Source organism: Aythya marila, assembly GCF_965140915.1.
Source record: "Aythya marila genome assembly, chromosome: 4".
NCBI classification, from domain to species: domain Eukaryota; kingdom Metazoa; phylum Chordata; class Aves; order Anseriformes; family Anatidae; genus Aythya; species Aythya marila.
This window is the reverse complement of record NC_139045.1, coordinates 19,851,272-20,063,429: the sequence shown is the minus strand read 5'-3', so window position 1 is coordinate 20,063,429 and position 212,158 is coordinate 19,851,272. Positions and strand designations below refer to the sequence as shown.

General features: G+C 37.2%; 3 protein-coding genes across 14 annotated transcripts; all 3 read right to left on the bottom strand.

Annotated features, from left to right (window-relative positions):
• Positions 1-18,926: 18,926 nt before the first annotated feature.
• Positions 18,927-41,108, bottom strand: PDLIM3 (PDZ and LIM domain 3). Of its 3 annotated transcripts, XM_082758811.1 has the most exons (8): positions 40,696-41,086; positions 36,329-36,480; positions 34,542-34,626; positions 28,403-28,470; positions 24,938-25,201; positions 21,848-21,975; positions 20,604-20,715; positions 18,927-19,782 (listed from the first exon to the last, which is right to left on the bottom strand). In XM_082758811.1, exons 1-8 carry the CDS (start codon positions 40,786-40,788, stop codon positions 19,593-19,595), a joined length of 1,092 nt encoding a protein of 363 aa, XP_082614937.1. In that variant the 5' UTR covers positions 40,789-41,086; the 3' UTR covers positions 18,927-19,592. The 3 variants fall into 3 exon arrangements, with proteins under 3 accessions (XP_082614937.1, XP_082614938.1, XP_082614939.1); XM_082758812.1 differs by lacking the exons at positions 24,938-25,201; positions 28,403-28,470 and adding an exon at positions 28,909-29,096 and having other exon boundaries at positions 40,696-41,108; XM_082758813.1 differs by lacking the exon at positions 24,938-25,201 and having other exon boundaries at positions 40,696-41,094.
• Positions 41,109-56,317: 15,209 nt separating this feature from the next.
• On the bottom strand, positions 56,318-210,055 carry SORBS2 (sorbin and SH3 domain containing 2). Of its 10 annotated transcripts, none has more exons than XM_082759334.1 (26): positions 209,654-210,055; positions 187,810-187,933; positions 136,305-136,354; positions 130,676-130,768; positions 128,621-128,647; positions 127,494-127,618; positions 125,950-126,567; positions 117,429-117,908; positions 113,165-113,309; positions 110,623-110,798; positions 105,433-105,499; positions 104,520-104,564; positions 103,152-103,338; positions 100,430-100,544; positions 92,627-92,710; positions 91,560-91,616; positions 85,490-85,542; positions 83,999-84,186; positions 78,363-78,454; positions 76,778-76,824; positions 75,304-75,418; positions 75,073-75,201; positions 73,485-73,688; positions 62,450-62,499; positions 59,167-59,273; positions 56,318-58,362 (listed from the first exon to the last, which is right to left on the bottom strand). In XM_082759334.1, the coding sequence occupies exons 3-26, from the start codon at positions 136,312-136,314 to the stop codon at positions 58,301-58,303; spliced, it is 3,276 nt and encodes a 1,091-aa protein (XP_082615460.1). In that variant the 5' UTR covers positions 136,315-136,354; positions 187,810-187,933; positions 209,654-210,055; the 3' UTR covers positions 56,318-58,300. The 10 variants fall into 10 exon arrangements, with proteins under 10 accessions (XP_082615460.1, XP_082615466.1, XP_082615459.1 ...); XM_082759340.1 differs by lacking the exons at positions 187,810-187,933; positions 209,654-210,055 and adding exons at positions 80,343-81,917; positions 174,180-174,416; XM_082759333.1 differs by lacking the exons at positions 130,676-130,768; positions 187,810-187,933; positions 209,654-210,055 and adding an exon at positions 174,180-174,407.
• On the bottom strand, positions 67,671-70,589 carry LOC309877692 (uncharacterized protein). The gene has a single exon (XM_082759341.1). The coding sequence runs from the start codon at positions 69,641-69,643 to the stop codon at positions 68,822-68,824; it is 822 nt and encodes a 273-aa protein (XP_082615467.1). The 5' UTR covers positions 69,644-70,589; the 3' UTR covers positions 67,671-68,821.
• Positions 210,056-212,158: the final 2,103 nt, after the last annotated feature.

The following is a 212,158-nucleotide window of genomic DNA, read 5'->3' as shown; positions in this document are numbered from 1 at the left end:
TTTTTGATATGTAATTTACAAAACATACTTTCTAATGAGTGATTTAGGTTGCAAATTCATTATATATTATGGTGGAAGAAAGGATGCATATTTCACAGTGAGTATTAGTGTATGTATCAACCAAATAATTCATTTGTTGCCCACAGTGAAGCTAAGGTCATTGTTTACCTTTATTAGAATTACAACTTGTAGTTTATTTCAACTGTACGTTGTGAAAAACTGTTGTATAAAATCTTCAGTTAGGATGACCTTCTCAAAATGACCCATATCAGGTATTGTTCGAAACCTGTCCTCAATCAGCCTATTATAAAAGGAGTCCTCTCGATTGACCAGCATCTGTGAAACACTCTTCCTGTGTTCCCTGACAGACCTAAGTCAACCCTAAGCCCTAAGTGTTGATATATTCTCCAAGAGCAGCTCAATTTCACTTTTTGTGTATGGAAGGATCCTAACAAATGTGATCCAACTTTCAAACTAGCTTCTTCTTGTATGGAACTGTGATCCTAAATGAACACCTTAGCTCTACCTTACTATTTTTTGACAGATTTTTATACGAGGTCCAAGAAATCTGTTCATGTAAAACAAAGCTATTTTATTGTAAAAAAAAAAAAAAAAAAAATCAAAATATCCAAATTATTTCATGAAGACAACATTTATTCTTTTTTTGTAAACATCCTTTTTGCTGTTCACAGGATGAGTATTTTTTTTTAAGAATTTCTAGACTGGATCTCTCATTTCCATCAAAGAAAATAAAAATAAAACCAATGGTTGTTGGCCAGGTCTACCAGCACTTACTAAGGTGTAAAACCCCTTCCTCTGAGAAAAGAGGACCCAGCCATATTTTAAAATACTAACCTTTACAAGAATGTTGATGTTTTCTTTATCCAAAGAACTATAATAGAATTCCTTCTTTCTTTTTTATACCTCATATTAGATAATTGTACTGGTGCCGGCCTCAGGTACTTCAGTGTCTCTTTGTACAAATTATCAGGACGATACGTCATGTTCTTCATTTATAAACTTTGTAGGTACAGCATTCCTAGGTAGAATGATCAGCACTGTACTTCTAACTTGTTCTGATGTAGTACAGCTGATGAAGACTGATCTGAAGTGTTTACTTTATGTCCTTCTGCCTTTTCAGTTTTTCTTCTGTTTTCAGTAATCTTGTCATTCCCTAGCGAAATGAGGAAACGAGGTTAAAATATATGGAGCTTTGTTTAAAAACAAAACAGCAACAGCAAAAAAAAAAACAACATCACAACCCAGTCTGAGAAAATTTTTAGTGCATGTGAGCTAACCTTATCTGGTAATCACAGGACCAATTACTTCTCCTGATAATTCCCTGTCAGAAAATGCGTGGTCCCAGTGATCTAATGACTGTTTCTAGTTAGGGCCACAATATGCTGTTTTAATACAAATAACAATTGTTTTGATACAATAAGCTTCTTGGCAGTGCACTTCATCATGATGGTGGAATTTAGAACTTTCTTAAATTTCATTGCCTAATTATCTGGGATAGGGAGGACGTCAGATATTAAGTCATTTTCATGATTACAGCTTCCCTTACGGTATAGATATAGCCAGTCACCCTTATAAATAATTCTTACAAAGATTTAACAGTTACAGTCTGAAGCAACTTCATGTTTCTGTAAGTATCAAATGCAATTAAATGCCTGACTGTCTACTCAGCCGCCCAAGTATTTATGTTTTAATGTCCTTATTGAATCTGTGTGTGTAGTGCAGAATAACTTAATAATTTTGCCTATCTCCATTAAAAAAAAAAAAAAAATTGTTTATATGTGTTTTGTATTTTAAAATCTGTTTACAGGAATAAGAATTAAAGAGGTAGACTTAAATCTTTGATGTAGTTTATAGCTGTCCTGATACATATATCAATGCTGATGCAAAAACATACTCTACATTTAGTGTGCTGTATTACAAACCAGACAAAAATTGTTGTTTGTTGTTGTTGCAATTGCTATTTATGAATTATTGAAGAAATGGATTACTTCTATGTAGTAACAGTTTCTGAAGATACTGAGCTTGTACAGTGTTGTATTAGTAGGAAAGTGAAGATGAATAATTACCTCTAAGTCTGTTCTGGAAACACCAGCAACTGTTTTACTGTTATGGATTTATTAAGGAGGTAAAAACAAACAAACAAACAAACAAACAAAAAAAAACACCTTAAAAATGTAACAGAATAAAGAGAAATAGTGTTGTAGTGACATGACACACAGGTTACTTTAGCTTCATAGAATATTACATGCAATACTTTTGTGAAATTTCTTCCTCCCCCTGTTCCCATGGCTGAGAAAATCGGATTATTGGGCTATATCTAAGAGGCTAATTTTTGTGTCTTTAATAGCTATGACCATTCTCACTGCGTTTACAATTAAAATGTTAAAGTTCACGTTTTAACTAATAACCTTTCAGTATCTAGCATAAAAAGATAAAGGTATCTTGTGTTAATTGAACATAGACCAGAACTGGATATCATCTAAAACATGTGGAAACACAGGTGAAACTTAGGACTTCTTGCAGAATAAGCTCTGAAATGTGGCATGTACTAAGCTGTTCAGCTAAAAAGGTTCCCTCCTGATACTGAAATCTTAGGGACAGAATTCCATCTCCTGTAAACTGTCACAGTATTATTACATTTCTGTAGACTACTTATAATTGTTTAAGGACTTGCTCTTGTGAATCTGTGAAATTCAGCCAGTTATCAAAAGGAGGAGACGGTTTTGAGAACTTAACAAAAAATGGAAATGACTGAGCATTTAAAAAAAAAAAAACCACAACACATTTTTATTACAATTTATTTGAAGCAATAGACTTGTATATTATGAGGAATTGCCTGGAAAAGAAAATCAATTTATTTCTTTAAAAGGTGGAAGAAAGTACTCCAGAGTGTCTCCAGAAAATAGTAGCAAAGACCCCTGAAGCTCCAAGATCTATCATTTAAACACCTGTCTAGAGTTCACTGCAGTCAAATGGAAAAATTCCCAAGCTTTGTGTGCGCTGGAGCAATTAATTCATTCAGGTTTTGTTGTATAAGAATATATACATTCTGCACAATCTCTTTTTCAGAAGCCCTTTTATCCTTAGCAATTTGCTAAGACTTAAAAACAGCAAAGCTAGAATTTTTCTAGTTAAAACCTAATGTAGCATACAGTTTCATTAATACGCTTACCAGAAAAATCAGATGAGAAGGACACATTGTGTACAATGATGTTAGAAAACAAAAATACTGAATTTAGAAAACAAAAAAAATGTTAAGTTACTGCAAAATAAAGCTCTTACCTTCTGAAAGGTATTCCAAAGCTGCATACTGAGAATCAGGAATTTCTTTACAGATTCCAGAGGAATATTCAGAACAGTCACCTTGCATAGTGCCAAAACTGGAATTGGGTGTCTTTTGTGCCCAGACTAGGGCTGTAGCTTGGCCTCGGAGATAAACGTAATCCTTGTGCAAATGGTGGAATTCAAACTGTAATACATCTCTCTCGTTTTCAATAGTCCACAGGTGATTTTCTAATATTAAGTGTTCTTCAATCAGTTTTCTAATGTCATTTTCATATTTGAAAGCATCTTGTCTATGTTCCTGTAGTTCTTTCTTAAGTACCTGATTTTCCTCTGTGATGTTTGTTATTACCGTTGATAACCTCTTGCATTCTCTATTTGCAGAGGTCAAGTTAGACTTCAAAAGATCAATATCTGCTTTTGCATTTCTGAGTTCAGTCATAAGTTTCTTTTCTATATAATCTTTATCTGACTGGACTTTCTTAAAGTCCTTCAGCAGCATCTGTTTAGCATTAGAACATTCCTGCAGGCTCATTTCAAGGTTAAGTTTCTTGTCTGCCAGCATTTGCATTAATTGAAGATGAGTCTCCCGTTCAGATTTTGTTGCAGTTTCTTTTTCCTTCATTTGTTGTATTTCATTCTGATTTCCTTCAAGCTCTTGCTCTAGGGAACTCTTTTCTTCTGTAAGCTGGGATATTTTTACCTCAAGTTTTTTATTTGTTTCTTGTACTGTGGAGCATTCCTTTTGCAAGCACTCTAGCATTGCAATGAGCTTCCCTTTATCACAGATAGCAGTAGTCATCTTTTCTTCTAATTGCTTGTTCCTAATTTGAAAATCATGTAGTGCCTGTATTGTTTGTTGGTTTCCATGATGGAGTTGACTCTTCTCTTCCTCAAGGATTATTTTCTGTTTCTGGAGTTCTTTACATTTTCTTAATAAGTTCTGTACTTCCTTAGTACATTCTTTGTTGTCTTCTTGTGATTTAACCAACTGCTTTAGCATACTTTTCTTTTCTTTAGCTAAATGCTTAATTTGCATATCACAGTTTGATGTTTTTTCTTTCAAAGACTGTATGGTAACAGCAAGACACTTGACTTTGTTCTTGAGAGCTAAATTTTCATTCTGAAGATTGTGTACTCTTTTTTGCAAATGCTCAGAGTTTTTCAGAGACTTTTGCAATGCTTCACTTTTCCCATCGTATTCAGAGGTTACTGTGATTCCACTCAATTTCTGATTTCCTAGCCTCGGAGGTGTCTGATTTACAACAGTCAGTTGTGCTTTTTCTTTTTCTAGTTGCTCTTTGTGATCAAGCATTAGTAGCTTATCTTTCACCATTTTGGAGAAAGAATTAACCTGGAATCTGTCACCTTCACTTTTAAATTCTTTATGTATATCTTGTTTTTCAGATTCTGCTTTTTCATTGCATACTGTTGTAGGAGAAGAACCCCAAACACTGGCACTTTCAGAGTTTCTATAAAATTCTTTAATAAAATGTAGTTGATTTTCTTTAAGTGGAGTTAAAGTAACATGTGATTCATTTAAAGAGGCAACAGTTTCTGCAACTTCTTTTAAGTTATTTAATTCTTCTCTGTATAAAAAGACAGATTTTTCTGTATTCTGTGCTAGCAAATCTGAGTCAGTACTGACTGACTTCCAAAATTCTTGTTTCAGCAACTTGGTAGTATAGTTAGTATCATCTGTATTATTAAATTCTTTCCCATATTTGGGAGAAGGTACAGGAACTTTAGATTTACGCCAGATTACCTTCTCCTGCGCAGCATTCAACCTTTCTGTCTCCAGATCAGTGCCAGATACCAAATGTCCCAATTTATATTCATTCTTCATTGCAAGTAACCTTTTGTTTCCAAGTAGATCTTCTGAATATTCAACCTTTTCAGTTGCTGTATTTTGCAGTGAAATCCTATGTGAATTTTTTATGTCACTGACCACATTTACGGGATTGGAATGTGCTTCCACATGCTCCTCAGAACAGTGTTGTTGGTCATGGTGAACTTTTCTCTTAGAAGATGGCGATTTGGGATTTTCCATAGGCTACCCCACAAAATTAAAAACAAATGTACAAAAAACTGTCACACTGTAAGAACTGTGAAACATTGCAGTACTGGAAGCATAAGACAAGTTGTTATCAAGGCACTTCTCAACTAAGACTTGTACAATTTTATCTCTGTGAATGCTATTTACCCTTTAAAAGAACGTAAACAATTTTCATGGGCCTTATTTAATTTAGTACTGGGCTTTGGAGCAGGTATAACATACTGAGTAAGTGTCTTAAATCGATTAAATATATTTCAAGCAAAGGAGGGATGACCTAAAGAGACTATAGCTTATTCCTGATTATTTTGTCATCTCAGTTAGTTTGAAAGAAGGGCAAATTGGATTTACCCCAAATAGAGGCAGAAACAGGTTTTGTGTCTAGGAGAGGAGCAGTATTTATTCGCTTTCTTAATTTCTCTCTTTTCATTCCTTGGCTCTGTCTGTTACACTATAGGCTTTGTATTTCATTCCGTATCCAGTGTAAATAGTCCAAATGAATATGGGGAAGATCAAGCTACCATTTTATCTCTGCAGAGAAGAAACTGAACTGTAATCATAATGGGTTGGACAGAACAGTATATGTATCTGTGGCTTCTCAGGAAAAATATACCATTGTTATTTTTTGTACCCAGATTACCCTTTGGGTTATTTTCCAAAAACACATAACTCTCAAATCCAAAATCCGTCTAAAGAATAAGTTGTTTGTTGGTAAAAATTGTTAAACATACCAGAGATGCATCACTTGGTGTGCAAGTCATCAAAATCTTGTCTGATGTACATACTGTAGTTTTCATTTCAAATATATTTTTATTTAGTATCTCACTGATTTTATACTGTACCTGAAAGAGATTGGGATTGTTTATAGAAAAATGTAGAAGTATTTGACTTTCCAAAAATATGCTATTAGGAAGTTCTCTCCTGGGATGGACAGACTGGATGGAAGTGGGGTGTAGGAATATGGAATTGTGTATAACAAGCAAAGTGTAGAGCTAAATGTCCTTCTTGCGTCAAATCTTTAGCTTTTATATAATAAATCAGATGAAATGATGGCAGAAAAATTCTCCTGTGAGGGTGGCTTAGTGTTCGGTGAAACACGGCAGTTTACAACAATGGAGTAGGTTCTGCTGCCTACTGACAATGACAAGGTGAAATTAACTTCCTTGAAAACAACAGAGCTTCCTTGAGTTTATAGTAGTACAAATTAGAGAAAGATCCTTCCTTTTTTTCCCCCTTGAACTCAGTTTTGTTCTTCCTCTTTGTTTTTCTAAGATTTTCTAAGCCCCCAAATACTATTATAACAGAAAAAAAGAAAGAGTGAGAACCTTGAAGTGAAATTATTTTATCAGTGAACAGATGATTTAAACGTATACTTAGTGTACATAGGAATATAAAAGACCTAAGGCCATATCTAAAAATTCAGGAATTGGTGTTTATATTTTAAGAATGTTTCTGTTCTTTTACCATGTTAGCATGCTTCAGAGTCTGTTGCCAAAGTGTCTGAACTGATTCCAGCTGTTGTTGAAGAACCTAAAATGTAGAAAATAAACTGGTAGAAAAAAAAACAAACTACTACCTACCTACCAGTCAGAAATACTGACTACCTACCAGTCAGAAGACTGGTAGGTAGTTGCTTATTTTTTAAAATATTGAAATGGATTAGGTTATTTTCTCAGTTTAACTCATGTTCATTTTCTAGTTCTAAGATTGTTTTCATCCTGCCTGAGTCAACAAGAGTTCATCAAATGGTTCTTTTACCATTAAACAGCCATTTAGAAAATTATTTGCAATACTGGAAGGATTTCAGCATCATTCTTCCTGGACACTTGCTCACATCACAGAAAGCACTGTCACATCTGGCATTACTTTGCACCTTAGTCTTTGCTGTGAGACCAAATGTGTTCATACTATAGTTCCAAAGATCATCTTTTGGTTTAGACTGACATGTACTGGTTGGACAACATAAGCGAGCTAGACTGTCTCTTGGCCTAGTGAAGGGAGAAGCCCTAGTGTTCTGTATTAACAGAACTAATCTAAGCAAAGCTCTAATGACTTAAAAGTGCTTTAAAATAAATAGTACAAATGCTTCACAAAGATAAAAGAATGTTTTTCTGAATGAATCATTATGAGGTCGCAGGAATTCAGAGACTCGGTCAAAACCTTAGCTAAAGGAATGAACTTGTGCATAGAGCAAAATGTGTAGTTTTCTATGTATTCTGCTTTAGAAGAAAATTCTGCACAACATTAAAGAGGAGAAGAAGGGGTAGGTAGAGAATACTGTACATCCCATACCTGAGTTATGTGACTGTACTGCTATTAAAAACAAAACCAACCTACTTTGCTAGTCAGTATCCAAATGGAAATTGTAGTTTGAAAGTATGCTGTCAATTTCAAAATACGTCAGCAAATTACATCAGTTAAAAAAAATATCCTCAGAGAATGACAGCTCCAATGGTCTTCAGTCTGCATACAGTTTATAAGTACACTGAAGCAATCAATCAGTCTGTATTTATATTCATACTAACTAGTTCACACATAAAGAACAATACAAAAGAGACTAGCTTTGAATTAGATAACTGTGAACACAGATTTAACACTTCATCCTAGCAGCTCCTGTGAACTTGAAGTAAGGCATCTTTGATCAGTAGCTAGCCTGAGCTACTCCTGTTGCTCTGGTGAAGTCTGGTACAGCCCAGTTTGCCAGCAGAGGTTTGGCTATGCTGACAGGGAAATCTGTATACTCTGTATACTTAAATAAATGCACCATATGGGAATCCTGCTAGCTAAGACTGTCTTTACGTCCAGTCATCCTGTTCCTGTCTGCAGACAGAATCAAATCTGCTTACTTCGAGGGCTGTTTGCGGGTGAATTGGATCTTCTACTCCTGTTGTATGATTACCTGCTAATAAAAAAGACATTTCTACAGTTAGCACTGCTTGATGTTCACAGGAAGAGCTGTTTCAAATCTAGACATCAAGGGAAAAGGGAGAAAACTCAGCCCTGCAGAGGCCGAGGAAGGGTGTAAGAGCTTTTTTCTTCTGCTGTTGGTGTTCTCAGCCCTGCTGCAGTCCCTGGCACAGGACGGGAACACATGCAGGTGAATTAGTGTCTGGAGAACCTGAGGAAGAGGCCCAAGGCTTCAGCAGGGAGAATACCTCTTAGAAAGGGATGAAGCAACCATCACAAAACACGTACCTCGGGCGACTTGTGTCACCACCATGCTAGTCAGGTGTGAGGGGTGGCCCCAGGACGAGGTGGGATAGCCCTTCATTCCGGTGCAGAGACCCAGCTGTACAGTTTTTCCTCCCTCTGGAGGCTGCCTTGGCCTGCACCATCCCCCACCTCCTATGTGAGGAGGAGGAGGAGGAAGGCTGGTGCAGCCTGCTGGTCCCCCTCCAGTGTGGTGTGTCATGGTGGTGACATCACAGTTCTCAGGGACAGCGTGGTGACACAGCATGGTGCCACCCCTGGGTGCTCCATCCCACCGAGGTGCCGCTATGGCTTCCGCCCAGGCCTCCCCTCTGTGGGGACAGAGCAAGGCCGCCATTTCCTCCACCAACAACCACAGCCTCTGACAAGGGGCAGAGGCAGGCCTGTTTTCAGGCACTGTCCCTGCCCCGTTGCCCCTGTGATGGCGGCTGCCTGCTTGGCATGGCAGCCCTCATGTGTCTGAAGGCAGCAGGGCACCTGGGGGGCTCGGCTCTGGGGGACCCCAGGGGAATGCCACCGTGCGTCCAGTGCTTCCTTCCTTGTGTTTCGTTTCGGGGTTTCTTTTTAATTCTTGCTGCAGGCACCTCCCTGGGTTGTCACTGTAGGTGGGTGGCCTTGCTCTTCTATGGTCACACTTGTGATACGTGTTCTTGTCTTTCACCTTTTTGAAGTAATAGTCTCTTTTGCATTGTTTAAATCATGTGAGTGTAGCTTTATCCTTCCAGGAAAACATAAAAAGCTTCCTTATCAAAATAAGTGGAGCTCCTAACACATATATGAACAATATTCATTGTGTTTTCCATGCTTAAGGTAGTAGAGCAGACATTCATTATGAATAACCCATAATCATGTGAGTAGACTCATTCAAAGACTGTTTTGTAATTAAATGACTCAGGATGGTTAGACATAGATTGTTAAGCTGTGTTACTTCTCACAAAGCACCTGTAAGGCTAAGACGTGGGAAACCTTTGCTAACACAACTAAAACCATATATAATTGACGTTCTTTTGGGAAGCAGCAGTATGAGAGGTAAATTTTTTTCTAAATTGTAACTCTCATCTGTATCAGGGTTTTGAGTTAATGCTTGTATAACAGTTAATTGGCAAAGCATATTTGTTAAACTCTACATTGCATAAAAGCTGGTAGAATTTGTCTGTGAAAGATTAAGTTCAACCCAGATTGTTTTAATTTGTGCGCAAATTGTGTGTGGTTACTTCTTTCAAGATTTTTTTTTTTAATTGAGAAAGAATAAGTGGATGAAATATGTAGCATATATATTTCTTAACCAGCTTTATCAGTGGGAGATGTTGAAGAAAATTCTGAGTTTTTTAATATTCGCCCCGGGGCTTGTCAATTAGTCTTTATGCTAGAAGTCTGCATATATATGCTTATAGCTTTGGAAGAATATAGTTCAACAGTCTGACACAAATGTATTGGTAATGGTACATTTGAACATTGTTTTGGAAGGATAGTTTACGATTATAGATAGATGACAAAAGAGTCACATGGGGATTGTGGCTTTTAGTCCTTGAGAGTGGCATAGCTGTAATATTCAAAGTTTTCAGGCTCTCCAAATAGTTCTAACATGTTTTTGCAGAAGTACAAAGTTAGTGAATCCTTTTTACACCTGTTAAGGGACAGCTGAAGAGTTTAGTGGCTGGAATTAGCCCAGCAGTATTACACAATATCAAGAAACGTAAATCTTATATTTAGCTACTTACTCTCCAACCCAGAAATATTTTTTTTCTCATTTTTATGGCATCATAAGAGTAAAAATAAATCTAGGCTTATGTTAATAATCTGGAATATAAAATCTGTCCCTGTAATCTTTCCCCCAATTATTATTATTTTGATACTATTCTAACATTACTGACAATGTTGTCATTAAGTACTATTCTCTGAACTGGAATCAGTACCTTTTACTAGGAGCCACTGCTGGAGGACTTGGTCCTTAAAGTGTTGGGAATAGCTTTTTAACAGTTAATAATTTTAATTTTTGAATCAGGCATTTCAACTTGTCCTTCAGCTATGCTAGCAAATCAAGTAAGATGTTCACATTGGGCTCACATTGGACGTTCACATGTTTCACATTGGGCTGCTCTGTCAAAAATAACTTACAAAATGCTTGTATGTTTTTTAAAAAAACAACTATTTGCCATAAAAAATCCAGATGATATCAGGAAGCTTTGCTGCCAAGTAGTGCAAGAGGGAGAAGAATGAAGGTGGTGCAAGAAAAAAGTATAATTTTCAAGCTGAGCTCTTTCATGATTCTGGTGTAAGCCATCCAAATAGTGGTGTTTTGTCAGAATATTGAACCTTTGTTAATGAAGATAGAATCATTAAGACCAGTGAGTTCTCCCACTGGTCCACGTAGGGATATATTCAACAAGTCAAGTTAGTATTACCAGGAGCCTGTGTGTGAGTCTCAGTCAGCAAGAGGGTAAGTTCAGTGGCATAGACCATTTAAAGACCAAGGAAAGATACTAAATAATGAAACCAAAACTACACCAGAAAAAGAACATTTCCTTGGAAGTTTCTTCATGGTATGCTGTTGCCTATTTGCACCATCACAGGGGGTGTTGTGCTCTAGAGACTATGCTTGGTATATCTGCATTGTGATCTTCCTGTAATTCTGAAAAGCCAATGAGAACAGTGAGGACAACCAGAAAAGCCTTCTGGAGCTGTCAGTTCCTGTTTGCAGTTTCATAAACAAGGTCAGCTGTTTGAGAGCTGAAAGGAAAAGCTTCTGAAATAGAAATGGTTGGTCCCAACTTTGAAACATGTGGAGAAGGTATGGAAGTCTTCACTTGGAAACAATATTATCATTATAAAATTCTGATGTACATGTTTATCTTAAACAAGACCAATACCTTGTTTTGTTTAGAAATAAACAACACTGTATACTTCATTTTATATAAACAAATGCCCAGACATTGACCCATGAGAATTGTTCTGTATTTATCCAGCAAGAAAAACAAAAATAACGGAATAAACACACTGTTCTTTTTGGATTTCTTAAACAATGTATAAGAAAACCTTCCAGTGCAGAAAGAAGTCCCAGGAAGTTAAACTGTACAGAATCAGAGAAAACAGCAGGGAGCCATTAGGTTTGGCTGCAAATGAGGTCTTGGGTTAGCTATTTAGAGTTTGTCAGTTCTGTGGTAGCAGTCAACGGAGATATTCCATCCTTCTGTTCATCCTGTCCTGAGCTCTTTTCTATGATATTTTAGTTACCTGTTTCTGAGATAAAGACCGACCTAGATTGTGAGCTCCAACACAACAGTCTCATTAAAAACAACAAAAAAATCTTGTATAAGAGATGTAGAGGGGAAAGAAACTGATGTGATGCAAACAGCGGTATTGTAGGGAAGAGCTAGGCATGCACTTAATGTAAGTAAATGAACAAATGCAGTGCCCCATCAGTACATGCTAGAGCAAAAACCATAAAAGAGCCAGCAAAAAGATACAGTGCAAACCTATAAGGAAATGAAGTGGTGTTCTTTGTGCTGTATCTCAAGGGTAACTTGAGTACCACTCAGCTGCCTGTGTTCTCCCATGACTTGGCTCAGAGACTCTTCAGAGACCTTGCTAGACCAGGACTTCTGTGGCCACCAAGGCAGGAAAAGGGCAGAAATCTCTCAGCTGCGCCCTCATTGTGTAGTCCCAATTTTTGTGTATGTTGGTGGAGCTCCCCTTTGTGCCCTAGGGTTTTGGCATTAGTTTCTGAATGGGACTTAATGGATGCTGCTATGCTTGTGCAGCCCACTTCCTTTATCCCCCACTGCTTGTGCCATGAGCTGAAGGCCGATGACCAGGACCTTTGAGTCTGGGAAGTGTTACAACAGGTGAATGCGATACATGATGGAGTTTGGATACATTAAGGAGTTTGGTTAAAAAATGGGTTGTGTGATGAAAGTGCGTAATCAGTCACGTCATGTGAAAATAATTTCTGCTTTGTGATTAGGTGAATTGTATATTGAGTTAAAACCTAATATTGAAAAGAAGAAGTAAATTATAACTACTTTTTGACAAAGAGTACCAATTCCAGGCCTCAGGAAAGGAATCTGAGCTATAGAACAAATTCCAATAAATGAGGAGGATCAATTTTGAAAGGTCTTTATTGTATAAATGTGCATATAGAGTAATTGTTTCTGGTGAGGTTACTTCTTTGTTTATAAAGTCATTTACTAGACAAGAGGAGATGAAGAGAAAGGATGGAAGAATTCCTTAGGTCTCCGCTCAAACAAGCGGAAAGGAAGCATCTTTTGTGTACCAACTACTTGATTCTTCATTTACCTGTGAACATCTAAAACAGCAATAATTAGAAAAATCTGGGTTTGTATTGGGTTAAAACGTTCTTCTTCAGGGGAAGGGAAAGCATTGTATGTTGTGAGAGTGTTTCGCCTGGTCCTTATCGAAGATGTTGAGCTAAGCAGGGAAAAGAAACCTTTGGACAGACTGCTGTCCTCCTAATTTGCAATATCCACTGCCAACCTGTCTTAAGACTGTATGGCTCAGGTTTTTATAGATCCAGGAGTCTTCTTAGGGAAATCTGGGTTAAACATGAACAGCTGATTAAATGTGTCTGTCCTCCTAAATATGACAGAAATGCTAAAATCAGCTACAAGGACAGCTGTTACCTCTTGATTATTGTGAGACGATGAGTGGACACGTTCCACGAACCTTTGAACAGGTGCAACCTAGACAGGTTTATTAAAACACTACAGTAGTAACTATCCAAGTATGCAAGGCATTAGGATCTGGTGGGGTGATCATAGAGATAGACTTGATTAAATACTTGGAGATGTCACTTTGGTTCTCCAACTTGAGAGGCGATGTGTAAATCAGTTTCTATCATTTGTTTTAACTGGCATCTTTCAGGGAGGTCTGAGGTATCAGGGCAGATTCATTTAAGACATAAACTCAAAAGAAGATTATTTAATCACTGCTGTGCCAAACTTGGTGAATCTTATGGATGTAACTACTGTATTGCCCTAATTCATTGCTTACTGTGTATCCAGTACCCTCTGTTCTTGCTATGTAAATTTAGATGTAAGGTTAGACATTTTTTTTCCTGACCTTGGAATTAAGGTTAAAAAAAAGCTTGTCCTACTTTTGGATTAATATATTATGTTTTGTAATGTGGTGAGACGATGAGTTTGAGCCCTTCCAGCATTTAGGAGGAAAGGCTGCTTTTGGAAGATTTAATTGCCATGAAAATCCTTTTGGCAGACAGCAATGAGATCCAGTGCAACAGTGCTTTTTTCCTTTACCTGCCACAGGAGAATCAGCTCATCTGCCCAGGTGCTACCACTGTAATGCATATTTTACTCAATCCTTACTTTACCTAAAGCAGGGCAATGGCTGATACTATTTTATGGTTATCAGTCTTCAAAAGCCCCATCTCTGTTCAGTTGTGACCTTCCAAGGACTGCCTTTTTGTCACAGGGGTGTTAGGACTCTTCATATATACACTTCTTAACAGCACTTATCTCATTCGAGTGAGAATGGAAAAGGCTGGACGAATTATGAGAAGAAATAACATTTTTAGAATTTATCCGTCCTGTTGTGTTTTTTTCCCTTCTATACTGTAGCCCCCTTTTCCGCTTAGTCATGGGGTAGCAATTACTTGTTCTCTGTACAGTTGGGCCATATCTGAGTGTTCTTGCAATACATGCTTTTCTTATAAATAATAAGATAGGTAGTGGAAGAATCTCACTTTGAAAGAATTATACTTCTCACCTCATACATCCTATTTAGGTATAGTTTTGAATTGGCACACCCAAAGAGGTACAAGACCTAGAGCAGTAACAGGATCACTTTCTGTATAAGTGACTGTAGTTTTGAAAGTGGTGGCATTCCTGCACTGAAAATAAAAGGAAATTAAAGGAATTTGCACGAGTAAAACAGCAGAAAGAGACGTAATTCTTGAAATGAATTAAAAAAAAAAGTGTCTTGGTTAAGCTCCTCATTATTTTCATTTTTACACAATCACAGCTTTCTTAAATGCGCAAGCTGTAGATGTGTTACAAGTCCAGTCTTAGCAAAGTATAGAAATGGAAATAATCATGAAACTGCCAATTAGAGAAACTTCACTGAGAAATATGATTACTGAAAAGATAGCATTCATTTATAATGAGTATGTTGAATGAGTGCTACACACAAACTGAATAGTCGAGATACGGAAAGTATATTTTACCTTAAGTAGACTGAAAGATAAACTAATTGTCCTGTGTGAAATCATAGCTTCTCTTTGAGATTATTCTTCCTCAGTGAAAACTACCTATGCCTGTGGTTTGTTGTCTGCACAACCTACAGGCACCTCGTAACTCTACTGCTGCTCAGCTGCTGCTCTGAAACTTGGATTCATTTCTACGTGCAAAGGGGCTGAATGTGACTGTGCCTTGTGGCAACATGTAGGGAGTTGCTAGTGACACCCTACAGGTTTCACATAATGTCATAAACAACTCTGCTCTTTGTCATAATAGAGAAACTTTTTTTTTTTTTTTTTTTTTTGTCTTGAATGGGCTGAAACAGTTTGGCTGCAAGTATTACTTATGGTTTTTGTTTGTTTTAGCCACTGAACATATTGTTCCAGCCGTTTCTCTGTAGTGTGCCTGGTCAAATTAATATTTAACTTTTTGTAGGCTGCTGGATGAGCAGAATAATTAAAAACCTCTTAAATCAGGAATATACTAAAAAGATATATTTTTTTTTTTCCAAAAAAAAATCGTTTTACACAGAATGTGGTGGATAAAAGTCTATTCCTGAGTGACATCTGGAAAAGGAAAAGCCAAGGCTGTCAAAAGCTTGCAAGGGATTTTTCCTCTTGCTCAGAATCCTCCTTATGTTTACTAAATATTTCATCTTCTGAGTAATAAGCAATAATCATTAATGTCTCCACAGTTTCTGAGTTCCTGAAGCTGGCACTCCAACACAGCTGTAACTTGGCCAGCAGAGCTTTCTTTAAAGCTTTTTTTTGGACAACTGTCCCTAGCCTGTACCATTGAGAATTTTTTTTCAGGGTAATGTAATATACAATCCTTCAAGACCGTCCTAAAACCTTTAGCAGTTTTTGGATCCTGCCCTGGTATGGGGAGAGCAAGGATTTGGCAGGCTGAGTGTAACTGAAAGCACTCCGGCAGTATGTTAAGACAAATGTGTTCTTTACCAGATCTGGAAACAAACCCCTTTGTGTGTTGTGTAGATGGTGTTACTTATCAAGCATGCACTGTGAAGATAAGATTTTACTTGGTGGTGCCACAGAGCAACTGAATGCATGCTGAAGAGTTGTAGTATGCATTTTACTTTAAAAATTCATATTTTAAGGAAAATGAATAATCTGCTTATGGAAAATTCTTGTTAACTTCTAAAAGAAACGATCTAGATAGCTTGCTTTAAGAGAAAATTAAATCAACAAACATGTTTTGTTTACCACTGTTTTATTCATGAAAGTATGAAACCACAAGGTATATGATAACTTTATCCTTGTGAAAAAGCCCCTCTAAAGTCAAATTTGATTCAGATGCCTGTCTATTACACGCAGGTCAGATCTGTACCCAACAGTGCAGTCATTTCCTTTCACATGATTTATAGAAATTTGAACCAAAATTCTTGAGCATATCATCTTGAGGAAAATTCGTGAGCAAACCAGCCCAAATTCTGCAGGCTGGATCTATCCCTAGTTTTAAACACTGTCAGTTTTATTTCTGTTAAGAAGCTTTTTATCTATGAAAGTTGCAAGGAATGCTTCAGGATGTGTCTGCATTAGCAGGCAGCATGGTGCAGTAGGGGCCGATGTTGGTACTGAGGACATGGCAGCTCCACAATACGTGGTTCAGGGAGGGCTTATTTAGGTCTAATATCATTGTGTGGCCTGCATTCCCATTAGTGGTTGGTGTGCATTCCCATTAGTGGCATTAGCAGAGATTCTCTTCTAGTTGAATTTCGTCAGAAAGGAAATCATCGTGCATGCACTTTGGTGGGCAATGTGAACCAAAATGCAGTGAGTGGGAATCCTGAGGGATTTACTTTCAATAGTACACTTCTGATCTGACCAGAAGCGTTAGTGCAATTTTTAGGTGGTGGAATGTGGTTGAAAACCTGAAAAAGCTATTGAGTTATGGAAAAAGCATAGATTCTTTAATTACTTTAATGAGCTTTTGAAGTTTCAGATTGTTGGTAACACTTCAGTGTTACGTAAGAGACTAAAAGCATTCATCTTGGAACAATTGATACAAAAGCACCCTATAAACTAATCTGTGTGTGTTCAGATGCAATTCTTATCTTGCTCATTTGGAGAATTACAATTTCATAGAAGTTTTTACTGTCTCACAGAATAGCCCCCCTGTTTATGCAGTAGTAGCATAACTGAGGAAAGCTTTTCACACCTGTTGATCAACATTTGAAGAGTTCAGATAACAAGCATATGAAGTCACACTTATTATCTTTCTCTCCATCTAAAAATAAATGCCATAGCTTGCTCTGCTTGTAATATGTATCTAAAAAAGCCTGGACACAGCTGAGCAGCATAGTAGCATTACGCTATCATGATTTACTGGGTGTGCCATTCTTAAGCCAGCAGATAAAGTGGATCATTCTTTAGCTGGACACATTACATAGGAAGGATTTGTGCCAGTAACCCCTGACACCCTACTGAGGTAAAGAATGTGGCCTTGAGCACGCTGCAGAGAGAATTGCTGTATCTTTCTCTCACTTTTAAATCTCTGTATTCTCCCAGTCTGAAAAGAAGATAGGACGTGATTTCCTAATTTTCTTCTCTATTAGGATCAAAGATTCTTGTCCCTGTATGAATTGCAAATCTATGCTTCCTTTATATTACACTGGTGTAAACATTTTCACATAGGGTGGTACTTGCAATTAGATAGGCTTACCTTCTCGCTCTATGAAAGTCATCTCTGACCTCAAACCTCTCAGAATAGCACCATGCCATGATGCAATGCCACTGAACTTCCCCCAAAGATTTGGCATCAAGTCATGTTATGTGACTTTCTTTTAACCTAACGTTTCTTGTAGCTACATTCCTGGGAGTTTCCCCATGTTTTCGATTGGTACGTTTGCTCTGTTAAAGAGAGGGCAGTTTGGGGTCTTCAGTTTTGAAAGCACATAATTTCATTCAGTGTCAGAAAACTAATTTTGCCCAGATTATATGTTCAAATGCCTCGTTTAAAGATTGTTTCATTCTTGCCAGCTGTTTGATAAATCCAACGCATACTGCTCTGTGTGTCTGAAAATGCCAAACTTCTATTATTGTCAAGCCACTTGACACTCACGCCTTCTCATTTTTCATACCTGTTGAAAAGAAACACAGAATTTTCATCGTATGTAGTGATTTATTTTTACTTTCAGTTGCTCCACAAATAAATGAACATTAAGCAATTATTGTAAAACACTAGTGGCATTTCAGGTTTGTAAAAATACACATTATATGCACTCTCAAAATGATTTTCACGTTTACTTTATGAATTCTGCTCCTCCATGATACGTGAGAAGCAGAATTGTGTTTTGTGCCTGAAAAAAATTCAGGAACTAACCTTTAGAAGGGTGCATCTCTGTATGCTTTTGGTACGCAGGCTTAAATTTTAAATGCAGGGACACATACATTTTAAAAACATTTAAATTCAGAAATGATAGTTAAAGACACCTTGAAAAGTCTTCGAGTATACAAACATTTCATTTCAGGCTTTGTGACTCATCTCAATTTTAAATATAAATTTAAAGTACATACAGCTTCTAATTTTGATTCTCTATTCCGCTTACATTTTAAGCTTCTTATGTATTTTAGAATGGGAAAAGTATGTAAGATTTTTTGCCTGTGAGTTGTTCACTTCTGCTATGAATTGATGAATGGTGTTGATGTTTTTGGAAAGTGCTAAGGCTGAATTTGTCAGACAGGTGTATGTGTATGCAGCTGGCACCTAACTTAAAGCAATGCAAACCTTAAAAGCGTTTCAGAAGTTGATTTAAAAACTGTTTTCATCCAGCTCCGCCCCCACCTCCCCCTTGGAAGTTCATCAGGCTTTTCATAAAAGATCTTTCTCCTGCCTATTACCAGTCATTTTTAAAGATGTCCGAATTTTAATTACCAGAAATAAAGGTATTATAATGATAATTTCCATTGTAACTATTAAGGAAATTAAGTGATGGAGAGGCAAATAACAGTACCGTTTTCTGCAAAAAGGTTTTAAAGTTTACTTTCATTCTTGCTTTGCAGTGAGTTCCTATTAGATTTTTTTTTTTTCCAAAAAGCAATGTATGTGTGTGCATGCCTCAGAACAATTTTCTGCGAAGTGATGTGAAAGCCAATTTCATTGTAAATCACTGAAACAACATGGAACTGTTTTACTTCTTACTAAATGGTCTTTATTACACTAGGCATTTTCTTGTATGAATCGGTATTTATTCCTCATCACATTTGCTGCATCAGAAAATTAAGTAAATATAACCCCAAATTCAAAGCAAAGTAAGCGAAATTTATTTTTTGGCACACATTAATGATGCTTGAATAATAGATGGTTGAAGCAGACATGAACATCTGGTTGCTTTGTACTATCCACGTAAAATAGCTGCTTATCTAATGATCTGTCAATTTTCTTTATTTGGTAGCGCACAGCCTGTAACACAATGAGGCTTTCAGTGTTTTTTGCTGCTTGCACAGATTCTTAATTTATGTTAAAAATAATGTCTTGATTACAGGATATGTGGATATACTGTAGTGATCCTGTAATACCTCTGCTGTTTCACTTTTGTTATTCCAGTACAGCTGTTTTAGTTCATACTCCACCGAGTTATACTGGCAACTTCAAAGACAATCCTTTGACAGAATTTTACTGGTATAGTACGTTACTGCTGGTTAATAGGGACTCCCACCTTGCTCAGATTCCCATTAGAGACAGTTTAAAAGCTGCTACTTTGGATTCAGGTGGGAGTCCTGACACTTGTACTGCAGTTCTAAGCTGGTAATGGCCTCTCGTGTGCATGCATGTATGTGTGTGCTAAGGTAAGACTAGCATTTTGGGTAAACAGTAACTGCTTCATATCCCTCTGGTGGCCTCATGCGAGCTCGCGCATGAGCTTCACAGTAGAGCTGGCCCTCCACGAAGAAGTAGCCCTTTTGTTTCAGGTTAAGATTGCAGTCGGAGCACACGAAACATTCTGGGTGCCGGTATTTATCCCGTGCCTTCACCACTGTCCCTCTATATGGAAACAATTACAAGAAAAAAACAAAACAATTAATTCATAGGAATTTAAAGTGCAAAGAAACAGCAGTATGACACAAAGCAAGTTTTAGGTATCTCTCTTAAGGCCTTAAGACCTAATTCTGGTTTTGCCAGGCACTGCAGAATCTAAGACTGGAAATTGAGTTTGAGTAAGCGAGATATAAAAGGCATTAGAGGAGATGATGTAGACTGTTTGACAGTTTATTGGAGAAACAGGGTTTGAAGAATCACGTTATTTTGGCTACAACACAGGAAGTACAGTCCCACCTATCAAAATGGTGGTAAATGAACTTAGAACACACATTTCCTTGGTGACTGCGGTCTGAGCTCATCATTATCTGTGTCCTTTGCTGAAGTTAGTGATGTCAATCAAACATAAATCTGAAGTTTCAAAATAGGCCTCAGTGTTCCAGATACTCAAACTCACCTGGGAGAGGGGTGCTCTACACCCCTGAACAACCTGGCGAGTTCACAGCCTAACACAACACAGCACGGGTGACTGCTGTTTTCATTAGCATGTGTTAATGATTGGCTTGCAAAAGGCCCTGAGACACCTTAATTAAAACTTCCGCAGTACATTGTCAAAACTGAAATTGTCTGTATTTAAAGTGGCTAACATGTAAAAATATATTGACCGAAATCTCAAATCAGTAGCTCTTATCTCTGTTTTCTAGAAGCATTTTTTTTTGTCTCTCAGGCAGGGACCATCACTTGATAAAGATTCCTGTCATTTGTGATGGTGTTTGAAGGCATGTGCTTATGCTAGAGATTTCTAAAACTAGAAAGAAACAACTTACAGAATTCCGCTCCCACATTTGTCACACTGTGGCACTTTCTGGGCACCAGGCAAGCCAGTGGGTATCTTTGTCACAGGTGCTTTCACACTTCTTGTACCCACAGGGCGTCCATCTGAGAACCAAAACATTTCTGTTAAGCACAGGCTGATATTAAGCAGCTGAAGCAGTTAAGCACTTTTCATGTAAATACACACTTCTGGATGTATTTACAGGAGTTCACTTATGCCAACTAATAATGAAGTTTCTCTGTACAAGTTTAGTGGGCCAGATCCCATGTCTTTGGACTTGGGAAGGATATTGTATGCTATAGCCAAAAAGCAGGTATTACAACTGATTAAAAAGCAGGTAATTATAACTGATTAAAAATATAGTGCTTTCTGTCTCATAGGCATCTGCTAATTGACTGGTTGCAGATCCTGGGTATAATAGGAGAAGGAGGAGGATTTGGCTTTAACATAGCACCTTAACATAGTCAAGACCTATTCTTTGAAAGCTTAGTTCTTATTTGTATAACTAACCATACAAGAAATCCAGAAAGATTTATAACATAATACAAATATGAAAATACAGCAAAGTACAAGAAGAAGATTACCCCCAGAATCCCACAATAACGTATGTACAGAAAATATAGATATATTTATTCCTTCTCTGGAAAATATTTAGGTATAAAAATTGAAATGATAAATATTTAAATATTTTTAGGTTATTTTTGGTTATATTTTACTACTTATGCTTACTGTAAATGTAAGAAACCTACAGCTTTTAGTTTAATGTTATTTTTTATTTTCAAAACCTCTTCATTTGAAGGAAATATGATTGTAAATGGTATTGTTGTCTTCAGTTTTTACTTAAAATGCAGAAGGGATGAGTAAAACTTACTTTGGGAGTTGGTTTATAGTTCTCTTTTCCTGGATGTGGAAGAGAGAGTTTTGTTTCTTGTTATCCCAAAAGTTCTCTTGCATAAAACCTCATTCAGCTGTAATCAACTTTGTACACTAACAGTCTTAAAATTCTGAGAAGAGATTCTGAAAAATTTAATTAACATTCCCATCTCACTCACATGGGACATTGCTAGCTATAAAAGGCAGGGGAAAAATGTTAGTAGGCACGTGTCAGATTCAAAAGGACTTGGTCTGTCAGAACTTCGTGTAGTTCTGATCTTTCTTATTTTATTCTCAGATTCCCCCCTTCCCACAAACGTTTAGAAATACTTTGAACAGGTAGAATATGTCATTATTAACCACCTTCCTCGGAGACTAAATTCTGGAGCACCTTAAAGGAGCCAGACTGACGAGGTTGGCTGGGCTCCTCCTGGTTGGCGTGCAGCATCCTGTACACGTCGGACTGAGGCACTGCAGTGGGAGCTGGGTCACTGCATCGCAGGGAGGAAGAGCAGATAAAACAGTTAATTAACATAACTTAGAAGCAATAGCTCTGACAGGCATAGAATATGTTTCAGGAAACAAACGTAAAGACGAGTGAATTTCTACAATGACTGAAGGGCTCTTTCCTCCAGGTAGCATTGCTTTATATAGTCTTCTCTTGATCTAATGCACTGGAAAAATATTCAGTGGAATTCATACAAAAATAAATCTATGAACTCATGACAGTATTTCCATAATTACTGCCCTGGCTCTTAACAGCATTTGGAAATAAGCCAGTACTTGCATTTAACTTCAAAGCAGTTGCATTCTTGTGATCAACTGCTGTATTAGCAAATGCTCTCTGGTACAGTATCCAGAAATTCCATTGTCACAGCAGCTGGCCTCAAGAATGCTGATAAAATCACAGCTCATGTCTTTACATGGGGCCAGCCAAAACCTAAACAAACACTTTGGAAGAGTGTCATGAAGACAAGATATTCTTAATTTTTGAAGTTGGCTCAGTCAGCCAAATTCATATTAATAATCAGGTGATTATTTATCTAAGCTAATTGTTACTTATTTAATATATGGAGGTGTCAAAAGAGAATGAAGTAGGAATTGTGTGGTAGAGAACATCGTAAGATAAACACTGTTGACTGGAAAATTTATTTTGTAAATTATATTAGAATGGCACATGACTTATTTTTTTGTAATGACAATTTTATGATAAAAATATAAGGTAAATTTTTCTCCAAATAACACTTAAATTCACTGACTTGTTTGGGTTGGAAGGGACCTCAAGGACCAGCCAGTCCCAACCCCCTGCCATGGGCACGGATGACTCCCACCAGACCAGGTTGCCCAAAGCCCCATCCAGCCTGGCCTTACACCTCCAGGGATGGGGCATCCACAGCTTCTCTGGGCAGCCTGTGCCAGTGCCTCGCCACCCTCTGAAAAATTTCCTCATAACATCTTATCTAAATCTCCCCTCTTTTAGTTTAAAGCCATTACTCCTTGTCCTATCTCTACACTCCCTGACAACAGTTGATGGTTGAATTTCCAATGACCTGTGAACTAAGGAATGTACCAAGAATATTTCATGGTATTTTAAACTGTACCGAGTATTTTAAATTGATCATGATAACTAACATCTTGAGTAGCTGAAAAGAAGAGCAGATGACTGCATGCACTGTCAGGAATAGGCCAAATGTGTGGCACCTGTAAATTTCAAACTGCTACTGGGACCAATTAGAAAGGTCAAAATTCACTTCAGTGCAGTCTGTTATCCCACTGATATTTGTGTAAATGTCCAGTTTAAATTTCCTGTTACAACTGGCTTCTAACTCTCTGTTGAACCTTAGGTTAAGTTGCTACTGGAAAAACAAACAACACAAAAACAAACAAAAAAACCCACTAATTTCACAAGGAATCAAACAGTTATTGACAATTTTGTTTCCCAGGATAACATCTAGACTGTCAAATGGCACAGTAAGAGCAGCAGCATTTGGGCAGCTAGCTAGAGGCTACTGTTGATTATATTAATTGCTTACATCTTCAAGAATCAACCAGCTTTCTCTGAGCCATTTTTAAACCAGTGAATAAAATACCATTTTCTTCTCTCCTCGTAAACTTTTAATCTAAAGAGTGAGCTCTCTTTTAAAAATATCTAATTAAACCCTTGATTCTCTCTTCTTTACTAAACTATTCCTAAAAGTCAAACAAGTGATAATACAATTACACACAAAAGCCAAAAATCAGGCACAAGGGTATGAGAAAACATTTCTAAATTCATACCCAGTGAAAATGAATCTCACTACAAAAGAGAGATTTCAAACCTGTGTAGACAGACAGTTCTCAAACTGGGAATGCTACAGGCATTCATGAAACCTGATTACTCTGGGCTTAATCCATATTTCAGAATAAGGAAAAAGTAAGTTGGCTTTTTTTTTTTTTTTTTTTTTTTTTGTGATTGAGGATAAGATTCATGCAGTAGAGTAACATCACTCAGTAGACTTCGTGAAGTACGGTTTTGTTTTCATCAGATTAGCATAAACTTCAATACTAGACAAATATGATTTTTACGGTTAGTAACAGCCCAGTTCTGCAAGGTGCTGAAAAAGACTCATCGGTGCCAGAGATTATTGTTTATTTAAAGTATTAGTAATTAGCTTTAGTTTACATCATACATATTATAAATTATTAACTTAAGTACTGTTGTGAAACAGAAAAATAAGTTACTATTATGCAAAAGTAGAGATAAAACAGCATGAATGATAAATTGTACCTTGAAAAACATGAGTAGAGCTTTAAAACATTTTATTATTCATCAGTACTGTCCAGATTCACAAGGTTACTACCTGCCTTTCAGTTCCTGTAGTAGGTAAAATTCATGAATCAGCTTTTGACCTTTACAGAGATCTCTCAGTAGGCCTAGAAAGTCAATTCCAGCTCTTTTTGGAGAAAAGCTAGGGGTACTGAATGAGTTGCCCTGGGTGGGCGCTAAAGAGCATGAATACCTACAAGATCTCCTAAGCTTCATAACTTGAATTTCAAAGGTTGAAAGAAATGTCAGTTAATAATAATAATGCATTAACGGTTAATAAGAATAAATTCTTAAATAGCAACAATTAAAACAGTAATAAATAGTTGTGAATTTTGGAGGGAATCAATCTTGAATTGGAGTGGTTGGTCAGCAAAGACAGTTGAATCAGCTTTTCCTTGGTAGCTACAACTACGAGATGATTTCCTATGAAAGAGTTATTTGTAAAATCTGAAAGACTTTTAACACTTTTTCATTCAAAGTCATAAATTACTAATAGATTAATGAAAATACGTAATGTTTTTAAGTAACTTAGTTTCTCTCTAACCCTTTCACTTGTTGTAGAAACCATGTAAATTGTTAAAGCCTGGGATTGTCGGTATATTCTAAATTTGTATATCCAACAATATTAAACGTACTGCTCTAATTACCTCATGATGGGTGTTTCCCCCAGAGCTGTAGAAACTTGGCCTTGCAGTGTTTCCATGATATTGTCATCTGAGTACAACTGCATGGGTGTGTTAAACTGAGCATGTACAATCTTGACACCGGGCAGCTCCATTTCCAGGGGAACGTTAGGGGCCATCTTAGACACCGCTTTCAGCTCGGTGGGGCAGATAGAGCTGACGGTGCTAATGGAAGAGGGGGTGCTGCGTCCACTGCCACAGTCAATCCCCGAAGGAGTACTGCATCCACTGTGTTAATTGCACGTTACAGCCAGATTGCAGAAAGGTGTGCAGTGCGTGTCGGATTATAGAGAAGAAAGACAAAAGTACAGGAATACGGTGATGTTAACAAGGCTGAAAAGCATGAATATAACAAAAAATACAGAAAAGCCAAAGTAGAGAAAGCAGAGAAAAGCAAAAGTATGTGCGTTCACTGAAAAGTAAAAGCGTCAATGCCAGTTATAAAGCATTCCTCAAAATTCTGGCATGCATTATCTTTAAAGACAAAAATATAAGAGATTGAATAATTCAGAACACAGTATTACTTTGCATTTTGAATGCTAGATATTCTTTGAGGATTAATTAAGCCTCACTAAAACTCATTGTTCTAAGCGAGTAATTTCTAAGATCTCCAAAAGGGTAGCTTACAAAAGTTATGTGAGTTGTACGTGTCAGTGACAGAATAAACACCTGCAATACTGGAATCCTAAATGCACCATTCCAGTCCTGTACCTCGTAATCCATCTGAGGCTGAAGAGACTACTATAAAGTCACATAATAAATCCAACGTTTCTTACATTTCCTTGGTATTTATTAATCTTTAAAAACGTATTTAACAACATATAAATATATATATATATATTTGTTAAATATTTGTTGCATATTCCAAAGAAAAAAAGATGTGAAAATAGCCAGGCATACTTTTGCTTTTCTAAACTACAGTGTTTCCAGTAGAATGTAAAGTGGTCCTTCACAAAAACAGTGGCTATGTATTCAAATAATTGTTTCAAGTAGATTTTACATGTGATTTATATAAAATAAAAAGGATGTGAAATTTTATATCAATGTTGGTCTACATTACTGCAGTAAAGTTGCTGCACAGCAACATGTAGTCTGTTAAGAAGAACTAGTAAAACAATGCAAGCATTAGTCTTTTTCAATGTCACTGATCTCAATACTTCCGTCGTTTCTCCATAGCACCTCAGAGGCTTTCTTGGTTCAGGGATACTTCTTTCCTGTTGCTGTGTACCAGCACTTAACCCAGGCTTTCCACAGGCTACCATTTATATGATATTCAGAGTCAAGAGATGATAAATGCTTGATCTTTTTCCTCCAACCTGCACATCAGGGTTATGTTAGCTCTTTCCAAGATGAACGATTCTGTGTAAACCAGGGAGTGTATCACATTTCACAGTTTGTGCAGTGCAGTACTCTGCCCAGTAACTACTCGTGTATGGAGAAAACCCAAATTTTCCCTTTGATTCAATGGAGAATTTGTGTAGGACCACTTTCTCAAAATTGTGAAGGGAAATACATTGCCTACAATTCAAGGCAAATCAAAAGAAAGGTAATTCCACGAATGGTAGGCAAGCCTGAAAGCAAAAGTATAAGCTCTGTATTATCACCTAGCGAGTCAGACAAAAATATTAATACATGGGGCAATTTAAAAATTTACAGCCCTTTTTTTGTGTATGTGTGTAAAATAGTAAGACCACCCTTAGATTATGCAGTAAAATAAGTTTTGTCGGTGCTAATAGTGTTAGTAAATGGAAAATAAGAGAAGGACAGAAAAAGCATAAATCTTGCTCTGAACAGCTGAAGTAATGTTAAAGCAGAATAAAGTGAAGTATAAATAAAATATAATCATATATAAAGAAGATAATTTCCAGTTAGTTTTGTCAAAGTCCAGTCCAAAATTATGGCTAATGTCAAATCTGTTAGTTCAATCCCATAGTCCAGAATCAGCTCTTCTTTTAGTCAGTGCTGTTTAGTCTCAGCTGTCTGTTCTAAAGGGATAATTACAGTCAGGATGGAGGTTTGGGTTTTTCTGCTGTATTTAACAAAGAGTATTTTTACAGCCAAACTGCTGAAAAAGTAGGAGACAAACAGTGTGACAGCCAGGGTTTTGTGGAAGTAAGATTCTCCATCAGAGATTCTGCAGTTTGTAAATATGGACTTCTTTGACACTAAAATACCACACAGACTTGCCCAGCTAAAGTTCTGAGACTTGGTGCATTTCTTACAGGTTGGTATTATCTGGCAAGCTGGAAAATAGCCAATTATTTAATCATTTTTACTGAAAATATTGTATAATTGAGATTTCTGAATTACGAGAATAGGCTCCCAACACACCCCGTTGAGCTTCTGTAAATCTGATTAGGTACATGCAGATGGTGCCAAGTGGTCCTAAAGACAGTCTAGGCTTTTGTCTATCTTTTTTTTTTTTTTTTTACATATATATGCACATATATTTATATTTTAATCTTCTTTATTTTCTATCTTCTTTTGTTATCTATTTTGTCTAGTCTACATGTAAATCCTCCTGTCAGAGGCCACGTATGTTTCCAAAGCAACACATCCTACAAAACTGGTAATCCATATGAGATTGACATTTTTTTTTTTTTTATAAAGTCTTGTTTATCTGACTCAAAATAGTATAACTAAAACACAGGCAGTTTGACCTTCAGTATGAAATACAGTACACTAAATCCACCAGTAAAACCTGTTACTGATAGAAAGGATAAAGGATAGCATCTTATTGCATCACTCAAGCTTTTTTGAACTGCCTTGCATTTTAACCACAGAATTTGTATTGTTTTTTTCCTCTGTGTATTTAATATTGTAAATCATAGTAAGCCAGGCATTTTGCCCCCAGTTATGATAGAGAAATATTACACCAAAACAAGGGATGTAAATATATGATGTTTTCTGCATTCTAGAGCTTTACAGGTCTTAGCATCAGATGGTTCTGTTTTAGCACTGCATTAGGTCATTAGGTTGTCTTCTGAATAGCTGTCTGCTGAAAAGTAAACTTAAAATCTCTGTATAGGATAGATGGTAATTAAAAAAAACTAGCTAGCTTTTATTTAGCAAGTTAAGAAGTTACATATATTTGCACTTGGGCAGAAGAATTCCACAGCTCTGTAAATTTGTGTGTACAGTACCTGGTGCTACACTGTAATCTGAATCATTCATGAATATAGTTCCTTCAGACTTGTATCTGTAAAACTGAGAGTAGAGTCTGGTCCTACTTTCTTTTGGAAATTTTGAATTTCAAGCCTGATATCTGCAAGTCCACCAACTCAGGTTTTTAAATTTCAGCATTAAGTTATATACCACTGTAAGTTAACTTCAAATGCCTCAGGATGCTCCATTAATATGGTTTGTGAGTATCCATTAAAAAAATAACACCATGCATGCAAATCCATCACAGCACTCCGAGTTTATAACCTGCTTCGGCCTGGGAGTATGAAAGGTTTGGGCCGAATATTATGCCTGTGTTCAAAGTAGTTGATATCCTGTAAAGACAAGAGGGTTAAAATAACTTCCTTTGGCCTATACATGCTTATTTCTAGTTAAAACGTAGGTAATAAATGTTTGAAGTTGTAACCATGAAGTAACCATGTTTATTTGTACATTCCTGGTACATAGAAGACCATCACTTTAGTGCTGAGAAACTTTGAGAATAACAGGCAGTTAGAGAAGGATGAGAGGTAGAGTTGCTGCCCAACACGGGGCAAATTGTAGCTACCTGCAGTGCTGCTACTACAGAGTTGAGTGTAGAGTTTTCTGTGCTGGAAAAAAACTGCTTCAATTATCACCATTTTTTTGGATAATCAACAAACCCCTGATTATCAGCCAAAACAGCAAGAGCTGGACTTTTTAATTGAAAACAGAACAGATAGTGATATAACACAAATGAGCGTGTATTATTATAAGGAGATACCAGTACTCACTTTTGCGATGAATTAGGAATGAGACTCCTCAGTTGTCCATGAAGCGCGTCTTGTATATTGCCAGATGAATACAGCCCAATTGGAGAATTATAGGAGGAGCTCACTACCTGTCTTTTGTCATCAATATTTGCTGCTGCAACAAAAGGCTGGGCCCTTCTGTTGTGAGCCGTACCAATAGGCTTGAATTCCTGTACGTGATAGGCAGACAAAATACACAAAGCTACAATGCACACCAAAGCTAGTAATGTGTAAAACTGACAACATCAGTATTGTTAATCTCTGCATTTTTTACTTTTGCAACTTTGTTATTTCTTAACTGGTGCAAGCACACTATATTTTTCCATGAATTTTCTATTCACTACTTAAGCCATATACATTCAGAGACTATTTTGTGCTTCAGGGCAAGAAGAAGGTATTCCACACTGGTAAGTAGCATACGACAAAATGGGAGGGATGAATATTATAGCAACCTGTTGTATCGTTCTCTATATTTTACAATGTTTAGGTTCATTGTTTAGAAACGTTTCACATATACTTAGTTAGCTTAATTACTTTGTTTTAGTGTTAATCTCTGACTTCTGCCTTTTTCCCCCCCCATATTGACTGGAAGTTGCAATGGTAAGATAGCACAGATCATTAGTATTTTAATGAGAAATATATATTAAATAAAATATATTTCAATGAGAATATATCTCTGCCAATTCTCTGGTTTGGCCTTGTTTTTGAGATGTGTATTTTGCATAGTGTTTAGACTTCCAAAGATTTAGGCCACCTAATAGCAAATCTTCAGAGGATGAAAGGTGAAGTGAGAACAGGACTTTCACACCTGCTGAGTCCTTTCTTATTCCTAACTTTTGAGTTCAAATCTCTGCTAGAAAATGTGATTGGGCTAATAGGAATACATCTACAATACTATATAGGTATGTATACTGCAATAGACCATTTCTGTATTTATGTTGATATCACGCTGTGTCTTATGACTATAGAGAGTTTAAGTTCTGATACTCCTGAATGAGATTTATTCCAAATTGTACCTTAGGTACTGGAGCTTTTGGCTTAATCACTGTGTACAGTTTATGCTGTGCGTTTACTATCACATACTTTGAAATGATGACACATCAAACATCTTCAGTTTTAACATTACTCAGGTGCAATTGTGGTCTTTTGGTCATATCTTGCAAGTGATACAAACCAGTCTCCTTGTTCTGATAAATAAAATTTTAAACCAAGTTTGTATTTTTTTTTAAATGTAGAAATGCCCTTTTTAGATTACCTAACCTTTAGGAATGCTAGAAAAATTTCCAGTTGAAATAAAATACAACTTATTAGCAACAAGTGCAATATAATTTTAATACTGAAATCCGTGGAATAAATCAAGATAAAAAGAGCAGATTAGGTAAGCATGGACACATTTTTGACATCTGTAGGTTTTTATTTATTCCCCAAACATTATTGCCCTTTTATTTTATTTTTTTCAGAAAACACCAAGTCCCTGTTCAAAGATTTGGTGAATAATTTGTAAAAGTTCTGAATGCCTGAATGTGAATTGGCCCTGTAATTTTCATTTGAAAAATCTGAACACTTTTAGAAATATATTTAGGAACAAACCTTAAGAAAAGTCATGGTTATATAGAGTGTGCAGCCAGAAGATGCAAACAGTAAAAAGCAGCTTTATTAAATGGAAATGTTTAGCAGCATTACACTGGAAGAGATTACTGAAAGCAGCAATCAGATAAATGAGCACAGAAATTTTACTTGCAGTTCTTCATTTCTGTCTAGTAGAATTGGGTTGCTGTTGACAAAATGTATTAGTAAATGGAAGTAAGCTTCTACTGTTTAGGATCATGTTTACTTTATGAAAGATATTAATATAAAATGTTTTAAATTGGTTTAAATCCATGTATGATACAAAACAAACAAAAACAACCATGAACATTGTCATTTCACTGCCTGTTTAATTCTTGTTGACGAACAGCACAGAAGACATGGCACCATAATAGCATGTTTACAATATAACAGCTCTGAAACAGGTATTTGCAGTTAGTTAAACTTAAATTCTTTTTTTTTTTTTTTTAAAAAAAAAAAAAAACAACAGCCTCATCTATTCATATAAAATGTCAGTGAAAGAACATACAGCAAATAGTCCAGCTCTTGTGTTTATTGGATCTTATTGAATCTGTGAGAAGTCCTCCTTTAGTTCCAAAGCTAAATGAGAACTGCAGGTTGTTGAAATTCCTAAGCAGGAATATTTGATAATTACAGTATTTCATTTCTTAAAAATCTTTCTACTTGACCAATGTCCTTTTTGTTAGACTAATGCATTTTGCATTGAGATAGTTATCAGCAACAGAATGAACATAGCCTCAAAAGTCTGCAGAAATGCGTCTAGCAATGCAACCAAGTGTTGGCGTTCCTTGAGGGTAATTGCCATGACAGTACACACGTGTTTACCTGTTGGAGGTAGTGGGGACTAAAATCATCATCTCCGAATGCTGTTACGTAAGATGGGCTAGATTCTCAAAACTACATTAGCATGACTATATGGTTTCAAAACTTGACTATAAGTGTTAATAGGCTGTAAGCTTACTTTGTAAAATAGGGTTTTGGTTTGTTTGCATTTTTTATACTTTTCTATGTGTATAATATATATTTATATCTCCAAGGATATGTCTTTCATGGACAAAGGTCTAGTCACCCTTAACGAAGTGTTCAATAGCAAAGATTAAAGCAATGAAAAAAAAGTTAAAAAGTCCAAATAAAAGCAATTAAAGAAATATGGTGATGGAAACAAAATAATTTTATATGAGGTGAAAAAGGTAAATGAGAAAAAAAAAATACAGGTCATAGCATTGTTTTACATTGACAATACATCAGGAAGGTACACATGAGCTTTTTTTTTTTTTTAATATAAATAATTTTAATAAGGTACACTGTCATTTACAATGATTTTTTAGTCCTAATTATATTATCTGAGAACCTTATATTACTTTTATACAGAATATGAAGGGATTGTATTAGTAATACTTCAAGTAGTCTATTATTTCCTGTTATTCATCATGCTATAGGTTGCTCCAGGTTAACAAAATTAGGTGGTTGGTTTTTATGTGGGAACATGTAGTTTGCAAGATTGGCTCCTAATAAGCAGCTGTTGCTGGAAGTTATTTGCTGGGATTATTGTCTCTGTTTGCTCTATCCAGAGTAAAAATTAGGGAGACTTTTCATGGTGTTTTGACAATTCCCTCTGCCAGTCTCCAAATGACTGTTTGGGGCTGCTCAGCCTAACGCAAAAGCTTTCCACTGTGTAAAGGTTCCTTGTTCCAGAGCTGCCCTGTGCACAGCATTAATTGTTTATCAGATTTCCTATAAACATCTGTAGAATACTTTCCATCTGTTGAAAGGAGACATTCTTTTGCCTTGTGTTGATATGGTGAACAACTTAAAGCATGTTTTACTGTCATTTATAACTGTTACTAGCTTGCAACTAATTATTATTATTTAACTTATTATAATTTATTATAGTAATTGAAACTAATCTATTATTATTTAGTTAGCTCCCAATGTATTTTAAATTAATGACTTTCCCCTCATGAAACTTTCTTAGCGAACTTGGCAAGAGTGAAAAATTCCATCTGCATTTATAACATTTGTGACCTTTTGGGTAATTCTAATTATTATATAAATGGAAGAAATGCTTTTTATAGAACTCGGTGATCTTCCATTTCTGCAGACCAACCAATATGTGCAATACTTTTGGATAAAAAAGATTTACATTTGAAGTAACACCTAATTGCTTTTGGATATTTATTTATTTATTTTGACTTGCCTGGGCTTCAAGGTTATTATTCATCATTGGACTGCAGCACACTCTAATGCGACTTACATGGCATATAATTATGCTGTAAATAGTCACCTGAGGTTAAAGAAACTTTCATGCTGAATTGTTTGCACTACTGGCACACACACTGATGGGTCTAGCTCTGAGACTAAATATGCAGTAAAATTAAGTGTAGAATTTCTGCAGTTATGGAAAAAAGGCATTTTTTTCCCCCACATATAGATCAGAGAGATAAATGTTCTTGGATGGAAGAATTTAATCGAAAATGTAAATCATCCCTACAGTGGTTTAGGATATTTGTTTATTAGCATTGCTACTTTTCTGAGGCTTATTATGTATTGAATATATTCAGTACTCCTGATTTCCCGATAAAGGAAAGAGGTAGACATACACAAAATGGAGAGGTTCACTATTTAAATCTAGGAAATATATATTTTTTAATTGCTCAATGGAGATTACTTTTCAGAAGGCTGCCAAATAGCACTTACTGAAGTCTTGTGATCTATTTGTAAGTAACTGCTCTTTTTAGGAATGCAGCTTTCATGCACAGGGATCACTGGATTACTGTCCTGTCATACATACCTACATGGCCTTTTGTACAGCTTTTGTAGTGACTTTGTTCCTCTGCTATTTCTTCTAAGTATATCCTAGCTATTCCACCAAAAAACAAACAAAAAAACACCTCTTAAAATAGCTGTTTTGCTTGTTTTGTTTCTTCGTTACACTCTTACTGCTGAAGAGGGTGGATTGTTTCAGATGAACTTTGCTGTATCACTTAACACAAAGGTTCTAGTTTGCAAAGAGAGAGAACTGTAACACTGGAATGCCATATTCATATTTGGGAGTGCAACTGTGAAAACAGAACTGGTGGAAGCATTTATTATGTAGAATTTGTTCAAATGGAATCTGCTTTTTTTTTTTTTTCCTTTAATTTTTTAAATTTTATTTTTGTGGGACAGCACTAAATAAACAGTTGGCATACTTGCTTTGATCCTGGCCTGCAACCAGAATGCTCTTTTCTCTTTCCCTCTTGAGACAATAGCAAATGTTCATGTAAGTAAAAGGAGGAATGACAAAGGAATAAAACACTAGCTGTAGACAACAGGTAGCTAATTAACTATTGAAAACATCTGCTCACAGCTCCTCACAAGGGACTGGCCGTGAGTTTGAAGAGAGAGGAGGATTTAAATGGATTGGAATTGCTTTTGCTGTTCAGAAGTGATGAATGTTTTGCTTGTTGATCACTGAGTGGGTTTTGTACAATTTAGTAACTTTCAGTTCTGTGGTGTGGTACAAAAGTATATGGAGGTAAAGAGACCCAACATTAATAAATCTTCCTGTTTATGTACCTGTTACATCAAAAAGATTTTCTCTGATGTGATGGTCAGATTGCTTTGGTGTTTGACATTTAGTCCTGAACTCATATGGTGAAGTCTCTAAAAGAGTTAAAGCATCTTAAACAGCATCAGAATAAAAGGAGCATTTTCTTATTTTTTCCCCCTGTAGTAGAACTATGGTGATGTGTGCAGTTTTAAAGAAAATGGGAATGTACTGTAAATTGGTAACATTTTGTTTCGGTTGCAGCTGAAAACCTAAAACATCCAGTCAGATAAAATTGTACATATACTATATATAGATGATACAGAAAGATATATGATGCCTGTCATGTTTCATATTATCTTAAATTGGCAGATAACAGATGAAGTGGTGTTCAAAGAATTTTAATAACCATGAGTGAGATCATTTAGAGTGTAAAAAGATAAATGAAAATGGTTAGGTAAATTTTAAGAATTCATACCTGTGGTTCAGCTTCCAAATTTATCTTGAAGGGATGTGCTTTGCCATCTTCTGAAACTTGCGGGGACCATAATTTAGTCTCTTTCCTAGAGAGAAAGAAAGGCAGAAATTAACTTGAATTCCTGTATATTTGTATATTTCTATGTAAAAGATAATGCAGTGTGGAAATTTGTAGTTTGTTCTATGCTTTGTTAATATTTTGACATAAAAATACTTAAACAGTTTATAGTGTACTGTACATAAACTGTATAAAAATGATCTATTTTAAAATTTGAAAAGTGCTATGAACAATGGAAAATAATTTAATGGTTAATGAAATGCAAAGACAAATTAGTCCCTTTATGACCAGGACAGACCAAGCTTTGTACAGTTTTGTTTTTCTTAGTGGTTGATAGGTTAATATTTCTCACAAATAAATTTATATATTAGTAATTTTCCTAAACCTCAGCAATATCAGTTTGTTTCTTTTTTTTTCTTTTTTTTTTTTTTATGACTACAATATCCACATAAGGGCTAATTTTTCAATGCAGGAGGATTGCAGTCTTGGTTTGCGAAGTATACATACAATTGTAAATAAAAGCTTCATAGGTGGTTCTTTCAGTTGCTTAAGCAGGGACAGCAAACATGCAAATATCTGCTACAATTCTGCCTTCACTGACAACAGGAAATTTGGTAGCTGATTTTGAAATGTTGTAATATTATTCTTAAACATTGATCTTGTGAGTACTGTTTGTTATATAAATCTAAATATTCAGCATATTCTTAAATATGCACATATTTCATACAGGCAATTACACTTACCATATTTTTAAATACTTGCTAAGTGGTATATTGCAATCTGTAACAGATTGATATACTGGCATTAAGCATAGGAACTTTTTATTCAGGACCAGAGCTCTAGTAGCTAGACAATTCTCCTTCCAAGAAAAATACTCCTTTATTTGGAGAGGCATATTGTGGTCAGCTGTAACAAAATGCTGTGCCTACTGGACGGCATCAGGTTGGTCTGAGCAGGCTGATTCCTGGAGACAGCTGGGAAAGTACACCAGGTGATTCTGATTAAAGGCTGAGCAAAATCAGGAGATGTGAAGATGCAGGTTGTTGCTCTTGGTAGCTTTAGTGGAGAGAAATGGCTGTACAAAGTTTCTGGACTCCTGCGTTTTAGGTAAGAGAGTTTTTTTTTTCTTCTTTTTCTTACATTGCTTGGAAAATCCTTGTGTGTTTTTTTTTTTTTTTTTTTTTTTAATTTATATATTGTATATTGTGACCATAAAGGAAGGCCTTAGGTCTCCCTTATTTGTTCCTCCTTGTGAAAGTGTGCTGTGATGTTGCTTTCCATAACTGGGAAGATATGTTAGCAGCTTTGCCTGTGCTTGAGGACAGGAGGCAATGATCAGCATCTGGAGCTGGGGCAGTGTCAGAGCAGAGCGGTAACTAAACAAGTGACAACTACCCAAGGACTCTGTTGTGGCACTTTCCAGCTCCTAATTTTCAAAGAATGTAAAGTGCTGTCTGTTTCTGACATCAAATGTAGGCTTTGTGACATCAGGGGAGGCAGTAAGTGGTCTGTTTGTAGCTCAGTGAAGGTGAAGCTGAGGGAAGCTGCTCCTGTGCTGGAGGGTGTGCTCTGGGGAATCTGGCTTGGTCTGTAGCTGGTGAGGTAGGTTGTAATTTTAAAGGTTTTGTGGAATTCTTAAAGCTCTTTTACCTAGTTAGGCTATATGATAGTTAGACTGTGTTAATCAGCTGGTTGGGCAGCATCAGGAGCAAGCAGATGTGCACACATACCTCTCTATTCTCAAGCATAGCTGATGTGCCGCTGCTTTAATTCTCTCCTGCGCGTCATTGTGTGTCATGTTCTCTGTGCTCAGGCCATCAATAGCCACAATAACATCACCAGGGCTCAGGTTGGCAGCCGAAGCCTTGCTTCCAGGTGTAATCTGAAAAACAAATTGTGACTGCTTACTTAAGTTGCATACATACCTTAAAAACTGAGAGAGAAAAACAAATGCCACCATGCTTCCCTGTTGTGTTGGGGGTGGGTGTGTAAACAACTGTATGATTGCTCATTAAAAAAAAAAACAACAAAAAAAACCACAACAACACACAACAACTGTATTCTTAATTCTTCTGTTCCCTCTGTAGTTCCACTGTCAGCTCACCACTTAAATGCTGTACTCATCATAACTTCAAAGTAGATGAAAATTGTCTTCACGCTTCTGCGTTAAATAATTTCCACTCCAATTTATGTAATTGCTTTAACTTGTCCTTGAATCTTCTGTCTCAGCTGCCAGTTCAATTCTCTCTCCTGACTTCACGCAATAGCAGAATAGCACGCTGCTTAACAGTTGTGCCACTTAATGCTCAGGTGCATGACCTGCCATTGATGGGCAACACGCAAAACCATTTGTGGTCTTACTGTGTTTAAGGACAATTTACAGTAGCTACTGTATTTCCTGCTAGCTTGGCCTCTCCTCATAAATATGCTCATAATACTGAAAACATATATTTATTAATGTCTAATCCAGATCCCAAACTCCTTAAAGTGCTGAACTTTAAGTTCTGCTGCACCTGAGTAGCAGTGGCCCCGATCTTTCAAGGTGATCTGTGTGGTGCAATTCATACCTCAGGGAAATGTGCCAACATCAGTGACATTCAGAGACATAGCCCTAAGGTTTTTTTTGTTTGATTTCATGAAATGAAATCAAAGTATATATGGAATAAAGTGTTAAGGTGCCTTGAGCAGGAATCAAGAAGGTTACTCAGGTTCTAAGTCTGGGGTCTCCAAAACTGTCAGTTTTTAAAACTTCAACAGCTTTTAGCTTAAATAAGCCACATTGAGATGACATACGTAATGGTAGTAACAAATACATGGGTGAAGTGTGATCATGCTTCTCCCTGTAACCTGGAATGGCTTCTGACTTTGCCTAGCATGTTGTGGATATGCACGGGATGACAAACTGCAGGATGGTTCCATAACGTGTCAGAGCATTAGCAGCCAGACTGATATTCTAAATACATGTAGAAGAAGTGCTGCAGAGTTGCATTTGATAGGAAGGGACCAGGCTGTGCCTTGCAAGATCACGGTGTGATATTGATAATTTGGGTACCTCAGCAATGCAGGTGATGCCGTTTCTTAAGGAACTTATTCATGATGTATGAAATGCAGACTGTGACTTCTTAGAACCATATTACGACCACAGTGTGTGTTGTTTGCCACTCCCTGCTTCGTGAAGTAGATCCTCCTGGTGCTTTCTGAAAACTTTAGCCTTGCTCTTCAGGACATGTCTGTATGGCACATCTGTATCCTAGTTAACTCCAATTTGGATAAATACAAGGATACGTGTTGATAATCCTGACGTTGTTGGAGATAAAATAACTGTTTAACCCCATGCAGGGCAATGTCTGTTGTGATGCTTTGAAGAAAAACTCTCATCATCTGTTTAATAGACTTATGAAACTTGTCATGACACACCTTCATAAATATTTCAAGCTCTGTGTTTTCTGAAGAGGTATGAATGTCTGCAGACAGAGGCTAAATATAAAACTGAGTTAATATAAACACTTCCATTGTGATCTGTAAATGTTTATAGTAAGACAGAATTTAAATATAGAGTTGATATTTTACCATTCCTTCCAACCTCTACAAGCTTTAATTTTCTGTAACTCTATTCAATATTAAAGTCTAGGATGGCATTCCTCTAAATGCCTAGCCCCAAATCTTCTGTTCAGTACAGACTGAAATTAGTCAGTTTTATTAAGACTGGGGTTTTGATCAGTTCCCCTTACCTAATTTCTTTGCATCTATGTGAAGTCCCAAGGATTTTAATGAAAGTTTTCCTGATTTCTCGTTAGATTCTACTAGGGTCAAAAATCAAGCAGCTAACTGAATGCATCTATTTTTAGTCCCTTCCTGGTCTCCTTCCCTCCCAGTGATTGGGACCTGCTGTGGTTTTTGCATTTGCTTGGAACAGTCAAGACAATTGCCTTGCTTTGGAAATTGCAGATGAATTTTTGAGATGACATCTGTTCTTTAGACAGGTGTAAGATGATCTCTTGTGTTGTCTGTCTCTCAGACAAGTCCTGGTAAAAGCTCCTTATTGTTGAGCAGCGGCTATAGCCAACCAAACTTACAGCTGTCCTATTATTTTTTTTTTCAAAATATTTTAAAATGGTTTCTGTTTATTGTTTTAATGGCTAATAATACTTCTTGTCAGAACAGTTAAGGCAAATGTGAATGGAGGGCTGGTGATACCTTATATGAAAGGAAAATCTAGGCTGTAAAGAGCAAGGTGTTTGAATCCTGCAAAATATTCACCAGCTCTTAAGAGCTACAGCATTAATACTTATTTAAGGATTCTTCTAAATGTATACTGTGATAGCAAATATATTAATATGAAACAAATCTACCATTAAATTTTTTGGTAGATAGACTAAATGTCTAACAGACTAAACAGACTTAAATGTCCTCTCTCATATATATATATATGTATGTATATAATTTCATAGATCTACTTATAATGTGATTTTTGAGCATTGAGATAATTTGCTAGAAGCCAGTGGCTTATGTCTTGTGAGGCATTTGGTGGGTATGAGTCAATTGTAAAATCATTTATTCTTTAGAAAGCTACATTTATAGTAACGTCCTTTGTTACTACAGTTTTAAACTTCATTGTACTTAATCTAAACACAGGGAAAATACAAACCAGACACTGCTAAAATATTTTTCATTAGAGATAATGGAAACTATTTTTCTTTTAGAGGCCCATAAAAGGCAATGAAGGCCCCAAAATATCCAGAGATTTTCTTTCTTTTTTTTTTTTTTTTCTTATTCAGTTTCTTTTTTTTTGGTTTGTCTAAAGGTTGTGCTACGTCTGATGAATATTTGTTCTGAAGTTATATAAAGTCAAGTAATACCATTCTTTTTTGCTTACTTTTAAAATAAGTAATGTTTTATGCTTGTATGCATCTGGACTAAGTGTTTAAATGAAACTAACTTTTACTGGTATAATATGTGAGGGGTTTGTGCTTAAACTTTCTGAAGACTCCTGTTTGGAAGCATATTTACTGCAAGGCATCACCAGCGGTATCCATCCTTCAAGGCTCTTGACGTTTATTTAATACCAGACATAGTGTATATATTGAGTCATAGTGCAGGGCTTGGGGGGGGGGGAGGAGGCATGGGTGATTTGGAGGCTCATGCAACATGCACTTGGTGTGTTAGGTACTGAAAAGGAGCAAGAATACAGGGAAGATAATAATTCTCATCTTTGTGCTGAATACCGACTTTCAAAATATGAAAAATATCAATTTTTAAAAATATCAAATTATTTTTAAGGCCATTAGGTGGACCTATATCTGTAGATGTATACGGGTATCTGTAGATACCCGTAGACTTTTACATGCTACATGCATCAAGTAATTAGTTTCTTAAATAAATTCCAATTAATAGTTCAAAATCCATGGGAAAAATGAAGGCTCAGGCTCTTGCGGCCCTTTAGTGGTGTGTGTGTAATAGAAATTGTCTGTTACTAAATATGGCAGAAAGCACTGAAGAATTCTCTCCTGCATATTCAGGATTAGATAACTTTAGATAATTCCCTGATTCAACATTCATGGAAGTGAAAACTTTTGCAGATAAAAACAGGTGCTGTTGCCTTCCTTGTCAACATGCAGATTTTACTGTAATTAAATAAGGGTCAGATCAATCTTGTGAAGTTGGCACAAAGCACACGATGTACAAGACACGAGGAGCTCCTGCCCAGCACCTTCTCCCCCGGTAAGTGCACAGGACAGCTGTGGAAATGGTAGAGCTAGGCTCTGGCCTCCAGGAGGCTCAGGACTTATTTTCTCATCTTACTGCCCGGGGAAACGATGCCAGAGTTTGCCTGCTGCCAAGGCACTCGATTTTAATTTTTGAGGCGTGAGTAGAAAATGCACTTAATCTCCTTTAGACCAATAAAGCAATCCTAGAAAGACAGATAAAGCTTGTAAAAACACTTCATTTTCAGCTAGCTCTCCTCAGAACTAGCAACTCCTTGCTCATCTGCTCGCAGTTTTTTCGCTGCATCTTTGAGATGGAGGAAAACTAAAGGGCTAACATTTGCAACAGCTAGAAAATGCAATAAACAGCAGGGAAATGGAAAGGTACGTACCCTGGTTATGATCAAGGGTTGGTTAAAGTCTATTCCTCCCGAGAGCCTGAATCCCCAGGGTGCTGGTCCTTGGAGAACAACGTTCTGGGGCATCGTGGGTGTGTGTCCCGGGGCTCTCCCGCTCCTTTTTCCTGTAGGTTGTGGGGAGGTGGGTGCTGCTGGCAGGGCACCTGCTGGACGGGTCACCCCACAGCTGCGGGCGCCGGGCTTTATCCCTGCTCCTCGGGTGACGTCAGCCAGCCCCTCGGCTTCTCCACCCACAGAGGGGAGTATCAGGCTCGGACAAATAAAGCCCGAGCGCTGGAAAGTTTACAAGTTCATCAGCTTCATCTGCTGCTTCAGCGTCCCCCTCGGCCCAAAAGTCAGCCAGCTTCAGGATGTGAGCTTCTGGCTTCTTAAGGCAGCCCCCTTCCCACTTGTATAGGGCTGGTGCTCTCCTGAGCTGTGCAGCACGCTGCTCTGACTGTGTGTGTGATTCTGCTTTGTGTAAACAAACACGAGGAGATTTCCCTCTCGAGCTGTTGTTTCACAACTTGTCTTACTTGTAACACAATAGTTCACTGCAGCAAAACGTCCCCCCAGCCCTTCAGCTGAGTGTTTCAGCTGCAGTTACTTGAGAGCACAGCACGCACTAACTCGAATGGCTTGAAAAACTCTGGACCGATGTCATGCATGTTTCTCATTCTGAGGGAGAGAAATGCCGTATTAGTTGATGATGCCTCTGCTTTTCATAGAAATCTCGGTGTTTTGTAAGACAGCTCCAGACACCTTCTGCTGGTTGTGTTAGTGAATAAACGCTCTGTGCTCTTTTTAGTTTTCTTGCATCAGCTCATTCAGCTTTATTCTGACTTCTGTACCCCTTTCATATTGCTCCAAAAGAGAAGGGGAGTTCTGACGTGATGGTGTCTGTGTTCACTCACTTTCTTATCATGCTGTTAGAGTTTTCCACTTCTATGTGCTGTTACCAAAGTTAATTGTGCGTGTATAATGTTCTCAAGCATCTCTTGAAGTTTGGCCTTTAAGGTCACTATCTACAGCTCTAATCAGGCAGAGCTCAGAGCTGCTTTTTTTTTTTTTTTCCCCCTTTCCCATGAATGAGTCAATAGTAAGTCAGTGAGAGAGCTTGGAAAGAACAAAAACTGAGGAGAATATGTGTTTTGGTGTAACATGTCATGCTTTCTACACTTCAGGAAAGTTTTTTTTTTTTTTTTTTTTTTTTTTTTTTTATGGCTGTTGTTTCATATGGCAGATGTCAAACAAAGGAGGTAAAACTCTGTGCATTTGCCTTTCCTACTGCCTGTAGCCTGCATAGAGGGGAGTCTGGACAAGAGAGTAGTGAGATAGGCATGAATCTGTATTTTATTCTTTCATATAATTTATGTTATGGGCCACGTGTTTATCTGTATATGTCAATATAAAATTGGCTTCCACCCCTTACTCCTCTGACTTGCTGAATGTCCTTATCTGTGTCTACTGATAACGTCTATACAGTGAAAGTCCTTCTCACTAAGATGTCTTCATATCTTGAGTGTGTGGTGTTTTTTCGTTTGTTTTGTTTTGTTCCCTGAGGACTATGAAAGTTAGCCTTGGAATTTTCTTCTGTGGTATTTGCCCTTTATTCATGGCTTGCTAGTAGATAGGAGCATATGTTGTGAGGGTTTGCACTGTGTTCTTGTCCAGAATATGCTCTAACAATATGAAAGGCCTTTGAAATATTTTGAACCGTGAGTGGAACAAGAGAAATGGCAGTACCTGTCTCAAAAACAAACAAACAAAAAAACAACCTGAGAGAACAGACCCATATCAGAAAGCTTGTGGCTTAACAGCTGCCATGAGCTTGGGGGAGAGGTTAGCTTATGCTAAGGAACATAGGCACATTCAAAGAAAAAGAGTAAGGCAGGTATTTAGTTCAGGGACATATCAATCTCTGTGGCTAAAATATTTTGTATGTTTTAAAGTTTTGAAAAAACCTCTCATTGCTTGTGACCAGTGTATATACCCTGATATGTTCTGACACGGTTCAGTATGTGCCTTCAATATACTGATGCTCTGCTTCCACGGTTCATCCTGCCACGTTTCATTATGTGTTTAATGTCAGAATTTATCGCTGTTTAGTACTTCAGTTTCTTTTTCCTTCCTCTCCGATACTGGTGTTGAGTGAAAACACTCCAATGTTTGGTACCTCCCCCTTCACCCCTTCTTTTCCTAGTGAATCCTGTAATGTCTCTTTGTTGCTGGGAATGTATAGCATGTTAGATGGACTCATTTTAAGAGTTCCTTCTTGTGCAATTTGCCTTTTAATTTTTCTTGAGTACTGGCAACCTCAAATAAAGAGTCATGCAGTCCTCTTTGATAGAAAAGGAACAAGAAATGTAAGAATTTCTGTATCAGATTAAACCCATGTTCAGACTCTCAGTTTCCAGTGCCAAAAACTAGATACTTGTATAATAACTGGTTCATTTGAGATGTGTCTTCCAAATTCCTGATAGTAAGTTATTGGGTTAGATCTTAATATTTAAGCTTACTTTATTTTTGTTATTTCATAAATCCCATTTAAATCCTGCTATGTGTTCTGACTGCTGGTGAAGTAACTACGGGGTGGTTATCTGATCATCTGGGGACAGCTGTTAGTTGGTGAAAACAGCTTCAGATGGCTTAAGTGCCCATCAGGTTTGTTCTTGCCTCTTCACTATACTGCGATCTGCTTTTGCACCCCTTCCCAACTTAATATATATGTGTAGGTGGAGGGCAGGTATAACCTTTTACTAGGCAGGTAATTGCTCTTAACTGCAGTGGAAGTTATATGCCCAGGTGAGACTGAGCTATGGCTTAAAGATTTTCATTTTTTTTTTCCTACCTTGTTTAATGGAAGAGTGACTTGCTCTCCAAGGTGCTGCTGTTCAGATAGCAACTGTTAGATCCTGTTTTATTGATGCATCACCGGTTCAGCTTTAAGCCTGGGCACTCTCTTTTTCCTATAATTCTCTCTCTCTCTCAAAAGGCAATATTATATTGATTGATACATGTGACATAAGGCTGTTTCCTAGTTTCCTTTCAGTGGCTGCTTTTAAGAAAGCCTTTCACCTATTTACAGAACGTGTATACATTTTTATCTCTCTGAAGGTCTTCTGTTGTTTTTCACACTGGACCAAGATGATCAGCTGAGCTGGGTTGAAGCAAAAGCCTTTTTTTCCACGTATTAAAGGTATATCCTAGAAGTGAAATAAAGGCTGTTTTCTTCCCCTCTGTTGGGTTTAAAGGAAGAATATTGTCATGGCACAGGCTTTGCTAAAAATACTGAGCAGCTTTTAAATAAGCAGATCTTGAAATTAAAAGTTCATTGTAATGAAATCATGTGAAACAGAGGAAGATGAATCTCCCAAGTTAATGACAGTACACATTTCAAACAACATACCCAGGTGTAAATCTGCTCGTTATTTTGGCTTTCATAATAGTTCTAGCTATGGAAATGGATTTTTGTAAATACATAGTAGTGACATTTTTAGTTCTATTTTATTGCACTGTTGAAGCGTCCGTTTAAGAAAACAATTTATTTTAATACTTCTTGTTTCATTATAGTATAAGATCATAGCTGTTGAAGCTTTTCTAACCTGCAAATACACGTCTTCTGAATTTCATGCCTGTGCCGTGAATTTATGCACAGAGTAGCCTTCACTGATTGCTTCGTAGTGTGACTAACCATAACGTTTGAAGCAGACTTTTGCTGTCTGTAGATTAGCATTTCATTTGATATTTGTGCCAAATGTTATATTTCTACTCAATGCAATCTAAAAATGCACAACTCCACATCTAATTATTTTTACTGAACCAGAAACAAGAATCCCAGCTGTGTTGATGTTACTCCTATCACTCAATTCTTCGAGATCCTTGGAGTGGGGTCAAAAATTAGGCATCAGAATAGCAGCAAGATGTGCAAACTCATTGTTGCATGCTATGCCACCTCACTAGTTTTGGACAATCAAATCCATGTCAGAATATTGGGTGTCAGCTTCCCTTTTCTTTACCAGTGCATCCCTGCCTAGATTGGAAGGAAGTCTTTTTCTGGCTAATTACCACAGTTTGTGTTGACAAACAAGTTATTAATAGCATTTCATTTCTCTTTAGTAATAAAAAATACCAATATTTGACGGTGATTCATCCTCCTGTAAAATCACAGAATGCTCTGTTGCAGAGCCAGAATAAACCCTGGCAGAAGCAGAAATGAACAAACTCCTCTGGCTCTGCATTTTAAGCCAGAAGTCTGCTAAACCTCCTGTCCTATCTTGGAGCTTAGTCTCTGTAACGTGTACTGAACTGAACCTCTTTTTGTGAAGGTTAGACAGGAACAGCCTAGGAAACTAAGCGGAGCTTAAAAACTCCCTTGCCCAGGTGGAACAGTCTGCAATCAGACTGGCTCTCCAGGGGTGGAAGGCCAGAAAATTCCCTACTGCACGGCCTGACTTCTATTTTGAAACACATGTGTACATAGGAAATCTACTTATAATAAATGCTAGTTATTTTTAAATGATTTCCCAAGCTGTTCATGTACAGTTTAGAGTTATTTCTAAGTGCCTCATAAGGAGCAGGGATAGTTAATAGCTTGAATCCCAATGAAATTTCTGTTATCAGCTTTTGGTTGGTGGATGTCTAGTACACTAGCAGTACCCTTCATTTTCCATGGCGAAGGAGAAATACTCTGTCATTTTCCTAGCTGGTATGAAAAGGATCTCTGTTATTTTCCTCACACCCCTGGCAAAGAGAGGAGGAGTGGGACTCTGGTACTGTACCCCTGTTCCAGGCGTTAGCTGGGAAAGCCATGTGAGGTGGAGAAGGGCATTTCTACCTGTCCTCCCTTACCCCCAGCTTTGTGGTTACTGTGAAATGTAGATTTAGCTCAACTGTCCTCTCATTTCAAGATTTTGTTCATCATTCTCTCATGGCTCTGATACATCTCTCTGCTGATCAGGTGCTGAGTAGCAAGCTGCCACTGATGAGCACCTTCTCAAGTTTTCTGTCTGTAGGCTCATTAAGCCAGGAACACATGGTCTGGTATTTCCGTTCTCATTAATTTATTTAAAAAGGTAATAAATTTGTTCTGAAAGTAATGGAAAAAAATGAAAACAAAGGCTTAAGCCTACTTTCTCCAAGAAGCTTCCTAGTTAGTGAGTGGGGAGTAAAGATCTCATCTAAATTAACAAGCAAATAAGTGGAAAGTAAATTTTTATTAAATATTAATAATCTTAAATATTAATCTTAAATATTTTGGAACTCTACTTCATAAACTCCTAAGCAAGTTGAAAGAAGAAATTGAAAACTTCTATTCTTAAAGCCTTTTTTCTTTCTTTCTTTTTTTTTTTTTTCATCTTATCTGAAACTTATGCACTGATTTTCTTGTTTGCATTTCATTTTTTTCATTTTTAAAAAAAGGTGCAACGGAGGATTTGGAGGCATAACTTGACTGGTGTTTAAAAAAAACACACAAACAAACTAAAAACTAAAGACACTTTGAATAGAATGAGATGCTTGTATCACATTAAGGCATTGAAGTACCCCTCAGCTTCATTTTGGAAACTGTTTTGCAAAATAACATATACACATTGAATTTCCATCTGTGTTCTTATGATTCCAGCTACCACATTACCTGAGATGTTTCTATCACCATATTTCTACCGTGTCTCTGTCTGTCTCACAAGGGTTAGACATTGTTATGACTTGAGAAGAAATTTCTTGTCCTTTATTGCTTTCTTTGTGAGCCTGATGTAATGTCAGCTCGTATCGTAACTATGATTCCTGGCCAAAAAGTAAGTTGCAAAACACTTCTCAATTTTCATGCCTAATTACTGCACTTCTCCGATTTCATGCTTCATTACTTTTATGAGAGCTGAATGTTTTCTGTGAGGATGTTGTGTATGGAACAGGGTTTGTCCTTCTGTGCTGACAGCCAGCAGAAGTTTTGGGGGAGAATCCTAAGGACTGGGACTGCAGGGCGACTGTGAGAAGGGAGTTGTTTTTTTCCTTTCAGCTCATTCAGTCATCAGTGGTTCTGCTCCCTTTAATAGCTAGCATCAAACGTCACCTTCAAATTTGGCAAGCTGATCCCTTACTTGGGTTAAAGTTAAAGCCTATTTTGGCACTGGGAACTGAAAGAGCTCATTCCAGAAGAGTAAAGTTGGAAAGAAGTTAGCAGGGCTGCCTGCCAGTGCAGCAGATCAGTCCAGTATGCTTCATGCTGACTCTTAGATATATAACTTTTCTTAAACACCATAAAGTAGCTGTTAAACAACTATCTGATGTGCTTGCCATTAAGCATAATCTGAACAAATAGCACATAAAAATTGTTAGATTTATGAAATCCCGTTCGTGGTACTTATTATAGGACTGCGTTCGGGCAAAGAGTTGAAATACTTCATTAGGTGTGTAATGACATGTATCAATGAGAACCATAACATAATTTTTAAGAAACCCAGTACTACCTTTAAGATTCACTTTTTATTTCTAAAATAGTCCCATTTCTTGATTTCTATGTATGTTTGAGTTTAGATGTCATTTTTGTTCTTTCCTCCCCCCCTACATGGTAACTCTGACCTCCTTAATTTTTCCAGAGGGAAGCTTATCATCCTCATTAAAGGGATGGCAAAGAGGTATCCCTCCTGTTCTTTCTAAACAATATGGGTAAAACGCGAGTTACTACTAGACTGTTCCTAATGGCTGGTGGCGATCCCTTCAGTTGGGCTCCTCTCTGGCAGTGGCCACAGGGAGGCATGCACATGGCAGCGTGCACATTGACTCCTGTACCCTGCCAACAGCCTGGTGTTGGGGCCTTGCCTGTGGCCCTGGTAGAAGTGGATGGGAATGCTTTTTGGGGGCCTTATTACTGTTTGTCTGGGACCTTTTGCAGTAGTCGGGGTAATTTCTTCACCCCAAACATCTTGAGAGGGCAAAGACTGCAGTGTTGGCTATGGTTATGTCTTTTTTTTTTTTTTTTTTTTGGGGGGGGTGCATGGGCTGACAGCTGGAGGGGTGCCTGCATGTAGGCCAAAATCAACTTAACAGGATGCCAGTGGTAGCTAACTGTATGTCTCGTGCTGCCTTACGTGACACAAGCCAAGTGTTGGCAACGCAAACAAGGCTGGGTGGCTGTCTTTCTGAGGGAAGTACGGTGATGAAAGGCAGGGGAACAGTCAACAGAAGTGAAAGAAGGAATGTTAGCTTTTTGGGAGCAGGGTACGTTAATCTGTAGTTTGTTAGTTTGTGAAATGGCATTAGTTGTAGATCCTCAGTGGCTGTTGTCTGCCAGTGTTTCAGATGTACCCAGTCGGCTCCTGCTGGGTACATCTTACTAAGGTGTTGCATCTTCTCAACTTCCTTTTCTTTGGGGACATGCATTTTGTCATTGTTATCCTAGTGTCAGTCATGGTATGCGACCTACTGTGTGCAGAGTCTAAATCGGGCACAGGATGCTGTGCTGTGCTAGGCTAACTCATAGGAATATATATTGTAATTTTAAAAGTGTGGTCTTTAAAGAAGAGCAACTACAGGTCCAACAGAATTAGCCCTCATCTACTTCTTAACTAAACAAGATTAAAAGGCAAATTATAGGAAGAGGAATATTTGTGTGGACGTTGCCTGTGCTGCTACTTGAGAAGGAGCTGACTGATCTGCAGCCCTTCATGGGACAAAAATTCTAGACAACTTTGCAAGGTTCAAGACTAGGAACAGATCTACAGTATAATTTGTGTTGACTAGAGAAATCCCTCAGGCATGAGATGGTAACAGTGTTTCTCTAAGAAAAAACACTTTTTGAGGGGATTAATAAAATATTTCTTTTAGTTCTTACTGGACGATAAGAGAAACCTTGGAGTGGTGAGGTTTCTGCCAACTTCCATGAAAATCAAGTGCATGTGTCTAAGTGTGTTTGTGCATTTTCTCTCTGTGGAAACAAGCCTGTGTATGCTTTCCCCCTTCTGCTTTATTTTTGTTGGTAAAAGTTTATATCTGGAAAAAGAATGAGAACTGAAGTGTCAAGGAAAGAACAGTGATTTCTTGGTAAACAAGAAAATGCCTATGTCTGTATGACTGCGATTTATACTTCATTCATTAGTTACAGCCTTCATCTAGATGATCTTTAAATCGGATTTCCTTTTTTTCAGTTGTTCCCTATATTTTTTTTAAAAGTATTATTCTACCTCAGACATTAAGAATGGCCTCCATGGTAAATAACGGGTTGAAAAATTCTGCTGCTAGCTACAGAGTGCCTTTATGGAAGAGAAAAGCAAGGCAGGGAGCAAAACTGCCCATCCTGTATGGGGCTCCTGATTTTCTTCTTAAATTTCTCCCAGTTTTGATATGTCTGTGGTCTCCCAAGAGATGAGATTTTGTACACAAACAACTGATGAGCTCACAAGTAAGGACAACAATACAGCTCTTTGGGGTCCAAGTGCCAAAGCCTCCAAATATTTTCTCTAAGAGACCAGCATTAAAAAAAAAAAAAAATCAATTGTCATCTTATGTTCCATAAACTACCGTATTTTATATCTGTTTTTCTTTTGTCCTGTGGCTTGGGTTTAGCATTATAGCGGCAGTTGCTATGGCAGAGTTGGCCGTGTTTACCGGGTCATGACAAACAGCAACAGCTGAAAGACAAATACGGCACTCAGTTTTAAGTATGAGGTGGGACGGGAGCCAGAGATCAGCAGCCTCAGATTGTAGCTAGCCACAAAGCTGGATCCTACAGTCCTGACGTGTGCTGCTCTTACTCGGGCTTAATTCTAAAATTAAGCTTATACGTGAACTCTTTTCCTAGTTTTAATCTTGGTTTATTTCTGCACATTGAAAGGACACCATTAACTTGTGCACAGACATAAGTTTCTTAACAGCAAGAGAAAATGCCAAATGAGTGTAATTAATTATGCTTCTCACACCTTCCCTGATTGTACCTTTTTCCTTGCCTTTATTCAGTAAATTTAGGAGCAAGTATACAGCTTTCAGAAAATGGTTGGAAAAAATGGCTTTATTGTGAGAGAGGATTTAACTGTATCGGGGGCAAACCTAACAGAAACATAGCTATGACAAACGTCTCAGTTTTACTGAAGAGTATTTACTGCATCTGAAATAGCTACTGTGGAAACTGTCGGGTGTATATATGCAAACACAGAGTCTTAAAACTAGCATTTATACATCTCCTATTGCTGTACTCTGGCATGTGTGGAGTTAAGATTCATACTGTAGTTGAGAACTTTAGCTCTTGAAGTTTTCTAGTAGTGTAGAAATCCAGGACAAAAATTAAGGGTCATCTTTCCGTAGGGATTACCCTCGAAGGGAAATTCTCTCTGCAATGTGAAGACAGGTAAATCAGCATGTAGAACAAGTGCCTTTAAACGCAAGTAAATCCCTTCTTCCTCACAATCCTTCCCCCTCCCGATAAAAAATATCAAAGTTCAGGAAACTCAAAAACACAAAGTGTCCCTGGAGGTTGGATTTTCTTCTTGCCTGCCGGTCACATCTCAGCAATTTCTGTTTTGCATTTTCCAGACCTTAAAAATGACTTGCCAAAGTCTTCCCATGTGAGAGAATGTCAGGATGTTTTACCTCAGCACCTCCTAACCAACATTAATCATGTGCTGCATAAGGTGTTAGTTAGCACATATTTTATGGCCTGCTGCAGGAGGCATCTTCCATCTGTGGAAGTTTTGGGTTTTAGGTAATGATGACCAAGCTGCTTGGTCAGGTTAATGGTTTGACGATGATCCTGAAGGTCTCTTCCAATGTAGATGACTCTGTGATAGCATGCTGCAGGTAGTGCCCTTAGATGTCTGGATTAGGTGATGCAAGAGGTAGAGTGTAACCTTGAATGGGTTAAAACAGATTTCTCGTGTCTTCCAGTTGTAAAATGTCTCTTCCTTCCATGCCTTGCTGTCTTGCCTTCAGCAATCCTCTCGGGGTCAATAGGAAGAGGAGGAGTGGGAGAACAGAAGGGAGTAGTGGCTGATGCCCTTCTGAGCGGGCAGTAGGAGGCCTGCTGAGCCTGGAGGATCTCAGTCGGGTTGCCTTCTGTTGAAGTTGCTACAGCAGTTTGTCTTCCCCTGTTGGTCTCACTGTCTTAGCTGTCTAGCCTGATCTGGCTTCAACAGTTGCCTTTCTAAGACTTTCCTGGGCAAGATCATTAGTGGAGGCGCTGGGTACATGTGATGAAGGAAGTGGCTGAGACGCACTACGTTAACTAGGCCATGTATCTTATCTGCAGGGCTTCCAGCAGCTCTCCCTGCTCTTGTCTGCCTCTGCTTCCCAAATGGACTGCTCTTTCTCCATGGGTAATCACCCTGCCATCCCCCTTTTGGGTGTTTTTTCTTCCCCCCCACCCCCAGGCATACTTAGAGGCACAGATGTTTGAGCAATGCAGGTTACCTGAGGTACAGCATGTGCCTGTGAAAATATCTGTGAGTGGCAGAGCTTAATCTAGTGACTTTCATCTGTATTAAAGTGATGGTTCAGACCTTAAAGGACCAAGGTTCAGACCTTAAAGGACAGGTCAGCTGCAGGGGGCTGAATCCTGGCTCAAACTGCTCGGTTTGTGGCCATGCAATGAGATAGGGGAGCAAAGAAAGAGCATGTTGCAAAAAATGAAGAGAGCTTGGATAGGAAGCAGTGCTTTAAGGTGCTGCCATGTATCAGTGATTTTTGCTACTAGAAAGTCAGGCTTTTTTAACAGCTTAAAACCCATTGGTTTTAAAATTAAAACTGTAATGATCAGAAATTATTATTGGATGCTGACATAGATTCAGGCTAATACTTTTTTTCTGATGATTGCTTTTTAGAGCTCCCTTTTGACTTAAATTATAGGTGCAAAAATCTTGTACCCCTCTTCAGGAGTCTGCTTGCTTCAGAACATAGGTGTGGATTGGTTGGTGGCTAGCAAGATGTGTGGCTTTTTTTTTGAGTCCTAGATGTTTTCCTATGGTCTTGGTGGGATATGACTTCAGTACTTCAGACTGTGTGTAGTGTTGCTTTGAGCCTTATACCTCAGAGCTGGCTCTGCCGGTAGCAGGTGAAGAGCATCTATAAATAGTGCACAGAGCTCTTCAATGGCATGTACGTGTTGCCCTCTACTACCTTAGGCATTTTGAACGCATTAATTTGTTCTCTTCTGTGGTTTAAGGGGGGGAAGGGCTGATGCTCACCTGTTCAAGTATTTCGCGTTACATGTAGAAAAACACCTATCTATAACAGATGAATCAGTGGTGCTGTAAGAAAAGCCTTTAGCAGGTCCTGAGCCAAGGCAGTATTTGTACATGTTTCACGTTACAGTTGCGAGCGATAACCCCAGACCGGGAGCTGGGAAGCATGAGCTGGGGCACTGCATGCTCTGGGTGTATCTGGCAAATTGCTGCTGCTGTGTGTCCCACCCCCCCTAGAACGACGTGTTCAGGCCCCCAGTGCTTCATGCCCGCAGAGCTGGTTTCAGCTGCACGCTCAGCTCAGTCCTGGTGGGGGTAAAGTATCAAGAGTCACTGCGTGCAACTGTGGTAATTCTTCACTGGTGGAAACAGAAATAATGACATTATTCCTGGGTTATTTTTTAAAGTGGATCACTTTTTTTTTTTTTTTTTTTTTTTCTTCTGATGGATGGAAAATGTAGGAGGATTGCTGTGCTATGCATGCATGTGGGTGATGAAATCATGGCTTCAAAGTTTATTCGTGTTGGCAACAAGAAACAAGTTGCTGAGCATCTCTTCTGAGGATAAACCTAGCAACGCATTTCTGGTTGTCAGTCAACACTTTTTTTTTTCTTTTTTTTTCCTTCTTCTTCCCCCTGTGGTGTCACTTGTGATGTAATGGCACTGCTGCAGTGGAACCCTCCATGCACTAGCTCTGCAATTAGATATGATGTCCCTGTGCAAGGGCTGCTTGGCATTAGAGCTATTTTAGCACGCATGCTTTCTACTTTCTGGTAATATTAAATAGTGCGTTACAGAGCTTTGCTCCTTCCCAATGACTCTTAAAGAAGCAGAATTTAAATATAATACTAGAAGGCACAATTCTGTAGTGCTTTATTTTATATATGGCATTCATATTGATGCAAATGAAACAAGAGTTGGGAATTATGGGTGCAGAGCTGCTAAAGAATTAAAGTGCCCAATATTAACCAACAAGATTAAACCAAAAATCACACCTGCAGTATTTTTCAGGCTCTTCCATGGTTTCATCACTGCACATTAACCTGGAAACTTCTGTTTTTCTTTTTCTGTTTTGGAGTGACAAAAATACATGAGTAAGAGACCATATGTCACCAGCATTGCTTTCTTTGGCCTAAGTAGCTTCTGAATCAAAGACGTGCAAGCAGGATTTCATTCAGTTTTCTGTTTCCCTTTCAGTGAATGTTATCGTATTCTGGGTAGATAAATAGAAAAAATACCAGTAATTTTCAAAGGAATGTGATTTCACTGTAATGACGAGAATGATAAATACTACTGGTCAGTTTTGGCTAGGACTTAAAGACTTAGTGATCACACTAATTGGGACTGATAAAACTAAAAAGCGTTTCTTTTTGCATCCAGTCAAATAAATAGCATGGTGTTTGATACCTGTAGATCTGAAAACCTTCTTAGATATCTCCCCTGTTTACTGTATGTGGATGAGGCACCAATTGCTACCTATCAGTCTGGCAACTACTGGTTCTGTAAAATGTGTGGATTCAAGTTTGGATCTGATTGATACTTACTGGATGTAGCAAGGGATTATGCTGTATAAACATATTGAAAGGGCCAATAATTCAATTATTAAACGTGCTGTTGCAGCTTTGGAGTCACATAAAATTTGACTCCAGGTTAACTTGCCAATTAGATACTAGAGAAGGGTTCCTACTGTCTGCTGTGCCCTGTAGTGGGGGCAGTTACAGAAGGGGTTTCTGATCTCTGCCAGTACTCACAGTTTGTGATATAACAAAACCAACACAAAGCAGACATTCAGTTGCTTCAGTGCTCCTTTCTTGTGCAATTTTCTTTCCAAACTAACATAGAAATTGTATTACCAATACAGTCTTGAGGAAAATTCAGGATCTATTGACTTCAGTGGAGTTTGCTGTTAACTGGAGCAAAGCCAGGGTCTCCCTTACAGCATTTATAGTTACATGGTGAATATACTTAGCAATGACCTGAGGTCTTTCTAGAGCTGCTTACTTCATAATTCTAGCTTCATGTTAGCTCGTGCATTGCTTTCTCGAACCTACAGGAAGCACCTTGTGTTCCTGCCACGGTTCTGTTCATCAGCAGTTAAAAGTCAGCTAGTAAATGCCAGGCGTTGCAGAACGACGACGTGCTCCGCTTGGCACAGGCAACAGAATGTTAAAACTGTGGGGGTGACCCTTCGCTCGGGCTGGGGTATATCATTACCTTGAAATGCTCGTGCATTGCTCTCCCTGGTTTGTTGGTGTCTTGTGGCGGCGGTTGGTTTTGTTTTGAAGTGGCCTTTGCCTCCCATTGAGGTGATGAACAGCAGACGGACTGCTTGCTAAAGGGTAGGCAAAGCAATCTGTTGCTTCTTGGGAAGCTCTGGTTACGTGACCTATGTATTCCTAAGGCAGCACAGCTGTGTAGAAATCCATGTGTTGTCCTTTAATTTTTTTGTCAGTTTACACTTTCTGACTAAAACATCAACACTACTGTTTTTCCCTGGTGTCGATGACTTGGTATTCTTATTACGATGATTTATCTATTCCCTTTTTCTTCCTTTCTTATTAAGTTTCATCAGCAAAGAGGATGCTACTTCAATCGTTAACCACTCAGACCCTTAACCATTCAGAAATTCTCTGTGTATTTACACTGTTTAATACATCCTTAGCATTGTTTTTTTTGGGGGAGTGGGGGTGATAGGGCATCTGTAAGAATTACTGTGACTATACCAACCAGTTCTTGTGCTTCCTGCCTTTATTAATATTAGGCTACCTTTTCCAGGAAAACAAACAAAACCCAACAAAACCACTTTGTTAAAGCACAGTATTTGCTACTCCTTAGTTTGTACAGGTCTATGGTGCAAGGCGGTGCTTCAGTGACAGCCTACAGTGATTCACACAGTGAGAAAAGGACAAACTACATGACATTTGCTTGTATAATCAATCCACTATTAGTTTATAGAGCTGTAAGAAGACACACATGCAGTGGGTTTAAGCTAACCTAGCACTGCAAGGATATGTTTACCTCAGAGGTAATAGTTCTAGCTAAATAAGGCCTTGGCCAGGTTGAAATCACTCCCAGCAGAGGCAGTGTTTGTGCTGATGGAGGAGTTCCTGTGCTGGTGCTTTAACAGCCTAGCTAGTGGAAAGACAAAACCATGTATGTCAGGCCTGAAGAAATAGGTCATTTGTGTCAGGATGCAGCTTGCTGTTCTGCTGTGTTCTTCAGAGGTAGAAGCCCAACACAGCTGGGAGGAAACCAGCTAGCAGTGGAGGCCAGTGTGAGCTGGAGAAGCAGGAACAAGGCGCTACCTGAGGCACTGCTAATAGCTGCGTGACTGCTCAGGGAAAGAAAGGCTGCTGCCTGCGTGCTCTACTTCTTTGTGTGTTTTGTCTTTGGCAAAGAAAACCTTGCTGTTTGAACAGAGGTATTAATTTGGGAAAGTTCAGTGTTGCAGGCAGAGCCCCGAGCGTAAGATGTTCCCCCAAACCTGTATGTTCTTAAATCTTAATGCTGTGCTGTCACTACAGAGGAGTTCATGGGATCATTGAATATCTGAGTTGGAAGGGATCTACAAGGGTCATTGAGTCCAACCCCTGGCTCCACATAAAACCACTCAAAAATCAGACCATGTGTTTGAGATCCTTGCCCAAACACTTCTTGAACTCTGTCAGGCTTGGTGCTGTGACCACTGCCCAGTGCCCAACCACCCTCTGGGTGCAGAACCTTTCCCTAACCCCCCAGCCTGACCCTCCCCTGTCCCCACTTCATGCTGTTCCTTCGGGTCCTGTCGCTGTCCCCAGAGAGCAGAGCTCAGCACCTGCCCCTCTGCTCTCCTCGTGAGGGAGCTGCAGGCCGCCATCAGGCCTCCCCTCAGCCTGCTCTGCTCGGGCTGGACAAACCAAGGGACCTCAGCCCCTCCTCATAATGTCTTGCCCTCTAGACCCTTCACCATCTTCATAGCCCTCCTTTGGACACTAACAGTTTGTTCTTCTAATTGTGGGGCCCAAAACTGCACAGTACTTGAGGTGAGGCTGCACCAGCACAGAGTTCTTGTTTTGCTCTTAAGGAAAGGCTTAGGGTGTGGGAACTTCTGCTGGATACACAGGGCGTCTGTTGTGTATTTCACTGTTGTGCTTCAGGAGTGAAAGCTAACTCTGGCAACAGAAGAATTACCTCTGACTAGCATTGTCAAAAAACAAAAAGCCCAGAGTGTTGCTTTTGGGTTCGAGAGTTTTAGGGATGATGCTAAAGTGGACTGACAGGGAACAGTGTGGACAACACTAGTTGCCCATATATATAACCTGCATGCACTTGGTGGTGGGGAAAAAAATCTCAGTACAAGGACAAATTGACTATTTGTATACAAGCTTGAATAGTTTTGTAACACTTCAGTAGTATGTCATACACACTATATACACTGTGAGAAATGATGGGGGGAAACAGTCTTTTACTCCAAGCAAAATTTATTAGAAGTCTATTCAAGAAAAAAAAACAAACAAACACAGAGACCTTTTGCTTGTAGGAATTCAAAGTCAGTTACCTGAAAGCCAGGTATGAAAAACCTGTATTTTTCTAAAATCAGATACAGAGTAGAAACAGTACTTTTTAAATATCACAGGCAACAGATGTTTAAGTCTTCAATCATAAATGGCATCAAAGATAGGTATTAATCTCACAGCAAAGCTGCATGCAGGTCTAGTTTAAAATTGAAAGCCTCTGAAATATAAAGCTTTTGCCATGAAATCTGCAATAATAAAGGTATGCTGCACAAAGATGTTTCTTTACCTTTGTCTTAATGACATTTCTCAGTAATAAAGACATATGTACATTTAGATTTGGCTGGTAAACCATATTTTAATTAGTAAAGTTTTGCATAAAATGCTATCTTACAGAATTGCACTATCCAGATGTGCTTATGGTAAATAGAGCAAGAAAAGAAAAATGCATTGAAATCTTCTGTATGTGAAGAGGGCAAAGATCAAATAAGGAACTTATTTTTTTTTCTTTTAAATCAACAACCAAATGGCTCTGTACAAAAAGGCAAACATATGTACAAAATGCTACAGAGACTACATACATGTTGATAATTTCAATCCTATACCCATGAGAAACGCAGTAGAAGCTTTTGCCATCTATTAAGGTGCTGAAGAAACGAAATCTGATTTTATTATTATTATTTTTTATAAAGCCATAGTTGTCATCATCCTGTGACTTAATTTCATATGCTATTTATGCTTACCTTTGCTTATGGAAAATTGTGTGTTTTCAAATACTTATTTCATTCAGGAAAAAAAACAAAAAACGAGAACAAAACTCTAAAATGTATCAGTTTTAATAGTTGTGATTTTTTTCTGTACTAAATCCCTAAAAAAGAATGTGTAACTCAGGTTTTGTTAACATAGATATTTATATATTTATATATATATATATATATATATATAGTGAAATAAATCAGTACATGATACTTGTGAATATTTTTAGGTGGCTATGTTAGAGGAAAAAAATCCTTTGCACTAACACTGTTTACTTTCTGCTTCTTAAAATTCCTGTGATACATAAAAACACTAACTTCTCAAATTTCATGTTGCTGACTATTACGACACTTTGATTACAACCATTTAATGTCAGACATCATTAGCAGGTTATTATTGTCTATGCTTAGATCATTGTCTCTTCATGAAATCCTGTTTCCCGAGGTTTTACATATCTTGCACTTCTTACCTTATAACAGAAAACACTATAGCTTTAATAGGGTAAAAAAAGGGTTTATCCAATACCATTGCACCTTCAGAACACTTGCAGTTCTTCCGTTTTTTACTACACTTGCTTGAGATTTTACAGTCACTGTGCATATATTACAACATACAAGTGCAGGCAAAAAATCTATATTATAATTTGTCATTGTAAACCAGTACAATAGGCAAACCTGTGATACGGCAAAGTGAAAGCAACAAATGCTGCCAAGCTAACAAGAACGTGGAAACTCAAAACTTTTTTTTTTTTTTTAAGTTGTAAACAGCAACTTCCCCTCTGTCGTACATGCATGCTGAAATTTTGTATTTTCCATGGTATTTCATACCACAAATGTCTCAAATGAATTTCTCCCTCTCCCTGCACACCTCCCATGGCCATTCGTCTGTGTACCCATCACCAGGCTTTTCCTATTGCGTTTCAAATGAAAAGACTTTTTAAAGCAGGGAGTACTTAAATGTTGAACCGATTCCTCTTGCTTCAGAAAAGCTTAATTATTCAGACTGCAGTCGTTGCTGTAATACTGCTGGAACGGTTTGGTGGATGGGATGGGATGAGGATGAACTGGGTGGCCTCTATTTGAGACTGCAAGCAAGAAAACAGAAGGCCAGTGTAGCATGTTTTCTAGCAGCTTTATGCAGATGTGTTGCAGAGATGCAGCATAAATAAGCAGGAAAAAAAATTCACAGCCTCTTGACATAGTTTCCAGGGAAAGTACCAAAGAATTTGGTTCTTCTTGAGGTTCCTGAAATTAGAAGCAATAGATAAAAGATGGGAATAAGAACAGGAAATCACTGTGTAAGCATGGCCTTTAAATTTTTGGTTAACATTTCACAAACATGTCTACTGTTCTTTACAGTCCAATTACATTGTTTTGAATTTCACTTGTGAGTTGTGAATTTTAACAAATTATAACTGCAGGGAGGAAAAAGCAAAGAAAGGGGCATATTTGATTGAATAGCCTGATTGGATTTAGCACAGATTTTAATGTGCTGAAATTTTGGCTTGATACATAGAAATCATTTAATTTAAACAACATCAATTGTTTGCAATTAAATAATTTGGATTTTTGAAATGCTGAGGACTAATAAGATGATAAAAAAGTTAGCCACTGTGTGCATGAGGGTTTATGCAATGATTAAGCCACCTTGTCTAGACCTAGGTATGAAATCTGTTTGTTCAGTAATAGTTGGTTCTCACAAACAGCCAATTCTGTAGTGGTATTCATGCAAGTTGTAAATTATCATTTTTATTTTTTTTATGAAGAGAGAAGTAATACACGCCCCACTTTGTGTCATGTGGGAGTGACAACAGCGCTGTACAACAAACTGGAGGCACATGTCCATTTATGTCACCAAATCCAAAGTACACAAGTGAAAAATCACCCATTAATATCAGAGGATTTTGGTGGGGATTTCTCCCGATAAAGCCAGGTTCAGGTTTGTTACATTGCATACCAAAATTAATCAGTTTATGAGACACCAAACAAACAGGGCAGCAGAGTTCAGGAATAAAAAGTAAATGAAAAAGGAAACAAATTAAAACATACCCACAAACCATCCATCATCACATTTTTCCATCACATCAATGACATCTCCCTCTCTGAGCTCCAATTCATCTTCGTTCCTAGGAGTATAGTTATATAGAGCCTGAAACCTTAAATAGGACAAACGATGCATTTTAAAAAGAAGAAAGAGCTCTTCGCACCTTTGTTAAAGAAGCTGGTTTAAACATTAACTCATAAGTAACACGCCCTTCAGGTACAGGGGTTTCTTTTGCCTGGTGGAGGACATCAGGGCTAGGTACTTATTACAGCAAACACCCTACTTTATCTGAGGCAATTGCGTGCATCTCGAGTACTGAGAGCAGCTTCTGCATTTGGGCCTCCCTTCAGGCAGGCTTTCCTAAAGCTGCCCTCTCGCTGGTGGGACAGCCTTTGCTAGCCTGTGTTTTTTCCTCTGTCATGCTAAAGTAGGAACAGGTCAAAATGTTACCTGTTTACCCGCAGGGCTGAAGGGGATGGTCTTCCAAAAGGCTTCTGTACTAAAGGAAGAGGAGGTATGGTAGTGAAAGTGAGAAAAAAAATTCTGGGAAGGGCACCTGAATGATACGCAGAGGTAGTGAATAGAAAAGGAGGGAAGCTGGGCAGGTGAAATGAGAAGAAACAGGTTCTACACTGACAGGTACATCCGAGGTACCTGGTCAGTTGCAAGTTTAGTGTATGCCCATATACCTCATGGGTATAGAGGTCTCTGGGCCTGCCTTGAAAATGCCCAACTGTCACAGCAGCCTCAAAGCTGGACAAGTAATGAAAAAAAAAAAAAAAAAGATTACAATGGGAGAAGTGGTAGAGGAAAAAATACATGTGAGCAGTGCCTCCCTTCAGAAGGGAGCTAAAAAGAAGAAGAATGGGTAGGGGCAGTCATGTGTGAAAGAAGGTGAAGCATCCAAGACTCCGACCAAAAACAGGTTGAGGGCAAGGCTATATAGAGGAACTTCTTGAGTTCTTAAAAACAAACAAAAATTTCAGAGAGTGAGGGAGTGTCTTGAGTCCAACTGGGAGACGCAAGGATGGAAATTAAAGCACTGTTCAGACCCTCCCCTCTGCCAGGGGCTGCAGTTCAAAGGATGTGAGGTGGATAATTGGAAAGAGCTACGAGACTGGGACGTTTCTTATTTTTCATTTCTCGTCAGCTTTTAATTGAGTTTCTTGGAACTGAAAGAACAGCAATAAACTCCTAGCGGGGGGAGCTGTGGGTGCTTAGCCAGACAGCCCGTGGGAAGATTGCAGCAGAAGCCCATGAGCCCCGCAGAGCTGGAATCTGCCTGCTTCCTAACCATCTGCGCACAGCGACGGCTCTGCATGTAAAGGAGCAGGGTACGACTGCAGGAATTATAGAAGGGAAAGAGTTCTGATTTCCCACTGCTGAAACAAAGCATCATCCTCGTGATGCCCATTTTTTTTTCTTAGCAACAGTTCACTGGCTGAAACTGAACATCGCTGCTTTTCCTCTCCCCACTAAAAACACAGTAACTCCCCCTTTGATGTGTTCCTACAGAAAATGCCTGAATGATAACAGAGCTAATGGAAAAGTGCTTTTTTCTTTTTTTTTTTTTTTTTCCCCTCCATGGCTTAAATGAGACTTAATTCAGTAAAAAAATTCCCGTTCCTGAAAATCCCATTTGAAAATCATATATACAGTAAGGTGCTAGGCTTGGTGTAATGATGGTCTTCTTGAATAAAGCATACTTATTTTTCACAGTGCTGATTTGGAGAAACAAAAGGCAATGTTCCAAGAAAGTTATTTTTAACTTAGTTTCCCATGACTGGCAGTTCCCTCTCCATATCTGAAAAGTCTGAACTTGTACTTTAATCATACTAACCAAATGAAACAGGACGGTCATTTAACCAATTACCTTTGATAATTTGCCTAGAGCAAATAAGAACAATCTGTGCAAAAATTAAATGGTAATACTGTTTTCTGTCATGGTTATCACTATTCCAGGAAAGCAGAGCTATGATGATATTCCAAAAATGATTAAATACAGCTCCCAAAGATACAGGAATTGCAGATGTACCGTGTCATGAATAGGATTCAAGCCAATTACTTAATCAAATACAGTAACAAAAACCTCCTAATTAGCACTCTTCATACTTCAGAAATCTAGTTTTAATAATTTTTAGCTAATCCATTTCAATAACTCCTTTTGTAGTCATTTCATTCACTTTTTGCTAATCTAGGATTTTTTTTAAATACAAAAACTACTATTTAAATACTGACAGAATACATATTCAAGACAACAGTTACTTCACAATTTAAATTTATTTCTGTTTGTTATTTTAGGATTGAGTGCCTTTAGTCATGAACTACTAAAATTATACTGAACAAAATTAATTAGATAATTATTGTTTGCAAAACAGAGAGAGGTGCTTCAGTACACTCAAGAATTCTAACAAAAGCTTGAGAAAAATGGGTTCAGTGAGACTGAAAGCAGAATACCCAGTTTTCATTATACATTACATGTGGTCTTGGTATTTGGTAACTGTTTCCTCCTCTTTTCTTGTCGTTTCTTCAGTTTAACCATTAAATATTCTTAGATGCTAAGCCTTAATTACACTTAGGAGAACTCATCTAATAGGGCTTCTTCCAAAGCTCTCTGATGCTAGAGGAAGAAGGGCTACTACTTTCAATGATCAGTGGAGCAGGATTAAAAAAAAAAGTAATTCAAAAGGATCTTGCATTGAACTTGGATTCTATAGTCAGCACTGAAACAGTCTTACATGCTTTATCTTGAGTTCTTACATTGTTTGTGAAAATACAACCTGAGCTCTAGGTTCTCCAATTTCTAACTTTTAAGTTGCATATGTAAATACTACCAAAAAGCCTGATCCTGCATTCCCGTGAATAACATTATCAAGTTATTTTTTCTCTCCGTTAACATTCAGAACTGTTTCTGAAGAATCTGTGTTGTCAGTAGAGCAGATGAGTTGGATTAATGCTAAGTCTTTAACTGGGATTCTGCTGAGATGTAACAAGGGAGAGAACAACAACAGAATAAGTCAAACTTCGGTTCTACAAAATTCTTACCCCTTTTAAGTATAATCGATGGAGAGCAGCAAGATGACATGTCTGCCTTACTTTGATGTAAATTATACAACTTGGGCTTTGCCCTCTGGGACCATCTTGGCTACCTTCCTACATCATGTGGTTATCTGGACATTTCTGAAATCCCCTCATAATTGTACTTGGCAGGTTAACAAATTATTTGAAGATGTGCTGGCTATTGCTTAAAAGTTAGGTTTTGGTTTAGTAGACAAGAAGTATACTTACGGTTCCCCCCCAGTGTGTATGTTTTCATGAGCAAGCACAGGGCGCTGTGGCTGAAATGAAATGATTTGAAATGTAATAAAGATTTATAAGCTAAGGTCCAAATAGTTGGATAGGTGCATGATGCTTAGTTGCTTGAGAGCTCATATTCTACCTTATGTAAAACAACCCCCCCACATACCCAACCTCGCCTTAAATTCTTAAGAGATGTTGCAAGCAACAGAATCATGGCAGGTTTAAAGATTGATTTTTTGGAGGACAAGATAAAAACTAAAACAAAACTGAACTTTTTCAACAATCTATTTATAGTATAGTGAAAAGCTGGAATAGAACCTTGCTGCCTCGTCACTGTGAAACAGAAAGAGAATTAGATAAATCAAATGCAACTGATGAACGTTATACATTCCTTGGGTGAAGTATATTTTTAGATAAGCAAAAATAAAATCTTGTATACTTAACGGCAGAATTTAGACTATCCATAGACAAACAACATTCCAATTTACATTACACACACAGGGTACTAACTTGGCATAACATGCTACGCTTTAATTCTGTTCTAGCTCAAGGGGCAGCACAAAGCCATGCAGGCTGTTGGGAGGCAAAGAACAGAGAGAATTTTTGAATGAACGCAAATGTAATTGTGTGAAAATAACAACTAACACTTTTACTTAAGTAGTAGTAGTAATACGTATTTCCAGTGCAAAGCTTTATGAAAGGATTATCTTTCCCCCTTTAGAGGTGGGTGATGCACCATTTATATCTAGTAAATTTAAAATGGAAATGAAAAATATTAGCCCCCTATGGAAACCACATCCTGCTTAGGGAGACATTGAATTACACACATTACAGCCTGGCTCAGGCTAGAAATACCAGGAGCAGCTGCTTGGAAGAGCACTTGATGTGAGCAGTGTTGACTGAGGATGCCCTATAGTCATGCTGTGGAGACTGACAGTTTGTACAGGTCTAGGAACTGTGTCTGTTCTGGAAGCGTGGATATCAAACACAGCTTGTGACACTTTCTTTCATGAACTGAGTAAACTGCAACCTGATCTTGAAGCCATGGGGTTTGTGTTAGTGTTCCATGCTTTCTCTTGCCCACGTTTGACTGTTCCAGTCCATCTTGCTTCAGTTCACTCAAAAAAGGTGATGCAGTCTTCCATGGGAGAAGGGCGTGGTATCTAACCCACAGCCTGATGATACAAATTGAATGTTAAAATGCATTAATTTTTTTTTTCTTCTTCCCAATACCTCCAGATGAAATTGAAGTAGTTAATTTCTTTTCATCATGTTTGTATGTTTACATGTAGAAAATATTGTGAATGTTTTCCACTTTATCTTCATAGTGTATGTAGTGTAATTATAACAAAGTGCCTAGGGATGCAGGAAGGCAGGTAACAGAACTTTTATTCATATCCATGAGAGGGAAACAGGTTCTAAAGGGGCAAGAAAGTCTATTCTAAGCTCTGACTCTCTCTTTTCCCTCATTTACCTCTCGTCACATATAAGAAAGATGGATGATTTTTGCTTAGAAATACAACAAAGATTTCAAATTAGATATTTCAGTTCCTGTTAAAACCCCTTCAACAGCTGAATTATCAAACAAGAAGAGAATATCCCACTGGGCAGATAGCCTGGTGTTTGGATCGGAATCTGAGTTTATTCTCTGCTCATCTTTCGTCAGGTTTCAAACTAAGCTGAATGAGAAAGATAGTCAGAGATGCAAGAAAATTGAGGTTACAATATCTCTTGCAAACAATGAAAGTCAATGTCATGCTACCACAAATGACTTAATGCTTTGAACATATACTGTGCCAAGAAGAAATTTGATAGGTCAATATTATCTTCTTTTTCTGCATATGCTTCAGCACTGTAAAATGATTTTCTGATATTTAACTACTCTTGAAACAGATGATAGAAGATCTATGTGAGTAAGGATTTTCAAGTCTATGTTTTTGCTACAGAGGAAAGTTTGGCTGAGTTAGGGTCTGGGAAAATGAAGGTGGAATCATCTGTGCTATGTCTGAACAGGGGACCCTGGATCTCTCTATCTGAATGTATTCTTTTATAGTAACCCAGCTTATTTTAGGGAGCTTTTCCCCCATTTTCATTCCCCCATATACAGTGGTATTGGCTAGAATGGGACTGTTGCAAATTCTGGCTAATTGTGTTCAAGAGATACAATGAAATGTACCCCGCTATGGTAGCTCTTCATGTTTAGAATTTCTGTCTTTCAGCTATGCCTAGGTTCACTACACTATCCTGTTTCCTTGGTAAAAATAGTAGGGCCTAATCTCAAAAATGTTAAGAAGTGTGTAGTCAAGTCAATGGCCCCAGTGGTGCACTTGACCTTCGTGCATGATTGATGTATCCTTGCCTATAATAGTTCTGTATAGTCCTGAACATGTAACTTAGGTGTGCAATTTATGCTTTTGTAGTTTTGGAATTAAATTCATAAATGCGCTAAGTATTGACGGATACAGTTCTCTTAACGTACCATCTGCACGCGATTCATGCAAAATTAAAATAGGGCTTAATCCCTTTTTCATGGTGCTTATTCCTTTCATGGTTATTACTCCCGGTTGGACTTTCTCTGAGATGGTGCCGGTCCAGTTATAAGAATGCTGATCTTCTTATGATTGAATTGTTTCTGTTCAGTGATGAAGAAAGCACTGTCTTCTCGTACCTTGTTGCAAATAAGGCCTTCCCTAGACTTTTTGAAGAATTAAACAAAGCTGCTTATCTTAGGTTGAAACTTTGTAAAGGGAACCACCAGAAAAAAGATAATCTAAGATCATGAGTGATCTACTTGGAAAACAGTTCAAGAGCCGAACATTAAGAAGCTGATGCAGAGAATAATTTAGTCCTAAAGAGAAAGTAAAACATAACCCACAAATTCAATTTTGGTTCTTTTCATAATTCAAATCAAATTTTTGTGCCAAACACAGGCAAACTCTAAACAATTGGACCCCCTCCTCAAAAAAAAAAAAAAAAAAAAAAAAAAAAAAAAAGTAGAGTCGTTACATGTTATTGTTATATTACAGTTAGGAAGAGAAAGGTGAAGGGAAGGTTTCAAGTGAACTCAACACAGTAGTGACAAAATATCTTGAAAAGCACACGGACTAAAAGAACGAGAACTTAGCATCACAAAAGCCTGTATCACATGCAGTGATGTATAATTTTAACTCCTGCAAACTATAATTTTAATAAACTAGCAATACTTGGAAATCAGAAAAGAACAAGCTGTATATAAAGAATCTCAATCTTTTGTATGTTGTAGCACTGGAAATACTATGTAGTACTGCTGAGATACAATACACTAACAGACTTATAAGTTTTGGCACACAAAAACCTGTTGGCTTTACTCAGACATAGCACAGAAGCACAATCGGAGGAAAACACAACATACTGATAGCGTTCAGACACTTGGGTGAACGTGAAGTACTGGAAGACCAGACACTGAGATCCTGGTATATGGAAATGCTGTTACTGCATACTGGGCAGCCAGTACCGTACCCTGTGTGAATAGCTGGGACCTCTGACAGGTGAGCTGCAGGATCTCTTAGTCATCACAGGGCTACGAGGAGGTTTACCCATAACAAATAGCTCTCTCTTTAAATTAGCCTAGAAAAACCACAAAAACTGTGTCAATTGAGAGTTTAAGAATGAAGCACCATGGGATGTTTGCTGCTTCATTCACACATGCAAACTGGACATGCTTTCCTCAGTAACAAAGACACGTATGCTGCAGGTGCAAAGGAAGGTACTATTAGTAGATGGCATTTTCATTGTTGCATCTTTTTTCCAAGGGCTTGCTGCTCTGACATGTGCACTCAGGCATTACAGATAAAAGATTATTCAGGCACTAGGTATGCATTTGAAGTAAGACAAGCTACTGGAAGTGTACCTACTGAAGTGACTCAGTCAAGGCAGGAAAAATGCAGCAGCAATGTTATCTTGGAAATGCCAATGACAAATGTTATTGGTTGCCGTTAGACAACAGACCTTACATTTGCGTTTAGAAACCAGCTATGCACTTGATGGAAAGTACTGCAAGGACAAGTCTGGAGTTTGTTACCATCACAGGAAATCAGCTAAATATTTGACAGAAATGTGTACATCCTACCATAGTTAATAAACAGCAGCACGCTGTCTTGGAGATTCTCGGGAGTAGGTTTTATATACTCCCAAGAGAGATTCCCTCCATTTATTTTCAGCTGGGTTAATGTGCCTTGCTCAAACAAGGACAAGGAATATCAGGGCCACCTAAAAAAGAATCTCAGTGCCTTTCTGCTTCCTTTATTCAAAGTGGGAGAAACAAAATGTGGTACTGTGTTTTACCCCTTCCTAGAGGTGACATGACAAATGTTGCCATTTGTCATGTCCAAGGCCCATGACAAATTCATCTGCTGGCAAGAATTCCTGTGTCTCTTCCCTGCTTCAGAAAATACAGCATAGCTTGTGAACCTTAAGACTTCTTGAAGTCTGATATATCTGAGTCTTCCGTTGTCATTGCAGTCTATGATGTAGTAGGTTTTTCGACAAGGATGTATTTTTTGCCATGGATTTCACGGTCACTTTTCCTAGGACAGTTTCTGAAACATTTTACATGTATGTGCCCTTTTTCTCCTTGTCATAGGGACAGTCTCTGGAAGTCAACACTGGAAACTGACTGTGGGGCTAAGCTGCACTGGGAATTGACCTTATTATCTGTCTAGCCATAGACTCTTTCCAGAACTCATTTTTCTGCCCCAGAGCGTAGCCTTGAAGAGGGAATAATCTTTGTTCAGGTCTTGGCTAATAGAGCTGGTGTTTGGAATGTTACCCTACGCAGTAGTGCTTTACTGTGAAACTTGGGACTGTTCTCCTAGGTTTTAAATTGAAATTGAAAACACTTTAAAGTATTACTTAGTTTCTGTGTACTTTGATATGATCCTGGTTCTTTCAATTAATTAAGAGTTACTGAAGTTCTGGTATGGAATTGAAATTGAGTTGACTGGTATCTCTTTGCACTATTTCATTGTATTATAATGGTTATAGTTTTATCTTGCTTTTCATCTGAAAAATGCCTATCTTACTCTGCCATGTGCTATGTTATTAATGTTAGTAAGGGAGAAAATGCATTGGAAAAGATCATACCCAGTGTTAGCCTTGCGGTTATATGTGAAGATTTGCAACAATCCATACTCGAGAGGTGCAATTACCTTTAACGTTGTAGCGTCTTTCTCCTGCCGATGTAAGAGTTTAGAGAGGAGAGGAGGTGAGAGGGAAGCAGTAGATGGGGATGTTGAGTGAGAAGCTGGTGCCTTGGCAGAGTGAAATGGTGGATTAGAAGGGAGGTGGGAAGGAGGATCAGACTCTCCTGATGTTCCCATAGAAAGCAGAGCTGGCTTAAACATTCAAGAAAAATAAGATGTAATTGTGCTGTACAACCAGCTGGTAAGGACGTAAAATGCCCACTGAGCCATGTAACTACCGTGAACAGTCAGAAATGGGATGCTAACTTTATTATTAGTCAGTCTACTACTCTGGGAGAAAACTCTTCCCTCAGAAATTAAAACAGGTTGCTATTTGGGGCAGTGGATTTCACCTCTATTCTTGCGTTTTGCTTCTGTGTTGTTCAGGTCAAGTAAGGGCAAAGAATGTCTGCATATCCTTCTAATTAACTAGCTTTACATTTGTCTGAAAACTTGTTTTACCATTTTGTATGAGCTAGCCAAAACAACTACCTGAATGGACTCACTGTTGAAGTAAGTGCTGGACTGAGAAAAATCTTTTCTAAATTTTTGCCTGGAAACCACACAAACTGCAGCAAAATCATGGCATTAAATGGCTAGCACACATTCAGGATAGTTCAGTGTTGTACTGTCCCAGAGAGGAACCAGGGCAGGCATTAGGGAGAAGGATTTGCTTAACTGCCAAACATAATCTGATCTGTTATTAGTCACATTCTCGTAACAGGGTCTACTATAAATATATCAGCTTGTGAAGTGACACATGCGAGGTCCAAACCTCTGAGTCTCTGCAGGAGACGTGTCCTTCCCTCAATACTGCTGCCAGCATTCCTGGGGTCCTGTACTCAGAAGGGGCAGCACATAATGGGATGGTGAGGAGGATGGCTCACTGGGTTTTTGTGTCGGAAACTTGATGGGAGCTAACAAGGACAGAAGGGGAAGGATCAGCAGAACTGAGACGCCACAGAACTGACGATGGTGTCTACACCTGCTTCTGGGAAGGAACTGTGCCCTGACAGTTTGTATTCAGCACAATAGAATAAAACTGTGCCTGTACACAGTACATTAAAAGCATAAATACAAGAGAAGGCAAAGAATACTTGTACTAAGATATCTGAACACAGAAGCCGTGTTTTTTCTGAAATTAAGATACCTTGTTGATATTCGGTGAGGTGCATCCTTCACAACTTACTATGGAATCTCTTGTACTTGCTACTGGGAATGCTAAGGTGTCCTGCCTCAGATCCTCCTTTATATAGAGCTTTGTCAGTTCTGTTGTGTCTTGTGCTTCTCTGGAGAAATCCGGTTCTTGAGGCTTTGACTGAAACCCTAGGTCAACTGACAAATCTGCTGCACAGATCTCATCTTCGTTTTCACCAGTTGCAACTAGCGCTGTGGAGACAGAGCCACCTTTACGTGGCAAAGGGACGTTACAGAGACCACCACCACCATGTTCACCTTCTCTGGTAGTATCTGACCAGTCTCTAGCTGCTTTGGTGACCGAAGAGCCAAGTATACCTTGCAAGTCTTTATCTTTTCTTGGTTTGGTAGTGTTGCTTGTATGCTTGTGTGTTATGTCATGAGAGGAACCGGCTGAAGATGAGGTAGAGGTAGATTGGAGAAAGGGCTGAGGAAGGGCTGTAGGAGAGCTGAGAGAGACCTCTGTGTATGGAATAAAATGATCATCCTTAACTCGGTGAATTCTGTTACATGGGGAGATTGCTATGGATTGAGCTGTTGTTAATGCCAAAGAACTGAGTTCTTCTAAGTCACAAAGAAAACTGTCTGGAAATGGTGGAGGAGGTGAGATGCACAAGCTTGTAGGTGAAAAACCAACAGGTCTTGCAAATGAGTAGCTAGTGGCAGCCTGGAGAGTCTTTTGATCGTTGTGTGACCAAGAGGAGGAATAGTATCTAGGAGGTGGGGACAGTGCTTGGGAAGGCAACTTCAAAAATAAGAAAAACATGGGAATTTAAATAAATAAATAAGCACGACAGAGAGTTAGGATATGAGTAGACTGGAAAAGAAAAATGTCTGTGCTATCATCTGGATTATAGGGTATGGTTTCAGTGAGCACGGGTGTCTGAAATCATTAGTACATGAATCAGAACAGCAAAAAAGACATTTGAAAAATGAAACTGTATCAGGTTCTGGCCTGGGACTTAAATGTCAAACATCAAGACAGATCTGGATCATTACATTCAGGAAGGCAACCTGCATTTGATCTGCTAAAGTTATGTTATGTATGGCTTTCTGTTAGTGAGCCTGTCACAGCTTATTAAATCATACAATTAAAATTAATGCGATTTTCCCCAATGAGCACAGTATTGTCAGAAGTACACTTCAGGTGTCTCAAAGTATTTCTTTAAAGCTCTAACAACAGTGGTCATTTCTAATTATCCTAATATTAATATTTGTACTTCTCAGTGCATGCTTAAGAAACATCTTAAATACATTGCATACTTTTATTAAGGCATAAGCAGCTACAGAATGCAGTTTTCCTTAAAAGTAACCCTACTGGTTTAAAATAACATCAACATTTGTGAAAGGTACATTCTATCCTAACTGAATGTAGGCAGTCAACAAAGCTTTTAAAATAGTGACAGCACAGTATACAGCAGTATATTTTGAGTAGCATTACATAATATTGATTGAAGTATCCTTCTGGTAAAAGAAACGTCCTTTTGTAAGAATGAGAGACTGGTGAGTCATACGTACACAGCATCAGTAGATATCCATTGCTTCAGTAAATACTGAAAATGCATTTTTGTAACTATTAATCCTCAAAGTTAAAATTGAATTGAAAATATTTTGATCTCATTGTTTTAATTATGCAGAAAGATTAGATTATTTGGACTAATTTAGATTTTAAATATTACACTAGAAAATAATTTCAACTGGCCAAATTAACATCACAGAGAAGAAAGGTTAATTTACTTACCTTCTGCTGGAATTTTCTTGAGGCAAATGGCTTTATTTTAAAGTTAGGCAAACCTTTGCAATAGAATCTTCTGTACCAAAGTATACAGTCTACAGACGGGTACAATGCAGTCTGCTAAAACATAGCTGGGCTGTTATGAACAGCATTCCAGCTCTGTCCTTCATCTTTACTCTTGAAAAAGAGCTTCCAGCCCATAGTTTAGGGATCATACTATGGTCCAGGAGACATTGCCATTTTTTGCATCCTGTGGCTACAGGCTGTTCTAGAGCTAAAGTTATAGACTCTCTAGGCCAAGTTAAGGAGAGCAGAGCTTGCTCTTGATATATATTATTTATTTTTATTGCCATTAGGCCAGAGACATTTAGAGCAATTGCTCTAGCAACAGGAGTGATAAAGTGAGTTACATGCTAAAAAAAACAAAAAACAAAACAACAAACAACAAAGGAATAGGAAGAGGGGTCTCAGCACTTGTGGTAAACTCCAGAACTCCTTCAGGCCTGCTAAAGCCCTTCTAGGTAGTCAGGAACAAGACGGCTTTCTCATATGGCATTGCCACATCTGAGTCCAGTTGTAAAAAAATGTTTGTTTAAGAATGTCAATAGAGGCTTTTTTTTTTTCCTGGACTGATGCTAGAATCAGATGATTGCAAAAATGTCCTGTGCTATTAAGGTGGCTATTTCCCCTCTCCTGTCCTACAGAACTCATCTGTTACTTAACAGCAGTGGCAGGACAGTTTTGTAATCTGATGTGACTATCACCACTGTAAAAATACACAATGGGGAAAAAGTAGCTGAGTAACTCCTGCTGCAATGCTGGTAACAGTAGTATGAAAGATTTGAGTGTATCTCTACCTGTCTGTAAAGACTAGGTCAAATCTGGTCATTGTAAACTCCCTGTATCAAATACTTGTGGAAGACAGGACAAGCATGTAGCACACTTGATGCTCTGCACCTGCACACTCGAGATGCTTGATCACGGCAGCCTTAAAAAAAGGAGCAGCCATCAATAGCTCTGGAGTTGTCACAGGCTGTACAAACTAAGGTGTTGCACTTCAGGTATGTCTACTAAGTTACTTTAATTATTTGTTTTCTATTCTCAATGGAGATAAATAATGTTATCCAATTAAAAATTCTAGACAATATTCAATATAAATCATCGGGAGCCTTCACGTTCCTCTTGATTTTACTCTTTCCCGTTCAAGGTTTGGGCATTTTATCAACTTACAGGAAAATATAAATAACTTATGAAGTTAAGAAATTACAGGGTAGTTTTAACATGCATGTACTTTTTACCTGAATGCAAATACTCTGAAGCATCACCTGTGCTCAAGGGCATCACTGACAAGGTTATAGGGGTTACACAAAAAACAGCTTTAGCTGCAGGAAGCCTTAGAGACAAGCCTATTCCATAGAAGATGAGAGGAGAGAGGCATCTCCAAATACAGAGAGACAGCTCTGTAGTATGTAGCACTTAAGTTGCCTCATACTCTTGAATCACCTTCAGATTCCTGTAATGAGAAGGGGCCGTAGCTTATGAAGATCAGTCTGAGGATACAGTTGCTACTTCAATTCAACAATATTGTTGGAATGGAAGAGAGAGGAGCTAGTTCTCCTTTGCGATACATTCTCAGGAAAAAAACCTTAAGAGAACTGTTCTAGCAACTACTATAAAGCAACTAATATTGCTTAGCCATAAGCAGTATTTTCAGAGGACACAGTTGTCTATAAATGACATCTTTTGGTATCTGTCCCCAAAGCTGTAAATAAATGTGTAACTTATCTCAAAGCTGAGGCATCTAAATAAGCAGCAGTATGCAAGTAAATGAAAGCAGAAAATGGGGCAAAACCAACTGAAACAAATAGAGGTTAATAGCAGGATACGAGAAAGGTTTATAAATTTCACACACAACCGATCTCCCACACTAAAGAGATGAACAAAACAGTAAAGAGGAAGATTTGGAAAGGAGTCCATCCTTAGTACTCAGAATCATCATAGATAATACATTAATGCTAATCACCATTTGTATACAGAAACTTGCTCAGTTTCTATCACTGCAAAGAGGTTTTGTTCCTGGCACAGGAGTCTGTGAAATATCAAAAGTGAATGATAAACTGGAATACAGGGATCTTCTTTGTAATGTGATTTATGGTGGTTATAAACTAGGAAGGAAAAGAACTCGGAAACTATGACAGGCATTCGGTGTGAAAAATTACAACTATAAAGGTCTGAATCCAAGCTCATTGACAATGTGATGACATGTGCATCACTCCTGGATGACGCAAGGCTGTCACTGTTGTTACACCCATCCAGAGAACTGCCATTGTACCAACAGCCTCCTTGTAGAGCCTCCATGGCAAGAGGAGGAAGGTTATGGTTCACAATCATTAGCTGTTCTCCTTTGCTTTGAAGGGCATAGAACTGAAGGCTCTTGGCAAGATGTGTCCCCCATGCAAACTACCCTCATTTGCCCTTTGCGTGCTTATAGGATTACAGACTTTTAGGATGATGGGTGTATCTTCACTTTGCATTGTGAAGAGTCTGCTAGACATTTCCGTGATGCTCAAATTTTGTCTGAATAGTTTGTTTTTTTTTTGACAGCTTGTTTTTTCTGCCCAGATTTTGACTAGCCCTACTCTCAATAATTTAATAGCTAAAGAAGAAGGCAAAATTCCTGGCAGAAATAAGACTGACATTCTGCCATAAAAATACTTCAATGACAAGCTAGTTATGCAATTCTACATATGTGGGAAAGAAAACAGATTGTACTGAATGCATAAATTATATATTATCTTACCATGTTAACAAAAAATTTACAAGTCCTTCTAAACCCACTCTAGGGGTGATATCTAAGAAAAAAAATCCTTACCTTAGATGAACTTAAGTGGTGTATTCTGTCACTAGAATAGCTGTGGGGTATAGGAGGGTCGGGGTAGTCATCAACACTTTTTGAGGCATTCTTTTTGATGACTTCTACATAGGAAACAGGGAAGATGCCTTGTCTGTTGGTTCCTGGTATTTTACCTTCATACCAATTTTGATCAACTCGCTTAAGAAGAATTACTTTGTCTCCCTGGAACACATTAGAAAAATGAGTTATCAGCAGATGAGTAGTAAATTGAATTTTTAATAGATGATATTATTTTAACAGGTAGTATTATTTTCCCTGCAGTGATGTTTCCCATCAGTCTTTAAAACCTTCTCCATTCTCACATTTCTTTTGCCATTTGTAATAGTCATATATGCCACTACCACTCCAGCAAAAGGAGGCTGGTCATGGACTGCAAATACTCCAAAGGGAATCTCACGTAGTCTCCTACTCTTGGTTGAGAGATTAACGTTTAAATTTTTCTTCTTCAGAGCATAACCTGTTTAAATGGTTGGCCAAAACTGCTAGCTAATATCCTAACAGTAACTAATGCAGTAATGACTAAATTAATTTAAACACCCATTTTTCTCTAAAAGTAAAAATGTTAAATAATGAAATCCATGCAAGTGCTTTGTTATCAAGTAAAATTGTAATACATGAAAGTAAAAAGTTCAAAATGATTTTGTGGGAAAGATGAGAGAAGTGCTTTTCCCAGAAAATGTGCTTGACTAGCAGGTATCTGTGCAAAAAGACAGATGGGCAGTGGCTCACCTACTGGTTTTGGAGAGCCTGGGAATTTGAATAGAAAGCTGGTATTTCTCATTTCAACTCTTCTCTGCAGAGAAACTTCATGAACTCCCTCTTTCATTTTATGTGATATACTTTTTACCACATGCATTTTTGTAACAAATCCTTCCACGTTAGTTTTTTGTTTTAGGGTTTCTGTAATTTTGCTTCTGTAGTTATTTGCGGAGTTATTTGTGGATTTTATACCGCCAATAATAAAGTTCACTTCTGCAGTAATCATCTCAGTGTCTGACAAACCCCAGAAATTAAACACTTGTTTTGCTAATGTACAATAAAAGAGAGCCACCAGGATGTGCATAGGTGAAGTATGCAGAGGCAAAATATGTATAGGCAAAAAACAGACTATTATTAATATGAAATATTTTCAAGAACTGGTACACGCACAAAAATTTGAGCCTTTTTTCCCTAAATTTTGGTGTTTTCTGTATTTTAGATTTCTTCTGCATGAAAAACCTTACCATTGTAGTTATGACAGTGACAAATAAATATTTAAAACAGTGAATGGATAATTGAAATAAAAACTAGAAAATGGGGTGACCAGTTAGATGTTGGCATATACTAATCTACCACATTATATTTTACAGACACAAAATATTTAAACTATTTGCAGGTAGCTGTGAAAGAATGCAAGCCAATGAGCATATGTCAGTAGCTTTGTACTATTATATCACTTTGTGCATAGAAAAATTTATCATGAAAACACTGTAATTACATATACATTAATTCTGTGTAGCAGTAGATACCATAATGATATTTCGATAAAGATAGATCTCAACTGTACCTTTCTAAGTGATAACTCCACATTTGTGTCTGCACTGAAATTATATTTGGCAATAGCTTCTCCAATCTCTCCAATTTGTGCTGGGGGAGGTGGCCTGGCAGGCTGTGCTTTTTCTGGGGGAGAAAGTTTCTAGGAAAAAAAAAAAAAAAGAACCAAACATTTTAATCATTTGCATGTAGTTTGTGGACCTATTATCCAAAATAATTCAAGGAATTAAAACAAAGAACAAACCTCAACATAAGAAATTGGGAATATTCCAACTCTTCCATGGTGTTCACCCTCATACCAGTTTTGATCAATTTTCCTGAGGATATAGACAGTATCTCCTTTCTTAAAAGACAGCTCTCTGTAACAGATTCATTTAAAGATGTTTACAGCTTTACATTTGAACTCTGCTACCTGCATAGCTTCTGCAGTCTTTACAGTTCAGTACTGAAACAGAATGTAGCAGATAAACATTTGGAGAAAAAAAAAGTCATAGTTGTGGTACACTTACCCGTTGATTATACCCTATAAAATGAAATGATTCACATTTATGAATCATCACCAGGTACTATCTGTAAGTTATATGGGCCTAACTTATACTGTGAATACAAGGAAGTATTATTAGTTATTAGCAGAGTAGTTAGGATACAGTCTGCAGGCAAATGTGATGTCGCTTGTATCCCCCGTTTAGATGCTGCTTCTATGACAGGTATCTGAGACATTCTTGTTCTTTATGAATCAGTAGGGTAAGCTACTGAATATATCCTGTCTCCATTGTCTATTACTGCCTTTTTGCAGCAGCATAGCTTGGAGTGCTGCTGTTCCACAGAGATTTCTTTTATGAGCAAACTCTTCAGTAGCATGAACATAGGATTATGTTCTTGCCATTTCAGGTACTCGGGGTGTGTGATTTGCTTAATGTTGGATACTGAAAAAGGAAAGCATTCAAATCATTATGAACATTTTCAGATCCTGAACTGGGTATTATTTGTTGTACTTTTTTTTTTTCTTCTTTTCTCCAAAGAGTTTACCTGCTGTTCTGATAATTCAAATTGTAGTTTTACAGCTATTGCAATTCTAGTGATAATGTTGTACCATATCAAAAGGTTTTTTATACAGCCTGAATCATCAAAGCAACAGCACTAATGGCATACATTCACTCTCCTCTGACTCTCTCATACCCTAGAACAGCATTCCCTGATTTTGTTTTTCTTACAGATCACTGTAGTTTGTTTTGGTAGGGGACATTTCACATCCTGCAGCAAGACTGGGTATGTTAAGACAGACATATTGGAAGATGCTGAGCACTATACAGAATTTTGATAAGAGTACTCTATCTACAACAGCACTTTTAGTCTGGTATCCTGGTGTTGCCTAAGTATGATTCACAGCAAAGAGCATTCAGTGGGCGACCCTCAGGACTCAGGCTATAGAAAGTATTTGTACAAAGTACAAGTACATTGTAGATTGTACAAATACATTGTATTTGTATTCAAGCAAATACAATGGAAAAAATATAATAATTAAAAGACATTTTAATTTCAAAATAACTTCTCACCCAGCTTGCTAATGCAGAGGCTACTGTGACAGAAAGCAGGGTCTTCTGCTTCCGTGGTGTTTTGCTGTTGAAACTGGCTATGAGAGCAGTTAGCTGCATCAAGTGCTAGAGGGACTTTTCTTGACTTATGAATACTTAAACGAACAAAAGTCTAGTACTTACTTAGAAGTCTGAGCTTTAAAGTCATATACAGCTCTAGCTGGCAGTTTCTGAAAAGCAGGCAAAATGATTAATACATTCAGGTAGTACTCCTGTAAGGTAAACTTTTTAACCTTTAAAAAGGTGGCCAAGATCCACCAACCAACCAACCAAAAAGCATAGGCAATTAAATATACAGCTTCCTTTTCTGAGACAATTAGGTGTTTGGGACAGTGTTTTAAAAAGAGAACTAGCACCTACACAGAGCACTGTCTTTACTTTAATAATAATAATAAAAAAAAAAGTTATTAAAGGGATCCTGTCAAATCCCATTTTTTGATACTAATACAGTTCTCCATTACAAATCTGCTTCAAATATGATAGCCTAAGTTTAAAGCACTTTATTGTTCTCTGCTGTTAAAAACAGTCTTTCAGATGAGAGGTGATATCCTTTTCATCAAGTGTAGCTAAGTCCTATCCTGTTTTACTCTTTCATAATTGCGCTTTTTTTTCTCACTTTTGCTGCTGGTGCTATAACTACTAAGCAAAGAATGAAGAGAACAATATTAAAAGAACAGTGGAGCTGATTAAATACAAAATGTACAAATTCAACTGAAAAATAGAGGTCAGTCTTTCATCTTTTTAAATCACAGCAATCTTAAGGAAAGCTTGTAGTGCAAGTACTTTACATATTTGCATATTAAAACCTAGAATTCTTTAAAAGGAACACATAAAACACTCCCCAAACTTTTAACCATTATTATGTAACAAGAAGTCATCTTTGAAATCAGACTCTGAATTGCAGCAATATTGCAGTTAAGATTCAGCACTCTCAAGTTGCCGTTATTTTGCGCAATATTTATTTGTATAAAAATCAATGGAAAATGTTAACAATCTGTACTTCCTTTGTGATTGAATAAAATCCCTGAAGCCTGCTTGGAGAATGTTTCAAGTTCTAGAATTTGAAATACTCTTAAGAAACTGAATAATATACTTCATTTAAGCGTATGCTTTTAAGTAATACCTTGTCTTACTTTCTTTAGATTGTCTTACTTTCTTTAGATGTATACCAGCTTCAATTTCATTTTCCAAAGCATTAATATAAGCAATCAGTATACAATCACCAAAACTGTTATAGAAATTAGGGATCACTCTTATAATAAGTGGTTTTGCATAATATACCAACAGCAGTGTTTTTTTTTTTTTTTGTTTGTTTGTTTTTAAACAAAAATAAGGGTGAAATACAGATGTTCTATGTGCCAGTCTTGAAATTATTGAGATACTTTCTTGTGTAACCAATTTTCTAAAGAACCTTTCCCGATCATACCAATGACTTTGACAGAGCTTACCAATGACTAGTAAACTGATGTCCACATTCATTTAAACATAAGTAGAAGATGCAGTTTATCTTAAAGTTTGGTATTCTTTTACTCTAAGTACCCATCTCCTTAATGAAAAGTTGGATGCTGTCCTATCTGTAATATGATGTTGAGAAACTGTTCCTTTGGTCTGTATCATTACAATATCATAACCAACGCAAATTTTGTCTCAGAAATGTTACTGATTTTCTGTATTGACATTTCTACATTATTTATTAATGTTTTGCTACCTCTTTGTCTGTAGTTCCTCTTCTTTCCCTTGGAGTACATCGTCCCACATCAGTGAAAGCAGAAGAATAGTTTCCAGGAGATTCCTGGTCTACTGAAAACAGAACATCATTATGTGACACTACGGTAAAATAAACAAAACCACAGTGCTGCTTGGTTTAATTTAAGGCGATGAAGACATACCCAATCTATTATTTCACCCTTAATAGAAGGAATGTGATGGTTTAAGTGGACCTTTAAAGAAACAAAAATACTGACTCCGAAGCAAAGGCTTTCCTCTGATCCACAGCAGAAGAATGTATTACAGATGATTGGAAGAACAAAATTAAGCCTTACTGTATGAAAGGATACACTCCTACTGGACCAAATGGAAGACATGACAGCAGTTGTGAAAAGCTTTCTCTGAATGCCAACAATATAAACACGTAATTACATGCACAAAATGTGACTAAAGCATGCTTCAATGAGATAAGAGATGAAAACAAATTTTCCTCACTAAGTGATCTAAGATGCATTTCTACTTTACCAGGGGCACTGTTTAGGCCTTGTCAAGCCAACTTGTTAGTTATTTTGTAAAAACAACTCTATTTTAAGTGATCATTACTTACCAATCTATGTGGCAGATTTTCTGCAAAGCACAGTTTGCCAATGCTTATTACAGGATGGCATGTTATAAAATGGTAAATACATCTTTTCAAATTTTAATAAAAAGTAAAATAAAAATCTTGTACTCTTTATAGCTCTGCAAGTTGCTAATGTGAATGAAAATAAAATGGAATTATTTCAGACCAGAGGATGAACTGAACTGCTTCTTGGCCTCTTAGATTTACTAGCTATTATAGTCTCCTAATGCCTGCTGGAGGAGGTGTCTGACTGATACTTGCCTGCCTTTGACTTAATTCACATGATCTATTTTTACCAAGGCTACACATTTCTAAGTCAGTACAAGTGTAAAACAAGAATTGAGAGTATCTAATAAATTATGCTGCAGTCCTCTGGAATAGAGATCTAAATGGTCTCCCATGATCTGTTGGCTAAGCCACAAAGGCTTTAGGCTATGGCTAAATACAGTGGGGGCAAAAATTAGGTAACCGTATTACTAATATTTTGGTTGCAAGCATGTCATCACCAGCAATTGTATCTATAAATGTTTAAAAACATTTTAAGCTCAAGGAATTTTTTAAGAAGAGAAGCAGAGCAATGAACAACTTAAAGTAGCTTAAAAGCAGGTCAGTGAAAGACAGACTTTTAAAAAAAGTTATAGTCTGAAGTTTCATTTGAGATTTGATTATTGAGAATTTCCCTTCTAAGATGATAAGGTACTTCTCAAAACTTCCCAGATACATTAACGTTCTATGAGAAGAACTAGTTTTGCTGCCACAGAAATTGGAAATAGTATTGTTTGAACAGTGGAAATGGAAACTTCCTAAAATAACCTTTGGGTCTATTCACAAAAAGTAGTACGAAGCATAGGAATCAGTGCATTTTCAAGAAAAAGCAGAATCAACATTCTATGGTACTTGTGGAATTAACAGCATTTTTACCACTTACACATAAAAGAATTATACTGTACAACATGTTTTTGATGCAGATTTTTTTTTTTTTTAAATAATAAAGGCATATTGTTTTTCTGTTTCACAAACATCTTATGATGCATCTACTCACTTTCTTTTTTTTCACTTTTTCTGTGGAAAAACAAACAAACAAAAAACCCAATCTTGCTTAAGTTAGTAACACCAAGTGGTGTTTTATAGCAGTAATAATCTAGTACTTGAAATACAATGCTAATCCAGTTGTCCAAATTACTGCATTTTGTGAATAGACAAATTTCTATCTTCATCACATAGGTACGGATGACAACCTTCCTTAATTAAGAATTTTGTAGGATGAACGCTTATAGAATACACGAATAAAAACAGAATGAGAAAAGGTAGGAAATACAGGGAGTAAATCATAAGGATAGAGGAAGAAAGTTAATCCACCTTGGAAACACAGTGCACTATCATTGTCTTGGAGGTTGTTGTTAGCTGTGTCCATGTCTTGAAAAGAGGCACTAAGAGGTAATCTTCCACAATCGTTCTGGTACAGTGGGCAATGAGCAGCACCATCTTGAGGCAGTGGATGAAAAGGCTGGTGCATGGGACGCTTTTTCAGAGCTGTCAGAGATGAATTCCTTTCTGGAATGTCTGGAAGCAGCTCAGTAATAAGTCTGTGTAATATACTATTGTCAGGCAAGCTTCCCCTCCTTTTTTCAGCTTTAATTTGGTCACAGATGTCTTTAAGTGCAGAATCTAGTGCTTCAAATACAGATGATTTGCATTTTTTCTTTTCAGTTTGTTTTTTAGGGGCTGCACTTTTTTTCCTCCGGAAAGGCACTGGACTGACTAGGAATGCTATCTTGGAGAGACCAGATTCTGCTTCCTGTCTCCTTGGATCCTCTGTGGTTTCTTGTTTAGCCCTTTCATGTTTCAGCATAGTGGTAAAGCGGGTGTAGGATGCTGGGCATCTGCCTTTGCAGGAGCTGATGAGATGCCGGTGGTGGTGGTGGTGGTGGTGGTGGTGATGGCCTGATCCATAAAAGCTTTCAGACGATGTGAATGAGAAGTGATCAAAGTCACTTTCACTACAAAAGGAGGAACCTTCTATCTGGATAAAGTCACTGAGGTCAGAAACCACTCCATCTTGATCGCTGTCTGAAAAGTCCATATGTGACCGTTGTGGCTCATCGCTGGTCACTTCAATATGAATTGGCACCAGGGTTTTAGACTTGTAGCTCCGTTGTACCTGAGAGGGATGTCTGCCTTGATTTTCTTCCTCCAGAAGAGACTCAATAGAAAATCGCCGCTTTGTACATAAACCATTTTTAGGAGGCTGTAGCGTAATGCTTGACAACATTTCATCACCTAGATTTGGCATAGATTTTGACTTCTGAATTAGTTTTTCAAACTCTGATATTCTGGTTGGCACCATGTCTCTGGGCACCTCTTCAGTAGAAGACTCTCTCCAGCCTTGAAGAATACCTTTATGCTGTTCTTTTTCGTACTGCAATATTCTGGACTTCACAGAACAAATCACCTCAGAATTCATTAAGTCCTTGCGATTGATGCGGTGCATCTTTTTGTACATTTTTAGGAAACCTGGAGCATCGTGTGCAGATCTGTGACGAACTCTTGCCCTACCACCACCACGGCCCTCGGGAACATATGGGGAGACCCAGTTCATTGAGCAAACATCTTTGGAGTCCTCCTCACATAAAAGAGAGCCCATGCTTTCGGACTTGGCCTGCGCATCAGGAAAGCTATCGCGATCATCTGTTAAAAGATCATCGCAGCTACGAGATTTTCTCTTTGGAGAAGTATTTTCTTCTGTGCTGCTCCACACTTCTGCATTTTGACGAGTCATTTGCCAGCCATTCTTATAGCTGATTGCCCTTCTCGAATCATTTGGAACAGCTAAATGTTGTCTGTAAGTGCTACAGTAATCTAATTCATTTGAGGTGTTGTGGTTGTGCACTGAATAACTGAGGAGGGATGGATAAACTTTGCTAATATCCCCACCTTTGTAATCCATAGAGCAGCATGGTAAAAGAGAGACATTGCCAGAAATTAAAAGATTCAGAAAGTTGAAATTAGTATCAGTTTTAGACAGACTAGAAAAGAGACAGCAATTAACGCATCTATGCTATTAGCTTAGGTCAGTACATAGGTTACTACAAATTAGGTCAGCAGAGCTAATAATTAAGCCCACCCCCAAACAATAACAAAACAAAACAAGGTAAGAAACCAAGCATCAACACTGATTTTGAAGCAGGTCAAAAAACAATCAACTAATAAAAGCTGAAAAGGATTTAAAGATGAAGCCAATCAACAAATCTAGACCTTATCACCTTAACTGAGATAAACTGAATTTGGAGGGAGACTGAAGTTTTGCATCTCTGGAGCAAAGACCATTATTTATTGTATTTGAACAGAATTCTATTCCATGGAATTTAACTAAGACATACGGGTATATACTAACTGCAGGAAATGTCAGAAATGGACAAAATTAAATTAATACAACTTTCCTTGATAAGAAGTTTACATCAAATAGAATGATGAGCATTAGGGAGTTATTCCCTTATATGTTCTCAAATATATTTCAAATACTTTGACATCTGTGTGTTCTGAAAGCTGCTCAGAATTAGGAGTCACTATGAGTAAAACTTGGAACCCTGGTCCAAGGTATATTTGAGCTGAATTTTCTCAGTGGTGTCAAGTGGCAGTATTCACCTTCAGGACATGCTTCAAGCAATTCAGTCTGCTTTCTGTAAGAACAGTATGAATCTGTAAGTTCAAAATCCATGCTGATCAAACCCCTTATAATGTGCTGCTTCTTTAACAAAATGGTTAATTCCAAGAAAAATCAACATTCTGCTCAGTTTCATAATGTTGTGAGAGAATGGAGTGACATGTTTTGGTCACCTTCCAAAAACTAAGTAGCTGTGGTAGATGTTCTTAGGGGAAGTATTTCTCATACACTGGAAGTGTTTAAGTCATGGTGAGTGCTCCTTATTAGTGGTGTAGTAAAAGGTAAATGCAGGTAAGTGGGGTTTGCCACCTTTACACTGCCTGGCCTGGTACACCAAATGGATGAGTTTACCCACTTTTAAAATTTCTACCATAACACTGGGTTTAAAATACAGTTGCTTTTCTATCACTTCACTCATTATTCCTCACTGTTCGTATAAATTTGTCTGTTGCAGCCTAAATGCTATGTTCTTTTCAGTAGTAATTATCTTTTACGAAGGTTTATGCATTCCCTAATACAGCTACGGCTGACTGGAAAATATAGCTAAGAAAGTACAGCAAATAAATGACTAATAATAACTGGAAGAGAAGGACAGGTCTTGTAATAGATATTATTCTATATATTAGTTTCAGCATATATTTTACTGGAAAGCTTTTGTCTTGCTGCAGGAAACACCTAAAACCTCAAACCAAACAAACAAAACCCCAATCAAATCAAACCCTATAATTCAAGTATCTTTTCTGGAGAGACATGGAGAACAGCAATGGAATTACAAGTTATTTAAAAAAAAAAAAGAAACTAATTAGATTGTATATTCTGTACTAAATACTTCAAGAATTTATGAAATTAAAAATCAGATTATGGATACTTGCTTGATTAAATTAGGTCCTGATAACTGACAACGTCCAATACATCTGCTATAGATTTGGAAGTTCTAGTATTATGGCAGCACATCTTTATTCTTAAATACTATTTGTCTTGATTTACTTTCTCTCTATACTGAAATAGTTTTAAAATTTCATTAATCTAATAAGAGAATAGTGTAGTTCATAAAATTTTATGGATTTACATATTATGGCACAAATCATATTCTGTTTTTAATCAATTTTCCTAGAATGGGCACAGTTGAAACTAGAAAACCCTTGTTACAAATCCATCTTTTGATCAGCTTAGAATGACACGTATAAGAATAAACAAGTTAGACTTTGATGAAAGGCGCAAAGCCATTGCTTCCTACAGTAAATCTTCCAGCAAAGTGCACCCAGCAACAGTGGACAGGTACATTTAATACTAAGGTATTGCACAACACATCATCAGTAGTTTTCTCTTAATGAATACGTTCTCCTCTTACCTTTTGCTCTCGACGGAGAAGAAGGAGAGGAGCTAGTTAAAGGCTTTCTAAGGGTGGTATATGGGCCTTGCATATCTGTACGGCCCACATTAGGCCTGTTTGCGTTCTGGTCACTGTGCGCCCTCTGATGACTTACAGCAGGTTCTGACTTCCTTCTTTTCCTGTAGTCACTTGCAGTACTTGCAGAACTACAGAAATAAGCAGTATTAGTAGCAGTCTAATCTCTGAGATCACAATTCAGAAGTTAAAAGGCAAGCTTGTAATTACATTATTTGTTTTTATATTAAACAATATCAGCAGAAATACATCAGAAACATATATAGGGGAGAAGCACTGGTCTCAGATCTCTTGCAGCATGCTTCACAGAGAAAAGCTGAATTTCTTCTTCACCTGATTGTTTTAAAGTTTTGTAGAAAATTGTTGTATTGTTTTCATAGTGAAGGCTTTGAAATAAACATACCAAGATTTTTAGAGGTGTTTTTTTTTTTGAAAGACTGTAAAAATATCAGCAATAAATGAAATGTTTTTCAAAGTGTTTCCATATTTGTCTTAATAAGGTGGCAATAACATTTTATTTAAAAATTAAATGAAATTATGTTTTTACATTAAAGGCCATTTATTGATTGAAAAGCTTTTTTTTTTTTATTATTTTATTTTTTTTATTATTTTTTTTATTTGCCTTTTCCTAGTTTACCATGGGCTGGCACTCTCCCATCCTCCTGATACTTTAACCTGCTAGGAGAAGCCCATCACTCAGCACTGGCTTTACCTAGGCAGTGTGGAGAATCTTGTCTTTTGCTGGCAACATAGCTGGTGTGAGGTATGATGTAGGCAGGAAAGGGTAGTCACAATGTAAATTAAGATCACAGTCACTAAAGGAAACCCTTGTGACAGGTTAGAAGAAGATCTGGCTATTGAGATACCTGTACCAAACTGGGATTTAAACCAAACTGGGATTTAAACAGTCTAGTTGTCCGGGATGCTCAATAAGTTACTATAGGAGTTGCTTTTATGAGTAGGTAATAGCAGTGTAAGAGGGCATGGTAAAAAGTAAAATGCAGCTATAGATCAGAATTTGAACGGTGAGCTGCCTGCTGTACTAGAGTAGCAATTCAGCGTAAAGATGATACGAAGAGACCGAGAACAGCTGAGGTAGTGTGCTTAGGGGAACAGCACTGGAAGTGCTGCAGGCAGTAAGGTTAAATGATAGGTTGTTGAAGTTCAGTAGAAGCTTGACTGAAGAGAGCTCAGGGATGTCACTGGAAAGACCCCAAATATACGATGGTTTATACTGAATGCAAAGAGTAAGTTCTTGAAAACCAAAAGTAATATTTGCATTTCAGTATCAAAATACGAACATCCTCTCCATGTTAGGAGCCCACAAGCTGAATGCTAAAATCTGACTCTTCAATATCTGGCTTCAGGTCACAAAGAAAACCCCAGGCTGTATAGTCTGTGACAACTGAAATCACATAAAAAGAAATATCTTACCTAGAGGGCCTGTCCAGGCCTCTGTCTGTTGAAGAGTGATGATACAAGGAAGTCTGTGAAAACAAATATAGGAATCTGTTATATGTCTGTATTTGAAAAAAGGGTGACAATTCCTGCTTATGATGTTTATTATGTTTGTTGCTCTGTGACATCTTATAAAAACATAGCATGATGATTAACATCCTGTGGGCTCCAGCAAACAATTTTCAATATTTCAACTTTCAATATTTTCAACTTCAATATTTCATGAAGAGAGTTAGGCAGCTTGTAAAAGCATCACTATGTTTTGTTTCATAATCTGTTACAGTAATATTTTTCTTTTAAAGCACAACTAGTGATCTAAATTCATTTTTCTCTGTACCATTTTTGAAATACATATACAACAGCTTAAATGAAATTTTGCTGTGAAAACATGAAAATCTGAAAATTATTTCTGCATGTGGAAATGAGGTCTGCAGAGTTTGCCCTCTCCCCACAATTACTCACCAAAATCCCACAATTGATTATAGCCACAACATTTTTTCTAAAACCAGCTGAAAGCCCCATGTTTTTTATGGCTGATTGTTGACCACCTTGTACTCCTGGTCAGAACGCTTCTTATCACAGACCACTCATTAATCATTACCTATGGAGCTAGAGAAGTAGCAACTGCACAAATCCTGTACAAAGGAATGGAGTACTGTTCCATAATTTTATTTTTAATATAAAGACAGCTATTAATGCCCACTAATTTTAAATCCATCATTCATACATTTTAAGACTGTGGTCAGAACTCAGTAATACCACAATTAAGTAGGTAACTAGGTAGGAATCTAGACTAAACTGTATAGTCCCTGTGGCATTTATTCCTGGGAACAAAGCAGTGTCCAAAAGTTAAACTTGATTTCAATTCTTTGGATGTCATTTCAGAGGTAACCCGATGGGATGGGATCTTTTTAACCTGTGGGGACTATTTTTCTCCCTATAGAAGCCTTCTAGACTTTTTCTCTGTGTAGGAAAATCTTTACAGACTTTTCTTTGTAAAGAAGCACTGTGTAAACAACAGCACTTATGGCCTGTAGTTTATATATACATATGTGTACATATATATACATATATATATATAAATTGCAAGTTCATGAATAGGACTTCTCCCAGATTTGTTAACTGACACTTATGTATAGTTTTAGAAATCACCTGAGAGTATTTGGGAACAGATTTCATGTGACACTGAATACTTTAAATGATGTATGAGAGGAACTGTTGAAACTGCTTATACAGGGAGAGGGCTAAAACGACAATGTCCATAAATATGGGTGTTCAGTTAGAGGTATTTGTCAGTAGACCGTTATTTAAGACCTGTGTCATGTACCAAATGATCCCATCAGGACAGTAACTGAAGTTTTGATTTCCAGATTACACTGAAATTTATTAAACTTTGAGGCAGGGAGAACCACACAAACAGACGCAATATGGATCAAGTATTACCTTAAAACTTGAGCTATGATCATTTCCCACTTCCCCACTAATTTAAACTGTACTTTCATTTAAATCACTTTAAAACAAATGAACAAACAAACAAACAAAAAAAAACAACAAACAGGTAAAAAACTTTCAGACTCAGTAAGAATGGCAACTGAGATACAAACAGTTAAAAATGTCAACAAATCAAAGATTTTAATGCTATTTTCCAGAGAAACTAAGTTCTCTAGAACTTACTCATGTTGATCTCTGCATAAGGTTTCAAAGTGTTAATTTTTTCTAAAACAGAAATTTCTTTGCTTTGTGGATTAGTGTTTCTTCTGTCTTACTATTTGTTAGTACCATTATTCTCTCTGTTAAATACTTATATTACTCTTCAGTTCACAGACTCCAGCTAGGACCTGAATTCACTTTCTGTATAAACACAAAGGTAAAATCCCTCCTCAAATGATATTACAAACCTCCGATAAGTCATCTAAAAAGAATACGCTCACTGCAAAAAAAAAAAAAAATTGTAGCAAAACCTGATCACTGGAAATGGAAACACTAGGCTCCTATACTTCCAGCTGTCTCCTGAGCAGTTATACTTGAACGAACTTATAGGGCACTGTAGCAGAACTAGTTGTAACACAGATTTCCAGCAGAGCTGGAAATAAAAGCTTCCAGAATTATTTTAGTGCTAGCCTAAAAGAAAAGGGCTACTTGTCACGCAGTCACGTTCGGCACATCCAATACAATCTTAAGGCACAGTATATTATGGGAGATGTGATTTCCTCTACTCATCCATGTCTCATTTACAGTAGAGGATGACACACATGCAAACCAGAGTGTGTACACTACAGCAGGAAGGAGAAAATTGCGATAGTAAGTGCTGGTAGCAATATATAGCAATCTATCTGCTACAAATTCCTATTGTGTTTATTCTTTAACATTTCAACAATTTAACGTGACATCAAGCAATGTCCAGCTGCAATTTGCAGCCCATGTAAGAGGGATCTTCCCCACCACCTGGGAATTAAGCTGCTGCTAAGAAAAGCAAGCTGAGGCAGTGGGATGTAACCCGTGTTCTCAAGGATACTTCGCAAGGGAAAGTATGCATCAGCCATCTCAGGAGAGTGGCTGTCTCAGCAGGGCAGGTCTTTTGTAGCAATGGCCTGTTGGGAGAAGACTGACAACCTTACTGATAAGGACAGAGCTTTTCCCAGTGTTAAGTGCTTCCAGCAGTGAAGGTCTGCCTCACTCATACAACGATGTACCCGTTTCTCAGGTGGCTTTCTCTCTAGTGCTCTGTTCCATGATGGGAGAGTACACAACACTGTGGAATACAACCAACTTTTATCACAGCATACTATTTTTCTTAATTTGCTAAAACCAACCTCTTTTTCTGCAAATAAATGAAGTTATTTCGTATAAGTTTCATTTTTGTAGTAAAATATGAATTTCAAGATTTGCATACTTTTTAAATCATCTGCCATTGTATTCCTCTTGGGTAATAAACAGCCTAGGTATGACACCTTAAAATAAAAACTAATTAGTGGATTGGATTAAAAACATGAAGAACAGAAATGGGTTCCAAAGTACTTTATGTACTATAACTGAGCTCATAAAGTCTATGGACCTATATATTAGAGAGAAGGGGTACTGCGAGACAAACCCACACCAACTGCTCTAGGAAATGAGTGAAGAATTAAAACACCTTTCCACAGGCAGCATAACTAGAAGCCTATACTTTGGAGCTTCTTCTGTTATGGAGGTGTGCTGAGAGAATATATCATCAGATATTCTCAAATAGACAATAAATCTGCTCCTAGCACTTAGGAAATTTCCATGTTTTATATTTGGAATATGTATGGGGCTAATGATGAGTGCATTACTGTTAACTTATTCTGTCTGAACAAAATATCATGATATTTGTTTTTAAAATAAATTCTGAAAGTGGTCATTACTCCTAAGACTTCACCATTCAGTTCATATTTTCAACATTTTCTTGAAATCTTGAAATTTTCAAGATTTCTCTTAAGGTCCTCTGAAACCTGAAAACTGCTTTATGACAATTCTCCAACTATCCAACCTCAACGATTTTAAGAAAAATAGCTAATGTTATGAGGCCTGTCTGCAATAAAACCATAAAAGTCAGCAGTAACAGAGCTGCTCACACCGATATGTCGTGTAACCCCAGTTCTCCTCATGCTGCTACACAACAGGGTGATGCAATGGCATCAGTTCTGTGTGCTTCCCATGCAGAAAGCTTACCCACAAAATCCCTTTTAAGCATGCCCTGGAAAATGACAGAGTCTTATTTTAAACCTGGCCACCACTATCAACCTCATCTTTGCTGACCAGTCACTGCTGCACTCCGGTATCAACAGAGGGACCTCAGGCTCACTCACTGCTGGTCTCTGCTGGAACCTTTGCCTGAGGCAGTACGAACACTGCAGTTAGTTGTCATTGCAGGCCTTCTTATGCTGCTGCCACGCCTGCCATTAGAGACCAGACTGATATCCTCTGTCACAGACACTGGCCAAACAGCTGTGCAGTGACAGCTTGCACCATGTGCAGTGGCTCCAGGGCTACACAGACTGTGACGTAAATCCCAGGGGCAGTAGAGCTCCCACTGCTTCCTTTGGAAGGCATTATGTAACCCACAACTGAAACCAAACCATTGAGAACTTCTTTATCCACAGCATTCCCCAGGCCATAAATAGTGTGTCAGTGATCAGCCTAAGACAGCAAGAAGTGTGTGCCATGCCAAAATAGACTGCTGGGCTACTGCACAGATTTTCCTTTCTGTCCTTTATGATACTCTTATCACCATGAACATAATATGCCTTTTCACCCCTTCTTTGATGCCATCTTTGAAGTTTTTTCTCTATGGAAGACACATATGGAGGCACTTTTGTTGTACAATACTGATTTTTACCATAGACGCACACTGTTATCCATTGGCTGTGTGGAGTTTATAACGTCTACCCACAGGTAGAGAGAGCCACACTGATACAGTTTAGAGGGGAAAGTTGAAAGCAAACAGTGGATATGGTTGCTTTTTATTTCCAAGAGCAGGTATCACTGCTAACAGCTGCCCTGTCAGCTCTTGGACATGTATTGACCCATGAACCCTCCCAAATCTCTAAAGCTAGATAGGCACCTTCCAGGACATCCAAGACTGCCCTGTGTGGATAAAGGCTTCCTGACAAAAACAATCAAATTTTAGAAACATCCCAAACTACTACTACTACTTTGATTCACTTCTACTAAAAAAAAAAAAAAAAAAAATCATATATATTTATAGTTAAGCCAATGTTTTAGCTGTTTTCATGCATCAAGGCCTTAATGGTAACAAAAAATGAAGTTAGAAATGGTAGGCAAAGTTTTAAACAATAAAGTTTTGTTTGCATGATGGTTCTAACATTTTAATGAGTTGTTTTTCAATATTTCAATTATTTTGCAGTATTTTCAATATTCTTCAATACATTGAAGAATATTTATTTTGCTATTAATTTGCTATATACAGCATATAAATACCGTAATTTGCAAAGAAGAGTTATTGTATTTAAAGACTTTAAAAGCTTCAAAACAAAATATAAGTGTCCTTGTAAATTCAACAAAGAGAAAACCAATATTACTTAACAGCTATTTTACACAGACTTACTGAACATGACTATATTTCAAATAATCATATACTAGGACATTTACTGGTTCTTATCTGATATATAGAGTATTCCCAAGTATCAGTGAAGGCCTATAAGCTTATTATCTCAGAGAACTGCGCCCAAATTTCACAACCATAAGTTTCTCCAAAATTATAGAGCTTAAAACCAAACCAGAGCAAGCTGCAAGACAATTAACAATTTAAGGTTACAATTTTCATTTCATTTTTGGAGATTCCAAAGGAAGATGAGAGTGAATCACGAATATGAATGAAGCAAAGCCACCATATGAAGTAAAGTCATCATTACAGGATTCACTGACTTTTACCCTACCACTCTAAAAACAGCGGGGAGGGTAGGAGGAATGAAAGCCTGCATCTCTCCCACTCAGAGTAGGGCAATGACAGCCCACTACCTGATCTTGATGTATTTTATTCATAGCAATAACATTGACTGCCAATTCTTCAGTTACAAATTTACAACAGGATTATCAATTGTGTGTTTCCAGATTTGCAACATTAACCAAAAAATAGTTAAATGGAGAAGTGATAGCTCAGCCACAAAGGCTTTGACTTGACATATACAATTTGCAGTCAGATATATTAATACAAAATACTATTGTGCTGATATATTATTTATGTCTAAAAGTATTGCACTTGCCCAACTCTGAAGAAGTGGGAATTTGTCAAGAGTTAGAGACATATGGGCTGTTGTGTAATTCTGAGTGTTAATCTCTGAGAAGTTTTGGGGACAAGGACTCACAGTTCCTAGGATAATAAGATCAACATCCAAATGTACTAGTGATCTGGAAAGATATGAAGACAAAGATACAATGATTGTGAATTAGAAACATCTCATAACTATAACGAGGAAACCACTAAATTTTAACAAACAGACACAAACGGCAAGGACGCCAACCCTTCTTCCCAAGAGAATCATCTGAACAAGAATCATTCATTTACCTCATTGGAAACACCAGAAGAACTGTCTTGAACATACTCCAAAAGCTTTTTAGGTGGCTGCAGAAGTGCAGAGATGAAATGGAGGAGAATCAATGGCAGCAAGGAATGAAACGTGGAGAAGGTGACACAGTTAGAAACTAAGTGTTGACAACATCAGATACAAGAGTGACACATATGGGTAGAATGGAAGGAAGACCGTGTTACAATATTTTGTAAGTTATTAAGCATCTTAATAAATGTTAGTAACTTTAGGCGGTAAAATTTACAGCTTGAATGATTGAATCAATACTAGCAGTTTTTAATACTTGTGAGACAAAAGAATGTAAGGCATCACAGTGACATTCTGCTAGGAACTCTCAATGTTCTATTCTTGCAGGAGACACTATATTCTCAGTTACCAGCACTAGCAAAACATTGTTCACATTTTGTTCTTCAGAAGAACATATCTGGACAGTTTCTGCCTACCTATATGGAAGAATGACAAACCAGCTTCAATGGCTAGATAAAAGGAGATGAGAGGTAATCAGGGATAAATGTGATACACTGCAGAGCACTGGACAACAAATTTTAAAAGGAAGTGTGAAGTTCACTTTCTCTTCTGCTTTCACTTTTCACAGCTGTGCATTCTGATTTTGACTTATGAACAGATGCTGGTTCCCAGAATGCCCTCCAGGACCCTGCGCCAAGTGCCCAAGCTCCTCATGTAGCATGGCATGTCAGTATTGTTTTATGCTTTTAAAGATTGTTCAAACCTAATCCAGGCAAATGCAAAAGATTTAGGAAGATTAGTAAACAATTCTGTTTAACATGGAATTTATATTGTTCTTAAATATTTACACACTACTATTTGTCTAATATGTTGTCTGTTTTTAAGCTATTAAAGTCACAACCCTGACAGGTTTAGGCTTCACTTAAAAAAAAAAAAAAGTTATATGCATTTGATGATTTTCTTGACCTTCCTTAAAAAAGTCATATTAATTTTACTGGGATATGAATTTGGTAATTTGTAAATCCTTATTAAAATATTACCCCTAACATTTAAATATTAATATTCTGCCCTCACTTACCGGCCGTCCAAACTCCAGTTCTGAAAAGAATTTATACCAGGGTTCGTTTTCTAAATCTATGTCATCTGGGTTTACGTGATCGGGCTGGAGCAGTTGTGAAGGAAAAGGGAAGGAAAAGGCACACACTGAGCAAAGTGCTAGAAATGCCATGTCACTTCAAGGACACACACACAAACGCAAAACAAATACAGGGAAAACAATGGAATAAAACCAAAGAATGAAGATGGTATTTAAGACAGAAAATATTCTTGTTCAAGAATTGTCATTGACCAGCAACTTTAATACTTTTCTTTTTGTTGTGATTCTTCCAATGACTGGAAGATGTTAAGCATTTTAAAATTACTCTTAAAAGAGGCCTCTTTGACCACTTCTATAAACACAACTGCATTAAGTGCATTTAAGGCTACTAAAGATGCCTTGTTAAGAAAATGTTTTAAATGACTGTCATCTTCAGCTAGACAACATGATAACATGACATAATTCTGGCACTATTGCTTTCACTCATTCCTTTTTCTTCTCACAAAGCATGTTCATTCCGGGTCTTGCAGTCCTGAAGCAAGCACTGAGCAGAGATAGTCAGGCATGACTACATTAAAAACCTACTTCAGAGGATCAAATGGAACTAGGATATTTTAAACCCTATGGTCAAAAATAGGGAACAAAAAATACGCATTCCATAATTTTAGCCTTAGCAGCATTTTGTAATGCTTTATCTCTCCTGGACTTGTTGACATAAAGCATTTTTTTTTTCCACACTGAAATATTTTTTTTTCATCTGAAAATTCTCACAGCAAAGGGATTAAGTAGGAACTGAAGACAACATAAAGAAAGCTTTTCAATGAGCAGAAGAATAATTGACAGATTTATTCAAGTAGCATGAAAACATGACAGTGCAAAACAGTAGAGCTCCCAATGGGATGTTTAATCCACTGCAAACTTGGCTGCCTTAATTATTTTCTAAACAGCTTCAGTTCCTTTGTAAGATCTGATGTAAGCTGCCATGCAGCGCAGAATTACAGTGAACTCTTGTCTTCAGGATCTCTGAATAAAAAAAGCCTCTTGCTGAAGATAATTCTGAATTTAAAATTTAGGCCCCCACAAGTGTAATTATCAGAATTTAGACACTAATTATGGTGTGACCTAGAAAGCAATCCTCAAAGTAGGAGGCAAGGTCCTATATAAAGCATGACACTGGTGATTAAGTATATAACACTTTTTCCTCCCGAGTCAAGCTGCCACCAATATACTAGAACAATCACACACTTATTTCTGTTTTCTGCAAGAGATAACACTGCGTGCTTGACCATTTCAGGTAATTAAAAATCTTATAGCACTTTTCTTGATGCCTTTGACGTTACTAGAATGGGCTGCCAATTTTGCTCTATTGAAAGCTCAACAGCAATTTTGAACTACCTTGGTGCTCAAATATCTATGAGCTGCTCACACAATATCTGGAGATACTAGAGACTATCTAGAGACGTATTAGAGGTTATATATGATTTCAGGAATACACCCAATCTCTCCTATAGAGAGATGAAGATATGAATGCAGATACAACAGATTCAAAAATACAGAAGATACTTCATCTGAGGGATAAAGGAACTGGGGCTGTTTAGTCTAAAGGAAAGGAGGCTGAGGGGAGACCTCATAGGAAAGGAGGCTGCAGCAAGGAGGATGTTGGTCTTTTTTTTCAGGTGACAAGTGAGAGAATGTGAGGAAACAGCCTCAAGTTGCAGCAGGGGAGGTTTAGATCAGATATTGGGAAGAATTTATTCACAGAAAGGGTGGTTAAGCATTGGAACAGGATGCCCATGGAGGTGATGGAATGGATGTGGCAAGTAGAGTGGTGGGTTTGTAGTGTTAGGTGATTGCTGGACTTGGTGATCTTAAGGGTCTTTTCCAACCTAAATGATTCTATGATTCGTATTATATTTACTCAGTATCCCATTACAGGTAATGCTTGGCATAATCAGATTTTTTTTTTTGCTTACCTTAAATATATATATATATAAATCCACAATTTAGATCTGGATAATCTGTGAAGACAGTATTAAGCAGCTACTTTTCATGATTTCTCCTAAGTTACAGTATGTTGAAATATTTATAGCATGTTTTAATCTTTATATTATAACAATGAATTAATTTCCTGGGACAGAAATGTTAAAATCAACAATTGGGTGCATCTACTTTGGGATTTTACTTCATATATCAGTAATGCCCTTTTGATGGGAATCTCTCTTACTTGTCTGTCTTATTGCACCATGCTTCTCATTGCAGAGGAGCCCTGGAATACACAAATTCAATTTATTTCACATAAACTGAGCCAGAAGATGCACTATGGGAGCCCAATTAATGGGCTGCAGCCACTAATGGGTGTTCACTTAATGGACTAGTTTCAAATTACTCAGATATAAATCCCTTGAAATGCAAAGGATATCATGGAGCTGTTGGCACTACAAATCCAGGCCTACTGACTGGCTGCCCATTTCCTTGGGCAGCCAGCCTCAGTTTTATTAGCCTCAAGCTTGGCCGGACAGCAGCAGCCCCATGCCTACACACTGGTGGCCTGGTGTCCCTCCCTCCTTGTAGGGAGTGAGAACACACCACCAGATGCACTGGGCTTCCACCCCAGTAGCCAAGCAGATTAAAATGGAAATGGTAACTGGCTCCCTTTTTATCTTTAAATACTCTTGCTAGTAGTTGAATGCTAAATTAAAAAAAAATAAAAATAAAAATCTGCCTGTAAGGAAAAAAATGCAAACAGTGTATGTTAATGCACTGTATGCACTTGAATCTCAGTATTCAAGTTCTCCTCCTGTGGTAGTGTGCCAATGCAATGAGAGCATAAGGGAGTGTGTGAAGTTAGCTCTATTCACACAAGCCCTACTTTTATTTACAGTTTGAACCGCAGAGGGCAGCAAACAAAAAGAAAGAGTGCTGAAGTTCATAACTTCACTGCTGCCTAGCAGTCCCTGGGAGGACGCTGCATTCCTTGGGCTACCACAGGCAATTGATTTCACTTGGCTTCCAGATTCAGTTTTGCTGGAGGACTGTTTTTGATTCTCTCTCCTACTAAGAGACTCATTTTAACTCTCTTATTTTGGCTTTAAAATTATGACAAGTTTTTTTGACTTTAAAAAACGATTTTGGCTTGGTCTTACAAAGTATCTCCCAAACTGCTTGAACAGAGGATAAAAGCATTAGGAAGGTAAATTCCCTTTTATGACAAACAGAGTAACTTTCCCATACTTTGTCCTTACGCTAGCTTTTAGTAGTATTTTCATTGTTTGCTTTAAATTTACCATTTAAAGACCAATAAGTATCTTCATTTCACCACATGCATCAAATGATCAACACAGCACTGTATCAGCATACTCGAGTACAGAATACTGAGGTTAATTAAAAATTATATCTACAGGCTGGCATACAGCTTTGCCTGTGCTTCATTTTATATACATAGGTAGGCATTCATAGGTAATAATCAAATGTGTGAGTTTAAAATGGTGGGTTAAGTAGCTCTTATGATAGAGTCTGCATAGTGAAATTTATATTTAGCATTAGCAAATTCAAACACCACACCAAAGTCTCTTTGGAACAATGGACTGAGACATTTGTCACTAATTTGGCTTTGACTATTTATTGATTCCATAGAGCTTCTTCTTTTTCTTCTATTTTCAAAAAGCTGTTGTGGCTCCAAGTCCACTATCAGATTGAATTAATCTCTCCACATCTTTATCAGAAGACATATTTTGTAATATTATAACATACCTAAATGGGGAATTTGTAATTCATTTTAAAAACACAATTAAAAAAAACTACTTTAGTTCACAGAAAGTGTTACTGGAGATCAGATACTGAGTAGCATATTCTGATAACCAAACCAGGCTGTAATGTCAAATGTGACCAAACTTGTCACCTAAAGAAAAATTCAAATTAACCACTAAAGTTGAAAAATTAGAGGTGCATCAATGTGCAAGCACAGCCTATTTTTGCAATTTGACAAGAGGAATATTTTAAAATTTACTTTGGTTATGAAATCCTCTTGTATATAAGTTCAGTACAAAATTTGTATACTGAACATACATATAAAAAATCTGGAATAGAAATGAACCCCAAAGTTTTATCTGACTAGCACAAACATATTTGCATGCTTTGATTAGAACACAATGAAAATAAATTCATCTATTGATTGTCCCAATTTTTCGGTCTTTCTTTACAGCAACACCAAAATTTTTCCTTACTTGCTTCATTGAAGGAAGAGAGAAATGTACAAATTGTAGAATATGAAGTTGTTACTTCATATATATGAGGTTGAAACTGGTAAAGAATAAATATTTAACTTTATATTCATATGAGTAAGATTGAATTATTACACTACAATTTACTTATTTACTGGAAGTAAACATGCATTTTAGGAAACAAATCAATGGCCCTGATGATATTAGAGAAAAAACAGAACATTTTATTGAATCACAGACAATGGAGATTAAATGACACATCAGAACAACTTTTGTACCACCTTACCAGTACTATGTTATTAGAATAAATTGTAATGGTTTATGAGCTCATTGAAATGGGAGGAAAAGGAACTGCCTTTGCTTGGAAGACTATTCAACAGGCTAAGGTCACTTTTTTTATTTTTGCAGACCACTTTGTTATGTAATTGAGTATAAATTTTAATTTTCTAAATTTCACTCCATTACTTCTAGTTACAATCTCAAAATGCCAACCATAACCCCCTCCTTTTTGTAGATGGTTAATACTCTTACAAGGTCAACTTACAGAAGAAAAAACTGCTTCATGACAGAAGGCTGCAACATGATGTTACAACCTGAAATTTCACTCATCTTTTTATGTCTGTAACAAAGATAACCAACTCTTCCTAACTGATCTATTCATTTAAAATGTATTACTACCTCATTTATTTTAGGTTTATTATTTCATATGTTCTTTTGTTCTAATGAATGAGTATCTGGTGAATTAAATTTCCCACTAAATGTTAATCTTACACTGAATCTCATTTTATTATATACTTCCTATTTTCTAACCTCCACATTAGTCACAACTCTTTCCAATGTAGTATCTACGTTAATAATGGGAAATCTGATCTTTCAACATCATCTGCCCTGCTTAGTGTCATATAAGATAGTTGTAAATATTGTTCCCCACTCCCCCTGTTTTTTTTTTTTTTTTCCAGATTGTTTACATCAAAAATGCAAAGTAGACATGGAAATGATTTAATTTCAGAAAAAAAAAAAAAAAAAAAAAAAGAGTAAGTTTTGGGGCATTGGAGAACCTCTCTCACTTTTTCTTCCCTCTCCACTCCCCTCCCTCCCCCTTTTTTTTTTTTTTTGTAAAACTGATACAGTAATAGTTTTAAATTTGGATGTTATAAATGTCCAACATTTACAACACTAATGAACTATGTTCATTTTTATCATCCATATTTTGTACAACATCTTAATATAATCAGAACAAATTTCTTAGATATCAAAAATCAAAATGTTTTGAAATGATCAAAATGAAAGAAACTCATGCATTCACAACAAAGCTGTGAATTCGGAATTTGCCTCTGAATTTGGAACTGATACAATGTTTTTGGGTATCAGCTTTTCCTAGACACACAGGAAAATCTTTTGGCACCTATTCTGCAGATCATCCTTTGTTAAGTTGAGAGTCGTACGTTCCATATCTGATTCAATGGACACAAGGAAAACAAATATATCAGTGAAACCACATCTTTTTCTTTTTGTAACATGGTCAAAAGGAAGTACATGAATACATCATCTTTATCAACAGCAGAAATTCCAGAACTGTGATAACTTACTCTATTTCAAATATTTTTGTATTAATTAATAGTTACAGTAACGTCTGCATAACTTCTACCATGACTCTTGTTTTTCAGTCTTTTACTCAGAACCACACATAAACAAAGAATCTCTCAATTCTGTCTGAATATTATTTCCTCAGCTTTTTAGATTTATTCTATAGAGAGACGTTTCCTTATGTTCCTCAATTTTCTTATATCAGCTACTAATCTAAGCTTCTTGATTAGTATTAGAATTCTTGCTTGACAGAATTCTGAGTTTGACTGAAGCAACTCAGCAAGTATAATGTGACTGAGGCTTTTCTGCATTAAAATATTATAAGGAACAAGCAAAGCTCAAAATCCAACCTCTTGATTGAGAGCATCAAAATTAAAATGCATTAACACATTTAAAAAAAAAGGCTCCAGGAAAAATCAGCAAAGCTCACTTTTCTGTCATCTCATTAGTTCACTAAAATTGAAAATCTGTATCTATGACCACATTAATCAATAACACAATTCGTATATGATTTTTCATGCTAAGTTAGTAGAAAACATAATTTATTAGAAAAGTGAGGCTATCCTTGAAACATTACTGTACTTTTTTCTTTCTTTCTTTCTTTTTTTTTTTTTTTTTTAATTAAAAAGACCTTGAATCTGCTGTTATTCTTTGGCACTGGAAAAGCCTGGTAAATGACCTCAGTGTATAATGCAACTGTTGCAATCAAAAAAAGTGCTCAGAACAAATGCCACTGCTTTTTAAATATAATTATTTCTTAAGAGCAGCTTGACAACAAATACTAAATCCCATGTAATTAGTTTGATTAATTAGCAGTCCACAGAGAAATGCCAACTCCCTCTTTGAAAAATGAATCAGTTCTGCAAGAACTTAATTTCACAGAAACACACTACAGAAGTCATATTTCTGCAAAGACCACTAAAACATGTGGAAAAGCTTCTTAGTATAGGTGTTTCATTCTGTTGACATATTACATATTCTGGAATTGAATTATTTGAATAATTTATTTTAAATTAGAAAAAAAAACAAAACTCTGAACAAGCATGTAATGGAGCAATACATATGCAACTAATAAACCAATATCAATTACATAAAAACCTTATTTAAAACTAGACTCCCTCAACTGTAACAGCCTCAAAGTAAAATCCCAAGAAAAGAAAATACTGCCACTGATATGTGACAATTTTCCTAAAATACTAAAGTATCGAGAGAGCACAAAGGTAAATTAGGTTGGGTGAATGTGTTTTTCAGCAAATGAAAACTTCTGTTAATGGTCATTTTGCATGCATTAAGCTTAGCTTTGTAAAACAGGCATGTAAAACAATTCCACAACTGCAATCACTGTTCAGAAAGCAGTAATAAAAACTTTGAATTACATGTTCATGTACGCTCGGTACTCATGGAGTAACTAGCACCGGAAAGAATCTCCAGAGGTCACCTAGTCCAACCTCCTACTGAAAGCAGGTCACTCAGGGCTGGGTCTAGGTGAGTCTCAAACACTTTCCGAAATTGAGATTTCACAGACTCTCTGGGATACCTTTACTGATATTAGATCAAAATCTGCTTAAGGGTACAATTAGTCACATCCTGAAAATGCAAATTGTTTATTCTTGCGCATTAATTAACCAGAAATCATATGTGCTGTTGCTACTACTGCAAATGAATGCTAGAGATGCATGCCAATTAGAAAAAGCAGCTTCCATTAATTCACAGTTCTACTCATCATCCATTACATTTGCACAGTGGTTCCTTGACTTAGAAAAAACAGATCTAAGTTCAGCAAATAAGCCAAACTCATATTTTCAATACAACCATCATGAAAGAGTAATGAAAAATTGCTGCAAAATCATATTTGAGAAAGGACTTTCAATATTCATCTGAGTAGTTATAATCAGTAATAAAAAGATGAAACCTCTCACCAAGGTTTCATCAAACCAAACCTCTCACTGTATATTACTATTTCATGTACGTCTCTTACCGGTCTTTCATGTTCAAGGATTGATGACTTTCCTGGCTCATACTCAAAAATGCTTCTTGGTTCAGAACGGAATTTGCGGGTATCTACCTTTCTGTCAGGGGGATCCCAGTCATTTCTAAATAATAAATATGAACAACTGAGTTAATTGGCTGTCAAGCCATCACCTTTACAGCTTTGTAAATGAGACATACACACAAAACCAAATGAATTTAGGCATAGTTTCTCTTTCCATATTTCAGTTGTGAAGTGTCTGGCCTAGCATCCCGTCTTTACTATAGCATTGAAGTTATTATAGCAGTTATTACAGGAGGTATATTCAGTACTGCAAGAAAAATACTAGGTATGTCCAGCCTATGTGATTATTTATTCTTTTAATTGGTGAACCAGTTAAAAACTTTCCTGACATATTGTGTTAAAATACCATGGTATGCCTTCTCAAATTGCCAATTTACTACACCTTAACACAAAATTTATTTTTACTATACTAACATAGATAAAAGAATGGTAGATGTTTTTGTCATCACACAATATGACAGTAAGTCCACATTGAAGAAGTTACACAATTTTCTGAAACAAAAAATGAGGAACTATTTTACAAGAGAGCGTGAAACTTTAATAGGCGTTCTTTGTCCTAATCTGTAGTAGAATTGCTCTTGAATATCCTGTAAATAAGATATTCTGTTACCTTGGAACTTTGAATAGATAAGCAAGAACAAGAATTCAGAGTCAACTTTGGGACAGAACTTTATCCAGTATCTCTACAATTATAATTTTGTTTTCAAGTTAATAGTTTGATGCAAAGAATACTTTTTTTTTTCCAGTCACATACTATGTTGTTTTAATAGCTACCTGCACATTTTGGGTGGGTAGTTTGGTAGTTACTATCACAGTGAGAGCCATCTTCTCATGGCATTTTTGTAGTCACTACCCGTATTGTATTTGGAATAACTGTAGCTCTGGGGCAAATGATCCACTAGTAATTCACAGAATGGGTGAAGGAAAAAGGAAGTCTCATCAGTTATATCCTGCACTTACAATAAGAAATAACATGCTCTGGTTAAATTCTATCAAGCTTTCTGATATGACTCAATTTGATGTGACCTGACCTAATAAGGCATGTCACGTGCCTTAAAAATCTATGGGTTAGCTTTTATTTACTGTGCAATTTCTGGAAAACAGATGCATCTATTTATAAAATGCCCTACCTTTCAAGAGAAGAACTTACACATGGCTTTTTATTGTGCATTTTCACTGAGGCAAAACTACACTTTCAGAGGAGAAAACAATTTATTTTTTTTTTTTAAGAACAAACTGGAAAATGGTTCTGATCAAGTTCCATTATACTGCATATCACTTTGAAGAAAAAAGGATGCTACCGAAATTCTGGTTCACACTGAATTCACTTTCATTTACAATGTTTAGCCTATAATCCCTTATGGACTATATTTTTGAGCCCAACTGTTAATGCAAACCGTATCTTGGCCCCCAGCTAGAAAACCGCTATACATGAGGACCTAAGCCTCTTATATGAGATTTTAAATACTCATACTTCATAGGCAATTAAAAAAAGAATCTCCCAACGGCAGGAAAAGATTGATGAGCTATAGCTGTCAGCAGCAGGCAAAGCATAACTAACATGTTTGGCATCCCTTGGCCTGGAGAACCTAGATTTTCACTGCCTGTCCTATCAAGTATGAGATTAAAAAGGAGAGGCTGAACATCCAAATTATGTGCTGCAGCAGTTATTTTCAAGCTTGACAAAAGGAATTGTAACAGTTCTCAGTTTCTGTGACCTAGGCATTTGGCCTAGCACTGGATGATGACTCACGTAACTTCAGAGATCAAAGCTAAGCAGATCTATATTTTAGCCTTTTGCTAAGAAGATCTATGCTTCTGTCTGACTTGCTAACAAATTCAAACCTCTTGGCCTTTGGGAAGTAGTCCAACTCTAACCCTCAACATTTCCACTTGAAAAATGTTTCAGCAACAGGAAGAGCCAAAATCAATAATCATTGAGCAATCTCATTTTCATCTGCAGTATATATACCTGCTGGATTATTTTTTGAATTGCCACTACCTACAGATTTTAGAAAAAGCCATAATCATAAGTCTTAATTTAGTACTTAGTATCCTTTTTTTTCTTACTGTATTTTACGTAAACTGCAAATTAATTTTGAATGAAAATTGAAACTATTTAACATCATTCAAATTCTACATATAAAAATATTTACAATGTCCAAACTGACAAAATGGGCTACCTCTGTTTTGTTGCTCGAGTTGTTGAGAAATAGAGGTTGACTGCTATACCTGTAAGTTTTACTCCTTCTTGAATTTCAATTAAAAACAACATTTAGACTCTTTTGCTTTGCTACTGGATATCCTAAGCAGTCTCTCCTACTCAGGACTAACTATTAAAGGCAGCTGCTAGAGCATGGATTCTTCTGAAACACAACAAGCAGGACAATCCCACCAATGAGAATGACAAATACTTTTAAACAGTATCACTTGTAAAACTACGCACTTCTTCAGCAGGTTGAAGAAATGGCAGCACTATACATGATGCCTGCACTGCTGATGAAGATTACCCCTCATCACCTGACTGTCCTTTAAGTGAAGCCCTTACATTTATATCATTCTATAGCTGCTATTTTTTCCTTCATGGTATCTTGTAATTGGAGTACTATACATACCGAGAACACTTTTTGAAAATCTATTAACTTACTTCTCTGGTGCAATCCTTTCCCGCAGACGATGTGGTGGTACTGGAGGTGGCACATGTGGAGGTGGTAAAGGAGATGAGACCTTAAAGGCATCGGAGCTACTGTCAGAAGCGCTTTTAGACAATGGTCTATATGTCTGTGTCTTTGCAGCTGGGTGTGCCTGAGCAGAGAAGGATGGACTGTAGCTACCTAACATAAAACAAAAGCAGAAGTAGTCACAGCATGAGAATGAATTTTAATAAAACACAGAATGCTACAAGAATCTACAGTTAATTAAGTTGCAAGGTTATAAAAATGTGTAAATGCATTTTTAAAAGCATATTATATATATTATACATACATGCTATGTAATTCATTATAATACTTTTCATACATTTATGTATACAGCTACAGGACACACAGGAAAATGCAGTGAAGTTCAAAGAAATTAATGATTAATTGGGGGAGGGGGCAGGAGGGAGAGAAGAGTTATTAGCTGTATGTAGCTATCAGAGCTGTTAATGACAACCAGTTATTAACCCTAAGGCTCATCCTGTCTCTTGGTTTTTCTATGTCCAGCCGGAGGAAGAGAGGCAGGAAATGCACAGTTCTTACATTGTTTTAATAATTACTGCTAGTTTGGGATGGGTAGGCAATTGAATAGGATCTTGAATAACTCTCACACACAAATGCTCTCAATATTACACTAAAAGGTAGTATGAGAGCATGCTGAATGCAACATGAACACTGAAATGGAAGAATTATGAATGGCATTTTTACACAAGGCATGATTTTTTTTTTGCACATATGGTATATTCACATGTCCATTTTTGGTTCTAGTAAATAATTTTGCCACATGGTTATAATATTCTGCAAGATACAATTATTTATCTATATGATTAATATGTTTTTCTTGTGGCTAAATGACATCATCACCAGTGCCTATAACAAATATGAACAAGTTCGTAAAACAGAAGTATCTTTATAAGGCACTATTACTGCATTTTTAAGACTTTTTGTATTCCCATATATGTAATTAGTATTTGTACTTTCGCACAGTAGATCTCTTTTCCTTTTTATTATGAAAGGCTGTGTTGCTTATACTCATTAGTGAAAATATCTGTAATGTAATCAGAAACTAGAGTATTACAATGTACCCCATCTGCAGTAAGAGGCCCACAGTTGTAATACTTTTCTGTGGCAAGAATGAAACCAAAATTAAACTTAGTTTCATTTGGGAAAAAAGGCATGAAAAACACCAACTGAGATCAAACAAGATGATAAAAAGTGTTTATGCAAGCATTAAAAAAGCAAGCATGAATAGTTAACTACCCATGTTACTTGCTGACATTAACAAAAGACTCATTTTGAAGTGAGGGAATAATTCCTACCAGGACTGTATGCATAGGCAGTATTATACATGTCTGTGTCGTCATCTACAAAAAGAAATATACATGTTACAGTAATGTAATATGTGCCACTTTATCATAGCAACACAGCTTTGTTCTTGCAAATTCAAACAAGATTAGTACCACATCAAGTGCTGTATTTCTTTTTTTCATCTCATGTAGGCGTTTTCTGAATTCACTCTTTTCCCATTACACTTGGCATAAGCTATTTTGCCATCTTGCTAGTGAAATGGTACCTTCTTGCAATGTCACCCAATATTACTACTGTTTAGCCCCATATAAATTATAGCTGCTTATCTGCTCTACTCCCTTCCCCAAGCCTAATCTCTTACCTTTTGTCTGCTCTTCTCTCACTAGAGGAAGTTAACTCTAAATTTACTAATGTCACCAAGCTCCATTTCAGCAAAAAGCAAAGCAAAGCAAACCGAAAAAAAAAAATGTGGAAAAAAATGCAATTCAAACAGAAAACATATCCTCAAATCAGCCTGCACTGTTCTAACACATGAGCTCTCCAAAAGAAAGATGGTGTGGTGGGAGACTTACAGTGGCCAATCGCTCATCCCTATAGATGAGGATTGCTTCACTGAATTCCGTGGTGACATGGAATCACACTGGTTGCATGCCTGGTTTAATCACTTTAATTTTTAGTTTTAGTAATATATTAAATATATTAAATCAATTGTAAATATACAGTCTCTAGAAGAAGAAAATTGCTCTGTCTGCAGAAAAATCTGTAATCAAATTCAACCATTTGATTTGATTCAGTCTCACACTTGGTGAACATTTACATTTTCATATGGCAGCTAATCAAAAAAAAAAAAAAAAGAAGAAAAGTGCATTTTTTTTTTTTTTAATACCACTGAGAACTACACAGCCAAGAAAACAGCATACTTACCAGGCTTATGAACCATATGGATTTGCTTGAACATTGTCTTGTACCAATCCTTTGGCCTGTCAACTGTCTAAATAAAATATAGTTTTTAACAATTAACAATTAAATTCAAATAATGAAGAAATAAGAATATCTATGTGGACAGATCTGATCAGATATTTAATGTTATTCTGGACACAGGTTTAGTTTTATCATGCTTTGTCCCCTATTCATTATAATCACTTTAATTCCATCTATTTCAGATGGTGTATTTGTTCCTCTCATCCCATCCCTGCAACAAGTTCTGGAAGGCACTTAAGACTAAGTAAGTTCTGTACTTTGATTTTGGAGAATACAGTGCTTAAGAACTCAGGAATTTGTGCCAGATCAAGAGTTTATCTCCTTAGTGCCCTATATTTTGACAATGATGAATGCTAGAATGCTATACAGGAAAATACAAACACCTCAGCAATGATAAGCCTACAAGAAGAGTTTCTTTTTAACTCCTGGCAATTTCCAGCTTATATTATCTTCAAAATGCAATTGTTAAATGATGCACATATACTGTGGAATACTACTGAGAAAAGAATTAAGGCAATACTATATTTAAGAATTAATGTTTGGATTGTAAACAAGCAGTATTTAATCAGTAGTATTTAATCAAACAGTATTTAATTTCCCTTTCCGGGCAACTTAATTTTCATTTATTCTATTTTGAGAAAAGAGAAACAATATACCTTTTAACATCACTCACTAAATTTTAGTTGTCTTTACTATTTTGAACTAAGCAGTCTAAAAGTTTCCAGACTCTCCTGACACCAACTTTTGACCATGTTTCTAATTGTTTTATCTCTTACTCCTTTGCATTTTCTATTTTTGTTTGAGATTGGATGACAGTGCTTCTGAAAAGGAGGTAACATGAAGGCAAACATATATGCAGTATTATTCTGCTCAGATTCTGTATTTTTAGTTTCTCCACTGTTGTCAGAAAAGCAAAAATTTTAATGCAGATGTATAAAATTATTTTAGAATGTAATGGTGCAAAGGAATAGTTAAAAGGATCCCTCTTATGGAGGGATCTTGCATTAGTTGATGCCAAATCTGCAGTCACACTGCCTACTTCTCTTTACTATGAAAAGTGAAAATCCACGTATTATTATTCTCTACAAAATAGCCTACAGATCTGAGTATGTTCACCTGGCTCAATGCCATCTTTACTGAATCACACTTTTGCCTTAAATATTTGTTAAAGTTACTGCGTATAAATAATCTGTTTTGTTAACTTTTGTGAACTAGGAAGAAAATTGCCATTTTGAGGAATTAACATCAGTTCTCATGAAACTGATACTAAATGACTTAAAAAAAAAACACAAACGTTTAAAGGAAGAGCTACCAGTTGGCAGAGGAACTCAGAGGTCTGTTGGGGAAGAAAGAAATTTAAGTGGCACTTTATGATTTTTACCCAGACCTGACTGCAAGACAGGGATGAAGGAGATACGGTTTTGTACCAAGGCCTTCTGTACCTACCAACATTCCTGACTTCTGTCAATGAGAAGATTCTCAGAAGCAGATTAGGACCATTTTAACATTGTTTCCCTTAAACATGTACAGTAGCAGAACTCTGTTCCTACAAGATCATAAATGCTCAAAAGTTCACAAGCAAATCCAGCAGCTTTGAAGGAATTTATGCTGATATGGTTAACCTCCATGATGGTCCTCATTTCACACATCAGTATAAACCTATAACCATCCCATTCCTCTCTGACTGAATTGGGCCAAGAAGGGTCTTCAAAAGAGCTTGAACCAGTGGTAGGTGAATAGATAGGAAACAGTGCAAAAATACAACAGGTCTGACACTGCTGTTTGTGAAGGCACAAAGATACATCGATATATCTTTGCCATGCCCTCCTAATCTGTCAGGTCCTCTACTAATCCACAGGAGGCTTCCACACAGAGAGCAGCTATAGAGAAGCTGCCATGTAACTAGAGCAGAAAATCTCCCAACACCTTTCTGATCATTTGAACTGTTATCTCATCACCTCCGCCCCATCCCTCATCACTGGGTTTAAAGCCTCAGCCAATTATTTGACTTTACATTATAAACCAGACAGGATTAGTTCAGGAATAGAATAAATTAATTTTAAAATATGTGTCCTCAATCTATATTCACTAATCCCACATGCCAACGTTTGTTTGAGGAACTAGCTGTATTCACAATGCACCAAGCCATTCAGATGACATCCTGCTTTGCATACATTATGGTGGTTGCAATTAAAGGCTGGAACACGTTATCACCATATGTGAATGAACAATCAGCCAAATATCATGAGGAGGACATAAGGAGTATCTGCAGTTGGTACCTAGGAGACTCCATAATCATTGCAGTATTCTAATAATCCATTAGAAAGTATGCAATTAAAGCAGAAATTCGTGGGTATTTATGATTTTCAGTGGACTTCTTGTGCATGTGTATGTTTTGTTTTTCCTAGATGAAATGTTACATCACTAACTACAGAAAAGAAATCTGATGGGACTTGATTTTTATATTTTTTTTTTTTATTAAATAGAGGCCTTTTTAGTGCACAGATTAATTTTGATAGTTAGACATGAATCAATCATTTTGGATAGTCTCAAGCAGTGCAGTCATACTGCTTTTTGTGATTCTGTTTTTTCCTTTCATAGGACACTGTCAGTGGTGAAGTCTAGTGTTGCCATTTGACTGCTTTTCTGAGTGAACAGCTTTTTACTCTCTTTTTCAAAGACTTCATTTTTAAAGCCTTGGAATTTCATCATCTTTGGGGCAGGGCTTGGCACGGTGGCAGAACTTAATGATCTGAATTTTCAGGCTTTGGGTTTGCACTTCCCAGAGCTGGCAGGAGCTAAAGCAGTACAGAGGTAACATGCTGACATGGGATGGAGGTTCTGAGAGAAGGGACAGCTTTATAGCAGCCCTTCCCCTCTCAGCACCTTTGGGCAAAGGGTTTGCAGGAATGGAAAGCGAAGGTAACATCACTGCTTTCCTTGGATGAACAGCTGTCACTAACCAGGCTCTGAGGGGAAAGACAGAATTGCAGGAGATCACCACAACTTGAAAAATCTCTACTTCTGAAAAGCTCTCCAAGTCTGGAATACAGATACTCTCAAATTCTTATTTAAAAGCTTCCCTTTGAGTAGTATACCATTTGAGAACACATTGTATATGTTACCTATCACCTCTGAATCTGCATTTAATGCTTTTTAATAGAATATTGCCATTTTCATTGAGATGGAAAAATAAGAAATTTATGAACTTTGCATGCAACCATAAGCTCAACTAATTTGAAACCTTTCTCCCTTTAGATGGTGTAAATCTGAACTTTCTGGGAGAAGATTCCTATTTGGATTTTCCCCTGACCTTGGACAGAGAGTGAGTGATATATCCTACCTTCTCGTGTTCATGGGAAGTGCAGTTATAGCACTTTTGCATGCTTCTGCATAGTACTGCACTTCTGAGAGATGTCAAGGTGCAGCATATTTGAGTCTTTTGCTGACAACTATATCACCTTTGTTCTCACATAACTGGGGTACTACGGGCTCAAATACACTTGCATATATTTAAAATGTAATCTCAAATCAATATCTTGAAAATGACCTCAAGTCCAGCTAAATCTTAAAAAAAAAAACAGCAGTGTAAGGACACAAAATAGCATATGAGACAGACAGACACAGACATGCTAGCATAATCCTATGCCTCATCATCAGAATCAGTTCTGTAACACTAAGTTTACAAGCTGCAAGACATTTTGAAATTGAAATATAACCAAAGATGAAAAGCTAATCCAGATGAAAAATGTCCTAATTCAAATTACATTACATTTTCAGAAGAAAATCTTAGAGTATCAGACCATACAATCTGAAAGTTAAATATAGGTTGGCAAGTTGCCAACTCTGTTAAGTGCACTTGAGGGGGATTTCTGTTATATTCTTATGTAACTAATATGCACCCTATTAGAGCAATCTGCTATTTAAAAAAAAAAAAAAAAGAAAAAAGAACAGAAACAATGACTTTATCCTGTATAAAGCAAAGGGACATATTTACTTAAAGAAGGGGTAGGAAGCTAGAGCATTATTGCAAAGAATTGTATTCATTTTTAAATGATTATGATTGTCTTATTTTTACACAAAAAAATATAGCAAGAAATGCCAGTTTCCCCCCGTTCTTACCAAAATTGTCCCCAGCTTACCACTTATTCTGAATTTTTCCTATTGCTTTTCTCCACCAGTTCCTGCTTTTCCCCCTAATTTTTCAATCCATTGAACTGGTTCTTGGCAATTATACCACAGCCCCGTAAGTCAGTACTGGCAGAGAAGATATATCCAACAGTTGCTACATCCTTGGCACCTCACAAAGACTTCACCTGCAAGGGCTCTGCTGCTTTCATCCTGGCTCCCACTCTTCTTACTCTTTCTCCGTCTAGCACAGCACTTCTCCAGCTGGGAAGGCCAGTAAGCACTTCCTTACAGACCTAGTGCAGCTGCCACTGTGCTCTCTGGACCAGCCAGAAGAGGCTGCCCTGACAGCAGAATGGAAAGAATGCTTCAGCACAATGAAAACAAAACTCTTCAGTCCGACATCTCGGGACCACTCAAGCAGTGACTAGTGGCAGATGATCAAAACTGGGCTAGTCACGATGAAAAGTTTTCCACACTGTTCATTTATATGTCAGCCACGGGCACTATGATCATATATTGTACTTCTGCAAAAATACCAATCACTTAGATTATTATCTGCACGAAACTATTTGTTTCTATACTACACTGATCAAATGACAACCACTGCTCCCCAAAATGCAGAAGTGTGAGATTTATATATATATGTATACACATATACATGTGTACTTGCACTCACACAGAAATATAGTCCGTATGAACTTGTCTTTAGAAATGACAACAACACAAATACAGTTATTGCACATCTCCAAAAGGGAAGGAATACAACTGAAGAAAGAAACACAAAATTTTGATTACTTCTAATTAAACTAGAAACATGAAGTTTCCCAATTATGCTCCCATCAGCATTCTCCTTTTCCGTCAGCACACAATATTATATTCACGAGCTGCCTGATTACGCATGCTGTATTCCTCATTATATAAGACTGGAAGAATGTGAAAAACCCATTACCAACAATCAATTCATTGTATGAGTTCATACACAGATTCCCCAGAATTTCCTACCGTTCTAATTGCTGTAGGGATTCCAGATTCATCTACCGGGCCAATCCCTGCATAATGTGGAGCTTTAATGACTGTAATTTTTTTTTCTTCTTCTGAAGATCTACAGATTGGTATTGTACTGGTGGTGCTGCTGCTGCCAACACTCTGAACATGCTGTGAGTATGTCTCTGCGGACTCTGGAAAGATAACACGACAGAATATTGTATAACGATATAATAATCATACTTGGCAGTTGTAACACACTTCCTAATTTCTGTATACTTTACAAAGAAGGACAACAATATTAAAAAACACATACATATAGAACACTTCATAAAACCATCATCTTAGCTGGGGATGAATTATAAAATTATTTATGCATTAGGCTGTTAGACAAGATGTACTTTGCTGCATCTTGCTCAGGAAAAAAGCAAAAAAAACCACAAACCCAATGCCATCTATTGAGAAATAGTGGGAGCTGAACTTTTTTCCTATAAACTCTTGCACCTTTCCTAGTCATCCTTTATACTAATGACAGAATTTCTGAACTTCTCCTCCTCCAAATATAGCAAATATAGAAAATTATTGTTCTGTAAGTACAGCAATACATTGCAACAAGATCTCCACAAAGACTTAGATGAAATGTATTTAGAGACATAAAGTTTGATGCATTTGAATTACAAAAAACAAAACAAAACACACACACACAAAAACATCCTATGTACAATTTTTGCCTGCTAAAGTTATATTGTTTTTTTAAGTAGCTCCTTAGATAATCCAAATAAATGGACCTCAGAAACTTGGCACCTATAGAGCAGCATTAGGATCCACCTACAGAACTTGTGAACTGTGCAGACTGCTGCTGGTTCACAGTGGTTTGCAATATTTCTACTCCTCTCCCTAAATCCTCCTTAAAAAAAATAAAAATAAAAATAAAAATAAAGGCCAATACTATCATCTCCCTCTAAAACTTAGAGGGAGCCATTTATTTAACAAAAAAGCCCACCACACTGCTGGGATGCATCATGTGACAATTTAGATGATGGACTTTCCTTCTGCAGGAAGAAAAGCCCTACTCCATCAAGCAGTATGTTTCAGTAAATTAGTGGGTTGCTATGACAAACGATGTTGTTTTGTTTTTTTTTTCAAGAGCAGGTACAGTGCCCACAAGATATTTTAACCACAGGATACATTAATGCAAGGAGTAAAAAAATAAATACATTTATTCTAACATTACTGGTGAACATTAAGATGGCCTTTCATGTGACATTATTTTCAAGAAAATATTTGAATTTTAATATAAATCAGTGAAAGGAGCTCTGGTGACTGAATGCTCTGATTTTAATTTTAATATTTCTGCTCACTGCAGAGAGCTGGATTTGGCATGACTATTTCAGCTGTTTACTCAAGTTTGAAGTCCTGCAAATAATCCAGTGCTACACATATATGGTGAGGGGCAACTCTGTGTGGCACATCTGAATACTTGGGCCTTCTTCCCAAAATGCATGAAGTTAAATTTAGAAAACATTTGCAACCTGATCCTTCATTCTCTGTAGTCCTCAAACTGAGGCCATCAGTCAGATTTTTACATAAGCAAGGAGAATAAATCAGACTGTTATTGTGGACCACAGAACTTCAACATCATACAAGAGTATGAATCATAGGAAAACACTTTCCTTGTTGCAGGTGTTTCTAAACCTTGATATACCTTTAGCTCAGCAACCTGGAAGCAGTCAAAGAATCTAGTATTTGAGGATGTGGAAAAACCCGTATGTACAGTTACGGCATTTAGTAATAAGATACAGACAGCAACATCTTCCTAAGCCCTAAGTCTCAGAGTCAGAACTGTTATTTAATTTCCCTTCATGTAGAACAAAAAAAGTAAACTTCTGGACCACATCCAGGATCCTGGACCATGTATGTTCTTATCTGAATATGCAAACACTGGTAGAAAAAGCAGCAAGCAAATGATTGTACTTGCAGAACGAGATTGTACTGGCAAAGCTCTGTTACAAGGCTAATGTAAGTATTTAAACAAACAAACAAAAACAGATACAACCCCCTCCGCCCCCCCCCAAACACAACAATGACCTACAAAATACATAAACAAATTTTAAATTGACATGGCTTTAGGTGTCTAAAAGCCCAGAGCCCCCCCCTTTGTTGGCAGTATTTCGACTGAAGATAATGGGATTTGTGGCGAGAAGTAATGTACAAAGTCGGTCCTTGATTTCTTAAAGAGGGCAAACCCTGAAATGGGCTGTACAGGTTGAGTTGTTTTAATATATGCTCTCTTTCCTCAGGAAAGCTAGTGGAAAAGTGGCAAGAGGTCACTCTCACAAACATAAGGATAAGCAATAAAACTTAATAGTAACTCCAGTTCAGGAGCAAAATTATATCTACCAATAAATGCTATTATTTTTTGCATTTAATTCCCAAAGTAAATGAATAGACAATACCTTCATTATGGATGTGAAGCACTTTGCAATTGTTTGCAATCTTGGCCACATGAATTGGAATACGTTGCGTAATGTATAAAGCAAACATTCTGTGCAAGGCTTACCCATCATCCTGCCATGCTGCATGATAACAATGTTGGAATTGAGAGAAGCTGGTGGAGGGTAAGCTGAAGAAGGGGAAAAAGGCCTTTGAAAGTGACTCACTGGGCTGGCAGCAGTGCCAGAGTTCCCATTCACTGTGATCTGAGCCTGAGAGAAACAAAACAATATCCCATTAAACCACACACAAAGCCCTCTGAATACCATCCCAAACAAAGAGTGATGTAAGACTGTCATCCACACAACAATTTCCACTTGTCAGGTATCTAGCCGCTATTGCATCTGCATTCACTGTAATACAAAACTCATCATGTGGGGAACAGAAAGTGTTCCTTGTATATATATATATGCATGTATAGATATGTATATATATGCAGATGTGTGTATATATATATAAAATATATATAATATATATATATATATATATACACACAAGCCATATATATGTATATATATATATTATATATATATATATATATATATATATTTATATATGGCTTGTACCTGCCCCCTTCCCTCCTTGTATGTGCTGCCTCTGAAAGCATGCTGAAGATGGGAAGGTGACAGAAGGAGCAAGCAGGGTTGAGGCAGTAAAGATGAGCTGCACAAACAATGTCTGCACAGATCTGACATCAATATAAAATGCAGACGGGAATAAAAGTTCCTCTCCTCATGTGACAAAGGCTGCCTGCCACAGATCACTCACTCCAGCAGACGCTTTCCCTTGATCCGCATGCTCCACCCCCATTGATATTAATGGGGACTTCTGAGCAGACTGAAGGGAGAAGTCTCATTAGGAGCAGCAAAAGTGAGAGAGCCAAAGCTTTAGAAAATGGAAGCCAGCTGGAGTGACTACAGGATGGTGATGTGTAATCTATCACAGCAAAAATAAATGTCACTGATACACACACACACACAAATCTACAAACAAAACCATGCCATGACAGCAAATAACAAATAAATAAAATGGGAGAGCTAAGCAAACTGTCAGTAAAACAACATCAAAAGCCAGTTGGCTGTTAGTCACAAAAGGTATTTTTGACAACGATCTTCCCTCGCCCCAGGTTTTGAACCCCCACACCTGGGCTGTAGCGCATTTATGGGGAGCGGTGCAAGGATCAAAACAGAGACAGTGAGAAAGCACATTGAACGAAATGAGAGAAAAGTGAAAGGGAGGGAAGCTTTCTAAAACATCTCTTCATGCAGAACTCTTTTAAAGTCTGAACATCTGGAGTGTTCCAAACTGCCCAGTTTAATATAGCAAAAGTCTAATTAAAATCCATAGCATATTGTTATTACATTTGAAAATGAAATAGTTCATGACCTCTTATATATATTTGTGTTTGGTAGGCTGCTCATTTGATTTGTAATTTTTTAACATCTTGGCCTCCAGTAGGTAGGAGAGAGAAATGAATTGTCTCCTATACAAGCATCATGTGAACTCCTAGATGCATCCAGGGATTTGACATGTTAAGGATGCCTGTTAGAAGTGAGTTCAAAAGTTGTGTTGTGATGTTTCCATCAAAACTTTTGTGTTTAAATAAAACATTAATAAATGTTTATAAATTTATAAATTTATAATTAATAAAATCAAAAACCAAAATGGAAAGTTGGCTTTTCTCACACCATTCTCCAAAAGAACTTGGTGCTCTATCAGCTCAAGGCCAGCATTTCAAGAGCTACGAAGTAATGTTTTCAGCTGAGGTTCTTCAGTGAGGCCAACCATCTCTACACTAGTTCAGAGGTTCACCTGTTGTCCTCTTCTGAACCTTGTCTTTTTGGGAAAGCTTGTTTCAAGGGAAGACAGGGTGCAGCTATGTCTGCAACCTTATAACTTCTTATTCATTTACTATGGCATTTGGTTCTCTGAAGAAGAGAGAACTAGTGTGAGTTCTTTGTAGAACAGGAAGCTACTCCTATAAACTTCTATAATAAAAAAATGAAGACATTTGTGTGATGTGCTTTACCAAATGGCCAACTCAGACAGTAAGGCTCTTACACTAAGTGGTACACAGTATTATGAAAACAAGATGTACACAATTTGCTGATGGACATCAAGTTAAGTATAGTATAGGCATGGAATGACCACATATAACATTTCTGGGTTTGGTCCTAAAGGTTTTAGAGAGGATAGCAACTCAAATAGTATAATATTTTAGTTTTTAATTACCTTCCCCCCAAAATATATTTTGTTGTCACTGTTAAATTTATGTATCCAATACTTATTGGACTGGTGGGAGGGTTAACTATAAAAAGATAGTTTTGAGAAGTTTCAAGATGCTTTTGGGACTGATGCTGTTTCTTCTCAGAGAATCAGCTGTAAAATCTTTTTTCTCCTAAGCTTTCTTGACTAAGGATGTCAATAATAAACAAAAATCCTTAAATTGGTCTTTGAAACTGTGGCTCCATCTTATGTAGGCACAGTGTTGGATTGCACAATACTATATTGCTTTTATTGCTCTCTCAGTGGTTTTCATCTACACAATGAACCAGAGTCTCCTTTAAGAATGAAGATCATTACAGAGATAATACAGGGATAGAGCCACTAACAACAGACATACACGTATATGTGTGCCACCAGCTTCCCCCTCGTTTTCTTATTTCATAGATGCATTTACAATCATTTGGCCCTTGTGTACAGAGGTATGGAGACAAAGACTCTTGCACAAAGCAGAGGTGGGTCTGGCCATCATTTTAATCTCTCTGTAGGGCTCTGATGACTGTTTAGGACTTTTTGTTCTTTGGTGGGAGACTCATCCATTCTCTTGTCCATAAGTGGTGAACCATGTTACATTCAACACTGCCTGGCCATGTCTAAGAGAGAAAATGGCGGCCAAACCTGACCATAATAGATCCCTTTACAGGGAGACTACCCAAAAAAGGAAAGAAAGGAAGGACTGTTCTCTTTAGCTTACAAAGAAAACAAATACAGTTAGCTGATTATTTTAGAAGGAGGTTAGAAGAAAATATAGATGTTCCATGCTTCGCATAGCTAGTAGATGTCTCTGCAGTGATTGTGCCTTATTTACACATAACACTCTATATTGATCATAGCATCTTTGATTACAACTACTGGACAGTATGCAGATTAACAGTATTGACACTTTACAAAATTTTAGGCTTCACAGCTGTGTTACAAGAGTTAGGAACACCAGCTTTTACGTGCCTGTTAATAAAAACATCAATCACAGAACTGACTACAAATCATTGACTCTCCTATGTGCAAGTTTGGGCTAAAACTACATTTTAGAAAATGTATCTGAAATGAAAAAAAATACATACACTGTTCGTTCTTTTTAGCCTACCAAGTGCTCTGTTTAGGCTGGAAAATGATAGCATGCTGAAGTACTTGTACAATATTGAAATGTTGTTGTTACCCAGTAAAAGGTCTCAGAACATTTCACAGTTTTGTAATTCAGCAATAAATTGCTCAATACTAATGAAGACTCTGTTCTGACTCATTTTGGTCATGCAGATAATTTCAAAAGAAAAGTGATCTGGATTTGACCCAAATTCTATGCCTTCTCTCTACCCATATGTGAGTGTACTAAGGTACAGAACAATGAACATACATATAGAACAGGTAATTGCATGCTGCTGTTTTCCTTGAGTTAACTGAGAGGAAAGTAACAGGACACTTGGATACTAGAAGATTATTTATGAAGTTCACTCCTGTAAGAAACAGTGCTTAAGGGAAAGGTCAGTTAGAGGACAGAAAATCAGTTTCATGCAGTCAGTGGCTATGGCTGGGGGAAAAAACCTGTGTTAAATATTGCCAACATTTACTACGAATTTACAAGTTATATTATTGAAATCTCTACCTCAGTATAAACCAAAAAATGGTGGTAGCCAAGAGGCCCCAACTCCACAAACCTGTAAATCATTAACAGTATTTTAAACATACCTCTACAAAAGCTACAGACCATTTGCTTTTAATGCATTGGGAATGAATATTTTTTGAATTTACTCTCATTTATTCTATGCAAAATGTTCAGTACACCTTGGCTGACCACATACATGTGCAACAACTTGGTCCCATTTCCCTGTCTATTACCAAATCAGCTATGCAGACTATTTGTTTAAACATCTGTTACAAAACATATTTTCAGACTATGAACCCAGAAAACTAACAGAATTACATAGACGAATGTCTAGTTGAATGTCATAGATGAATGTCTATGTAATGGGATAACAGACAAGTCTGAATTGTTTTCCCCTCTGACAACCTGTTTGAACAAAAAGGAGGAGGAAAAAAGGAAGGATAATTACATGTGAAGTGGCAGCAGTGTTGGTTAAGGTGGTGCCATCTGACACAGCAGACATCTGGCTCAAGGTTGGGGAAGGTGTTTCAGAGCAGTCAGTAGTATCATAGCTACAAGTCTGCAGCTCATCTAGAATGGCTGTGGAGGACTCACTCACTGTGCGGGAGGAGCACTCACTCATGGCAGAATCTGTGCTTACAGAGGCTGTTTCGTTCCTGTGGATAATACTTTCAGAAGCTAGGAATGGGTATTTATATGAAAATTGTGAAAGGGCTGGGGTTTTATAAAAGCGTGAAGGCAAAAAGTCATCAAGCGCTGGCAAAGAATATGGTACTAGATGGGTGCCACTGTCTGGTGAGAAAGAGGCTCTGTTAACTGGTACCACAGGAGGAGGAAGAGGCAGTGGAGAAGCTTCTGTTGCTGTTTGTCTGTGTGTCTGTGAAGCATTTACCTCCATCACAGGGGCAGTTACTTTCTGGTTTCCAAGCTGAGATTTGAGGGAAAAAAAAAATAAGAAAGAAACAGATTACCAAATGAATAAAAACGTTTCCCTTTGCCTCTTGCTGTGTGTAGGAGAATTACAAAAGTGTAAGTTTTTCAGCAAGCCTAGGAAGTTCACATTCACATGGATTAGGAAATAAATCAACCATACTCTATATTAAAGCAGAAAAACATGAAAGAAATTAATGCATCAAATACTAGTGGAAGCAATGCCAGAAACCACAGTGTTTTGGGGATGAATATTCCATATATTGGAATATATGGAACGAATATTCCACAACATATTCCATATATTAATAGGGCCACACTATTTTATACTTATACATAAATATGAGGCTAGAGAATATTTTATTTTTATTTTTATTTTTTTGTAGAAGGAAAAAGGCATCTGTGAGCCTGATCTCCATAAATGTTGCTCCTTTTTTAAATCAAAAGATGGGTATCATTTTGAAACTGTAACATACAGATGGGCAGGACTGCAAGCTAAATGGAAATGCTTGTCTTGAATGTGCACATGACCCACAAGCAATAGACTGTGGATTTTTTTGCTCTTGTGACTGAATACTTCTTCTCCACTGCCTCACTGATAGTAACGTTTGGATGATCTTGGAATTTCCAAGCACTCTGGAAGCACCCTGTCAGCCTACTGGATAAGGTGTAAGTATATCAACCATTTCAACATCAGAGGACACAAGGATTGCTAAACTATCTGGTATAAATCTGAGGAAGAACAATGATTGGGAATACAAGAACAGGACAGGGATGATTTAGCACTGAAACAAAACACACTACTTGGCTGGCTTCATCACCATTCCTTAAAAGCATAAAGGAATATCCTCAAAAAAAAAGTGCTTCTGAAATTTCACACATTATGAGCTTTATGTTTTGATAGTTCAAATCGGTCACAAGACACTGGTTTTAAACTAGTCCTGAAACTGACTTTTAGTATCCACAAATTGTTTTAGAATTAAAGATACATGAAAAACATCTTGGTGTCCAGCCTTTGTTAATCAGACGCACAAATTTTTCTATATTGCCCATCAGCTGCAAGCTTTCCATCAATTTCTGAAATACGTCAAAGTACTTCAGCACTGGTGGTTTCACTTTCGACAGAGCTAACAAGCTCTGGAATAGCTGCAGGGCAAGAACATTTGGGATTAAAATTTATTTAAAGGAGAGGACAGTAGGATACCACATGCAGCAATTACTACTTAAAAACAAAAAAAAACAAAAAAAACATTTACTCACAAATATCACACTGTTACTGAAGATAATGTTTTTTTTTTTTCCTGTGTTTGAAATATGCAGACATCTTTAACTCTAATCATTCAAAAATGTTTTAAACCATCAGATTAAAATGCCATTTTGGCATTTTAATCCACAATCTGAAAATATCTTGTAAAGCCCTAATAGAAGACTTGGAACACAACCCAGCCTTTGCCACTTGTGAGAGATCACTGGGGGTCCAGTTCCATAATCCTTGCTGAGATCAACTAAAAATTACACAAATAGTCTTGCTGAGGTCAACAGGACCATCCCTATGAATAAGCACTTCAGAAAAGGATTTTCAGCATATGAAGAGATACCCAACACTTGTTCCACATGCTTTGAAAGAACTGTTTGGCATTACAGGACCTATTGAGTACACAAAATGAGCCAAAACCTACTGTTAAAATTTGCAGTTAAAACAGTAAAAACAAACAAAATAAAAGCACACATCATCAAACAGCTTAAAATTCAAATCTTATTTATCAGATATAATCTGATTTCAATAAGCAATGTTTGAAATCTAATACTTAAAAAAAAAATCTTTCCATATAGTAACTTTAAACAAATTACTGATTTAGAAAAATCAATAATCAAATGGATGACTGTAAAAAGAAACAACATTTTTAGAGATAACTAATTTGCCAATGGAAACTTCAAATATCAAATTAAATAAATACTTAAACTTCAAATATTCAAATTAAAATATAATGAAAAGCAATCATAAAATGTTGTGAAACAGCTGGTCATACAGCATAACATATCAGGAGCTTAAGATCTATGCATTTAAGTACACATGTAACAGTAATTTCACTTTACTGTTAGACACATAAAGGTAAAACAGAACTATCCTTCATGGTGTATTTCAACATCCAAGTCAGAATTCAATATCTCTAGTGAATGACACAAACCAGGAGATAATGCAATTATGTGTATTAAAATCTGAAGTTCCTGAGTCCAGATATCCTCTCAGTATCCCCAGAAGAAAAGCTGCATGACTGTGCTACAATAACTAAATTGATCTCTGAATTGTTAAAATAAAAGGTAACTTTGGAGACTCAGGAAACCTGGTAAGCTTGCTGGCTTCAAACTGAGATGATTTCCTGCATGCTTGAGAAAAGTAAGGATGGACAACACAAGGAAAGATATTCAGGGTGCATCCAGAGAGCAAGTGAAATGGAATTCTTAAATAATTAAATACATTTTGCTTGGCAAATGATAGCTGATTTCATCAAGCCAAATTCTTAAATAAAATATAACATTATGATTCTTACAACATTGGTAGAAGGCACACAGCCATTCTAGGTACTGATTCTCAATATGAAGTTTCTCAGCTTTGTAGAGAAAAACTTGAGTATTCTGGCTGGTTCCAGAATTCTGTCACAGATGTAATCATCACTCTGGCAAAGAGTGGCTGAAAAAGTGGCTGAAAACAATATATATATATATATTTTAAAGTGAACTGATTAAACCATTTAAAAAACTGGTCTTTTTCAACATGGAGTGCTGGCAAGCACTAAATAGCAGGTACATTTGGCTACTGCTAAGCCATATTCTTCACCACCATGAAAAATGAAAAAAACAAGGTTGAATACATTCAAAAAACCTCAAGTTTTAATACCAGTTCCATCCACTGTGCTTCTAATTAGGTTTGCTATTTTCATAGCCCAAGAAATACTATAAGAAGTCATGTGGATTAACTGTCAAACAAGTATTTCATCTGTTAGAATGATGAAACATTAGACTACATAATTATCTTGGGCTGTGGAGCAACACTTGAGAAATAAATATCAACACAGTCTTGGAACAAATTGAAAGTCTTAAGCACAGCTTTCAGCTGGTCTTCAGAAATGTTCACTTTTCACCAAATATTAAAACGTCACACCTGAAGCATAAAATTTCCACCCAATTCTCATGAAGTAGACAGACTAGAACAGGTTTTGTCCTCTATCATATTAACACAAGATTTGTGGAGTGCTGCAAAGTTACTCATGACACCAAAGTACTGGCCTTGCTTCAACAGTCAAGACACAGATACAGAGACTCAAAGATGAGTGAATAAATTCATTTTGTTAATAAATAGCAGAGTTTAGTAGTTAACATTCAAATTAAACCCATACATTTGTACAAATGGGTAAAAATACCTCTATTTTTATTGATAAAAGCTGATGTCAAAATGTCCAAACTGATGCTGCAAGTTACATTCCTATGTCCATTTTTACTAAGTAACTCTATTGTTCTAAAACTCAACATACGAAGGCTATTCAGCTCTTGTGCAAAAATGCACTAGTGATATAGAAAATTATGTGTTGGATTTTCTTTGCTTGCTGTCTGTCCCCAAAACATTAAAACTGGTCTCCTCTCCCTTCTACATTGTCAATACCTACCATACAATAATGCCTGTATTAGATAAAGCTGTTCAGAAATTTTTTTGAATAATAGGTCATTTTCTTAGATTCACTTATCTACAGCTATAAGGCTGGCCAAGGAAATTTCTAAGACAGTAGCCTTTATTCATCCATGACACCAATACTAAACCAAGTGTTCACCATCTGTGGAGTTCAAGCAACCAGGGCAAATGTTTTGCACCCTCAGTTTTAGAGAGCAGTATCTAGAACAAGATAGCTCTCATAAAAGCAGGAACTAAATGAAGATAAAAATATGAAGTGTTTATTTCAGAAGTTGCAGCTCAGAGTTCTTCCATCACTTTAGAACTTCTACTTATAAGAAGCTTGGACAATAAAACTTACTTCCATCAGTCTCATATTAACAAATATTATTTTTTTTGTTGAAAAAGATTAAGATATGCAGCATGGTACAGAGTAGCAGGATCTCTCAAGACTGTAAGTAAACCAAAAAAAAAACAAACACAAAAAACCTAAAAACACAATACTGAGTAACTTGAATGCTTCTCTTTTCATGTATGCTTTTCAAGGGTTTAACCCTTCTCTGAGTAGGAGTGTTTACAAAATGTCACTTGGTGAGTCATACCACGCTTCTGCTTGCTCCTCAAGTTCCAGCAGATGAGCTCTGAAATGAAGTGCAAATAGGAGCACAGACATAATGAGAAAAATTGAAGAATATTACAAAATTGTCATGCATGAACTTGTTGGGCCATACAGGCTCTCTCTTTTTTATAGTTGGCTGTGTCCTTGCACGCTTTGTGACATCATATAGATGTACGTGTGCCATATGCATGTAGGTACCCACACATACATAATATTTCTCATTTACCACCTCTTAAGAAGTGATGATCAGCCAATCTTCCTCACTCTTCTCCATATATATAAACCCAGTTGCAGAGGGAGGGAGAGTTGTTTGTTTTTATAACAAACAACTTTCTGAATGTATATACTTTTGTGAGTTCCTAAGGCAGCTTTAAACAGTAACGGTAGGTTTTATCTACTGTCTAAAAGCATCCCTAAAAAAAGAAAATTTTGAATTGACAGACTATGATCTGCTTATATAAGAGTAATTTAACTGCTGTGTAGTCATGTAGAGCTTGCAAATCTAAAACTATTTCAAAAATGAAAATACTATAATATATAGTATACTTAATTTGTCTCTGTGAGAGAAATTGTAAACTCTACCAATACCGTGAGATACAGAAATAGATCACAGTTTTTGGCATCCAATAGAACAGATCCAAGATTTCAATCAGAGTTCTCAGTCAGAAATCTTTTCAGACAGAGTGGCAGCCTTTGTTTCTTGGCTTTGGGACCTAATCTGATGCAGAATTTTGCAACATCTTACATGACGACTTGTACTCTAGTTTCAGTGTATGTATTTTAACACAGACCTAGCAAAAACCACTGGCTCCACGGCTTGACCATGATGCTAGATACACCTGTTCATACTAATGTTTAGAATTTATTTTGATTTTGAGCATCACGGATGATGTCAGCTGAATTTTGCAGGCAAAAGAACAATAAATGGATGCATCCTGAAAGGCGTGTATTCCTTAATGATCCCTGTGATCAGCTCAAATTTTCTTGTTTTATTCAAAGAACGCCAATTGACAGATTTCTTATTGTTTTTCCCACACACTGAAAGCAAGGAGAATACAGAAAAATAAATGTAGAATTGTCAAACAATTTACAGCTAGTTTTGAATTTTGTCAGCTCATCATGAAACTAAAACAGATTCTAAAATAAAAAGAAACTGCAAAGTGTGTTTTGACTTTAAAAATTCTAAATAAAAAAAGAAGTAGCTAGAAGATGAGTTATTTATGATCATTCTGGCAATTATGAGTTTTAGTCTGGATGTTAAAAAAGGTATTTCCCTTAATATCTGTCAGCTGTTGTAAGACCACATTTGTTTGAGAGACACTGATTTATCTTAGCATATATAATGCACCATATTGTTAACAGGCTGAACAACCATTTTAAAGTGAAAATAAAACATACAAATGCTTAAGTATTATTGACTACACCTATGCCTGTACTATGTCTGATGGTATCAATTGATGCCCACATTTAAAAGGCTTGCAAGCCTGCCTCCTGTAATTTTTGGACCTATCCTATCTATCATGAAAAGCTCTTACTTAGCCTTTGTTACTGTTTCTGACATGACTTCTTCACTGTACCTCTTGCTTGAACTGACTTACTTTACTTGATAAAAACAGTAGGTAGTGAACTAGTTCTTCTCAAGGGTAAAGCAACTGGTTTTTCTCTAAATACTCTAAATTAATTTGTGTAATCCAATAGAATGGTTTTGACACTAGTTCTCTCTCTAATCTTATGGACAAATTTCATTGCAAGCCTTACGTGCCTCCATTGGTTAATGGAGTGAATTCAAAAGCAGCATTGCAAACTGTAGCCATATAGTTTCACAGAGCTTTGTTCAGTTCAGAATTTTCACCCAGAGTTGAAGAAGAGGTGAATATAGCTAATGCAGACACTTTTGGCTTCCGAAGTGTGGTTGAGTGTGATTCTTTGAAAGAACCAGACGTTTTACTACGATTGACAGCTCCAGGGCTGTCAGTGGACTTCAGGTTTCCAAGACTCTGCCCTGTTTACTTCAATTAAAACCAGTGATTTCAGTAGGACTAGATAAACAAAGATATGCTTCTGACTGAGACAAAGGTGTGAGGCAGATATGCTTAGACGTATAGCAACTCCTAGATCTAACTGAAGGCACTTCAAACTCAGATAAACTAGTACCGCAGTAGATAGAATAATTAACTTTTAAAATAGAACAATCTTAACTAGGTAATACAGAGCATAAATAACAATTTAGTCAGAACTCTCTTTCTGGCAGGTATGTATTTGTTGTTGTCTTATTGCTCATAGACTGATTTGATCTGATTCAGTACCTTTCAGAACAGCAATAAACCCGGCTCAGACACCTCTAGTCCCTAAGAAGCTTTTCTGATCCCTTCTAAGACCTAGCTATCTGCTCCCTGGCAGTCTTTCAGTATAGGCTATAGTTCCCCAGTAGCCTGATATGACTCTTATCTACCAAACCAACAATCTTGAACATGTTAAAAACAGCTGCTCCTCAAAAATGTTAACAACCCTTCACTCCCTAGTATTCCATCTGGTCTATCTACTCTAAGAGGAATATTACCAGGAACCCAGAAATAAAGTAAAATTCTGTTCATCAGTTTTTGTATAGAAGCTTATCTCTGCTTCAGATTTCATGAATGCTTTTTAATGTTTGTTTGTTTGTTTGTTTGTTCTCCTTTTTTTTTTTTTTTTTTCTCAGCACATACTCTGGGATTACTGGAGGTTTCAGAAATGCTTCAAAAACTTGTATCTTTAAAATAACAAACAATAATAGATAAAAACCATACACAATCTTTGCCATAATTAGTATCTCTGGTACACAGCAAAATATGATTCAGAGAAATCTGGGCTCACTCCCACAGGTGACTTTTAAAAAAGACCAAGATTATTTGACATGCACACAGAAGTGATGTTCCTATTCTTATTTACTATGATACTTGATAGCATCTTTTTAAACACAAGATAGAATCACTTCTGTGAGACCTTTGGCTTCTTCCCTAGACTATGTACTTGGTATTCCCATTTCTCTCTGATGAAATCTGTACAACTAACAAAGAATTTTCATCTCAGTACACGTTGGGTTTGCAAGAATCAGAGGGACTAAGAAGCACATTGCCTTGTGATGTTTGATGTATGTGTAGTTGACTTAAAAATATTTTATCAATCCTTTTTTTTTTAAAAAAAAAAGGATTGATAAAATAAAAAAAAAATATATAAAAATTTTAAAATCAAAAATTTTAAAATTAAATTAAAAAAAAAATAAAGAAAAGGGCTATTGCGCAGGTCACAGGAGTCACAGGAGACGGCAATGACTAGCCTTGCTGAAAGAACTGAGAAAATTATTTTTTGTGGGCCTAGGAAACCGCCAGAGCTGCATTTGCAGAACAAAACAACACTCTGTCCAGATGTGATCCTTCCACAGTACCTATGGCAACACAATGCTTTAATGCTTTTCTCTCTAGGAAGGATCATTTAAACCCACAGTTCACTAATCTCCTATTGTGCATCTGCACTCCATAAAGTACTCACAGAGGAACAAGGAAGTCTACTTTCCAGCTCAGCTGGGTTCAAATTTTTTTTTTTTTTTGCAATACCCTTCCAAAAACTTTTTTTTTTTTTTCAGTTCTGTTTTGATCCACATGACAGGTAGTTTTACCCAGAAAACAAAAGGTCTAACTTTGATAATATAACTAAACAAAGTTATTAAGTGATTCATGAATGATCTAAAATAAAAAATGGAAAAATTAAATATACCACATGGCATTCTGCAGCCTGTGAAGAAGGAAGAACTGTAGACTTTTGTCCCAAATCCTTTGAAGACATCTTTGAAGTGTCTGGAGAAATACTAGGTGGATGTTCTTGGATTTCAGGCTCTGCTTTATTGTCAGGGATGGGAGCTATCTGAATGGAAAGAGACGCTGTGTGTATCTCAGGCATGGGGTTACAGGCAGGTGAGACAGGCCTTTGTGAAAATATTGGCACTTCATCAGGCTTGAGCTGTTGCTGTGTATTACAATGAATGCTACTCGCTGAGTCTTGTGTCCGGGTTAATTTAAGGGTAGATACCCTCCGCTTTTGAGTCTGTTGTCTTTGGCCTTGGTGGAGAGTAGCACTAATACCAGCTACTGTGCTTGTGCCTGCACTGGAGATTGAGGTCAGTGGTTTAGTGATTTTTTGTGCATAGGACACACTTGTGTTAGATATTTGAGAAGACATTATGTTCTGGACAGACTTCTCATTAGTGTAATAGCCAGTATCTGTGGGAAGGTGTTTATCTGGCTCAGTTGTTACTGCCTGGAGATTAATTCCGTTCTTGTGATTAGTTACTCTCGCTCTTTGAAAACTTTCTTTTCTAGGGGGTGGCAGAGGTGCCTTATTTGCCAAAAGCATCCACACACAGCAAAATAACATTGAAGAAGAAACAGAAAGAAAGTAAATGTTAGCAGGAGATATAACTCAGTTTTACTTTTATCTTTAAATAAAAAAAAAACTAAGAACTACGGGTTCCATCCAACATTGTTCAATTCAATAGAAAACTGAATTGTTCAGGTTCCCACCACCTCTAGCTGTACAGCTTGTATTTAGAAAACCAGATGTTCCATTTGCTCACTGAGTAGACTGGGTTCAGAAGGAAGCCAAAATAGGCTTTATTTTATTAAATAATAAAAAAAAGAAATTATTACACAATTAAAATTATTAATGTGAAACTGTTCAGATATGTAAATCATTTCCAAAATGTACTACATGATTTTAGATGACAAGCTATTATTCACAGGTAACACACACATTTACAACAGACAGGCCTCTTAAACCGCTGAATTAAAACAGTAACAGAAACAGTATTGACAACATTATGTTGACCTTTTTTGGGCAGATTAATATTCTTCAAAGTTGTGTTTTTTTTAGTGCTAATTGGATTGTTCTGCAAAACAGGCAGAAACATCTTATAATTAATAAACTTTTATCCTCCAATATCTTGATAACTGACTTTTTTTTCTGGAGTGTAAAACATTAATAAGTATTCTTTGAAGTCTGGGAACACTCCTGGAAAGCTTTTATTTGTGTTTGACTTTTTATTTTTTTTTTTTATAGCTGGCTATCTTGTTCAAAGAAAGCAATTTCTGGTAATTAACCTACAGACACGCATCTTGTGCAGAGTATACTTTATCTACACAACAAAACAGTTTGTAATCACCCATACATATTCACACTATCTAGAAGATACCAGGATGGTGTCCCCACAAAAAACAATTCACACACAAATGCTAAAGAATGAAACATGGTGTGTTCAATTTTACCTGAGTTGGTGATTTTTTATCTTGTAGGTTGGGCCGCACACTTCTAAAACCTTTCGCTGTGAGAGATGAACTGCTAATGTCTCCATTCAGTGTCTCTCTACTTCCACTATTGTAAGATCTCCAGGCTTTTGTGAGGAAAAAAAAAAAGAATCAAATTATTATTATATATATTTTTTCTTTTGGTTACTAGATCTATATTTTGCTATCATCATATCAACCCAACTATTAAGCAAACTGTGGAAATTAATCTACTACACAACTGACATTGCTGCTGATAACACCGTGAAAGTGATAAGAATAAGGCTAAAGCTGCCACTAGCAAACTTTTTATATCTTTAAAATTTTGAAAACTCACGACTGACAATACTGTTGGTAGCAATTTGGTAGCTCCCCACAACATTCATTAATACTGATTTTAGCCCTGGGAGACCTTTTGAGATTCTGATGTTTCAGACCCTGTTTAAGGCTGACTGAAATACTTCTACAGATTAGGTTCTTCATCTTCACAGCTGTGTCAGATTTTTGAAAAACATCCCAGCCCACGTAAAATTATTCTATCATGGCCATTTCACCTCGATACCTGATTATCTGTTCCAATCTTATTTTCAAATCTGAACAACACCTCAATTTTCCAACCCAACAACCATGTTTTGTCTATCATCAGAGCTGAACATCCCTCAAGACACTGTTCAAATATAGGGGAAGATATTATCCTATCTCAACAAGTTACAGATCTGAAGACAAAATATTGAAGAAAGAGGCTGGGAAAAGTAACACATTATGTGAGCAGGCTGCTAAGTGGGGTGGGCAGAACTTGTAATCCTGAGTAAGAGACTAAAAATGAAATAGCAAGTGCCACTGAAGTGAAAGGTGGCAAATTAGCAGTCTGTATCCTCCCACACAACTCATTTTCTGACAACACACACAGTGTTATAGGAAATACTGCTTCCCAAATAAGACCTTAATTTGAGGTCTTAACCACCTGTAGTTATTATTACAAATCGACTGGTGCTTTCCTTAAAGAATGCAGATGTATGGAGTGATGAAATCAAATAAATGGAAGATTGTTATATTTCATCTACTTACGCAGTATTACACTGATGCATAAATAGCAGTATTTTATTTACCTGAATCTGGAGACTGAGAATCAGACCCTAAAAAAAAACAAGCAATATCAGTGTGTTAGAAATAAAATAATCAATTGTAAGAATTACAACATTTCCAGTTACAAAACTGCATCTAGTTCCATGTTCCTTGCTCGTAAATAATCAGGGTGTCTTAACATGCAGCTAGGCTCACAGGGTTAATTTCAAAAGGTAGGTTTGCGAAAAGATGACAGTGACTCAGTAGTCAGTGGTGCCAGGATGGATATGTTTGCTTCCATTTATTGTTCTGTTGCCATGACTATGCAGATAAGACTACTGAATTAGATTTCATCAGTGATCTAGTGAACATGTTAAGATCACACCAAAAAATTAAAAAACAGCAGAACATCTGGTGCACATTGTTTCATCAAATTTATTTATTCATTTAGATATTTAAGTCACTGATTAACTAATCGTTTTGAATTCTGGGCTAATTAAAAAGCAAGGCTTTATCTTAGGGAACTTACTGAGAATTACATACCTACATATTTATCTTTACTGTCTTCAATAGATACAATTCCCTTCTTTTACTTAAGTATGTCTCAATATTACTATATCATAGATACTAATGTTTACTGCGCAAGGTCTACAGAAGGCTACAGTGTGCTGTTACTGTTAATTAATCACTACTATTTCAGACAGCCTATTAGAAATAAATATTTGCTTTTTTTTTTTTTTTTTTTTTTTTTTTTTTACCCCAGTAAATACTGTGATCTGCTACCATCTAAAATCTAGGTATCTAAATAAATAACATTATTTTAAGATCAGCTGGAAAGGTTTAATTCAAAACCAAGAAAGATGTCTACAGATTGTCAGGATTTTCCTCCCCCTTCACACCAGAATGTGTGAAGCTTTCTTCATCACTTCAAAGCAAACACTGAAACTGACACATACATACTGCCAGCACACAATAGATATGAAATTCTGGTGTTTTCTTGGATTACTTGTAGATGTATCAGTGCTTTTTTTCTTCCCCTGAACAAACTAGAATTATTACCACTCTAAACAAATTAAAAATAACTTATAATGTGCAATAACTTAACCCACTAGGATTATAGTATTATTATTATAGCAACCATCACTAGTTTTAAGTGCAGTGACACAAGACATTAAGAGGCTTAAACAATAAAAAGCTATTAGGATTGCTAAGATATAAGGATGCAATGTTTTCTTGAATCCTTGCACAGTAATCCCAATGACCCTCCTACCATCCTTACCCACAGGAAGTTGCAACCAAGTTTTTGATTTGTTTCATAAATTCCATCAGAATTCTTATTCCTGGGGAGTACCCTTATATTATAAAAGACATACAAAACAAAGACTTTATATTGCAACTACTTTCTAGCTCATTCTTTATTCAACTTCCTATATGATACTTGGTGTGAACACTTATGTTCATATTGGTGTAAATTAGTCCACACCACTCAAGATGCTTTAATGATTTGTACTTATGAATAATTGATTCTTAATAAGTAGTGAACTTGGGCAGCTGATACCCATTTCATGTTGCAAAACCAGACAGGTGTACTGCTAAGAAACAGCCCTGTCTCTCTGCTGAACATTCAGCATACTTTTATTGTTTTACACATTTTTAGGAAAAATAGTATCAGAAATATTTTTAAGTTTATCTGACTTCTGATGATCATTTTGCAACAACAACATATTATTTTGAAAGCTGCTTTTAAAGCAAGTTGTAATAAACAAAGTCTATTTTTCATGCTGTATTATTTTATAAAAAGCAAATAAAATGGGGGACATGAGGCCCAAAATATGTATCAAAGTTAATTTTATACATAACTTATTCTTCCTAAGTCTTCCTGTCTATTTATTTTTTTCATTAATGGCTATTGAGCTTTGATAATGATAAATGAAAACTATTTTTTAAAGAGCACTGAGTATTGCAGAGCTTAGTAACAGACCTGTGAGTGGAATAGAAAATACGGTTACCCTTCTTCTCCTTGCAGAGTAATATTGCAGAGACACGTAATGCTATAGAAAGCCATTAAGAAGTAGAATCCCTCTGGTTAGTTGTTATACCTGAGGCCAATAGGTTTGGAGAACTCTGAACCCTCTTCACAGCTGTTAATGTGACAGACATTGCAGCACGTTTGCGAGCACACCCACCGCTATCTGGAAGCACAAAACAATACAGACACGAGCCCCAGACAAAGGAAGCAAGCACATGCAACATATCACAGTGTGAGATAGGCCAAACATACATGAAAATAAACATGCAGTTAGGGAACTGCTTCAGGTATGTGTAAATTTGTGAGTTTCACAGATTAGCAGAATATATAGAATTTCACAAGGTTTAAACAACAATAAACCTCATATAGTATAAACAAAGAATGTAAATATTTAATACTTAATCCACTGTGAAAATACATATGTTCTGTTGCCTGAAAGACTGCTTAATTGTGTCTAATTACTGAAAAAACAAACAAGCAATCAAGTTGAAGGATTAAGCATTCCAGAGTAATAATCAATAATCTGCACTGTAAAATAATTTCATTGTTTGCATTATAAAGACACCATTCATAAAACGTAAGCCTATATTCATTAGCTGACAAAGTACTTGTGTACAGCCCTTCAGATCCTTTAAACTCAAGAAACAAAATTATTAAGGATGGTATGCATTCTTTTTTCTTTGGTTCAATGTCCTTGGTCTCCCTACCCTCCCTCCCTCCTTCTCTCTCTTTAATTTAATGGAAGATAAACACATGTATGTCTGGAACCTAACAATATCCCGAGGGAACGACTTGAAATCTAAATCTGAAATCCCTTTGAACAGCTAGAAGTGTAAAAAATCTTCATTTTGGATCTTGCTTGACTTCTTTCTTTCTTTAGTCTTTGCTCCTCTCTCCCCTGGGGCTGTCATTCTGTTTTTAGTTGCACTTTGTTGTTTTTAGCAGGTGGCTTTCCTACAACTTAGCTTTTCCAACTCCATCATAGTTATAAAAGGTAATAGATATCCTTCCTGATTGTACTTAACTAGAATGCTCTTCAATATTGTCTTTATTTTAATTTTCATATTTGGTATTACTGAAGTTTCATGTAGGCCACGAACTACAACTATGATAGAGGCCCTAATGCTTTTTAGATCTGTGTCCTGAGACACCGAGTTTTATCAAATTATGCTCAAGGGAGGCCTGCAACCTATTAGTGGAAAGTATTTCCTATGACAGCAGTAATTCGAGCCACAGAGACATCTTTAACCCATGTCTCCAAGAGAAGTGAGCTGCTGGTGTTTCTTTCCTCTTTCCAGCATTCCCCCCAAGTAGCAGGGATATGCATGAAGCAGTTGGTAATGCTGACAAGCATCTGAGGCACTGCCCCAAGTGTAAGTGGTTCTACAGAATCACTGCCAGTTCCAAGTCTCAAGGCAAAGGGCCAGCTGATTTCGGGCAGCAACAGTCTAAAGCTATACATTACCTGGAATTAATTATTGGTATTGGACATGGGAAACAAAAACAATGGTTATCAAATCTGCACATTTGTTTTAATTTGCTTACATAAACATAGCATGGCAATGGTAATTAAAATCACATTTTCTATTCTTGTATTATTTTCTCCAAGACATGAAACGGAAGCAATTCCAGGGAGACTTGATGTTGGCATTTGTTCTTACCTGAATCATGGCAGATTTTAACAACATACTTTATTTGATTAATACAAGCTAGCAGGCGAATAATTGTTTTATACTATCACATCTTTTATCCCAAGTGATGCTTTATTTGTGTTTTTCAAGAGCTACCTTCACGAGCAGTCACACACTCAGTTGCACACTCACTCCAGTGGCTGCTGCAGGGACACACAGGTCCTCTGACCCGCGGTCCTGCCCCAGTGGCTGGCAGGCACACCTCCACACACACATGCACACAGCTCCCCCCCCACTGGAACCACTTTGGAAGGAATTTAATAAGACAGGACAGACTGCAATGATCAGGCTCAGGCCACGGCCAGACAAGCATACTGACCAGCAAACTGTTTATGCTTGAGCAGCCCTTTCCAAGCCCTAGCACCTTTATTTTTCCCCAGAGTAGTCCCTCCCCAAATCACCCAAATTCCTCCCTTCCACTGCCTTTAGTTCCTTCCTTAAGCATCTCATAGCAAGTCTTGTGCAATCCTCAGCTGCTTTTTCCCCTGCACTTCCATAATGACTCCTATAACTCCAAGCAGCAAATCCCCTCTTAGTTCAAAGCTCATCTGGAGAGCTGCTCCTGATACCTTATCTTGATGGGCTACAAGCCTGGACCCTAGGGCTGATGCTCTCCTGGAACAGGCTTGAGAAGGGCCCAGACAAGGTGCTTGTTCCTCAGGAGTCCTTAATTTAGGTTCCTGCCTGCCCTTGTGCTCTTCTAGGCTTATGGAGCTAGGCCTTCGATAGTGCTGGGATGCTGCTGTGAGCAGCCTAGTAAGGTATTATTTGGGCTTCCCCTCCTGCTGTTGTCTGAGATCCTTCGTGGGTGTGCAGATGAGCTATTACCACAGAAACCTAACTGATTACCCAGGGGAACCTCCTATTATTTGGTTCTTTGACACTGCTAAATTACAACAAATAATGATTTAAAGAAGTAAAGTTGTAGGAGAACATTTGAACAATCAAGCTGTATAATGTACTTTGGTGATCCAAAAATGGCTTTACAACCTATTCAGGAACTCTGCAGGGACCCAAGAATTTCTATTCTTGTCTCTCAGATGATGTAAGAGATTAGTCTATGTAATGACTTACATTAATAATTTTAACAATTGTAAAATATTTGTGAGCTTCCAGAACTGCAGACTTTTTCACTCTTGGCTGCTCTTTATGTGCCTTGCTTATTGTAAACAGATAACTTAAAATTAGATGCATTTACCAAGAATTATCTTTGTGAAATGCAGCCAGAATATTTATGGATAGACACTAAGAATCTGTTTTAGCCTATTAGCTTGTATCCATTCATAACTCCTCAATGCAATTACTTCTCCCCAACATCAGCTTTGCATGCGTATATGTAGTATGAGCAATAAACACATTTATCCTGTACTGTTACCTGAAGTCAAGTTCATCGATAACTCGGGTTTTCTGTCCTAGTTACTCAAAATGTCCCACCAAGGTAATGACGCTCACCAAATCTGTGAAGTACTTGGAGACTTGTTGATGAAAAGCCCTATATATAGTTTAAATTATTACTCTGTTGATGATTGCTTAGTCTGGGTTTAAAAAGGCACACATTCTATTAGACTACTATTTTTAAATTATGACAGAACTCGAACACCAAGAGCAACTATTAGCCCTTGGTACTTCTCAAAACCTCCGCTGTATCTAATGTCTATTTTCCTGCTTTGGCAAATATGTTTTGTTGCCTTTAGCTGTTGAGTATTCCTTCCTAACATGTGGTACAGAATTAACATCAAATGCTAAAAAATCCCTCCCATATATGGTAGAGTAATAGAAACCAAAGCTCTTCAAAACATTTTCTCTGTAGACAAAAATATCTTCTGCAGGGTTCACTGAGATAGACTGCCAAGTCTGCAGCCACAGGGAACACTGGATTAGAGGAGCTTGCTCTAAGCAGCAGATTGACTTTTTCTTTTTAAAGCTGCATATACACCAGTCTTTGCCACTTGAACAGCTACTGGCATCAAACTAAAGTGAGCATTTATCTGTAGAAGGAATTAATCACAATCCTATTTTAAAACAAGACAGTGGCAAATTAATAGTATCTGATAATTTCTAATTTTGTTGTGCTCAAATCCCTGTTATAAAGCAGTGAAACAGCAAAAAATAAAAAATAAAAGAACCTCTGCATTCACTTATGTTCCAAGAAAACAGAGTCAAAAAAGAGAAATAACTAGACCAGACCTCTGCACAGAATGGCTTCCATCTCAGCCTTAGTAAAGTTACACTTCACCAACAGACACGTATAAAATGTTCACTTTTACGCCCTACTCACTGGATTATTTTTCTTTTTTTACAGTCAGTAAGCAATATACACCAATAGAACTGATATGCACTTTAAAAAAAAAAAACAGTACCTCCTTCTAGTACAGCATGTAACATGCACATTCATACACAATGTGAAAAAATGTTTTTACTGTTTAAGTGCACAGTAGCTTAAAGATCAGTTTACAGTCATGGTATCTTTAGGAAACTGTACAAGATTTCTGTTGTGTTTGGGTCTTCAGGTCATCTATGTGATCAGAAGACACAATCCACAATAAAAACCATTCAGACATATAGGCTACTTAAATCTCATGTCTATTTCTCTTGAGAATTTGAAGCTTATGATAAATTTTTATATGACAGAACAAAGTCCTACTTCAGGGCTGCAGTAACACAAACTGGTAATTTACATCTCTGACACAAGCCATGTTTTTCAAAGTAGAAGCTATAAAATGACATCTATCATTTTAACCCATATGATTACAATGCAATCATAGTCAAACATCCGATGCTTAGCTGAGCTATTTCTGAAATTACAGGTCTAAGAAGCAAGCAGTATATCAGTGCTACCTTCATTATACAGACTGACACGTTTAGAAAAGAAGTCTTCTCCAAAAATGCAAGAGGGTAGGACACATTTCATAGTATTTCCATAAGTTAAAAGTCTTACAAAAACTTTGTGCCATTCCTGTCCCACTGCCCCAGTTAGGGTCTGGAAGACAACTCAGAACAGCCAAAAGAAATCCCACCCCAACTGAGAAACATTGTTTCTCATGCTTAAAACAGTCCCAAATGTAGTAGGTTTCACCACAGCCAACGTGTTTTAACTTTGTACTAAAAAACATCCTTGTGAGAACCCTGTCCTAGAGAGTTCCACTGATTGAGACAATAGGAAACCAGGGAGCATGGGAGCCAGCAACAGGTTTGGAGAGTAGGGGTTTTTCTACCCTTGTGTTGCAGTTATTCTGCAAAACAGACAGTTCACCTGCAGAGTAAGGGTGACTGCAACTGTAAACTTACACCTGAGGTGAGAGAGCCCAGAATTTCACCAGTCTGCTTTTTAGAGGCCTGTCGCCACTTCCAGAAAAAAAAAAAAAAAAAAAAAAAAAAGCAGCCTTATCTATCGACTTCAATGATTCAGAAACAAAATATTAGTATATTACAGATCATTAGGATAACCTCCTATAGTGTGGAGTATTACATTTCGTCAGTATGTCTACCAAAGAAACTTGAGAGAAAATACAAATCCCTGTAAGTACAATCCTCCTCTGATTGCACAAATGCAGCTAATAATACAGGATAGTTTTTTATACGCCCTTTGATTTAGTGACAGTAGAGAATGGAAACAAAACATTTTTAAACAATGTGCTGTTAGGAAAATGTGATGTTTTAGCATCACTTTTCCAGAACCATTATGCCTTGAAACTACATTTTTTTTTTTTTTTTGCATAAAACATACACATACTAAACTGAAACATGTAACTTAAGCACAGAAAGCTAAACATGCATGTATATTTTATGTATCCATATATATATCCATACATACAGAAAGATGTATGAAACTTCATATATGGAACAGAAATGCATATAAGCAGACATACTACTAAAATACCTTGTTTAATTTAAATCCAGCACCGATTAAGATATAATTTATTCATCAAAATTTAAATAAATCTGGTACCTTGTCTGCTTTCTAAACAACACATAAAAGTAAAGAAAAATCTCACAGAAGCAGCATACCTGTGTTCATTTTGACACTGGCGGATTTGCTATAAAAGTCTTCAGATCTCCTGCAGAAAATAAAATGATCTATTAATTTGCACAAAACAAGAATTTGTGGTACAAAATGGCAGCAGGACTTCTCAGAGGAGTGGAGAATCAGTGTGATACAAACGACAGTCCTATTTTAATGTGGCTTTAATTAAATTGGCACTGCTCGTCCTTCCAAAGTTAAAGATGAGCTGTTGCTTCCATTATAAGCTACTCTATTTCCAAGTGTTTAGTATCTCTCTTGCAAACATTTTCTCTGGGATAAAACAAAGAAACAAAGAAACAAACAAAAAAGTGATTGATTTTTGGTCTTGAAACTTTAAACTAAAAGTGATTCCTGTACACGAATGTGGAAGTGTTTTTAAAGGCTACTTATAAGCCTTATTTGCCTTCTGTGCAAACGTGGATATAAAGCATAAGCGTTGCTGAATATTTTTTAAGCAGCCAAATTTATCAGGTGTTTTCCATAGGTTTCAAAGCATGAGACATGGCTGTTTTCATCTAGTAACTTAACATGTCTCTACGAACAACACTGATGTTCTTAATGTTGCTCTCTGCATTGCTCTGCACAGAATCAGACAAGTTTTTGCATCCCCAGGAGTCCATTTCAAAAGTCCCAATGGAGTCAACAGACAGGGAATCAAGTCATTATATATTTGGTTTCCAAGCACAACATGCTTTTTAATGGTAGTTACTTGCATCAAAATAATGCATCCAAAAACTGAATCACTTATTTATGTATCCCAACTCTATTCAGTTCTTACAAACAAACATGAAAACGACTACAACCGTAGAAGAAGCAGGACATCCTGCATTAACAGGCTACTTGGACCTACTGTTAAAGTTTAGCCACACTATGCAGACTCACAGCAGCAACTCAAACAGTACTTCCATCTACTGCCAGGATATGTTCCTTGGGATCAGAAACTCCTCTGTTCAGCCTCTTTAAGATACTGCAGTAGCATAAAAGGATGAACAATACAGAGGGATGCAGACCGGGTTTCCAAATAAAGGTAAGACCGACAGTATTCTGTGCACTAGCCAATCCCTGCTGTATGGCACATGCGTGCTGCCCACTCTAATGTATTTGAGTGTGCGGGCAGAAATGTCAAAGGCCAAAAAACTGAGGGCTAAAATAATTGTTCTCCCTAGGTGCTGTTCCCATGTCAGGATAAAGCAAATGAAAAATCATGTATTCTTTTAATTTAATAGAGCTTTACAAAATAAAAATAGTCCAATAGAGCTGGGTACTTTAGAAGTAGGAGGGTATGCATGAGTGACCCTTTTGTAATGGAAATCTCAATATACAAATATTTAATACAAGTAAACACAGAATACCAAAATAGAATTTGAGGTCAGCTCAACAGGTGCCCTGAATTACCTGTACCTCTGAACTGACACATAAATTGCCATATTCCCTCGCATTCATAATGAAGCCAGATTTCCTGCTGCTTGGAAAATTTACTGTTGAGGGATACTTCATCTTACAGTATTTGAAGAAACTACCTGGACTCTGCTGCTATTATTCAAGGTCGGTTTTGTGACAAAAAGGACGCATGATGAAAAACCCTACTTAAATGCTATGGAAATAGCTATCTGGCAATGAATAAAGTTTTAATTACATTCTTTTTATGCTGCAGTTATCAGTAAATTACCAGAGAATTTCTAAAAGACCTTTTAGAAATTAAGGCAAATTACCTCTATTTTGCTCTATTTTTTCTTCCCTTTTGATTAATCATATCAGACTGACATTGACTTACATAACAGCTACAGAATTTTCTTAAAGCCTCAAATTCCTACAATGCTTTCAGACTGCTAGAGGAGACACCACTTTCAAGGTTCCTTTATCTTGGAACGTAACTGCTGATGGTACTGCAAGCAAGCCATGAAATGCAACGTGATATTTATTTTCAGACCCAACAAGTACAGATCTCTTGGAACACGGTGGTGCCAAAACGATTTCTAGCAGGTGGCTTTGATATATTTACATAAAGCGTGCTCAACTCTTACTCAAGTTTTAACACACAACACTCAGTTTTAGCACTTTGACTTTGCCCTCCTGAGAGTTCTCCTATCAGAGAATGCAGCTTACGCTGCATTGCTGACGCTCAGCAAAGGACTGTACACAAATCACTAACATTTCCACATTAATCTCATTTTGCTAAAGAACAAATGAGCCCTGTATACCTGAAACGCATGCATGTACATAAGGCAATAGAAATTTAGCTCATGCAAATGGAGGGCCTTGCATTTTAACTAGCTGCCAGAGCTCACCTAAAGTTACCTGCAATCCTCTGCTGGCAAAGAGCTAAAATAGCATTCAAATACTTGATACTGGCAGTATGATCCAAATGAATGCAACGAACTTAACAGCCATACCTCTGCAAGCAACTTACTTAACATTGTTTCAGACAATTTTTAATTTTTAAGATTCTTACTTCAAGAAATGAGGGGATGGGAACAAAGGGCTTTGTTTTGTGCTTCTGTTCCTACTTTTCTTCCTGAAACTTGCTCTGTGTGAATGGGTTTTTAGATAGCTCTAATACGTAGCCCTGAGAGAGGCAAGATAAATATTCCTCTGGAAGTATGAGATACTCTTCACGGCCAAAAGGATGCCTAATGATCAGCTAAGTTATTCAGCTCTTAGCAGCTGCAATGGAAGGAATGCCTATAACTATCATGCAGACACAAAGTGCTACTAGAATGCATCAATTTGCAAAACCAGAGACTGCTGGTTCAGCCACTTAACTCAGGTAGGTTTTTCCACCAAATTCATAGACTCCTTATTTCTTGATAACACCACGAGGGTTATTTCAGCTCAGCAATATTTTGCACTGTGAGCAGTTACTGAAAACACTTGTGGGAATCTCACTACCACCAGCTCTGCTTTCTCTAGAGACCTTGTAGCTAGCTGTGATTGCTTCTTCTGTCCCTGATAAGTTCTGAAGTGCGGGGTACTGCAGGGAGCCGTTCTGTCACCCCTTCTGTTCTACATTTATGTGGAGCTATAAAAAGGGTTAGTGAGAAGAAAAGTCTCTCCACCCTCAGTTTATCCACAGAAGATGCACCTCTTCAGTGCTAGAGGTTTAATTATTGATCAGATGTTAGAGCGCCTATGGCTGTAAGGCAGGAGCTCGACCATCCAACCAAGCATCAACTAAACAAATGTGAGCACATGCTCTGGGAATGAAAGCTTAAACGAGCAGTAACATGTTATTATCCGCTTGCACCTTACTTTCAGGGTCCTGCTCTGGGCCCAGGAACGTAGACAATTTTGAAATGCCAGGCTTGCTAGCTGTGTAGCTAACCAGTGTGCAAACTCCAGAATGCTGGTTGACTTCTTTCTTAAATGGTTTTTATAAATCAGTTGAAGAGCAAGGTGGTAATTTACCTTGTTTGGTATGTTTTGAATTGGAGCATTCAGACTATTGCTGTTTCACTTTCAAATAAGCTAGCAGTTTCTGAATGGATTGTGTCTGAAAATATTCTTGACCTATTCTACTTAATATAGTCAGAGCACGAAGGAGGCTCAAACAGAAAACATGTATTATGTGCACAATCCCTCTTTCCCAACAAAAGCAGACCCTGCTGTTACATTACAGTATCCTTGGTGCTGAGTACTATGGTAAATTGTGAGTTTGATTGACTGGAACCAACTAAACATGTTCCCCTAGTTATTAAAGGTAACTTTATGAGATGACAGAGACCAACCAGAAAGTGTTAATGGACCAATGGCTTTAAACAGGTTTTAAGTTGCCTATTATTTATCCCTTAAGATACTATAAAAAGCAGGATTAAAATATGCTCTTTTGATCTGGTATTTATATTCATTTTCAAGCAAATTCCAGTATGCACATTTTACAGTTATCATCCTTTGTAATGAATTTCACCCCAAGGACTTTCAGTGAGAGGAGCAATTGGCATACATTACAAAGTGCAGATGGATCATCAGCAGGATAGATTTGTGTGAGATCTGGCTGGAAAATGATCGATTTTCGTTGTCTTAGGTAGCCAGCAGTGCCCATATATTTGGAGGGGACAGAAGATTTTCAGGCTTGCATGAGGAGGAGTGTCAGATGTGCGTTAATGTTCTTTCACAACTTGAGCTACAGGCAGCAATCTACTTGGAAAAATATGTGCACAAGTAAGGAGCCAAATCAATCAGTGATTTTATTCCAAGGACTGTTTATTCATAGTTTAAACATGGTAGGTGATCTACAAACCTTTCATGCATGTATTTATTACCAAGCAAGATTATATATCCTACCGTGCACATAGTTTTAACCCAAATAATTAAGACTGTACAGCATTACTGCTTTTTTCCCTGTAATAGGTCAATGTATTTTATATGCCAATTCATTCACTTAGGCTGAGTCGTAATAAATGTGAGACTGGACAGTGATGTAGAATTTAACCACTGGTAGTGGCACTGAAAGATATAACAGTGCTAAACAATACTTTTCTGATATATGTTTGTATCTAAAACAATCATAACTGTAAGCTCTAGAACATAATGAAGCTGATTATATTATTTCTCTCTATTTTAAAATAAATAGTTTCAAACTTTTAGCCATAGTTGGAGAACTACAACAGTAGGTTCCACTGGAACGTGACAGGCAGGTTGCATGATAGTCAGGAGTAGTCAGTGCAGGATCAGGGAAACCTGTAACTAGAAAAGCTCAGTTTATTTAATCATCTGGGGAGACAAAATACTAGGAGACATGTCTGGGTTGCAAAGATCAATAGCTGGTCTAACTGACTGGAAGAACAAAAGATCTGTGTTGGCACAGATTCTTTCTGAGGTAGGAAAGGGATAGCTAGTTAAACAAAATTTCTCAAGCACTTCAGCAAGGCATGAGTTACATTACAGTTGAAAACAGGTGATTTCTGAGCAGCGTGGAGAGACAGCAGAATGAAGATGGAAGTTGGATTTATGATTTTTTCATAGTTTGCTGGGTTGTAATTGGGGATAAAAACTTGAAGGTATTCCAACTGTTCACAGTATCACTAAAACTGAATTAGGTAGGTATCTAATGTGCAACATAAATCTATTTCTCCTAGCAAATAAAATGCAATCATAATTATTCAAGGCACTGGTGAGATTTCATATTGAAATCCACAAGTGGTTCTAGTTCCCGTGACCAAGAGTTCAAAGAGCAACAGGTACAGGGGAATCTATCACAGGAGCCTATGGCTGATCACACTCTATAAACACATTGAGGGAGTTGACATAACTTGAGGAAGTAGGGGAACAATGTTGGCACAAGAACTGCTATTAACTATTTGTCTTAAACCTAAGTTGGAAATCAGAAGGTAGTTTCTATTCATGGCAGCCATTAAGGTCTGGAGCATTTATCAGGAGTGCTATGGTTAAAATTAAGAACCTGAATTAGGCAAAAATATGTGAAAAATGTGTCTGTCTGATGGAAGGGAAATAAATCTGATGACACTGAACTTCTTTCCAGGCCTTTGACTGTTTTCCTAACAGATTTGTTCTCTGAGAATGCTATAAATGCAAGATGAGGAGAAAATATTATTGTGTTCTTCTTTTCCTCTGACTCTCCATAAAGCAAAGAAAATAAACTAAATACTTGATGGGAGAGGAAAAGCCATGAGAAGATAAAGAAAGATTGCATGTTTTGAAACTGAAGGTTCTTGACAGCAATTTTTGTGGTCATATACAGCATGGGAAGAAAAAAAATAGCAGTTATATTTAAATTGCCATCAGGTTAAAAGTAATTACAATATAAACTTGGACATTTTCTATTATGTTTCTTGAGCACGTAAGTGAAAAACATCCAACCAATGACATTTTGGTTTCCGCTGAGAGATGCAATAAGCTAAGACAACCCCACATTTTTAATACAAGTGACAAACCCGTGGAAAATACCTTTGACACTGAAGAACCCTTACAAATACTCCGTTATGACAGTGGTTTTGAATTGATCTGAATTTCTACTTTCCCTAGGGTTTTAGTTTGCTCATGGAAGTTACAGGGAGCTGATGTACACAAAATGTTCTTCATGTGTAAAGCAGCAGAGAACAGAAGAACAATCGCCTGTATTTTTGTAAGATTGGGATCTGTAGAGAAAGAAGTTGAGACATTTTCTCCTTTTGTAGCATGATTTTTACTAGATGTGTATTTTGACTAGCTGTGTACTAAAAACAAACTAAAACTTTTGCACTTAGCTCTAAATTGATACTTTCTGTCATCTCAAAATACATCTCAGGCACTTCAACATCAAAATATTTTTCTAAAATTTAACTGCAAGTATAAGAAATACAAGATCTCAAACTGCAACAGGAAAAAGGGTGACAAACTTCTGCTTTTATGTTCTGGATCTGCTTAAAGCTCTGCCATTAGAGAATATTTTATTAATAATTCCAGTCTTGTGTTTGCGGTGGTGTGATTTTTTCCCATTATTTTCATGGTTTAAATATATAGAAAAAAAGAAAATTCCTTCTACTTACTGACTTCCATTTTTCTTCAGGCACCTACTGCTGTTTTTAAAATTGTGAATTCCTAGCCTTCAATGGTGGTTATTTTCGTTTCCTGCTTTTGGCTACCTCCTTTGCTGTTGTTTTACAGGAACTTAGTGTTTGTTCAAATTAATTCATTCTGTAGGCTGGAAATGATTTGAGATTACCGTAGGATACCATGCCATTGAAGTAGTTGCGCAGCACATCTGCAAGTGAATATTTTGGGAGGGAGGAAGTTGACTCATTGACTAGAAGAAATCAGGATTTTTTTTTTAGGTGATTATGGAGTACCAAAGATCATTCAAAGGATGCAATTTCTTTATGCATGTTTTCATTAAACATATTGTACCTTAACCTACCTGAGGTAAATTTGTGCAGCCTTGTGGAATTCAGTGGAGCTCTGCTAGTTACCTGAATTGTTGATCTAACTGCCAGAATTATTTGATTTTAGTAATACCAAACAGCAGTGATAAATACTACATGTAGAACTGGTATCAAAACAGGACTGCCGGACTACGTATTAAAAATGCCAGAACTTTAAACTTCATTAGATTTCATCAGTGCAGATACATTCTCTTAGTGCAGTAAATTCCTAATGTTTAGCACACTAATTCAAATTTTTTTTTTTTTTTTTTTTTTTTTGCTATTGTGTATGAAAGTATTTGAAGGGAGTCACATTTTCCAAGCTGTAAATCTAGCTGATGACTTCCTTCTGAACAACTTTACTTGACGACTATTTGAGTACAGTCAAGTACTTAAGTATGCCTAAGTTGATGCAAAGTAACTTCAGCATAAGGGTTCACAGACATCATCACAAAACAGACCTTCAGTACAGAGTGCCAGAAACTCAATACCCATCCTCATTTCCTCAGTTAGTCTGGCAGTTCCCTTGTGAGGTAAATCTCAATGTTGCAGATGTACAAACAAGCCTGTCAGATGAGCCAGAGCCCATACAAGAGACGGATTCCTGCTGCAACCTGAAATTTGCATGGTACTTTGAGACTGGTGGTAGAAAGCAGTTCTGTTCACACACAGGTACCCAGAGGAAAGATTTCAGCAGCTGGATTACCAGAACATAGTGGAGTCCACTGTGCCCCCTAGCTCAATACCCTGTTATATGCAACCTGCCCAATCTTCTACCTAGTGGAAGAGGGTACTAGGTAGTGCTAGCAATACACAAACTTTCTAGATCACACTTTGGAGTGATATGGAAAATACTGATAGAAAAGAGGTCTTATTAGGACATGCCAATTATTTCACCATGATCAAATACCCTAGTTTTACTAAATGCAGTACTTAACATATGTACCCAGAATTCATGTCACTGTCAATCTTTTTAGATATTCTTTAGAATTTCACCTCAAATTTTTTATTTCCCAGAAGATCCAAATCAAACAGGCATTATCCAACTAATTCTCCATCTTTCTCAAAACACGCAAACTCCAGATAATATTACAACTATGTTTCTGCTTAAAATACATAATGTGAAGGTTAAATGTGGATTCATTAGCCTTCCATAACTAGCAGACATGTCAAGCATTAGCAAATTTTACTTTCATTGTTCATTTTCTGGACTTTGCTAATTACTGGTCACTCGAATGCTTCAGATATTATTAATTTCTATGTTTATACAGTATGACACACAATGTGTTCCTGCTCCTTTCTGCTAGATGCATAACATGTAGGAATGACTAAACATGCCTAAATCTCCACCTAAGTATAATTCTTTCCAATATGTATTTTTTCCATGAGTCAACACCACTCCCACTAGAATCGGTGGAAACAGTGTTCATTCATGAAACAAAAATTCTTTCCTGTTTTCTTCCATTGTTTTTGCCTTTTAAAGTTAAAAATATGCTTCTCTGAACTGCTGTAAGGTAATGTTACATCTATTTAACAGAACTAGACCAATGTGTGGAGTGCTATAAGATTCCATAAGATATACTTAAGTATGCTGAAGCAACAAGATTTAGTTCTGATCTTTTTGTAATATGCTCATAAAGACAAATATATATATATATATATATGTAATGGGAAAGATTAAGATGATATATCTTAAAAAATAAGCAGGATGAAAATATTCCAGTGAATAAGTTCAATAGATCACACTGCAAAACCAGTGCTTCTATTAAGTATTTGAAACTTACGGCCAATTTTGGCAAAGTTTGAGAGAGCCAGAAGTCTCAAACAAATCACGGGCTTACATGTTCTAAGAGCAATTCCCATGAAGAATATCGATATTATCAAAGCCAAATGAGTGGTATACCCTAGCATTATTAGATACAAATGAATTATTAGATACTAGTCGCATGATAGCCTTTCAATCTGCACAGTGACATCTATCAGACTAATGGCAGAAAGATCAAGTAACAGTTAAGTAGCACTGAGCTTAAAGACAAGACTCATCAAGAGTCACAGCTGGCTTTTGGAACAATGATTTCTTTCAGCTTCTGTTAATGTTCAGACTAAATGACTCAGCATTTAGATGCTTCAAAGTACCTCAGAAGCTATAAACTTGTATCTTCCCTCCACGCTGTAGCAACTGCCTTATACCCTGCTGTTTGTATCATTAACTCTTACTATGTTTGGCTGCTTCTGAAGAGTCTCAGCTCTCCTTAGCATAACTGTGGTCCCATTAGAGACTTAACTGTTTACACAAAAAAAATATTCAACAGCAGTAATACTGTGTGCTCCCAAAACACAGAAAAACTCATGCACAACACATGAAAAACAGATCAGCTTTTCAACCTGTTTGTATGTTTTGCTGATACTAATATTTTCCACTTTCCCAGGGTGCACTATCATCATTGTTCATTTAAAATATTTTTGCCTCCTTTCCCCACAGAATACACACCAAATAACGTACCTTCTACTGTTTATGCACTGCATTGCTAGCTGATCAAGGGAAGTGACTGTCCTCTACTCTGTGCTGGCCTCACCTTGAGTACTGTTTGGTTTTGGGTGCCAAAATATAAGGACATAAAACTGTTAGAGAGTGTCCAAAGGAGGGCTACAAACATGGTGAAGGGTCTAGAGGGCAAGACATGTGAGGAGTGGCTGAGGTCCCTTGGTTTGTTCAGCCCCAAGCAGAGCCGGCTGAGGGGAGGCCTCATGGCGGCCTGCAGCTCCCTCACGAGGGGAGCGGAGGGGCAGGCGCTGAGCTCTGCTCTCTGGGGACAGCAACAGGACCCAAGGGAACGGCATGGAGCTGGGACAGGGGAGGGTCAGGATGGGTGTTAGGGAGAGGTTTTGCAACCAGAGGGTGGTCGGGCACTGGGACAGGCTCCCCAGGGCAGTGGGCAAGGCACTGAGTCTGATGGAGTTCAAGAAGCGTTTGGACAATGCTCTCAGACACAGGGTCTGATTTTTGGGTAGTCCTGTGTGGAGCCAGGAGTTGATGCTCCTCATTGGTCCCTTCCAACTTGGGATATTCTAAGATTTTATTGTTTACAACACTAGTACAGCACTGTACTAGTGTATTGTACTACACTGTAGTGTAGTGGTACTAGCACTGTACCACTGACTGCTTTCATACCTAATGAAGTCCAACTTGCTTGGATAAAACAACAACAACAAAAAAGCTACAACCCTTCCTAGTATAAATAGACAAAGAAAGCAAAGAAAGAACTACCAACAAGTGCAACTGTAACTATTTAAACTCACATTCTTAAGAATTGTTAATACCAATTAACAATTGGTAATTAACCAATTAGCTGCTAACTGAATTTCCAAAGTTCTAGAGGTTTGATTAATTTTTAAAGATTGGATGCTCATCTTTCTGTCTGAATTCCTTGTTGCCCACCAGCACACTTAAGATGTCTGCTATTTAATTCATCCTTTACTGATCCTAGAGCAAGTCAGAAACAGCATAACATTAAAATTCACAGCTCAAACAAAACTATGAGAAAAGGCATACAAAATGCTCAGTCTTCACTAGGAAAGAAAATAATTTTTGAATTGGGAAAGAAACTACAGTATTTGACAGAAACATCTGGAAATAGAACAAGCAAGCACAGGAGAAAACTGACTAAGATACTGCCTGGTATCTGAGGGGCTAACAAAAGACTGAAATGCAAATATGAATCTACAAATAACTACGAATACACTTAAGAATATGGAGGAAAAACATAATATTTCTTCTCCACATGCCTTTCATGTAATTGCACCATGAAATTATACTAAATTGTCAATGCATTTTATTAGGAGACATTCCCACTACTGGCAATTTTAATTCCAAAGTTAGACTGCTCTGTCATTCTAGAGAAATTCAGGGATCACAGCAGGTTCTCATCATGAAGCAGGAGTTACTGAGGTGTCCTGGAAAACCTGAGCACCTTGGAAAAAAAAAAAAAAGGCTTTGAAAGGGAAATGGAATCTATCTATAGAGCAAGAGAGAGACTGGCAGTCCCTTGACTGATAGTTATCAAAACCTGTTGCTGAAAACAACTCATGGGAAAAGGTCTTGTCTTCTCAGAACTGTCCAGTGACCCACTAAGCAAAAGACCAAAAAAAACAAAGGATGTTTATGTTCCCATTTGCTGTAAGTTGAGATCTGTTTATGGAGGAGGTTTCATGAAATGGTTGCACTATTAAACTTACAGCCACTCTTAAGTAGATACAATTTCACATGCCAATGAAATCTACTTGTATACCTAATAAAATAAAATAAAATAAAATAAAAAATCAATACTGGACCAGTTTATTTTTATGAATTCCAGTCATTCTTCTGTCATTTTAACTTTTTAGGGACATTTCAAGGACAGAACTGGGATATTTTGTCAAGCAGTCTTACATGGTCCAAGGCTCCTTTTGGCCAGGTACCATATGGTATAGCAGATTACCCCTATAACAAAGCACTATCATGCATTTCACATTTGTGAGCTTCGCTTGCTCTTGCCCCTGTGTTTGTCACTTTAGGAGAGGGAATGTCTCCACTCGGCTGTTTCCACAGACATACTAAGATGGGATCCCAGTCTCTGCTAAGATGCAGCCATTCCCAAGTGGGTAGAGGCTGCCTTCCACTAACATGAATCACCATTGATTCCCTCCATTTTTGTTTTTACCTTCATCTATTTCTTTTTCATTTTGGAGTATAAATTCTTGGGAAAGGATGATAACTTATGTTTGTCTCTACGTCTTATAGGCAATGGGGTTTCCTATAGGAAACAACATTGTTACGAGATTTCAAAAGATCAGCTAAAGAGATTACTTAGCCAGAAAACATGAATTCCAGATAGTTGCAGTGATGGTCAATAAAATAATAAAGAAGAAAACCAGCAAAATACAGACTTTTTTTTTCCCCTAAATGTTCATCAAATACAAAGGAAATATCTGAAGTTTCATTACGCATACCTACCCATTGCTTTGATCACTGGACAAATAGTAGCTGCTAAAACCAATCAGCTGCTAAGAGAAGGCATTAAATAATTGATAATAAACTCACTGCAAAATTCTACAACCACAAAACTCTACCTACACTGTTGAAATAAAATTTAAGTATAAACAAAATTTTGAAACTAGTAGTTCCCAAGATTATTACTATTACAGTTCCAAGTAATAGCTATACAATATAAGGTTTCTATCATATAAATGGTTATCCACAAAACCAAATATTTGTTATCTATTATACTTTATGAAGTTCATATTTTCTGCCTGCAAGTAACATCCATTTCTGTAAGTGCCAAATTTATATTTATCAAATTTGGCTTCATTAATCAAATGATTCATTTTTCCCCTCTCAGTTCTCTGAATAACAGGACTATATATATATATATACACACACACACTAACGGGTTAAATACTAAATTATTTAAATATTTTATCATTAATAATGCTACTTTATTATGCCTTGCCCAGTTCATGCTTTTATATGTACCTTATCTAAATGTATTACTCTAGTATCTGATTTTCCAGTTTGAGAATAAAACATTATCATGTGACACTCACTCTTGCTATTCTTACTGTTCTTAAATGAGAAAGAAACCACTCAGTGCATTGGTTCAGCATTCCAGACAGTGAAGGTCAGAGACAAGATCATCCCTTATCAACACAAGATTGCCTCTTCTCAGTTCTGACTCTAAAATAACAATAGGTTGAATAACAAATCATTCTATCAGTCATGACGAAGACATAATAACCTCCAGAATATTTAAATGGAATTTTCATTCAGCTCAAAGAGGACTTAATTGCACTGACCACACACATTCTGCAGAACAAAAAGACTTGTCTCTAAGGAATACTTGTAAGTCTTTTTTTTTTTTTTTTTTTTGGAACCAAGAATAACCCTCAGTATTTTCTAGTGAGAAAAAACATATGTAGAACATGCTTGCACATATAAACATATGCCTGTATCTTTCAATCTACACATACACGTAACAATTAAAAAGCTGTAATTTAGAAATTGTAACAGTATAACATAAAACTTCTGATTGCTTTAAAAAAAATAATTTGCCTGTGTATAAAAAGAATGATGTTCTTCTTGTAAGAAGCTATGCAATGGTTGACTTAATAATGGTAGATCAGCACGGAGCCCTGAACCTCATTTATAAGTTAATTTTTCTTGAGGCTTGCCTTGAGCATTGATCATTGGAACAGCTATGTGTTTCACCACAGCAATTTTGGCTCAGAAAACTATAGTATCCCCACTGAAGCAAAAGACAGACTGAAGATGAAAACAATTTCAGTAACTTTGGGTAAATGAATTGAAGATACTTCGGGTCCAGTTTATCAGAAAACTATTGCATCCCATAAGGAGATCCAGCTTGGGCTGTGGACAAGGCCACAGCTTTGCAGAAACAATAGTATATAAAAATATTGCAGTAACTGCATCCACAGAGGGGATAAACTGAAGCAGCTTTAATTCTGGCATTTCAAACCCTAAGACTTCATAACAGTAATGCAAGCCTTTCTTGGGATCACTGCAACACCTTCTAGGTGTCTTTTTTCCTCCTGAAATAAGGAAGAGGAAACATGGGAGTTGCATTATCTGATCCCCACAGATACCTGAATCACTTCTCTATAAACATGAGACAAACCTCCATCTTTTTGCTTGCTAACAAAGTTAGGCAACTACAATAAACTTTCAGCTCAAATTTTCAGCCATTCCTTCCTAGCCAATCTTATCTTTGTGTGTCGAACTTGCTTAAATGCCAATTTTCCCATCACCACCCTTCAAACCCAGCTCCCCCTTCCTCTGCCAGCAGCAATTTGTCTCAGTCTAGTGCTCTCATTCCCTCGGTCTTCAAGCCTGGCAGCTTTTCCCCTTCAAGTCTGGTCTATAGGGGGGTCTTAAGGATCAGCAAACCCTGTCACCTTAGTTTCAGCTAGCTCTAGCATTCACTGCAGTTGCAGTTACATGAATAATTCCACTCATTCCCTATACTACCCTTGGCACTCAGAAGCATTCAATACTCAGTTCTGTTCATGTGCAATGAGAATGAATCTCCAGATATTCTGACTTCACTAAATCTCTACTGAGCATCTGCAAGCACATCTTTCAGAGGCACACAGTTTTTGGAAAGGGAGGTAAAAGTCACATTCCTAACAAAGCCATCTTGAAGTTTACATCTGTATTCCAGCCAATGAGATCCTAAACTTGCTAAATTATAGGTCACCAGAATTTTTAATGTGAGCAAAATAACTACATTGTAGTATGCCCCACCTTCTTGCCAAACACCTCTGACCAGGATATGCTGAATTACTTCATTAATAATTGGTACTACCAGTCTACTCCAACCAGTTCACAAGGTTTAATAATGCAGTTTCAAACAAGCCGTTTGCATATTTTTGAGTCTTAAGACCAAGTTTCTTTCAATTGTATCATGGTACTGTTGCTTGTTTTGCCTTCTAAACAAGCTAGTGAAACTTTGCCAATGCTACATCCCCAGGAGCCCTGAAGCTAACAGGAATCCTCTATTGACTCTTTGGTGGGTTTAGTACTGGTCTTCAATGTAACGTGACTTCAAGGTTATCAGATGTACCTGCAGCAGTAGCAGTTGCTCTAACCCTGCCACAAGTGCTATTCAGGGCTACATTGTTCTGCATTGTTAGCATCACTCAACTAATTCATGGAGTGCTAGCACACGAGATGGTATCTGTTTCAGGAAAACGTGTAGATCAGTTACATGCCTTGCTATTATACCAGCTATTTAACCTCGCTGAGTGCAGTGTGAATAACAAGGAGGATAGATAATGTAAGGGAGCAACACAGAATGTTTTCCTTCACAAACTACACCTCGGTTTACTTAACAATTATTAAAATTATGTCCTCAAATTAATATGCTGCATATGATGTTCTAACACTACTTTTACAGCATTTTTTTTAAAATTGGCAACAGAAGCAGCATTCCCTTAGCAGATGTTCTCAGTTCCCACACACTTAATTATAGTTTATAACTACAATCGCCTACCATACAGTGCACTGCAATGTGTCATTTTAAAAGCCCCTGTTACTTGCTCATTAAATTTCACTACTACTTAGAGCACCAGTGATTTCAGCTGCATGCCAACCCACACTCACATGACAAGGAAATAGGCCTCAACTTTAACACATATTTCACACAAGTCTGTACAAGCTACCATAGTGTCCAACTGGTCATTACAGTAAATCACATTCCATGATTTTAATTAACACATTGGTTGTTAAGTGGCATCATGAGTTAGAGTATTTTTTCCTTTATAGAGCTATTTCAAATAGCTTGAAAAATAGAAACTTAACTGTAAACAAATTAAACAACTATCAACAAATTAGACTCAGAAAGATGAATAATTTTTTTGTACTTTTTCCAGGTTACAAGTAGTGAATGATTTTTATTTTATTTTATTTTTTTTTTAAATCAGTTTACTTGCCTAAAACAAACCATAAATTCTTATCTGCAAAAAAAAATCAGCATTAGAGTTGCATATCACAAACAAAACAGTCAATAGACGACACACAGAGAACAGTGAACTGCACAACACATCTGTAGGCTGGGACCATGACCCCTTCTGTTGTTTTCATCCCTCAGCTGGATGTAAATAGGGAATTTTGAACACGATTCTGTAGCCTGCCTCTATAATGACAGTTTGACACCTTCTTTCAGGCTAGCCATGTGAAAAAAAAAAAAAATAAAAAAAAAACAAACAAGTATTTCAACAGGAAGGCATGCTGTGTCATGCAGCAGCTTTCTGAAGTGCTCCCCAGCACTGACATTACAGAGGCACTCAAGCAGCAGCCCAGTGATCACAGTGCAACACAGTGCAGCAACTTTAGTTCTGAATTTTCTGCAGACAGAAGAGAAATGCAAAGACCTGTAGAGACGAATGATCACATTTACTCCCAGGAGTGTTAAGAGTAAAAATTTACTGAATCCAATAGGATATTAAATTCAAGTGAAAGTGAGATTACTGGAAGGAGGATGACTTGAGGAAAAAGGCAGGTGCAAGGAAAGCTTTTGGGTAAAATTTCCAATATATTGCAAATTGTGGTCTTATAGAGATTAGTAAATCATTAAGCATCTTTTAAAAATCTATGGGCTACATATATGAAAATATGGTAACTTCAGTATGTTCCGTATCTTCTTTTTATGACTTTGCATTTAGTAGCAACATTATTTAGAATTCTGCTATTTCTCTATCATTCAATTCTATAAATGCATTTTTGAAATTTACTTGCATTTATAAATAAACATTCACATGAAGTAAGATCTGTATGGCAGATGGATAGAGAAGTAAGCTTCTCCCTCATTTGTATTTTAAACTTCTCTGGACCCTAGGTGAAATACAACTGCAGGACAGATTCTGTTGGTAGACTGAAGAATTGATTCATATACTGTCAGCAAAAGACAGTAATAAAAAAATACTGTCATGCGTAGAGAATACACATGTTGCCCTTGAAAAGATACAGCAGAGAATCTGGAGAACTTGGGGTACTCTGCCTTGTATTACATAAATGAAGGCAACATCAGCCAAGACTACCTAGAACCTACAATAATGAAAAGCAGGCATTCTCAAGAATGAAAGCTTCATGAAATGCTCTAGTGATCGGGTCAGTGAATTTATTGTACATGCTGAACTTGCAGAAAGTGAACCAGTCACCATTAATCCATAAATTTATTAAGGGCACCAAGTAAAGTTCAATAAATTGTTTTCATGAAACACAGTCCTTATGCAAGCAAATCCTTCCTCTTGCTTATGATAGCATTTATTTAGCACCAGTTGAAGATGTTTGGGTTTCTTACTCATTCTCGCAATAAGAAATTCTGCAATTCTCAAAAGTCACATTAAAGAACACTCCATCACCGGACACAGTATTAGATACTGATAAACCCTCTGTGGATGTCTAAGGCAAGCTATAAGCTTGATCTATACTCTACTGCAAGATTGCTCCGTACTGATTTCAGCTGAGGGACATCAGCATAAACAAGGAGTAGAAGATAAGGCCTTACAAATTTATCAGCAATGAATTATTGACTGGGGCCACACCATCCAAAACACATTGAATTTCTCAAAAAAAAGCAAATGCTTCTGAGTCTTGAGTGAACTGGAGCTGCAGCTTCCAAGAATGGGTATCTGCTCCTGCCTTTGGCACTCCAATTATATATTGAGCATCCGACTGCCTCTCACGGCCTCACTGCTGGCTGGAAAATACTGATTACTCTTAATCATCAAGAAAGGCAAAAATATGTACCTCAGTTATATCCTCCATCACAATTCACACAGAATCACAGAATCATCTAGGTTGGAAAAGACCTCCAAGATCACCTAGTCCAGCCTCTGACCTAACACTAACAAATCCTCCAGTAAACCATATCACTAAGTTCTACATCTAAAGGTCTTTTAAAGACCTCCAGGGATGGTGACTCAACCACTTCCCTGGACAACCTATTCCAATGACTAACAACCTGTAACTATGGAATAAAGCCAGCTATCACACACTCTGTTTCTAGTGATTATCAGGCAAACCTAAAGTTTTGCATTTGGACAAAACTGGCCAGTCATGTATAACAACTCTTTGTTTCCATGAGCATACAGAACTATAGGTTGCATACTAAATTCCTCCAAGGTGAAAACTTGCACTTGGTGTAAGCATGCAGCACCATGGCCTCCATTTTCAGGTAAAATAGGAAGGAAAAAGTGCTTAAACTTGATGGCCTCAAAAGTTTTGCAAAAGAGCAGTGTTACAATCTCATTTATATGACAACCAATCACTGCTTAAATGAGTTGAGTAAAAAGTAAGTACTTAGTATCAACGAAAGCCTATTAGTATTAATAAAAGCCTATTAGGATAATATTAGTAATAAGAAAGTCTTACAAATAAACCATTTTCATTAAGGTTCACAGATTTTTGTCTGTCCATCCCCTAGCCACACCTCTTTTTTCTAACTTCCAGTCTCAGAAACAGTGAAGAATGCAAATACTTCCTGCTATTTCCTCCCTTGTTATAAGCCAGTGAAGTTCAATTGAGGTCAACAGTGCCCCTTTACCCTAGTTTAGGATGCAGGCTGTTTGCTGGCTCTAAAATAATTTTTGAGTTTTGGTGTTTCAGATACTTTATGATTTTGGTCTGTGATAAATACATTCATAATAGACTGGCATTTGTCTTAAAGTCTCATACCCAGACCATCCTCAATGATTTAATACAACTTCAATATTAATTTTCATGCAAAAATATCCAAAATGTCACTTCATTATAAAATTCAAGAGACCTGTGTCAAAGATACTGTTTTGTCATTTTTTTTTTTCTTTTTTTCTCTCCATGTTCAAATTCAGTTTTTTGTATAGCTTATGAGGTTGAAATACATTGTACTTATTAATGATTATCAAATCCATTTACATTTCTTAGACTGGTATTGCTGGTTTAATCTTTTCCCATTCCAGAAGTACTCTTTCCATATTGGCAAGTGTGTGTAACAGCTTCCTGACTTCACTATGCAAAGACCGTATGCTTCAAAAGAAAAGCATTTTTGTTTGTTTTATCTCAAAACAATGCAACCTACCCCTCCTCCTTTTTCCCTCAAAACATATAATTCTACAATTAAGGAATTACATTCTAAAAGAGCAAATGATGGCATTTTGAACTGAATGCAGTGAGTGCTGTTGTAAAAGTAGGTACTTGAAACAGACAGGCAAGACTCCTGCATTCCTCTTCTCAGTAAAGTTCTGTGCTCTGTAAACCTCAGTTTAGCCACTTATTTTAAGAACTTCACCTCTAACTTCTAATATACAAACACTCTCTTTTTAAGAGCTAGCTATTATCAGCATAACTATAAATCTGACCCAGTCTTGAGGACTTCACTAGTAAAAACATTTTGCTGACATAATCAAGATTGAACTTGTAGCCCCTAATATAAACATCACACGTATGTAAGTAAACAGCACTGTTTTTTTTCAAGCTTTGTCCCAAGGCATGGGAGGATTAAGAACCCCCTGTATCACTGATCTCAATCTCTTACCTGTGAAAGTTTTCATACTATACATGATACTAAACATGTACAAATGTTTTTTCAAAAAGTCTCCCATCACCTACAAAACTAGAGGACTCTAAGAAGCATGAAATACAAAGTCACATAAAAGCAGTCCTACCTTTGCCAAAATTATACCTTTTCTTATAAAAACTTAAGCACCACGGGACTGAGTTTGCAATGCATCCCCACAGTGGCTAGAAGGTTATCAAACCATTTGCTTTGTTTGCCAAGAACACTACAGTAGGTGACGATAAAGCTAAATTATAGTGAACAGCCACCCTCAAACACCTCTCGGCTGAGACTGTTTAGCAACTATTACGTTTCTCACAGTCTTGCTTGCATGACTCATACAGAAAGAGGACAGGCATTAACACTGATAAGTCAAGCTGTTTTCAGACGCTACTGCTTGGCTGCTGTAGAACATTTTGCAAGCCACTGTCACACACACGCAGCAGATTTCCTTGAAGTATGACAGCAGGAAACAAATCTGGGTGTAGCTGGGCAGACACGCATTGTTTTGAGCTTCCACTGGATGCAGTTACCAAGTCGTTCAGAGGTCAGTGCAGCCACGGAGTCCCTCTGGCTGAGTAGTGCTACCCTACTGCATATTTCATTCACCCTTACAGCTCCCAGAGCTGTTTCCAGGCAGACAGACATGGGAAATATTTAATATCAGGGGCAGACTGACAGTGGTTTTATGAGAGTCATTTTCTCTGTGTTGCTTTTGAAGAGATTTTTTAAAAGGTGTACAAGAGGAGCCAGGAAAATTCTTCCCAGGGGAAAAAAAAGTGGTAATTTGGAAACATGAACTAACTCTCAGTGGCCACAAGAGACAGCGTGGAGCATATACTAATGAACTCTTCGCTGTATTAATTTAGACTGCTAAGGCTGTCTTTAAGCAAGTCATATATAAAGGATATCAGAGTAAATTAACCATATTGTTTTAGGTACTGGACTGCACCTCAGGGTACCTGAACTTATTTCCCAGTCAGAACAAAGAATCATTGTGACCTTTATTGCTTTGTAAAATTTATGAAACAAAATATTCTCCAAGAAAGCAGGAGAAAATGCTTGCCAGAAATTGTATTGAACTTTCTAAATTCTGGCCAAAAAAGCCATGTTACTGTTCTTATGAGTTTGGTTTCTTATTCAAAAATAAATATTCATTGTAAGTAAGGGCAGCTATCTTTTATTGGTCATCAAACACCTTGGCAATTGTAATAAATGCAACTTCAAGTTCATTGAAGCCAGCAGACTGGGGGAAGCTGTTACAGTAAAGGGACCCCCAAACACTGGAGGAATTGGCCTCATGAAGTTCAGCAAACACCAAGTCCTGCACCAGGAACAGCTCCATGTAGCATGTTCAGTCTGGGAAGCAGCACTGAAAAACAGGATCCGGGAGTCATGGTGGACATGAAGCTGCATGCCTTGAGAGCAGTGAAGGCTAACTGCATAGGGGCTATACTAAACTAACAAGAGCATTGCTACCAGGTCAAGGGCAGTGATCACTCTTCCCTCATTTCATGTCCTGGTGAAGCCATACCTGCACTACTCCATCCAGTTTTGACCACCCCAGACAGATACTGGAAAAATGAAGTGAGCCCATCAGAGGTTGAGCTAACAGGCTCAGGTTGTGGAGCCCAGCACACATGCAGAAAGGCTGAGGGAGCTGTGGATGTTCAGCCTGGGAAAGAATGCCCAAGGCATTCTGTCTTCAACCACTTACGGAGCTGCAGAGAATACAACAGCCAAATTTCTTCTTGGAAATGTCTGTGAAATGACAAGGTGTAACAGATGGATTGCAACAGAGGGGGTTATGAATCCTGTGCCTGGAAAAGTGAGCTTCACAAGATTAGTCAAGCGTTGGAGTGTGCCCAGCTGTAGAGCCTCCATCCTTAGGGTTGGTCAAAGCTCAGCCACACCAAGTCCTGTGCAACCTGGTTTCATTTCAGGATTATCCATCCTCTATTCAGGTGACTGGACTATGGGATCTCCAGAGGCACCACATGATCTAATTTATTCTCATTGACGTGATTCTCTTTGTGGTTCTAGTCAAATATGCTACTACTGTTATTTCACTTTTAGGATATGAAGTCCAAAAAGAATTTAAGATTATTAAATTTTCAGAACTAAACCAGTTGAAGTACAAAAGTGAAATACCTTTACCACTTATCCAAATTTTAGATGCACAACATGACTATCAGTAAGCACTTCTGCTTTAAGTGTATAATTGCAGTTATACTTCAAAAAGGTCTTTCATCTTAAGAATAATATCAAACAGGTACAGAATTCATTTTTGGCTATGAAGAAGTTATCCAGTTATATGCCGTGTTCCTCATACTGTGTAAGAATAGGCACAGCACCAACTAGACAGTAAGCTCTCCACTTCATTTGTGTCGTGGCATGGCACATTTATCTTAACAACTTCATCAGAATTTTAAGGTAATTGATAAAAGGTGGAACAGAAGTGGCAATACACTTTATTTAGATACCCTGATGGAGCAAGACACCTGACTTATCTGATGACTATGAAGAGGTACATTGACTTTTACAGGAATATTAATGTGTACAATGCTAAAAAAAGTCTAATGAGCAGGTTAATTAGCAAGCAGGGAAATGCAAGAGAAGAAATCCATTGGCCAAGAAAAAAAAAAAAAAAAAGAAAACAAAATGAATGTTATGTCAGAGGAATACAGAAATAGCAGTGGAGAAATGGAATTAAAGGACAAATGAAGTTCTAGACAAGAACAGTTTGCTTGTAGTGATATTATTTTATCTTTTTCACCTACCACATTACTTCTAAAGGAAGTCAGATAAAATGGCCATATAATCCCTAACTATCTCATCTGTTGAACCTCCTCTCTGGTATTTCTTTGCTTCTCTCACCCCCATTTAATTGATTTGCACATTTACAATTTTCAGAGATCATAGACCAAACAAACACTCATACATGTACTTAGTTGTTGTTGTTGTTTTCTTTTTTTTTTAATATATATATACTCAGTCTTTTTTTTTTTATTATTATTATTTTCATAAATACGCTTTCTTCACATAGAGAGAAATACTTTTTGAAACACTTTCTTTTCATCAGCCTTTGAGTGAACTTAAATGACATTCTGAGTAGTCTTTTAAAATCATTATGTTTAGGGAGATTAGCAATTAAATATGCTAATAAAGATCAGCCGTGTTTAGGAAATACAGGGTGATGGTCCCATCTGAACATAGCAAGTTCCAGAGCTTTGGGGTTTATTAGCAATAGCTCACATAGCCAGGGAAAACACTGCAGTGTTAAAATCGTTTTGTTGTTGTTGTCTTAATAGAAAGCAAGGACTGCATAAGAAGAGTAAGGAGCATAAATTGGACCTTTATAACCTTTACAATCTCACTAAGAAAATAGCATTCTGAAATAAACAAGCTTGGGAAGATGAATAGGTTTAGACATTCCCTTGAGTGCATCCAGAACTACTGCACTGCATATAATTAGTACAGTGAAAGTGAACATTGCAGAGAGAAGGGAGAACTGCCTTTTTTTTTGTAGCTTAGCTTTAGAATACAACTTCCAAGCTCCATTTACAAGAATCTGTACTGGAATCTGTTTATAGCACATTGACACAAAATCTTAATAGGAGCAAACTCATTTTTGGCACAATCCCAAGTCTACTTACTGTAAGATGGTGATTTTTTAGAACTGTTTTTGAACCAGCTAACAGAAATCCCTACAGGCATAGGGATGAAAATCATGAAGCAAAAAGAAGCAAAATCTGTAATTACAGACTGTCTTTTCCAGTAAACAATTACTCGCTTCTACCACCATGTACAAACCTATGTGACCAATGTGAGCATCACAGGAGTTTCAGGATTCCAGCCTTCTGACAGAAAGGCCATACAGACGTACCAAACCATAGTAACCTCAGGCAGATTTCTATTCTCCTCATAAAGGTACATGAACGCATTAGGCATGCTCCCACATTGACAAATAGCTTTTGAGACTCACGTTCAACAGCTATAGCTAATTTATTAGCTGTCAAAGCTAACACATCATGTAAACAGCTCACAGTGCAAATAACACACAAAGGCAGATAGCCAGGGATATAAAACTGTCAAAGCTAGCTTTTCACTGTACACTTTCACTGGGCATTTGTAATTAAAGGGGCTTCCTTGATTCTTGACAGACTATTTCTTCAATTTATAAGTATAAAAAAACAAACAAACAAAAACAAGCAAGCAAACAAACAAAAAACACCACCACACACTCTCTATACCCCACCACTGCCAAAAGAAAACACCCCAGAAAACTGGTACAGATGCAAGGCCTGAGACAAGGCAAAATATGACTAAACCACAGGCCTGAAGTTCTTCTCTCTTCATTTCAGCAAACACATCTAAATCCCTCACTAATTAGGAAACTAATTTTGTCTAGCTTTTAAAAAGACCATTAAGCTTGCTTTTAATGGGAAAAATCACATTTTTTCCAATATGCTAAAGCACTTAATATTAAAAGAATAAGTGCATTACAGGTCATCACATACACTTGAAAAGAGTGAAGACAGAAATAGGTAGTTTAACTCTTATTTTCCTTTTTCTCAGCAGAAGTGCCAAATGTGTTAACCCACACTTCCTCTACCCACCAGCTGTGATCACTTTGCTCAATGCCTGACTACATTTTTGTTTGTTTGTTTGTTTTATAGGACCTACTGCTGCCATATGTTCTGCCTTTACATTTACATTCTTTTGTTGTGACTGAAATTCTCTTTTGTAAGAGAAAAGAAATTTCTCAAATTTTCCTGACATCTCAATTTTTACATCTGTGCCTGGCTATCTAAGAAATTGGTGAAATAGTCAACTACTGCAAGGAACTATATTCCGAGAAGTATGATACATACCTATATTAATCTGTCTCTTATGACTCACTAGTTATTCAAATACCATCTAGGATTTTCAAAAGCTCATAAACACTGATATGAATGGCAGCTAGAAGCATAGGCATCTTTTAAAATCCAGTTATATGGCTATCTGCATCTTTTGCTAATTAAGCATCTTGAAATAGTAGCCCCTGTGCATTTATAGCATTTCAGAAAAAATAAATACATTGTGCAACCTCAAACATATCTAAGGAGACTATTAGCAATCCTCCAAAGTTTTACTCGTTTCTTTTGCTGTCTTCTGAGTTGGTCTCCTGGACAATCACAAACATACTTGCACACGTACACTGATGTATGTGCAAGGCTGTGCATGTGGCAAGGAAGTTAGTCCAGTCCAGAGACTATCTTGCTGATGCCCCAGCTTTAAAGGCAGTGTTTATGGGGAACAGCAAACTGTGGGGAACAGACTGTACCTTGCCTCTCTCATGGGGGCCTCTTATTTCTTCATTGAGAAGCAAGTCCAGCCTCCTTCCTACAGTTCTGCTGAATGTACTTTGAGATCCTTTGCTGCTCCTCAGGCTGGAGGTGTTTTCCCCATTAAATTATAAAAGCCACTATTTCAGTAAGTATGCTACCCACTCAGCAGAAAGGATCCAAAAGAGTTTTCACGTAACTTTATATACCAAAAATAAAAAAATGACTGTTTATATTTTAAAAGTATAAACTTTTGAATGAGAACATTTCCACCTGTGCACCCTATCTCTCTTGTACCCTCCATAATTAAAGCTTTGCATATTTTTCTTCACAATGTTGACAGAATAACAGAACATTTCAACAGTCAAGTTTCTCATAAGCAGCCTGTATCCTCTATACTGAATCTGTCCCTCTGACTTTCCTGAAATTCTCTATACTTCTTGTATGTCCTATATAATGTTCCTGGTAAAAGCACCCCAGCAACGACCCATTTGGTTGCTCTTCAATCATGCCTGAAGGGCAAACTTCACTTTATTCAATTTTAGTAACTCTTGCTCATGTTACCAGTCACACTGATGTTCCCAACGATGACAACTTTTTAGTCCACTTAGCAACTTCTTTCACAATCACTGATGATTTGTCTCTCTCTCTCTCTTTTTTTTTTTTTTTTTTTTTTAAAGTTACTTTCATAAACAGATCCCATTTGCTCCACTTAATACACAAACCAGACATGTTTTCTGGTTAAGGGGAATGCCATAGAGGATCGTGCTCACATTTTATTGCATTTTCACACAGCTGAGCCCAATAGGGTGCTGGCAGAGAAGTAAGATTCCCAGAAACCTCATCTTAAGGAAAAAAAGATTTGAAACCTCCTGGCATTGATAGCACACTACTAGGTATTGTAATGATTAAATAGCCAGATGTAGTGCTGTCAGATGGTAATACAAAGTGTAAAATAAACAACTAGCATATACCACACATTGAATTCTACCAGGATCATCAGAACACAAAAGAAGTCATGAAACTATAAGCAAAACAGCCCTGTTGTGAATTTTTCAGAATTCCTTGGTCACTGACAGCACGTTTAGTACATCTACCTAGGAAAGAAACATTTTTTCTTTCCTATTTTCAGTCTTTATAGATCTGGATCTCAACACCTAATTAAAAAAAATATATAAGAAAAAAATTGACATGCTCTTAGAAAGCCTTGTGCTACGCAATTATCTTTTTAATGGAAAATTTTCAGCAGGGATCCCTTGTCCTTGGACTGGTCCTGTGAGTACTACAAATGCCTACTAACACCATGCGTGTCTAATTAAATGACTGTGGGTCCTATTCAAAAACATTGCCAGCCTGCATATGCGCAAATTATTTTTGGTATGTAAACAATTGTTTCATGAGATTCATTAAACCCTTTCATTAAAATCTTTTCATGCTGCATGTATTAAGGGGAAGTGTTCAGGTCATACTTGAGAAAGGTATATTAGAAAGTTCTAGTCCCACACAATTTCAGGAATAAAGTTTTAAAATGCAGAGGGGAGGACATTTTGTATTTTTACTTTCTCGTAAGAGAAAGAAGAAACTAAGTCAATGCTGAGCATGGCTACAAGGCACCAGGAGCAAGGTCAGTAACCATGCTGAGATGTTCATCCTTATTTTATAATTTGCTCTCCTTCACAGATTAAATACTGAATTACAGAATGCATATTAAATACATATTAATATGTATTAATATTAAATACATTAATATTAAATACATATTGAATAATTATGTATTAAAATTTAATACATATTAAATCCCAAGTACCTACTCTACAGTGTCACCTGATTTTGTCTCAAAAAAAACCAAAACAGACAACAACACAGAATAATTTACAACTATTTTAACAATTTCCAGATTTCTTGTTTCATGACATGCAATCAACTTCCTCACACATTTTCCATAAACAAGCATCAGCCAAGCAGTGCAGTGCTTTCTGACACACTGGCTAAAGAGAGGTGAAAGCTGAGGGGAAATGCAGCAAAACTCTGCTCTTGCCTCATCCACTATGCATGTGGCTCAGGCAGCACAGTACCTGGGCAGATTCTTTCCCTTCAAAGGAGCCCCAGTTGATCTTGGTGCTCTGACTGCTGTTGTGTTCACAGGAAATCCACCTTCCCCTAACAGTACAGGTAAACAAAAAACGTACTTGAAAGTTGGATTATAGAAAAGCCTGAAAAGTTTCCTTCTCTTCATCATGTGATGCTGCTGTACAATGCATAAGCTTTATCTGAAGGATGCAAAGGTCCCAAAATAAGCTTTGATTTCCAAAAGTTCTCAATTGCAGACACTGTACCTTCAAGGCTTTGTACTAATGTGACCCCCTGCTGCTGCGTTAAGTTACGATGCTACAACACCACAGTAATATCGCAGCGCAGAGGTTGCATCCGAAGCAACAGCAACAGAGTACTGTCTCGGGCTTCAGCCATCAGGCACCTCGCTGTCCTGTGGGGCTGCCAATTGTTTGGGCACAATACACAGCATGGGCACACAGAAGGAGGCAGCCAAGGGTGAACTTTGCTCCCAAAGTGGTAAAGAACTGGCAGCCAAAGAACTATTTATCAGTTTTAGCCAGATTAAAAAGGCTTAACGTGAAATAAGAACAACTGTTCCACATGGCACAAGTGTTCTAACATGAGACAATCTGCAAGGAATTTCAGAAATTAAGAAAAGCAAAGTGAAGATAAACTACTGCCTTCTGATATATTTTTTCTTCTAACAGCCGAGTTGATACATTTCCTGTCACAGTCCTTGATATGGTGTGTCAGGTAGACAGAGATGCTGCGCACACTGTGAAGCAATTGAGTTTTCTGATGCAGCTACATGTACCTGAAGTGATAACACTGGTGTTACCACAGTGCAGAACTGCAGCAGACTGCCTCTCGCCTTTCTGATTTAAAAATGCCAGGGCTCTAATTTGAAGTCCTTAATATATGCTTACAAATTTTGTGGTCTTCTGTGGGATATAAGCACGTGCTTTTCTGTATAAGGATGGAATTATTCCCAAACTAAAAAGAAAAGACAAGCATACGCTGTAGAAAGCTGCTAGATCTCAAAAAACTCCTGTGTAACAGATTTCCAGCACTGATTTTACATATTAGACAGCAGACATTTTCTTCTTCCAGTTAACTGAGCACAGTTCGTTTACCTTAAAAGAACTCTAAACAATTTTTTGGCTAGTGTAGGAACTGGAAAAGCAGCTTTAACTCTGCAGTTTTGCAACAGAGCGGGTTCACGGTTATTTTTATACTTTCTGCTTTGTCAAGCATTTTATACACGCTATTTCTTTTCTTTAATTCATTCCAAAAATGTCTATTCCAAGTATTTTTTCCATATCTAGCCACAAGATGTTGTTTCTTTTCTAAGAATAAACAGTATTTCAGTTTACAAAAATGTCAAACTCCTTGACGTGAACATATCTTTATATAGTAAAAGCATCCAAAGCCTTCTTGTCTGGTATGTGCCTGCAAAGGGGCAGCCCTATTAGGTGGGAACCTATAAAGACAGATTTCCCTACATACCTGATTGGTCATACTTGCAGAAAATCCCAGTGGGAATGACAAGATTATTTTTCCTTTTCTTTTTCCCCTCTATTTGCACTAAATGCAAGTCAATTCATATCTTTGACCCCCAATACACTTATGCTAAAGAACCCTGGTGATGCTGTTTTAACATTTTCAGCAGGAGTCAGAGAATTCAGCCATCAGAATATTGAACGTTGTAGCATTACACGAGGTGAGGGAAGAAGCTTGTAAATTAGCTGTCAAGTTCAATAAAAAGACCAACAGTCCAGGAAGCTGGCAGTCACCATTTGATACTGCATTACTGATTGTGCCTCATGGTAAAAATTAAATTACGTTCATATTAAAAACTTGTTTGCATTCATTGCAAAATAGAAGCCATTAGAAATAAATCAAAAAGGTTAATGCACCTCTGAATCCAGAAAGGCATGACAGTTTTCCTCCCAGATCAATAAATGTATTATGTCTTAAAAAGTTAATCACTTCTTTTAATGCCCTTAAATATTTGGCACAAGGCACAGCCTAACAAATGGCTTATAAAAGCAGACATCACACATATTGTGGGCTATTTATGTGTTTATAGGCCTCCTCTGCCGATAAACTACTACCAGCTTGAGAAATGAAGCATTTAACCTACGCAAAGAAATAAAGAAAAATCATACCAAATATTATTTAGACTCTTATTAGTACATTTTTGCCTAAAGGCTCTTGTACACAACCCCCTTTGCTACTGGCTTACTGGCCTCACTCTGTCTTTATAAAGTGCATTAAAGGTTGTATTTATGGTAATAGGAAAAGACAACAGCAGATGTAGCTGAAGATGCCTGGGTCTTTAGAAGAGCTGACAAAAAAAATTTCCTCAGACCCTCCCCTTTATTTCACACAAAGTACCTGCAATACCAAGAAGCTCACAGCACCAGTGAAAAGATGATGAGCTCGGATCGCTTGCTAAGATTTAATGTTCTCTGCCTTTGATAAATTCCAAATGCCAGACTCTGTTGATACACTCAGTTTTATCCAGACTCTTATTTTTTCTTTCCTGCCTTAGGTATAGGAACTGCTCATTATACATTTAGATGCCACACTGTAAACACTTAACTCTATTTCAAATTAAAATAATGTTAGCAGTATCCCTTTCCTGAGATGAGGAAGCATTACTGATGGCTGTAAGAACAGAACCCTGTCCCCTGCACACATTTAGCAATGAGTTAAGTAACAAGCCATAAAATATAGATGATGGAAAACTCAAAGCCCTTGGGAGAACAAGATGGCATCATATGCAGCATGTAAGTATTTGTGGGAACAACGTACAAACACAGCTCATTCTGCATATTTAGTACTTCTGTTTCACATACAAGTATTTCACTAGCTGTTCCAGTAAGAGAAAAACCAAGAGGATTGTTCATTTTTAAGAAGGAAAACAAATACCTGTCTGTACACTTAAGAATAGGACAATTCCTTGTGTGCCAGCTTTTAAAACTATGTGGGGGGTAGTGGCCCCAGCTTTTTTATAACTTTTTTTGCTGCTGCTTTCTATAACTGATGAATACTGTGAATATCGGATATTATACTTGTGAGAGAAACCAAAGAACAAATACACAGACCGCTGAAAGGTTTTTGCTAAAAAACAAACAAAAAATTCAAAACAGAGTAGCCAACATGAACAGACAAATATTTGTCAAAACTTTCATTAATATTAACAGAGGTACAGTACCGTCCACTAGGAGATGGCATGCATTTTCTTTTCTAGAACTAGCACACCTTTCTGCTTGTTCAGATATCTGAATCCTCCATTGCACACATACCAACATACCACATACTTTTTTTTTTTTTTTTTTTTTTTTTTTTTTTTTTACACAGAGGCCCTTAAAGAATTTCAGAAGTTTCAAGCTCACTGTCCCATCTGAATTCCCTGTAGAATATAGGAGAGGCTGGATTTCTACGCTGAAGTCAGCAAGCATGTAAATGCATCATGACTAAATTGTAGAGCTCCTTTCCTCTTTATTTACATTTTTTTGTTAAGCTTAAAAACGCAGATGTTTAATATCTAGTCAAATTCTACCAGATTCTACCAGATGATTCCATGGATTTGTAACAGCAAGATTTCATTTCATTTTTCCTTAAAAAGTATAAATGAAACCAGTATGTGTTTAACAACTCAACGCAATAATGAAGTGTAGGTAACTATATGGTAAGAGCTATGTGCATGCACCCTGCAACTGTAAGCATATAAAAATATATATAAACATTTTCAGAGGGAAACATGCATATAAGCAGCATAATAAATCTATAGACAGCATACCAGCACTAGAATCATCTGAAAGACTGGGATTCAGGACCATGAATAGTCAATTAGAATGTACTTGATATTTTAATTCAGAAGACAGACGTAGCATAATATTGGAGAAAAGATACAGACTCTCCAAATGCTTAGGGAAATCTCTGGATATGATTACAAATTCTAACTGAGGCTATAAATAACACTTTTACAGCACAGAACAAGTGAATGTGACATCTTCCACATCATCACTAACATTTGATGGTTCCCACCTAGGTGACAGCAGTCAAATGCCATGGGATGATTAAACTCATGATAACCTCTTGAGCCAACATCTACTAAGAAAAAACCCAGACCTAAAGCACAGCATGGTTCTGCACAGCATGCAATGATGAGCAACACCTAAAACAACATCAAAAAAACCCAAACCTACAGATACTACCTATTTATGTCACAAACTCCAAAATGTCATCTAACAGCCCAGCTAAGTTCAAAATACACACTAAAATTCTGAAGATGAAGACAAGAAACAAATGAAGAAAGATTTAATCTCAGGATTTTATTTTTGAGTCATCTAGTAGTTAGAAAGGGAGATTACAAATCAATAGCAATAACACAAATTGAATGGGGGCATGTACATAGAGGGAAAATTTTTAAAAGCCCTTTGTCGTTACTTTCTTGACCTACGTACCGTAACTTTTGAGTGCTATAAATTTAAAATTAATTCACCTATAAAACATGCTGTAGTGTAAAGAACTTCACTTATTGCATATTTCCATTACAATATATGACTCTATCATTTTAAGAGGCATACTAAAAAACTCAACATATACTATTTCAAAACTATTTGCGGTATTTGTGTCTCAAAACCGAGTCTATAAAAAAAGGCTGTTTCAAGCTATTTTAATTTTTTTCAATGTCAACCATTTCACATGAAAAACAGAAATGAAATGTTAATGCAATACTCCAGAGTTGTCATTGTTTATCATAAGTAATGCATGGAACTGCAACAGGTACGGGGCCTGATTCTTAATACAGAAGTTACTCTTTTTACAGATGTGAACCACCAAAAAGGTAATATCACAAAGGTAAAGGACCTGTCAGCCTCATTACACCTTTCCAGAATCAAGTCTTATTAAAATATCTAGCGTATCATGGCATGTACTCCATTGACCACATGAGAAGACTGGCTGATAATCTCAATTTATGCACAACTTCCCAACAAATAGTATTTTATTCAGTAGGAAATGAAAATGTGCGGTTTACTTGAACATCCTAATAGTGAAAAATCATTTTACTCTTCAGCTTTTATTTCGCTGTGTTTGAGAACATAATGTCCCTGTGATTATACAGGAGTACACTGTGTAGTGATTTCCTATTGACTAGTTAACTATGCAGCTCAGAACATGTCAAGGTCATATTTTTATGCCAAGCCACAGCTACAGCCCTGAATGCAGCATGCAGTGCTTCATCAGCTACATGGAGTAGTACAAAGCATCACTGATACCTAGTTAATGAAGAATCTGCTTTAGATCAATGCACTCCTCTGATATACTCTATCAGGAATACACAAGAACTAAGGAAAAAATAATGAAAACTTAATGGTTCTTCAACCCTAAATATTTTGTCCAATAACTTATTTCATAACCAAAACATATCCTTCCCAGGTTTTAATAGTTATGTATAATTTTGGGACAGCAGTGACTCAGCCCATAGATGAGTAAGCCCTTGTACATACATGTCCTTATTGTTTTTCAGATGATTGTGTGTGAAAATTAGTGATAAATTTTGCATATATGCAAAGACAAATCACATATAAATGCTGCTGTAAACTGGCCAGCATGCCAGAAATGATGTAAGCAATTAGTGTTGTATATATGAAATGGTGCATATAATTGTAGGCCATGTTTGAAAACACATCCCATGTCTTGACAAAAGTTTGTATGCTTCTGTGCTAGCTATCTATTCATCATGACCTCAAGTGTAGGTCTTTGCAAACATTATGCATGAGTGTCTTTACATTCACTAATTCAGCTATCATGAATTTTGCCTTCCAGCTATCATTCTCAGATGCTCATCAGACATGCTTATTCCTATTTAGTTATAGAGCTCTAGTGGTTCAGCTGCTGTCCTCTGTGTGTAGTTTTTAAACAGCAGCTGTTGAGCACTGATGATATTAAGCCCATATTTCTAAAGGGAAAGACATTATTGCTGAAAAAATTGTTAAGTCTGCTTTCAGCTTTACAGAAGCCTTAGGTCTCATTTTCCTCATCCTAAGGCTACAGTGTCAGAAACTTTACTTTTCTCTCTTCTGTGTTGGAAGAGTCCATAGTATCTTCTCCATTAAATACCTGTCTAGTCTTGGAGGAGGTGGCAAACTTCTTAGTAGCTGTTATTTTGTATTATTCTACTACTGTCACCAGATACAAAAGTTTCCTTGTACAAATCTCAACAACTGGGACTAGCAGTCATGCAGCTTCTGCATTTTCTTAATTTGCCTCCTAGAAAAAATCCCAAGTGATGATGCTCAAAACAGAACTACGAAGTTACAAAGCACTTCTCAGGTAGAATTTGTCAAGTAGAATAATATTTGTAGAAAACTTAAAAACATTCCTATTCTGTAACAGAACACTTTTTGGAAACACCTTCCTTTCAAGAGACAAAAACTTCCCCACACCTTTTTTTTTTTTTTTTTTTTTTCTTTTTTTCTTTCCTCCAACAGTTACCTTATCTGACCTGGTTTAGTTCTGAGCAGGTCTTAATGCCCCTAGCTTAGTGCACTAGGAGCGAGTTAATATAATTAATTGGAAAGAACTCAGGAATTGTGTTCAACAGGAAGAAAAGCACCACACCAAAACCTGCACTGGAGTCTCTCGAGTATCTATGACCACCTCATTGCCATAAAGAACCCTCAGTGCCAACACTGTCAAGCATTTTTAGTCTGGGCTTGCTTACAAACACCTCATGCTAATATTACGCCTGCCCTTGTGCTAAATTAGTTACCAGATTGTGTGCATTTGAGATATGGATGCAGACAGTGAGGCTGCTGCCACAAACAGACCACACAAAGCATTTAACTAGTGAGAAGATATCTAAGGGCGTGTATGCATTTGTTCCATCTAAAGATAGGGCTTGCATTACAGTGCTTTTATTAAACCTGAAAAACTGCAGTCTCTTCTCACTTGCTACATGCTGAATGGGCCTGCTGTTGCCACCACAAGCACTGATCAATGTGGGCTGCTGACAAAGACAAACACAGATGTTACTCAGAGAAGAATTTAACAGCTAGCATTTCAGTATCTCATGCACGGATGCTCTAATTTTTGAACTCATCGTTTTAGAAGCAGGGATGAAATCACTCTGTTACCTTTTTAATGACGACTAAGAGATTAAAACTGAAAGGCCATCAACACGCTGCACACATGGCCATTGGGCCACTCTCAAACACTATTCTTCTTTTACTGCTCCTCAATTTTAGAGGGCTAAGTAAACGCCTTCTACAACTTCAGTAGTATACTAAGCACCATTACAATATAACTAGCAAATAGCTGACCCAATTCCAAACCTTCCATTTTCAATTAGAGCTTTGAAGGGGTGCCACAGGCTGCAATGCTTAATTTTGTCTTCATTAGTCTGCAAAGATAATTTCTTTGGGATAAATTCTTTCACAGACACCAAGTTACTTTGAGCACTGCTTCTTGTTTTTTTGACAAAGGTTGGCCCGCATTTTGAAACTTGTCTAAAAGAAGTCATGTTGTCCTATGATCACTGTTCACTGCTATGAATCGAGAGGCACATTTCTAGAATTAAGATTCTACACATGCAAAAAAAGACTGCAGTTCCTCCCTCTGAAATCTTGCAACAAAGATAAAACCTCAGAATATATCTAGAGAACATTACAGCTGACAAGTCAGTCCAGACCACTGCTGGCTGTGACGTTTTCTCCATTTACCTTATTTCTACCATCTTGTGTCTTCACACTTGATTTTTTTTTTTCCTATTTGTCTCTACTAAAGAGGCAATACAGCATCGTAGCTTGAAAATAAGACTATTCTGAACTTGAGTGATAACTGTAGTCCTCAGTAAGAAGAGAACAGTGTTGTAAACATTCAAGGTAATATTTTCAAGTCATAGAAGAAGGTTTTATTCCCAGTAGTGACTAATTTCTAGTAGAATCAGAATAATTTAGGCTAGAAAAGACCTCCAAGATCACCGAGTACAACCATCAACCTGACTTACTGAGTCCCATCACTAAATTATATTCCCCAGTGCCATGTCCATGCATCTCTTAAATACCTCCAGGGACGGGGAATTCATCGCTTCCCTGGACAGCCCATTTCAATGCTTGACCACCCGTTTCACAAATAAATTCTTCCTGAAATTCGATCTAAACCTCCCTCGTGCAACTTGAGGCCATTTCCTCGTGTCCTATTGCTTGTCACTTGAGAAGAGACCAACACCCTCCTTGCTGCAAACTGCTTTCAGTAAAGCAAGAAGAAACATGTCTTAACGATAAAGGACAGAAATTAGCCAATATACTCTAATTAATAAAACCTACACTATTTGTAGGTTTAAATGTATATTTAGCTCTCTTGCTTGAATTCTTGGATGCTTCTTGTTTTGTTCATTACCATGGACTACTACATCTGACACTAAAGATGCAGTACATGAGATCTCCATGTGCAAAACATCATCTCACTTAGCAATTTTCCCATACTTCTATTTATTAAAGGTGACAAATGATACTTAATTTATGAAGAGATATAATATCCTTAGGCAATTTGAGCTCTCATTTTACTAGGATAACCCTGAAAATAAATTTTTATTCAGGTATATAAGGACAAAAACATGACATACTAATTAAACAAAATCTCTACTTCGATGAAAAACATTCCACAAGAAAACAAAATCTCTGTGCAGGTTTATTCAACCATGCGAGCCTCATATGTTACTACTACAGCACATTACCCACAAACAATTTCTTCATCACTGAATACACTTGATTCATCTACCAGTGCTTAATAAATATTTGATCCTAATTGAACCTAATGATTTTTTTCAGCCTTTGAGATAGTACTGCAGACTAACAAGAAGGTTTTTTAACCCTCGCTGACTTTTCTTAGTGCATTGCTCAATTTAAAAGCAAAATTCTGAGAACTTGAGAGTTCTGTTTAAAGATATGTGAACATGGAAAAAATGTGTATTTGCTATCAAGAGATTCTAAAAGGGGCAAGTTAGTTATACAGATGATGATGTACTTATGAAGACTGTGTTAGATACATCCCTGCTACCAAAATAGTCTAACTGATGATCAAAAGCCCCTCAGCATCCTTGGGACGCTTGAAATGAAATCCAAGTATTCGTACATAAAATCATCCCTCAGCACATTCTATGCACTTAAACATTTACAATTGAAGAGACAGCTTGTTATTGTTAGTTGTTTTGCCAGATTATTATTTTTAATGAAGAAATTTTGGAGTTTGTATGCTTATATTTCAGCATTCACTTGTAATTTTCCATGTTCTGTTTAATCAGAAAATGAGGAAGGTTTTTTATTTTAAAGATTTCTTCAATCGCACAAGTAAGTTGGTTGCATTTACCTTAAAAGCAAAACATTTTAAAAATGATATTCTTTGCTCCAGTTTTGCAGAGATTCTATTTGTTTGTTTGTTTGTTTTCCCTTTATCAGCAGGAAAGTTACCATTAACATTGGAAAATTTGTCCAACTAAGCTGGGTAGACAGAATTTAGGGAAGCCAACACTGCTTGCCAGAGATGGAAATGGGGAAAGAAATTCCAAGGTATTAAGTTCTTTTCTATCAAAATAAGTGTTAATATATTGCTTTGCACGCTTCCTGAGGATGGCTCTGATACCTTAAAGTCAGATATACTGCAACAAGTGAAATACTCTGTCACGCATCAGGTTTATCTCATGGTTATTGCTTTATGGTTATTTTACACCTCACACAGGTTCACCATCTTCGATTTTAAACCATTACCAATATTTCTCTGCTTTAAAAAAATATTCACAGTTTTTCAAATACTGGAAATTATTTGTCTGACTACAGCTTATTTCCTAGCTTTCAAAAAAAGGAACAGGCATCTTAATTGGCACTAATTGGTGGGCCCAGAACAGAAGGGATTTTCACGCTTGCCTAGATACAGTTTCTCCTGACACCCACTCCATAGTGGTGTCGTGCCAAGAGAGAAGCATCATATGCACTCTGACTTCTGGTTCTGCTTTGGTGTTACCAGAGAGATCTTCTACCTTGTGGACTCAATCCTATACCTTTCAAATTGTGCACATTTGACACCTTTTCGTCCAACCGATCATACCTTTGTAGTATAACCTTTTGTTCCTCTCCTGGTACCACCTGAAAAATTCAGCTGCGTTTAGATTTGAAATATCTAGGAAAAGCTTGAAAATACATTCCAGTTGTCCCCTTATCTGAAGTTAGGTTAGCTCCATATACAGAAGGTTTAAATATTTCATTTTTTTTTTCTTTTTAAAGGTTTTTTTATTTTGAAGTTTTTTAACTGCCTTTTGCTAAATAACTGATACTGGCAATCCTGCTGAAACGTGCTGTTTCTAGAATTGCTAGATGCATGCATTAGAATAAAATTACTGCAGATGCCTGGTGAAACAACCTAGAATGGTTAGATTAAACTTGTTTTAAGTACCTATTTTTGCTTGTGTTGCTTTACATAAATGGTTTAGATTCTTATGTTCTTCTATCAACTCAGCTTAAGGGAGGAATCTTTTGTCTCTAACTTTCTTCCTTGATAGGTATGTATTTTCTTCTGTCATTGCTCACCTTGTCTTTTACCTACTGCATAACATGCTAGATTCTCTGCTTATTTTAGGTTGGATCTTAGGAAATAAATTTTCACTGAAAGGGTTGTGAGGCATTGGAACAGGCTGCCCAGGGAAATAGTTGAGTCACCATCGCTGAAGGTATTCAAAAGATGTGTAGATGTAGTGCTTAGGGACACAGTTTAGACTTGGCAATGCTAGGTTAATGGTTGGACTTGATGATCTTGGAGGTCTTTTCCAACATAAATTAATCTGTGATTCTGTTGCACCACACATTTTAAAACTCACCAGGATTGAAGTCTGTAGTAGAAAACTCTGCTGTGATCAATATGAATAAGAAAATTTGGTATGCATAGTACAAATCTTGTATGTACAAATCATAGTACAAAGTTGGAGCATAGCAATTTTTGATGTAACTGATTTGTATAAAGAATTCCAAGAAATCCATAAAAACTTTGGATATCATATTCTAGGAAGACTGTAGGCTTTTTAAAACTCCAGTGTAAAATTATCAGAACAGTAACTTGGATCTGTTTATTTTCCAGTTTTTGCTACAGAGTAAAATTTAATTCAGGTTTCAAATATACTGCTATCACTTTTTTTTTTTTCCTGGCAATTGCACATCTGTATTTTGAATTTCATATTTCACCCATTTTTTCGCCTCAAGATGGTACAAGACACAGTGGTGATTCGTTTTAGAAAAACGATTAAACCTGCTATTGCATTACTCAGGTATTTATCAAGAAACTACACACCAAAGATTGCTTTTGCATAGCCCTGTTTTACGATTTGATACAAAAGCCAGCTAAAACGATGTTGTTACAGAAGCAGCATGAGAACCAGTGCATTTACAACTAAATAGCAGCCTTGTAACTAACCTACTATGTGGGGTAGTAATACAATTGCCTTGACAGAAGAGTAAATGGATACTTACCTCTGCTCAGGGGGTTGGGAAAGCTGACAATCATCCCAGTTACCTACTGTGCTGAATATCCCATGGCTTACCATATGCCTACTAATTTCTCCTGTGCAGGGATGTAAAATGACTATTGTCTAGACCAGGTTTTCTTCCTTCTTCTTCACATGAGATCACTCAGTTCACCTGACCAGCTTAAAGAAGGCACTTCATATTAAACACTAGTTATCTCTTTGATCACTCAAATTACAGTTGCTGCAGAAATAACAGGGCACTTTAACAATGTGGGAATATGTGGTTTATATCAGGGGAATTCTCTAGTTACTTCAGTATGCTTTTATTGACTCTGTAATCCTGTACCGCGTGACTACTTTTATCTGTGTACTGCTCTTGTGCTGCTTGTGCTGAAGCAGAGAAAGGAGTAGTGCTGGTGATTTTGTTTGTGTAGGTCAAGCAGTAGAGGTCATCAGCACCCGAACAGATCCCACTTGAAGAGAGCAAAGGAATAAAAGCACCCTACGTGAAACAAACTATTCCTGTATTTCCTTAAACACAGTCCTTCAGAGGAAAAAATAAAAATCTGCCACTAAAAGAAAAAAAAAAAAAGGTAGTTAAATAAGACTCATTTTGGCAGAGGTGCTGAAGAAGCACCTGTCTGCCCTCCCAGACACTCATTCCAATCCTAGTGCCTATATTCATCAGCTTAATTGGCGCAGTATAACTTCTAATGAAATCAGGTTATAAACTTGTTCCTGAAACAAGCTACATTCAAAATACTGCGTGAAATTATATGAAAACCCAACTTTCACTGATAAAGCACAGTATTGATGTTAAGAATGCTTACTTTTCAAATTGAAGAGTGAAAATTTTGAAGGAAACAAGGCAAGGGCAGAGAAATTCAGATACTGCTCTGGCAGGGAAGAACTAAATGAAATCCTCTGACAGGCTCTTTTGTTTGTTTGTTTGTTTTCTTTTTTTAAACCACTCTGAGACTACCTGAAGGTCATTAAGGACTTCTATGAAGTTCCTCAGCTTCTCTCACTTGCTCAAGAAAAGTCAAGAGCCTGGCCTCCAAATTACTGTCTGCACCTACATATTGAAGTTTGGGGCATATCCCCCATGACATGCTCTGGTCCCCAGGTCATCCAAACATGGGAATGGAAGGACAAGGCAGGTCGCGCTGTTAAGCTGCAGATCCACAAACCAGCCACGAGGCACCTCATGCAGTACCCTGCCCCCAGCATCTCAGATTGAAGATGTCTTAAGTGATGTGAAGAAACAGACAGTAAATCACACCAGTAGATTATTTTGTATAGGTGCAAAGAAGTTTCATATTGCATACATTAACCTCACATGGTTGCTTGGGCTCAGGCCAACATGATAATTTCTGCACAACAGCCATGGTAGCATACACCACATAACAGTGATTCCTTTGAATACTTAAATCATCTGCTCATTCTGAGGGAAAAGGAGAAGAAGGTTTGTATGGGCCATGCAGTGGCACAAAGGGAAGTAACTCAAGGCTCGCCTGTGGTGAGAAGAGCTAGTATTCCCAGCTTTGTTCCCTCTCTGGAAATAAAACAACAAAGCTGTCTTCAGAGGACAACCACAGGCAAACATCAGAACCCAGCTGGCCCTTTGACAACGCTGCTCATTCACATGTTAAATTAGCTACCTAGGGGGACAACCCAAGCAGACTAGAGTTAGCATTTGGAAATAACACCCTGAACTTCTGCTATAAAAGTTAATGATACAGAGTGTTTACAAAACAAACAAACAAAAAAACCCCACAAACTAGAATCTAGAATCTAATTTTTATTCCTGATGATGCAGACTCCGTTAAATTGTACATCTCTGAGGATTTTTACAGTGAAGTCTCCATGTAGTATAAATATGGTTAAGACTACTGATTTGAAACTACTACGGTAGTATTAATGGTGAAAGTAGCGAACAAAAAAGTCATTTTTATCACAGGAAAAGCCTATGATAAAGGCTTTCTCTGTCACTTCTGCTTCGCTTGTGTCAGGTCTACTGATGTGGGGTGAGTTCAACTACTGGTCCAGATGAAAGTCAACCCTGCAAGCAAGACCAAAAACTAACACCTGTTTTTGTACATTTTCACTTCGTTAAGTGTTATACTGACTTAAAATTGATTACAAAAACGTAGGGATAGTTGGCCTGCATTTCACATGGACTTCATATTCAAGGTGAACATTTGCAGAGAGCATTCACTATATCCCTAGCCTGATGTGCTGACATAACTGAAGCCAGCAACTACTCAGACAGCAAGCAGTGTTCGTCTGAGATGTTGGTGTCAGCCATCAGTGTCAGTCTTTCTGACTAGGTCAGGAGGACTTCTTCATTCCAAAGAGCAGCCAAGCTAAGGAAGCCTTGGAAGGAAAACCAGCTAGCTACACAAGATGCTTCACACTGATATAGAACTGAACAGTTCTCAAAGACAGCGTTCCTTAATATTCCAAATGATACCAGGTCCAGCCCAAATAGTCTGAAAAATTTATAAGATATTCTAATGTAACATTGTAGCTTACAACTTTAAGCAAATAATAAAAAAGGTGACCAACTCCTATCATCACCTGGTGTTTACACAGTATCAAAGTAATATGATGGTTCTAGAGCTGAAGATCCTCTGAAGCAGAGCTGAGTCATCTGGATAGATAATTTTCTGCTCACCTGCTGTAATGAAGCAGTGGAAAAATACCCCATAAAAACATTACGATTCATACTGTTCCAGCAGTATGGTTGAAGTATCTTTTTCAAGTTATACCTTTTTTCAAGTTATATTTTTCAAGTTATTTTCAAATTAAGGATTCCAGAAAGCTAAAGCCTACCTTCAGGTCACTGCTAGATCTAAGTGCCTACTTTGGTTTAAAAACGTAGCAATGAGACCGAAAAGATCAGCCTGATGTATTATCTATCACTCTTTCCTTAGATTTACACATTCCCCAGTAAATCAGTGGTATTCTTTTGAAATAAAAATATTTGCAATATGAAAATGGCAAAACTGGACAGTGTTTTGTTTCACAAGTTATATTGTGAATATATAGTGTATGTATAGGTAAGATGTAAAGCAGATCAAGTTCATTAACATGCATGGATGATAACTCTCTACTGCTGTTAGGAAACTCAGATTTTCCAATTGTTTCTACAGCTTTGTTACTTTTAACCACAATCACAGATGTATAATGAACAAGCACTTTGGAAAAGGAACAAAAACATAGCTGGGAAGACATCTGTCCTGTTCACTATAAGCGTTCCTGAATATAATAATGATTCATGGGAAAGAAATGTCACAAAACTGCAATTATTGTAGGCAATTTATGCACATAGTTAAATTGATAACATTTCCATCATAAAGTCAAGATGCTGGCCTCAATCTAAATTTTTTTCCTTGCTTGGATTATGTTGAATTCTGCTAAGATCAAGAAACTGCATAAACTAACATGCAGAAATGGGAGGAATAGTTTGTTAACAGTATCTTTAGCTATTACCACAATGTTCAACACATATCTGGTCTAATTTTGCTCTTAGCTATACAACCTTTATGCTGATCTTGCTGACTTCAATAATATTCCTTGTACTATATAAAAGCAAAAGGAGGAGATTGGGAAATGGGCACAAAGGTATAATGAAGGTATTTAAATAAATCCTGGCATTAAGAATGGGGACAAGCTATATTACTCAGCTATACATAAGAGAAAAATCTTCCTAATACTTCCAAAGAAGAATGGTCTAAGCATTTATTACAAACACTATACTCTATATGAAAAGGGCAATATGAAGTCCCAAATGGTACCAGTTTTAAAGTCCATTTCCCTCATTGTGTCATTTCATTTGACGTGTCATTGGTGCAAAGCTACTCCCAATCTCTACAGTTTTATATACAAGAAACACTAGCAAGTTAGCAAATAAGGTCCAATGTAAAAGTTAATTTAAAGTTGTAGCGTTAGCAGTTAGCAAGAAGTTTGGGTGTGCTGCCTAGTCAAAACACAACAAATTCCCAAAGACTACTCTAATTCCTAGTATTAAATATGTGTGGATATGAAAGAGGATACTGTTGATGAAGTAATGAGCTTTTTCAAACTGTCAAGGGTACCTGTGGCATAATACACAGATATGACAGAAAACTGGAATAGTGCAGCTATGAGAATGATGCATTTGAAAGCTCTGAAAGTTTAGTTTGTAGTCGACTCTCTTCAGCCAAGTATCTCTGAAGCACCTGACAAATTCCTTCAGAGATGAGATACCATGTCCACCATATATAGCAAAAATTTTCAGAAAAATAAACTCAATCAATGCAGAAGTTCAGGCCCTGACTTGACCCTGGACTGAAAAATGCTAGAGACCTAGTTTGACCTCCCATGGCCCTCATCATAAGCACGGGGAAAAACCAAAGTAACTATTCTGGAATAGGCACCATCACTATTGATGAGCAAATACAGTCTGCATTTAAATAATGATATTTTACTATTGGAAATTTTCCTGAAGTTCATTAACAGTTGGAAAAATATCACAGTTTATGGAATATTATTTTTAGTTTAACATTTCACCTCCATGACTGATTTTTTATTTCCTCTGTTTCTCTAGCTATCATAGCCATGGAATGATAAACACAGTCCAAGCAGCTGAGCCTTCACCACATGCCCTCACATAGTTTTGTCTTGTTATGGCTCCAGCTAGTCAAAAGTTATTTTCAGCAAAGGTTATCAAGTTCTGGAGTCCATTAAAAAGTATGAAAAACAGCAAAAAAACCTTTGTATTTGACTGTCAGTTTTATATCTATTGCAGAAATCAAGGCAACATTCTAAAAACATATTTGATGAGCAGCCTGAAGTGTCCAGATAAACTCATTTTTTTAATGGGGAAATTGATTTTTTGTTGCTGTTTTAGCTTGTTGACTTTTTCCTCTTCCCTTAAATCCATACCCGTATCTAAATCTAGGCCCTAATTCAGAAATCAGATGCAATTCTCATGCAACTCATTATGGTCATAAAACCCAAAAAAACTATGTACAAAAATCCAAAAGACACATAGTTTAAAAGATCGTTAAATCTTGCAGATCTCGAGATATGAGACATCCATCAGCTTAATTCTCTGTATTCTGACTGTAGCTACACCTCTCATAATCATGCAAATACAGTGTGAAGCCTTACTCAGTCACACCAGTGTCTTGTAAATGAACGCTCAGATTTTGAAATGCAATTCAGCTTCATACGTTGCCTAGAAAAAATAAAGTACTGAATTTATGCAACATAATGGAATGAATAGTGAAAACAAAAACATCCCAGCTTCACTTGATAAATATACCTTGTGCTTAGCCTGCAGGGACCAAGAAACACAGTAGTTCAAATTCCTTGCTGGTTCCAGACACAGAAGAGGCCATGGCCAGACTTGAATACCATGAGGTCTCAACTCAGGAGACACTGTTGTGCCAGCACAGAAGTGCTTGTGTCAGGTTGACTAAAGCCTTTAACTGACTTCATATAGACCAAACTGCTATGCTATGGTAACAATTTATGATCATGACTTGCCTGAATTAGACTGGAACTAGCAAACTAGGCATGTGTATGCTATTTTGACCTGATTGCTTCCCCACAGATTATTTACAGTCAAAATTAAATATGTGTATTTTTAAAAAAATTAAAAAGATGCAATGTATGGCTAGTAATTCCCTTAGTTTCTAGTTCAAAATAACATGTTTTTGTCTTTCCTTGCTTCTATGTTGAATTAAGCTATTCTACTGTAACTGAAGTATAAACAATTTATACAGAAAATAATCATGGTGATTCTTATCTGGATCAGTGTGAAAGGCAATGACATGTAGCCAATAACAGCAGTAAAATGTAACAAGCTATCATAGAACTGACTGAAAAAAAACTAAGGTTTGGCATATCACAATTTGTATTAATAGCACAATTTGTGTTAATAGCACAGCTATATATGAAGGGCCAAGCCAGCTACCAGGGTCTAATTGAATTGTCTTACACTGAACTTTGAGCTCGTTTTTTTGTCCACTTGCCCAAAGCAGGACACTGATCTGTGTGGTTACGCTAGGAATCTATGTATTGACTTGGAGCTCTCTCAGTGCCAGGGCTACCACCACCACTTCATTATGCTTGGCACTGTCCAACAGTGCCAAACCAGTTTTCTTTGTTCATCACTTTTATAGCAGCAACAGACAATTACATATTCCAAACTTCCAAGAATAATTTCTATCATTGTCATACTGATATGGGTATATGGAAGTTTCTGTTTCACTCGGATACGTATGCAAGTATGCCAGAATCAATGCATTTCCACTGATTTAGTGCATGTAGGAGATACAATCATAGTTGCTCATTACAGAATTTAATGAAACGTTAATCCATGCAATCATTTTTTTCCCCTCACTTAAGGCAGCTACTGCTGTGAGTTTTCAGAAAGGAATTAGAAAGGAATTCACCAGTGTTAACAATTAGTGTGTAACACTCCATGGAACATGAAAAGTATTCTCAATCGTGAAATTACGTAGTGAGAGCAACAAACAGAACTATATATTAAACATGTCTGCTTGAGATACTGTAGTTACAAAAGGAAAAGAAAAAGAGAAGATTTACACACAGAAAGGCTGTCAAAAAGCAATGTATAGATAAGGTGCGTGCACTTAATGTAGGGTGCTGTGTTTTCATTCTGTTGAGATTTCCTCTTCTGTTCATTGTAGAACACAGTCTATTGTTACCGTGCATAACTCACTTGGATATAGAGGCTTTATTCAATTTGAATGGAAGTATAAGAGCAAGTATGAAACTGAAAAGGGGAGGAAATTAAAAACAGTTTAAGAGCTCAACAAGCACAAGGAAAACTTTCAACATCTTTCAGTGTCTATTGTGCCAGAATCAGAAGTATTACTTAAGGAAGATCCAGGCTTCTAAGTTTACTAAATGGTTCATTCCAATATTACCATGGTCATATAAAGATGGAAAAGATGATCTCTGCAGAAAGAAATAATCATTTTAAAGCTTGCCTCATTTCTGCTTGTCAAGAAGCATTTGATCAAGGAAGACATATTTGACCACAAAAACAAACAAACAAAAAATAAATCCAGAAACCTCAAAAGAAAAGCAAAATGTAGAACCCTCTGATCAGTTTTTAAACTCCCTCACTCTACATGCGGCAATTTATGCAAAAACTTATAGATAGTATTTTGAGTTTATACAAAACAGGTGAGTAAGATTTAAAATAACTGACCAGACAGGTAGAAATTTATTACATTATCTACTCAAGAGTATTCTACAGATGCATAGTAGCAGCTGTTTGTGACAGTTCAATAGCATTACAGATGAGAACAACCTTTGTCCAGGGCCATTCTGGTTTTCCAGATAATTGCCAGACAAGTTATTATTCAATGAATAAACATTTTGTAAGAAGCAGTTCAACCAGCTGACTCAAACACCTTTCAAACTTACTGTTGTATTTGCTGGCCTGTAAAAGATTTACTCAAGGGAGCCTAGATTTCCACTAGAAACAGTCATCCAACTCTAATAAACTTTTTGGTCAAGCATATATTATTGCTAAGTATAAACTTCAAAAATTAGTTCAAAAATGTATTTTGGCACTTCTGCCAAGTTGACCAGTTTTGTTCAAAGCCTGATGAGAAGTCAGTTCCTGTTTCATTTCAGCTATTCTAGCCATTTGTTATTGCTGATATATAAGCAATATATATTAAGCAAAATATATATATATAAGCAAAATATTGTGTATATATATAAATATATAATCACATATCTGCATAGATAAGTGTTTCTTGATTAATCATTTGGTTTTACAAGCAATTATTTGGCACACCTTGCTACAGAAGTCTAGGCATTGTAAGTAATTTGGACAAATCTTCCAAGATCACAGGATGACAGATCAACATCATGCTGACCTGCCGCCTGTCACTTAACTGTTTTGCTAGAAAACCACCATGCAGTCAGCTGCTACAGACCGATAAGCCACACAATTATTTCCAAGTCAGTAGATTTATGTTTATCCTATTTACATAAAGGAGGGAAGTCCAGTCTGGTGGGGAGAGCTGTGTATAGCAACCTTTGCCACTAGCATTCACAAACTTCACAGGGCATCCAGTTCTAGAGTTTGAAGTAATTCAGTACTTCCCATGTGCAGCACATTTATACATTCCCTAGGAATTACATGTTTACCTAGTTACATTTTTGAGCTTTAGATTTTTATATTTTTTTCAGAAGAATCAAAGCATCATCCTTGAGAGGATAAAACTGAATTCCAGTTCAAACAGTAGATTACATGGTACACTTGCTCAATTTTACTAAGGCATCTTTCATTTCATGCAAAGATTGCTGTAAAATGCTCTGTATGAATGTTTTACTGTTAGCTACTCCAAGAGATATCAGTATGAAGTGATCTAGCTTTAAATATTCAGGTCTTACACTGCAGTTAGGCTTCCACGAATCTGCCTGCAGAAAATTAAAAAAAAAAAAAAAAAAAAAAAAAAAAAAAAAAGCTTCTTAAAAACATTCAACGTTAGCTGAATGCTGCTTCCAGAAGTCTAAGGCCAGGTCTAACCACTGTTTCTGACAGAGGCAGTAGTCTTTGAGTACACAAGAATGTTCCAGAATGTTCCAGACTCTCAGACATAATATCTCTAAGTTTTGTTTGTCGTTGTTTTAAAACATACTCATTTCATTTCCTCATTTTAAAACAAAAGTCCTTAAAAAGTTTTACTCTCACATTTCAGCTGTTAAAGAGGTAAAAGGTCAGAGCTGTAATATTCCAAAAAATCAGCCATCAGCCTCCTCTTCAATACTGGAAAGCTTTGTTCAGTGCATGGCCTGAATGGGAAGTAGAAACCAAAATGGGACTGTATGCCATTTGGAGAGCCAATGGAGTTCTGACAGTGAGTTAGTACTACCTATATTCCACAACCACTATGGAAAGATCAGCTAGATAATTCTATATAACGAAGGCTATAAAAACCATTGAAAAAAGTCCTCCTACTGATAGAAACTCACCTTGACTGCACTGAAAGACTTTTACCTACAGAGAGGAACTGGCTCTCCAAATTAGCTATTCTTCAGGTAAATCCCCTCACAAGAGCAACATGGCTTATCTTCTTTTTCTTGCCTCCTCTGCTTCCTTTTCTCCCAGGGAGCAAATAAGATAAGAAGCCTATTTTCTCTGCTGTTCTATCTTCTACGTCCTTTGATTTTTAACTCTCCAACTTGCAGAGAAGAGATCTGCTGCTTTCCAGAAGATCCAGTGACAGAGTTTTAGGGTCACGCATAACTGAGAGAAGAGGTGCTGCAAGATGCAGCAGAACTGTTATTTTAGGCCTATTGAGAAGAATCATACAAGCACAGGAATCCTATACATGTGTTCCTCATGGAGCACTTCCAAAGAGGAGGCTTCTTGTATGTTAACTTGCAGATTTCACTTTCAGCTTCACAGGGACGGAACCACTGCTACCTTTGTCACTTTTTTTTTTTTTTTTGATTATTATAATTTGCACAGATTAGGTAAGACACGCATGTTAAGAGTCTTCTTTACTGGTGGTTAGATTTTTTTTCCAGTATGATTTTTTTTTTTTTTTAATTTTTTCTTAAGCAGCAGCATTTCTACTAAATGATTTTAATGGGGAAGAAAAAACCTTTCTGTGGAACAAGTGATTAGCAATCTCAAATGTCGAAGCAGCCTAAGTGCTCAAGTTGCCTCCAGTAATAAAGACGATGTAGCCTTCTAAACAGCATTAAACATTTAGGGACGTAAGCCACTAATGAAACGTACTAATTCTTAAGCCACTAATATACAGAGACAAATGCAGCCTTACACACAAACATAAGCAGGTAATGTCTTATGTGAGCCACTCTGAAAACAGATTAAAGCATACTTACTAGACGTATGGTTAAGTGCTTACTTAGGAACAGACAGTGTATAAGCATGGTTTTCTCTTTGTAGTACAAGTGCACAGGTGGCCAAACAGTGATATTCTCTCCTATGTACCATGCAACTCCACTATTACCAAATCAACTTTTCAAACTCAAACACAAATTAGTCAAATAAAACTGAACGCTTGAGGCAGAACTGAAAATTAACCTACTCCTGTGTGGTTTATATGCAAAAATATCTGTTTTTCACTGACAACTACTTTTCTTTTTAAGATGGAAAATGGATACTTGAGGTTGCAGAATCTAAAAAATGTTCATCTCAAAAGGCCATTTTTTAGAAAGGTTAAGCTTGTTAAAGTTAAAATTAGTAAAGTTAAAATTAGTAACCCTGATACAAGATGCTTATTGCTACATTTAGTTAAGAAGTTGCTACATTTAAGAAGAGATTAATTTTACCATCTTCCCCAACCCACAGGTCAATAATGATAAGGCAAAGGCTATCACTACTGTGATAATCCAGAATCCTGCTGCTTCCTAGTTCACTTAGGTCTATAAAAAGGTCAGTGCACAGCCTAAGTAAACAAAGAGGAATGCCACATTATTATTAGTTCCCCCCTCAACTCCCCCCTCCCCCCCACAGATAGGAAACAACCAATGTGCCAGGATGCCACCAAAATCACACCCTTTTATAACAATGAATTAGACACAGAATCACATCATGATGAACCTTTACGAGAGTTATATATTGCCATCTCAGAATAGTACAAGACTGCGTAAGCCCAGTGGAGAAACAACTCCTGGTTTTCACACCAGCATATGCATGCTCTCAAGTGCATCCATAGCAATGTATCTCCAATCAGAGACAACACAAGGATGAGGCATTTGCATGATGGCCCTTTCATTCAGATTGGTTTCCTCTATCATCAAATCTTGCTCTCCAATTTTCGAAGCACCTTCTTCTTCTCCAGCATATTAAATCCATGCAGTTTGAACATATATCACTTTGAAATTCTGCTCGTGGATCAGAATTTGTGCAAATCAGACACCCTAAAACCCTACCGTCATTAATAAATGAACTGAATGTAGACCACTCAGTGGAACTGACATTTACACATTATGAATGAACAGTATATTAATTTAAGATCTTTATCAACAAGACAGACAAGCTATCGAGATCTACTGTTTCTTAAAGTAACAGCTCAGTAAAATTGTGCATTGTTAGGAAAACTTCTATACTGGCAAGAAGGAAACATTTTCTGAGACATTCTTTGATCAAATAAGTACACCATAAAAAGCTTATATATACATTTACCTCCCATCCCTCTATTTAAGCTTACAAAAACAATAAGGAGAGAGCACATTTATTTATGTAATCTAAATTGTTCCAAGCGAGCTTTTATTCTTCATACACAAAGAACTACAAATAACAGTGCTAGGCCATTACAGATTTAAAGGTTTCCTTGGGAACATATCATTAAATAAACTTTTGTATTTGCATTTTTTTTTTTTTAAATGTATTTGACACCACCTTTGGAAAGTGAACAAAGACACACTGTCCAAAGCAGAAACTTGCACAAAATGTTACTGTTCGCTCCCCATGAATGCAGAGGTATACTTGCACAAAGAAAGAAATTCCACCACTCTCCTGAGACTTCCTCTCTTTAGCTGGAATTTAGTGCCAAGTTCCTCAACTAAAATTTGGGTTGTGTCAGCATGTCTGCTACAAGCTCTTGTAAGTCAATTTTGTTACTCAGTCAAAAATTAAATGCCAAACAAAAACGTGGTTTTATACAGTAACTTTAAAGTTACATGAATTTAAAAATTACCATTCATAGACAACCCTGGGCCCTTAATTAATATAGTTTAAGCACTGTTTTTAATTGAAAATATTTCTTAAATATTTTGTCTATTACGCAGACTAATTTCTAGTAAGTTCTCCTCCAACTATGTCTTTTGGACTTGTTAAGGTATCTCAAATTTCTGCATTGCTCCCCAAAACAAATATGCACTTAGTTGGTAACTACAGCATGGCCTCTGAAGTGTTCTAAGTTCCTTTGGAAGATTCAGCTTATTCTTAAGAAGTCTCAGTTAATTAATTATTTTTATAGAAAAAACATCCATGTAAGACTAGTTCACTACAGTGTGGTGGAAAGAACTTAGGAAACACAAGGACAGGGTGACTGATCTGCAGGATCAGGAAGCAGCTTCATGTGTGAGAGCAAGACAGGACCAGAGAAGATCTTAGAACAGAAGAAATATAGGTTAATTAAATATGAGAGGGAAAAGGAGAGAAACTGTCTCATTTGAAGCAGAAGTGTGCTTGGTACTAAAAGCCCTATGGTTTCAGGTGAACACCTACATAACACTATCGATATCTGCTCTAAGGAACAGCAAGCAGACTTAGATCCCTGATTCTCATATCAGAATAAAACATTCCTGTAATGAACTAAACCAGACTTTAACAATTTTTCAGGAATAGTAAAAGCAAGTTCCTGATTTTTACACAAAATTCTATATTTTTAACAAAATTATATGCTACATGAAATGTGCATGTAGACTTCAGAGCTTCCTTTTTCGTCCAAAACTAAGCTGGAAAGTCCCCTACTAAATTGTAAATCAATTGGACAACGTTGCCTCCCAACAATTTTTATGTAAAAGCATTGACACGTATATATCCCCCCCACACACTCCTCATGTAAATATAATGCAGAACTACTGCTTGGCAATAAATGTAGAACTGCTTTTATATAAGACTTGGCTTTCAGTATGTTTTTGAAATGAACTAACTTTAGGGCTATAGCAAAGCCTGACCAATGAACTATGCAGAACTAGGACATGCAGTAAGTACACAATAATTGTGGTAAACCAAAGGGCTACTATGCACGATTAGATTGACTAGATATATACAGGCTGCCCTTTAATGCTAGCCAACTGCTTAAATCCACAGCACTGAGCAAAAATTTTTTGCTCTTCAAAGATTTTCTTCACTTGAATCACAGTAAAGAATAAAAATAGAAGGTAGACTACAAAACCAACATTCTTTTGTTTGGGTTGTACTCTGATAAAATTCTATAACCAAGGAAAAAAAAATATTTCAAGCAGTAGAGGCAAAAACTCAAGAAACTACGCCTGCAATATCGTGAATTGAACTGTTACAGAATTATATTATAAAATGAATGACTGACAACCATGCTTACCATCCTACGACATAGGTGAATATTACCAAAAAAATATGCTGTTGCAACAACAATGTAGCAATAACATGAAGCTATTATATCTACACAAGATGAAACCTGCAAGCTATAAGACATGAATGAATCACTGGCAACATTTATTTCTGAACTCTGGCTTGATGCTGAATGTACATTGTAATAAAGAGTCTGAAGCTAATTCACAAAATACAGAACATCCCAGCAGGTAACTAATTTCAAGAAAGAACAATTACCATTTTTGCTTTAAGACATTTAATGATTTCATTATAGTGAACTGAGAACAAACTACCAGCTAAAGAATTACAAATCCACTTAACCCAAAGCATTCTACAGAAACATAAGGTAGTGTTTTGAAGTTTGCAAAAGCAGCACAGTTTGTAGACTTCATCATAATTCTATACGTATATTCTACACATATAGTATGCAGCAGAACTACTAGCAAACAGAAGTTGTTTTCTCTGAACACTAATTAAAGCTCAAGAATGCAAGTCATAAGGGCAGGAAGAAAGACAAACCTTTAAGAAAAATATGACTTACCAGACAGACAAGTTTAGCTGTGTCTCTAGCGCAGAGGAAATAAGGACTTTCTGTATATGTAGATCTTGTTTATTTAGCCCTTTATGAAGATTTCTCTCAAGAAATTAAACTCACATGCAAGAGTCTGCAAAAGAAAGAGAAAGAAACTGAGCTGCTAGCAGATGTTTCTGTTCAAAGCACATTTGAGCTATTTTCAGCAGCAGTGGGCTTGCCTACAATCAAAATGAAAATGCAATACAGAAGAAATGAAGAACCAGTCTACCAACCCAAGCAAAATAAATAAATACATAAACAGAATCAGGAAATCCATAGGGAAAAAAACAAACAAAACAAACAAACAAAAAAACACATCACCAACCCTTTGTTCATTATCCAAGTTTTTATTTAAAGAAACAAAGAGTAGGGAACAAGTTTGTGGATGAAAAAGGAAAATTCTGTTAAAAGTAGAGATGAGGCCTTGAAGACTATTACCTGTAGCTCAGGAAATGAATGACCATACCCTTTTTTTTTTTTTTTTTTTTTTTTTTTTAAATGTGAAAAATACATCTTGAAATTAGTTGTCTCTAAAGATGCTTTGCCTTCTTTAATGAGAGGCTCATCCGAGATGGATGGACTTCTATTTGCATTTAAGTGCATCATATCTGGCTGCAGATGAATCAGTTGACTAAGCTTGAAGCCACTGGTTTGTTTCTAGTTTGTGTCCCAAGTTTCCAGTTTCAGCATCAGTGCTATTTTGGAAACTTAGTGACATGAAGCTGCTGGCACTCCATTTTTTTCCTACCATGGGCCATTCAGTGACATGTCAAAGAACTCCCCGTCCCCTTATGCTGCATTCCCAACAAACCAGCTTAACTTTTCATCACACAAAAATACCAGGAAAACAAAGCATCAAAACAAATTAATGAGGATGGGAAAAGACTGCAAAAGATCTTTTTAAAGCACTATCACCAAAAAAACTTAGTACTTTCATGCAAGGAAAACTTAGAAGATTTGAAGTTATTCTCTACTCAAAACCTAAAGCAAGCTGGTGTGGTAAAAATATTTTATATTTCAATATATATTGGATTTTCAGTCATGTTGTACTTAGCTAAATAGACTCATTTGAAAACGCTTTTGAAGTCATGGGTCACCTTAATGTCTAGTGTATTTCTAAGTAGTAACTGTTTGAAAGTTATACAGACACCTGAAACAGGATGCCAAACACAGGCTACTTAGTAAGCTATTCAAGTGGTAAAGCAACTCTCATTGCTAAAAATAAGCAAAACTAAGTATATTTGTACCTCAAGACTCATATAAAAAAAAAAATCAGTAGCTATAATGCACTTATAAGAACAATGAAAAAGCTACCAAGTTTGAAAATAAAGCATAAATTCTTTTTGGATTAGCACAAGAAAATCCCTTCCATTTGATCTCAACCGTTTTTAGTGTTGTTGTAGTTAAAGCAGCTACAATGAAAAAATACAACCCACAAATACTGAATACCAACCTGTCAAATTAATCATTGTTGCTGTTTTTTTTGTTGTTGTTGTTGTTTTTTTTTTTTTTTTTTTTTTTTTCTTCAAATGGCTAGTTTGGTGCTATTATTTTACCACAAAACTAATTCACAGAAGTTAAAAAGCTCAGTTTATATTTAACTTGAGCTCCATGAACAAAGAGATTTAAGGAATCCAACAGCTTCGATTTTAGACAACACGTGATGGTGTGAATTATAGCTGGCTAGAGAGCTGTAATGAACAGGTTGAACATGCAGTGCAGTTTAAATAAATAGAAGACCTGTACATACCAAAACACTAGTGTCAGATGCTACATAACCTTACTATTCATATTGCTTTTGTCTGATGGTTACAGGCCAAGCCACCAAACTTTTTAATGTTAAATGCTAATGCCATGCAAATATGAAAATAGAAGAATGTTAAAATCATTGTTACCAATACCAATTCAGTACCCACGTAATGCATGCAATACATGTCTTGGAGTGCAGTATTTCTTTTCTGAAGCATCTTCTCAGGAGGATGATTTACTATTAATATGTAACCCATTCTGGCACCTTGTTTTTTCACACACCCTCTGCAACTGGTTTTGTGTGAATGATTTACCTGTTAGCATTTATTTAACATGACAAAAAGACTGTTTCAGTATATACTGATATTTGCTTTAAATATGAGAATAATCTACAAGAAACACTAGATGCCAAAAAATACAATAAATATCATCTGGCTCTCAAAGAAATCTAATTATCTGTTCGTTATTAGTCAGGCTTGTCACTATTATCCAGATTATTACCTCATGCTTTTCAAAGGATGATAATAATCATATTTCCCATTTCATGGATATCAGCAACACTGATTTCAAGCACAACTTTTCTTTAGTGTCACCCTGTAGTACAATTTAATTGATGGTGAACAGTCAACCATAAGCAAGAAGTGTACAGCAAACACTGCTGATGTAGGCATTTGGTTCAAGTCCCCACAGGCTCCATGTCCATGCACTACTGGTCAGAATTCTGACAAACCAGAAGAATCATGATAGATGAGAGAAGGAAAATTGTTCAACATGCTGATAGACAGAAAAGATGCCTAACTTCTCCACTGCAGAGAAATGCAGGAAATCTTGACTTTCACTGGGTTCCTAGATCTAACCTAAACACAACTGAGTCACTGAAACTTCACGTGCAATGGCTGAAGAATTCTTCTTCAGTGAGGTCAAATGGTGTACGTTCCAAACTATGCAGGTGAATTTATACACTGTACAACCAGGTGTAATTACCTTGTTATATTATTTTATACATGTCTTTATTACTTTATCATATTATTCTATATATGCTCTTAGTCAGATTTTGTAATAGTAGTGGAATACCTTCTAGTAACGTGATAATGTGCCTAAGTGAATTCCATGCTACCTGCCTCAAGAAGAAACACAAAGAGTATGGATATGTTCTCTACACATTGAAAAAGGCAGGACACCTACTGAAAAATAAACTGATGCAAGCTTTTGGGACATAGGATTCTGTATTTCAAGAAAGAATGTAGGCATCCAAGTTACTGTCATAGCTACACCTGGAACTTTTTCCTAACCACGAGGAAACTAAAAGTTGCCTCAATCAACTATCCAATATTAAAATACTACATTTTTTCCCAGCATGGCTACAAACAACAGAAACCAAGAAGAGATGCATGTCCCTTCCATAAACCATTTTGAGTTTGGTGATTAAGCAGCTGTCATATCACTATTTTTCCATGAAGAGACATTTTGTAAAGAATAGTAAGACTAATGTTTATTAAGAACTTGACAATTTGAGCAATGTGTATTTCAAAGAATTCAAGTTACTGGTTTACTGAAGCAGTCTAGCTCTTATCTACTTATCTGTGGCAGTGCACATGATAATAGTATCTTTATTCAAGACACTTAGAGAAGTGGGAAATTACCTACATCCCTCATGGAAGATGAATTGCAACCTACAGAAGTGACACAAACACCATGTATCAATACCTCATGGCTTCATAACTCCAGTAATAAAGATCTGGTTAGAGAAGTCTCATCTTTCACAAAACTTTAAGAACATTAAAGTTTGTTGAAGTCCAAGTTGTGTTTTTTTTTTTTTTTTTTTTTTTTGTTTTGTTTTTCTATTACTTCATTAGCACATTAGTTTTCCTGTATACACATTTCTATTCTCCAGTGTCTCAGTGTATCCCAAACTAGCTCTCCACATTCAGAAAGAAGAATGGGGTTCCACCCCACCCAAAGTCTTTGCTATCAGTTCCTTCAAAAAATTAATAGTACATGGCCCACCTTGCTAGTATCATTAGGTAATAACAAAGTTACTACCACTTTATCTCCAGGTTTAGTATAGGAGTGTTTCATTCACATATAGCTTATTAGAAAAACTTTGAAATTGGGAAGGAAGAACAAAAAGAGAAAACTTGGCGTTTTATTTTTATTTTATATATATACACATATATATATATATATTTTTTTTTGGCTCATGCTCCTTGGAAAGCACTCAGGACACTGTCAAGAGTTATCAGCCAATTTCTGAACCAGCAAAAGAGAACTTCCAAATATATACATATTTTTATTTTATTTTTTTTTACAGAAGTGTTTAACTGATAACTCATACATTTGAGAGACATGGATCAAGAGATTAAGTATGAAGAATCATGCTCTCACTTAACTAATATCAACTGAAGTTCATGCAAAATGGCATTTTATGAAGAGCTGCCTCTGCTGTTTTCTCTAGAACAAAAGATCTGTGCTCTCTTTAAAAGGTGCCATCTCTTTTCAGCTATATTCTGTTCTCATTTTCATCTCTGGAATTTAAGTCTGTTGTCCTCCTTGCCCCCCATGATTACAACAAAAATATAGACTGATGATTGAAAAGATTATCTAAAAACAAAGCCCCTAGGCAGATTTTTTGTGAAAGTTCTCTTGTAAATAAGAAATTCTGTTATCACAGTAAGCTGAATTTGCTTTGCATCTTAAAATTTGCTTTTCAGGAATCTTGGTATTTCTGAGAAATTGCACAATGCTACCTACTATCTTCATGGTTAGATACTTCTGAAGATGCAAAAGGCTTTTACATAGAATCAGCAGCTATGGATTTGAAATTCTTCACAGTTCTTTGAGATCTAATATATTGATTTATTAAAATGAAAAGCACCCTCAGATACTTATTGAGACAATACATCTCTGGACAATTAACCTGTTCTCTGAACAGAAGCAGGAAAGAGGATTAGTACCAGATCTTCTGCCAGTTACCTTTGGCAAAACTTGACTAAATTTCACTGATGTCACAGATTTATTTTTTAATATCTAAGGACTCAACTTTGTTTATCACTGAAAAGGTTGCAATTTTTGATTAATATAGCACCATATAATATAGAATCCTTTAAGAATTAATGTGTCTTTAACTGCACACCAAATAAATACATTACAATATAATGAGAGACTTCAAGTGAAGTAAAATCTCAAGCGCATTTCAAAACAAAAACAAATCAAAAAAAACCCAAACTACTAAAACTATATTATCTAAAGATTTGGAGCCTCTTCTTGGTCGCCTGTTGTAACCAATTTCAATACTTATGCCAGTTCCACATAACTTGCAGCAAACTATATTACTGTTCTCCTAATTAAGTGGAAAACACTCCAGTCACTGCAGCTATCACAAACTAGACCAGCAGAATGATATGCCTGCTAAGAGCATTATTTCACTAGCAAAACTAACTTCCTCTGTTCCAAGGGTAAACAGTCAAAAATGTATGGGGAAATAAAGACGAGAAGGCCTTTTTCAGGAAATAGAGAACAGAAGCCTATTGTTTATCTCACTATCAATATACACCACTAGTACATTGTTTCAAGAAATTCATACAAGGTCATTCGTCTTTCAGACTCATTTGCCTTTGGAATGAGTTCAGCTACTGTATGTTTGTGTTTGCTGAGGGGAAGGTAGCAGTTCAACTATAAAGCCCAAACCCCAGACGTATGAACAAGCAAGAACCTTAAACCTGAAAAGCTCATTGTGACTTATAAACACAAATGACTGGGTTTATTGAACTTGGTACTCAGAAGGATTTTTGAGCCCAAATCCAGTGTTACAAACTTTAAAAACCTCATTTAGCTATACACAATTGCCAAAGCATCAATATATCTTTTAACAGTAGAATTCCTATGCCCCTAAAGCTCTCCTGCTAGACCAACAAACCAGTATCTCACTTTGATGAAACCACAACTGTCATGTACAAACTTGGATTTTATCAACATTGCATCTGAAGGACAGACATCTGCAAAATGTTCAAGGTATTTTCTATTTTCATAAAAACAGTGGAAGACTGTTACCCCACCACTTCTTTCATTCCTTCAAAAAATTGTTGATGGTCATTAAAACATCCATCACAGATCCTGAAAATCTGCATAAAATTTCTAGGAGGATTTCAGTCACATCTCCCACTTTGCTTACACAGAATACTAAGCATCAAGCTACAGTCCAGTCTTTTGAGGACACTGGCCCATCACCAGGTTTCTCTTTTGTGGCTCTAAGGCACAGTTTCATTAAGGGATGTAGTCTATTGACTCCATAGGTCAGGTTGTGGTTGGACTTGATGAACTTGAAGGTCTTTTCCAACTTACATGATTCAGTGATTCTGTCTTTCATATAGCAATTAGAGACCTTGTGTGGCTCACATAACAAGATCCAGAGTCTCTTTAGCTTAAAGACAATTTATCTGGGAGAAAGGAAAGTTCAAATGCCAGCCTCTCCTCCAGTCATGCTGAAATATTAAAACCAGAACAATAAAAGCCTTAGTTGGCCGTGAACAACAACACAGCCCCTTCTCAATGGAGCATTGCTATCACTAGGCTATGAGGTGACACATGCTCCTGTGCATGGCTGCCCCTCACAGTCTCACGCCAGCTGGTCCACACAAAGCAAAACAAATTCACAGAAGACACGCAAGTCCCAGTTCCCCCCTTTTACTTCAAAGCGTTATGCCACAGAGCTCCACATGGCCCAATGTCATTCTGTTCTTTCTTAAACAGCCAGGTAATGGCCAGGCTGGCTTTACACCTCCACACTCTGTTCTGAGTTTCTGTTCCAATTACCATGACTAAATCCACCAAGGAATTAGGCTTCTCAATAATTACCACAATGGTGTTCAGATAATTTGCTAAGCTGCCAATTTTGTAAAGAAAAAAATAAGGGACCTACATTACAAATGGTCTTTAATTTTACCAATAAAGCAATTTTAACATTTTCTGCTATTCATAGCACAGAGCGCAGGCAAAAGCAGACCTACCACAACTGAACCTTTCAGGCTCTGAATCCCAGGGAGAAGGGAAAGCTGCTTGTCAAATCAACACAGCACAAAATCTCTTATTAAAAGTAAATCAAACAACAGTGGTGGGAACCATCTTTCCATAAATGTCCCTTTAGTCAGCTTATCCACTGTGCTACTACAACCCACTGAAATGAAAACACACAGGCATGTGTGCAAAACATAAAGACATAAGCAACTGCGTAAAACTTTAAAGGCTTCCAGCTACGACTAGACTACACTTCGGTGTTTTAGAACACAAGTACTGGTAGAGTTTGATATCTTTCTGAATTGGTATTTTCCAGAAACACTGCTCAATGCAATATTTGATTTTCAGCAAGACCCAACATTTGTATTTGGGTTCCCTACTTCCAGTTGCAACACATTAACATAAAAAAGAAAAAAAAAAGGCTAAAGTCAGACAAAGTTCACTGACATACAATTGCTTCAGATTCAACTCTCAATCTGTTGCTCAGTTTTCACACAATCGTGACAGTTATCCATTCCTAAGGCTGCAAAGCAAGTAGTTATTTAAAGAGCTCAGCCATCACTGGACTCATGCCATTTACAGCTACACTGCCTTCACTTTTGCTTCAGGTTGCTTACAGGTGAGAAAAGGTGCTGCTGAAACACCCGAGCCCACCGAGCCATCTCCTGCTCCTGAGAACAAGCAGTCCTCAGGAGCAGTAAGAATAGCAGAAGCAGAAGAGTGGTAGTACAAGCAGTACGAATAGTAGAAGAATTACTGCTTTCACCAGTACAAGGTGCTGAAACAAATCTATCCCAATATTGGTGTCTTTATCAAGGCCACAGACATCATGAACTCCTTTGGCAATGACATTACCGAACGGACCACTGGAAAAACAAGTCATCTGGTGCACTACAAGGAACATTTCCCCATCTTTTTTGGGGAGGAGAAGTCAACTGCACACGAGCAGCTGACCAGGGAGCTGGCTCAGCACACCATACCTCAGGGCACCAAGGCCATCCGGCCAATGCAGCAGCTCCAAGAACTAACGTGGGTTTTTTGCTCAGTTTACATACCACTTTCTGGCAGAATTTGAAGTAAACTTGAACTCTCCTTATGATAATATGTTTTTGCCTCAGACTACACATTTGTATGTCTTTACTTGAGCTGCATCTGTAGATTGATTCTGAAATGATTTTCTGATGGAATTGCAGTGACAGACTGGTTGTTCCTGAAGGGTGTGAAAACAGATCTGGTTTACAATCTAAGCCATGTCGACTTGTGAGAAGTCATAAACCATTCTGACTTGGAGCTAAAGCTGAAGCCACAGGCTGAATTTGAATCAATTCTCCAATTACCCCTCACGCCAAAGGCTTAAGAAAGGCTTTAGGTCATCTTGTTCATTTGCTTCATAATAGCAAATTAACAGGCGTATCATTCCTGACAGACATTTGATCAGCCTATTTCAGAAGGCAACCAGCAAGAAAGATATCCCAACTTCATAGACACTCCACTGCTTACTTTTTCCTAGCTCTAATTGAAGTGTCCTTTACTGTAATTTAACCCTGAAACGTTATTGTAATTTAAGCCCCCAATGACCTGCTGTTCAGGTGATGTACTTATACAGAACCAAGCTCAAATTCCAAACATGCACAAGAAGAAAAAGCAGGACCAGCACTACCCAGCTGCCAGCCCTCACGTAGGTGCCTGCACCTCCACGCTGCATAACACACAGACTGCATGACAAGTTTGAGGGCCTGACAGGTAGCCATACTTAGCACTGAGGCTTAACCAGCTGAAAACAATAAAGGACTTGAACAAACAATATAGGACTTGAAAATGCTGTTAGATGTGTCAGATTGTAAGAGATTTTGAGCAGAGTCCCGGAGTTAGGAATCTTAGTCAAGAGCAGAATCACTGCTCTCCTTAAAGGTGGCATGTACCCCTCCACCCCCCTTTATGGTCACAAAGTTGTTCCTGCAATCGCACTGAAGTGTTTGCTTCCATTGCTCTCTGGTTACAATAAAGCTGCTTCTCTCCCTTCAACATCTAGAACTGGCCTGTCATGCTTACAGCTTCATGCTGTTGGTGAGCACACAATCTATGAAGTCGGGCCTACACAATAAAGACAATAAACAAATTATATACAGGAACACAAACTGCGATTCCTGCAGAGAAGTTCACAAGCTCTAGGACTGCAAGAACTTGAGTGCAAAACCAAGGGCACAAGTGTCATCTCTACCGATGTACACCTTAGCTAAAAATACCAGGCTTTCAAGGCCTTATGAGGTTAAGTGTGACCCCCAAAATAGGCTGTAGCATATAGCGAATTGTTGGTGCCAGAGAGATGCAGACAGTAGCTTCTCTGTGTTTTCTTTCCCACCCACACACCACTAGGTAATTGTAAGGACTCAAAATATAAGTTCAATTGCAACTAGTCACACCAATGTCATCAGGGGGCATATACAGTTGGATGTTCCTACATAGCAGCATGCTCACACTGTCTTGGAAGACAAAAGCTACAGTGGCCTTTTTTTAATTAATTAATTGCATACCAATGTAGAATTATACAAGAAAAAAAAATCTCATGTCCTGGAGAACTTGCAACTGATTTTTTGATCAACAATCTTGACACTCTTAAGTGTCAAGATTGTTGATCAAGTTTACATTATTCAAACTGATGCTTTCCAGACAGCCCAAATAAGTAGAGACAGTTGTAACTTTGTGAGAGAAGTTATTTAAGTATGATAGAGAATAGGAATGACAGAGCAGGTGGAAGCTTCTAAATGATGCTTTTTTATTTTTGGTGGTAAGTACCCTGGTTAATCTCTTCTGTAAGATATATCATGATTAACAGGAACTCCTACGCAGAAAAGTGCTCCATTCCTGTTCAAATCTCTATTTCTGAAGGTCATAATTTCCCCAGAGATGCAACAGTCTCCCATGCTAGTAGTTTGGATTGAAAGGAGGACTCGGCTTCCAATGCTTCCAAAGCTGAAGTTCTAGCAAAACGCCTACATCCACCAGTGGATATGGATACTCTATAACCAAATTGGCCCTAGCCCACTATGGGGATGACTTGAAATCAGTGCTGAGGTTTTGTTTGTTTTACCTTCTTGTTAACAGAAGCACGTTAAGTACATTGTCATTTATCATGCAATGCTTCAACTCTTGCTAAGTGAAAATGAGAGCTCTTTTAAGTTTTTTGTTTGCTATTTGGTTTCCCTATAGTACCATTAATTGTCAGACATACTATTCATTTGAAACATTTGTTTGAGCTATATTTTATGCTTCTCCTAGCTGGGGAAAGAAAAGCTGATGTTTGCTGTGTATAAGGTGACACAGGATGTTACAGCTGCATTGCCAGCTGTTCCATGCTGGCTTCTTTGCAGGACATTACTAATTTTTCACTAACAGTGCTAGACTCTTTTTTTATGTGGCACCTACAGCAATGACAAGACAGAAGTCCTTGCGGGTGACATTTAAAGGGTTTTAAAAGCAATTTCATAATTTTTCTCCCTCAGTACACTTTCACTGCTGATTAGTAATAAACATCAGTAATTAATATAAAAATCCAGAACTGCAACCATGTTTTTCACCATAGGCTTCCTTGCTGCATAGAAAAATTCTTCAAGATCGTCTATAGAAACAAATTTAAGGCAACACTTTCTTGCCATCTCAGATTTTGGTAGCCAGTATTCATACACATTGATGGGCTACATGCACTTTTCAAGAGCTGCTGTGCACACACCTTACAGCCTTAAAAGATCCCAAGTGACAGAACAAAGGCCAGCAGCAATGAGGAAGGCAGAGAGAAATGCTCTTGAGAACATTTTCAAGCAGCAAGAAACTCACATGATATGACTACATGTATTTTGCACGTCGTGTCAAGGAAGCAGCACCTCTGCACATATCATAAACCTAAATCCCCAGCAGCTGAAGTTATAAGGAAGAAGGCTTGAAGAACAGAAATGAAAACATCACATTCGGGCAGATCCTAAGGCATGTGAGAACCGGAAAACAAAGCTAGTATAATTTAAAGTAGTTATTCCATTTTGTATCCCTAAAGTTGTACATTTATTAGGTAATTTCCTCTTTGAACAGCAAACATATGGAAATGCGGATTTCCCTTCCTAGAAATTGTTTACTTCCTGAGAACTTCAACATCCTCTGCTTTTCAAAGTCACCCACCTATTATTTATAAAAACTGAAAGACCTGTTTTTGCCTCAAGGTTTTTTAATTTTCGGTTAGTTTGGTCCTGATCAAAACAAACTCTCAATTCTAATCCTTAGACAAAGATCAGTAAAAAGTAAAAATAGACTAGCAAAAATATGTACTTGAAGGATGAAGACAGTGACTTTTGCTATCCTCTGCTTCTAGAATGGCTTGAAAAAATAACATATATGGAAGAAGAAATTTGAGAGGTTTAAAAGTAATTTTTTTCTATTAAATTTACAAAAGATAGTTAATTTTTCCAGATTTCTATATTACCTCTTGAAAGAGAATGTAGAGATAAGGACATTGTTAAATTAGCATTGTATATACAAACATCAAAAGCAGGCATTTTTTAACATCTCAGCAGAAGTATGGTTATAACAAATTTAGTGTTCAAAACATGTTATGCTCCATGCATTGCTTTGCTTTCTGCTATGGACCACTGGACATGCAATTTAAACTCATGCACATTTGATTTCTATAGCAATTAAACAAATTGCTCATAAGGAAAATATTAGAAACACATTTTATTTATTTATTAGCCTTTGCATTCGGATCAGCAGGGTGAAAAGAGATGATACAGGACTGACGGTTACCTAAAGACTATATTTTGAAACCAGCATACAATGGGTGTAGGAAATCACTAATAGTAGTTTTACATAGTACCTGTAACAGCTTTGGGTTATTTATAACAAAATCAGCTAATGATAGACTGGTGGGATGAACTAGAAAGATGGGAATCTTGATCAAAATCTGAACTGTCCCACAGTCAAGTGCTTCAAACCATTTTTGTAGTACTTTTAAAAACAGAAACAGCACTGAAGTAAAAAAAAAACCCTCTATGCTATAAACTTACATGATTGATACTTAAAAAAGTCAGCATACAAAATCTTATGATAACATATCAAAACATTACAGCCTTGATAATGGCAACTTGATAGCTCAATTTCCTGATCCAGCCTCTACATAAAAATAAGGTGACCCCTTAGCTTCATTTAGATGGTGACATTTTGAACTTTCACATATTTCCAATACAGACAGCACAAAGTAAAGCATGATAAAACACCAAAACCACGCAGACTTCAATTTTCAAGTCTGATTGGCATTTGTGGGCTCCAAAGAGCACAGCATAATTTCAGAGTAGCTTCTGATGTTTATTAAGTTTTAGAATGCAGAATTATGCATCTACCATGAAAGCAAAAAATGATTTTAAAAAAGTGTGCATATAAATGTAAAACCATTTCCAGTAATAAATACTGTAAACGAGGTGGACAGATTCATTCAGATGGTGCTGATCTTTTCAGCATGGATTTAACTAATGAGAAGACTTAAATGCCTACCTGCATTTAGAAAAAAAAATCATTGTTTCAAGTGATGGAAATAGACGTAAGTACTACATTTTTGTTCAGCTTATTTGAATCTTTCCAGTATTTTACTAGGAATTTTAGGCTAGGGGGTTAAAAAAGGTTAGATGCTAAGGCCTTTTCAGTGGGGAAATTTCAGCAATTACAGCAGGAGATACTCATTTAGGGGTAATAAATTAGATTGCAATGTTTTGAAAAAAAAAAAAAAAGCCCAAGTGTACAGATTTTACACTCATACTGTATCATTAGATTTTACATATGAAAGATGCAACTTTGTCACGGCATTATCAACTACTAGTTCTGAAAAATGCTTGTAACGAACATAAAGAGAAGCTGTTCCTAAACCTAGCGGAAAATAAAGCCTATAGAAGTCTGATTAAGATTTAGAAAACACTGAAGGTGAGAGTAGAGTTATATAGATTTTTGAGAAGGCTACACATAAAAGAAAATTACACTGCAAACTTTCTTAAATCATGTATGAACTCAGGTCATCTTCAAGCTTCTGGTCAGCTGATAATTTAAAAAATCAAGTATGTGTACTGAAACAAACAACTCACATTTTGCATGCTCAATACACGGGAATATAAAGCAAAACACACAGAAGACATCCCACTAACACTCTAAAACATTTTGCCCCAACTAAAACAATTCCCATAAGAAAACACTTAAACTACTAGCAGGTATTGGAAAGATTTTTTGTAGTAAGAAAACAGACACATATACAGAAAGTATAAAAATAATGGACAGGAATCAGAAAATAGAATTGTAAGCAAAAATACAGATAAAGCAGAAGGATTGGGTAGCTCAAAACGTAAATAACTTTTTCATATATGTTTTGGGAAACCAACTTCAGAATTAGAGAATCAAGTATTATTGTTTTATAGTGGCCAGATGGACAGAGCACTGCAGCAACTTCTCTCATGAAGTAGTACTCGTGCATCTTACCTGCTGCCTGACCCCTATCCACAGAATCACATTATTCCATTGCTGGTGGAAGACAGCTAATGACAGTCTCGTTGTGATAGGGAGGTTCAAGTAAGTATCTATTTGAAGCTTCTAATGCTTCATTCTAAAGTGTTTGTGAGCAGCCAAAGCTTAGTCATTTGGGTATAAAACTGAATTGCACATAAAGGACTCAACTGCAGAAGGGGATCACAACTTGCTTTCAAATCTGCAAAAGAATTAAAATTCGAAGAAAGTGTACATATAGACACTAAGTACATGAACATCTGTGGTATCTGCTGGCATGCTGTGCATAAGTCAGAAATTTGACTAGAATGCAAATAATGACTTTTTTTAAACACACAAGTAACTCAAGTATATGAATATCTCAAGGAGCTAGCTCATTTTTCCTCACACCTGCTTCCCTTCAGTCTCTGGAGCAGTATGGTATAGTTTATCCTGACGGTACTGACTTTTCTTTTTAAATTTAATTGCATTTATTTATTTTTGCCCTCTATCAGGAATGCTGTTGTTTAGGCCTCTGTCATCACACAATCTGACTACAGTATCTGGAACCCTGCTTTTCAGTAATGTTGTCTGATCACCATAAAATGTGCTTCATAAGCCCACTCTAGCTTTTTGCTTTGAGGCCACTGCACTTATTTGCCCTGGAATAGTGGGCACACATTGTCCACTAGTGGGCATACAACTGCCTCCTCCTCCCACCACTGCAATTGTATCTCCCCTCTCTTCCCTTTCTAGAGCTGTCATAGTTCTCTCTGCTTCTCTACTCTTGCAACTCCCAAGGCTCTCATCACAGCTTTGTACAACTTCTGCTTGGATTCTCCCACATACGCTTCCATTCATTTGTAACAGACAGTATCCTTCTAGCATAAGAACACTTCCCAAGTTTGTCTACCAAGATACTGTTTGCTTGTTCCTCAAATCCCTTCTAAATTTCAATTTCTGCTAGGCTGCCTACAGGAAAAGAGGAAAGTACTGGTATTATGGTTGAGTGGTCAGAGACATTTGTGAATAAATCTGTTTTGCTGTTTACCTTTGGAATCGCATGTGATCCCTCTCGTTTGCCTAACACCTAGTGCAAAGAGAACTCAACTCCAGTCCCGTCTTTGCCTGGTGATGTTCTAATATTGACAGAAACAATTACTTAAATGTAGTTTTCTTTCAGACAGCAGCTGAGATGACAGTCTTTTTATCCGTTCATTAGGAAATAATTTGTCTGCCCTTTCTCTTCTGACAGCTAATGATACCGAGAGAGCATGCCTGAACTGGAAGTAGAACACGTCTACATAGAAACAGAACACTTGCTGTTGTACAGTTCATAGTTACTTAGTCATACTATTTATCTTCACTCGTGGTTTTATCTAAACACTAACTGATCTATCTACACTTTAAATAACTGTATTTAAGATAATTACACCACTAAATATTATGGGAAGTAAACAAATTCACACCTGAATTAATTTAACACAACATCTCCACAATTATTTTTGTTTTGCTTTTAAGAAAACTATTGCCTTAAACTTGAAGGCATCCTCCTAATGCTTCACTATAGTATGTATTAACTAGAACAGGTGCAGATTTCCAAGCTATTTTCTAGGGTTTGCAGTTCTGATAATAAAATGTGTCCTGAATCTGGCCTTTGCCCAAGAGCATAAATCTGTGAATAAAATATCACTGTCAAAAGCACAGGAAAGTGTAAATCTACAGCTATGCGAGTAATGAACTAAAATCCTCCCCTATATTTGTTTAAAAGTAGAATGATAATCTACCAGGCTCAGATTACATGATCTATATCTGCAGACTGACCCTTAAAGATGTTTGTTAGAGAACTGAATTTGCCTCAATATCTCTGTTTTGCATGTATGTCAAAACAGAGCCTTTGGTTTGGTCTTTATTCTACTGTCAGACCTGTCAACACCTCGCTTAGCTCTCACACAGTAGCACTTCATTTGATTAGCCTCTTTTATATTTTGTTTATTCAAAGCAAAGCATTTGATTGCATTGCTCACACTGAAATTATTTTCTTGAGATTCCTAAGAAGTACAGATTTGTCCAGAAGAAAAACACTGCAATTAACATGAATCTGATTATCTGGTAGAATGTCACTGCTCAGAGATCCCTGTTAATTAGAAATTCACTAGAAATAAAATTAAATAAAAATAGTGTTGGCAATTGCTGGCTTCTGTCTTAAGTTGCTCATTAAAACGTGTAAAATGCATAACTGGCTAGAAGGAACAGTGTGATATACACAATCAATATGACTTAAGTGATGCATACCGAATATTTTCTATTGCCATCATCCCTTTGTGATACTACTGCTTGCTCATCTCCAAAATCCTTACTGTATGTTAAATAGAAAAGAAAATAGAGGGTTGATATGTGAAACAGACAATAGCTGCTTAACACCTGAAAAAAAAAAATTAAAGCACAAAATGCATAGAAGTCAGTAGTGTGAGCTCCATGTTAAAAGGGAAGCATTCATTAGATACTTTACCTACGCCAGTCACTACAGTTGAGGATTGCCTCAAAAGCTACAGTCTTTTTGAAATTCAAAACCTTCGCAGAAGTCTCATGGTATTTAAAAGCAGTATATCAAGCCTAAACTGGGGACATTTAATCCATTAGCCCACCTGCTTCACTGCAGAGAGCAAAACATTCTGTGCTAGAGATTTACTGAATGGCCTTCCTAAAACACCATTTCTTTGTAGTTCTCACCAATCACCTCATACCAACAATTCCATCTTTATTTGCCACAGCCAAACTACAAAAGTTCTCATTATCTGCATAACAGAGTAGAGAAATTAAGGTTCTCAAATGAACATGAGATTAAGGGAGAAACAGGCATTTAGTACCTTACAAATCTCATTTTGCACCTGCTTGTATATTTGGTGCCAACATCTTGGATTTCAGATTACGTTTATGCTTACAAAAAGGAAATAGTTCTGTTTTTATACTTATTGTGTATCATTTTTTAATATTAAGATAGAATAAACAAAGACAACATTTAAACATCCAATCTAATTATGTCTACCCTACACTTAGCTCACTTAGTTCTGTGGCTGTGCATTGCTAAGTTTCCCCTGTGGACACTTGTAATAGTGAAAATACTGTTTATACTTATCAACAGACCTCTGTAGTAATGTGTGCAATTCCCAGTTCATGCATTTTTCACACATCAGACATGATCCAGACACCTGCATCATGGACAGCCTCCCCCTTCTTATTTCCTAAAATGAAATTTGGCAAAACAATGGCCTTTCAGAAGTCAGCCCTACAGTATATCCTTGCTGTAGTCAAGTTCAAAGCAGTCTGTGAGAGTAGCTGCCAACAGCGATTAAGTGTTTTATTTATATTTAATTTTATTTTATTCTGATCAGTAGGCCAGAAGTAGTCTTAATACTAACTGCTTTAAATTTGTACTCTTACAGGTTGCGTGGTAGTCTACCATACTTCTACACTTCATGTCATTAATTAAAGTAAAAATATAAGTCTGACCACCCTGTTTCCATAACTCCACCTTTTCTGTACGTGATAAACTGAAGTACTAATCTCTCTTCCACAAATTACATTCCAGAAATCCCTATTTCTATTCTTTTACTGGTGTTACTTACAGATATATCTAGAGACAGGTCACTGTATTTCATGACAAACACTGACCAGATCTCTGTCAATAGGAGCCTATTCACCTTTTAAATTCATACATCAGGTACAAATATTTATACTATGTTGACAAAGGAAAATCTGCTGTGTCTTCTGCACCTTCATCACTTACCATGGACACAATGTTTAAGTAGTTATCTGCACCTCTTTGCAAAGTGGCACGGTTTGCAAACTTGTACCTATTCATGCTTTTCCCACAGAAAAGTATATGGCTTTATTAAACATAACACTTGAGGTTCTCTGTGGTGACAACGCTTTACGTTCAGGCTAGAGTGCAAGTCTGTGGATTGCAAAAGAAGACATTTGCTACATCCTGCTCTTGATGCAGTTGCTGCACCTTCTCATCATGGGGTACGCCATGCAACCCTAAGCCTCTTAAAGAGCATTACAGCTACTGTTCAGTATTACTGTGGCTGAACTAGGAACTCACCTCTTGTCACTCCTAAAAGAAAAATGTCAGTAAGGAACTTGACCCATTGTTTTTAAGTTGTTTGAAAAAAACAAAACAAAACAAAACACAAGGACCTTTCCAGCTAATTTGACCTTCAGTCATAACTACTGATTTCCTATTAGTAGAACTGTTGATCCTAAAAACAAACACAGCCTTAGACAACAATGCATTTAACCACTTTTATAATCCTGTAAAAGGTTGATTTCTCAGCTATGAAAATTGCAGTTATTGATTCCCTTGGGCTTCCTACATGCATCTTTGCCCATCTTTTTGGGTCCTGAAGGAGCAAAAGAGAAAAAACTGCTATGCTTGTGGACAAACCTAGCTAGTCAGCAACCATTGCTGAACTAGGGATAACTTAACTTACCCATCAGACAATTCAGCTGTACACTGCTTTAATACTTCTACATAAAATGCAAGACAAATGCCCTACAAAAAGTAAAACTTTCAACACTATGTATCTGCTGAAAAGGCTCATGAAAAAGTTTATTGTGTAATTTAATCACAGTAAAGACTGGGAGGAATAAGGATTGCTTTTCCTGCTTTCTTATTTCCCCCACCAATCCTTTGAGGCTTGGGATTCTCAGCATCAGCTGTTTATATAAATACACATATTAATACATATATATTATGTTACTTAAGTTATTTAAGAACACAGAACTACATCTGTCCTATTCAACCCCTTGATGGTGGCTGGTGATGTTTTTAAGGGTGGATGGATCAGAACACCGTCCTTATTCAGTACAGAAAGATTAAAATTAAGTCTGTTTAGGAAAGAGGCTAGCAATAATAGGAGAAAAGGCTCAGCCTTTGGAATTTCCTGCTTTACAACAGCATTAGCTATGGTGTATCACTGTTATGGAACAATAGGTTTGAACAGAAAAATACAGTTAATGCTTCAAAAAAACTGAAAGCAAGAGTAAATCTAGAACATTGTCATTCGGCATGCTTTTACTCAAAAATACATGGTGCCCTTTAAGTATTTACTTCTGTCCAGTATCCCACCATAATCCCTCCCATACATGAGGTTTTCCACAGAATTGGTGCCTTTGAAAGTTTTTTTTTTTTTTTAATCTTTTTAGACTGGGCTCAAGACCGTTAAGAAACTTCATAATTACAGAAGTGTCGGCATCTCCTCGAGACTTTTTTTTTATTATTATTATTATTGTTCCAGTAGAATACTTGTGTTAAAATGCTTGCATGAAAAGAATCCACGCTATGGACTGAATGTTATGGTAGTCATCTCTAATAGGAAGCTATGCACTACATCCAACAGAATATGAAGAAAATGCAAACTGTCAATGAGTAACTCACTTTAATGCCATACTGAAGTAATGACAACAAAAAGATCAGTGTAGTAGAACGCTATCAAGGCACACATTTATAAAATTCAAGATTACAAACAATCCAGAATTGTCAACTTGTATGTCTATGTTACGCAGACAGTCTAGCTGGAGCCGAAGTACTGTTTCAGGGTAACATCTGATGCAATTTACCAGCTTCAGAAGCACCCTCTTCATTGGTGTACTATACTCAGTACCTGATCCTTCCAACACAGAGATGGCATTTGGCCACTCCACAGCATTAATGTTATACAGTGTACCTTAATCTGGTATGCTAGCATGTTTTCTGGGCACATGCTATCTGTATTTTTACGCACAGGTTGATCTTATATGTAGGCATACTGCATTTTGGAGACTAGTCCATAGGCTGGGGGTAGGTAACGTTCCCACACCAGCTCTGTCACAGGGTTACTGTGCTCCACAGACCACATGGTTGGTTGATGCTTATCACTGTTTGCTCAAAGCTAGTGATTTTAAACAAACATACCAAACAACAGTTACAGCACTTGATTAAACCTTCTTTAGTCATCCTGTTTGTTCTTGCTATTTGCACCTGCTACTATGATACCACATTTTAAGATTGATCTGCCTGCTTTTGCTTTGTTGGTAACCAGTTTATGATCACAATACATGGTTCCAGGGTCACCTTCTAAAGTCATCTCTCTCAAAAAGTGACTAATGTTAAACCACGACAGCTGGTGATACGTACATCATTGCAGACCAAGAGTCTGACTTTGCATAACATACAGACTTTCAAAACATGTATAATCATTTCTTGGATTGAAATCATCATGGCTCTAGTGAATCCTGAAAAACTTCTACACTTCAGCCAGAACTTGATCATATCCTTTCCATTTCTGAATAGTCCATTTTTTCTTCTGTCATATTATTCTCAAGGACTTCTTAGTAACCTTCTGCTTATTAACACTTTTCAGCTGATTATGAGCTGAAATCACCCACCTTCTATGCCCGTTTGCTTTTGACACCAGTGACAGGATTCTACCCCTCCATGCCTTACATCATGTACAATTAGCCCATAGTGGACACACTCTTTACTTAGCTGCTGTTTCTTACCTCCATCTCATTAAAATTCTTCCTCCAAACTATATTCTATTGCAGCACCTCCATGGCCATTACTGAGAGTCACCAATTTGATTTACAAATAGCTCAGAGGGATCAGATGTTGCCAAAGAGACCGTAAGGGAACAGGGAAGCTGGGAATTGATATGAGAAAAAAGACAAAGGGAGAACAGCAGAATGGAAAGAATGCATAACGCTTTTCTCAACAATAATAGAGACTAATAAGATGCATCTATCAGCACCTAACTGGGTGTACACTGTTTACTGATTTGTCTGAGTAAATCCTGCCTCACATGCTTTCTAACACCATAAATTCTTCACAGCGAGATATGTCCACCTCGAACTGTAAAATCCTCGACATTCTGCTTACTGCTGTATCTGTAGCTCTCACTGTTATAACAAAAGCTCTCTTTGTTAGAGGGTTATAAACACCTTAAAGGAAATGCTAGCTTGGCTTGTTTATCATTTTCATCATAATTACAGACTCGATCATGAATATTCATGTAGTACCACACTGTAAATACGCATTCCACTTTATAGAACGCAGATGAAAGCAGCTCTCTCAACAACTTACTGTGTGACCCCTACACATGGGTATAAGAAAGGACTTGGGGTGTGCATTCACCCATTAACAAAATCCTGCAATGATTCAAGGAAGATGGAGCTTTTCTAATGGAGAAAATGCATGGTAGCAATCCATTTATAAACTGCTATTTCCAAATGCGCGTCTCATTTGGGGGGTGGTTGCTGACCATGCTTGTCCAAATACCTTTGCAGGACATATACACAGAAATAACACAGTGGAATTTGGCTCCTAATTACAGAACACTGGTTACTAATTTAACTATAAAGATACCAGACCTCAAATTCCTCACCCCATGTCTTCTCAACTGTCCAAACAAATGGCTCATCTCAGTATAACTAAAATCCACATAATTATTAAGATTTAAACCAATTATCATTTCATTTTCTGAAGCCGCAAAGTGAATCGGTGTGTTTGGTTCAGTTGTCAGAATATTTTAATGCATTTCAGTATCAGGTAATTCAGAATACATTTAGAAGTTCACAAAATGCTACATTTAATATAAAAATTTGTATTGAGGGATTGTAGTTTTATCGACCTGCTTCTAACTATAGCTTTCATCACTAAAACAGATGTGTTGCAATTAATACCTATTCAAAGCAATTCATTCTGCATTGAAAACCTACAGCATTAGCCTACAGTCCTCATCAGACGGCTTATCCTGTTTCCATCACTGCCTTGCATTCATCTTGATGTTTTTATTTGTTGCAGCTTTTGGTAGAAAGCCTGCTGCCGAGGTCGCCCAATAAAAGTTTAAGAGCCTTGTGCTATTAACGTGCTCGTGCTCCATGTGGAGTGCTGGTTTCCTTCCTTTTATTGAACGCCAAACGGAGGGACACAATGGGCGTGTTGTGCTCCGTGCAGCACGGTATGCATGATATCTTCGGAAGGGAGGTGTGAGCTGGCTGCGATACCGCTGCTCTTAGCAGCACAAGTACCACCAACTAATCAACCACAGCGCTGGGGCACGCAGCCCACTGAAGGCTGGTGAAGAAAAAGCTGCTTTTTATTATGACCTACATACCTCACGGCAGCAGCCGGACAATTTGAGGCTAGTTACGCTGAGGCTGAGCACAATGCACGAATTCTAGTAATGAAGAACTCATTCAGTTCGGGCTTTACGAATACGTTCGCGAGTTTGACAATGCATTTGAGGCAGGATGCAGAAACAGCATCCTGACAGCACAAAGCACGGTGGGAAACAAACAAAAAAAAACAACCCACGTTTTAATAGAAAACGCGAGCATATGGCTTTATCCCCTATCGGAGGCATCCTTTTGCATCGCCAACCGCACGGCGCATCGCGCTGACACCGACCACCGCGGATAAAGCGATCGCACCGACTCCCCCATGGCCCCACAACCCCCCCCGGGTCCGAAGCCGCCCTTTAGGGGCCGCGATAGATACCTGCAGCAGCCGGGTCCCCGCGGGAAGCCTGGCTCGGAGGGCGGCTGCACAGAGCGGGGAGGCTCCTCGCCGGCACCACGCACCTGCCGGCTGTGCGGCGGGGAAAGGCGCCCGCTGCTTCTTCCCCCGGAGCTCCGGCTTCTCTCCCGGGAGCGCCTAGCGAGCGGCTGCGGGAGCGCTGCGGGGCAGCCGTGCCTCTACGGGGCGGAGCGCGGCTGGGCAGCCTGACAGCAGGTCCGCAGCGGTGCCGCGCCGCATCCCGCCTCCTCCGAGCGGCCGGCGGCACTCCCCGGCTTGTCAAAATGGCAGCCGCGACGCCCCTTCCTCCCCTCCTCTCCTCTCCTCCTCCTCCCTCGATGAGGTCGGCGCTAATTGCGCGGCGCCCCGCTCCCCGCACGCAAAATGGCTGGGCCCTGCGGCGAGGCGGCACGCAGCCCGCTGCGCGGCCCCGGCTTTACACTGCCATGGCAACGGCCCCGGCACGCCCCCGCCGCCCTGAGGGACCCCAGCGGGGCGAGGGGACAAGGTCTGAGCCGTGGAGAGCTGCTGGTGGGCATCGGCTGCCCTCGCCTCCCGTCTCGAGCGCCGGAGGAGGCAGCAGGCACGCAGCGCGCTTCCACCTGAAGTTTTGAGAAATAATGGGGAGCAGTGTGCAAGCGTGTTGTACCCCACACGCAAAAAACGAGTGTTAAATGGAGGAAGATTGCTTTCAGCCACTACCTAATCGCTGGCAGGGCTGGGCTTTCTTTGCACGATAAACCACAGCCTTCCTTGCGAGGTGTGGTACTTACAGGTTATATATATAGGTTATAGGGCCACATGAGGTTTACCAGCCCTGCTGCTCCACTCCTCCACATCAAAGCTCTGCCACCAGGGCCCAAGACACCCACTGGTGTCCCAGTGCAATCCCGAGCTGAGAACTGAGGGCTGCTGTGGCAGGTTTACACACTTCTGTCCCCAGCATCTTTACACTGGTTTCTCTGAAAGTATTACAAGAGGAGAATGGGGACTGCAGGGGACTACCATTTGTTTCACCGGGGAAAAAGGAGGTAAATTATTCAGATTTCTGACAAGACAGGGCTGAAACATTCCAACACATTCAAAATTAGTGCTTCAATATTAATTTATTCTTATTTCTTTCTCTTAGCCTTCTTAAAAATAAAATAAAGTTAGCCGTGTCTCAAACTGCAGTTGGTGCTAAGAACCCTGTGCTGGCGTGAGACAAAAGGACCTTCAGCTGCCATGACTCAAGCACATACTTTCTGTGCCATGATTACTGTCCAGCAGTACTTTCTGATCAGAAAAGGAAGTCTGCTGGTTTGGCAGCCCGATTCTGAAGCTTTTGGCTAGAAAACATTAAACTACTGAAGTAATTATTTACACACAAAGTAAGTATTAAAACAGAACCAATCTGCATTACAAAAATACCATTTCAACATGATTAGCTCACTAACTTTTTTTTTTTGTTAATAAACAACATGAAACAGACCACATACCCAGTCCCTTTCTTCTTAATGCACTGATACAGTCACTGACTTTATAAATAATGTTCTTCAGAAAGTGAAAACACAAGTGAGGTTTCTGTCACTTTAATGCACTAACATACTGTGGTTGCAGTCATAGTATTCTTGACAGGCAGGCTGAAGTCTTAGCTTATGAAAAAGTAGAGGTAGTGAGTTTTTAAACAATAGGCTAGAGCTTGAAAAGATTTGAAGATGCTTGTCCATGTCTGTATATCTACATACAGTTTTCTTAACACGCAGTGGAAGCACATTACTTTCCTAAGTGTTCTTGAAGTTACTTTAGAGAAACTGCCTCAAGAATGCAAGTTATAATTCAATCTTCAGGGCTCTAGATCCATGTTTCTAACATAGCCATACTTCACGTTAAGAGTGATGGAGCTTTTGTCTGTGGTACACCTATAGGATTTGATATGCATGTACATGCAAACTTTCCTTGTCTTCACTGACATAAGCAATCAAGTAGAAGTTGGAAGAGGCTTAATCCAAGAGCAGATTATGGTTTTGATTCAGCAAGCCATTAAAACACAAAGTGTGAGGACGTAACCTATTTGATATTACTTAGAAGCTCCACAGAAGTCCTAGGAACGGATTCTGAAATATGCTTCGCACAAGCAGTCAGTTTTTTTTTCCTGGTACAACCCACTGAAATCACGGCATTACAGATGGGAACTGGAACCACAGTCCAGAATCATGCAGCCAAAGTGGTGGCTGCTAGACTAATCCCATAACATTCAAGTGCAATGTATAGAATCATACTGACCCTACAGTGAGGTATTCAAGTAGTTAAAGATAGCTACTTGTCTGCTGTGCGTTAGAACACACCTGAAAATAGTTGGTACATTACTTGGCTCAAATCCTATTCAAATGTCAATTTAAATGAGCTTCCTAATCTCCCTGTAGTACCTGAAGGACAGATGCTTACATCAAAAAACATAGCTGAAAGAACTCACAGGTCCTTCACCAAAACGTCACCAACAGCCTT

Coding starts and splice junctions, on each gene's coding strand:
- PDLIM3 (XM_082758811.1), bottom strand. CDS start 40,788: ATGCCCCAGAACGTTGTTCTCCAAGGACCAGCACCCTGGGGATTCAGG. Junction 20,716..21,847: donor GAATTTAGTCTCCGAGGAAG/GTGGTTAATAAT, acceptor TTTGGTTCTCAG/ATGGACGCCCTGTGGGTACA. Junction 19,783..20,603: donor AAATGTGGGAGCGGAATTCT/GTAAGTTGTTTC, acceptor GTTTCCATATAG/AGGGACAGTGGTGAAGGCAC.
- LOC309877692 (XM_082759341.1), bottom strand. CDS start 69,643: ATGTTTTTCTTATTTTTGAAGTTGCCTTCCCAAGCACTGTCCCCACCT.
- SORBS2 (XM_082759340.1), bottom strand. CDS start 174,253: ATGGTAAGCCATGGGATATTCAGCACAGTAGGTAACTGGGATGATTGT. Junction 126,568..127,493: donor ATAAAAAATCACCAACTCAG/GTAAAATTGAAC, acceptor TTGGCAAATAAG/GCACCTCTGCCACCCCCTAG. Junction 75,202..75,303: donor TCCCAATTTCTTATGTTGAG/GTTTGTTCTTTG, acceptor TTTTTTTCCTAG/AAACTTTCTCCCCCAGAAAA.